At 44.2% G+C, this 288,358-nt stretch overlaps 8 protein-coding genes and 1 pseudogene across 13 annotated transcripts in view; 5 read left to right on the forward strand and 4 right to left on the reverse strand.

The window, feature by feature from the left end:
* Nucleotides 1–1,057: 1,057 nt before the first annotated feature.
* Nucleotides 1,058–4,064, forward strand: RPL13 (ribosomal protein L13). 2 transcript variants are annotated; one of them, XM_079799654.1, is made up of 6 exons: nucleotides 1,058–1,157; nucleotides 1,326–1,446; nucleotides 1,746–1,887; nucleotides 2,096–2,269; nucleotides 3,218–3,274; nucleotides 3,877–4,064. In XM_079799654.1, exons 2-6 carry the CDS (start codon nucleotides 1,343–1,345, stop codon nucleotides 4,033–4,035), a joined length of 636 nt encoding a protein of 211 aa, XP_079655780.1. In that variant the 5' UTR covers nucleotides 1,058–1,157; nucleotides 1,326–1,342; the 3' UTR covers nucleotides 4,036–4,064. The 2 variants fall into 2 exon arrangements, with proteins under 2 accessions (XP_079655780.1, XP_079655781.1); XM_079799655.1 differs by having other exon boundaries at nucleotides 1,121–1,161.
* A 2,339-nt stretch (nucleotides 4,065–6,403) lies between these two features.
* PDCD5 (programmed cell death 5) lies at nucleotides 6,404–15,048 on the forward strand. The gene is made up of 6 exons (XM_079759936.1): nucleotides 6,404–6,610; nucleotides 8,053–8,090; nucleotides 10,397–10,458; nucleotides 11,982–12,073; nucleotides 14,444–14,515; nucleotides 14,846–15,048. The coding sequence occupies exons 1-6, from the start codon at nucleotides 6,545–6,547 to the stop codon at nucleotides 14,891–14,893; spliced, it is 378 nt and encodes a 125-aa protein (XP_079616062.1). The 5' UTR covers nucleotides 6,404–6,544; the 3' UTR covers nucleotides 14,894–15,048.
* Nucleotides 15,049–17,178: 2,130 nt separating this feature from the next.
* ANKRD27 (ankyrin repeat domain 27) lies at nucleotides 17,179–85,101 on the reverse strand. Its single transcript, XM_079799422.1, is given in 31 exon segments — nucleotides 17,179–19,085; nucleotides 19,088–19,164; nucleotides 19,166–19,251; nucleotides 21,393–21,465; nucleotides 21,647–21,725; nucleotides 22,461–22,572; nucleotides 23,557–23,718; nucleotides 24,587–24,706; nucleotides 26,737–26,934; nucleotides 35,195–35,317; nucleotides 41,155–41,199; nucleotides 42,692–42,811; nucleotides 42,910–42,969; nucleotides 46,442–46,639; nucleotides 47,975–48,067; nucleotides 48,463–48,578; nucleotides 49,414–49,496; nucleotides 50,053–50,180; nucleotides 51,269–51,361; nucleotides 56,660–56,792; nucleotides 57,723–57,801; nucleotides 58,680–58,801; nucleotides 59,476–59,552; nucleotides 59,640–59,705; nucleotides 59,806–59,859; nucleotides 59,946–60,005; nucleotides 61,556–61,710; nucleotides 62,508–62,664; nucleotides 65,171–65,281; nucleotides 74,186–74,317; nucleotides 84,953–85,101. Coding segments are annotated over 30 exon segments (3,144 nt in total). The 5' UTR covers nucleotides 74,288–74,317; nucleotides 84,953–85,101; the 3' UTR covers nucleotides 17,179–19,023.
* Nucleotides 85,102–85,762: 661 nt separating this feature from the next.
* Nucleotides 85,763–87,217, forward strand: RGS9BP (regulator of G protein signaling 9 binding protein). Its single transcript, XM_079759829.1, has one exon. The coding sequence runs from the start codon at nucleotides 86,074–86,076 to the stop codon at nucleotides 86,779–86,781; it is 708 nt and encodes a 235-aa protein (XP_079615955.1). The 5' UTR covers nucleotides 85,763–86,073; the 3' UTR covers nucleotides 86,782–87,217.
* Nucleotides 87,218–97,386: 10,169 nt separating this feature from the next.
* Nucleotides 97,387–107,509, forward strand: NUDT19 (nudix hydrolase 19). The gene is made up of 3 exons (XM_079799975.1): nucleotides 97,387–98,439; nucleotides 105,880–106,087; nucleotides 107,015–107,509. The coding sequence occupies exons 1-3, from the start codon at nucleotides 97,726–97,728 to the stop codon at nucleotides 107,218–107,220; spliced, it is 1,128 nt and encodes a 375-aa protein (XP_079656101.1). The 5' UTR covers nucleotides 97,387–97,725; the 3' UTR covers nucleotides 107,221–107,509.
* Nucleotides 107,510–118,234: 10,725 nt separating this feature from the next.
* Nucleotides 118,235–210,377, forward strand: TDRD12 (tudor domain containing 12). Its single transcript, XM_079799355.1, has 32 exons — nucleotides 118,235–118,346; nucleotides 122,116–122,274; nucleotides 128,839–128,975; nucleotides 130,812–130,931; nucleotides 137,972–138,027; nucleotides 139,410–139,495; nucleotides 150,134–150,323; nucleotides 150,983–151,075; nucleotides 152,645–152,742; nucleotides 153,593–153,669; nucleotides 164,714–164,794; nucleotides 168,643–168,703; nucleotides 169,065–169,172; nucleotides 171,239–171,424; nucleotides 173,194–173,350; nucleotides 173,833–173,960; nucleotides 175,306–175,497; nucleotides 175,939–176,067; nucleotides 178,481–178,598; nucleotides 180,338–180,477; nucleotides 180,600–180,820; nucleotides 184,494–184,593; nucleotides 191,557–191,744; nucleotides 192,474–192,684; nucleotides 193,645–193,737; nucleotides 197,771–197,937; nucleotides 205,567–205,676; nucleotides 206,796–206,856; nucleotides 206,937–207,050; nucleotides 207,136–207,289; nucleotides 207,367–207,433; nucleotides 208,089–210,377. The coding sequence occupies exons 1-32, from the start codon at nucleotides 118,323–118,325 to the stop codon at nucleotides 208,178–208,180; spliced, it is 3,918 nt and encodes a 1,305-aa protein (XP_079655481.1). The 5' UTR covers nucleotides 118,235–118,322; the 3' UTR covers nucleotides 208,181–210,377.
* A 983-nt stretch (nucleotides 210,378–211,360) lies between these two features.
* SLC7A9 (solute carrier family 7 member 9) lies at nucleotides 211,361–231,113 on the reverse strand (the record flags this gene model as incomplete). Its single annotated transcript, XM_079799545.1, has 12 exons — nucleotides 211,361–211,425; nucleotides 213,734–213,908; nucleotides 214,547–214,696; nucleotides 215,813–215,909; nucleotides 224,588–224,691; nucleotides 225,498–225,621; nucleotides 226,116–226,160; nucleotides 227,785–227,884; nucleotides 228,112–228,237; nucleotides 228,600–228,842; nucleotides 229,134–229,281; nucleotides 231,027–231,113. 12 exons carry the CDS (start codon nucleotides 231,111–231,113, stop codon nucleotides 211,361–211,363), a joined length of 1,464 nt encoding a protein of 487 aa, XP_079655671.1.
* Nucleotides 231,114–238,789: 7,676 nt separating this feature from the next.
* Nucleotides 238,790–239,024, reverse strand: LOC307116003 (cyclin-dependent kinases regulatory subunit 2-like; annotated as a pseudogene). The gene has a single exon. The product of its transcript is annotated as a cyclin-dependent kinases regulatory subunit 2-like (transcript).
* Nucleotides 239,025–245,289: 6,265 nt separating this feature from the next.
* Nucleotides 245,290–288,358, reverse strand: part of CEP89 (centrosomal protein 89) — a 62,519-nt gene continuing 19,450 nt past the window's right edge. For 3 of the 4 annotated variants that reach the window (XM_079799423.1, XM_079799426.1, XM_079799425.1), the window contains 14 exons: nucleotides 286,911–286,939; nucleotides 286,596–286,638; nucleotides 284,102–284,320; nucleotides 282,101–282,246; nucleotides 277,792–277,842; nucleotides 277,542–277,625; nucleotides 274,859–274,962; nucleotides 271,299–271,414; nucleotides 267,251–267,431; nucleotides 266,236–266,403; nucleotides 265,552–265,693; nucleotides 262,796–262,885; nucleotides 253,904–254,073; nucleotides 245,290–247,243 (listed from right to left, as the gene is read on the reverse strand). In XM_079799423.1, coding sequence (XP_079655549.1) covers nucleotides 247,003–247,243; nucleotides 253,904–254,073; nucleotides 262,796–262,885; nucleotides 265,552–265,693; nucleotides 266,236–266,403; nucleotides 267,251–267,431; nucleotides 271,299–271,414; nucleotides 274,859–274,962; nucleotides 277,542–277,625; nucleotides 277,792–277,842; nucleotides 282,101–282,246; nucleotides 284,102–284,320; nucleotides 286,596–286,638; nucleotides 286,911–286,939 — 1,784 coding nt within the window. In that variant the 3' untranslated portion in view covers nucleotides 245,290–247,002. The remainder of the gene's footprint in view (nucleotides 247,244–253,903; nucleotides 254,074–262,795; nucleotides 262,886–265,551; nucleotides 265,694–266,235; nucleotides 266,404–267,250; nucleotides 267,432–271,298; nucleotides 271,415–274,858; nucleotides 274,963–277,541; nucleotides 277,626–277,791; nucleotides 277,843–282,100; nucleotides 282,247–284,101; nucleotides 284,321–286,595; nucleotides 286,639–286,910; nucleotides 286,940–288,358) is intronic. The other variant, XM_079799424.1, reaches the window with a different exon arrangement.

Below are 288,358 nucleotides of genomic sequence, written 5' to 3' on the forward strand. Positions count from 1 at the left end.
ATATTCTGAACAGTTTGCAACTTCAGACCTCTAACCCCCATCCAGTGACCCTGACAGCTTCATAACCAGGTGCAGCTGGAGCTCAGGTGAAGGTGAGGTTTAGGGCAGATGAAGCTGCATGAGTCTCTGGGTCTGTCCAGAAGAGAAATTGGCAATGGAGATAGGAATATTTGAGATTACAAAGCAAGGTATCTTGGTCCATGGTGAGCTCATTGAAAGGGGCCTGATAAATTTTAAGCACGGCTGCTATTGCCCTTATTCATATTAAACACATATCTATTAAATGGCAGTCTGGGTTTGAACTTCCCATGTAGGCTCAGTATATTTGTCTGAATAGATTGTTTGTGCCTCATCTGTTACACATGTTCTGTCTTCCTGATCATAACGTAATTCCTCAGTGAGCCCCAAACCTGATTTTTCTAACACCTGAGGATATCCCAATAGAGAAGAAAACTTTATCAGCAACCTGTTTACTCAGTGCAGGGCACAGGCCTCCAAATTTCTCGTTTTGTGTCATGATATTTTAAAAATACTAGGTTTTGCTAGGAGGAAGACTGGTAATTGGGGTGAGGGTCGGAAAGAAAGAGGGTTATTAGGATGGTAAGGCCCATAGATAGCAGTGGAGTGTTGAGTTCCCATACTTGTCCTGGAGAACAGGAGACGCGCAGGGCACAGGTTACAGATGTATGCCTGGCTACCTAATGTTTTTGATGTCTGTCTCTGTGAAGGAGGCAGTCGGCCACGTGGTTTCCTGGTGCCACCACCTGCTGCCCTATTTCAGAGAAGTTACCCGATCCCTCCGACGAACAAAGGAAGTTGTACGATTAAATGCATGTGAAGTAGTGGCTGCCCCGCTTACAGATGTTGCCTTAGGTGTTGGGGAAACGTAGTGAATTCCGTAAGGGTGGAAGCTGGAAAGGCCGGGCGCTGCCAGGAGTTCGCAGAACCCACGTAGTGGTGGCTGTCTCCCAGCGTGGGATGTGCGCCTAGACCCTCCAGGGGCCGCGAGGGCGACTGGGAGTGTGTGACATCACTTCCGTATTCCCGGCTCTGATTGGTTAGGACGCGCCATCGCTTCTGATTGGCCGGGCCCACTGCCATCCCGGGGTGCTTTGCGGCGCCGCTTTCTTTCCGCCGGCCGTTCTCTTTCGGAGAAGGTGGGTACGTGTAAAGCCACGGCTGGTGGGGGCCATCGGTTGCCATCCGGCTCCATCCGCTGTCATCGGCGTAGGGCCACGCCACAGACGGCGGCGACGGGCTGTAGCCCGGCTCTGTGGGCGCGCCGTCCGCCCGGAGCTCGGGCCCTGACTCGCTTTTCTCCGTAGGCCCGTAGGCAGCAGCCATGGCGCCCAGCCGAAATGGCATGATCCTAAAGCCCCACTTCCACAAGGACTGGCAGCGGCGCGTTGCCACGTGGTTTAACCAGCCGGCGCGGAAGATCCGCAGGTGAGTGGAGTGCTCAGCCAAGTGACGACGGTGTCCGATATCGCTGTAACCTTAGGGTGCAAGTGCACTTGAACCCTATAACCATGTGATAACCGCGCGACTCTTGAAGCTCCACGTTAAAGCCGACGTTGTAATGATGTGATTGAGGGCGAGCAGGTGGCGACTTTGGGCTTGGGGTCGCAGATGGGCGGCGTTGTCTGCGTTTTCCACGTCCCCGCTGTGGTGCGGGATAGCAGACTCCCGAGTGGGAAGATCGGCCTTAGGGTGTGGTAACTGCCGCCTGGCTTCTGTCTGCTCAGACGCAAGGCCCGGCAAGCCAAAGCGCGCCGCATCGCCCCTCGCCCTGCGTCCGGACCCATCAGACCCATAGTGAGATGCCCCACCGTGAGGTACCACACCAAAGTGCGAGCCGGCAGGGGCTTCAGCTTGGAAGAGTTACGGGTGAGTATCCGAAAAAAAACTCATTATTAGAGCCAAGTAAGGTTTGCCTCTTGGGCTCACAGTCAAATGATGACATTCTCCGGAATCGCTGTACTGCCTTGATGAAAGTACACTTGAACCCTTTTCCATCTGATGACTGAGCCCTTTCATGAGGGTATGGGGATTAGAGATTCCTTGGGACTTCATTGGTGTCTGTCTCCATGGGCAGGTGGCTGGCATCCACAAAAAAGTGGCCCGGACCATTGGGATCTCGGTGGACCCGAGGCGGCGGAACAAGTCCACCGAGTCCCTGCAGGCCAACGTGCAGCGGCTGAAGGAGTACCGCTCCAAGCTCATACTCTTCCCCAGGAAGCCTTCGGCCCCCAAGAAGGGAGACAGTTCTGTGAGTACAGCCCCCCAGGCCCCTGGTGGGGCGGTGAGGGTTATGGAGGGTCACAGAGACTGCAGGCTGGCAGGGTCGGGTGACTTGTTCTGGTGTACGTGGTGTCTGTCCCTGGGTCCAGCTGTGGTGAAAAGGAAAATATTTGCCTATAGCCCTTTTGTCCCCCAAAACTTGGTCTTCATGTTTGGGTGGTAAAGAATTGTTAATGAGAAGAAAGATCCTAAGAATTCCCAAATTAACCCGTCAGAACTGCCAAGATTCACTCATGTTCCTCAAACACGAGCTTTTCTTTGTTTTGTGGAATAGCAAAGGCTGTTTGTTGGGAAGCTTTTTTACATTGGAAATGTTTTGCTCTAAAATGCTTTACAAAGAGCACAAATGTTGCTAAAGAAAGGTGTTTTGGGTTTTCCCCCGTTTTTTTGTTTGTTTTTTAAAGAGAGGGAGGGAGGAGGAGAGAGATCTATGTGAGGGAGACACATCGATTGGTTGCCTCCCACATGCTCCTGACCAACCTGCTTGGGCCGATGCTTTTACCACTGACCCACATCAACCAGGGCCACGGTTGATTCTTGTATGTGCCCTGACTGGTGATTGAACCTGCAAACCTGGTGTGTCGGGGAGGACACTAACCAAACAAGCTATCTGGTCAGGATTCTAGAAAAAAGTAAACAGTGTCCACCCAAATGGGCTTCCAGGGAGTTGTGTTGGGGAGTCGCTTTATGCTCTAGTTGACAGTTTGCTTTATGCTCTAGTTGATAGTTTGCTCTGCCTGCATCTCTGGAACAGACATAGGTGCTCTTGCATGTGCCTGTATCTGTCAGATAGAACAGGAATTTGGTGACATTCCATTACTTGGCACAGTCACCCAGGGAGAGGTCTAGGGCTGGTTTGGAGCCCGTAGGGCAATGAGCTGAGCCCAGTTGATTCTCCCTTCTCATTCGTAAACAGGCTGAAGAACTCAAATTGGCCACACAGCTGACCGGACCAGTCATGCCCATACGGAATGTAAGTAAAGGTGTTGGGATGATGCTCAAGTGAATACTTCTTGGGGTGGGGATTGGCTTAAGGGAGTAAAATGTGGCAAGAGCATCCTGCACACCCCCCCCCCTTTTATTTGTTGACAGTATTACAGATATCCCCCAATTTCTCATCCACCCCCTTGAGCATCCTGCATTCTTAACAGATGGGCTCCTTGAAGAGGGAGGGCCTTGTCTTCTCTTTGAGGAAACTTTGGAGACCATGTCTCCTTTTCATCCTTCCATGTTGGGTTCATTTTCCCTCCTCGCTGTTTGGAAAGCTAATGGCGTATTTGGTGATTTTTGTCAACTGCCCATCAAGTGACTGGCCCCTTAAGGTTCCTCTGGGAGAGGAGGTGGGCCTAAGCCTTCCTTCACTCAGATCTTTTGTGTCCAAGCACAGCACACTACCCATCCTTCATGTCTAAGGAGGTTGCTTCTGCCTCTGCTCTGAGTTTGGGTCCTTTTCTAAATCCAGAGGATACCTTCCTTGGTGGCCTCCAAGATCTCTCCAGGTTCTAACATTTGGGTTCTGAGCCTTGTTACAGGCCTTACTGTAGGCGAGACTTTGACCTCCTGTGCTCCTTCTAGGTCTACAAGAAGGAGAAAGCCAGGGTCATCACAGAGGAGGAGAAGAACTTCAAGGCTTTTGCCAGTCTTCGAATGGCCCGTGCCAATGCCCGGCTCTTTGGCATCCGGGCAAAAAGAGCCAAAGAAGCTGCAGAACAGGATGTTGAAAAGAAAAAATAAAGTGCTGTTGGCAACTTGTGATAAATCTGTAGTCTCCCTGTATCAGTCTGTATAAGGGATGGGTGTGGGGCCTGTTTTTCCTTAGGGGATCCTGGGGGCTGGGCAGGGGTGAGGGTGTTCTTGTAAGGCAGCCCAGGTGCTGGGTTGCATCCTACTTCCTGTATTTTAGGATTACTGTTTGTTGATTGAATAATTTAATCTGTGGCAAGATTACAAATCCTAATTTTCAAGTTGAGTTTCCTTTTTTGTTCATTAAACCAGAGTAGTTTCCAGTTATTTTAGCATCTCTGGGCTTGTCTGCACCTCTGCTGTGCTGGCTTGTATGTAGGCTTGCATGCTTTGGTGCAGAAGATAATCCCCTGGCTGTCCCTGCTTGGCTGAGAAGTGGCCATCAGGAAGTTCCACTGCTCACCCCAGAGGGAGGCTGAAGCCCAGCCAAGTGTTCCCTTTGTGGGCAACATGGTACCAAGAGAGTTTCATTTCTCTACAAGTGAGATGCTCAGTTAAGGCCCCATTCTTGTCCCTGGGCTGTTGACTTTTAACATCTAAAATGTTAAAAGATGCTGATTTCAATGGAAGTTGTATGGGACATAAAGGTCAGCTGAGGTGGAGGTATGGGAATTTGAGCCTAAGGTGTGTCCAACAATCCATATGTGGAGGGACTGCCTCTGAAGGGCCAGGTGGCACCTGTTCTGTGTTTGCTTAGGGCCTGGGGAGGAGTTGGAATGACAGATGGCTCCGTTCTGTCAGGGCCCTGGCTGTGGTCATCACAGGTTTGGAGCACAGGGTTATGCAAGGCATAGGCCCGCACTCCACTGCACTAGCACCTTCAAGTTCTGTGTTGGTGGGTAAAGGGAAAAAGCACCTGCCTCTCAGTGGCTTCTACCTACAGTCACATGTGCATGCCTGTCCACCTCCCGCCCTTGTGCCACCAGCTATACTCCACAGAAAAGGGTCTTGGCTCAGAACAGTCCTAGTGTGTGCAGTGCCAGTGAGACAAGTAAATGAAAGAAAGGCCCCCCCAGTGCAAGAATCTCGTCCACCCGGCCTCTAGTATACATATAATGGAATACTTTTCAGCCTTAAATAGGAAGAACATTCCAACACATGCTACACCATGAACTGATCTTGAGGACAGCATGCTAAGTGAAATAATCCAATCACAAAAGGACAAATATTCTATGATTCTATTTATGTGAGGTAGCCAAAATCATAAGGGATAGAGAACAGAATGGTGGTTATTTTTTTTCTCCCCCCAGAATGGTGGTTATTAAGGGTTGGGGGAGAGGAGGTTGGGGAATTATTTAATGGGTATAGTATAGAGTTTCAGTTTTATTAGAAGAAAAACATTTACATGAATGTACTTAACACTACTGAACTATACATTAAAAATAGTTTAAAAGGTATATTTTATATATTTTTGCCATAATTGAAAAAACAGCAGGTGTATAACCTGCATGAGTAATAGGTTACTCCACACACACCAATACCCCCACTTCAAAGACACAACCTCCCCCTCAACCCTCCACAATGCAGTTCACCCAGCCCCAGCTGCCCACCCCAACAGCCTCCGACAGGCCCTGGTGGGGAAGTGGATGTCCAGAAGTTTATATCACACCCCACAGCCCCCCCGCGCCAAAAAGCCTGTCTGTTTCAAGTCTCACCCTCCAAGTTTGCTTTAACTAGACTTTAAAAAATATATATTTTATTGATTTTTACAAAGAGGAAGGGAGAGGGAGAGAGAGTTAGAAACATCAACGAGAATCACTGATCGGATGCTGGATGCCTCCTGCACACCCCCCACTGGGGATGTGCCCGCAACCAAGGCAATATGCCCCTGACCCGAATCGAACCTGGGACCCCCACAGTCCCCAGGCCGACACTCGAGAAACATCGACCAGCTGAGAAACATCGACCAGCTGCCTCCTGCACACACCCCACCAGGGATGTGCCCGCAACCAAGGTACATGCCCTTGACCGGAATCGACGCTCTATCCACTGAGCCAAACCGGTTTCGGCCACAGTCCAGTCTTAGACCATTTCCATCACTCCACTTAGCCTTTCTAAGGCCCGGGATCTTCATCTATAAATGGAGATAACACGAGCTTAGCACAAAATAGGCCACCAACAAATTTTGCTTGTTATTGTGCTTGCTGTGTTTAGATCGCTATCTTATCTCACCCGCAGCCAAGCCCTAGCCACGTGAGGCCCGCAAGTGCATACCGTCCTCCGGCAGGGGAGGTGGGGCCGCGCAAGAGAAGGCTACTAGTAGGTGCACCGGTTCCGCCGACTGCCCCGCCCCATGCCGACCCCCTGCGATCGCGGAATCGGGCCTCTCCAGGCGCCCTGGCTACGTCGGACGGCGCGGCTCGGGGCTGGATTGGCGATGCCTGGGAGTTGCGGGCGCCTGCGTAGTGGGTAGGGCCGCGTTCGCCAGGCCGGGCCGTAGGAGATAACTCGGAGCGGGCCGCGGCGGGGTGGTTGGCTCTTCGGCCCCGGCGGTCGCACCATGGCGGAGGAGGAGCTGGAGGCTCTGCGGAAGCAGAGGCTGGCGGAGCTGCAGGCAAAGCACGGGGTGAGCGCGCCCGCCGCCCGTCCGGCCTCTTTTCCGGCGGGACGCCGCCCTCGCCCGAGGTGGAGGGCGCTGCCCCAGGCGGCCGCTCTAGGCGCTTCGGCCGGTGCTCGGCCCGCGGGCGGAGAACCCCGCGGCCGCCCCCGAGGCCGTCCTGGGCCTCTCCCCACCCCCCGTCGCGTGGGTTTTCGGCGGCAAGCCGGCACGTGCTCTCCCGGGGGGTTCCCGGGTGGGTCCGGCTCGGGGCCTCTCTCGGGCTGGGTTGGGCTCGCCGGGCCGGCGTGGGTCCGAAGCAGAATGTTGAGCTCCTCGGGTCTGTGTGTCCTTAGCTTTGGGATCTAGCCTGTTCCCACTGCTGGTTCCAGCGGAATTGTTTTCTAGAATTCTGTCCCACGTAACCGACCAGCATTTGTTGAAGGTCTGCTGCGTGCCCGGTGCCGAGGGGACAGTGGGGAGCATCCCGTCTCCCGTGAGGGAGTGACGGTCTCGGGGAGGAGCCAGACACCAAACACGAATCCCGTAGATAAAAGACTCCAGTGATGGCTGTACTGTACGGAGAGGGGGAAGACTGTAAGGGATGGAACGCGGCAGTCTCCAAGGAAGTGCCATTGGAATCAGCGTCCCCCAGTATCCAGCACATTCCCTCCCCCGACCCCCAACCCCCGAAATTATTCTTACCCCATAAAATGCGGTTTCATTGTACAGGGACTCCCCTTCCTACTGGTTGGTTGTATTCTAAAACATTCTATTAGATTGTGACTTTAGAAGCTTATCAAAACATTTATTGAAATTAATTGATATGTTTTTCATTGATTTTAGACAGGGAGAAGCATCAGTTTTGTTATTCCACTTATTTGTGCATTGGTTGATTTTTTATTTATTTTTTAATCCTCACCCGAGGACATGATTTTATTGATTTTAGAGCGAGAGAAAGCGGGGGCGGGGGGCAGGGGAGGGGGAGAAAAACTTGGATGTTCGGCTCCGACTGGGGATCAAATCTGCAACCTAGGTTATGTGCCCTGGTTGGGAATTGAACAGGCAACCTTTTTTTTGTTAATCCTCACCCGAGGATATTTTTTCCATTGGTTTTTAGGGAGAGGACCAGTGAGGGAAAGAGAGAAACACGGGTGTGAGAGGAACACATCCATTGGTCGCGTTCTGCAAGGGCTGGGGAAGAGCCTGCAACCGAGATGGGTGCCCTCGACAGGAATCCAGCCAGGGACCCTTGGTCCCCAGGCCGATGCTCTATGCACTGGGCCGGACTGGCTAGGGCTTAATAAGTGGAAACTATCCCACTGACTTCTTGGAGGCCCAGCTTTTAATTATTTGGCAATAAGTTGATCTCTACCACTGCAGGAGCCTATTAGTTCTCAGAAACAGGACAGAATAATTTGTATTTTTCCTCTGTGCAATTACTCAACTAAAAGATAAAATTATATTTCCAGGATCCTGGCGATGCAGCACAACAGGAAGCCAAGCACAGGTACGGGCTGGAGATCTGAAGGGTGGTTTCACCAAATGCATTTTTACTTTAGTTATTTTAATAGTGTGTTAATCTAAGTTTTTCCTGGAATAGTGGTTTTTCATAAATCATCAGGGTATTTGTTATTAATTAGAGAGTTTAAACGTATAGAATATTACAGCACTTGCTACCTTGTTAATACAATTACTGGTTGATGTTTGTTTCTCTGCTAAACTGCAATTGCCTTAAAATGAGTATAATGCTAGGACTGCGCCATAGGGATGTTGTGAGGGTTACAGAGGTCCAGTACTTTGCATTTAGGTACATTAAATGCAGTACCTTGCATTTAAATGCTGGATAAATACTAACTGTTAATTTTATCCCAGCACATGGCGTGTTTATTGAATGGTTAGTTATCCCATCATGCTACCTTTTTTCTAACTGTGATAAAAGAATACATAAGATAAAATTTACCATAGTAAGTGTAAGTGTATGAGAATAATGTTATATTCTCATTAGTGTGTAACAGATCTCTAGAACATTTTCATCTTGCAAAACTGAAACTCTATACTTATTGAACAATTCCCCATTTCCCTCTTTCTCCATCATGCCACCTTTTAACTCATTCAGCAAATATTTATTGAACACCTGTTCTAGGTCAGGCACTATGCTGGGTCTTTGGAAATAGGCAAGGCAGAGAAGGGTCCTGCCCATACGTGGCTTATTTTAGTGGGGGAAGAGAGTTGGTAAGCACCTGGGATAGTGCTAAGAAAATGAAACTATGTGAATTCCATTGATTCTAAGATGGACCTTTTTTCACATTTTAACATACCTGAAATTGGGGTGATTTTCATAATTGATCACTATTGTCCTGGATTCTTCCAGAGGATTTACTTTTGCTTCTGCTACCACTTGGGTACATTTCTAATCTGAGACATCTTAAAATTAAATTCTGTGTTTAGGGTTCCCACTCCCTTCCTCCACCCTGATAGCGTGAATTCAGACAGCAAACTTGCATGACTAAAGCTTGAAGTTCAAATTCTCAGGAACTTTTTTCTTTCTCCACTCAGGGCCCAGTTTGATGCATGCATCCTTACTTGCTGTCCCTTTCTGCATGGCAGGCTTATCTCTTGTTTACCTTGTATGTGGTTGTTGCTCTTTGATGCCCGAGCTTTGAGTGTGGGGTCTCTTATTAGACTCCTCATCTAGGGTGTGTTTTTTTTTGTTCTTAGAAGTACATATCACTGTGGTCCATCTTACAATCAGTGGTATCTTAGACTCAGTGAAATATAGGAACAGTAGTTTACTGCAGGGTTAAATTGAAGTACTCAAGTGCAATAAGGAAATGCCCCCTGGAAGTGGGCTTCAAGTTGTGTTACATGAACCCTAGGGCTCCTCCGATGGGGGCAGGTAGTGGCACAGCCAGCCCCAGCTCCCCCTCAGCTCAATTAAAGAATTTCTGCTTTTGTCTGTGTTGAGTATTAAGTTCCTTGAAGAACTCACTTAAAAAATTTTTCTGCTACCTAAAGTTTGAAACCATTGTCCTATGAACATGAACTAGTTTCTACTTGTATAGGTAGGAGTATAAGGACAGTTGCAGAGTTACAATTTCACTCACCCTCCTCTCCAAAAACGTAGAACTGAGAGTCTTGGAATATGGGATTTGGTTCTAGCTTGGCCACAACTACCTATATCCCCTTATAGCTTCCCTAGATGTCTCAGCTTTTTTTTGTGTGTGTTTTTTTGTCTTTTTTAAATGTTTTTATTGATTTCAGAGAGAGGGAGAAGGAGAGAGATAGAAACATCAATGATAAGAGAATCATTGATTGGCTGCCTTCTGCATGTGCCCAGATCGGGAATTGAACCTTGAACTCCTGGTTCATCGGTAAACGCTCAATCACTGAACCACACTGGCGAGGAGGTGTCAGCTTCTTCATCTCGTAAGATAATTACACGGATTAATCATTTGGTCCTTTAATTGTTGGAAATCTCACTACAAATTTCTAGTACTTCTTACACACTAAAGACATAATAAATGTTAGTCATAATGGTTGAACTGAAACTCCACCATGAATTATGAAAATGTAAGGTTTTATCTTTCAACTTGGTAGGTTTACACCCATACAATATAAAGCTGGCTTTTGAGGGCAAGAGTGGTTTCTTCAGTAATAATAGCTGTTGCCATCCATACAGCACCTACTATAGTGCATTCTATGCATGCAGTAACCTTCCACCTTGGGAAACGTATTGAGTGAGTTACATTTCGTGTGTTCAATAGTAATGCTGACAGCTGAGTTCTAATTTTGCTTGACCTGTTTTTGTTGTAGAGAAGCAGAAATGAGAAACAGTATCTTAGCTCAAGTTCTGGATCAGTCAGCCCGGGCCCGGTGTAAGCATTTTCAGTTTCTTTTAAATTATTTCCATAAAATTGGCTTGGGTTAGTTGAATGGGGAGATATGAAATTATTGCTATCTCTAGATTAAATATTTATTTAACCTATAAACACTTAAAATATAGATATTTATAAGAAATGTGCTGTTTGTAAACATAAAGAAATGGACTTATTATTTTTTAAATATATTTTGATTTTTTTACAGAGAGGAAGGGAGAGGGATAGAGAGTTAGAAACATCGATGAGAGAGAAACATCGATCAGCTGCCTCTTGCACACTCCCTTCTGGGTATGTGCCCACAACTAAGGTACATGCCCTTGACCGGAATTGAACCTGGGACGCTCTATCCACTGAGCCAGACCGGTTAGGGCTGGACTTAAATTATTAAATATACCTGCTTGGTTCTTTCCTATCAAGGAGATAATTTCCCAAGTGCTTATTAGGTAAAATATATAGCCAACAAGTCTTAACTCAATTACAAAGTGTTGCTGGTAGTTGACATATGTAATAGGAGATTGAGGGGCTTATTTATTTATTTATTTATTTATTTTTGGAGTTCTTTTTAAAAAAAATATGTTTTTATTGATTTTAGAGGGAGAGGGATAGAGAGATTGAAACATCAATCAGCTGCCTCCAGCGCGCCTCCTTCTGGGGATGGAGCCCTGCAACATGGGCTGTGCTGTGACTGGGAGTCAAACCACTGACCTCTTGGTTCAGATCTTGGTTCATGGGTTGATGCTCAACCTCTGAACCACACTGGCCAGGCTGAGTTCTTTTTTTAAGTTAATTTTGCCTGGCTGGCGTGGCTGGTTGAGCATGGACCTATGAACCAGGAGGTCATGGTTCGATTCCCAGTCAGGGCACATGCCTGATTTTCAGCAGCCCATCAGTGATTCTCTTTAATCATCGATGTTTCTATCTCTCTCTCTCCCTCACTCTCTGATATCAATAAAAATACATTAAAACAAAAAAAAACTTTATTTAAAAAAAATTAAGTTAATTTTATTTTTTCCATTGCCATTTAGCCTTCTATGGCTTGAGAGATTTATTGTATTCTCCATTTTAGTTAATAATTTTTCATATTTAAAAACCAAAGAGAAAACCATGTAGAAAATAAATTAAATGAACCAATTGGATGAACTAGTATCTTCTTGAACCCTAGCTTAGAATAGGCAGTCTAGATAGATACTGATTATCTATACTGATTATATCTGTAGTAATATGGAACATATTTTCCAGAGGGCAATCATACATATTTTTAAAAAGCATGGGGCTTAGACTCCGAGGAACCAAGTTTAATCTTGGCTCTGCCACTACTTCTGTGTGGCCTTGACTGAGGGTGACATGGCTGAACTTTAGTTTCCTCATTTTTAAGAGGGCAACAGTACCTCCTGCCACCTCTACCTTGCTAATTTCAAGACATAAATAAGTCTGTGAAGTGCTTTGGAAATGTTGGTGCATAGTTTTGTTACAACATAAATGCATTTAGTTTTGACGTTTTTGTATTTTTTTCTTTTTAGTAAGTAACTTAGCACTTGTAAAGCCTGAAAAAACTAAAGGAGTAGAGAATTACCTTATACAGATGGCAAGATATGGACAACTAAATGGGAAGGTAAGCTTAGGACTGCCTTGAGGTAGTTTTACCTATTGTTGTGTACTTTATCCAAACATGTCTTCAAAAGGTCAGTTTTGCTCTGGCCAGGTAGCTCAGTTGGTTAGAGTACCATCCTGATATGTCAAGGTTGTGGGTTCAATCCCTGGTCAGGGTACATACAAGAATCAACCATTGACTGTATGATAAGGGGAACAACAAATCCCTCTCTCTCTCTCTCTCTCTCTCTCTCTCTCTCTCTCTCTCTCTCTCTCTCCTCCCCCTTTCTCCCCCCCCCCCCCTTTAAAATTCAGTTAAGGCCAGTTTCATCTTCTGGTTACAGAAATCTTGTTGACTATTTATTTTTTATTTCTTTATGTTTAAATATGATTTCATTGATTTTTAGAGAGAGGAAGGAGGAGGGAGGGAGACAGAGATCAGTGTGAGAGAGAAACAGAATCACACCTTTTGGTGCATGGATGACAGTCAACCGAGTCACACTGGCCAGGGCTCTTTTTAAAAAAATATGTGTTTAAAAAATATGGTTTTATCCACTCTTTAGAGAGAGAGAGAGAGAGAGAGAGAGAGAGAGAGAGAGAAAATGATGTGAGAGAGATACATCGATTGGTTGCTTTCCATACGCACCCTGACTGGAGATCAAACCCCCAACTTGGGTATGTGCCCTGACATGGAATCCAACAAGTGACCTTTTTAGTGTATGGGACAACACTCAACCAACTGAGTCACCCAGCCAGGGCTTGTTGACTATTTCAAGGAGAGGACATTTTTCATCAATTTTGAGAGAGAGAGAGAGAGAGAGAGAGAGAGAGAGAGAGAGAGAGAGAGGGAGAGAGAGGGAGAGAGAGAGAAACATTGCCATGAAAGAGAAACATCAACCGGTTGCTTTCCATACATACCCCGACTGAGGATTGAACCAGCAACCTAGGCATGTGCTCTGACTGGGAATCCTGAGTCCTTTCGGTGCACGGGAGGATGCCCCGACCAACTGAGTGAGCCACACTGGCCAGGCCTCAAGGAAGGAATTTTTGAAGGTGAGAAGAGTTGGATCTACCACCAATCCTAAAAGATATCCTAATTGCCTTTCCTAAGATCCTCTGCTGCTTTTCTTCCCTGACGTTGTGGAACCTTGTTGGTGTCTGTGTGACCCAATGACTATTAGGGTCAGCTGGCTTAAATTGCTTCCATACTGGAAACAGGGATTCTCAATAATACAAATTAAGTCAGGTGTAGGTCAGTTGTTTGGAGCATCATCCCAAAATGCCAGTTCGATTCCCATGGGTTCAATTCCAGGACAAGGCACATGCGAGAACCAACCATGAATACATAAATAAGTGGAACAACAAATCGATGTCTCTCTTCTCTCAAATCAATTTAAGAAATAAAAACTGATACACTACTAGTATAGGTAGACATTAAACTTGTTTTGCAAATGAGGAGGTGCTAAAATTCCTGGTTGTGTGTGTTGCAAGAATGTCCTTCAGGATGCAGATGCACCCCGTCTGCACTGGGAAGCCCTCTGCTGCCACCACAGCCCGCAGGGATCAGTCCTACCCTGACCCCTTCCTCTAAGAAAGGTGTGGAAGAGACAATGACTGGTTCATCTTTTTTTAGTGACTTGTCTGCTGCATTTAAGCTTCTCAGGGTCTTAAGAGCAGTCAGTGTGTCTCTATCATTGATACAATAGAGGGTTGTAGGTGGCTGCCTATGTCTGTTAGTGGGGATAAAGGTGTTCTTTTTAAAAAAAATACATTTTTATTGATTTCAGAGAGGAAGGGAGAGGGAGAGAAAGACAACAATGATGAGAGAGAATCATTGATCGGCTGCCTCTTGCACACCCCCTACTGAGGATCAAACCCGAAACCCAGGCATGTGCCCTTGACCTGAATTGAACCCGGGACCCTTCAGTTTGCAGGCTGATGGCTCTATCCACTGAGCCAAACCAGCTAGTGTGATAAAGGTGTTCTTAAATACCTATTAACTTTGGACTTTTCTGAGGACATTAATTGATGCTTCCCCCCTCCTCAAATGACTAGCAGAGCAAATTCTACTTGGCACTTAAACTAATACAGGTATACCTCGGAGATATTGCGAGGCCGGTTCCAGACTACTGCAATAAAGCTAGTCATAATCTTTTTGCTGGAGGGTCTTGCTTTCATTTTGTAAAATATGTAACATGTTCTGTGAAGTGCAATAATGGGAGGCACAATAAAACGAGGTATGCCTATAGTTATAACTGGTAGTTTCAACCTCCTGTCCCACCTCTCTTCCCTTTGACCTCTACCTCCACACCCAGAAAGACTAAAATGAGTCAATCTCCTGAGGTCAGTTCTTTGTTTACAAAAGTACTGTTTTTCTTTTTGGTTATCCTAGGTAACAGAACAAGGTTTAATAGAAATCCTTGAAAAAGTAAGCCAACAAACAGAAAAGAAAACCACAGTTAAAGTAAGTTTCCCCAAATATACATGGCAGAAGAGAAATATTGATATTTTAAATGTTGTGTTGAATATACATCTACTGTATCAAAATGTTTCAGCCCATAGACATTTCCATTTTGTAACACATGGACGTTTGGAGAGCAGGGCTGCATATATTGAGGGGTCTAATTTTTAAGGCTCTTGTTTCATCGTTCCCCCTGCCCTTATATCTAAAACACTAAGTTGTTTTAAAGACAGACAAAAATGTCTTGCTGTAGTAGTTATATTTCTTCTCAGAAAATCTGAGTTGTGCTTTATTAAACAGGTAATAACACTTATTTAATCTCCCTCTCCCCAGTTCAACAGAAGAAAAGTAATGGACTCTGATGAAGATGACGATTATTGAATTTAAGATGCATAGACACTGGAACTTATTGGAACAATTCCAGGACAGATAATACTTGGCAGTTAAGATCTGATTGAATGTTCACTTTGTTTATTGTTTATATACTTTTAGAAAAGTAAACTTGTTATGTAAAATAAATAATTTGGGCAAAGTCATTTTAGTACTGTAGCTGAATCAACAGAAGATCTGCATTTGCACTTTTTCCTTTCCTACCAAAAGCTTTTAAATGTGTAGCAGCATGGCCACAGCAGAAATAGAAGCTGCTTGAGTAGGCTTCAGTAAGAACAAAATAGCATCCAGTAATGTCATGGGAGTTAAAACCTGTGGATTAAGCTAAGTCAACTTTAATATTCCTAAGACATAGGTTCTCAAAGCAGGTGAGCTATTTTTCCTCCCTGTAAATAGTACTTACATTTAATGTAAGAATATTCCTAGCTTTGGTTTCATTTATAATCTGCTTTTCAAAAGCATTGAGGTATATTAAATTATCTAATAAATATTACCCTTATCCAAAAAACCTCCATAGTTAGAGTGACACTTCCATGGAAAAGAATTCCTAAAATAACTAGGAAATACTGGTAACAATACTTAAACAATAATAAACATGTCTGTAAGTAAGAGAAATAACTTCTAATGATTAAAATCTAGTTGAGATAGTTTAAAAACAGTTACCTTTTGCCCTAGCTGGTTTGGCTCCGTGGGTAGTGTCAGCCTACGGACTGAAGGGTCCCAGGTTCGATTCCAGTTAAGGGCACATGACCAGGTTGCACACTTGATCCCAAGTGGGGGTTGTACAGGAGGCACCCAATCAATGATTCTCTCATCATTGATGTTTCTCTTTCCATCTCCCTTTCTGAAATTAATAAAGTATATATATATTAATTAATTTATATATACTAGAGGCTCAGTGCATGATTGAATCATGCACGTGTAGGGTCCCCTACACTTGCTTTCGATTGCGGGGGAGCTGGGTGCCTGGTGCCGGAGCAGACAGGCACCCAGCTCCCACGCTTTTGATGGTCCGCGGCGGGATGTGAGCTCGCTGCCCCAGAGGCCCCTTCTGTTCCGCAGCACAGCCATGGCGCAGATGCTGAGCTCGACCCGAGCTCAGCGTCCCACTGGCCCAATTGGCTACCCCAGCCACCCCGAGTCCTGCCCCCTGTGCCTCCCGCTGGCCCAATCGTGGGCGTAGCGGAGTGATGGTAATTTACATATTACCATTTTATTAGGTAGGATATATACACATACACACACACACACACACACATATATGAAAAAGCTTTGTCTTTATAAATACATAAAATAAAAATAGTTACCTTTTGGTAGAAATGTTCTGGGTTCTTCACTGATAAAACTGCAGGTAACTTAAAGCAAATATCTCTTATATCATGCTTCACTCCCACTAGGTTATGAAAACTGCGCATAAATTTAAAGTGAGCTGTTTGGTGTAACCTTTTAAATATCTTAATTCTGTGAGACCCAGCCCAGGAGGAAGTTATAACATTTAATGAGATGAATAGAATTAGAAGCGAAAAGTGATAGAAAATGTGGTTTACAGTCCAATCTCTGTTTTAGCTAGCATACTGCTGCTGTATATTTAAACTACATTTGAGAGTTTACTCTATTGGAGACTAGAAATTTGTAACTAATTGTATAGTCGATGAAGAAAGTCAGTGTTGGAATTAAGTGTCTAGTATTCCTGAAGGAACAAATGAATGAGTAGAACCATTAAGAACATCAAGATTTTTTTAAAAGTAACAATTAGTCAAAAAATTTTCATCAAGGATTTTGAAAAAACAAAACAACACAAACCAATTACAGGTAAATTTTGCTTTAGGTCTCATTTACATAAAAATGCTGGAGAGAGATTTGTTACATGCTTTCTCTTGCAGAATAACCACTGTCCTAATGGCAAGTTAAGTCAATGGGTTGTTTTGTTCAAAAGGATGAAAAATGAGTCAAATTAGCAAAGCAACAGATCTCATTTCCTGTGTAGGCTAAGAAGCTGTAATACATTCATTTTTGTTCTTCTGATTTTAAAAGAAAACAGTTTTTGGGCACTAGGCACTGTATCTAATATATTGCCAGCCCTAGTCCAGGTAGATAGGTAGCGATCTCTGAAAGATGCAGTTTACGTTTCAGTCACATCTGTAACTGAAAAATAAAAAAAATATCCATACAATGGGGGGATATTTTACCACACACAGAGCACATGGTTATAGCAGAGAGGCTTAGAAACATATATCTCTTTAGCAACACATTAAAAAAAGTACACCATGACACGCTCAAGAATCATAAAGTTTACTGTTTCTTTTCCATCATTTGGCACATACCCAAGGCACATTAGAAAATTAGAAGTCATAAATTATTTTGTAGAAAAATAATCAGCCCCTCCCTTTTGTACATACACAAGTATTTCTAAGAACATGCACAAAACCTTTCCCTATTACAAAGTTATTTGAAAATGTACTCAGGATAAACCCATGTTTTGCATCTAGACCAATTAATAAAAAAATAAAAGTATAATTAGTAGAAACTCATAAAAAGGAAAAAATGGCAATAATTTCTAACTCAAAGTTACTTTGACCTGGTTTGTGCTGTAAGTTTTGAATCTGATCAAAAGACAGAATAAATCCCTGGCTGGAGTAGCTCAGTTGGTTAGAGTGTTGTCCCCATATGCAAAGGTTGCAGGTTCAATCCCTAGTCTGGGCACATACAAGACTCAACCAATGAATACATAAATAAGTGGAACAACAAATTGATATCTTTCTCGCGCTCTCTCTCTAAAAAATAAAAACTAAGAAAAGATGTGCCAAATCTATTTTCTATTACCACCATCCTTCAAGGGTGACATTTAAGGAAAGGTTCTTAACAGAGAGGGATGTTTCTCAGGTGCACATGTGCAGTGACCAAATAGCTGTATTTTGTTGTAAGAAAAATTATACCCACCTTTTCCCACATACATACTGTAGAATAGATTGTATATGTCCTTTTTACGAAAATGAACATCAAAATGGCATTTAGGCATCTTTGGGTTCAAGTGTTGCTTTTCAAAGGAACATATTCCAGGTCCTATTTTCTTCATTCAAATGTGACATTTCTGCCAGGCTTCCATCTATATATATAAAAGCCTAATATGCAAAGTGTCCCCTGGGGAGTTCCACGGACCAGGAGTTTGATCGCTTGCTATGATGTGTGCTGACCACCAGGGGGGCGGTGTGGAACAAAGGAAGGCCCCGGCTGGCAGCCAGCAGCCACTAGGGACCCTACCAGTGCACACATTCTGTGCACTGGGCCTCTAGTAGTACCATAAAACTTAAATTACTTCTCTTCAGCTCATTCCGGGTGGAGGAATTCTTTTAGCTCGTGGTTTGTTAATTTATATAGGTGACAGGTTTAGCACCTTTCAGGAGGAGGTCAGAATCTGGTGATGAAACATCTCACTATAACCAAGGCACCCTAATACTTAAGAATAAACAGCTCTAGCTGGGTAGCTCAGTTGGTTAGAGCATTGTCCCGACATGCCAAGGTTGTCGATCTCTGGTCAGGGCACATACAAGAAGCAACCAATGAATATATAAACAAGTAGAACAACAAATTGATGTTCTTCTTCCTTCTTGTCTCTCTAAAGCAATAAAAACATTTTTTTAAAGAAGAAACACCCCAGCCCTAGCCGGTTTGGCTCAGTGGATAGAGCGTCGGCCTGCAGACAGAAGGGTCCCAGGTTCGATTCCGGTCAAGGGCACATGCCTGGGTTGTGGGCTCAGTCCAATGTGCAGGAGGCAGACAATCAATGATTCCCTCACATCATTGATGTTTCTATCTCTCCCTCCCTCTCTGAAATCAATAAAAATATATTTAAAAAAAACAAAAACACCCCAGTCTTAAGGAACTGACACCCCTGGAATTTTTGTCTATTCCTTTTCAAGGGCATTCATTAGCTCTGAAGAGGAAAGGGATGGTGATTTTTTTTCTTTGTTGTATTCTCTGAGCCATAGGAAAGCTTTCAGGAACTTTCTGCTTTCTCTTAAGCCAAACAGTACATTTAGTTCTATGCTGTCTGTATTCATGCTCGGCATCTTCTTGTTAAGGACTCACTTCTAGGTAGCAAATTTAATTCCTTATTCCTATCAAGACTGGGGAATACTAGTCTCATGGGGAGTGGTTGGGTTGTCAGCAGTCTCTGGGCCTTCGGTGCAGCTGCGTCCTTGACAGTGTGTCTCCGGAGCATTCGCCTGTTCCCAGGAGCAGTTTGTTTCAGTCCAGGCCTCAGGCTGGTCACCGTCTCCTTTGTCAGTCTGCGATGTGCTCTGGTCTGATAGGTTCTTCTGCTTCTGTGCAACTTTTTGCCTTCCTGGCTAAAGAGAAGGTACGATTTGAACAGTTCACATGTGTGCAGTACTTTCAACAACCACCATGACAATAACAGCTACCTTTGAGAACTTATATGTACTTTCCAGACATAATTATTTTTAAATCATCACCTGAAAATATTTTTTCCATTGCTATTTAAAATTTTTTTTTTTATTTTAAAATGTATTTTATTGATTTTTTTACAGAGAGGAAGGAAGAGGGATAGAGAGCTAGAAACATCAATGAGAGAGAAACATCCATCAGCTGCCTCTTGCACGCCTCCTACTGGGGATGTGCCCACAACCAAGGTACATGCCCTTGACCGGAATCAAACCTGGGACCTTTCAGTCCACAGGCTCTATCCACTGAGCCAAACCCGTTAGGGCTACATTGCTATTTTTAAAAAATATTTTTTATTGATTTCAGAGAGGAAGGGAGACAGAAACATCAATGATGAGGGAGAATCACTGATTGGCTGCCTCCTGCACGCCCCCTACTGGGAATTGAACCTGCAACCCGGGCATGTGCCCTGACCGGGAATCAAACTGTGATGATGCTCAACCACTGAGCCATGCTAGCTGGCCAGGCTCCATTGCTTTTTAGAGTGAGTGGAAGACAGGGAAGGGGGGGGGGGGGGAGGGAGAGAGAGAGAGAGGGAGGAAGATTGATGTGAGGGAGACACATTGATTGGTTGCTTCCTGCACGCCCTCCCCACATGTGCCTTGACCAATGGGGGCTGTACTGGGGCCATTAAAACCAGCAACCCAGGTACGTGCCTTTGACCAGGAATCAAATGCAAGACCCAATGGCATGAAGGCTGATATTCTAACCACTGAACAACACCAGGCGAGGCCAGGCATAATTTCAACTCTAACATCCCTGTGGTGATAGTCTGACATGTACATGTTCCATGTGTTAGACACAGCATAAATGCTTTATGTGTTCTCACACTTAATCTTAACAATTCTAACAAGTATGCGCTATTGTTACACACATTCTACAACTGAGGAAACAGGATCAGCAACGTTAAGCAATCTGCCTAAAGTCCCATAGCTAGCAAGGGAAAAAACTAGCACTTGACTGAACCCAAGCAGATCTCAAATGTTGCTAGTTTCCCACCCAGCAGATTTATTAGCAAAGCCATGAAAAATTAAATATGAAATAAAAATTAGTCATCTGAACAAAATCACTAATTCTCTAAAGCAAAGATTGAGAACATTTGTATATTTGTTCCAACAAGCCTATGCTATAAAATCTAATTTTCATCAATAGCCACATATTACATTGGCAAGTAGCAGTGAGCAAAGTCATGTTTCTGAGAAGAGTCACCTAATAGCACTACAAAATGTAAAGCAGGCTGCCTTTTATAATTGAACTAGAGGTCCGGTGCACGAAAACTCATGCACTGGGGTGGGGGGGAGGGCGCGTCCCTCAGCCTGGTCTGCGCCCTCTCGCAGTCTGTGACCCCTTGGGGGATGTCCAACTGATGGCTCAGGTCCGCTACCAGGGGGATCGGGCCTAAGCTGGCAGTCAGACATCCCTCTGGCAGCCCGGAAGCCCTCAGTGGATGTCCGACTAATGGCTTAAACCCGCTCCCCCCTGCAGCTCCTGCGTTGAGTGTCTGCCCCCTGGTGGTCAGTGTGTGTCATAGTGACCAGTCGTTCCACTGTTAGGGTCAATTTGCATATTACCCTTTTATTATATAGGATGATGAAATAGTGCTATAGGAAGATGGTCACATGCAGAATTGTCTAAATGAGCAACTTTATACCATATTGAGAAGTTTTTTACCCATTTATATACAAACTTAGTTTCTTCTTTACGTTAATGATTAACATATTAGCAAATTTGCTTGGTGAAAGTTGAGAGATTTCACCAAGTATGCACCCCATGAACTGCAATGTCTTTCCATGCATATAACTATTTTCCACTTTTTCTTCACTTTCCTTTCTTCGTTCAGAAATGCATTATTAAATATAACAATAAATGGCGTCTATACTCTTGACCATGCCACTAAAGAGCTTGTTTTGTTATTAACTCTTATAGTGAGGGGAATAATGAAATGAGAAATGTGTTTACCATGAATTAGTTTTGAAAAAGCCAAACTTTAAAAAATATGATTATAATCCAGTGTTTAATAACTCACCTCATGTAAAGACTCTTCAGGGAAATTAGTGACACTTTTATCTCTTGCCATAATCTCCCTTGAAGTCCTTCCCCTGAAATCCAAAACAAATTTAATGTTTCAGATAGTAGTGCAAAACACTGTGGTTGGCCACAAGGTGGCAGCATTTGATGAGAGCATATTTGTCTCTAACCCATTCAAGCTGCACATAATGCTTATGTTTTCAGTAAAGGTAGGGTCAAAAGCACAGACATCAACTCAAATTTTATACTCACTTAAACTGACCAACTGAGTGGACAAAGTAAAACTGTCTTGTAAAAGGTTCATCTTGTAGATTATACATTTTTGAGTTCCCTGCAGATAAAAGGATAAACATTTGAAAACTTCCAAATAGTTTAAGAATTGTTTTTAAATTATGGCATAGATATAACCTTCCAATTTTCTTACTTTAACAACATTTTGAAAATTAAGCACTGCATGTGCTTAAAGAAACATATTACTCTGTGAACCCCCATGAAACAAAGATAAATCCTTAATACACTAATACTCCCTCGCCACAGCCCTGAGATAGTCTTGGGATTATTCAGATATGTATGTGGGTTTATTCACATTATTGCATTGCAAACTCATATTGTAATTAAAACAAAACAAAACATCTAAACTATAACAAGTTTAAAAAAAAGGGGGGGGGGAGAAAATACTTCAGGCTTATCTGTTGGGCAAATGCTGTTCTAATTACCATCAACCAAAAAAATTATTTAAAGGTAGCATTTACCCTGATGTTCAGGAAATGCTTAGAAAAAGGACTGGCTTTGGAACATGAGACATGAAAGAAACTACCAGATGTTGCTCCTCTCCAGTTGGAGGCCTGACCTTCAAGGTAATGCTAAGATTCATCATCACAACCAACCAGAACACTAGTACAGAAATATCTGATAAATTAGGATGTAACATCTATTTCTTTGGTGCCTAATCTCCCCTCAGTCAGGATTATAGTTACATTGTACATTTACAATGAAATGAAAACCAGCAACTACTCAGGAACTTCCAAATAAACCCAAGCTGAGAATTACAGAAAGAAGTTCTTACATTTTTTCCTGATCTTAACAGTAACGTACTCCTTGTGGTCTGTTTCGCCAACATCATCTAACGTGGCCACACAGCTTGGTACTACCTGAAGTAATTCCATTATTTTTGAATTCTATAATGTGAAAGGGAAAAGTTAACAGTAATATTTTTTATTCTTTTTCAGCAGTTAATTGCCTATTTTTTATATAAATGTCAGTATTAGGATAGCTGGACAGAAGAGCTAAGAAGCAACTACAGATGAAACTTCGAGGCCATAGTGTAAAGCAGCCCTGCACTTGGAGCCAGGCTCCGCCCTCTGCTAGGCACTCGGGATGGGGCACTTCGCCGCTCTGTGCAATTAGGTTGACAACAATAGGATCGACAATTTTAGTTATCAAGAGGCTATCCAAGGCCAAGCACATAGTAAGTCCTCAATAAAAACATTCATCAGAATGTTTGAGAAAGTGCTCAATTAAAATTTTAAAATATGTCAATACTGTTAAGAAATGTCTGAAACTTAAAATTCATTTAATAAGCCTATGAGTATGTTGACTTCCTGTGAATTTAACATGTCAGTAGTGTCATTTAACAGCCTACTAGTTGTCTACCCCAGGTGGGAAACTAGATGAAGATTCAACATGAAAACAGGACAGTAAAGAGCTACCTTCTCCCACTTCTCCATGGCAAACATGGCGGCACTGGGAGTGGTCCCGGGCCATCACAATTGTCCATGCACAATTCAAGGACTTTTAAAGCCACCAACTGAACAAACTTCCACCATCGTGCTGCTAAGACCACAGGTGTATTTCCAATGCAGGGAGGGGGGAACCAGAATGCTGTCTAAACTTGCTACTTCTCTGCGAGGATCTGACTGCTCGTCAGGGGGCCAGACTAGGGCCCAGACCTGTGGTTGGTTAGAGAAGCACCTCTACTCAGGCCTTTGAAAACTACACCTGAAGGACTGACTCCTGGATCCCGAGCAGCCCACTGTCCAGGTGACCAAGTTAACCATATTGGCAGACTTCTAGCAATTCAAAGGTCTGCTATTTCAGATCTGGTTTACACACAAGGCTTATCCAAAGTGAGCTGGGAGGGAGTTGGGTGCCCTCCCCCTCACCTGCTCAGCATAGTCTATAGCGGTGCACTGCCTCTTGTTCAAGAGCTGAACCGATGCTCCGTGTAGCAGCAGCAGCTCCACGACGAAGACATGCTTCTCTATCACAGCCTCATGCAGGGCTGTGTTGCCCTTATTGTTAGAGGCATTAATGGAGGCCCCGTGCTAGAAAGAAGCAGCACAATCAAAAGAAATGCTGAAGATGATATTAATGCAGAATCTAGATGGGTGTTCACTATAGAATTCTTTCAACTTTTCTGTATGTCTGAAATTTCTCTTAAAATGTTGGGGTTAAAGTAATAATGAGAAAAAACATTTATGTGCACAGATAGTCACTGCAGCATTTATCATTATGGCAGAAAAAATAGAAGTCACCTAAAGCAGGAACAGTTAAACAAACACTCTACGGTACATCCATAGATACGCAACCATTAAAATTTGAGGTTTTAATAAACAATTTTCTACCATAAGCAAAAATAAGCAAGATAGAAAATAAGACTGTTCTAAATTATGCACATTTTCTTTCTTTTTAAAAAAATCCTCATCCAAGGATATTTTTCCATTGCTTTTAGATAGAGTTGAAGGGAGATGGGGAGAGAGAGAGGGAGAGAAACACTGATGTGAGAGACCCAAGACACACTGATTGGTTGCCTCCCGCACTCGGCTTGGGGATGAAGTCTGCAACTGAGGTGCGTGCCCTTGACCAGAAAAAAAAAAAAAAGGGGGACAAAGGACATTCAGCTCACACTAAAGGTAACAGTTCAACTTAACCCAATACAATTCAATCTACCCTACAGGTAAAGAAGGCAAGATCCAAACCTTCAGCAAAAGCAGTGTCTGTGCCCTTACCTCGGCATCCCGGCAGACACGGAGAACCACTGTATGGAAATTTCATGCAAAGCTTCTCTCTCCAGGGGCAGCTTAAAGCAAAGGGCAAGCCCTGCCCATCTGCAGTGCACTGCCAGGGTCTCACCAAGTGACGAGATGCCATCACTGACCAGTGCCAGCAGCTCCTGGGCTGTGGGGCCCTTACCTGCAGCAACAGCGCTGCAACTTCATGGTGGCCACTGGCACAGGCGTAAATGAGGGGTGTGCTTCCACTTACATCCTTTTTATTGGGTTTTGCGTTGGAGTCTAGTAGATACTTCACCACCTAGCCCAGAGAAGAACAATTTTTAATTAAAATTGTCTGGGAGAAATCCTGTAGCTTGATATTCTTTTCACTCTTCTCTAAGTTTATCTACTTTTCTCTAAGTTTATCAAGCAGGCTCTTTAGACCCAGGAGAAAGTAGACCAGTTGAAAGGGGGGGGGATTAACATCTGCTGAGGGTTGACTGTGTGCCAGGCACTTGTTTCTTCATTTAATCATTTGATCTACCCCACAGAGAGCTGGAATTATTACTCCAGTTTTACAGGTGAGGAAGCTGATGCTTGAAGCAGGTGTTAGGAGAGAGGTGGGAGACCTGAAATATGATTCTTGGCTTTAAAATGCTTATATTAGAATAAGGAAAAATGAAAAAATATAATTTTCAAAACAAAAAATGGGACTTTAAAAAGGTCAGTCATCCCTTAGTTATCTCTTGGCCCTCCTCTAGAGGGCTGTACTCTACTTTTCATTATTATTATTATTATTATTTACAATTTTTATTTATTCATTTACTGATTTCAGAGAGAAGAGAAAGGAGAGGGAGAGAGAGATAGAAACATCAACAAGAGCCCTAACCGGTTTGGCTCAGTGGATAGAGCATTGGCCTGCGGACTGAAGGGTCCCAGGTTCGATTCCAGTCAAGGGCATGTACCTTGGTTGCGGGCACATCCCCAGTGGGGGGTGTGCAGGAGGCAGTTGATCGATGTTTCTCTCTCATTGATGTTTCTAACTCTCTGTCCCTCTCCCTTCCTCTCTGTGAAAAATCAATAAAATATATATATTTAAAAACGACCAACAAGAGAGAAACATTGATGAGCTGCATCCTGCACTCCCCTTCCCCCACACTGGGGATCGAGCCCACAGCCCAGGCATGTGCCCTGACCAGTAATAGAACTGGTGACCTCTTAGTGCATGGGATGACATTCAGCCACTGAGCCACACCAGCCAGGCTATTATTATTATTTGTTGTTAATCCTCACCAGAGGGTATTTTTTAAAATATATTTTTATTCATATTTTACAGAGAGAAAGGGAGAAGGATAGAGAGTTGGAAACATCGATGAGAAAGAAATATCGATCAGCTGCCTCCTGCATACTCCCCACTGGGTATGTGCCCACAACCAAGGTACATGCCCTTGACCAGAATCGAACCTGAGACCCTTGAGTCTGAAGGCCAATGCTCTATCCACTGAGTCAAACCGGTTAGGGCCAGAGGGTATTTTTTCCACTGATTTTTAGAGACACTGAAAGGGAGGGAGGGAGGGAAAGGGGAAGGATGGAGAGAGAGCGCGAGCAAGTGAGAGAAACATCTATGTGAGAGAGACACATCGATTGGTTGCCTCCTGCATGCCCCCTGACAGGGCCAGGGATTGAACCCACAACCCAGGTAAGAGCCCTTGACTGGGAATCGAACCCTCAACCCTTCGATCAGATGCTCTAACCACTGAGACACCGGCCAGGGCTGTACTCTATAAAGTGCTGAACTGTTTGGCACTGACCAAGCACTGTGGGAACGTCAAGGCGTTAACATGCTGCCGGAGCCTTGGAGGACCAACACCCAAGCACCGAGAGCTCGGGTCAGGCTGGGGTCAGGCCAGCATGCTGTGAGGGCAGTGGGAAGGGGTTGGCTCCACCCCAGGAGCGTCAGATTCTGTGTTCTGTTGCTGAGTGGTCCATCCATGTGCACCTCAGAATCTCAGGCTTGGAGGAAGGAAGGGTGCTGGTCCTCTGGGCCACATGTTAAACCCCTGTCCCAAGGCAGCATTCCCAAGTGAGGTTCTAAGCCGGGGGTGGGGACGTCTGGCCTGAGGGCTATGGAAGGCCTGTAAAATCATTTGGTCTGGCCTTGCCAAGGCTTTAAAGCTGAGTTAGTTACATGTTTGGCCAAATATAGCAGGCTAATTTTTAAGTTGACAATTCTGGATGGCCCGTGAATGATGTTGTAAATATCCAAATGGTCTTTGGCAGAAAAAAGGTTCCCACCCCTGTTCTAAGCACAAGCAAACACCCTAACACTCTGCCCGAGACAACCTGTACCTGAAAGTGGCCTTGCTGGCAGGCCAGGTGGAGTGGGACAGCTTGGTTGGCGTTTCTGGCACCCACATTGGCACCATGCTTCAAAAGGAGGGGGATGAGGTCCGCCCGACCATGCAGGGCAGCAATGTGCAGTGGGGAGGAGCCGTCCTGGTGGGTCACATTCACACCAAGCCCACTGGCAGGAATCTTTGCCAGCTTCTGTAGGTCCAGAAGACAGAAACAGAATGTCATTAGTATTTAAGAAACTAAAGCCATCTGCCCCTCCCAGCCCCTTCAGCAAATTCAAGGTCGCAGTGGCATCCAGAACCAGGTTACCCCCAGGTGAATCCCCACTACTTCATTTATTTATTTTATTTTTTGTTAATCCTCACCTGAGGATATTTTCCCATTGATTTTTAGAGTGGAAGGGAGGGGGAGAGACACAGAGAGAGAAACATCGATGTGAGTGAGACACATTGATTGGTTGCCTCCCACACGTGCCCCAGATCAAGCCTACAACTGAGGTACGTGCCCTTGACCAGAATCAATCCTGCGACCCTTCAGTCCACGGGGCGACATTCTAACCACTGAGCGACCGGCGAGGGCCATCCCAACTACTTAAAAAAAGGTATGAAAGTCAAAGTATTAACTTCTATTTTTCAAGAAAGCAACCCTGAAAATAATACCGTATTATGCCAAGGGAAGAAAAAGTCTGTTCAACAGATGTTGCTGGGACAACTGGGTATCCATATATGGAAAAACTGCCTGTCAATCCTTATCTTACACCAAACACAAAAATTAAAATACATCACAGATCTAAATGTAAATACTACAGTTGTAAAACTTGAAGAGAACACAGAAGAAAATCTTTCCAACATTGGGATAAGCAATGATTTCTTAGATAAGACAAAAAGCAAAAACATAAAAGAAAACCTCGATAAACTAGGTTTAGAAATTGTAAATCTATGCTCTCTGAAAGAGACAAGAAAATGAACTTTCCCCCTTTCCCTGGGAGAAACATGGCCACGAGCAGTGAGATAATCTGATTGTGGCAATTTTATGGACTAGACAACTTGACAACCCTCTTGTTACAAAAATGCTACGTGAAATACAATTTAAAAGCCTCTTAAATGTTTACTGGAGCTCACAGGAAGATATACTAGTAGAAACTGAGACCTGAGATGTTAAGTAACATGCCCAAAGTAAAAAAGTTTGTAAATGGAAGATCTAATATTCAAACCCATGTTCAACTCCAGAGTCCAAGACTGAGACCACTAAAACTTACTGTCTCTCTAGAGATGTGTTGAGACGAATTAGGCTAAAGGGAGGAAAACTTCACAAAGAAATCAGCATCATTTTTTCCTGAGCTTAATTTTCATATTTACTGAACTCGGTTAAACTAGCTCCCACCATTTCTGGGAGGATGGAATATTTGTAAATAGTTAACTACTCATTATGTGAAATGTTTTATACATTATATTAATAAATTGTGAAGAATTACATTCCAATAAAATATTGACAAAAAAGAAAATCAAAAGGCAGGAGAATCTGAGATCTTATTCCCCAGCTTATGTTGCCAGTTTGGCTCAAATAAACTGTTACAAAAATTCTCAAAATAAAATCACCAAATAAGAGAAAATGTTTGTGATATGTATATCTGACAAAGGGCTAAGAAGAATTAAAAACAAAACCCAAACTCTTATAACTCAATAATACAATCTAATTATTATTATTATTTTTTTTTAAAAATATTTTTATTGACTTCAGAGAGGAAGGGAGAAGGAGAGAGAGATAAAAACATTAATGATGAGCCCTAACCGGTTTGGTTCAGTGGATAGAGCGTTGGCCTGCGGACTGAAGGGTCCCAGGTTCGATTCCGGTCAAGGGCATGTACCTTGGTTTCGAGCACATCCCCAGTAGGGGGCGTGCAGGAGGCAGCTGATGTTTCTCTCTCATTGATTTTTTTAACTCTCTATCCCGCTCCCTTCCTCTCTGTAAAAAAAATCAATAAAATATATTTATAAACAAACATTAATGATGAGAGAGAATCATTGATTGGCTGCCTCCTGCACACCCCCTACTGGGGATTGAGCCCATAACCCAGGCATGTGCCCTGACTGGGAATCAAATCTTACCTCCTTGTTCATAGGTCGATGCCCAACCACTGAGCCACACTGGTTGGGCTATTTTATTTTTTAAAAATATTCTTTTATTGATTTCAGAAAGGAAGGGAGAGGGAGAGAGACAGAAACATCAATGATGACAGAGAATCATTGACTGACTGCCTCCTGCACGTCCCACACTGGGGATCGAGCTTGCAACTTGGGCATGTGCCCTGACCGAGAATCAAACAGTGAGTTCCTGGTTCATAGGTTGACCCTAAACCACTGAGCCACGCCACCTGGGCTAACTTTTAATAGCAAAAGATTTGAAAAGGTGAATGGTCAGCCAATAAGCACATAAAATAACATCTTTAGTTATCAGGGAAATGTAAGTCAAAATCAGGAAGGACAGAACCAAAGGGTCAGGAAACAGATTGTTGATTGTTGAAATGGGGCAGAGAAGGGGATATCTACAGAGGGGCAGGAGAGGATATGTTGGGGTGATATAGTCTGTATCTTCACTGTGCTGCTGTAGGTTATAAGACCTTGAATTAATTTGTCAAACCTCATCAAACTGTCTGCTACTTACCTCTATAGTTCACCTTCATTTTTATCATGAAACTACCTTATTATTCACAGTGGTTTTAATATCAATCATGTGGATGTAGAATAGTCAATCAATACTTAAAAGGGTAAAAAAACACCCTGATTTATAAACCATATAACTAAAAACAAACAAATAGTGATGCTGAATCATATTATTTTGATAGTAGAATTAATTTGTCACTATTTTCTGTGACTGGTAAGGATTAAAACTGGTTTAATCATCAGAAAGTAAATTAGTTCACTTTCTGATGATTAAAAATGTCATTGTCTGCCCAGCCGGCATGGCTCAGTGATTGAACATCGACCTATGAACCAGGAGGTCACGGTTCGATTCCAGGTCAGGGCACATGCCCAGCGTTGCAGGCTCCATCTCCAGTGTGGTGTGTGCAGGAGGTAGCCAATCAGTGATTCTCTCTCATCATTGATGTTTCTCTCTCTCCCTCTCTGAAATCAATAAAAAAATATTTTAAAAAATGTCATTGATTAAAAAGCTAAGCTAAATTTAAATGTTGAATTGTACAGCATGTACTAATAAATTATACCTCAAAAATAAAAAACAAATTAAGTAGGTGGGGAAAACAACGAAATACTCCTGCACACTTACCATGATGGTGGCTAAAGTTAAAAAATCAAAATACCAAGTGCTGACAAGGATGTGGGGCAACTAGAACTCTCATGCTACCAGTTGGAATGGAAAATGCTATAATTACTATGGAAAACTGGCTGTTTCTTATAAAGTTCAACATACACTTAAATCTATGACTCAGCAGTTATACTCCTAGAGCCCTAACCTGTTTGACTCAGTGGATAGAGCGTCGGCCTGCGGACTGAAGGGTCCCAGGTTCAATTCCGGTGAAGGGCACATCCCCAGTAGGGGGTGTGCAGGAGGCAGCCGATTGATGCTTCTCTCTCATTTAATGTTTCTCTCTCTCCCTCTCCATGCCTCTCTCTAAAACATCAATAAAAACATATTAAATTTATACAGGTGATTAAATAAACAAATTATGGTATATTAAACAAAATGCTACCCAGCAATAAAAATAAATGGGCTAGTAATGCAACATGGATCTCAAAAACAATCTGCTGAGCAAAGAAAGCCAGACTCAAAAGGGTGTGAACTGTATGGTTCCATTCATGTACAATTCTAGAAAACGCTGATGAGTCTATAAAGACAGAAAGCAGATCAATGATACGTCTGACAAATTATCCGTGCTGGGGACAGGGCGGAAGGGAGGAAGGGCAGAGCTGCACGTGGCATGAGGAACTCTGGTGGTGATGTGGATGCTCTGTATCTTGATTGTGGTGATGGCTTCATGGGTGCACACATCTGTAGGAACTCACCAAATTGTATTCTTCACATGGATATCCAGGAAGTCCTCACTTAATATTATTGATAGGTTCTGCGACGTTAAGCAAAATGACGTATAACAAAACCAATTTTACTACTGGCTAATTGATATAAAGAGTTAAGTTCCAATAGCATCTCATCAGCATTATATTGAAACTAGAGGCCCAATATACAAAAATTTGTGCAAGAGTAGGCCTTCCTTCCCCCGGCTGCTGGCACCAGCTTCCCTCCTCCGGCTGCCGGCAGGCACCTGGGACCCAGGCTGGCTTCCCCTGGGCCACCTGCAGGCACCTGGGACCAGGGCTGGCTTCCCTCCGGCCCCGTCTTCGTCAGGAAAGATGTCCGGAATGACATCTGGTCTAATTAGCATATTACCCTTTTATTATTACAGATATTATTTGAGGACTTACTGTACTTTATTGTATGTAAATTATACTTCAATAAAGAGTTTTTTAAAAACTTTATATACACCAGTGGGATAGAAGAGAATGGGGTTGGGGGGAAGTTTTAATTTAATTACAGACATGAAGCAATTTAGTTTTGTGCCTTTTTGAGAACTTACAAAAAGAGAAAAAGATAAGAGTTTTTTTTAAAAATATATTTTTATTAATTTCAGAGAGGAAGTAAGAGAGAGATAGAAATATCAATGATGAGAGAGAATCAATGACTGGCTGCCTCATACACACGCCCCACTGGGGATCGAGCCCCAACCTGGGCAAGTGCCCTTCACCGGAATCGAACCTGGGACCCTTTAGTCTGCAGGTTGACACTCTATCCACTGAGCCAACTGGCTAGGGCCAGATAAGAGTTTTTAAAAGAGCAGGGAACATAAGGCTTTTTTTTGGTCTGTTGGTTTTTTTATTGATTTTAGAGAGAGAGAAAAGGAGAGGGAGAGAAAGAGAGAGAAAAACGTCGATCAGTTGCTTCCCCTAGCACCCAGACTGGGGATCAAACCCGTAACCTGGGTATGTACCCTGACCGGTAATTGAACCCAAGACCCTTTGGTACACGGGATGATGCTCCAACCTATTGACCCACACCGGCCAGGACCAACATAAGGCTTTAATCCAATAAATTCAACAGATATTGTCATGTGTTTTAAGCATCTTGTTACAGCTAGTGAACTGAGGTGAAGAACAGAGTATAGAAAAATAGGAAAAGAAGGGAGATGGAATAACTGCTTCTAGTTGCAAAGACTCACTGACTGGAGCTGGGGGTTTTGTTACTTCATATCTTTTAAAACATCAGTTGCCTTTTTAAAAAAATATATATGTTTATTGATTTCAGAGAGGAAGGGAGTGGGAGAGAGAGATAGAAACATCAATGATGAGAGAGAATCATCCATTGGCTGCCTCCTGCACACCCCCCACTGGGGATTGAGCCCGCAACCCGGGCATGTGCCCTTGACTGGAGTCGAACCCGGGACCCCTCAGTCCACAGACCAACGCTCTGTTCACTGAGCCAAACCAGCTAGGGCATCAGTTGCCTTCTTAATCCCTATGTTTTTCATAGCCACCCATCTAGGGGGAGAAGTTTTTGGACTGTACACATCCGGCACCATGGAACAGAACAAAAGCTGCACAGTCTAATGTACACATTACCCATTACCCTGCCGCTGAAAAGCTACACGTGAATGAAAAATATAGTCATTTCAGTACTCTTAGGTTGGAGAAACCCATGGTAAAGCTTTTTAAATAAGGTAGCATAATCTTACAATACGAAGCATAACACCACTATATCTATTTTGTAAAGTCAAATTAATTTTCTTAGTTTGGAACACACATTAAGAGCTAGCACATGAGTGCATACTATGTACATGATGCTATTTACAATTACACAAAAGAAAATGAAATACTTAGGTATACATTACAAAATGGACAGGATCTGTTATACTGAAAATCACAAAATGTTGATGAAGAAATCAAAGAAGACCTAAATATATTAGAGATATACCATATTCATGAAGACTCAACATAGTAAAGATGTTATTTCTCTTCAAATTGATCTACAGTTTTAATGCAATTCCTATCAAAATTCTAGCAAGGTTTTTTTGTAGACATAGACAAGCTTATAGTTTATAGGAAAAGGCACATGCCCTAGAATAGCTGAAACAATCCTGCAAAGAAGAGTAAATTAGGGAGAATTCACTCTACCCAATATTAAGTCTTACTATTCAGCTGCAATAATCAAGACAGTGTGGCACTGTGTGGCTCTCCCACAGATCAGTGGAACAGAATAGAGAGCTCGGGGATAGACCCACACCATACATAGTCCACTGAGGTCCAAAATGCAAGTTGGTGGAGGAAGGATGGCCTTTCAACAAATGGTGCGGGAGCAAGTGGACATCTGCAGGCAAAAAATAAACTGCAACCGAAATCTCACACCCTATACAAAATTTAACTGGATCAGGGACTTAACTGTTAATGTAATATTATAAAACTTTTAGGAAAAATAAAAGGAGAGAATCTTTCAAGTATAGGGCTAAGCACAGTGTTCTTACATTTAACCACAAAAGCATAATCCATAAAAGGAAAAATTGATAAACTGGACTTCTAAATTAGAAACCTGCTCTGTGAAAACCCATGTGAAGAAGCTACAGGCAAACTACAGACCAAAAGAAAATGTTTGCAAACTACATATCTAACAGAGATAGAATCTAGAATATACTAGTATAAAGAACTCTGAAAACTCAACAGTAAAAAACACCACCAACACACACACACACACACACACACACACACACACACACTCACACACACAGGGCCCAGAAGCTCCAGAGTGTCGTCCCGATATACCTGGTCAGGGCACATTCAAGAATCAACCAATAAGCCCTAGCTGTGGAGTGTGGGCCTGTGGACTGAAGGGTCCTGGGTTTGATTCCAGTCAAGGGCACATGCCTGAGTTGCGGGCTCGATCCCCAGTAGGGGGCGTGCAGGAGACAGCTGATCAATGATTCTCTCATCATTGATGTTTCTATCTCTCTTTCCCCCTCTTCCTTCCTCTCTGAAATCAATAAAAATATATTTTTAAAAAATCAACCAATGAATACATAAATAGGTGGAACAACAAATTGATGTCTCTCTCCCCTTTCTCTCTCTCTAGAATCAATAATTTTTTTTTTAAAGAAAGAAAAGAGTAACAAAGTGGGTAAAGGAAATGAACAGACATTTCACTGAAGAATATATACAGATGGCAAATAAGCACAGGAAAAGAGGTTCAATGTCATCACCCAGTAGGGAAAGCAAACTGCAACCCAATGAGATAGTGTTACACACTTACTCGAATGGCTAAAATAACGAGTAGTGACAACACCAAGCTGGTGAGGATGCAGAGAAATTGGACCGCTCATAGATTGCTGGTGGGAATGTAAAATGTACAACCAGCCTGGGAAAGTCTGTCAGTTCCTTACAAACTAACCACAGAATTAACATGTAATTATCACTTGAGTCAGCAATTGCATTCTTGGGCATTTACCTTAGAGAAAGAAAACTATGTTATGTTCTTACAAAAACTTGTACAAAATGTACATAGCAGCTTTATTTGTAATTTCCCATCTAGAAACAAGCAACATGTCCTTCAGCAGGAGAGTGGTTACACCAACTGGCACATACAACCATGAAATATTGCTCAACAATAAAGAAGTAAACTGTTAACTACATGCAACAACTTGGAATCATGCTAGAGAACAAAGGCAATCCTCAAAGGTGACGTGCTGTATGATTACATATATAACATTTTTGAAGTGGACAACAGATTAGTGGGTAGTGGGGTGAAGGTGACAGAGAGAGGTGGGTGTGGTCGTAAAAGGGCAACATGAGTGATTCTTCTCCTGGTGAGTGAACTATTCTGTACCTTGAATGTGGTGGTGGGTACACAAAACCACATATGTGATAAAACTAGATGGAACCAAACACACACACACACACACACAGGAGCACAGGTAAAATGGGATATCTCAGTAAGGTGAATGGACTGTATGTGTCTATGGTTTTGCAAGCTGTTACCATTAGGGGAAGCTGGATTGTACAGGGGACGTGTCTGCCACAGAGGAAGTACCAACGTGAGCAATGGTAGTGGCAACGGACCTCGAGTGCAGCCTCCCCAGGGGAATGTGGCCACATGGACGGAGACCCTCAGGCGTGTCTATTTGTCAACTCCTGCCTGTGACTCAGGGGCCCAGAGAGCCACATGTGGATGTCCCTGCTCACTGACCTGCCTGTTCAGGAAGCAGGCAGCCCAAGCCAGATCCTGTACGGGCGCCAGCTTCTCTCCGCTCTGAGCTAACTAACCCTGTCACATCTCAGGGATACCCACTACCAGCCACTCAGAAATTAGCTGGCTGAGAAGCAGACATCGTTCTCCAGGGGACAAAGAAGAATGTTCCCTCCTATCACCACCCTCATCAACAGAAGCAATGCCAAACCTTTTGAGCTGGAGCACATTTTGGGCATTGGCACAAGGGGTGACAAAATTCAAGATCTGCAGCACTGACAGCATCCTCCACATCCTCCACGTCCTCCTCTGTCCACTCCAAAAGGTAACGCACCTGAGGTTGTACAGTAAAAGAGAAATAGGAAATTAAAACTCATCCTTAGCTCTTTTACAAGATATAGTACCTTAAACTCTCTAATTGTTCCCAAATCAGGGCCACAGTCACTAAAAAATGACAGCTGCTGCTCACAAAGATTCCAGGGGTCACATGTGCTCAAGCCTTTTTAAACCCTTTCATGGTGATAGATTAAGCTACTGTTTCTATAGCTTGTGTTAAGAGATTCTTTTCTTGTTTTCTTTCTTCTCTTTCTCTTTCTTTCTTTCTTTCTTTTTTCTTCCTCTTTTAAAAAAATATCTTTATTGTCGAGAGTATTACAGATATTCTCTTTTCCCTCCCATTGCCCCTCCACCTGGTTCCCGCCCTGCCCCAGGCCTTTGCCACCCTATTGTCTGTGTCCATAGGTAATGCATATCTATATAACAAAAGCCTAAATGACCATTAAGGTGGAATGACCAGGATGACTGGTTGCTGTGATGCACACTGACCACCAGGGGGCAGACGCTCAACACAGGAGGGAGCTCTCACAGGGGGAGTGCCGCTCAGCCAGAAGCTGGGCTCACGGCTGGCGAGAGCAACGGTGGTGGTGGGAGCCTCTCCTGCCTCTATAGCAGTGCTAAGGAGCAGCAAGCTGAGTGGTAAGGAGCCAGCAGGCAGGCAGTAAGGAGCAAGGGGTCCCGGACTGTGGGAGGGATGTCCGCCTGCTGGCTTAGGCCCGATCCCCAGGGGCTCCTGGGGTGTGAAAGGGCACCAGCCAGGCTGAGGAACCAACCCCAATGCACAAATTTCATACACCAGGCCTCTAGGCTATCTATACTAATAAAAGCCTAGGTGACCCTCGGGTGACGCCCTCACATTATCACAAGATGGCCGCCCCCACGCTGTCACAAGATGGCCAGCATGGGAGGGCCGTTGTAGGCGATCAGGTTGGCAGGGGAGGGCAGTTGTGGGAAAACAGGCCAGCAGGGGAGGGCAGTTGGGGGTGACCGGGCCAGCAGGGGAGGGCAGTTGGGGGCAACCGGGCTGGCAGGGGAGGGCAGTTGGGGGCGATCAGGCTGGAAGGGGAGGGCAGTTGAGGGCGAGCAGGCTGGCAGGGGAGCAGTTAGGCGTCAATCAGGCCAGCTGGGGAGTGGTTAGGGGGCAATTAGGTTGGCAGGCAGAAGCGGTTAGGGGCAATCAGGCAGGCAGACAGGCGAGTGGCTAGGAGCCAGCAGTCCCGGATTGTGAGAGGGATCCCAGATTGGAGAGGATGCAGGCTGGGCTGAGGGACACCCTAGTATATATATAAAAGCCTAAGCGACTGTTATGACTGGATGGTAGCTATGATGCGCAATCACCAGGGGGCAGATGCTCAACACAGGAGCTGCCCCCTAGTGGTCAGTGCGCTCCCACAGCCAACCTCCCATGGCTGGCCAACCTCCCGCAACCCTTCCCGCTGGCCAGCCGGCCCAGAATGGTCCCAATCGGGACTGGGCAAGATGGCCCCGATCGCCGGCCAGACCAAGGGACCACATCTGTGCACGAATTCATGCACTGGGCCTCTAGTATGTATATAAGATCTTTATTTAATCTCTTCCTGCCTCCCCACCCCCTTCCCTCTGAGAACCATTAGTCCATTTTCATGCCTCCAATTCTATTTTATTCACAAGTTTATTCTATTCATTAGATTTCTTATTCATTTATTTTGATTTTTAGATTCAATTGTTGATATGTATTTATTGGCATTTTATTGTTCATATTTTTTATCTTTTTCTTCTTCCTCTTCTTAAAGAATACCCTTCAACATTTCATGTAATACTGGTTTGGTGGTGATGAACTACTTTAGCTTTTCCTTGTCTGTGAAGCTCTTTATCTGATGATACATTTGCAGGGTAAAGTAATCTTGGTTATAGGTCCTTGCTATTTATCACTTTGAATATTTCTTACCACTCCTTTCTGGCCTGCATAGTTTCTGTTGAGAAATAAGCTGATAGTCATATGTGTGCTCCCTTGTAGGTAACTGCTTTTCAGAGTATTTATCTTTAACCCTTGGCATTTTAATTATGTGTTTTGGTGTGGTCCTCTGTGGGTTCCTCTTGTTTGGGACTCTCTGTGATTCCTGGACTTGTAAGTCTATTTCTTTCACTAGCTGGGGGAAGTTTTCTGTCTTTATTTCTTCAAATAGGTTTTCAGTATCTTGCTCTCTCTCTTTGCCTTCTGGAACCCCCATAATGTGAATGTTAGTACACTTGAAGTTGTCCCAGAGGCTCCTTAAACTATCTTCATATTTTTGGATTCCTTTTTCTTTTTGTTCTTCTGATTGGGTGTTTTTTGCTTCCTCACATTCCAAATTGTTGATTTGATTCTCGGAATCCTCTATTTTCCTGTTGAATCCCTGTAAATTATTCTTTATTTCAGTTAGTGTATGCTTAATTTCTGACTGGTTCTTTTTCATGTCTTTGGGATTCTCACTAAGATCCTTGAAAGTCTTAAGTCTCTTGAAGGTATCATAAAGATATTTTGAACTCGTATCCAGTAGTTCACTCTCTCCCATTTCTTTCATTTGTGACATGTTTCTTTGTCACCACATTTTGGCTGCTTCCTTGTGTTTGTTTCTATGTATTAGGTAGAGCTACTATGTCTCCTGGAGTTGGTAGAGTAGCCTTATGTAGTAGGTGTCCTATAGGGCCCAGTACCCGAGCTGGGCACTATAGGTGCTTCCCTTTTAAAAAAATATATATTTTATTGATTTTTTACAGAGCGGAAGGAAGAGGGATAGAAAGTTAGAAACATCGACGAGAGAGAAACATTGATCAGCTGCCTCCTACACCCCTCCCCCCACTTGGAATGTGCCCACAACCAAGGTACGTGCCCTTGACCAGAATCAAACCTGGGACCCTTCACTCCGGAGGCCGACACTCTATCCACTGAGCCAAACCGGCTAGGGCTAGGTGCTCCCCTTTGTGGGCTGTTTGCACAGTCTTATTGTAATTGAGCCTTGATTGCTGGTGACACTGGGAGGAATTGACCTCCAGGCAAATTAGCTGTGAGGACCAGCTGCAACTATAGTGGGAGAGCTGCTGTGCAGGAAACACCCCTATGAAGCTGGACTTGCTTCAGTAGGGCTATGGAGCTCACTGAGTCTGCCCCTTGAGTGTGTTGCTTGTGGATGTGTAGAGTGCAATGTGGTATGGTTTGAAGCTTTCCACTGGATAAACTGGCCCTTGAGTCTCCTGGGAGGTGCAAAGTCAGCCACTACCTGGGGCCACCTGGCAGGAGCTACAGAGAGATCTGCAGATTCTTCCTATTTGTATTGGGTTTGGAAGTGCCCAGGTGAGGCCCAGCTGTGAAGCAAGGCAAGCTGGTGCTGCTGCCAGGTGTCAGGCCTTTTATTGATAAGTTTGGGGTATGCTGATGCCAGCTGCTGCTTGTTTGAGAGATTTTAGCAAAGTCTGAAGCCTGAGCCAGGACAGGCCACTCGTATGGAAAAGCTGCTGCCAACAGCTTGGGTGGGGTTGTAAATTGGATGGGATGGGGTCTCAGGGAATCACCAGGGCAGAGCAAACAGTGTGCTCAGGTTGATGGGGATTCAGATATGGTTGCCAGTCAGCCCTGGGACAGGGAGGTCCCACAACAGGAACAATGACCGCTGTGAGCACCTCCGTCTGATAGAACGCTGCCCCTGAGTTCCTGCCCTTCTGCCAAACAATCTGGTTCCTCTCCATGTTTCTGGGTCTCCCAACACCACAGCTCAGAGGAAGTAAGTCTGAGTAAGTTCATGCCGGGCCTTTAAGATGGACACCTGGGCCTCCCCGGCAGCCTCCGTGTCCCTCAGCCACAATCCTTGCTGGTTTTTACAGCCCCAAGTTACATGGACTTCTCTTCCCACCTCTTGAACCCTGGGTGGGAGGTCTGGTGTGGGGCTAGGACCCCTTGCTCCTCACGGGCGGCCTTCACAGGGATAATTTCCTTCTGGATTAAGAAAAAATGGCACACGTCCCTAGTTGGTTTGGCTCAGTGGATAGAGCATTGGCCTGTGGACTGAAAGGTCCTGGGTTCGATTCCAGTCAAGGGCCTGTACCTCAGTTGCAGGCTTCTCCCCAGCCCAGGCCCTGGTCAGGGCTTGTGCAGGAGGCAACCAATCAGTGTGTTTCTCTCACATCGATATTTCTCTCTGTCTTTCTCTTTCTCTTCACTCTCTGTAAAAATCAATACAAAAACATCCTTGGATGAGGATTAAACAAATAAAACAAAACAACACAAAAACCGGCACACATGGGTGTTGGGCCAGCCTGTTCTGTGCCTCCATCCGTCCTACCAGTCTCAATGTGCTTTCTTGTTTACTTCTTTAGTTGTAGGACTTCCACTCAGCCAGCTTTCAGGTGGTTCTGAATGATGGATGTTCTATATTTTACTTGTAATTTTGATGTGGTTGTGGGAGGCAGCAAGTACTGGCCTTTACCTACACCGCCATCTTGGTTCTCTTTTCTTCTATCTTCTAAAAAGCAGAGTGGTGCTGCTTGAAAATCCTGTCCCTGGAGCATTTAATAAGCACGTCCTCTTTGATCTAACTGTACACTTTCCAACCAGCCCTTCCCTTTTCACCGGAGAAAACTCACTCAAGAGGTCAATAACTTGTTCAGGGCCACACAACTATTAAGTTGTGGTTGGAACTCCATACCAATGTCCTTTCCACTAGAATGCACTAGCTCACAGGTGAGAGCACTGAAAAGACCCCCAAACAGGTCAAATTTATGTTCCAGTAAAGAAAAGCTTCTAAGATATTAAATTTGAGAAAACATTCTAAATACATATCTAGGCCTGGTTCTCAGCACTGAGGAAGTCAGCATATGCCTGCAAGACTGACAAAAGGTTTCAGGAACCCCTCTTTGACCCCAAGCTTCTCTCTTCGAGGTCCCTTCCATCCAAAACAACAGACACTTGGTCAGGGTGGAAACACCAAAGGCCTTGACTGAGGGGCCTCACTGACCAGGTTAGCCGAGACTGAGGGCAGCTTCTCTTGATGAGAAGAAGGGAACAAGAATGGGGGCAGGGAGCTGAGGTGGTCCCGGGCAAGGGGTTGGAAGCTATCGCATGAATAGATTCGTTTGGATGGGGACCCCAGGGCATTGGACAGTTAGTCTCAATCCTCTCACCCACCCACAAAAGGAAGGAGTTTGCTAAGCACCTAACTGACTCCTCCTTTGAAGACAAAACAAATCCCTTTCAGGAAGCCAAAGGCAAGCCAGGCAAACTGCCTGTGGGAATCTCATGAAGGCTGTCTCCACTCTCAAGTGATCTCATCATAGATGTTCCCCGTCACCTGGCACTGTGGGTTAGGACAGGCACCTTCCCTTCCTGCAGGACATCCTCAACAGGTTCCGACCCACATCAGTCAGCACCATCTTGTTTGGCACCTGCTTGACTCCTTGGGGTCCCAAGCCTCAGACTTCAGCCTCCTGGCCCAGGTGTCCACAACTTCTCCAGGGCCACCCTAACACCCCCTGGGCTCTGCCCTCGCCTCCACCACCCCCTCCTCACCCACCACCCTGTCTGCTCACCTTGTTCCTAGCTAGCGGGTCAGGCTTTGAGCCCATACTTTGAGACCTGGGTGCGGGCTAGTCTCTTGCCAACATCTCACCACCTTCCCAGAATATGAATGTCTAAGAGGCAGGGACGTGCTCACTATGCAGCTTTATGTCCACTCGCCTCATTATTTGTGGTGGAAAGGTCACATTGCCATTGCCAAATATTTACTAAGTGCACCACCTTCTACGTGAAAGTGAACAACAAAGCCACACAGCTCCTAACTGAACCGAGAGCAAGCTTTGTAAAACGTACTTCTACAAACTCACCATTTCTAAATCTCCATCAGCAACTGCTCTTAAAAGTTTTTCTACCTTAATAAAAAAAAAAAAAAAGAATGTTAGAAAAATAAGTTTAATAAAATAATAATAAAAATAAGAAGCCTGGCCAGGTAGCTCCGTTGGTTAGAGCATCATCCCAATATGCCAAGGTTGCGGGTTTAAGCCCTGGTCAGGGCACATACAAGAATCTACCCATGAATGCATAAATAAGTGGAACAACAAATCGATGTCTCTCTCTCTCTCTCCTTTCCTCTCTCTCAATAAATGAGAAAAAATATTAAAAGAAACCACCTTTCTGAAAGCCTAGTAGCTTTCATTTGTTTCTTAATTTGGAGTCTTGATTCAGTAGCTTTCAAACATATCCCTAAAACTGCTCAGAGAGACATCCTAGGAGGTGCTGGTGTGCTCTGAACCCATCACCATGCAAGGTCTATAAAATGACACAGCTATCATGTGGCAAAGTGAGATGATGGCCACATTGAAGCACAAGCACTCCCTAGGCCAGCCACCTTTAGAACTACATATATTCAGCCCTCATTATCAGCTAGCTGAGAGTACATACGGGGGACCCCCTCCCTAGGATGATCCCAGGTCTCTGTTAGACCCTGGAGAGTGCCTGTTGGTTTTCTTTGCTGTGTTTCTGCATTGGCCAAGCTTGCTGGGTTATCCATGAGCAGGTCAGGGCTTGAGGATAACATGGGAGGAGGTGTGGTAGGTAGAGTCAGTGAGGGTCCCCACCCACAGGGGAATGAGCAGAAGAGTTGTGGTGTGGCACATCCACGCAATGGTCTACTCTGTGGGCTGACACTGAACAAAATCTAAGATTAAAGGCAAAAAACAAATACCAGGCTATAAGTCAGCTTTTACTAAACACAATGTGTGAGTGTATATAAATGTCTATATAAACTTTGTAAGGAGTTAGGAAGGACCCACATTGGCTAACAGAGGTCTTATGGAGTGGGAGGTGAGGGCAGAGAAAATTTGCTTTGTAAAATGATCTTATATTAGTGGACCTATAGTAACTTTACTTATACTTTTCTTAGGCTATTCTCTCTCTCTCACACACACACATTGTCCACAAAGCAAAGAGCTGCTGAGGGAGCAGACCATGAAGGGCAAGCAGGATCAGAACATCTGGGCTCCTCTCCCGGCACCGACATTGGCCACAGCAGGCAAGGCTGTCCTGGTTATGGTGGTCAGGCCAACTAGGTGGCCCTTGTCAGGCCCTCTTTTTTGTTTTAAATATATTTTTATTGATTTCAGAGAGGAAGGGAGAGGGAGAGAGAGATAGAAACATCAATGATGAGAGAGAGAGAATCATTGATTGGCTGCCTCCTGCATGCCCCCTATTGGGGATTGAGCCTGCAACCTGGGCATGTGCCCGTGACCGGAATCAAACCCGGGACCCTTCACTCTGCAGGCTGATGCTCTATCCACTGAGCCAAACCAGCAAGGGCAGGCCCTGACTCTTTAACCAGAGCCATATGCAGGGCCTCGCAGCTCTTCCTCCCACCTGGGGCCTTACCTCTCTGTAGTCCTTCTTGGGCTCCCTTTGTCTGGAGCTGGCGGACACAGAGGAGGAGCTGGAGGCGGAGGACCTCTGGCTGATGGAATCCATGAAGTGTTGAGGGGGTGGCACAGGGACCTGCAGTGAGGGAGCACGATAAGAGAAGAGACAGGTGAGGGCCAGAGAGGATGCTCTGGTCATAAATAGGGCCAAGGACTACCGCCCTGTTCACTTACCACTGAAGACTGCTGTCTCCTTTCAAAGGACATGTGACGGGCTTCCATTATAGACAGAATCTAGGAGGACAAAGGGGACAAGCAAAGTACTGAATGAGATGGGTCACCAAAGCATCACCCATAATACCCCACTGACTGCCCATCTCCTCGGAAGGGCAGACAGCTCAGCCACACCCTTGGAGAGACAGGGAAACCACGGCCTGGGTGGAACTCGCTCAGAACCAGAGTAAGTCTGGGCTTCCTCTTGCCGCACCACACTCCTGCTGCCTGGCAGAGGAGCTGGTGCTTCCCATGAACGGGCTCAGAGGACAAGAGAAGCCCAGCCACAGAAGGGGCCTCAAAGGCTGCCCTGTCTAGCCTCCGGGCTATTTGTCCCCAGGAATAAAGTGTGGCCTTTTCACTGGCACCACGAGCAGCTCAGAGCAGACCTAAGCAGGCAGCCGTCTCCTTCCCTCTGAGATCTCCCTTGGGAAGGGGCCATTGGAAGAAGAAGAAACCCTCAGCTCCTCTGGGCATCTCAGGCCACAGGCAGCACCATCCAGTCCATCAGCTGTGGCTGCTACAGAGCAGAGACCCTGTGAGTGCACAGGAAGTATGGCCCAGGGGTCACCTTCAAAAACTGTGCTACTGTAGATCTTACGTTAAGTGTTCTTGTCACACACAAACATAGTAATAAAGACGAGAGGAAACTTTTGAAGGTGATGGATATGTTTATAGCACAGATTGTGGTGATGGTCTCACAGGTATGTACGTATCTCCAAATGCATCAAGTTGTGTACTAGCGTTCCTCATTTTATTGTGCTTTGCTATATTGCACTTCATAGATGTTGCGTGTTTTACAAATTGAAGGCAAGACTCTCCCAACAGCAAAAATTTATGACTCACTTTCTTGCAGTGGTCTGGGACCAAACCTGTTGTCTCCTAGGTGTGCCTGTACATGAAATATGTACAGCTCTTTGTATGTCAATCATACCTCAATAAAGTAGTTTAAAAACTGTGCTACTCCTAGAAGATGACATAAACTGAAAGGCTTCCCTAGAAGAGAGTCAGAAACTAAAAGGAAGCCGAAAACATCAAGAAGCAAAAAGCAAGGCCTGTCCAGAGGGAGACAACAGGAGGTCTGTATTAAAATGGAATCGTTTGCCCTAGCTGGTTTGGCTCAGTGGATAGAGCATCAGACTACAGACCAAAGGGTCCCAGGTTTGATTCCGATCAAGGGCACGTGCCTCAGTTGTCGGCTCCTCCCTGGCCCAGGCCCTGGTCAGGGCTTGTGCAGGAGGGAACCAATCGATGTGTTTCTCTCACTTCAATGTTTCTCTCTGCCTTTTCCTCGTTTTTCCACTCTCTATAAAAAATCAATGGAAAAATATCGTTGGGTGAGGATTAACAACAACAACAAAAAAGAATTGTTTGCCCTGACCAGTATTGCTCTGTGGTTAAAGCATTGTCTCGTGCACTGAAGGGTATGTAGTGTAGCAGGTTTAATTCCCAGTCAGGGCATATACCCAGGTTGTGGGTTTGATCCCCGGTTGGGGTGCGTATGGGAGACAACCAATTGATGTTTCTCTCTTACCTTCCTCTCTCTCTCTCTCCCTTTCCCTCTCCCTCCCTCCCTCCCTCCCTCCCTCCCTCCCTCCCTCCCTCTCTCTCTCTCTCTCTCATATCAATGAAAAATATCCTCAGGTGAGGATTAAAAAATAAAATACATAAAATGGAATCATTTCTGTGAGCCACAAATCAGTGATGTTCTAGACACATCAACCTGATGACCTGGGACCTTCCACTGCACATGGCTCGGCTTCCTCTGGCCAGCTGGCCGACCACACTTCGCTGAAGGCATGCCTTCAACCTGCTGGGAGATGAGGTACAAAGAAATGGTTTCTCTAAGCCCCCCACTCCTCACTCCCCACTCACTCATGAAGTGAGCACTTTTACATGTTGTTAAAAACTGAATGCTAGTCCTGACCGGTTTGGCTCAGTGGAGAGAGCGTCGTGGAGAGAGGTCCCAGGTTCGATTCCGGTCAAGGGCATGCACCTTGGTTGCAGGCACATCCCCAGTAGGAGGCGTGCAGGAGGCAGCTGGTCGATGTTTCTCTCTCATCAATGTTTCTAACTCTCTATCCCTCTTCCTTCCTCTCTGTAAGAAATCAATAAAATATATTTTAAAAACAAAACAAAAACAAAAACACACAAAAAAAACTGAATGCTCCCAGACATTACTCCCAGGAAAGGATGAGTAGTTCATTAACAAATCACTTTTGAAAGAAGTAATACCCAATGATGCTCAAAATTGGTCAAATCAGGATAAAGTTTTTAGGAGCTGAAGATGAAGTAACATCCTTTACTGCTTCCATGTCCCACTCCCTTTTTCCGCTTCTGCCGGTCAGAGTTACTCTCCCGTTTTACCCACTCCATTTGCTCATAAGGCAATAGCACTCAGAGGCTGGGGCCAACGCTGCTGGGAGTAGCTCTTAGAACAACACAAAGAACAACTCATCCTAATACATAAAAACCCAGGGTCCGTAATGACTGACTGAAGGCTCGACCGAATACTGGAAGTCAGTCCTGCACTCTGGTGCAGGCGTGGTGACCCAGCAATGCCGCTGGTGCAGGCGCAGTGACCCAGCACTGACTGCTGAGGGGGCTGTGGATCAGGTCCGGAGAGAAGCCTGAAGAGAGAGGCAGGGTCTGATCCGCAGCCTCCATGACAGCTGTTGATCAGCTGTTGATCAGCTGTTGCCTCTCTTTCTCTCGGGCTTTGCCAACAGCTGTGCCTCTTTTTCTCCCCGGGCCTCCACGGGGGCTGCTGATCAGCCCTGCCTCTCTGATCAGGCCTGGAGATAGGCCCAGAGATGCTGACTGGCATAGAAACTGACCAATCAGAACCAAATCTGGGTGAACTGTGAGGAGCCAATGGCTGCCTAGGAGGTGGAGTTTTTGACACTGACTGGCAAAGAAACTGAACAATCAGAACTAAATTGGCCGGTAGGGGAGGGCAGTTGGGGGCGAGATCAGGCCTGTAGGGGAGGGCAGTTGGGGGTGAGATCAGGCCGGCAGGGGAGAGCAGTTGGGGCCGAGATCAGGCCAGCAGGGGAGGGCAGTTGGGGTCAACCAGGTCGGCAGGGGAGGGCAGTTGGGGGCGAGATCAGGCTGGCAGGGTAGGGCAGTTGGAAGCGATCAGGCAGGCAGGCAGGTGAGCGGTTAGGAGCCAGCGGTCCCAGATTGCAGTAGTCCAAGGGGTCCCTGATTGGAGAGGGTGCAGGCTGGGCTGAGGGAAACCACCCCCTCCGTGCATGAATTTCATGCCCCAGGCCACTAGTAATAATATAAATAAGTAAAAACCCATTAACCACCAGGTCCCAAATGCAGCAGAGAGGGTACAGGCCAAGTCCTGCCCTCAAGCACTAATGCAATTTGTCCAGCTTAGCCAAGACCTAATCTGTAGACACTAATTTTGTTTTTAAAGTCATAGTCCTTTTCCGAAAAACAAAAACAAACAAACACACACACACACACACACAAAACAATCTACCTTTGAGTTTAATGCACACTTGAGGGGCGTTTCTTTCATTCTGTTCTGGATCTCTGTGGATGCTCCATTTTGTAGCAACGTCTCTATGATGCCCTGGTAACCCCAGCGTGCAGCTATGTGTAGGGGAGTGTCTCCTTTCTCATTACCAATATCTAGTTTGCATGACTGCACATCATAGTAGACCAAAGCCTTCACACACTGCAAAGAAATTGGGAGATGCCACCATTATCTCACATGCTAAGCCCCAGGCAACATCTGTGTACTCCACAGCCTAGATCCAGGTCCCAGCTCAATCAAGGCTCCACTAACCAAGCAACTACACAGTAACAGAGAGGGAACCCAAGGGCTCCAGGTTACCTGATCAGGACACCTCACTTTCTCAAAGAACTCAAGGGTCCGTCAGTTAGACATGGCTGAATAAATTGTGATGTCTCCATGTGCAGAAAGGAATGACCACAGCAGGCCCGAGACCACAGTCCCTTGAAAGGCCTGACTGCAAGGTTGGCCCTTGACTTGCAGTATTCCTTGGGAGCTTGGATTTAGGGTGTGTCTAAGTCCCCTACCTGATAAGAGGGGCTCACTGTGCCCAACCTGTTGTACAACAATGTGGTTGATATGAACACCTGCTTTCCTTCTGGGAGTCTGACATTTCAGTACATGCCAGGCAGAGGGTGTTTACATGACCAGCCTCCAATAAAATGTGGCCTGAGTGGCCCAATGAGCTGCCCTGGTAGATAATATTTCATAGGTATTGTCACAACTCACTGAATCAATGGGTAGTCTTAAGAACACTGATGCAATACACATAATTGATTACTGCAGCGATGATAGACAGGCCAGATCTATATTTACTGACCTAGAGAATTTCCATAATGTATCATTAAGTTAGGAAAGCAAGTTGCATGAAAACGTGTAGGGTACGATCTCGTTTTTACACATCACCCACCTAACCCAACTTTAACCCTATCTATAATAATCTATAATAATAAAAGCATAATATGCTAATTAGACTGGATGGCCTTCCGGACGACCTTCTGGATGAAGCCAGGGCTATGAGGGAAGCCCGGGTCCCGGGTGCCAGAGGGAAGCCTGGATCCCGGGTGCCAGAGGGAAGCCAGTACCGGCAGCCGGGGGGAAGGAAGGCCTACTCTTGCACAAATTTCATGCATCAGGCCTCTAGTATATGTATAAAACTACTTGTATGTTACTATGAAGAGAAGGGGGAAAGAGAATAGTTAGGAAAAAATAAAACACAGTTAAATATTAAATATGAACAAAGGTAAGAGTCAGATGGTAGCAGGGATGAATGGAAATAACTTAATTTTATGACAGGTAATGAGCAATTAAGTTTCAGGTTTGTTATTTCAACATAGCATCTATAATAACCTTAAAATTTTTTAATTAAAAAAATTACACACCAAGTTGTCCAATAATTATCCACATAAAACACACTACACTAAACTAAGTAAAATTTCACATTTCTTCACGAGAGAGAAAGGGTGAACGCAGCCAGGGACAGCAAGCACCACTTACGTCTTCGTGGCCGTGAGCGCAGGCCAGGTGGAGAGCAGTGTTGCCGTTATTGTCCTGCACATCAGTGCTGGCCTTGTAGTGCAACAGCAGCAGCTTGCAAAGGGGAGGAGAAAGCAGGTGATAAGGGGGAGGTCACTTGTTTCTATTTTCAATCTTATTTACCCATTCTACAAATAAATGATATCACTCTCATCCTTCCTTAGAGATAAAAATATTTTGAGATAAAAAAAAAAAAAAAAGTAAGGCCCTCCCCCCACCCTACCCCCAGATTATCAGGACATTTTAGGAAAGCAAGTCCTAAAATTTTTGTCCTGATAATCTAGACCTCACAGTTTTGTCCGGGGCTGGAGGAGCCACAGACACGCAGCCCTGCTGTGCAGCTGCAGCACAGCCAGTGGGACAGAGGAGCACAGCCAGCACGACTGGAGTCAGTCAGAGCCCAGCTCATCTGAGCACGTGCACTGGTGGCGCCGTCACCCCCTGCTCACCGTCACGCTCTGATAGCCCTTCTGACATGCAAGATGAAGTGGAGTTGAGCCGTGATAGTCCATGGCGTTCACCACAGCGCCTTTGGAAACCAGGAGGTCGATGAGGGATGCCTGCCCTACAGAACAGAAGGACTTCACAAAGGAGAAAGACAAGAGGCTTTCAGGCCCTAAGTGTGAAGCCACAACATTACTTTACCCTCTTGTTCCCTGGCATGAGCCAGGCCAGGAGGAACTTTTCTGCTTGAGAGGAACCAGAGCTAACATCAAGTCAGACTCTGCAGATTCTGGGCACTTCGGGGTGCCTCTTAACGGGGACTTAGCTCCAATCTACTTCTTAGCAAGAGAAGGTTCTGGGAAGGAGCCTTGACACCCTCAGAAGATTCCATGGTTCATCAATTCTTAAGATGAATACTGTGCAACCATTAAAAAATATGACAAGGAGAAATGTTCTTACCTATCAGAGTGAAAAAAGCACAGTATAGAACAGTATGGTCCCCACAAGATCATATGCTTTATATTTATATACACACAAGCACAGGGAAATTCCAGATACTCATAAATCAAAATTATATCTGGGAGACAGAAGGATGGCAGGTGATACTGGAGAAGTTTGTGTTTCTACTCTGTGCACTTTAAAAGTTACTTTTTAAAAGCGGGATATAAGAACCCCAATTCTAAGATCATTCTCATAGCTCGGACTCAAGCCTTCCCTCCCTGGACCACCGGCCCAGGACAGTGAGAACACGGATAAGCTCCGGAGCAGCACAGGAAAGCCTGAGGAACGTCTGCTATTCTCTTCCAGCGAAGCCACCGGCGGTGGCCCATCATGCAGCCCTTTCCACACCCCAACTCCACTGCACCTGTCAGCCAGGCCTCAGGCCTCTGCTAGGCCATCCTTGGCTCCATCCGTTTTCCTTGACAACCCTCAGAGGCCCACCCAAGACCACATACCACAGAGGGCAGCCACATGGAGTGGTGTATGACCCCTGTCATCTCTGGAGAATGGAGTGACAACTGAAGGATCATTCAGCCTCCTAAAACAGAGAAAAGATACAGAGAAAGACACCCGAGGAACGGCAGGGCAAAGCCTCCTCCTGACAAGGCTGGCCATGCCAGGGTCTTGGGACTGGAAGACAGAACTCAGGGTGTGATCCAAACTGGGCCTCTCTTATAGTGTCCTGGAGAGAATCCTCACCCTGTGAGCATCTCGTCTCCCTCCCGGCCACCCCACTCCTCTAGGCCTTGACACCCAGCAAAACAGCCTGATGAGGTTAAGGGGAGACCAAAAAGGGTTGCTGGAGGAAGCTGGCATTCCTCCCATCCTAAACACATTTGCCGAGGCTGGGCAGGCCCTGTATCTGCCTACCCTGCATCCAGCCCAGCAGCGTGCCAAGTACTTTCAGGACCTTTATTCCATCTAATGCTCCAAAGAGGCAGAGATCAGTGTCCCCACTTTACAGCAGAGGAAGCTGAGTGCATCCAGTATAAGTGCCTCATTCAAAATCACATGACAAGGAAGTAGAAAAGTTCCATCAAAGCCCTGAGTATCCTGCTTTTTGGCACACAGAGCCTCCATGAGGACTCTCTTACCCAGAGACAAGTTTCTCACAGTCATCACAGAAGCACAGGGGGTGGCACATCTTTTGGATGGCATCTTTATCTTGGTCTTCTTGGCTCAGAAGTCTTTCCACTTCTTTTTGGTTACCTGAAGCAATGTGCTGAGAAGTGACATCAAAGATACTATCAGTATTGAGAAATTTGCTTTTTAAGGTGTGAATTTTTTGAGTGTTGCAGAAACACTAATATATGGATGGATGAATTGATTTGCTCTCTGGGATTTATTTCAAAATCATCTGGGTGGGTGAATAGGGAAAGGGGGCGAGGGTAGAGATGAACTAAGTTTGGGAGATGGCTATATGGAGCCTGTCCATGACACTAATCTTTTATTTTTGTAGTTTGTAAATGTAAGAAATTTTCATAAGTAAAAAAATGACATGACAAAATTCCCAAAGCAACAGGAGTAGAGAAGCAATACATTCAGAATTCAGAATCTTATAGAACAAGCCTTGGTCCTGTCCTCTTGTATCTGATAGACCTTGGCTTGGGGGGTGAGGGAGGAAACAGCTGCAATCAGCAGGAAACCCCATCAACAACCAAGCCTGCAGGGCTCACCCCTGTGATTCCTGGATGTGTTCCCCCAGGGAGTGAGATGTTCTGGGGAGCACACCGTCTCAGGAGGCGCTCTGGGCCTCCATGGAACCCACTCTGGCTCCGGGTGACCTCTTGGGGAGATCTGCCCTCTCCTAGTCCTCACTTACTGCCCAGTGGGCACCTCGACAGCCTCCCAGCAGCTGAACAGATCTGAGCAGGGAGCTGGGTGCTGCTACATGATCAAACCACCACCAGGCAGCGCTCCCAGCCCAGGGAATACACACACAGACACTTGAGATGTGGGGCTCCTGGAACTGAGAAGAGGCATCCCCTCTGTGGGGCCTCCAGTGAGGTACCACTGAACTGGCCTATGGACAAACTGTGCTTTGTCGAGTGGAGAAAGGAGGACAGTTGGGGCAGAGGGCTCCACAGGTGGAGGCCCAGGGCCCTCGGTGAACCATCCAGCGCAGCTATCACATAGCACACACTGTGCAGATGAGCATACGTGCTGATTTCACCTGTAAAACCTCAGCATCCCTACCACGCTGAGCACAAGGTGAACTTCGGTGTTTAACTACATCGACCACCATGTGGATTCTGTAGAGATGCTGAAAGATGGCGTGCTCCTCACAAAGAAAGACTTCTGGTGTCTTACCTTAAACAGGCAGTCAATGGGAGTTGAAGTCATCTGAGACAGTAAGCTCATTCTCTGCTTAAGGAACAGTCTGTCACCAAATCCCTCAGACTCCTGCAGGAAAACCCAAAAGTCTGTTTTATCCCTCGCTCCTCTCTCCCCCTTTCACTGAGCCAGAGAGCTGACCCTCATCAGGCTGGGAGAAGGACTTCCGATCTGTCTCTCCAGGAAGTGGTAGCTCTGACGACCGTTTTCCAGGGGGGCTCTGGGAGAGTGGCGGCACACTGGCTGCGCGTGTGTAGAATGTGTCATCTCTAAGCGTGGAATGCTGCATGCACACACCATCCTCCTGCAGATGGAACCTGGACTGTGCTGGCCTCCTTCTCTCAAGCTTCTGTCCTAGCCCGCACAGCTCTATCCCCTGCCACTTTATCTGCAGCCCACAGGCAGGAAAACCATCGGACAGATGGTCTATATTTCTCAATGTCAACCAGCAGGGGAGAGAGGAGTCTTAATTTTTGAACATATTTATTAAAATAGCAAACAATAGGGCCATTGGCTCCAAGTCCAATAGGATACTGGGGTCTACCCCAATTAATAAAGTTATGATTACCTAGATACAAAAATCTAATAATGTACCCTTACTTTGTTTTTCTTTTTTATTGAATTTATTGGGGTGACATTGGTCAACAAAATTATATAGGTTTCAGGCGTACAATTCTATAACACATCGTCTGTATATGTATTGTGTGTTCACCACCTCAAGTCAAGTCTCCTTCCGTCACCATTTATCCCCCCTGTACCTTCTCCTACCTATCTTTATGAAATAATTTCTAGCAAGATACTTTAATAATGCTCAGTTGAGCACCTGCTACTAAACTGTCCAATGACAAATTAACTTCCTTAAAAAGTCTTTGTGGGTGGTAAAGGGAGTTTTTTTCCAGCCAGTTGCTGCCAGAAGAACTCACCAACGAGATAAAACTTTAGGATAAGGCTCTCTAAGTTCTGACTTACAGGTCCAGCTAAAGACAGAGCTGACAGCATTTTGAGGAGTGGACCATTTCTGGGGTCTGCTGTCAAGACTGCCCTCAGAGGATTAACTTGGCAAACAAACACCAACACCTCAGTATTAGAACCACTTTAGCTCCCAGCTGTTATAAGCTATGAATGCTCTGTAAGTTTTATTCAGTGACTTATACCTGAGCAGCTTAGGGTCAGAGAAACATCAAAGACATTACTCTCCAGGTAAATTTGGTGTTCTTTCCTCGACTCTGGGGAACTATCAAGGGCAGCGATGAAGAGAGGCAAGTCTTCTAGGACTGAATCTTCAGGGGAAAATGAGCTGCCAGAAGACACAGCATATGAGAGAAGACCTATTTGGGAATAGGGTGAACACTACTTATTAGAAACCTGGTCAAGTAAGAAAAACCAGAGCCTGAAAAGCTAGAGCAGAGGAGGCTACAGATGCTTCCAGGTTCTCTCTCCTGGCTTTTCATCCCGCTAATGTGTGTTTTTTTAAAAAGCTAAAAGTCTTGGGCCCTGGCCTGATAGTTCAGTCAGAGCACATATAAGAGTCAATCAATAAATGCATAGATAAATAATAAAATAAAGGCACCTGCTATACTTGTACACCCGAAACTAATATAATATTGAATATCAATGGCAATAGAAAAATAAAGTCAGTCATGCTATGCCAAAAACAAAAATTAAATTAAAAAAAAGCTAGAAATTTTTATTTAAGTCTTTATGCTTAAAGAATGTTTATGGTCATCTCAAGTATAATAAAGTTTATCTTTGAGAAAACATTTCTGTGAAACTACATTATATAAAGAGTCAAGAGTAAGACAGAGCCGAAACCGGTTTGGCTCAATGGATAGAGCGTCGGCCTGCGGACTCAGGGGTCCCAGGTTCGATTCCGGTCAAGGGCATGTGCCTTGGTTGCGGGCACGTCCCCGGTGGGGGGTGTGCAGGAGGCAGCTGATCGATGTTTCTCTCCCATCGATGTTTCTAGCTCTCTATCCCTCTTCCTTTCTCTCTGTAAAAAATCAATAAAATATATTAAAAAAAAAAAGAGTAAGACAGAATTCAATTTACTAATATTTGGTCTTTAATGATTTTCAGGAACCTCGCCTACTGTGTGGAGATACCCTTGGGCTCTTTCCCCAGAAAACGAACGACACTGATACTTGACAGTGGCCTTGAACATTCTTAGAGGGAACTGCACTACTGCAAAGAACTCAGCTAAGGTAGAAGTGATACCACAGACGGAATCCCAACGATGGTATCCCAAAAGACAGGAAGCCACAACACCTGCTCTGTCAATAAAGTGAAGAGCATCTCTCAGGCCTGACCCACTCAAGACCGAAGGGACGGGCTTCCCAGCAAGCCAGATGCTGCACACCTTGTCCCACCATCTGATGGGACCAACCACCTCTCATCCAGAAAGGCAGAACCAGGGTCAGACACTCCTGCCTAGAGGGGCACCCTGGGCTGTGTTCCACACCCCCTTGCCCATCCATGCCGAATGCACCCAAGAACCAGGACACAAAGACACCCACATGCGGAGGCATTAGAAGAGTAACTAAGGGCACCGGTATCACCTCACAATTCAAAAAGGCACTTGTGAATATTCCATTTGATTCTCATAACTACCTAGTAAGGGGTAAAATATACAACATTATCCCCAGTATAGACCGGAAGATGGACAGAGGCTTAAAGAGACAAACAGAGTGCTGGACTCACACCAGCACCAGCACTAGAAGGACCACTCCTCAAACACTCGCCCAATCCCACTTGAAATCTTTTTTCCCTTTTTTTCCCCCCCATCACCATTAATTCCCCTTATACTCTCTTCCACCTCCAACTGCACCCCCTCTTCCCTGTCACTTGGAATATTTTCTGAAGCACAAGTAGGTATGGAGTCCTGGCCAGTGTGGCTCAGTTGGTTGAGTGTTGTCCCATGCACTGAAGGGTTCAATTCCCCATCAGGGCACATACCTAGGTTGTGGGTTTAATCCCTGGTTTGAACAGGAGGCAACCAATCGATATTTCTCTCATTCTCTCTCTCTCTCCCCCTCTCCTTCCTCTCTCTGTAGAATCAATAAAAAAACAACAACATATGCTCGGGTGAGGATTTAAAAAAAATTCAACTGAGACTGTTTGGTCAGCCACTTTCTTACACCCTGGCCAAAGGCCTTCAAGTGTTGGCCTTCCTGCCCACATGGAAAAAAAGAAAGCAAGATGGCCACGGTATAGTATGGGGGCGGGAAGGGGACAGGAGCACCTTCGAGAGGTGGATACCTCCCTCCAGGTGACAGGGTGCTTCTGGCCCCATCAAGGGCCATCAGGCAATTCTTCTGCAGGGTGGTAGAGCCAGGAAGGGAGTGACCTCTCAGACGGATGAGAGGGAAAGAACCAGAAGGGCAGGACCATCACAAAACCACTGCAGGCACCACAGGAAAACACATTCCTAGACTGACTGACTGCACTGAGCACAACACCCTCTGGGTCCATCCATGCTGTTGCAAATGGGTAAGATTTCATTCTCTTTTATGGCTGAGTAATATTCCACTGTATATAAGCACCACAGCTTTTTTATCCACTTGTCTACTGATGGGCACAATACCATATGATTTCACTTATATGTAAAATCTAAAGAACAAAATAAGTAAACAAAACTGAAACAGACTCATAGACACAGAGAACGGACTGGTGGTTTCCAGAGGGGGAGGAGGGCTTGGGAGACTGGGTGAAAGAGGTGAAGGGACTGAGAAGTACAGATTGGTAGTTACAAAACAGTCATGGGGATGTAAAGTACAGCATAGGAAATATAGTCAATAATACTGTAACTATGTATGGTATCAGTTGGGTACTAGAAATATTGAGGGGAACACTATGTAAAGTATATGATTGTCTAACCACTATGATATCTATCTAAAAGCAATACAAAATAAAATTGAAAGAAAAATAAAATATTTAACTATGATCACATAAAGTAAAAAAACCACACACCCACATTTCTAGAACCTCACAGAAGACGATTTCCAAACTAGGAAATCTTACTTCATTACTATGGGAGTGAGTGACAACTGCTTGTGCAGACACCTGTGCATGTGGAGTGCACACACGGCCCTTCTAGAATGTGAGTGATTTCCCCCTAAATTAGAAACACCTTTCCACAAGAGTCACAGCCAACCACATCTGAGAAGAGCTGGACAGCCTCTAATTTCACCTGCTTACATGTGGGAGGTCAACCCAAAACCCAGACAAGAGCAGAACTTAGTTCTTCAGCAAGCACCATGATGCTACTGGGCTATGTGCCAACAAGTGCGGCATAATCTAAAATTTTGGTTAAAAATACAATTATATGGCACTGAAAAAAGACATATACCCAAATGTTAATAAAAGTACCCCCACCTAGTGAGTTTACAAGAGGTTTTTGTTTCCTTCAAATATTGTTTATAAGCAAATAGTAGTTTTCTAATCAGAAAAAAAAATTTATTCTTTTGGGGAAAAAACATAAACATGGCTCAGTGGTTGAGCATCAACCCATTAACCAGGAGGTCACCGTTCGATTCCCAGTAGAGAGCATGCAAGAGGCAGCCGATCCATGATTCTCTCTCAGCAGTGATGTTTCTATATCTTTCTCCCTCTCTCCTCCTCTCTCTGAAATCAATAAAAACATAAAACAAAAACAACAACAAAAATAAACATGTTAATGATAAATGAATTCTGAGAAACAGCTTTTACCCAAGTGCACCTGCCTGGACAGGCTTGTGCTCTTTTCCAGATGTTTTAACTTATTATTTTGGGAGATTCTAACATCAGTAGAAAATTAGGATCAAATAAATCTTTAATCCTCATAACTCAACAGAAATCTCTTCAATTTATTAATTTTAACTTTGTGATTTCTGTGAGTACTGTCACATTTTGCTGGTTGGTATGCAGTGAAATAAGCTAGCAATGCAATCTTGGTTTAAGATCCTCACAATTCACATAGAAATATAATTTCCTCTCCTTAGCCAAAGCTCACCAACCAACCAAGAAAGTAATAATAAGGCCACTGAGTCCTAAAATTGCATACATTAACCTCATTTCTTGCCTATATGGTCAAGATATGCGAAGTCACTGTTTCTAGCTTCCCCTCTGCCCATGGGCTTTTGAGGATGCCGAGGATCAGTGAAGTAGGATATAAACAATGTAAGTCCGATGAAAACCCACAAACTTTCACAGCCAAATCTGGTACTCAGTGTGCAGTGTGTGGGTTGCTGTCCGGGCTCAGGGCCTGTAAACAGCTGAGGCCCCATTCTCAAGAGACCATTTAAGAATTCACCCCTCCACACCAACCTCAGAACCCTATCAAATGTGCAATGACACCCCCCAAAGAAAGACCAAGGTAGGAGGAGATCTTACCAGCGGTTTAACAGAGAGGCTTCCTTGCCGAATATATTCAATTGCAGCTTCAATTGAAGTCAGGCAGTATCCCAATTCATCTTTTGTCGAGTTGCTAAATCTGAAGTTTTTGATATAACTCAAATTTGCCATCCTAACAAAAGGAAAAAAAAGTTTTATTCTTGTACACAAGTAACACTTGCAGAAACAAAGCCATTGGCTTAGGAGACTGAACTTGGTTAGCTCCAGGGAACACTGACTGCTAACACCTCACTCTCTATTCAGAGTGTGTGTACTTAGGAAATAAATAAAACTACTTGTTATTTTCCTGAAATAGGCTATTTTTAATTTTTATTTATTTATTTTTAAATATTTTTTTAGCCGAAACCGGTTTGGCTCAGTGGATAGAGCATCGGCCTGCGGACTCAAGGGTCCCAGGTTCGATTCCGGTCATGGGCATGTACCTTGGTTGCGGGCACATTCCCAGTAGGGTGTGTGCAAGAGGCAGCTGATCGATGTTTCTCTCTCATCGATGTTTCTAACTCTCTATCCCTCTCTCTTCCTCTCTGTAAAAAATCAATAAAATATATTTTTTAAAATATTTTTTAAAATTGATATTTAGAGAGAGAGGGAGGGAACATGTGAAAGCGAACCATGGATCAGCTGCCTCCTACACGCTCCCTCCAGGGAATGGAGCCCGCAACCTGGGCACGAGTCCTGAGAATTAAACCGGCAACCTTTCAGTGCACGGGATGATGCCCAACCAACTGGGCTGAAATAGGCTATTTTTTAGAGAGCTCATTATTGTAAAGTGAGCTGTGGGTTCCTACGGGAAGAAGATGAGCTTTGGGACCACACAGCTTCCTGCTTAGCCACTGACTAGCTGCGTGTTCCAGAACGAGAAACGTAAGCTCTCTGGACCTCCGTTTCCCATCTATAAATGGAAGGAGAGCCACCCACTGCCAAGTGAAGGTGGAGCAGGCATAGCACCTGACTCATGAGAGGTGCTCAATTTCCTAGTTATACTAAAACTGCCATAGTATAGTACAGCCATTTGAAAAACTATTTAAACAAAAAATATTACCAATTAGGTATCTCTGTTTTCACAAGCAAATATAACAGGACTGATAGCAGATCATCAGCACACATTGTCTCCAAGTTAACTGCAAGGGGGAAACATGTTCAAAGTCATCATGAGACTGAAATGGACCAACAATCCTCTCAACTCCTCACCACAATTCAACCCCAAAACCACAACCCAGTAAGGTTACATATTAGAGAGAAATTCGAATACACAATTTCCTTTACAGTGTTCTGAACAGCCATCAGATCCAAGGGGAACGCGAACGCCTGGCACTCCCAGAACATGTACGAGAGAAGGGAACTCCGAGAAAACCACCCCTCGCCACCTTCCTGGGTGGGCAAAGCCCAGGGAGGTCAGTGACAGTGGACACAGAGCGAAGGCGTGCCCAGAGCCACTGCTGAAAGCCTCTTTCCTCCTGAGATCATTTCTGTTTTATGCACTGTGGAGTCCAATGCTGAAGTAGCCTATTTTTTTTTTTTAATCCTCACCCAAGGACATGCTTGTAGAGAGGAAAGTGTGCCACACACACCCCTGTTTATTTCATTTAATATACTTTTAAGATCATTCCCTATCTGCATACACAAATCTGTCTCATTATTTTTTTTCTTGGCTTATTTTGTTTAACTTTTTATACTGGAAAATTTTAAACATATACTCAACGAGTGCAAACAGTCTAAAGGACACTTGAACCCCTATGTATCCATCACCAGCTTGGCTCATTTCTGAGGCTGCTGTTCCTCTGCCACCATTTTCTTATCACAGTCATGACACATCTACACCCACCCCATTAGTAGGCACTCACTCATCAGCACAGAACCCAAGGCGCTCAAGCTAGAAGGCTGGGCTGCACACACCAGCCCATCTGTATGTCCTTTAAGACAGCACTGCTCCTTAACAGACTTCTGCTTTTGGGTGGATGCATCTACCCCCCTGCCCGGCCCCTTCCCCAGCACAAACCTCTCTGGCTAGGAGACTGTGTAATTAGCTGCACCACCTTTCGCAAACAAACCAACTTCTGCTGTGGGGAGGTACATTTGTTGAGCTGAGCCAGTTCTCTCTTTGCACGAGGTATGTTGAAGCTGTAAAATAATTTGGCAAGTGACAACTTAAGAGCACAGCATAAGGGCCCTTTTTCTCTAGTCTAATAATGTACCTCTAATTTACATTTCTTATAACAAACCATAGTAATGAAAAATAAAAACAGAAACTCAGAAGCCATCTCACTCAAGTCAGTGGCAAAACACAACAGCTTCAAATGTCTCATTCAGGCTGCCTAGTGACAGCAGCACCAGAAAATTAGAGGGGGGAAAAAATCAAAAGTCCTTAGCCTCAGAATGAAATAGCCCAAAGGGGAAAAATAAGTAGTTTAAACATCAACACTTTAGACTTTTTTTTATCCTACTGAAACTTAAATTAATCCAGAAGGAGGTGTCTCTTTGGCAGGGTTCCCTCGGATGGGCAGATGAGGAGAGCTGTCTCTATGCAGAACCTACCTGGGTGAGCTATGTGCCCACCTTGAGACCAACTGTGGGAAACCACAGCCCCTTAGGCTCCCACCCAGCTGGTATATGGGCAGACAGTTGCAGGAGGGTGACAGCTACAACACAGTCATCTGCCAACGTCAGCACTTTTATCTTTGATCACGAATAACTGCACTGTTCCTCAATATGAACCAAGTCAAACCAGCCTGTCGGCACTGCTGCCGAGGGCCCTGCTTCTGAGGATGCTGAGCTGCTGCAGTTCAAACCCTTACCTGAACTCAGGTTTCACACCAATATCTTTCTGCTGAAGATCTTGTAGGCTTCTTGTGATTTTGTTAAAGGCAGCATCCTAACAACAGATTTTAACGAAGCTTCAAATTTCCTAGAAAGCACAGAATAAGGCTTCCAACCTGGGCGATGCAGATTTAGAACCTACCTCACTTGCCTCCATGGTCCCCACATATTTAAAGATCAGATCATAAATATCGTGCTGGATGTACATCTGTGAAATCAACGAGCCCCAGTTCAGGGTGTGTGTGGGGGGCATCAAGGAGAGTCGCAGCACTGCCGCCTTCTCTCCCCTCACTGCCCTGGCCTCTTACCTCTACCGCCTGCTTCATCAGGTTCATCTGGGCCTCATGCCTGGCAAGCATCTTCTAGAAGACAAGAAAAGTACAGTAAAAGTGCATGGCTTTGCATGTGGGCAAACTGCAATTCTCTCTTTGAAAGTCCTGCTGCTTACCAGGTGAGAGTCCCTCAGAAGGTGCTGGAGGCATTTGGTGTAGAGCGCATTCACTGCGTCCTAAGTGACAGAGAGGAGAGACAGGTCACTCTCATAATCCAAGGCCATAACACAAAACCCAGGACATGCAACATGTCCTGGAGTGAAAAAAATATTTTACAAAATGTGACAGACTTTAATTGCTTAAGCATGCTTAGCAACTCAGTGATTTTTTTCAACTTTTTTTTTTATGCATTAAAAGTAGAAATAAAATCCTTTTGGAGTTAACAAGATGCATATATATATATATATATATATATACACATATATATAAATATGTGTGTGTGTGTGTGTGTGTGTGTGTATATATATAATATATCTTTATTGATTTCAGAGAGGAAGGGAGAGGGAAAGATAGAAACATCAATGATGAGAGAGAATCATTGATTCGCTGCCTCCTGAACGTCCCCTAATGGGGATCAAGCCCCCAACCCAAGCATGTGCCCTTGACCGGAATTGAACCTGGGACCCTTCAGTCCGCAGGCCAATGCTCTATCCATTGAGCCAAACCAGCTAGGGATATATATATATATATATATATATATATATATATATATATATACACACACACACACACACACACACACACACACACACATATATATATATTTTAGAGGTCCAGTGCACGAAATTCGTGCATGGTGTGTGTGTTTGTGTGTGTGTGTCCCTCAGCCCAGCCTGCACCCTCTCCAATCTGGGACAACCCTCTCACAATCCAGGACTGCTGGCTCCCAACTGCTCGCCTGCCTGTCTGCCTGATTGCCCCTAACCACTTTTGCCTGCCAGCCTGATCACCCCCTAACCACTCCCCTGCCAGCCTGATCGATGCCTAACTGTTCCTCTGCTGGCCCAGTTGCCCCTAACTGTCCTCCCCTGCCAGCCTGGTCACCCCTAACTGCCTTCCCCTGCTGGCCTGATCGCCCCTAACTGTCCTCCCCTGCCAGCCTGATCTCACCCCCAACAGCCCTCCCCTGCAGGCCTGATCTCGCCCCCAACTGCCCTCCCTTTCAGACCTGGTCCCTCCCAACTGCCCTCCCCTGCTGGCCTGATCACCCACAACTGCCCTCCCCTGCCAGCCATCTTGTATCCACATGGGGGCAGCCATCTTTGATCACATGGGGGCAGTCATCTTGTGTGTTGGAGTGATGGTCAATTTGCATATTACCTCTTTATTATATAGGAGGATATTTTTTTTTAATCCTACCAGAGGATATTTTTTCACTGATTTTTTTTGGGGGGAGTAGAGTGGAAGGGGGAGAGAAAGAGAAACATTGGTGTGAAAGAGACACATTGATTGGTTGCCTCCCACATGCACCCTGACTGGGGCTGCGTGTAGGATGATGTTCTAACCACTGTGCCCACCATCCAGGGTGATAATATTAATTTTTATACTTCTCTGTGATTTTCAAGTTTTCTACAGTGGCTTGTACTACTCTTATAGTTAGAAAGAAATATTTCAAACAAACTTCCAACAGTGGAGGCAGCAAAGCTTCAGAGTAAACTGAGGGATTCCGGGCTCTCAACTGGCCTGAGACCAGGCATGCCTGGCAAAGCAAGACACAGATACTGACTATGTGATGACGGAGGCTCTTTCTTTCACATTCCCTGAATGTTCGCTGGAAAGAGGCAATGTTCTTGTCAAATCTCTCTGAGTGTCTTCCCAAAAACTCTCTCACATCTTCGATGGTTTTCAAGGAAAAGGTATCGGAGGGTGTTGAAGGCTCTTCTGAAAAAGAGACAGAGTCAGGTTGATTGAAGCTTTCACTGTTTCCTAACAGGGGAAGTGCCACATCCTTTGCCCTGCTTCCCCAGGGTTTGGGGCCCCTCTCCCAGGGGGGAAGAGAAGGATGAACCTATTTCAAGATATTGCCCAAGGGCAGCCCAGTTACAGGACAACCCAGGGTTCAGAGAGCCTGATCCTCTTGAGACCGTTTTCTGGGACAAAACCTGGACTATCTGGGACCTTGGGCTTGATCTGTGTGGCTCTGGTGAAGAAGCCCTGATTCCTGATAATAAGAGCCTCAGACTGCATTTGGCACATTGCTGCCTCAATTTCCTGGAGCAGCTGAAGAATTATTATTCATTAAAAATAAAGAGATCTCAAAAAAAAATAAAAAAAATTAATTAATTAACTAATTAATATTTTTAAAAAAGAGATCTCAAAGAGGCACCACAGTTGGCTGGGTGGGTAATAATGCTGTAAGAGCTAGCTCTAAAGCCGAGGCCCGAGGCAAAGCCAGGGTTTTGCACAACTCTAGGGGACGACATCCACACTGAGGCCTATGTGAATACTGCCTCCTGGAACTGTCATGTCCAAACTGTGAACCTTACGCAGCAGCCCAGGCCACACCTGAGCTCGAGAAAACCTTCTGATTAAGTTCTATGGGGAATTGTGTAAATAATTATTCAGCTTTCTTGTGGGCTCTTGAATATTTTATGGGATGTTTGCAACAGTTATGTGCGGAAGAAATTCAATAAATACATTGCTCCAAATCATGAGAAAGGGATTTTCTTGCAGAATACCTGAACTCTCTCTCTTCTCCAAAGGATGGGCTATACACAGCAGGCTGAAACTTTCTTCTTTTTCGTTGTAGAAAGTTTCTTCAAAGAGAATGGGCACTGAGAGAAGACAGGCGAAACCAGCTCCTAATTTAATCCTGTTTCCTTGTATAAAGACATCCTAGAACAAGAGAACCATCACTGCACCACTAGCCAGCGGTGACCATTGAGCCCTCCACCTGGACCCAATACAGTATTTTACCCAACCTGACGCTCTTTGCTCCAATGTGGGTTTGTAGGGACAGCACTACTCTTATTGATTTTTTTCACACACACACACACACACACACACACACACACACACACACACACACACTGATTTGTTGTTCCACTTATTTATGCATTCATTGGTTGATTCTTGTATGTGCCCTGACTAGGGATCAAACCCACAAACTTGGCATATACAGATGATGCTCTAACTAATTGAGCTATGGCCATGAGAGGACTACTCTTTAATTTGCTTTTTGACACTAAAATGTTTTTCTTTCTTCTTTGTTCACTCTGTAGTTGTGGCTACAGTAGTATCCTGATCCTTTTTATATTCTTTAAAATATATTTTTATTTCAGAGAGGAAGAGAGGAGAGAAGGATAGAAACATCAATGATGAGAGGGAATCATTGATCAGCTGCCTCATGCACACCCTACACTCGGGATTGAGCCCGAAACCCTGGCATGAGCCCTGACCAGGAATCGAACCCATGACCTCCTTGGGTCCACGCTCAGCCAGAGCCACATTGGATGGGCCCTGATCCTTTTAAAATGTTGCAACAGAAGAAGCACTAAGCTGTTCCTCAGAGCAGCAGAGACTACACCCTTCAGGAATGGAAGAGTAGGAAGGCTCTCCTATCTGAACAGAAGACCAAAGTGTCCGGTGTTCAACTGGGATGGGGCTGGACAATGATGCTGTGTCCCCTTTGAGGCTCACCACTCTGGCCATGGCCAGGGAGCCCAGGGCAGACCCGCTGTGATAAGCCTGACTGCTCTGCTCTTTGTAGATCTGGGTACCCCAAAGAGAACAAAAAACTAACAAGGGACTGGCAGCTGTGGTGAGCAGATCTCTGGCAGGAAAACAGTGGCATGCCTCGTGAGCCACTGGGCTGCTGACCCCAGAGCTGGTGTCCAGGTCACCCCATGCCCCATCACTCCTCTTCCCCACACAGTGCCTACAGCTGCTGGGTTGGAGGGTCCTGACTAGAAATGGAACCTCCCGCTGTCAGAACCTACCTGTTTACACTTAAAAAATAAGAAAATGCATACCCCAAAGTTAACCTTGACAATGAGATAGATGGATATCATGTGCCCCTGAAATGATACATTGAGAAAGATAAAATACCCTTTGGAAGCATTCCTACCAGAAACGATAACTGCTAATCTAATCATGAGGAAACATCCGAGGGCCCTCACGGAGGGAGAGTCCCCAAAGCAAAACAGAAATGTCAGTGTCATGAGAGACAGACTGAGGGCCTCTTACAAAAGAAGAAAACTGAAAATGCATTCTGTGACCCTGGGTCTGAAAAAAGAGTATTAGTGCAATTAGCATAGCTTGTATAAGAGCAGGATGTTGGAGGACAGTACTCTATCAATGTTAAATTTTCTGAGTGTGACCACTGTGCTCTGGTTATGTAGGAAATACAGATTGAATTGTTTTGAAGTAAAGGAACATGATTTATGAAACATTTTCTGAAAAAGGTTCAGAAAAAGTAATAGTAATGTATATTATATATAGTGATAAAATAAATGTGGCCAAAATGTTAATAGTTCACCAATCTAGGGGAAGGGTATATGAGAGTTCTTTCTACTTTACTGAAACTTTCTGTAGGATTGAGATTATTTCAAAACAAAATTGTGTGTTTTTAAAAAAAATATTTTTATTGATTTCAGAGTGAGGAAGGGAGAGGGAGAGAAGATAGAAACATCAATGATGAAAGAGAATCATTGACCGGCTGCCTCTTGCATGCCCCTGACCAGGAATAAGGACCTCTTGGTTCATAGGTCGATGCTCAATCACCGAGCTATACCAGCTGGGCTCAAAACAAAGTTGTTGTTTTTTTTTTTTAAATATTTTATTGATTTTTTACAGAGAGGAAGGGAGAGGGATAGAGAGCTAGAAACATCGATGAGAGAGAAACATCGATCAGCTGCCTCCTGCACACCTCCTACTGGGGATGTGCCCGCAACCAAGGCACATGCCCCTGACCGGAATCGAACCTGGGACCTTTCAGTCCACAGGCCGACGCTCTATCCACTGAGCCAAACCGGTTAGGGCTCAAAACAAAGTTTTAAAAAAATTAAACTTCATCCCTGATCTCCAATTTGTGGCCAAGAAACCAATGATCTCTCAATGTCACAGGGATAAAATAGCTTGCTTTGCCAGGACCTCAAGGAAGAGATATCACTGGCAGGAAACCCATAGGCTGAGGAAGAGATGCCCAGCCAAGGCCCTGCTCAGCACTACCACCTCCTCTTTCCTCAAAGGCAGTGGGCCCTCCAACCCCATCCCACAGGGCTGCTGTGTTAAAGCCATCATTTAACATAGATATGAAAGGGTGACAAGCAGGATTCTCTCCCCTCTAGCCCACCCAAATACTGAGTGAGTAACCCTGGTTGACCCACAAAGAAATGAATACCTTTCCATTTAAGGTCTGAAAGTGATCTTCCACTGGTTTCAAAATATAGGACTCAAACTGACAAGTAGACTGAACATTGCTTGTTAGGCTTCCTTTGCAGGGTACTAAGACCTGGAAAAAAATAATTAGGGTGAATACTAGAGAGATGTGTCATTTACAACTTCAGCAGAACAGGATGCATCACAAAATATTCCAGCTGGAACTGTTGTGGGGACCTACTGCAGAGATAATGCCCGGGTCACTTGCCAACATGGCAGCAGGTGATGCCAGCGGACTCAATCTGTTGTCATTGTGATGGAGCCCAGTCAGAGGGAGGTAGCTCCCACCCTGTAGGGTCCCTCCCCACAGCTGGACTGGGTGTCCCACTCAGTCATCAACTGGCTCATGAATGATTCCAGATGGAGAGAGGATAGTTTGGAAAGCACAGAAAAGTGACACTAAAAAGTTACATGTATTCCCACACCTAAATGATAAACACTGCACATGAGGACAGTTTCCTTCCCATCTTCCTTCCATGTTTGTTTTTAAGCCGAGTTATGATCACAGTTTGTAACACAAGTACAGAAACTCAGTTTCCTATCGCACGCTGTCACCTCCACCAGAGGTGCCTCAGCGTGCCAGACCCTTGCTTTGGGGAAGCTGCAATCTGAAACCTGAATTTTTAGTCCAACAGTGGCTACCTCACTGACCAGACACCAGCTCCTCAGCTCCAAGCAGCACAGGAAGGAGCTTGACTCAACACTGCCTACTGCCCTGGCACATGGATCTGTGCTTAGCTCAGGGACTCGTGTTTCAGAGGACTCTCAGACGCAAGTGTACCCGGAAGGAAGATGACCCAAAGCAGCTAAGCCATTCAGAGCCCCATCTCCTAAAGCAGCCCAGCCAAAAGCAAGCGGCTTCTGCGCTATCCCCATGTACAGAAGAGGAAAGTGAGACTCAAAGAGTTAAGTAACTTGCCCAGGGTCACACTGCCAGTGGCAGAGCCACGATTCCGACTCCTGCCGCCCTCCGAACCACTGCCCATCTCACTGCCTCGTGGAAGCACTGCCCAGCACCTCCTGCACTGTCCTCTGCAAAGACACCATGGAACTGGGAGCCTCTGGGAGCAGTGGTCCTCAGGAGCTTCCTCAGGGAGCCAGAAAGAGCAGTGCGGCCTCTCCCCCCACGGAGACACCCAATCCCTCACAGCAGGAAAGGGAGGCACTGACGGATGGAAGAACTCAAGCCTGTCCACGAAGTGGCCTTGCCCTGCCTCAAAAAATCAAGACTGAACCAGATCAAGATCTAGATCAGTGATGGCGAACCTATGACACGCGTGTCAGCACTGACACGCGTAGCCATTTCTGATGACACGCGGCTGCTGAGGCGGCCGCATGCCGAGGATGAAACATTTGCTGCTCCTGAGGATGAAACATTTGCAAAATAATGTTTTTTCCTCAAAGTGACACACTACCAGAGTTATGCTCAGTTTTTTGGTGAAGTTTGACACACCAAGCTCAAAAGGTTGCCCATCACTGATCTAGATTTAACTACCAATTTCAGGAAATACAGAGAACAGAGGGCCATGTTAAACACCACTACATGACTGAAACTGGCAAAAGCCAGAATGCAGGAAGCTCTACAGAATAAATGACCAAAGAAAGAAAGAAAATTCGAAGAAAAAATTAAAAAGAAACTCAAGATTGCACATTAAGTATGAGCAGTTTAGTGTACTTCAGTTTAGCTCAATAAAGTTAGGAGAAAAAGAGAGACTTATCAATTCAACATAATGTGTGGATCTCCTTTTTATCCTGATTTGAACAAACCAATTGTAAAACAAACAAAAAAAATATGAGCGATTTGGGAAATTTGAACAGGACTAGATATTAGACAATGTTGAAGAAATATTGAGGCCCTAGCAGATTTGGCTCAGTGGATAGAGCATTAGTCTGCAGACTGAAGGGTCCCAGGTTTGATTCCAGTCAAGGGCACATGCCCGGGTTGTAGGCTTGATCCCCAGTGTGGGGCTTGCAGGAGGCAGCCGATCAATGATTCTCTCTCATCATTGATGTTTCTATCTCTCTCTCCCTTCCTCTCTGAAATCATCAATAAAAACATATTTTAAAAAAAGAAATATTGAGAAATATTTTTAGCTGTGATAATGGCAATGTCATTTTTATATTCTTAAATGATAAGAGCCCTTATCATTTAAAAATATATTCCTAGATATTTACAGATGAAATCCTATGAGTACCTTTTATAATTTTCTGGGATTTGTTTCAAAATAATCCAGTGGCTGAGGATGCAGGGCAGGAGGCATAGAAATGGTATGTGACTGGCCACTGAACTGATCACTGCGATGGTGCATAATAATATTATTCTTTCCACTTTTATTGTTTGAAATGAAACATAATTTAAAATTTTAATAACAAGAAAAGGAAGGCCCTCAAGTATGAGCCTGGATTGAGAAAGCTCAAGGCTCCCAGAAGGCCTCATGGCAGAGTGAACACACAGAGAAGGAAGATCCTGGGGGCCTGGGAGTCTGCCACAGGCAAGGGCACTCCACAGACCAGACATAGGGGATGCTGGATGCCAAACTCAGAGAGGCCCTTCCTCGTATGGACCCACTCCAGCTCTGTGCATGAAGGAGTCACGTGGTTCTGTTCGAAGAAGGGCCTCCGAGGATCAGGAACTTCTGAGGTGCCTGGGGGAACTCCACCCCAAGGGTGAATATATTCTATTTCCCTGTTAGAAAGCCTCCTCCTCCTCCCTAACTTGCATAGAGTATGACTGGCTCCCACTGCACTATAACCTCATTACCCAGCACATGGCTCGAAGTACTGCCCAATCAATGTTTGTGGAGTGAATAGAGGGTCCTCCAACTTCAGGCCCTCCATCCACACCCCCAGTTTTCAGGCAGACAATGCTGCCCGGAGCATTTCATTGCAAGCAGAAGCTAGTGGGTGGCTCCATCCATCTCCATCAGAGTCCTGAGTCCTGCTGGGGTTGTGGGGAGGTGGGCCGGGGGAAGGAGCTATGAAGCTGCCCAAGGGAGGAGGGGGCGGTCAAGTACCTCAGGAATTCTCACAAGACAGAGCCTCAGACTACTTCTGGAATAGATATCATGGAATTGGCCATAAGTTGGAGACCTACTCATTTCAAAGCTTAACAATAGAATAAAGGCAAGAATCAGCATTAGTGACACCCACTCCAGGGTGCCCTCTTGACTCCTCCCCAGGTTGGGTTAGGCACTCCACAGGAACCATGACTTCTGACACTCATTCCTCCGTCCTACAAATAGCCTGTGGAATTCTTGACATATGCTGTGCTCCCCACTCATCCGTGTAACCCTGAAAACTCAGCACACTGCCTGGCACATAGTATATACTCAATAAATGTATGTTGGTTGGATCTATAAGAAATAAATCCTGAGAACTGGAATATGGCCATCAGTGCCCCTAGCTGGGCTGTCTAGGTATTGTACTTGAAAGTCAGTTCTCTGGAACTTATAAGACATGCTGCTAAGTACCCAGTCTAGCACTCAAAATCCTACCTACTCTATAATTAAAGGACCACTATGAAAGGAATATATTTAATCTCCTTTTATAATTTTTGTTTTTCCTATAGGCAAATGGACCCACCCCCAACCTACCCAGGAAACGTGAAGGATTCTCCCTCCGACACCCCAAGGACAAGAGCCCAGGGTGCAGCAGGCCTGTCAAGCCTGGTCTGAAGAAGTCACAGTGTATAATTAGCTAGGTGGTTGTAAGAAAAGGGGTGGCTCGTAGAAGCAGCGTGTGGGTGTCACAGGCCTCTGTGATTGGAAACAGGGAATATGGGGAAAAGAACTTGCGCTGTCCAGACAGAGAGCAAGATGATGGCAGGAGGTGAGTGCCTGGACAGGGAGGCATCCCCATCAAAGGAAGGCGTGGAAGGAAGACTCGAGGATGGGCGAGGGCAGTGGGGGAAGCAGCCAAGCTGCATTCTTAGCTGCCGTACACTTTGTGTGAGGATGAGGTGGCCTGCAAGCTCGGCTTACAGGGAGAGGGGTGAAGGGCAGTTAAACCTAGGGGATATGCATATTTAAAAGTGGCAATTTCACATTTTTAGAGCCTAATAAAGGACTCTTATTTCCCAGGCAGATTTGAGGGCGGCCAAATTTGGCCCTGTGACCAAGCCCCATGAAAATGAATTTAGCATTCACCTGCTGAGGCCACGTGGATCCTTTAGAGATGGCAGAAAGGATGAGTGCTCTTCTAGAGGCAACTGGAATATTCTACTTTTCATTCAACCACCAGTTGTGGAGGGAGTATTATTATGCATTAGACAGGGATGAGCCTGTTCCCATCACCCGGCCATCAGGGGGCAGAAGCTAGCCAACAATATCTGACCCTTGGAGCAGGCCAGTTCCTTCCCAGCACTGCTGATTCCTGCTGAGAAGCTGGCCTCACTGATTCTGGAACTAAACAAGGCTGAGGAGTTCAGTGCTGCCCAATGTGGGCCCTAAACAGCTCTTGTGGATCTCATGGCTTTCAGGAGGGGCTGGAGTAAGCGGCCTAGGTACCACTGGGAACTTGGGATGGTACCATTTAAGGAGAATCTCCCATTCCTCAGAGTACCTGAAAGGAAGGTGACCAAGATGCCAAAGTTCTTATTCAAAATTCCCCTCTTGCTAAAGTGAGCTTAAGCCGAAACCGGTTTGGCTCAGTGGCTAGAGCGTCGGCCTGCGGACTGAAGGGTCCCAGGTTCGATTCCGGTCAAGGGCATGTACCTTGGCTGCGGGCACATCCCCAGTAGGGGGTGTGCAAGAGGCAGCTGATCGACGTTTCTCTCTCATTGATGGTTCTAACTCTCTATCCCTCTCTGTAAAAAATCAATAAAATATATTAATAAATAAATAAACAAACAAATAAATAAAGTGAGCTTAAGTGTGATTCCACTACTTGCAGCTGGAAAAGTACCTACTGGATGACAAAGGAATTGTGCTAAGGGCTGGCAACAGTGGTGAGCGAGACAGGTCACACAGAACTTACTGAAAAATACAGCATTCCACAGTGTGGCATTTTTATTTATTTTTTAATCCTCACCCGAGGATATGTTTTTATTGATTTTAGAGAGGGAGAAAGAAAGAGAAACACATTGATGTGAGAAACATCAATTGGTTGCCTCTCGCATGCTCTTCCACCAAGAATCGAACCTGCAACCTTCTGGTGTACGGGATGATGCTCCAACTGAGTCACCTGGCCAGGACCACAGTGTGGCATTTTTAAAAAACACCTGAAACTTACATATGTTATCTAGACAGTACTTATTAAATATCATAGAACAAAGATGGGACGGAAATATTTCCCAAATTAGGTTAAGCCCTCCCAGTCAACATGATTGCTTTGCATCCTATACCTTTTCTCTATGACACTTACCACAGCTACAATTCATATATATATATATATATATATATATATATATATATATATATATATATATATATCCAGAGTATAACCATCTCTCCCACTAGAATTTAAGTTCCATAAAGGTAAAGATGATGATGTATATTCATATTTTTTGCTGAATTCCCAGCATCAAACATAGTGCCTTGCCTCGAGTAGCATTTAATAACTAGTGTGAAATGAATAGATAACAATGAATGTCTTTGATGAGCTTTCATGAGATTTTTATTTTCTTCTTTGGCAATAGCTGTATTCTCCAACCGTTTGTTTTTTAAAATCTTCATTGTTGAGAGTATTACAAATGTCCCACAAATGTCCCTCTCTTTCCTCCCATTGCTCCCTCCACCTGGGTCCCACCCCAGGACTTCACCACTCTATTGTCTGTGTTCATAGGTCATGCATATAAGCATATAAGATCTTTGGTTAATCTCTCCCTTCTCCCTTCCCTTCCCTCTGAGATGCGTTAGTCTGTTCTATGTTTCCATGCCTCTGGTTCTATTTTATTCATCAGTTTATTTTGTCCATTAGATTTCTTGTTTGTTTGACTTTTAAATTAAGTTGTTAATAGATATGTATTTATTACCATTTTATTATTTATATTTTGGATACTCCTCCTCCCCGCCCCCCTTTTTCTCCTTCCTCTTAAAGAATACCCCTCAACATTTCATGTAATACTGGTTTGGTGGTGATGAACTCCTTCAGCTTTTTCTTGTCTGTGAAGCTCTTTATCTGACCTTCAATTCTAAATGATAGCTTTGTTGGGTAGAGTAATCTTGCTATTCATCACTTTGAATATTTCTTGCCAGAATTATTCCCTTCTGGCCTGCAAAGTTTCTGTTGAGAAATCAGCTGACAGTCATATGGGCACTCCCTTGTAGGTAACTGACTGCTTTTCTCCTGATGCTTTAAAGATTCTCTTTTTGTCTTTAACTCTTGGCATTTTGATTATGATGTGTCTTGGGGTGGGCTTCTCTGGATTCCTCTTGTTTGGGATTCTCTGGGCTTCCTGGACTTGTAAGTCTATTTCTTTCACTAGGTAGGGGAAGTTTTCTGTCATTATTTCTTTAAATAGGTTTTCAATATCTCACGCTCTCTCTTCTCCTTCAGGCACCCCTGTAATGTGAATGTTGGTATGCTTGCAGTTGTCCCAGAGGCTCCTTACACTATCTTCATATTTTTGGATTCCTTTTTCTTTTTGTTCTTCTGATTGGGTGTTTTTTGCTTCCTCACATTCTAAATTGTTGATTTGATTCTCGGAATCCTCTATTCTCCTGTTGAATCCTTGTAAATTATTCTTTATTGCAGTTAGTATATGCTTAATTTCTGACTGGTCCTTTTTTATGTCTTTGACATTCTAAGATCCTTGAAAGTCTTACTAAGTCCACTGAAGCTCCCATTAATTCACTTCAAACTCTCATTAAAATCCTTGAGTAACTTTATAATCATTGTTTTGAATTCTGTATCCAATAGTTTGCTTGCTTCCATTTCTTTTACTTGTGACATGTTTCTTTGTCTCCGAATGTTAGCTGCTTCCCTGTATTTGTTTTTCTATATTAGATAGAGCTGCTATGTCTCCTGGAATTACCCTTGTGTAGTAGGTGTCCTGTAGGGCCCAGTGGCTCAGTTTCCCCAGTCAGCTGAGCTGTGCACTCTAGGTAGGCCCATGTGTGCACAGTCTTGTAGTTGAGCCTTGACTGCTATTTCCAACTGTTTTTAAAAAATATTTTTAAAATACGTTTTTATTTATTTCAGAAAAGAAGGGAGAGGGAGAGAGAAACAGAAACATCAATGATGAGAGAGAATCATCGATAGGCTGCATCCTGCATGCCACTGGGGATAGAGCTCACAACGCGAGCATGGGCCTTGACCAGGAATCGAACCATGACCTCCTGATTCATGGGTCAACACTTAATCACTGAGCCACACTGGCTGGATTCTCCAACTGTTTTTTTTTTAATAAATATGTTTTTATTGATTTCACAGAGAGAAAGGGAGAAAGAGAGAGAGAGACAGAAACATCAAGGATAAGAGAGAATCATTAATTGGCTGCTTCCTGCACCCCCTCCCCCGCCACTAGGGATTGAGCTAAAAAATCCAGGCATGTGCCCTAATTGGGAATCGAACAAGTGATTTCCTGGTTCATGGGTGGATGCTCAACCACTGAGCCATACTGGCTGGGTTCTCTGTTTTTATAATGAACTTTATGACTTCTAAAATCCAGAATAAGCCCTAGCTGGTTTAGTTCAGTGGATAGAGTGTTGGCCTGTGGACTGAAGGGTCCTAGGTTCGATTCCAGTCAAGAGCACATCCCCAGGTTGTGGGTTCGATCCCCAGTAGAAGACGTGCAGGAGGTAGTCAATTAATGATTCTCTTTCATCATTGATGTTTCTATCTCTCTCTCACTCTCCCTTCCTCTCTAAAATCAATAAAATATATTAAAAAATAAATAAATAAAATAAAAATAAGCCCTAGCCAGTTTGGCTCAGTGGAAAGAGCATTGGCCTGAGGACTGAAGGGTCCCAGGTTCAATTCCGGTCAAGGGTACATGCCTGGGTTGCAGGCTCAATTCTCAGTGTGGGGCATGCTGAAGGCAGCTGCTCTCATCGTTGATGTTTCTATCTTTCTCGCCTTCTCCCTTCCTCTCTGAAATTATATATATATAATTTATATATACATATATATAAAATAAAAATTAAAAAACAACTCTGGATAAAATGTATGAATCACAAAACCAATCATAAAAATCAGAAGGGACTTCAAGAAATCAGGCTTCTGATGGCACAGGGATGGACTGGGTGGTGTGAAAGTCAGTTCCAATTTTCCAGAGAGCAGCTGAGAACCTGACATCATTGGGTTAAAGCGACTCCTCCTTTGGTTCAAATCCACAGCCTCCTGACATACCTGAGTAAAATCACACCCCATGGCAAGAAAAGCGGGAACATAGTATGAGAAGAGAACAACACACAGAAAGAAGGCTCCTCAAGCACAGGACGGCACAGAGGCGCCCACACACTGTGTCCCGCTGTGTTGTGTAAGACAACCTCAGAAGTGGACAGACCTGCAGCGTGAGGCCTGCCTTCTCGCCAGGCAACAAGGCCCCACAGACAGGCTACGGTCTCTCTTACACACTTCCCTCATTCCTGTTATCTGGCTGCCCGTGAAGGCGTTTGAGGTTGTGGCCCCTATTATAAACATTCCTTCACTGTAGGAAATGCCTTTGAAAGTGACACGGGAATGTGTTCACAGGTTCTCTTATTCTATAGGAGCGCCCACCTCACACCAGGACTCATGAAGCCCTGAGAAGGAATGTCATTTCTGTCCTCGATAGCCCTCACGGTCAACATAGAAACAAAAGAAACAGAGGTGAACACCATGAGACCTGTGTCAACATGGGCTGAGAGTGCAGAGAAAAGATCACACCCTGGGTTGGTACTCGTTCCATACCACGTAGTCTGGGGCTTGTATACTGAGTAGGTTTGTAGCTGATTCCATCTAAACTTAACCGAAGTCTACTACATTTCTGGCCTCGCCAGCGCTGCTTGGTCCACAGCTAATGGAAAAGGACAACCCTCAGGGTTGATGCACTTACAATGCCATGAAGTTGGGCCACCTTGTTGCACAAGTCAGGGCGCCACTTTTGAAGGGCCAGGTAGAAAGGGTTTTTCAGGAGATCTTCATCATAAAGAGCCATATGGACTTCCGATGGGGCAAAGCGAGACTCCTGGGACAAGGGAGGAAAAGGCAGTAAATGACCACCGTCGGATTCATAAAACACATGCAAGTCTGGATCTGGCAATTTCTAAAAATGATCCTTGACACGTAGTACTCCACTCTACACACCTAACACTCCAGCAGGAAATGTCAAAGATAACCCATCAGTTCTAGGATGACGTGTTTTCACTGGTTAAATGTATAAATTATGTTCAGGAAATTAAACTCCAAGTCATTGCAAATGTGAAAATGGCTCTTTTTAGAACATCTTACATGACTAAAATTATGACACTTTAAAGATATGCGTGTATTTTTAATGAAATATTTTAAGCATACAGAAAAGTAAAAACATAAACTACGACCCAGAATTACCAATTCTTAACACTTTGCCACATTTGCCTCAGACTTTTTTTTAAGAGTCTATCAGAACAGACTTGAACCCCCGCTGTGCCCGTCCTGATCCCATTCTCTCCTCTCCTTCCAGAAGCAGCCATGATCCTGGAGTTGTATATCATTCCTGTTTACATTATTATTCCTTTAACACTTATACATTCATAAGTAAACTAGAATACTGTTTTATGTGGCTCAAAATTTACATAAATAGCATCACAGTGTAAGTATTCTGGAACATATCCTTTTCAATCAACATTACATTTGCAAGTTCTATCCATGCTGATCCATACAGCTCTCATTCATTCAGATTTCTGTATAGTATCTTTAAGTAAACATGACACAATTTATTTATCTAATATCCTATATTTAAGTTGTTTCTACATTTCCATTATTACAAACAATGTTGGAATGAACACTCTGTACCAGAGTACACATCTAGGAATGTCCCAAGGAGGCACTACAGGGCGGATCCACCTGCACCATCACCAGATGCTGGCAAGGCCTTGTGCTCAGGATTTATAGTTCTTTATATATCTGGATACTAAAAAATGCTGAAAATATCTTCTCTCAATCTGCAACTGTCTTTTCATTTTTTCAAATGGGTGTTTTCAGATATCAAAGTGTTTGATTTTTTTATTTAAAAAAATTTTTTTGTTAATCCTCACCCAAGGATATTTTTCCATTGATTTTTAGAGAGAGTGGAAGGGAGGGAGAGAGACAGAGAGAGAAACATCTATGTGAGAGAGACACATCGATTGGTTGTCTCCTGCGCATGCCCTGACCAGGGCTGGGGATCAAGGTACATGCCCTTGACTAGAATTGAACCTGGGACCTTTTAGTGTGTGGGCCAACACTCTATCTACTGAGCTAAAGGCATCGAAGTGTTTGATTTCTTTTCTTTTTTTAATTGGCAGCGGGAAGGGCACCAGGTGTCTGACTGGTGGGGTCAGACCAAACTTGGGTTCAACAACCTCAGTACTTGGGTTCTGGCTAGGAAAGAATTCAGAGCAAGACCCACACTGTAAGAGAACATTTATTGGGTAAATCACAGAGGTAGAAGTAGCTCACAGAATTGGTTTAGAAAACGAGTTATTGAGCTAAAGGAAGGGACCTTGGAGCTTGGGAGTGGGTAAAGTGCCGGGGGGAGGCGGAGGGGTGCGGAAGGGGGGTGGGAAAGTCACTGGCTTCTCCCTGGAGGGAGAGCACCACTGTGTTTGATTTTAATGTAGTTGAACTTGTCAATCTTTGCCTTAACAGTCAGAGCTTTTTGGATTTTAGGGAATCCTATAATCTGGCATGTCTCTTTGCAAAGCAACTGAACCATTCCCCCAATCAGAAAGTGGGTCTACTTCCTCACCCCTCGAGTCTGACTCAGCCCATGAATTGCTTTAACCAACTAACAGAATTGATACTCTGTGATTTCTGAGTGTTGACCTCAACAGGCCTTGCAGAGTCCACTCTCATTCTCTTGGTGCCCTGAGTCTACCATGCTATGAAGAAGCCCATGGGATGAAAGACCATCAAATAAGACAGAAGCCCAGGTGGTCCAGAGAGCACAGCCATCCCACCAGCTGAAGAACCACCTGCCACCCCACAGAACAGCAGGAAGTAATAAACTGTGGCTGTTTTAAGCTACTAAGTTTTGGGCTGATCTGTTATGCAGCAAAGGCTATCCCTGAAACCACATCCTTTCCAACACCAAGGCCATCAAAATAGTCCCTATTAGTTCTAAGAATCTTTAAAACATTTTCATTTTTAGGTGGTCTTTATATTTATACTAATGGCCCAGTGCACAAAATTCATGTACTCAAGGAGGGGGATCCCCCAGCCTGGCCTGTGTCCTGTCATAGTGCGGGAGCCCCGCAATCCATTGCCCCGAAGAGGTAGGCCCCGCCCACCCATCCGGGGCTCCTCGATGGATTGCCCCAAAGAGGTAGGCCGGAGCTAGGGGTCCCGCCTCCACGCCGTGTGGAGCCGTGGGACCCTTAGGCCTTGCCACATGGAGGTCTCCGCCGGGCCCCAGGCCTCCTGGTGATGGATTGTGACGGTGTGACGCAAGTCCCCGATGCTGCAAGTCCCCACCCACCCGTGCCTGCTGCGCACGCAGTCTGCGAATTGGTCATTACGTGAGGGCGTCCCGACCATTAGCATATTAGCTTTATTATATAGATGTTATAAATCAGACATCTAATTTAATTTTTTCCATAAAGCAAATTGTCAGTCTGTTTGGAATGCTATGACAGAATACCATAGACTAAGTGGCTTAAACAACAAAAATTTATTTCTTACAGCTTTGGAGGCTAGGAAGTCCAAGATCAAAGCGCCAACACATTTGGTTCTTGGTGAGGGCCCACTTCCTGGATTGTAGACCTTCTCACTGTATTCTCACATGATGGAGAGAGAGTACTCTTGTCTCTTTCTGTTTTTGTAAGGACATTAATTCCATAATGAGGGCCTTACTCTTATATCCTTACCTAACACTAATTAGATCCCAATGTCCCATCTCCAAATACCATATTAAGGATAGGGCTTCAACATATAAATGGGGGTATGTGTGTGGACAGATGACATAACAATAAGCCAATTGTGTGTTTTTTAATGTTTTTATTTTATTTATTTTTAGAGAGAGAGGAAAAGATAGAAACATCGATGTGAGAGTGTAACAGCGATCGGCTGCCTTCTGCACACTTCCTATGAGGGATCAAGCGAGCAATATGGGCTTTCAGTGCACAGGACAATGCCTAACCAACTGAGCCACATCGGCCAGGGCCCCATCATTGTTTTTAAATAGTCTATCCCTTTCACATGCCTGATAATGCTATTTTTGCCATACTCCAAGTTCCCATACATGTTTTGTCTGTTTCTAGGTTCTATTCTGTTTCAATGATCCAGACCAGTGCTGTCCAACAGATGCATGTAGGAAATATAATAACATACATATTATGTATGTAGGAAATATAATAACATACATATTATGCATAGTTACATGTGTAATTTAAAATTTTCTAGTAGCCACATAAAGAAAAAGGGGAAATTAATTTTAATAATATATTTTATTTATCCTAATATGTTCAAAATATTACATTTTTAACATGTGATCAATATTTTAAAGTTATTAAAAACATATTTTACATTATTTTTTACTCCTACTAAGTCTTCAAATCTGGTGTGTATTTTACGTTTATAGCACTTCTCAGTTCATACTAGCCACATGTGCTTAATAGCTATTATATTGGACAGAGCAGGGCCACATTATGTTATGACTACCGCTTCACAATCTGCCTTGATATCTCATAGAGAAAGGCCTCCCTCCTTGTTCTCCAAAATTGTCTGTTTATTCCTAATTCTTTGCAATGTCACACGAATTAGAATCAGTTTACCAATTCCATGAAAAATCCTGTTGGGATTTTTATTGAAACTACTGAATTTGAGGACAAAAGAGTCAACATCTTTATAATAATCTTATTATCCATGAACATGGTATGGTATGTCTTTCCATGTACATCTTCTTCTATGTCCTACAATTAACTTTTCTCTATAAAGACCATATATAGCCCAGACAGTGTGGCTCGATGGTTGAGCATTGACCTATGAACCAGGAGGTCAGAGTTAGATTCCTGGTCAGGGCACATGCCAGATTACACGCTTGATCCTCATTAGGGGGCACACAGGATTCTCTCTCATCATTGATGTTTCTCTTTCTCCCTTTCCCTTCCTCTCTGAAATCAATAAAAATATTATAAAAAATATCATATATAACTTTTATTAATGTTATTTACATACTAGAGGCCCAGTGCATGCAATTCATGCACTTGGGGTGGGGGTGGGGGATCCCTCAGCCTGGCCTGCACCCTCTCGCAGTCCGGGAGCCTCAGGGGATGTCTGACTACCTTAGTGCTTCCGCGGAGGTGGGAGAGGCTCCCGCCACCGCCGCTGTGCTCACCAGCTGTGAGCCCGGCTTCTGGCTGAGCGGTGCTCCCCCTGTGGGAGCGCACTGACCACCAGGGGGCAGCTCCTGCATTTAGCGTCTGTCAGTGCGCATCATAGCGACAGGTCGTTCTGCCGTTCGGTCAATTTGCATATTAGCCTTTTATTATATAGGATTCTGTATAGATTTGTTCCTTTTATGAATGGGATCTCCATTGTCCCTGGTTTGCGGTTTTTCCTGAGTTCTCAGAAAGGAATATGAAAAATGGGCACAGAAAAGGAGTGAGAGTTCTATCCATGTCACTATACCTCTCGAGTCTCCATTTCACTCTGTGCAATGGAGAATACAAATATCTTTCTTACAGGATTTCCATTTACATTCCTCCCTCATCACTTTTGCCATACTGTATACCAATGTACCACCACTTACTGCTAGCCCACATGGTCCCTTTGTGAGAATTAAAAAGGGATACCAGGGCACATGGCTTGATAAACAGCTAATAGGCTACATATCAGCCCGTTTCCCACAGTGCCCCTCTCCCAAGCAGAGCAACTTTGCAATAAATAACCTGCACATTGTACACTATAGCTCTATTGTTAATGTTTGACATTTTCCTTTAAAAATCTACTCCCTTTTAAAAACTTATTTAATTAAAATTTATTTTTAAAAGAATATTATACTTAAATGAAAAAAAATCAGTATCAAATCCCATAAAAAGAAGATATTCTTAAAATTAAAAGTTATAAGAACAATTCACACTATTTAAAACGTTGCTAGATACTATTGCCTGCCAAAGGTTCTGAGCTCGAGCCTGTGGCTTCTTCATTAAAAAGAAAAAATTAGCCCTAGCTGGTTTGGTTCAGTGGATAGAGCGTCGGCCTGTGGACTGAAGGGTCCCGGGTTCAATCCTGGTCAAGGGCATGTACCTCGGCTGCAGGCTTGATCTGGGCATGTGGGGGGGGGGGGGGCAACCAACCAATCGATGTGTCTCTCTTACATGTTTCTCTCTGTCTCTCCCCAAAACTCAATGGAAAAATATCCTTGGGTGAGGATTAACAAAAAAGAAAAAAAAAAAGAAAAAGAAAACTAGCAACTATTAAGGAGCATTAAGTAAATTTATCCTTGATATAATCAGGTGAATGAAATATGAGTGAAAACTAAATTACTTTCTTACTATGTAACAATATTCCAATATGCTTCCTTGGGAAGACACCAGAGCAGTATGCATAAGTATATTATGAATTCTCTCCCTTATAGTTAATGATAAAAACAGCCACCATTTGAGAACATCCTTGGTCCAGGCACTGTGGTAACGTCTATACATCCTCATCCCATTTTAATGCTCCTGACAACTATGGGTAACTAATAATAACTAATACAATAACCATAGGTATCATTAGCCCCATGGCACAGATGAAGAAACTGAGGCTCAGTTGGCTAACTTGAGATTACACACAGATGTCAAAATTTATTCTAACACCTTCCCCTTTAACCACTACACCCATTATGTAAAAGAAATATGCGTGGATTAGGGGTTATTTCATGAAGCACGGATGCAAGGATTCCACACTTCATTTCCCCCAAAGGAAAAGCCCCCCTGACAGACAGCTACACAAGCCCCACATGGAATCTCCTCAGTCTGGTCCGGCCAGAGCTGTCCTGGCTGCAGCTCCTGGGGACTGCCTGAAGGAGGCCCTGCAAATCCGCTTACGGAGGAGTCTGTCGTGAAAACAGTCACATATAATCCCTTCCTGGACCACAGAGATAGTTCTGCAACAATTTAGGTATTTGATTTGTCGAATTAAATTATTACAAGCCCAGATAATCTTTTCATGAGTCCTTACCAGAAGAAATGAATAATGTAATTTTGCGGGGACAGAGTCACAAGAAAACAAAATTCTTCCAGGTTACTGACACAGTTGGTTCTATATAGCAGAGTGCAAAAATAAAGATGCCTTGGACAAAAACCTCACGAAAAACAAGATATGATATGGTCAGACTAAAGCTGCGAAGGGATACTCCTGCTTTCAGCAAGATGCTGGCAGAACACCAACACCTCCGCCCCCAAGATGAAGGTGACAAGGGCTAGCTTTGACAGAGAAACTAATAACCTAGCTGGGAGGCAAAGAATGTGCACCAGAAGAGTAAAACAAACCCCGAACAGTGCTGGGAAAAGTCAGGACCAGATAGAGACAGGAACAGGAGGGAGGAGGTTGGGGGCAAGAAGGGGGGAAGGAGGACATCCTGGCAGGAAGCATGAAAAAGTTCTTGTGGGCACAGAAAACCCAAGTAAAGCCCCAGCCGGTTTGGCTCAGTGGACAGAGCTTTGGCCTGCAGACTGAAGGGTCCCAGGTTCAATTCTAGTCAAGGGCACCTACCCAGTTGTAGGCTCAATCCCTGGCCCTGGTCAGGGCATGTGCTGGAGGTCACCAATCAATGTGTCTCATATCGATGTCTCTCTCTCTCTCTTTCTCTCTCTCTCTCTCTCTCTCTCTCGCCCCCTCCCTTCCATTCTCTAAAAAAATCAATGGAAAAATATCCTTGGGTGAGGATTAACAAACAAACAAATAAAAAAGAAAACCTGAGTAAACTTTTTTTGACTTGATGAGAAGACGAGTCTATAGAAATAATAATTCAAACAGAGCAGGTAAGAGAGGTAATAATTCAAACAGAGCAGGTAAAAGAGGTAATAATTCAAACAGAGCAGGTAAAAGAGGTAATAATTCAAACAGAGCAGGTAAGAGAAGGCCCCTAAATGCCACATCAAAACATTCAGTTTAAAAGCATGAACTGTGTAAACACGTAAGACTCCTAGCAAGTATTGCTGGTAAATGGGATGGAGCTTACTGTTTTTCAGTCCTAAATCATCTACTTTCTCTTGGACATAGTCCTCCTGGTTGCCAACGACTGAACCCTGAACTCTGTCTAGAAGTAGATTCAAAGACCTCTGTCTAGCACTGTTCTCAACCTTTCTGTCCCAGGGTTAAAAATATGTAATAAATCACATACAATTTGGTGCTTAATGCCAGAGTTGAATTCTTACATAGGGGTAAGTGCTTAAAAATAATATTTAATATTCTGACAAGTTTACTTGGAGGAATTCGTTTTATATTTTAAAATATCAAGCAAAGTAAAGATGCCTTGGACAAAAGCCTCATGAAAAACAAGATATGATATAGTCAGACTAGTTTTTCCTTATAAAACTAAAAAGGTGAGTGAGTCCTCTTATAAAACTCCTTTTTTAAAAAATTACACCCCTGCCCTGGCTGGTGTGGCTCAGGTGGTTGGGTGTTGTCCCATGCACCCAACGGTCACCAGTTCAATTCCTGGTCAGGGCACATGCCCAGGTTTTGGGCTCCATTCCCGGTACGGGGCATGCAGGAGGCAGCCGACTGATGTTCCATCTCACATTGATGTTTCTTTTTCTCTCCCTCTCCCTTCTTCTCTTTATAAAAACATCAGTAAAAATGTATTTTTTTAAAAATTGCATCCCTGCCTAAGCTCAAATAATGGGATCATTTACAGAAAACCTAGCAAAGTTTGAGATCAAATATCCCTGAACCTGAGTTATCTAAAGTTACTCTGTGATCAGGACAGCCAGGCAAGGCCTCAAACCAGTACCAGGTATTTCAGGAGGCAGTGTGCACACTTGTGGTTTTGTGGTCTTCAACCGTCTTGCTAGCCTGGAGGACTCTAGCTGGCCAGGGACAGCTGGTGACAGTGTGCAGCCTGGCTCAGCAGAATCCAGCATAGGAGAGTCTGTACCTCCAGAGATGCATTCCCTGCTGAAATCTCACTGCTGTGGCTCTTCCCACCCTTCCAGGGACCTGACCAAAGACCCTGAACAGGCATATTTTCCAACAGATGAGCAATATTCTCCAGCTGGAGGAAAAGGCAAAAAGGAAAAACTTTCTACTCATCTGTTTTAATTCCAAATGGAAGCAATCTGCTGATATAATGTATGGTGTTATGGTCACTTGTGTCCTTCTGGCCTATAATGTCTATGGATCTCGTACATATTTTTCTCAAAGCTCCTCTTTGAAGCACCCAGCCTGCACCTGGCTTACTTAGCTCACCGTAGGCGTGTTAACTGTTCTCCCACTTGAACAAAATAATAGTGGGGTGTTAGAGGAAGCTTAAGCTCCCAGGGAGGGATCATCTCTCACTGGAGCTGGAAATCCACTGCCCATATCCAGGGGAGGGGGAAGGGCTGCCCTTAGGCAGCCACTGGCTAAAAAACAGAAACAAACAGTTTCCTTAGAGCTGGCTAACCACAGTGACAGCTGGACTGTGGAGGGTCACAGAGGGAGAGAAGGCCTCATGGTTGGAAAGGGAGCAGGAAAGTTTGGAGGGGCACAACTGCTCCACAGAATGCCACTCCATCACCCTGCTCCCGGAGTTGCAGGTGCAGTCACCTCCCTGCATAACCCACCTCCCTGCATAACCCACCTCCCTGCATAACCCACCTCCCTGCCAGTATCTTGGGCAGAAAGGCAGGAGCTCCAAGGGCCACTTCTCAGTATGTCTCAGATGTGGAAGCAACCTCAGGACAAACCAGGTCTGGATTCTTCAGGTGTAAACCTTTTCTAGGTCTGGTATCTATCATCACAAGTTCGCATTCCTCTGCTCCTCTAGGAGAACATGAAGTTACTGAATACCAACCTAATCCTGGCAGTTCATCAACAGAGGGAAAGCCCAGACAGACACACTAACAGGCACAGACACGTGAAGAACAAAGAACCAGCAGCTGCCCTCATGAGGGCAACACAATCCAAGGAGCCACAAGGAGGCACAATCAAGACCTGACGGCAGGCCCTATGCAGATACGACAGCCCACTCCCCCAGGAACACTGCCCTACAGGGTTATTGCAGGTGACAAGCCAAGGATGGGAGAGCTCACCCAAAGTGTCTACCCAACTTCACAGCACCAACTGCTTTCTTGAACTAGGGCTAGTCAGAAGTATCTGTCCCGGCTCTCATACTGCCCTTTCCCCTGGGAAGCCTACAGGCTCTGCCTGCTGATGTCACTCAAACTTGTTCATGGGAAAGACCACGAAGCGATCTTTCCAACACAGGTCTGTGCAGGATTCCACAATGACTTCCTCTCCACGCCCTACCAGATGAACTCTTAACTCCTCTGGTTGGCATTAAGGGCCTCTTATATCTGACACCCTACTCATCTCCACAGCCTCATCTCCTTCTGCTGTCCCCACAACTCTCCAAAGAGATGGGTTCTCCCTCCTTCTACCATTTTGTCCTGAAAACTACTCTTCCTCTGTCACGGCATCCATTTGGCAGGTGGGTGGCTGAGACCCTCCTCGGCAAAGAATGGCCAAGGCCGAGAGAACCTGAGCCCTCACCACAAATGGCCACTGAATCAATGAACTAAAGGACAGTCTCCTGAGTGAGAGCAAGCCCAGAGGACCTGCCCTCTGGACCCTCCCAAGTGCCTCCTCACCAGGGCCAGAGAGGTGACCTAGAAATGCCAATATCCCCTGCTCTGCTCTAACGCTAGTGCGACTGTGTGCTACCCCTCGTTTCTTGAACGTCCTAAATCCTCAATTAAGACTTGACAAACCTGCTCTGGTGGCCCAGCAAGGGCCGAAGTGCCCAGGTCCCCAGCATCTCGAAGGGCATCCAGAGGGACGCGGCCTAGCACTAGAACCTGTAGGCTGTCCATTTCTAACCAAAAGAACTGAACAGACCTCAGTGTCCGGAATATCTCTTGGTGCTTAAGAATTTTCCTGGAGTAATCTTTACCTAGCAGGACGAGGAGACCTTGCTCCGCGAGAGGCAGGTAGGCAGGGGTTCCCTTTTCCCTCCCCCGCGCCTTCATCGCCCCCTACCCGGGGACCACAAGAGCCTGGCCCGAGGCCCTGGACAACCACTCACAGCCTTCTCTCCACCTTCACCGCCCAGGCCGCCCGCAAACCCAGGAGGTCACTCAGCCAGGAGCTACGGTCCCGCCCACTGCCCGCAACTCTGAACTCCGGAGACCCCGGACTCGCAGGCCCATGCCAGCGCCGCGGGGGTCAGAGGACGCATTCTTCCCCACCCCACCCCACCCCACCCCATCCCGGAAAGGAGAGACAGAACAAGTCCTGCTGCAGACGGGACCGGAAGAGCGCGGACAGGGCGGGCTATCGGCGAAGGGTCGGGGCCTTAGGAGTCGCCCGGGAGCCACCATGCCTGCCAGGGGCGCCGTGGGGCGCGGGGGGCGGAAAAAGGAGTTTCCAGCTCCGGCCTCCTCCGGCCTCCGGGTCCCGAGCGCAGCCGTCCCGAGGGGAGGGAGGCACGGGAGCAGACAGGAGAGAGGACACTTACTTAAAAGGCTACATAGTTTCACTCCCTGCCCTTTCGGGAGCAGCGGCGACACCACCGGCCCCCGGGATCCGGCCTCAGGTACCACCACCCTAGCGCGCGGCCCCACGCCACCGCCCACCCTCTTACTCCGCCGTTGGGCGGAGCCGCGTCCCTGAGTCAGCCCAATGAGCGGCCAGCCTTTCCCAGAGTGACGTGCGCGCAGAGCAATCATTAAGCCCGCCCAGCCGGGGGCGGGGTTCAGGCGGCGCACTGCGCTTCCTACTCCGGCGGGCGAGCCCAGAGCTGCCGACTGCGCGTGCCCAGAACGGGAGAGGGCGGGGTCGCGAGCAACTGTGTCACGGGAAGGGGTCCAAGCTTGGTCTCTGGAAAGCCGGCTGGATTGAGATTGGGGACCCAGGAGCCATACCTCCTCATGTGTCGCCCTTTATTGCTAGCTTTGGAGGACGGAGGTGCCCAGTCCTATGAAGTAGGGGCTGGGAGTCATGATCCTTAGGTTCTAAGCCCCTCACTTGCATGGATGTAGAGTGACACCCCCCCCCTTTATTTTTACCTGGGCCTCAGTTTTCCCCATCGGTAAAATAGAGGGTTAGATATGCGAAGCGCTATTATTCCAGAACTGCAATGGGGTGAGGAGGAGGGAGAGACAGGGGACCTACACGTGACCTCCCGCGCGGGGCCCCGCCTATCCCTTGTCCAGGGGATGGAAGCATCCCGCGAGGACGGGCGGGGTGGGTGGATCCTAAGAAACACGACCCAGCCATCCTTGGCAGCGGCTAAGGCGGAGCGCGCAGCTCGCGGGTTGGTCCTAGAGACGGTACCAGAGGAGGATGGGGACCGCCACCCGGGCTTCGCAGGGGGCCACCGTGGAGGCCAGGGCAGTACAGAGACTCAGCGTGTGACTTGAGCGTATCTGGGAGGATGGACGAGGGGCCCGGAGGCAGCTAACGCGCCCGGCGCACGTCGCGAGTCCCTAGCTCGCTCCGTCGACAGCACTGCAGCGCGGAGCTAGCCTGGGGCCATGAGGAAGGTGCCAGCGGCCCGACCCGGAGCCGCAGTGGGGATTGGCCTTTGGGCTGTGCTGAGGGCCTGAGGCCGGTCAGGTCGTGCCGGAGCGCACCGCTATGGCGAGGGAGGAGTGCAAGGCGCTGCTGGACGCGCTCAACAAGGCGACCGCATGCTACCACCACCTGGTGCTCACTATCGGAGGCTCGGCAGACTCGCAGAACCTTCGCGAGGAGCTGCAGAAGACGCGCCAGAAGGCGCAGGAGCTGGCGGTGGCTACCGGTGCGCCGCTGACGACCGCGCTGCGAGACAAGGGCATGGGCGCCGAGGAACGCACCGAGTTCGAACGCCTCTGGGTAGCCTTCTCCGGCTGCCTGGACCTGCTGGAAGCGGACATGCGGCGCGCGCTGGCGCTGGGCACCGCGTTCCCTCTGCACGCGCCGCGACGGCCGCTGGTGCGCACGGGTGTGGCGGGCGGTGCGGCAGGCGTAGCGGCCCGCGCCCTGAGCGCCCGCACCCTGCGGCACGGGGCAGAGCGCAACTTCGACGTAGACGACCTGCGCGAGCTGGAGCGGGATATCCTTCAGGTGGGCGAGATGATCTACGACCTGGAGACGAAGGTCAACGTGCCCCGCTGGACGGTGCAAGCCCGGCAGGCGGCGGGCGCCGAGCTCCTGATCAGCGCTGGAGCCTCCTCGGCGGGCTTTGTGTCCGTAGAAGAGCGCACGGGGCCCTGCGACCCGAGCAAGGCCCTGGCTGCCACTGTGTTCAGCGCCGTGCTGCTGGCGGCTGTGGCCCTGGCGGTGTGCGTGGCAAAGCTGAGCTGACCGACACCTGATAGCCTGCGGCTCAGCTCCTTCCTGACCGCCACCGCTCCTTCCCCAGAGACACCCCTCTCCCGGAATGTCCCTTCCCGCTAGGACTCGGGGTGGGAGTGGAATCTGACGTGTTTTAAGGGGAGCAATTCTAAAACCCCGTGTGTGTAGGTGTACACGCGTATTTCAAGCACACATCTACCGGCAGAACGTGGTTTCCTCCTGCTGGCCAGGGAGGAGTTAATTTGTGCAGGTTGCCAGGGCATTACCGCTCATGTTTGCAGGAGCTTTATCCTCTATTAATAGAAAACGGTCCACAGTGACCCCAGATTCCTCCGAGTTAATGGGTTACCGCGTGTGCTGCTGGGGCGTGTTTGCACTGAGTCCGAGTTTGGTGCCACCACCCCTACTGGAGACTCCCACTCGCTACATGGGGCAGTTTGATAAAGGCGGCGATGAAATGAAGTGGAGAGAGGGGGGCTGTTTTGCTGGAGGGGGGGTTGTTTCTTCCTGGACAAGAGGCAAATTGCAACAGGATATAAGCAGGTTTTTGTTTGTTTGTTTGTTTGTTTACTTTAATCCTTTGGGGCCTAAGTTTAGGAGAGGGAAAATAGACGTTCATGCAAAGTGTTTTCTGGATGGCTCACGATTGCGCTTCTTGGCAGAATCACCAAAAGCAGCTAGAAGAGGTTTGGGGTTGTGCCCTCGCCGCTGCAGGGTCTGACTCTGCTTAGGAAACCAGAGAAGGGCCACAGAACCTTCCTTCATGGGGTTGGACCCACTGCGCACACTGCCTATTTAAAAGGGCTCTCCCTCGCCTGCCTGGGCGGGGTGCAAGCTTTGGGAAGGGCCACATGCTGTATAAACAGGAACTTTCTCCTTCCCTTTGGCTTATTTTTGTTCCAGAACTAGACCAGAGTTTTTGATCCTCCTTTTCGCGGAGGGCTGGGGAATCCTCTTTGGAGCCCTTAATCCTGTCCATCCCTTGGAATTTGCTTGCCAGCCAGTAGGAGAGCTGGCTTTAGAAGGAGCTGCACAGCTCTCTGACCCAAACACTGCCCCCTGAGGGGACATAGTAGCATCACTGGCGTGCTGAGAACGTAATAGTTTTAACTTGGAACTTAATGTGTTTTCAAAATAACAATCATTTTAAAGAAAAATCACATTGTGTACTATCAAAGCTGATTTTTTTTTTCTCTAAAGAACATTTGGCCACGAATTTATACGTGCCAATGAGTCAAACATAGTCTTTACTTATATACTTTGGTTACTAAATATATATTTCCATTTAGTTTTAAAATTGATCTTGAAGGCAGGAGGTCATAACAAAAACTACTAGACCCACAGGTGTAGGTGACAGAAATTAAGCAGCCCTTGCTTCTCTTGGTCAATAAACAAGGAAATGTTGAAAACACCCTGGGTCTGAGACTAGAATTTGCCTGAGCTGGGCTGCCACCCCCTACCTGTGTTACTGAGAGAACATCTGTTGAGAAAAAAGATGCATTTACTCCGTAAAGGTAATAATTTGGCATAAAATTCATAGGCATTGGTTTGGCTCAAAACTGACAAGGATTTTTTTTCTTCCTTTTTTACCCCCAAAGTGAGAAAAGGGACCAAGAGGAGAGAATTGGCAGGTTTTCACAAGGGCAACTTGAGAGGGCCAATGGCAGAGGCAAAGAGCAGCCGGAGTGCTGTTTGGGCGCCCAGTCCTAACTAAGGACAATCCTCCCAGCCCAGCCCACTCCCACTCCTCCTCTGCACACGGGTTCCAGTAACTTAGAATATGAGATGCTTGCATAGCGGTTTTAAACGACTCACAGGGTCTTGAGCCGAATAAAAGTTTTATGACAATAACTAATTAAAAGGAACTTCTGCCTCATCTAGGTCTGGGTGAGTCTGAATAGCGGCCAACATAAAATTATTTTGCATCTGACAGCCCAGGGTACTTTCAGAGATGAGACAGGAAGTTTTCTAATATACAACACAACATGGAATCTCTGTCACTTTCCCCAAAAGTCTCATCTCAGGCAAGAGGAGGCTGGGGCATTTTGTGACCCAGTGTTGGAAAATATCACTAAAAACGGAGCCCTAAGTAAAGTCTTCCTTTTCGAAGACTGTGATTCTCTATTCTTTTTTTTAAAAGAATAGTTTTATTTAAAAAAAAAAAGAATAGTTTTATTGATTTTTTGAAAGAGAGGAAGGGAGAGGGAGAGAAAGAAACAGCACACTCCCTACTGGGGATGGAACCAGCAACCTCCTGGTGTGCAGGACAACCCATTGAGCCACACTGGCCAGGGTCTGACTATGTTCTTACCAAGGTGTTTTGTTCATGAGAAACAAATTGTTCAGCAGAACCTGCTTTAAAAAAACTTTGGAAGTTGTGTAATCCATAGAGAGCAATTGGTTGTCACTCTTTCCACCCATTTGGCAGACCCTTGGGTCTTCACTTATATGTGCAATCAGAAGTGCACCTGATTCTGCGAGTCCTCTGCTCACTGAAATTAGTGACAAAGTGTTGCAAAATTGGGCCAAATTACAATAAACATATTTTTGCTGTAGACTTGTTAGCTTAAACAATACTCGGAGTTTGAAAATGTTAAACATTAGGAATATTTGGCATTGTTTGTAGTTATAACATTGCCTAATAGAACTTTTGCTCGATGATACAAGCAAAATCACTTGCTGCTTGAGCAAAAGGCTACTCTTTCTCTCTGCTCTGATTTCTATATATATTTCAAGAAATTGCTTTCTTGTAGCAGCCTGATTTAATTTAGATGTTTGATAATTCTCTTAAAAAAACCACTTGGTTAATAATTCTCTAAAAAAACACTTGGTATGATCTTCTACCATGATGCAAGTGATAGAAAAGAAAACAAATTCAACATGTTTAATATAGGGTATCATGAAGCGGTCAATGTTAAGGTCTATGTCAGAGAACATCTAATTTCCCAAATTAAAAGCACAAGCTAAAGGATAGAGTTTTACTTCCAAAGTAAAATGCTATTGTTACGTAAAACCTCTCATGAAGTTAAATACTTGTAAAGAGGAAACATACCTGGCTTTTCCTTTGGGAAAACAGCACTGCTTTTTGTGATACTGAAAAGATAAGAACTTGATATGTCAAGGCACTTATCATGGGGACTTTGAACTATTGCTATTAGTTTAAAAAAAGCACCAACTAATAATGTTTGTAGGAGAAAGAATGCCTGCTGGCAAATTCTTTTTTTTTTAATGTACTCTAAAAACTTACACTTTTAAAATGCCAGAAGGGAAAATATTTTTGGTGAATAAAAGTAGACCATAAACTTTATGATTTACCTAAAGTTTACAGTAAGCTACATAAGAGATGCGTGATGTCGAATGACTAAAAAGTACTTCTGGTTGAAGAGAGAGAGAGAGAGCTGGTTTGCATGAGGACCCTGATCATGCTGCATTTTCCTTTTCAATGTGCACATTGGTATGTTTTTAGTTATTTGGTTGCTTTTCAGAATGTAGTTCTCTCTTCTTTATTGAGTGCTTGTTAAGGGTGTGAGCCCCAGAGTGTGAGTCTGCATGTCAGTCTGAGAAACAAAGTGTTTAGGACTGGTCTCTATGCGCTTTGAGGGCATGCCTTCTCCGGCAAGGCCTGACCAGCTGCAATTGTCAGGGACTCTGCCTCTCTTTCCAGGTACCTCAGACAAGTCACTGACCTCCTTGTGCCTCACTTCCCTCATTTATGACATGGGTGTGTGTGTGTGTGTGTGTGTGTGGGGGGGGGGTCCTCACTAACTCCAAGGTCCCTTCCAGAGCTTGAAACGTTTAATGGAATGCAGTTAAACAAGAAAGGGTTATTTTGATTGTTTGGTGTGTTTTGGTGCATACTGAAATGGAATCTTACAGTTTGGTGGTTATTGTCTAAAATTAGTCTGTGGGTAAAATTCCATATGATTTTTAAAAATTAGAATGAACTGAGCTTACTGTGATTTTAGTCCCTATCAGAACTAGTGGGTGGACTTAAAAAGCAAATTTGTGTCAATGCTACTTAAATTAGATTAGGAATCTAAATTCAGACCCTAACTCTTAAGTCCAAGGATGCCCAGTATTTATTAAATAGTTTGTTGTACCCAGCAGCTGGACCACCTAAACTGATTCTGGGAACTTACAGATGCGAAAACCTGTCGTTTGTCACGCAGGCTGGGAGAATCCTACTCTGTAAGTGACCTGGTGCCCTCAGAACCGTAACTACATTGGCCGCCTGATGTTGGGGAGTGTGAGCTCAGCATGGATTGTTTTGTATGTGGCACTGACAGGAGCAGGGAGGAAATGGTGGGCACTAACAATGTTCATAGATAGTATACATCATTTCTGTTCTGTCTTCATCAAAGAAGGTACACTCTGACCTGGTAACTGGCCCTCTCTGGGAGTTTGCCCCAGGAATGCTGTCCATTTTCTGATTCTGAGAACGGGCTAAGCTGTTTGACATCATAAAAGGATGAACTACCTTGTTATCAGACTTTAGGATTCTGGCATCGGACACACTGACCACATACCCCACAGCCCTGATCCTGCTATATGTAGCTTTTCTTCCCTATCCCTATGTAATCAGCCAACTGGTGGAAGCTGTTAGAGTAGTTTTTTTTAAAAAAAATAGTTTTTATTGATTTGAGAGAGAGGAAGGAAGAGGAATAGAGAGATAGAAACATCTATGAGAGAGAGAAACATCCATCTGCTGCCTCCTGCATGCTCCCTACTGGGGATCGAGCCCACAACCCACCGGGCATGTGCCCTGACAGGGAATTAATCTGATGACCTTTTGGTTCATGGGTTGATGCTTAACCGCTGAGCCACATCAGCCAGGCAGAGTAGTTTTTTAAAAGATGCCACATCTGCTGCTCTCTCCTATTGCCGACAATTCGAACAAACATGAGATTCAACCTGGTCTCTACTCATTGACTTAATGGCGACAGGCAGCAACGGACCTGTTATGTCTGGTATCAGCATCAGATCCAAGGTGGAATAAAAAGCTTTGTGTCTTTTAACTAAAATGTTTATTAATAACTAAAAATTAAAGATAACATACAGCATTTATAACTTAGTTGGAAAAGGCACCCTCAAATGATTCAGCTGTCATCTATTGTGATTTTTTTAAAAATTCCTAATCTTTTTCATGCATGTTTAAAGTGAATGTCCTGATCACCATATTTACCCTTCACAGATTTCATTACATAAAGAGGTGTTTAGAAATACCCCAGGATTATAAATCTGCAAGTGCTGTTCTACAATATGATTATACTCATCTTTTAATGCGGCCCGAAATCCAGGAAGAAAAGTAGGTCTCCGCATGAAGGATATTTGGCTGTGGTCAACAAAGATCAAAGTCACATTTAAATATTGTTTCCTTGGCTCTTAGGAACAGACCAAAGGAGCAGGGACTGACCTCATGCTGCAGCCCTGTGTCCATGAGGAATAAGTGGATTTCTGGAAAAGCATTCTTCTCTTTCATTTACTTGTTTTCATCTCATTTCACAGAGGAATCCGAGTGTTTTTATTGTAGTACTATGAGATTTTGGGCATCCTTGTTCTTTGGTGTGTAAGTTTAGAATTATATAAACTTGAGGCTCATGTGACAAATGTAAATATGCCAAATGAGGGCTCCTGTTGGCAAAATGATTTTGAAGAGTCCTTTTAATATGCTATTGCCACAAGGCAAGTTTGAGTGTCTCCTGCTTGTATGTATGTGTTAGGCATATAGAGAAGATCTACAAGGAAATGCACAGAAATGAAAATATTAAGGTGGTGGGATTGTGAATGATGTTTTTTTCAGTATTTTTAATTTAGTGTTATGATGTTTTTACAATAAAAATTTGAATGCTCTTATCACCTAGAAAATGTTATTAAAATATATATATTTTACAGTTAGATTCTCAATTATAATTAGAAACAATTTTAGAACCTTCCTCCCCAAAACAAGGCAAAACACTTCTGGAATCTTACCCCAGAAAATCAGAAGCATTCTTTGAAATATGGTATCAAGACAGAATAGCATAGAGGTTAAGAGCACTGCCTATGGAATAAGATACACCTAAGTTATGATCCGACTTCCTTAAATAAATCCTTAATCTCTCTGACCTCAATTGCCTTATCTTTACAATGGGAATAATAATAGGGTAAGCTTCATAGGAATGTAGAGATGACTTTTTCCAAGCTGTCAGAATTCAATGAATGTTGGCTGTCATTGCTGTTATTTACCATCCGACTTTACAAGTCCAAAAAAATGGGATGATTGCCAAATATATATATACTAGTATATGAAAACATTTAACTTTCCAAACATCAATTTGAAGATTAAAACTAGATAAACTTGTCAAATGAGAGAAGGTATGTAACAAAGAAGTTAAGGCTACAGAGGGAAATTCAGGTTGATGTAGAGGTTGGAATCCATACATTATTATAAAGTCAAACTTATAGTTTTGCCTTTTCCAAAATGTCACACAAATTGAATCCGTACATTTAAAAAAAATATGTTTTTACTGATCTTTGAAACAGAGAGAGGAAGGGGAGAGGGAGAGAAAAAAACATGGATGAGAGAGACATTTATTGGCTGCCTTCTGCACGCCCCCTATTGGGGATTGAGCTCAAAACCTGGCAAGTGCCCTGACCCAGAATCAAACCTGCAATCTCAAGGTGCACAAGATAATGCTCATTCAACTGAGCCATACTGGCCAGGGCAGAATACATACATTTTTGAGAAAAAAAATGTTGTGAATCTTTTAGAAACTCTTCTCAAAAAACCCTTTGAGAAGTAAGTTTTAGGTGGTGATTCTTGGTGCACAGAATGTTACTGGTCATTCAGAGGCGAATTTTGTTTCACAGCAGTGACATGCCTTGGTTTCTAGGCAGGTGGAACAAACTCCTGTTACTGTTGAGTCTCTAAGCTGAGATAATCTCTCCATGGCTAGCCCTGCAGATCACATTCTCTTCCTTTTTCAAGTGAAAGAACCTGGTAAATAATGGATAATAGAAATGAATTTAGGATCGCTGAGAGATCGAAATAAAAGCCCACTTGGAGCCCTAACTGGTTTGGCTCAGTGGAGAGAGCGTCGGCCTGCGGACTAAAAGGTACCAGGTTCAGTTCCAGTCACGGGCATGTACCTTGGTTGTGGGCACATCCCCAGTAGGGGGTGTGCAGGAGGCAGCTGATCGATGTTTCTCTCTCATCGATGTTTCTAACTCTCTGTCCCTCTCCCTTCCTCTCTGTAAAAAATCAATAAAGTATATATTTTTTTTTAAAAAAAGGCCACTTGGAGCTGTGGGTAAGAAGCAATGTGACATATGTTTGTAACTTTTCCCCCCAGGATTATGCATGTTCTAATAAATCAAATGAGGAAATTTTGTATTGTGAAGATAGCTAGGGAGGACTAGTAGAGCATAAGAATGAAGAGTCTAACATGCTACATGTAAGTTCTCAGGGCTGCCAACCTTACAGGAGAGGTTGAATAGTAGTATATTTCTCCTACATAAAAAAGAAAAGAAAAAAAGAATGAAGAGTCAACTTTCCTTAGCTATGATGTAACTGTTGACTCATTGTATTGTGAGGGAATGGCACATGGTAATTGCTAGCACTAGAAGGGGATGGCTGTGTGCACTTACTGTCAGGCCTGTGGTAGTTGGCATTGTGCATGGCAAAACAGGGCTGGGCAGGGCATTCAGAACAAAATCTGGAGACAGTTTTTGATACTTGCTGTTGTGGGACCTTGAGTAAATCACAATGAACTATCTTTTCATTAGCTCTTGCCCATTTTTCTACACAATTGGAGTTTTATCTTTTCCATTTTTTCTAATTATTTTAAAAAATATATTTTTATTGATATCAGAGATGGAGAGTGCGAGATAGAAACATCAGTGATGAGAGAGAATAATTGATTGGCTGTCTCCTGCACACCCCACACTGGGGATGGAGCCCACAACCCAGGCATGTGCCCTGAGCAGGAATCAAACTGTGATCTCCTGGTTCATAGGTCAAAGCTCAACCACTGAACCATGCCAGCTGGGCCATTTTTTCTAATTCTTAATTCTTTATGACAGGCATCACAGGTAATTTTTTGTTTTGGTTTTTATACTTCAGACTCTCTTCTGGTGTTTTTATCATAATAAAGTTATATATATGGACAGAAAGTGTGTCAAATTGAAAGCCATGTGATTGAGGCATTGTAGAAATGGACCCTCCTTCCCAGTGCCCAGCCAAATCCCAGATGACTTGCTGACCACAATCTCATGGGAGATAGAGTTAGAATCACCCAGCTAAGATGCTCTCAAATTCCTGATGCAGAGAAACTGTGATAGTAAATGTTTATTGTTTTAAGCCACCAAGTTTTTTTTTTAAAGAATTTAACAGCAATAGATAAGTAATACATCTATTAATTAGTTTTCCTGTGAGCAGAGCACATTAGATTTTAATATATTTGTATCTCTTGCTGCTCAGGGTCTATTCTTTGATTCTGTTCTGGCTCTTGGCTACAGTTCAGATAACTGAGGTTATAGGATACTAGAGGCCCAGTGCACAAAATTAGTGCACTTGGGGGGGGGTCCCTCAGCTCGGCCTGCACCCTCTTGCAGTCCAGGACCCTTCGAGGGATGTCCGCCTGCTGTCTTAGGGCCTAAGCCGGCACTCAGACATCCCTTTCATAGTCCGGGACCCCTCACTCCTTACTGCCAGTCTGCAGCGGAGGCGGGACTGCGCTCACCAGCCATGAGCCCAACTTCTGACTGAGCAGCGCTCCCCCTGTGGGAGCGCACTGACCACTAGGGGGCAGCTCCTGTGTTGAGCATCTGCTCCCTGGTGGTCAGTGCGCGTCATAGCGACCGGTCATTCTGCCGTTCGGTTGATTTGCATATTAGCCTTTTATTATATAGGATGATCTCTGGGTACATACATAAAGTGGTGCTGCATTATCACAGAGCTGCCTAAGACCCACACAGCAGTGTGCAGTTCTGGAGACTGTTCTGCTTCAGTTAAGATCTAACCAAAGTGCATCACTTTGCTATGTACTCCAGAACTTGGCCATCTCTCAAGAGTGACCACCTTTGGGAAAACCACCTGACATAGAAACAAACATTTATACCTACAAACCATGGTGGTTTTTTTTTTATAGTGAAGAGTGTGTCCTTTCTTAACTCTTCTGTGAATGATTTCTCATCTGTGAAATGCCAATAGCTATTTCTACCTTATAAGATTTTGTGAGGATTATACAAAGTTCCTAGTGCCTCACACACAGTAAGTGCTCAGTAAATATTAATGTTATTACTCCTAGGAATGAAGGACTGTTACTTCAGTCTCCCAAGCTAGAACCTTAACTCCTTCCTCTCCCTTGCTTTGCATATTCAATCAAATACTACATCAAGTCCATCTTCCTACATACTCTCTAAGTCATTCCCTTCTCCCACCTCACCCCCCTCTCCACAGCTACTCTCCTAGTTCAGGCCCTCATTATTTCTTGCCTAGCACAGTCCAGTTTGCAGCCATCTAGTAAATCCTATCTTCCCCAAAACAGGGACACTTAAGAGTAAATGGTTTGTACTTCTCCTCCCCAACCAGAGGGTAAATAGCTTAAATCACCCTACTCAGGGAGACAGACGGCAGAAATCCAAACAGTGCCATTTGCCAACCACACCCAAGGACAGATGAAGTTAAAAGAATAAATCTCATGTTGGCATATCAGCATAAAGCTGACGAATATTCTATTGAGATCCTCCCCTCAATGCCCAGCCTTTAAAACCCCGCAAAATAGCCGAAAACGGTTTGGCTCTGGATAGAGCGTCGGCCTGCGGACTCAAGGGTCCCAGGTTCCATTCCGGTCAAGGGCATGTACCTTGGTTGCGGGCACATCCCCAGTAGGGGGTGTGCAAGAGGCAGCTGATTGATGTTTCTCTCTCATCGATGTTTCTAACTCTCTATCCCTCTCTCTTCCTCTCTGTAAAAAATCAATAAAATATATTAAAAAAATAAAAATAAAAAAAATAAAGCCCCGCAAAATAAAGGTCCAGCTCCACGCTCCCCCTCCTTTCCTCACGGCATGCATCTACAAAATTCTAAAGGACCCCACAAGGCTTGGAACCAGGGCAGCAATGGGCAGTGGCAGTTCATCTGGAACAAACTCCCTGATCCTCTCTCTTCAAGGCCCCTTTTCTCGGACGTCTTAGTGAGCCCATGCAGTACGGCCCAGGCTCATTTCCTCAGCCCTTCCTGCTTTCATTGTCCCCAGCTTTTTTTTTTTCTTCTTCAAGTCCTCACCTGAGGATAGTTATTCCATTGATTTCCAGAGAAAGAGAGTGAAGGGGGGCGGAAAGAGGACAAGAAACAGATATGATTCACATCCATTGGTCGCCTCTCCTGTCATCCCGGTACTTGCCCTTGACCTGAAAATCCAACCCCCCGGGTTCTTCAGTGGTCGAGCTGACGCTCTAACCACTGAGCACACCAGCCTGGGTCCAGCTTTAATAAATGTCCTCTAACATTCACCAGGACTTGTGTTGTGAATTTCCCCCACAAACTACCGGCTGGCCCTAGGCTCACCCGCTCAGGGCCAGGTCCCCTTTTGGGTAACATCACAGGCCTGGGTTTGTATCCCACTTTTACGCCGGCAGGTCACTGGGCCCGTGAGCATTCCTGCTTTTGGTCCAGGGTCCCGAGTGAGGGCTGCGCGGCTCTCCTTTAAGGCGGCTGTGACAGCCCTGGTCCCGAGAGAGTGACCTGGTTGGGGACCAGGGCTCTGGAGGCGGTGCTTGCTCGTGGCCGCACCACGCCTCTCCCACTGGAAGGCACCGGCGGAGGCTCCCCAGCCCGGGTTCCCAGAGAGCTGGCGGTTGCGGTTCGACCAACGAGACCCAGGCCTCCATCCTCAGGCCCAGGAAGATCGCGGGCGGTCCCAGCGGGGGTCCTGGAGCGCCGGCCGCGCCGGAACCCCGAGGCCGGAAACCATGAGCGGCTTCCTGCGCTCCGGCTCAAGCAACTGGCGGCGGGCGGCCACCGTGGTGCTGGCGGCGGGCTGGGCGCACCCAGGCCCCGGAGCCCCGCCGCTGCCGCCGCTGCCGACCGAGGGCTTCCGGCTGCTGCTGCTGCAGCGCTCCTCGCGGCAAGGCTTCCTGCCCGGGGCGCACGTCTTCCCGGGCGGCGTAGTGGACGCGGCAGACTGTTCGGACGAATGGCTGCGCCTCTTCGCGCCGCACCACGGGCCGCCGCGCTTCGGCCTGGGTCCCGCGCCGCCCTCGCGCACCGCCTTCCCGGTGCTGCCCGCCGCGGGGCCCGACGCCGCCGCGGAGGACCGCACGGCGCTGCCGGACGACGTGGCCTTCCGCATCTGCGCCATCCGCGAGACCTTCGAGGAGGCGGGCGTGCTGCTGCTGCGGCCCCGCGCTTCGCCGGCCGCCGGGCGCGAGCCGGGCCGCGCCCTCTCGCCGCCCGCCGGCCTGGACGCCTGGCGCGCCCGCGTCCGCCGCGACCCGCGCCACTTCCTGCGCCTGTGCGCGCACCTCGACTGCACCCCCGACATCTGGGCGCTGCACGACTGGGGCGCCTGGCTCACGCCCTTCTCGCGGCGCGGCGGCCGCCGCTACGACACGGCCTTCTTTCTGTGCTGCCTGCGTGATCCGCCGCCCGTCTACCCGGACTTGGATGAGGTGGTGGGCAGCCAGGTAGGGCGCCCTCGCGGGACCCCGGCCGGAGGCCAAGACCCACCCAGAACCTCAGCATCAGGGCCGTACAGCCAGTAAGTGACCGAGCGGGCTTGGGGCCCGGGCCGTCCTGCCCCAGCCCTGCAGCCAAACCAGTCCTCTCCGCGGCTGCACAGCCCCAAGGCCCCCTCTCTCTCCCCACGCGGCTTCCCTAGCGGAGCCGCCTGTTAGGCTCCAGACTCCCTCCTAAGCACTTGACATACATTAAAGCATTTCACCTCCACAGCAGTTTAATTCCGTTTCCTTTTAAAAGCCATCGAGGCTTGTTTTATAGCCACATATATGGCCTATTTTGGTGGGTTGTATCCTTTGCACCTAAAAAGAATATTCTGCTGTTTGAGGGAGTGTTTGTAAAAATTGACAATTAGATTTCTCAATAGTGTCTTTTAGGTCTTCCGTATTTACTTGTTCCATCAAATACTGGACTGAGAGAGGAATGCTTAAATTTTCAACGAATGGTTTGCCTTTTTTCAGTTGTATAAGGTTTTGCTTCATGTATTTGAAAGCCCTTGTAAGGTGCTACATAGACATTTAGGACGTTAAAGCTTGATGGATGGACCCTTTGAGTATGATGAAACTAGAGGCCAGGTGCATGAAAATTCATGCACTGGAGGGTGGTTCCCTCAGCCCAGCCTGCACCCTCTCCAATCAGGGACCCCTTGGGAGATGTCTGACTGCCGGTTTAGGCTCAGTCCCTAAACCGGCAGTCGGACATCCCTCTCGCAGTCTGGGACTGCTGGCTTCTAACCGCTCACCTGTCTGCCTGCCTGATTGCCCCTAACTGCCTCTGCCTGCCTGATCGCCCCTAACTGCCCTCCCCTGCAGGCCTGATCTTGTCCCCAACTGCTGGCCTGATCTCGCCCCCAACGACCCTCCCCGGCCTGATCACCCATAACTGCCTCTACCTGCCTGATCTCGCCCCCAACTGCCCTCCCCTGCCGGCCTGATTGCCCCTAACTGCCTCTGCCTCTGCCCCCACAACCATGGCTTTGTCCAGAAGATGGCTGGTCGACCTGGTCTAATTAGCATATTACCCTTTTATTAGTATAGATACATTATATAGGCTAGGATTGCTTAAATGCAGGCGAGTGTGAAGCCTTTTTCAGCAAGAGGAGATGCTCTTGGCAAATAAAAATATATAATTCCTATATCTGGACTGATAGCCAGCCATATGCACTATACTGCCAAACCGGTCATTAAGAAATTGGACCACTTTCTTACACCCTACACCAAATAGCTGTTGCCCTTAAAACCCCTCCTCAGCCCCCACCTTAGGTTCTGCCTTCACAGTTCACCCAGATTAGGTTCTGATGGGTTAGTTTCTATGCCAGTCAGCATCAAAAGCTCCGCCTCCTAGGCAACCATTGGCTCCTTGCAGTTCACCCAGATTTGGTTCTGATTGGTTGGTTTCTATGCCAGTCAGTGTCTCCGGGCCATGGAGCTGTGGATCAGACCCTGCTTCTCTCTCTGGGCCTCTGTCTGGGCCTGATCCGCAGCCCCCTCGGCAGTCAGTGCTGGGTCGTCCCATCTAGCACTGACTGCAGGACTGACTTACGGTGTTTGGTCATCCATTCAGTCATTTTGGACGTTACGGACCCTGGCTCTTTATATATACATATATTCTTCTTTATCCCTGGTAATATTACTTGTTCTGAAATCTGAAGTTTACTCTGTCCGATACTAATGTAGCCACTCTACCTTTCATTTGATTAGCAATCGCATAGTAGCATAGTATATCTTTTTTAAAAATATATATATATTTTTAAAAATATATTTTATTGATTTTTTACAGAGAGGAAGAGAGAGGGATAGAGAGTTAGAAACATCGATGAGAGAGAAACATCGATCAGCTGCCTCTTGCACACCTCCTACTGGGGATGTGCCCGCAACCAAGGTACATGCCCTTGACCGGAATCAAACCTGGGACCCTTGAGTCTGCAGGCCGACGCTCTATCCACTGAGCCAAACCAGTCAGGGCAGCATGGTATATCTTTTTCTATTCTTTTAACCTATCTGCATCTTTATATTTAAAGTATGTTTCTTTCATTTTTTTTTTTTAAATCTCACCCAAGGACATTTTAATTGATTTTTAGAGAGAGGAAGGCAGCTAGAGAAAATCCATGTGAGAGAGTAACCTCAATCAGTTGCCTCCTGCTCTCATCCCAACTGGGACTAAGTAACCAACCCAAAACCTATATATGTGCCCTCACTGGGAATCGAACCCGTGACTGGGATTGAGCCCACATCCTGGGCATGTGCCCTAACTGGGAATTGAACCAGTGACCTCTTGGTGCATGGGATGACACTCAACTGAGTCATACTGGCCAATATGACAATTTTTGTCTTTTAGTTTCTTTTAATATGAGCATTTAGATCATTTCTCTTTGATGTCATTATCAACAAGATTAGATTCAATTCTACCGTTTTACTGTTAGTTTTTTTCTCTCCCATCTAGTCCTAGCACTGTTTTTTTTTTTCTGGGCTTCTTTGGGATTATTTGAGCATTTTTTAGGACTGTTTTGTCTCCATTATTGACTTATTAACTATATTTCTTTGTGGTTGCTCTAGGGTTTGCAATAGAATAAACTATATGGGAAGAGATCAACCAATGAACTTGTATGAACTTATGCATAATCCAATGACACAGACAATGGGGTGGTGAGGGCTTGGGGTGGGAGGAGGACAGCAGCGGACAGGAATGGGGGAAAAAGGAGGACCTCTTTAACACTTTCAACAATAAAGGTTAAAAAACAACTCTATGATACACTGATTATTTTTGCTTTAAACTGTAAAAATGAGGAAAAGTATTCTATTTTTATCTGCATATATACCACTAGAGGCCCGGTGCATGAAATTCGTGCACAGAGGGGGGTTGTCCTTCAGCCCAGCCTGTACCCTCTCCAATCTGGGACCCCTCGAGGGATGTCCGACTGCCCGTTTAGGCCCGATCCCGGATCGGGCCTAAACGGGCAGTCGGACATCCCTCTCACAATCCAGGACTGCTGGCTCCCAGCTGCTTGCCTGCCTGCCTTCCTGATTGCCCCTAACCACTTCTGCCTGCCAGCCTGATCACCCCCTAACCACTCTGCTGCCAGCCTGTTTGCCCCCAACTTCCCTCCTCTGCCGGCCTGGTTACCCCTAACTGCCCTCTCCTGCAGGGTTGATCACCTCCAACTGCCCTCCCTTGCAGGCCTGGTCCTTCTCAACTGCCCTCCCTTGCAGGCCGGGTGCCTCCCAACTGCCCTCTCCTGCTGGCCATCTTGTATCCACATGGGGGCAGGATCTTTGACCACATGGGGGCAGCTATATTGTGTGTTGCAGTGATGATCAATCTGCATAGTACTCTTTTATTAGATAGGATTCTTAGCACCCTTTATTCCTTTGTGTAGAATTTTTTTTTAGCAGACAATGAAGTTTTAAATTTTCCAATTACAGTTTACATTCAATATTATTTTTTGTGTAGAGTTAGATATACATTTAGTGTCCGCCTGCCTAAAGAACTTCCTCTAATATGTCTTGTATTTCAGATCTTCTGACAATGAATCCTCTAAATTTTATTTATCTGAAACATACTTTATTTTGCCTTTGTTTTTTGAAAGCTATTTTGGCTATGTGTAGAATTCTAGGTTAACAGGTTTTGTTTTGTTTTCTGTCAGTGCTTAAAGATGTTGCATTGTTATTTTCTGGTTAGCATAATTTTTGGTTAAGAAGTTTGTTTTTAACTCATCTCTGTTCCTCTATACATAGTTGTGTGTGTGTATGTGTGTGTCTTGCTACTTTAAATATTTTCTGTTAATCATTGGTGTTCATTAATTTGATTATGGTGTACATGGTTTTCTTGTTCTGTTATTTATATTTCTTGAAATATTTTTTACCTTCTGCTATTTTCTGGAACTCTAGTTACATGTATGTTGGACTACTTGATAATGTCTCATAGGTTACTCAGAACTTGTTCATGTTTTTCAATCTTTTTTCCTCTCCTTGCTTTATTTTGAAGAGATTCTATTGCTGTTAAAGTTGTCTGTTTTCTTATGTAGTACCTATTCTGTAAATACCACCCAGTGTGTTTTTCATTTCAGATATTTTTCATCTCTAGAAATTCTATATAGTTCCTTTAAAATATTTTCTATTTCTCTCATGTTCATATTTTCCTTTACATCTCATATTTGTACAATGGTTTTAAGGTCCTTTTCTGCTAATTTCTTTATCTCTGTAACATTTAGGGTCTGTTTCTGTTGACAGATTTTTCCTCTAGTTATGGGTACTGTTTTCCAGTGGGTCTTGCAATTTTTGATTGGATGTTGGATATTGTGATTTTGAGTTGGGTACTGGATTTTGTCATATTCCTTTAAGGATTGTTGAAGTTTTCTTGGCAGGAAGTTAAGCTCTTGCAAATTAACTTGATCCTTTTGAAGTTTGTTAATTTAAGTGGTCTTAGGGTAGGTCTATGGTAGTCTATTCTAGGGCTAATAGCTGCACTTATAATGTGTGCCCTTATGTGGTCTACTGAATGAATAACTGTAAATTCAATGAGATCTCTCCACAGGGGTTGGAGGGAATTTGAAATACTTCTGGCCCAAGGTGAGTCCTGGAATTGTTAGTCTTAAAGCTTTCAGGTAAATGTTCTTTTCTTAGGAATTGTTCTCCAGTGTCATGTGGTTCCACTTTATGCATATGTAGATTACTGTTTAGTGAAGACTCAAGAGCTCCCTGTACATATATCTGGAGGTCTACATTGTGTCGATCCCTCCTCTCAGGTACATTGTCTTCCAAATTCTCCCCTGTATTTGTTTTCCCAAACTCTGGTCCTTGTCTCTTCAAGTCAGTGAAAATCCTACACTCTGATTAGGATGTCTCTTCTCCCTCTTTGTGCTGTGGTCTGGGGATTACCTTTAGGAAAGAAGCCTTGGTCACTCTTGGAACTTGACTGAGTTCACCTAATTTGTTTTTCTTTCCTTACATACAATTCTGCATTTTTCAGTGTTCAAAACTGTGATTTTATAGATCTTGTCCACTTATCTATTTTTTACATTATGTTGGGGGAAGGTAATATAGCACTCATGGCTGGAAGAGGAGGTTCCAATAAATGATTCTTAACCTGGTCTAGTCTAGTGGTTCTCAATAGGGGATTTGCCCTCCCCACACCCAGGTACATTTGTCAATGTCTGGAAACATTTTTGGTTGTCACAACTCAGGGACTTCTGCTGGCTTTTACTGGGTAGAGCCTAGGAATGCTATTAAACATCCTTTAGTGCACAGGACAACCTCCCACAACAAAGAATTATCTGGTCTCAATAGTGCAGAGGTTTCAAAACCTAGTGGAAACATAAAGTATTTGAGCAGTGCTTTACTAGCAGCAAGTAACCAATAAATGGTAAGTTCTTTTAACCTATGGTTTGAACTAACCTGAACAGGTTGGATTAAGTGGGTTGATGCTTATTGTTTAACCCTTATCTTGATCAATGTCATTGAACTCATAGAACTGACAAAGCAGAATGTTTTGTAAATAACTTAAAGATTGGGTGGTCCTTTGAGGTCCAAGCTTGGTTTACAAAATGTAGCCAACTTCAGAATAATCCGGGGTGCTTGCTAAACAGATTTCTGGGCCCTAGAGACTGAAGTTTTAACAAGTTTCTTAGGGGATGTTGAAGCACATACAATGAACCTTTGGCCTATAGTTACCCAAGGCAGAAATCAATGTCTACTCCCTGGGTTTGGGCGTGGGAATCAGTTTTCCCCAGTGTAAGTGGACATTTTGTAAACCAGTTAAAGAAAGACCTTTTGGGGTTATTCCATATTCATTGAATCAGCAGCTCTTTTTATGCAAATGTGTATGGAAGGAAGGCTATGGAAGGAGGGTAAGTCACTGCACTGAGACCACGTAAGTTAAATGGGCAAACACTGGCTGGTTGATGCCCTGCTATTATTACATTCCTGGGACTGTAGACTGAGGTATACCTCTTGACCTTCCTTAAAGCTCCTACTGCTCCTTACCTTTTACCCCCATTATGACATGTGGTACATATCATGTTCCATTTTGGTTTCTGGAGACCCCCCAGGGCCTGAGAGAGCTTTGTCTTGTCACTACCACATCCTCAGGGCCTAGCCAAAGCACCTATTTATGGGAGAAACAAATGGGTACTAAATTCTCAATCTGCTGCCATGAGTTTACACTTCACAGTCTTCTTAGACTGGAACTGCTTTGCCTTCTCAGTATCACCTGCCCTTTATTATTTTTATTTATTTATTTACTTTTTTTTTTAAATTAAGGTATTATATGTGTACATACCGTACTTTCCGGCGTATAAGACGACTGGGCGTATAAGATTTTCCTGGGTTAAAAAGTCGTTTTACACGCTGGAAAATACAGTATATTGGACTATATTGAAGGGATTAGATATAATGGATTAGATATATTGGACTACCATATTTTCCGGCATATAAGACGACTTTTTAACCCAGGAAAATCTTATATGCCCAGTCGTCTTATACGCCGGAAAATACGGTATCTTACCATTGCCGCCCCCCCCCCCCCCCACTCCCATAGATGCCCTCATCCCCCAATGTTTTGCATCTATTGGTTATTCTTATATGCATGCATATAAGTCCTTCGGTTGATCTCTTATCTCCCCCACCTCTCCCTAACCTTCCCGCTATAATTTGACAGTCTGTTTGATGCTTTACTGCCTCTGTATCTATCTTTTTGTTCATCAGTTTATAATGTTTTTTATTATCCACAAATGAGTGAGATCATGTGGTATTTTTCTTTCATTGACTGGCTTATTTCACTTAGCATAATGTTCTCCAATTCCATCCAGGTTGCTGCAAATGGTAAGAATTCCTTCTTTTTTATGGCAGCATAGTATTCCATTGTGTAGATGTACCATAGTTTTCTGATCCAGTCATCTGCTGACGGGCACCTAGGCTGTTTCCAAATCTTAGCTATTGTAAATTGTGCTGCTATGAACATAGGGGTGCATATATCCTTTCTGATTGGTATTTCTAGTTTCTTAGGATATATTCCTAGGAGTGGGATTACTGGGTCAAATGGGAGTTACATTTTCAGTTTTTAAGGAAACTCCATACTGTTCTCCACAGTGGCTGCACCAGTCTGCATTCCCACCACACCTGCCCTTTATGCTGAATGACTCTCAACCCTTGGTGATCTATCCTATTTATTTACTAGTTCTCAGGGTCAGTATCCCAATAATCAACCTCTTAAGGGGATCAACACAGCTTTCTTCATCAAACCTTTTCATGTTGTCTCCGAGTAATCTAGCAAGGCACATTAATGAATTAACTTTAAATATTCAATTAGACATTAGGTACTGATCTAACAGTCTCAAATCTTGTATTGTTTATGGAATAAACCTTAGGAAACCATACCTTTGTCTTCCACAGTGGTCATCTCCGTTAGAGGCAACTGAAAGTTTCATATCAAAAGAAATTTGGTTGGCACCCCCACAGTTCTATGAAATAAGAAGACTGGAAAACTTTGCCTCTCTCTCGGACTTGCACAAGTTTTGTTTGGATCATGTATTAGAAGGGGTGGAAAGATGGATGCCGATCACATTATTAACTGCTGATGGGCATATCTCACTTTTACCAGGTAAAATCAGTGAAGCTTCAATGCTTTTGTTAGTATACGTATTTAATTCACTGGGCTATATGGCAGTATTGCCCAAAAGAGAGGACACGATTTATAGTCTGTTTTATACACTACAGAAGTATTAATGAAATAAGATCAAAATCTATAAAATATCCATAGTATTTATTATAATCTGAAGTTCTGAATAAGTTACTTTATATATACACACATACACATTTATGTAACTATATTTCCTAGACATTGACAAAGTTCTTTCATGTTATTTCACCTTTTTACATTTTAATTTTGAATTATGAGAACTTGTAAATTGTCAACTCCCTTATTTGAATTAGGGAGTTTGTTGGTGGTCAGTTGTTGGACATCTATAAGATGGAGGTTTTGTGACAGTTTAGCATGGAGCTTTGTGACCTGTCCTATTTATGGCTACCTGTCTCAGTTCTCACAATAGTGATAATATTTGTTACTCATCCTACAGTGGGAGAATTTAGCAGTATTGATGTATAAATGATAATTTCTCTGATCTTAAAATTATTAGAGCATTCCACATTGAGACACAAAAATATGTATGGACAAGGCCAATATTAATATTGACCATGATAAAGAGAGTCATGAACTATATAAAAGTTATAGTTTATGATGAAAAAGTATCAGTCGTAAATATTCATGTGCCCAGAGAAAGTTCTTGGCTGGGGAATGGGAAGCTAGGGAGTGTGGGTATTAAAAACACAAGAAAGAGTTCAAAACCAAGTTTTAGCACCTAAGAACACACACACACAAGAAAGAAATTGAGATAAACTGATAAAATTAGGGTTATTTTACAACTGTCTTAGTTCTAAGCACATGAAATAGATTAAAAAAACTGATTTATGTGTCACTGATATATTGGAATGTTTGTAAAATAACACTGTGAATTAAAATATTTTTCAGGAGATGAGCTGTACTTAGAAGATTCAAACTTCTTAGAAAATCACTTGTCCACTGAAAAAAAGACTGAAGAAATCATGAAGGAAGGCAAGAAATTTCACCGCATAGTGATATACAGTCGCCATGTTTATAGTATCCATGTGACTGTTCAGTCAAAGTATAAACACGTTTATCCTAAGACCTATGTAATAAGTAAGAGCCATTTGTAGTGCATTGTTTACTTGTAAGCTGGCCTACTTGAAGTTGTCCTAATAAATAATGAAGGATAAATAGACTTGCTTGGAACTTTAAGGAACTTTGTGCCTATACCGTAAAAGTTATAGCACAGTGTTTTATATTTCAAGTGTATTATGGAGCTCTCTGGCTTATTTTGTCTAAACCTTACAGTGTCACGCAAGTATAAAATATTAATGATATTTTTACTAAAATGAGAAAAAAATTTCACAAGGGTTTCCACTTCTGTATTGTTTTATTATTAAAAGTTTAAATAAACTGTTTTACTGCCATTGTTTTTTTAAATGTCCAGTGTATTAGCATTTTCTTTGATGTGCTTAGGAGATTGATCCATGAATTCCTTAGACAGTCTGCTGAGTTAATTTAAGTGTGTCTGATTACATGATGAATAATAGACTTAGACAACCTTTTAGTGAAAATGTCATTATTTTTTTAAATATATATATATTTAATATATTTTATTGTTTTTTTACAGAGAGGAAGGGAGAGGGAGAGAGAGAGAGAGAGAAACATCAATGATGAGAGAGAATCATTGATTGTCTGCCTGCTGCACACCCCACACTGGGGATTGAGCCCTTGAATGGAATCGAACCAGGGACCCTTCAGTCTGCAGGTCGACACTCTATCCCCTGAGCCACACCAGCTAGGGCATCATTACTTTTTTGTTAGTCTTTTGCTTGATGATAAAGATACAATTCTGTTGAAAACCAAATGGCATTAAATTATTTATTAGGTTTACCAAATTGGAAATCTGTCTTAGTTAATATTTTAGAGAAATATGATGCCATGTCAAAAGCTATAACTATTTTTACTCTGGAGTTCTAGTTAATGAAACAGGTTAGCGAGATGTAGAATTATTATTTAATGGTGTTTATTAATGTTTATTTTCAGTATTTTTAATATGGGTAATTTTTCCACATCCTCCTAAGGGGAATAATATTTATTGATTAAAGATGGGAAAGACCTAGCTGGTTTGGCTCAGTGGATAGAGCGTCAGCCTGCGGACTGAAGGGCCCCAGGTTCAATTCTGGTGAAGGGCATGTACCTCGGTTGCAGGCTCCTCCCTGGCTCCGGGCCCTGGTCAGGGCGTGTGCAGGAGGCAACCAATTGATGTGTTTCTCTCACATCTACATTTTTCTTTGTCTTTCCCTCTCTCTTCCACTCTCTCCAAAAATCAATGGAAAAATATCCTCAAGTGAGGAATAAATAAATATATATATGGGAAATGGTTCAGACACCAATTGCATTTGAGATCATTGACTGCATTATGCATCATAAAACGGATTTCATTTTTTATGAAATACCTTAATTTTCCTACTTATAAAATAGCGGTATTGGTGAATTAAGTTTATGCATACTATTTAATCCTGATTGGAAGAATATATATAGATCTCAGCCAAGGACACTGCCTTTCAGGAGACGTTTGGCAATGTCTGAAAACATTTTTAATGGTCACAACTAAGAGTGAGATGCTACTCCTGTTACTGGTCTGCCTCGGGTTGGCCTGTATGTGGGTCCGTGTAGGAAAGATTTCGCAACACAAGTCCAGATGGGTTTGAGGATATGTTTATTAAAGCTGGGGACAGCCGAAACCGGTTTGGCTCAGTGGATAGAGCGTCGGCCTGCGGACTGAAAGGTCCCAGGTTCGATTCCGGTCAAGGGCATGTACCTTGGTTGCGGGCACATCCCCGGTGGGGGGTGTGCAGGAGGCGGCTGATCGATGATGTTTCTAGCTCTCTATCCCTCTCCCTTTCTGTAAAAAATCAATAAAATTTATTTTTAAAAAAAGCTGGGGACAACGAAACAAAGAAAGGAGTTAAGGTAGAAGAAACAACAGGGGAGAGCCTAGGGGTCGCTCTGCCTTGGCTCTAGAAATGACACAGGAACGAAGTGAGCCAGGGCAGGGCTGCTTTAGCTCACTGGTCACAGTGATAGAAGTGAGCCTACGTAGGACTGCTTTAGCTCACTGGGAAGTGAGGGAAAAAGGGGGCCTTGGAGACAGGATCAGGGGGTGAGCCCGCATCGAGCTGCCTACAGCTCCCCTGGTGGCATGTCTTGTGGGGACCCCTAGAATTTAGGAAGAAAAACAAAGTCCATGCCTGAGGAGGGCATGGGAGTGCCCTAGAGCAGCGGGCACCAACCTTTCGGACCTCACGGACCGCCAGTGGTCCCCGGACCACCAGTTGGCAACCGCTGCTCTAGAATGAGCCTGTGTTGAGTCTTTGTCCTGAGGATTTTTTATCCTTTTTTTTTTTTTCTGCAGGCAAGAATCTTAGGGGAGGGTTTCAGCAGAATATTCATCAGCTTTCCAGGCGCATTTTAAATATGCTGATGCATCAAAATGAGTGTACTAGTATAGGGGAGTTTTGGATTATTCTTTGGTCTGTTTTTTATCTTAGGTCTGTCTGACTTTAATGGGGTTTTTGTTATTAGTTCCCCAACTTCATCTGTCCTTGGGTTTAGCTGGTACAAATGGCATTAACTGGGTCTTTGTTCTCTGTTTTCCCAGGCCAGGTTGATTTAAACTATGTACTAGTATTTTCTGGTTAGGGGGGAGGGTACAAACCATTTGCTCTCAAGTGTCCTTGGTTGGGGAAGATAAGGTCTTGCAATTCATAAGCTGGCTGCAAACTGCCCAAACTGGCCTTGTTTAATTTTCTTGTCTCAGTTTCCCCATTCCATTTGCCCAGGGATTTCCCTAGCTTCTTACTAGCCCACTGCACTCGCATCTAGTGGGGAGAGGACAAGGATGCAGTCACATATCCCACAATATATAGGACAGCTGCTTACAGCAAAGAATTATCTGGCCAAGGTTCAGAAACTGATCTAGAAGAAAATCTGTTTTCTTCAATAAATGATCCAATATGTAAATTTTGAGGAACATGGACACTGTTGGCATTCCAACTGGCTTCTGAATCTATAAAAGTTCTTACTGATTTTTGGCCTTGGGCATAATAGTCTTTTATTCTTATAGAAAATGGAATATTATATAGCTGGAAGAGACCTCAGTGAACACTACAGTTTTGTTGATGACAAAACAGAAACGGATTCACATAGCTAGTGCCACAGCCAACAGTAGGACCTGGTTCATTGTCAAGCAAGTGCCATCTATTGCCTGTCACCAAAAGCAGATATCTGAACACTTCTGCCCACTGCATCTTGGTAGTATAGTTGCCAAGGAAAGCACAACACAGCCAAGCATTGAATGGAACAACGCAAGAAGGGGCAGAGCAAGATCAGCCCTAGTAGTGAGCATTGGTTCTCCCGTGGCCGGCAGGTCCCATCCCTACAGCCAACACAAGACAGTTGGCCTGCATGTAGCCCTCTTGTGCTGCAATAGAAGGACCTCATGTCTTCCTCAGACAGGAGACAGACATAGTAGTGGGATTGGTCAGGTGTCATATGATGCACACACTTAAGCAGAAGAGCAAAGGACACATGTTGAATCTGAAATGGCAAGATTTCCACACAAGGTGTCTAGTCTACCACAGGCTATGAGGACTCTCATTTGGTAAGAAGTATTTCAGGCTGAGGGAAAGTCAAAAGACTGCGTGCAAGCCCTAGTCAGTTTTGCTCAGTGGGTAGAACATTGGCTCCTCGAACTGAAGGGTCCTGGGTTTGATTCCGGTGAGCAGCATGTACCTCAGTTGCAGGCTGATCCCCAGAGGCAGCCAATTGATGTGTCACTCTCCTATTGATGTTTCCCCCCCCCCCCTCTCTCTGTCTCTCCCTCTCCCTCCCACTCTGTCTAAAAATCAATAGCCCTACCCTGTTTGGCTCAATGAATAGAACTTCAGCCTGCGGACTAAAGGGTCCTGGTTCCATTCCGGTCAAGGGCACATGCCCTGGTTGTGGGCTCCAACCCCAGTAGGGGGTGTGCAGAAGGCAGCTGATCAGTGATTCTCATCATTGATGTTTCTATCTCTCTCTCCCTCTCCCTTCCTCTCTGAAATCAATAAAAATATATTAAAAAGTAACTTTATCTTTAAAAAAAAAATCAATAGAAAAAATACCCTCAGGTGAGGATTAACAACAACAACAAAAAGGACTGCATGCAAGTCACTGCTTTCCCAACACTCCTCGCCCTGTACCCTTTGCTGGAGTTAGATGGCTCAGTGGGTGATTTTAGATGTAGTGAGAAAGTAGTAGGACTGGGTTTTCTTCATAAAGACCTATTTTTCGTTTTTGTTTTTAATCTTAATGAACCTTGTCTCCTTCCAAGAATTCCTTGTGGGAGACTGTCACATGACTTCCTACCTATGGTGCCATCCTGACTCCCCAGCCCGAAATAATAGGACTGCCCTCATGAAAAAGTTGCTTTAGAGCCCAGCTTGCTAGTGTTTGAAACATTTGTCACGTGGCCTTCCTTACCTCGTATATTTAAGCTATCTCAGCCTCAGAGACAGAAACAGAAAGCTGATTCCTTGTTCCCGTTCCTTCTCCCAGTCACCTTCCTGCCCATGCTGGTGTCCCTACTTCATACCATCTTGTCCAGGGCAGAGCCAGGAAAACCTGTTTTCTATGATACAGTGCAATCTCTTGAAACTGCAGTTATAAACTCAGGAATAAATACTAAATACATTTTCATTGCTTTCCTTTTTTTTTGCTGATGCTTTTGGATGACCTCCATAAGAATCCAAAACTGGGCAGGCATCAATACTTCAGGCTAACATGTCTTGTCTTCACAGCTTTTTGTTAATAAATATAAAACAAGAGTGTCCTATGAGGTAGCAGATGTAATAAGGACTCAAATATAAGGATACTTATTCTCTTCTGAGAGCTGATTTGTGTTGGGGCAGGTCGGGGGCAGCCCTCACATTTGAGCATATGTAGTTATTTCATAGTTTCTTCTTTCTCCTCAAACCTCTATATTTTTCAACCTCTCTGCAAATTTGACAGTTTTCCACGCCTCCTTGCTCCCCCTCAGCCACTCCTCATCTGGCCGCCTTAATTTCTTCTTTTCAAACACTTTCAGATGTTAGAGTCCCTTAGTACTTGTTTTCAGACCCTCCTTTCCCCTTGGGTGATGTAAGCAACTTCCAAGTCACATTTTTTCAAAATGAAATTGTTTGCCCTCTATTTTCTATCTCACTGATTGGAAATGGTGACAATTAGAGCAGCTACCTTGGACCTAGAGACAGAAGCCAGATGTTAAGGTATACCTGCCTGCCAGACTTGGACTACTCACCTCTTGCTTGTTATGTGAAAGAAAATACACTTCTATTTTACATAAGCCACTACACAGGGGTGGGCAAAAGTAGGTTAATAACAATATTAAAAATAATGCAATAATAAATAACATAAGAATAAATGTTTGTATACTCACAACTGTAAACCTACCTTTTTGTTTTAGTCTTTATGCCATTTATTTTTGCTCCAATCTTTATTATTTCCTTCCTTCTACTTACTCTGGGATTTTCTTGTTGTTCTCCTTCTAGTTCTTTAAGTTGTAGGGCTAAATAGTTTTTTTATTAATTTTTCTTGTTTTCTTGTTCATAGCCTGTAGTGCTATGGACTGCTTTTGCTGTGTCCCAGAAATTTTGGGTAGTTGTGTGTTCATTTTCATTTGTTTCCCAGAAGTTTTTTATTTATTTCTTGATCTTGTTTGTAACCCATTCATTGTTTTAATAACATGCTATTTAGCCTTAATGAGTTTGAGTGTTTTTGGGTGTTTTTACTATAGTTGATTTCTTTTTTTTTTTTTTAAATATATATTTTATTGACTTTCACGGAGAGGAAGGGAGAGGGATAGAGAGTTAGAAAATCAATCAGCTGCCTCCTGCACACCCCCCACCGGGGATGTGCCTGCAACCAAGGTACATGCCCTTGACGGGAATCGAACCTGGGACCCCTCAGTCCGAAGGCTGACACTCTATCCACTGAGCCAAACCGGTTAGGGCTACTGTAGTTGATTTCTAATGTCATTCCACTGTGATCTGAGAAGATGCTTGATAGGATTTCAATCTTCTTGAACTTGCAGAGACTTGTTTTGTGTCCTACCATGTGGTCTATCTTTGTGAATGATCCATGTGCACTTGAGAAGAATATATATTCTGCAGCTTTGGGGTGAAATGTTCTATAAATATCAATTAAATCCATCTGTTACAGTGTGTCCTTTAGAGCAGTGGTTCTCAACCTTTTCAATGCCACGACCCTTTAATACAGTTCCTCATGTTGTGGTGACCCCCAACCATAAAATTATTTTCGTTGCTACTTCATAACTGTAATTTTGCTACTGTTTATGAATCGTAATGTAAATATCTGTGTTTTCCGATGGTCTTAGGATCTACAGCAGTGGTTCTCAACCTGTGGGTCGCGGTTGAGAACAACTATATGCCAACAAGCTGGACAATTTTGATGAAATGAACAAATTCATAGAAAAAATACAATCTCCCAATACTGAATCAGGAAGAATCAGAAAGAATCAGAAAACCTGACTAGGCCAATAATAACTGATGAAATAGAAGCAGTAATAAAAAAACTCCCAGCATACAAAAGCCCGTGTCTGGATGCCTTCACAGGGGAGTTTTATCAAACATTCAAAGAACACCCATACTTCTCAAACTATTCCAAAAAATCCAAGAGGAAGGAACACTTCCAAGTTCTTTTTATAAGGCCAGCATTATCCTAATTCCAAAACCAGATAAAGACACTAAAAGAAAGAGAATTACAAGCCAAAATCACTTGATGAACATAGATGCTAAAATCCTCAATAAAATATTAGCAAATGGATCCAGCAATATATTAACAAAAAATCATACCCCATGACCAAATGGGATTTATTCCAGGGATGCAAGGCTGGTACAATATTCATAGGTTGAGAACTCACAGGTTGAGAACCGCTGCTGTAGAGCCTAAGACCATAGGAAAACACAGATACTTACATTACGATTCATAACAGTAGCAAAATTACAGTTATGAAGTAGCAACAAAAATAATTTTATGGGTGGGGGTCACCACAACATGAGGAACTGTATTAAAGGGTCACGACATTAGAAAGGTTGAGAACCACTGCTTTAGAGTCACTGTTTCCGTGTTAATTTTTTGTCTGGAATATCTATCCAGTGAAGTCAGTGGGGTGTTAAAATCCCCTCCTATGTCTGCATTGTGGTTGATCTCTCCCTTAATGTCCTCTAAAAAATTTATATATATATATATATATATATATATATATATATATATATATATATATATCATACCTAATATAATAGAGAAACATGCAAATTGACCGCACCTCCACTATGCCCACAGCCAATCAGAGCGAACAAGATGGCGGTTAATTTGCATATGCGGGCGCTGAGCGGCCTGGGTCCAGGAAACATCCTCCGGACCCAGGCCGCTCCTAGCCTGTAGGCCTGTGCTTAGGTCCTGAGCGGCAGGGGTCCCAGAACGTCCCCTGGCCACTCAGAGCCTATGGGTGTAGGTGCCAAGCAACCTGGCGGGCGGAACATCTGCTTTGTGCAGGAGCCTTTGCAAGCAGTTTGGGGCCACGCCCCCAGCCAGGCGCCCAGGACTGGGGGCTGCCGCTGGCCTCTGGGATGTGCCGAAACCCTGGCGGCCACTGCTGTGTGCTGCCCGGGGTCCCTGCAAGCCCCAAGCCTGAGGCCCATGGTCAAGGTTGGCTGCTGGCCTCCCCAAGCCGCTTGCAAAGGCTCCTGCACAAAGCGACGGTTTGGGGCCATGCCCCCAGCCAGGCGCCCAGGACCAGGGGCTGCTGCTGGCCTCCTGGGTTTGCAGAGACCCTGGCGGCCACCGCTGCGTGCTGCCCAGGGTCCCTGCAAGCCTCGAGCCTGGGGCCCATGGTGGGGCTGGCTGCTGGCCTTGGGGCATTTGGAGATAGGGATGTTCCCGCCCCGCCCCAGAGGCTTTCCAAGCTCCAGCACCAAGTGGCAGATTGTGTCCATGCCCCAAGCCTAGCGCCCTCCACAGGGGGATGGCTGCTGGCCTCTGGGGTGTGCGGAGACCCTGGCAGCCACCACCGGGTGGCAGGGACACGCCCCTAGCCCAGTGGACACAACCCAGGGGCTGCATGAGCTGCAGAGGATACACCTTTTTAAAAAATTTTTTTATTGATTTTTTTTTTTTTTTTACAGAGAAGAGGGGAGAGGGATAGACAGTCAGAAATATCAATGAGAGAGAAACATCCATTAGCTGCCTCCTGCACACTCCCCACTGGGGATATGCCTCCAACCAAGGTACATGCCCTTAACAGGAATCAAACCTGGGACCCTTCAGTTTGCAGGCCCACGGTCTATCCACTGAGCCAAACCATTTTGAGAGTAAATACCTTTTCTGACAACTCATTGGCTAAGCTCCCTGTAGGCCACCAATTGCAGTGTTCTTGGTAATTTGGGTTATAAGAATCCAAGAAGGTAATCTAGGGTTTTTCCACCACACTCTTGAAGGAAAAAATGAAGGTCCCTTGAGGGGTCCCAGATTGGAGAGACTGCAGGCTGGGCTGAGGGACAACACCCCCCACTACCACCCCTCCCCGCCGTGCATGAATTTTGTGCACCGGGCCTCTAGTACCTAATAAAATGGTAATATGCAAATTACCATCACTCCGCTACGCCCACGATTGGGCCGTTGGGAGGCTGGGGGCGGGACTCGGGGTGGCCGATTGGGCTGACTCACGAGTCCCCGCCCCCCGTTCCTCCTGCCATCCCCAACGGCCGGCGCTGCGGGAGGACCCATGGGGCCAGCGGAAGGCACTGGTGGCGGAACTCGGGGTGGCTGATTGCGTGGCTGCCAGCACCGGTTTTCCGCCAGCACCAGTTTTCCTCTGGCCACCCGCCGATTGGAGTGCCTCCCGCCAGCGTGATCGGCCACCCAGAGTTCCTCCACCAGTGGCGCTGGAGGAACTCAGGGTGGCCGATCCGGGAGGCGCTCCGATCGGCAGGTGGCCAGAGGAAACGGCGCTGGAGGAACTCGGGGTGGCCGATCGCGCTGGAGGCCAGAGGAAATGGCGCTCCGATCAGCGGGTGGCCAGAGGAAAACTGGTGCTGGCGGAAAACTGGTGCCAGCAGCCAGGTGAAGGAAGGTCTTTTGCACGAAACTTCGTGCAACGGGCTTCTAGTATATATATAATGGTGCTCCTATATTGGATGCTATATGTTTACCAGGGTTATATCGTCAGAGTAATTTCTTTAAAAATGCTTCCCACTACTTGTTGGGGGTAGGGGGACTAGTTACAGGATCAGCTACTGACCCCCTTCAGCCTTAAGGGGATGATTAGGTGACTGGAGCCCCAGGTTAGTGAGCTCCCATTTCAACAATCTTGACTCTTCATCCCTGTGTGAGGTCTAAATATTTCCATTTTCTGTGAGCTGTGTTGTGGAAAAGTTTGGGAAGCACCATATTGTAGTATGGGTTCTAGTCAAAAGAAAAAAACACTGATCTACACTAAGAGCTGGGAGAAGGCTGTATTCTGCATCTTCTGTAGGGCTTGGGAGCTGTCTTTGGAACCTCCCATTTAAATCGGATCTGGTGGTTTCTCATCTCTTTTTGACAAGGTCTGAGCTTTCAGGTGAGTTGGCTCTGCCAGGTGACTTGGCCCTGCCAGGTGACTGTTGGGAGTAGGCCTGGTTAGCCCCATTCAGCAATAGGTGAGCTTCACTTAGGTGGCAAGCTTTTTCCTCCGGACTGGAAGTCAGCACACCTCTCCTTTCCAGCTCTCCCGCCTGAGACTACAAACGTGAGGTTTGCCCGATCTTGTGAAATCATGCTTACTTTTCAAATTGGATCCTTATGTGAACATTCTGTTTCCCAAATATATAACCCCACAACTGACATGCTCTTTCTGAAGTGGTGCAATCTGTTGCCTTCTTGTTGATTCCAGCACTAGGACTTAAGAAATTGTTTTTTTCACAATTGAAATATTAAATAATTCATCTGCAAAACCACTTAGGCCCATCACTTTTTTTTTTTTTTAGCTATGGTTCCTTCCATAGTTAAGAAATGTTCTTTCACTTTTTTTCTTGTTGGTTGGCTTATTCAAGTGTTTGTTGGGTTATTCCTGAGGTAGTAATAAAAGCTGAGTGCTTCTTGGATGTCCTTAGTTTCATATAGTATGACCTCATCTAATTCTGAGACCCATTCTCCGAGTCCCAATTTTCAGGCTTCTAAGTGTTCAAAGTTTGAGAACTCTATGGTGCCTTAACATAGCAAAAAAAAAAACACACACAAAAAAAAACAACAACAAACACATCTGGGGAAGAACCTGGCTCATGAGGCTGTAGTTTGTGACCCTTGATGACCAAAATTGGGGATATCCTGACGGTGGAGGGCCAGGTGGGACAAAAATCAGGAAGGAGGACCTTTCCAGAAGGAGGAGAGGTAGGAGGTGGGGTGGTGTTGCCCACAGGCTCCTACATACCAGGCATCAGTGGCTAGCCGTGATTCTCCCTTATCCCAAGGATGGGAGGTGAAAGGATGGCTAAGAGGGAGTCAGAGGGCCTTCTGGCAGTCAACCATGAACTAATTTGGTCCGCAAGCGGCCACTCTGCCCCTTGGTGAATGTAGGAGTCCCTAGGCCTAGACCCTTGAAGGTCCGTGACCCCTTGAACCGCGTGAGGCCTGACCCTTACGGGCTAGCAGCCCCGCCTCCTGCGTCTGGCCCCGCCCCGCCCCTCCCCTCCCCTCCGCGTGGGCGCGGGCGCGGGGGCGAAGTGCGCTGGGCGCCGACCTGCCGTTGTGCGCGCCGTTGGCGCACCACGTGGTTTCTCGGAGTCTCGAGGCTGGAGCGGCGGGGGCGGTGCGGGAGCCCCAAGCGCGCCCGCGGCGTCCGGGTTGGAGGACAGAGCGCGTCGCCGGTGGTGCGTGGCGGGCCGGGGCCGCGGGGCTGAGGGGGGTGGGGGTGGGAGTGGGGTCCGGAGCGGGGCGCGCGGAGTCTGAGGCGGCGAACGGGGAGGAGGCGCGACCCCCCACGGAGGGCGGAGGCGGGCACTCCTAGAGACTCCGCTTTTGTCCCCCCAAGTTTACTCCGAGTGACTCGCGACGGAGACCCGGAAAGGGGCGCGGCCGTGACGGTGTTACCGTCCCAGGGCGAACCCGCGGGGTGCAGCGAGGCGCTGGGAAGATGCTCGAGGTGCTGGTGCTGAAGGTGAGCGAGCGCGAAGCCCGAGCGCGAAACCTCCCCCTGCAGGTTTCTGGCGGGGGACGCGGCGTTTGACCGCGGGTCGGGGTGCCGGCTGTGGCCCTGGATTCTTTAAGTAGAACCACCCGGCATTTTAGCGCAGCCGAGTCCCAGGCACTATTCAGGACACAGCAGGAGAGTGATTCGCCGTTTTTTCCGAAATTCAGGTGAATGGGCGAAATTCAGCAGTTACTAATGCGGAATCTTAGGGGGTGGGCCGGACGGTTCTCCCCCACACCCCAACCGGGTCCGCGCTGGTTGAGCGCTCCTGCACGCGCTGGTCGGTGGATACGGGGACCCTGACCTGTTCTCCCGACCTGGGTCCTCTCCACGGGGGTCACTGCCCCCGTTGGACAGGGGCGGGGGTGACCGGTAACTCCCTTCACTCCCAGCCCCTCACACCTGCGTTTGGTCTCCACTGGTGGTGACACCTGCCGGCTCGCACCCTCCTGCGCTGGCGGCCACCACTTACCCGGCGGCGCGCGCCTGCATCCTTGGAGCTGGGATGAGGGTCGGGGGTGCGCGTCGCGGTGGGGGCTCACCCCAAGAGAAGCCTGCTGAGTCAGTCTTTGAGTCAGGTGAGTGTACCTTGGCGATGCAAGAGACGTGGGAAGGCGCGCTGTGTTCACCGTGTTACTTGGAGGAAGGAGTTTATAAACCAGAGCAAAGGGGTGGGTTTTGGTTCCTGGGAAAAAAAGAAATATAAATTATGTTGTGTTTTTTTTTTTTTAAATCATATTTCAGTGGGCAGAAGAGAGGGCCATAGCAAATGATGGGATTTAAAAAAAAACCTCAAACTTTACATTCCTATTTTATGTCATGTTATTTTATATGAATTGAGATTCATAAACATTTGAAGTAGCTGTTTCTGACAGGATTTGCTCTGAGACTTTTAGGGGTTTCAGATCCATCTGGCAAACTCCTCTACCATCCGTCCTAAATAGATTAGTATAATTTCTCCTTAGAAAGATAGGGCTTGCCTGGCCCATACGGCTCAAGCACTGAGCGTCAAGAGGTCACTGGGATTCTGGTCAGGGCACATGCCCGGGCTGTGAGCGTGCAGGAGACAGCCAATCGATGATTCTCTCTCCATCATTGGTGTTCCTAACTCTCTTTCCCCCTCCCTTCCTCTCTCTGAAATCAATAAACACACACACGTAAAGATAGGACTCTTCCAGGGGTACAGATGCTGCCACATGCTAATCCATCAGCGTAGAACTCTGGCAGGAGGAGCTAGACTTAAACTGCCTTGAACTTAGGAACCTTTCTCTTTTAATTGGATTCAGGAACCTTTTTATCTACCCCCTCAGCTTTGGTCTGCCCCCAACTTCCTGCTCTTAACCATGCTCACACTGAGCAAAATATCTAGACAATATAGGAGTATTTATTTCCCCAAGTGTGGTGTACTAGTAAGTACCAGTTGTTGTTTTCCAGATTAATTTAGCTTTTACATAGATGAAATATTTTTCCTCACGTGTCCATCAGTAGATGAATGGGCAAGCAAAATTTGGAAGATACATTCAATGGAATATTATTCGGTTCTAAAAAGGCAGGAGCTCTGGCCGGTGTTCTCAGTGGATAGAGTGCAGCCAGTACACTGAAGGGTTTCGGGTTCAATTCCTGGTCAAGGGCTGTACCTGGGTTACAGGTTCGATTCCTGGCCCTGATGGGGCATGTGCAGGAGGCAACCAATTAATGTGTGTCTCTCGCTTCCCTCCATCCCTTCCACTCTCTAAAAATCAGTGGGAAAAAGATCCTCAGGTGAGGATTAACAAAAATAAATAAAGGATTCTGGTGATCCAATTCCATTCAAGTCCCAGCTCTTTGGGTACTTGGGGGCTTTGATTCTGCCTGCTATTTACTTACTTATTTGGGTTAAAATATCCTTACTGAGGGTATTTTTTTCCATTGATTGTTAGAGAGAGTGGAAGTGGGGCGGGGGGGGGGGCGGGGAGAGGGAGAAGCATTGACGTGAGAGAGACACATAGTTTGGTTGCTTCCTGCACATGCCCGGACTGGGGTCAGGTATTGAACCAGCAACCCAGGTATGTGCCCTTGACCAGGAATCGAACCTGCGACCCTTTAGTGCATGGGCCGATGCTCTAACCACTGAGAACACGCTCCAGTGCAGTTCTGGGTGTTGTAGAAGGTCAAAATTCTCTTCTGTCAGCTTGCTTTGGTTACATGACAGGTTATTCCTGAAAAACAACTCAGCATCTAATTATAAACAGGACAAGGCCAATTTGAGCTGGTTCTGGGGTTACACATATCTCAAAGGGATGGGAAGGATTCACAACTGTAAGCCCTTTAGTAAAGGGAGGTCAACGGCATTTGTCAGGTGTTGGCCAGAACAAACAAATTCTCCTGGCAGGCACACTAGAGTTTGGGTGGCCTCTTAGTGCAGAGGTTGAGACAAGTCTGTGTGCTGAGAGTTCTACAGTTCTCATGAGCAACAGCTATACTAGTAAAACTATTTCTTTCAACCTTCCAGTGCTGCTTTTCTCTGGACTCCTTAGAGTCTTACCTTCGAAATTCTGCCAAGGATTGGGGGTTTTCTGGGCTCTCCCTCTGTGGCTCTTCAGAATTTCTCCCCTTAATTATAGCTGCCCTGGCAGGTCCATACTCTGTTCTCTGGCTCCTCCAGCCACAGACTGTGGCTTTCTGCTTGAGTTTGTAGCTTCTCTGCACCACCTGGACTGGGGAAGAGTTCCCGAGAAAGCTGCATGTAAATGTAGAAAGAAGACTAATTTGAACACCTGTATTCCTGCCACCTGGTACCTAGAAGCCAAATCTTGGGATGTCATTGCTTTTAGGAGGAAGGTTTAGGAAATAGACAAATAAGATAAGTACATAAGTTCCTATTATTTTCAATTCAAATTTAATTTTTCATTTTATATTTGTACCTTTAATAGTGAAAATCTTAGTTTCTAAGATAACAAGATACATTCAAAGAAATCTGACTTTCATCTCTGTCCTTTTGTATCCCACTTCTGGCTTCCTCTGTAGGTAATAATTTGTATTTGGTTTTGTTATCTACCTTCATTTATTTCTTTGGACATGAGCAGAATGTATATTTCCTCTTTCTTTTTAAAAATAATATATTTTTATTGATTTTAGAGAGGAAGGAAAAAAGAGAACGAGAAAGAGAAAATCAATGATGAGAATCATTGGTCAGCTGCTTTCTACACGCCCCCAGTGGGGATCAAGCCCACAACCAGGCATGAGCCCTGACCAGGAATCGAACCAATACCTCCGGGTTCATACGTCAGTGCTCAACCAGTGAGCACATCAGCTGGGGTATTTCCTCTCTTTCTTGTGAAAGACATAGGATACTAAAAACATTGTCTGAACCTTGCTTTTACATTTTATTATGGATATTTTCAAAATACAGGAGCTCAAGGACATTGATCTCTGCTTTTTGAGTCACAATACATAATAAAGAATTACATATTATTGGTGACATGTTTTAGATTTTATTTTTGTGTCTTTTATCTTTTTTCCAGCTTTATTGAAAGGCAATTAACTGTAACTTTGTATAAGTTTAAGGTGTACAACATGATGATTTGATATGCATGTATATTGAGGGTCTTTTATCTTTGGTCTGACTATTTAAGACAGGTGCTTATAAAGAATTTGTTAGATCACTTAAATTAGAAACAGTCATTGTGATTCTAAGTTTTATTATTTTGTGGTTCTACTTTAAAATCATGCATTATTTTGTTTTAAAATTTTACAGATTGAAGATCCAGGTTGCTTCTGGGTTATTATAAAAGGGAATAGTCCCTTTTTAGATCATGAAGCTGACTACCAAAAACTAAATAGTGCCATGAATGACTTCTATAATAGCATGCGTCAAGACATCAAAATAAAACCATTAATGTTGGAAGAAGGGCAGGTATGTATCTAAGTGTGCTTTAAGCACCATCTCTTAAAATAGTACTCAAAATATAGAATATTTTGGCAACTAAGATGATAAGAGGTTTTGGAGTATTCTGTTGCTTGTAATCATTGCCTTGTGTTAAGTTCTTTTGTTAAGTTCTTTTGGTTGCACAAGATTTAGGTTAGTCATGAAACATGGCAGTTATATAGGGTCATATGGGGCACAGGAGATGGACTGTCATGTAAATTCAGGCATTGGGTCCACCCTCTTGAGACCAGAGGGATTATTCTAGATTTATCACAGGTGTCAGCACCTCAGCAAAGAGGGTATTGGGGGTTATAGAGGCAGTCTAGGGTTGACGCCTCCCTTGTAGTTTGCCCATGACTTTGGTCAACTCGTGCTTCTTTATTTTTCTTACCCTAAATCATTGTCCTTCCTTGCTTTCTTGTAGCCTCAATTCCAAATCCTGTTGTCTGATTCTGTCTACAGATCAGTTATTTCTCAGAAAAGTTTGAACTTTTCTAATAGCATGATAGGAAAAGATTTATAAACTCTTTATGAGAAAAATTATAAACAATTTTAATTCCTTAAGATGGCTGCGATGGGAAGGCAGGCTGCAAGATAGTATATGAATGAGAGAATGAAAGGAGAGTGTGTGGACATACGAGGAGTGCCTATTTGTGAGTGAGGGACAGCTATGTTCCAAGGGACTGTTGGGGACTGCCAAACCGGGCGCCCCTGACTGGTCCGCCTCCACTGCTGCTGAAATCTCTCCCGGAGCGACTGGCTCTGCCACGGAGAACGCGACACCTTGAAGGGGAGAGTGGCTTTGATCAGAAGCTGAGCCTTACCTTCAATCGGGAAGAATCAGATACCTCCTGGGACTCTACAAGCACAACAGCTAGAGACCAGCTGCGAACCCACAAATACCAGGTTTCAAGCAGCGTGAATACACAGACTTGGATGAGCTCTGCACCTTCTCACAGAAAGGTCAGATTTCGCCCAGAGAAAGGTGAGGTCTGCGATCCAGGCTGGAGGGAGAAATGCGCACAGCAGGATCTAGAGGTTCAGAGGAAGTCTGTGCCTCACAAAATCGGTGGCCATTGGGGCCAGTGTAGTCTGTGAATGTTTCAGAGCTGCTGACAGAAGTGAACTCTAGAAATCAACCCATAGCTGGGCTGGGCACAAAAAGGCAGCCTGAAGCTTTACCAGTAAACTGGCTGCGCTGTGCAGGAGGGCAGGGGGGAGAGAAGACGTGCACATAAGCAGAGTTGCGCGCAGTGGTGGGGTGAAAAAGTCATGAGTTTGTGCACTTACTCTGACTCTTTTTCTCTTTAAATCCTTGCTTTTGATTACTAAGCCCAGTACATAGGATCGCCCAATTAAAAACACTCAGAGACTGCAGGGGAAAGTTGTTTTTGTGGAACCTGGGATCAGAGCGGGGAGAAATGATAAAAAAACCAGCTCTGGGGCAGTCCATACCTCCAAACCAGTATTAAGTGCAGCAGGGAAAACAAATTGTAAGTACTGGGTAGGGAGGACTTCTAGCCCCATATGTCAATCCAGAAACACTGCCACCCAGGGGCAAAATTCTAGCAACTCGGATTCAGCAATACATTAGAAAGATCATACACCATGATCAAGTGGGATTTATTCCGGGGATGCAAGGATGGTACAATATTCACAAATCAATAAACGTGATACATTACATAAACAAACTGAGAGACAAAAATCACATAATCATATCAATTGATGCAGAAAAAGCATATGACAAAATCCAACACCCTTTCTTGGTAAAAATTCTCAGCAAAGTGGGAATAGAGGGATCATACCTCAACATAATAAAAACCCTATATGACAAACCCATAGCCAACATCATACTCGATGGGCAAAAACTAAAACCATTTCCCCTAAGAACAGGAACAAGACAGGGATGCCCACTGTCACCACTCCTGTTTGACATAGTACTAGAAGTACTAGCCATAGCGATCAGACAAGAAGAAAAAATAAAAGGCATCCAAATTGGAAAAGAAGTAAAACTCTTTATTTGTAGATGACATGATACTATACATAGAAAACCACAAAGACTCCATCAAAAAGCTATTAGACCTATCAGAAAGGATATATGCACCCCTATGTTCATAGCAGCACAATTTACAATAGCTAAGATTTGGAAACAGCCTAGGTGCCCGTCAGCAGATGACTGGATCAGAAAACTGTGGTACATCTACACAATGGAATACTATGCTGCCATAAAAAAGAAGGAATTCTCATCATTTGCAGCAACCTGGATGGAATTGGAGAATATTATACTAAGTGAAATAAGCCAGTCAATGAAAGAAAAATACCACATGATCTCACTCATTTATGGATAATAAAGAACATTATAAACTGATGAACCAAAAGATAGATACAGTGACAGTAAAGCAACAAACAGACTTTCAAATTACAGGGGGAAAGTTAGGGAGGGGGGGCGGAGATAAGAAATCAAACGAAGGACTTGTATGCATGCATATAAGCATAAACAATGGACGCAAAACTCTGGGGGGTGAGGGCAAGTGTGGGTGTGGGGTGGGGGGTAATGGTAAGATATGTACACATATAATACCTCAATAAAAAATTTTTAAAAAAAAGCTATTAGACCTAATAAATGAATTTAGCTATATCAGGATACAAAATTAACACCCAGAAATCTATGGCCTTTTTATACAATAATGAACTCACAGGAAGAGAAATGAAAAAAAAACCAAAAACAATCCCATTTACCATTGCACCAAAAAAATTAAGATATCTAGGAATAAACTTAACTAAGGATGTGAAAGACCTGTACTCGGAAAACTACAGAACATTGAAAAAGGAGATAGAGGAAGACATAAACAAATGGAAGAAAATACCATGTTCATAGATTGGGAGAATTAACATAATTAAAATGTCCATACTACCTAAAGCAATCTATAGATTCAATGCAATACCTATTAAAATGCCAATGGCTTATTTCAAAGATCTAGAACAAATGCTCCAAAAATTCATCTGGCATAAAAAAAGACTCCAAATAGCCACAGCTATTCTGAGAAAGAAGAACAAAGTTGGAGGGTTCACAATACCAGATATCAAGCTATATTACCAAGCCACAGTTCTCAAAATTGCCTGGTACTGGCATAAGAACAGACATATAGACCAATGGAACAGAATAGAGAACCCAGAAATTGACCCAAGCCATTATATTCAATTAATATTTGACAAAGGAGGTGAGAGCATACAATGGAGTCAAAACAGTCTCTTTAATAAATGGTGCTGGGAAATTTGGTCAGATACATGCAAAAAAATGAAACTATATCACCAACTTACACCATGCACAAAAACAAACTCAAAATGTCTAAAGGACTTGAATGTAAGAAGGGAAACCATAAAAATCCTATAAGACTCCATAGACAGCAAAATTGCAGACATATGTCATAGCAATATCTTTACAGACACAGATCCTAGGGCAAGAGAATCTAAGGAAAAAATAAACAAATGGGACTATATCAAAATAAAAAGCTTCTGCACAGCAAAAGAAACCAACAAAACAACAAGAAAGCCCACTGCATGGGAGAATATATTTGCCAATGTTATCTCCAGTAAGGGTTTAATCACCATTTACAGGGAACTCATACAACTTAACCAAAGAAAGATATACAATCCAATCAAAAATGGGCAAAGGATCTAAATATACACTTTTTGAAAGAGGACATTCAGAAAGTCATGAGACATATGAAAACATACTCACAGTCACTAATCATCCGAGAGATGCAAATCAAAACAACAATGAGGTACCATCTCACACCTTTCAGAACAGCTATCATCTACAATTCAACAAATGACAAGTGCTGGAGAGGATGCGGAGAAAAAAGAACCCTCCTTCACTGTTGGTGGGAATGCAGACTGGTGCAGCCATTGTGGAAAACAGTATGGAGTTTCCTCAAAAATTTAAAAATGGAACTGCCATTTGACCTAGTAATACCAGTTCTAGGAATATATCCCAAGAAAACAAACACCATTCAGAAAGGATATATGCACCACTATGTTCATAGCAGCGCAATTTATAATAGCTAAGATTTAGAAACAGCCTAAATGCCCATCAGCAGATGAGTGGATTAGAAAACTATGGTACATATACACAATGGAATACTATGCTGCTATAAAAAAGAAGGAATTCTTACCATTTGCAGCATCATGGATGGAACTGGAGAGCATTATGCTAAGTGAAATAAGCCAGTCAGTGAAAGAAAAATACCACATGATTTCACTCATTTATGGATAATAAAGGACATTATAACCTGCTGAACAAAAAGATAGATACGGAGGCAGAGAAGCATCAAACAGACTTTCAAATTACAGCGGGAAGCCTGGGGAGAAGTGGGGTGGGAGAGGTAAGAGATCAACCAAAGGACGACTTGTATACATGCATATAAGCATAACCAATGGACGCAAGACACGGCGGGGGGGGGGGGGAGGCTGGGGAAAGTCAATGGGGGGAAAAAAAGGAGACATATGTACTACTATTTCTAATACTTTAAACAATAAAATAAAATTTAAAAAAAAGAAGAAACTACAAAAAAAAATACTCCATATTAAAAAGAAACACTCCACGTTTTGGATAGCCTGATTGTTTCCTAGTGGTGGTGGTGTAAACTTTCCCTCTGTATACCCTGTATTTTCTGTGGTCCAATAGTTAAACATAAAGCTTTGATTAGATTTAGTGTCACTTGCCCCCGACACTAAACGATTGGTACTATGAGCTTCATCTTGTATTGAATTGGGAGTTAATATCACTTTTGGTGATGCTAAGATTGACCAGTGAATTTAGATGGTGACAGCCTGAGCGCTCCCTGTCGGTGCCATCAGTTTTTCATGTCATGGTTGTACCATCCAGTGATTACCATGGCCCCAATCAGTGCTTTCACTTAAGCTTGCAAATTGGTTGTTTTCACATTCCTTCTGTGTTCACGAGCTGGAGTTCTTCTGCAGAGAATGTTCCCTCTTGTTAGGATTGTTCGGCTACCCTGACATAATACAGTTTATCCTGGAAAGTTAGGAACATTACTTGATTCTTTCCCTTGTCAGTTTTCAGCATAGTGATTTGTGCCTAGTTATCTACATTGGTGTCCACAGGGTGTTTTGTTTCTCTTTTTTATTTTTTAAATACTGTATTGAACTCATGGCTTTTAATACATTAATCAGTTGTGATCATTGTTTTTGATGCCTAACTTATTCCATTTTTGGCTAGTGGAAACCCTAATATACCACAATTTCAAAGTTAACTGGCTGTGTGAATTAGTACCTATTCATACCATTCCTACAAGTTACTTTGATTTAAGAATTAAACAGAAGTAACCTCCATCCTTTGGCAGAATATGTCTTGAATTATTTGCGTTTTGTAGAATGGCTGCAGTATATTTTCCAACTTTAATTCCTGAGGGTAGATTCTCAGTTGGCCCACTTCTTCCTTGCTGGGCACAGCTGTCCCCACTGGGCCACTTTACATTTGGTTTGCCTGTCTGTGGATTGCCATTGAATCACTTGTGGCCTGGCAGTCTTGTGGGACAGCCAGGATGCCAAGGCCTGTCAATTCAGCAGGGTAGTTTCCCTAAAAGGGGACTACAGACATTTATTTTTTTAAAATGTATTATAATTATTTTAATCTTCACCCAAGGATATTTTTTAAAATTGATTTTTATTTTTAAAAAGTGTTATTAATTTCAAAGAGGAAAGGAGAAGAAGATAGAAACATCAATGATGAGAGAGAATCATTGATTGGCTGCCTCCTGTACGCCCCACACTGGGGATGAGCCCACAACTTGGGCATGTGCCCTGACTGGGTATCGAACCATGACCTCCTGGTTAATAGGTCGACGCTTAACCATTGAGCCACACCAGCCGAGCTAAAATTGATTTTTAGAGAGAGAGGAAGGGAGGGAGGAAATGAGAAATGGAGAGAGAAAGAGGGAGAGAGAGAAAGAAAAAATTCTATTGGTTGCCTCCCTTATACACTCTGACCAGGGATAAAACCCACAACCTTTTGATGCATGGGATAATGCTCCAATCAACTGCCACTGAACAAGTCACTCAACAAGTCGTTTTTGAAGACTTTAGTACAGGCCAAACACTGTTCTAGGTGTTGGGAGTATGGCAATAAACTAAACAGACAAAGATCCACATCACAGAGCTGACGTACAGGTGTGTTCGGTCGTAAACAAGTGTCAGAGGGCAGTAAAAGCCACGGGAGGTAAATGGGGAAGATAACCTGGGGTTGAGGTTTCGTTTCTTAAGCTTCGGTTTAAGAAGCCTTTCTTTAAATTGTCCTGTAAGCAGTCAAAAGCATTGTAGGAAGAAAAATAACGAACTAGAATTCAGTGTCCTGTGTTCTTTAATGAGATTCTTTCACTGACAAGCAGTGTCCAGCTTAGGCAGGGTCAGCCTCCTTGAATCTCTTTCCTCTTCTTAAAGGTGAAATGTAGGCTGAGATGATTTTGAGAGTACCTTTTAGACTCCCATTAAATGGCTAGAGATGTTAACACTGAAGTTTTCATTTTGTAGGTTTGTGTGGTTTATTGTCAGGAACTCAAGTGCTGGTGCAGGGCTGTCATTAAGTCAATTGTATGTTCAGCAGACCATTACCTCGCAGAATGTTTCCTTGTGGATTTTGCCAAGTACATTCCAGTGAAATCGAAAAAGTACGTATGACTTTTTTTGCCTTATGCTCTTTAAGGAGACAAATGCCAGTTTTAAAGGAGTGTGCCAATGTTCAAAGTAAGGGGATAGAGGTTGTAAGCTGGAGGGTTTTTTTTGTTTTTTGTTTCCTTCTTCAAGAAGGGAAGCCTTCTTGAAGACTTCAGGTTCCGTTCAGTTCTACATGGCAGTGAGTGTCGGAGCAAGTAGTCAGAATGAAGACTCAGCAGGCAGCTCCAGCCTCCTCCCACCTCCTTTCCTGGAAAGGGCAGGTGCTCTGCATCTCCTAGGTGCCCCTGGCCAGAAGGAACCCTCACTGATTCCAGGGCCACATGTCACAGTTCATGAGAAAATACTGTCAATAAGTGTTTGTGGTAATTTTCCCATGGTTTCCCATCCCAGAGTAAGAGGATATCAGTTTAATAAATAAATATGAGGACTCTTCTTCCAAAAGAGAAGCACCAAATAGATTTCAATTGCAATAAGAGGTTTATCTGATTGAATTATCTTAAGAATGCCGTGGCAGAAGGGGGTATCAGACATTGGGAATTTGTAGATATTTTTTAAAAAAGGATGCATTTCTAGCTTGTGGTTTGCAACTTTATAACTATAATTGTTAAAAACACACACACCTGTTGTGTTGAACTTTTGAGGGATATTTTCTTTTAGTGTTTGGAATTTTAAGTTTAGTTTGTTTTGGGCAAGAGAATCATATGATTAAATAGAGCACAAGGAGGCCTTGAGGGGCAGTTAATGCCGCCACCGTTTTCTGAACTGAGACAGAAGGTGCCTAGACTGTCCATGCGGCATCTTCATAACCAGTGTGTGTTGAAATGGTGTTTTCAAGCCTGTCATTTACCTGGAAGAAGGTAAAGAAAAAATGTTGAGCAACTTATCAAATCTCAGTCCTTTCAGCTCTTTTGTGCAGAGTTGGCAAACACTACCTATGAAAACATCACATTTATAGAAACTTTAAGGTAATTCTGGTTGTGTATTGAAATTGATACTTAAATATCTTAAAAATCTTTAAAATTTTTTAAATTTATTGATGAGAGAGAGAGAGCGCGCACGCAAAGGAGAGACAGAGATACAGAGAGACAACATTGATTTATTGTTCCACTTATTGATGCATTCATTGGTCCACTCTTGTATGTTCCCTGACCAGGGATCAAACCTGCAACCTTGGCGTATCAGGATGAAGCTCAGCCAACTGAGCTACTGGCCAGGGCTGATACTTAAAAATCTTAAATAAAATTTGCTCCCAAGTTTGGTCGTTATTTTTCAATGTAAGGAACCTCACGAGACATTTTTCTAATCCCTCCCCACTCCCATGCCATGAAATTTTTAAAAAGTATATGTTTTTATTGATTTTACAAAGAGGAAAGGAGAGGGAGAGAGAGATAGAAACACTGATGAGAGAAACATCGACGAGCTGCTTCCGGCATGCCCCCTACTGGGGATTGAGCCCGCAATGTGTCCTGACCTGGAATCAAACTAGCGACCTCTTGGTCCATGGGAAAACGCTCAATCCACTGAGTCGGGCCATGCCATGAAATTTTAACATCAGTTATATTGAATACCTATGTATATACTATATGTATATCTGCGCTTTATACATAAAAAGAGTGCGATCCCTCCTCTCCCTTGCCCAAGAACTGGTGTTCGTCACCTTTGGCAAATGTCTCCAAGTATTTCTTGCTGTTAGTGGCTATATTAGAAACAGAAATAATGGGTTTTTGTGTTTTGTTTTTATGTTGTGTATTAATTATATTGGTGTACTTTAAAGAAATATTATATATAATTTTCTTTATAATTGAACTATTTCTGTTTCACTGTTAAAGCATCCGAGTTGCCGTAGAAACTTTTATGCAGCTTCCCTACAGAGCGAAAAAATTCAGACTGTATTGCACAAAACCTGTTACATTACACTTTGACTTTTGTGAAGACAGTGCTAAAATTGTGTAAGTACATCTTCTAATATGGTAACTCATTGGTGAAACACTTAACGAGTATCTGATGTATCTATGAGATTAATTCCTCTTGAGAAGTGCGAAGCAATCTCACGGGTCTCTTTTTTCTTCAGGAGATGTTTTCTGAGTCCGTGTGTGTCACACCTGGTCATAAGCAGAATTCCCTGGGACACTCCACCTACAGCGGCTGCAATTGAAGGGGTTAGAGTAGGGTCTGAACTCTGTGCTTTTCAGCTTCCTTTTTTCTTATTCTTTTTCACTTACAGAAAGTAATAACTGCCCGGCCTGTGTGTCCCAGTGGTTGAGGGTCAACCTATGAACCAGGAGGTCTCTGTTCGAGTCCCGGTCAAGTGCATACTCGGGTTGTATACTCGATACTCAGTGTGGGGTGTGTAGGAGGCAGCCGATCAATGATTCTTTCTCATCATTGATGTTTCTATCTCTGTCTCCCTCTCCTTTCCTTTCTGAAATCAATAAAATTATATTTAAAAAAGTAATAACTGTAAAGGGTAACAACATGTAGGGTCATGGAGCATTAAAAAAAAAAAAAAGTCCGTTGCATTCTTCTCCAGCCCCACTTCCTCTCTTCTGGGAGGCCTCTGTGACCTGTGTAGGCTCTGAACTTGCAGACTCTTTTCAGAGCTTTTATACATATTCATTTACATGGAGCTTTTATGCAAATTACAACCTACTGTCTTATTTGCAAATACAACTTAATGTATGTTGAAACTCTTTGTACCCTCTTCTACTTTCAGTCTTTTTCATGGGTAAATATAATGGCATACTTGCTGTATTTGACCATTCCTCTTTTGATAGCCAGTTAGATTGTTTCCAAACCATTTTGCACTGTACATTTTCATCAAAATATAGATATGTCCGTATAAAACATATAAATGTAGAGAGGTATACACGTGTGTACATACATGCGCCCTATCTTTGCTTTTTCTCCCTAGTATTTGGCCCCATTGCCAGTGTTTGTACAGGACAGGTCCCTGCATTGGGCAGTACTGTGTTGGGAGTGTGGCTATGATCTTTGCAGTCTTGAACAAGACTACCTGAGGTCCTAGGGGAAGCCCCATCCTCCCACCTGGGGCTCCTCCTCCCTCTTCCTCCAGGAATGTGGCATTGTGGGAAGAAAAGCTACAGAAACAGCACAATTCTGACTCAGTTTGCTCTGCTTGCACATCCTGAGGTGCTGCATTGTGTTCTCTTGTGGATGCTTTTGTGGAGTCTATGGAGACCCTCCCATCTCTGTTCCTCAAACTCCCATCACCTACAGTTCCCTTGAAATGGTGAATGCATCACTCTTGTGCTGGCCTTGGAACCTGCACTAAGAAGATACCAAGCCAGCTTGTCTCTGCTAAGGCCATTGCACCCTGCCAAGCTGCCCAAGCAACCCCTGCCTCCTCCCCTGTCCCTCTTTCAGATCAGCAGCTATTTACCCTCCTGGGTGACTTGGGTGCCTGCCTGTCCGTGTCCAGCTCTCCCTCAGAGGCAGTCTGCTTCCCCCTCTGCATTACCCTCTCCCAGCATACTGGGCTCTTCAGGGACCTTCCCAGCCTCGGACATACCCAGCCCTAGGATACCCTCTGTGTAGGCAAAGGGCTTTAAGTAAGTGATCTTGCTGGGTTTTGATTACTTTCTTTGACAAGTACCCTTCATTTAGAATGTGTCTCAATATGCATATTGCAGTTTTTATAGATTTTATCAAATTTCCCTTCAAAGGACTAGTGATTTGTATTTCTGTAATTTGGGTGTAGAAAGTGCTGTTTTCCCCACACGACACTGGATATCATCAGGGTTTTTCATTTTTGCTTGATGGCTAGGTGAAGATGATAGAGGAAGGGAGAGGGGAAGAGAGATAGAAACATCAATGATGAGAGAGAAACATCATTGATTGGCTGCCTCCTGCATGCCCCACACTGGGGATCGAGCCTGCAACATAGGCATGTATCCTTAACTGGAATCAAACCTGGGACCCTTCAGTCCCCAGGCCCAACACTCTATCCACTGAGCTAAATCAGCAAGGGCGCTATTTTGTTTTAATTTGTGTTTTCCTGACTTGTTAACTTGGGTATCTATGATGTAGTTATTCTGTGTGTGGTGTGTGTGTGAGAAAGAGAGACACACAGACAAATTCACTGATTGACATGTGAGAGAGACTGATTTACCTGTTAATTGTCTAGATTGATTTTTCTCTTGGGCCTTTTCCTTATTAGGATTCTATTAATCTTTTTTTGTTAAAGCTTATTAGGTAATTTTATTGTGTGTAGCAAGGTTCTAGAACCACTGTCTTTTTGTTGTTGTTAATTCTCACCCAAGGATATTTTTTCCCCCATTGCTTTTTAGAGAGAGTGGAAGGGAAGGGAGGGAGACAGAGAGAAAGAGAAACATTGATGTGAGAGAGAGAGACATCAATTGGTTGCCTCCTGCATGTTCTCCGACTGGGGCTAGGGATGGAGCCTTCAACCTAGGTATGTGCCCTTAACCAGAATCAAATCTGTGACTTAATTTGTGGGCCAGTGCTCTAACCACTGAGCAACCAGCCAGGGCTAGAACCAGTCTTTTAAAGATTTTTTGTTTGTTTTTTTAAATTTTAGAAAGGGTGTCTTGGGGACAGGGTCAGCGGGTTAGCCTAGGACAAGATGCTGCTGCACATTGCTCCCTGGTTGCAAGCCTCGTGGGGTTCCTTAGAGTTGAGAGGATGCATGCTTGCAGGGAATAAGTGTGGAAAGGGAATGGCACAGGATCCTGGGAGGGAGAGCACACCTAGAACCACTGTCATTTATTTAGCCTTCTTTTAGAAACCCTTTGTAATTCTCTTGAAGAAATATGCTTAATGTCTTTCTTAGTAAAAAGAAAAATAAGTAATATTTTAGTCCAGGCACTGGACTATGTGCTTATGTACATTACCTCATTTGATCTTTAAAACAACCCTTGGAGGAGAAACCAAGATGGCGGCATCAGTAAACACCTAAACTGCTGCCTCACACAACAATTTCAAAACTACAACTAAAGACAAAACATCTATCACCCAGAACCACGGGAAAGCTGGCTGAGTGGAAGTTCTACAACTAGAAGGAAAGAGAAAAGAGCATTGAGACGTGCACAAGCGCTGAAAAGCTGAGGTACGGAGGTGCGCGAAAGGGGCTGGCGGCGGGTGACTGGGTGCACTGCTTTTTTCAACCCGAAGGGAGACAAGCTCCTGTTTACTCTGAACTCCAGTTTCTGGGGCGACGCTGGGGACCCAAACTTCTACAGGGAGAAGCTGGACTATCTGCCATCGGGTCGGAAAGTGAAGGCGGCTTTCTTGCAGAGGTACGCACAGCAATCATTGTTTACTGCGCTGGGGCACGGGATGCGGGGATTTGGAAACACGGAGACCTAGAGATGGCTGACTGGCAGCCATCGCTGTTTGCCACTCCCTAGCCTAGTGACTCCCTGAGACCCGCCCCGCACAATCTACAAACCCACCTAAGCTCCAAGCAGCGGCTTTTGCATATAAATGGCATGCCCTATCGCAGCTTAACCTAACAAACTGCAGCTCTGGTCAGACAGCTCCAAAACCTCCAAATCCCAAGCAAAGAGGAGAAAACTGTAGTTCTCACTGTAGCTCCTGCTTGGTGGCTTCAGACAGTAGCTGACCTGCACTCCATTGGAGATCCAGAAGCTAGTGTATCTATTTGTCAGTGTGAGATGACACCAGATTTCAACTACTCACATCCATAAGTGACACATTCAAGAGGCAGACTCAGTGAGCACAAAAGCCCCACTGAAGCAAGTCCTGCCCCATAAGTGTGTCTCCAGCGCAGCAGTTCTTCCATTATAGACACAGCAGGTCTTCACAGCCAATTGGCCTGGAGGTTAATTCCTCCCAGTGACACCAACAACAATCAAGACTTAACTAAAACAATGCTGTACACACAGTCCACAAAGAAGTGCACAAAGAGTGTCCACCTCAGGTAACTGGGAGGCTGACCCACTGGCCCATATAGGACACCTAGCACACAAGCCACCCTACCAACTCAGGAAAGCTGCGAAAATGCAGAGACACAGAAACAGATCACAAACGAAAGAAATGGAGGAAAACAAATGACTGGATATAGAGTTCAAAACCACGGTTATAAGGTTTTTCAAGAATTTCCTAGAAAAGGCCGATAAATTTAACAAGACCCTCGAGGGTATGAAAAAGGACCAACTAGAAATTAAACATACACTGACTGAAATAAAAAATATTATACAGAGACCCAACAGCAGACTAGAGGAACACAAGAATCAAGTCAAAGATTTGAAATACAAAGAAGCAAAAAACACTCAACCGGGAAAGCAAAAAGAAAAAAGAATCCAAAAAGTTGAAGATAGTGTAAGGATCCTCTGGGACAACTTCAAGCGTACCAACATCAGAATTATGGGGGTGCCAGAAGAGAGAGAGCAAGATACTGAAAACCTATTTGAAGAAATAATGACAGAAAACTTCCCCCACCTGGTGAAAGAAATAGACTTACAAGTCCAAGAAGCGCAGAGAACCCCAAACAAAAGGAATCCAAAGAGGACCACACCAAGACACATCATAATTAAAATGCCAAGGGCAAAAGACAGAGAGAATATTAAAAGCAGCAAGAGAAAAACAGTTAATTACCTACAAGGGAGCACCCATATGATTGTCAGCTGATTTCTCAACAGTAACTATGCAGGCCAGACGGGAGTGGCAAGAAATATTCAAAGTGATGAATAGCAAGAACCTACAACCAAGATTACTCTACCTAGCAAAGTTATTCAGAATTGAAGGTCAGATAAAGAGCTTCACAGATAAGAAAAAGCTAAAGGAGTTAACACCAAACCAGTATTATATGAAATGCTGAAAGGCATTCTTTAAGTGGAAGAAGAAGAAAAACGTAAAGATAAAAATTATGAACAACAAATACATATTTATCAACAAGTGAACCTAAAAATCAAGTGAATTAAAAATCTGAGGAACAGAATAAACTGGTGAATATAATAGAATCGGGCATAGAATGGGAGTGGATTGATAATTCTCAGGGGGAAAGGGGTGTGGAGGGTGCAGGAAGAGACTGGACAAAAATTATACACCTATGGATGAGGACAGTGGGGGGGAGGTAAGGGCAGAGGGTGGGGTGGGAACCAGGTGCAGGGGAGCTATGGGGGGAAAAAGGAGAAACAATTGTAATAATCTGAACAATTAAGATTTATTAAATTAAAATAAAAACCCTTGAGGATGGTGGCATCTCTGATAAATAAAACCAGTAGAGAAACAAAACATTTCACTCTAACCTTATTTTATTTTTGTTCCTTGCTTCCAAATATTGGCTTCTCCTGATCTTCCTCTGCCTACAGCTTTTCCTGAAATTTTCTTTTTTTTTTTAAAAAAAAATACTTTATTGATTTTTTACAGAGAGGAATAGAGAGTTAGAAACATCGATCAGTTGCCTCTTACACACCCCCTACTGGGCATGTGCCCGCAACCAAGGTATATGCCCTTGACTGGAATCGAACCTGGGATCCCCCAGTCTGCAGGCCGACACTCTATCCACTGAGCCAAACTGGTCAGGGCCAATTTTCTTCTTTTAAAATAATTTTTTATTTTCAATTACAGTTAGCATACATTATTGTATTAGTTTCAGGTGTACATCACCATGATTAGATTATATAAGTCAGTGGTTGGCAAACTCATTAGTCAACAGAATCAAATAACAACAGTACAACGATTGAAATTTCTTTTGAGAGCCAAATTTTTTAAACTTAAACTTCTAACGCCACTTCTTCAAAATAGACTCGCCCAGGCCTTGGTATTTTTTGGAAGAACCACACTCAAGGGGCCAAAGAGCCGCATGTGGCTCACGAGTCGCAGTTTGCCGACCACGGATATAAGTGATCATCTCAATAAATCTTGCACCCATCTGACACCATATTTAGTTATTACAATAATATTGACTATGTTCCCTGTGCTGTACTTTACATTCCTGTGACTATTCTGTAACAACCAATTTGTATTTCTTTTTTTTAATATAATTTTTTTTAAAGAATATTTTTAATGATTTCAGAGAGGAAGGGAGAGGGAGAGAAAGATAGAAACACCAATGATGAGAATTCATTGACCAGCTGCCTCCTGCATGCTCCGCCCGGGGATTGAGCCCGCAGCACGCAACCCAGACATGTGCCCTGACTGAGAATCAAACCATGACCTCCTGATTCATAAGTTGATGTTCAACCACTGAGCCATGCCAGACTGGGCCAATTTGTACTTCTTAATCCCTTCGCCTTTATCATCCATTCCCCCATTCCCCTCTACCGATTTTTATGTGCCACACATGGGTGTGGGACCATTCACTTCCCTGTGTCCACCTCTCCTACCAGTCTTGTCCCTCATACCAATCTCGATGTGGCTGCTTCTTTATATCCTTAGTTGTAGGACTTCTGTTTCAGTGAGATTTCAGTTGGTTCTGAATGATGGTTCTGTAGTTTAGTAATTTTTATGTGGTTGTGGGAGAAGGTGAGTACTGTGTTTACCTATGCCACCATCTTGAGCAGAAGTCTTTTGCGATTTTCTTTCCAAAGCATAGGGAAAGGCAAGATGATAGAAAATGGGTGACAGTGAGAGGGTGTCAGCTGAGTGAGGAATAGCATGAGACAACAGGGGCTACTCTCAGAATGTTGGTTTGACCAACATGTTTGGAGCCTTTGCTTTGTGCCAGCCTGTGCTGAACACTGCACACTCAGGATTCCTTCCCCAGGGAGCTTGTGTTCTGTTGGGGAGGCAGCTATGTCCCAGGTAACCGGGGGCAATGGTGTTGGGACAGATGATGGAAGGCCCATTCTTGAAGAGTCTGTGCACAGGTGCAGGCCTCAGCAGTGAGAGGAGCTTGTTGCTGGCAGCAGCTGGGACCATCCCTATTACCTGCATCATATGCTAATATGTAATGTTGGAAATACCCAGTGTATGTTACAAAATGGTGTTAGTGTACTGACCTCAGGTTTTTATTTAATGACGTTGCATCTGTCCACTGTTCCAGACCCGCCAAGAAGTGGGACACTGCAGCTGTTCAGTACTTTCAGAACATCCTAAAAGGTAAGGCAAGTGTGCCATCTGCAGCCCGCTTTGAACCAACACCCACGGTGGTTTAACCTTCAGTTGGGGAGGTTTGAGATGTGCATGTTTAGCTGTTTGACCCTCCTCACATGGGCTCATAAGTTATCTGGAGCGTTTTCTACCACAATGTCACAGTGACACTGCAGTCCTGGAATTTTTTTGTGGTGGATGTGGACATCAGTAATTGAGAGGTGAAATTAGAAAGAGGCTGTAAGGGTAAGAGATGCTTACACAAAAACACTGCTTGCCTCTTAGTTTGCATAGAAGCTGAAGCACTGCAAAATAAATTTACATGTATTTTACTGAACCAGCAATTGACTAAAAGCCTAAGTTATTGTGTAATCATTATTGCTAATTTAAGAGGTATAGACTGTCTCAGAGCACCTATGCAGTGTGTTCTCTTCATATTGTTGAGTGTAGCAATATAATATGGAGACTCATTTGTGGCAGCTGTCCAAACCTCTGGCAATCAAGAGCCAAATAACTGTGCCTGCCTCCGAGGGCTGTTTTGAGAAGTAGTGGGTGTGAACTCTTGGAGTGCTGCCTGTACCTGTTGAGGCCCTGGCCTCTCTCCTCTGCTGCCCCACTGTCCAGTTAAAGCAGGATGTGGAGCCTTTTTTCTGTCAAAGGCCATTTGACATCATTCTCGGGCCATACAAAATTATCATCTTAAAAATTAGCCTGCTATATTTGGTCAAACATTTAATTAACTCACCCCTAATGCATTGGCAGGGCCAGACCAAATGATTTCATGGGCCTTATATGGCCCTCGTGCCTGATCTTCCCCACCCCTGTGTTAAAGAAACAGCCAGATGCTTTGAGAAATCGGAGGTTGGGGGTGAGGGTCGCTGGTTTTGGAGTTTGGGGAATGCTGGGAGACAGAGTTTGGAAGAGGCAGAGTGCCTAGGTTTGAATACTGCCCTGTTACTGCTGAGCCTGGTCTCTTCACCCGTACAGTGACCCTCAAAGGTTATGATAAGAGTGAAATGAAATACGTTTGTAAAGGACTTAGCATAGTGTCCACTAGGTACCCATACATGGAGCTGCTGTTTGGATTAGTAAGTCTCTGAGAGGGTAAAGAGCTGTGCTCTGTGGGCATTTGGAAAGTGGACTCAGATGAAAGATGGTGGGTGGTTGGGGACAGAGGATACAGGCTTCCTGCCTGCCAGGAGAGCCTCCCCTCGACTTGCCTACCTCCAGACCCCTCCTGCATTAAGACCCACCTGCAGGAGGAAGCTGTTGGACATGTGGTGCTGGGTAATCAGAAGTGGTTAGCAGAGATTAATAGGTGGGAAATAGTCAAGTTGTTTCAAGTATACTTTTGATATCAGCTAATTACTGTTTTCATTTATGCCACTTAGCAACTACCCAGGTGGAAGCCAAATTATGTGCTGTAGAAGATGATACTTTTGAGGTTTATCTTTATGTAACTATAAACAATGAAAAAGTAAGTGAAAAAATTGTATTTTAAAAATAGTTTACCATTGTTTAAAAATCTTATTTTAATAAAACAAAGAATAAACACCAAAGGAAACAATGTCATTCACACAACATAGAAATTTTCTTAAACTTTCAAGGTTTGGCTTAGATCAGAAGTAAGCAGGACTGTTTCTTCTTTTAATTACTTCAGTAATTACTTTAGTGTTTTATTTAGACAGCATTTTATTTAGTAATGAGTATGAAATGTTATTTCCTTATAAGAGGACATCTATACTAATAAAAGGGTAATATGCAAATTGGTCACAACACCCTCACAGTAACAACCAAACAGCAGGCTGCCTGGGGTGATAAGGCCAGCAGGGGGGTTAGTGAGGGAAGACCAAATGACTGACCAGCAGGCTGTGTGGGGCGACCAGGCCGGCAGGGGGGTTAGCGAGGGATGACCAAACAACTGACCAGTAGGCTGCGTGGGGTGACCAGGCCAGCAGGGGGGACAGTGAGGAGCAACCAGGCCAGCAGGGGGGGCAGTGAGGGGTGACCAGGCCGGCGGGGGGGGGCAGTTGGGGGCGACCAGGCTGCTGTGGGGGGCACTTGGGGGCAATCAGGCCAGCAGTGGGGGCAGTTGGGGGTGACCAGGCTGGCAGGGGGGCAGTTAGGAGCCAGTGGTCCCAGATTGTCAGAGGGATGTCCGATGGCCCAGGGATCGGGCTGAAACCGTCAGTTGGAAATCCCCCAAGGGGTCCCAGATTGGAGAGGGTCCAGGCTTGGCTGAGGGGGACCCTCCCCCCCCAGCCCTGTGCATGAATTTCATGCACCGAGCCTCTAGTAATTTTCATAAATACATATATTTGGTATAGTTCACTGCTTCTCCTACCCCATAATTTTCTCATCATGTATAATATGTGCACATTGTAAAGACTTCAGATAACAGCCCTGGCTGGTTTGGCTCAGTGGATAGAGTGTCATCCTGCAGACTGAAGGGTCCTGGGTTCAATTCCAGTCAAGGGCACATACCTCAGTTGCAGGCTCCTCTCCTGGCCCAGGCCCTGGTTAGAGCTCATGCAGGAGGCAACCAGTTGATGTGTTTATCTCACATCGATTTTCTCTCTGTCTTTCCCACTCTCTTCTACTCTCTCTGAAAATCAGTGGAAAAATATCCTCGGGTGAGGATTTAAAAAAATAAAAAATTCAGGTAACAGAAGTAGAAAGTGGGTATCACATGTGAGCCCCCCGCTCCAGTTATAAGCTGTTAGCATTTGGTCGCCTTTATGAAGGGTGCAGCTCAGGACCTTCTGTGGAGGTAGATGAGATGCTGATCTAGGCTGCTTGGGACCCACAGAGGTCATCTAGATCACAGATTTATTTAGAAATTTTATTTTGAAATATTTTTACAGTTACAGACAAGATGTAAAAATAGTGCAGAGTTGTGTGTATGCTTTATCTGGGTTCCCTTCATGTTAACCATACAAACCAGTGGTTCAGTGATTAAAACCAGAAAATTAACACTGATAAAAATACTCTTTTTAGAAAATCTACAGATCTTATTTGAATTTTGCCCGTTTTCCCACTAATTTCCTTTCTCTGTGCTAGGATCTGAGTGAGGATCCCACATTGTATCTGCTTGTCATGTCTGTAGTCTTCTCAGTCTGATGAGACAGTTCTTCAGTATTTCCTCATCTTTGAAGACCTTGACATTTATGAAGAGTACTGGCAATTTATTTTGTAGAATGTCACTCAATTTTTATTTTATTTTTTAATTTAAATTCTTTATTATTAAAAGTATTACATATGTCTCCTTTTTCCCCCATTGACCTGTACCCACCCGCTCCTGCCCCCCCAGCACAGGCCCTCATCCCCGACTGTGTCCATTGGTTCTGTTTATTTTTTTACTCTAAACATTTTTTAAAAATTTAATCTTTATTGTTCAGATTATTACAGTTGTTTCTCCTTTTCCCCCCCATAGCTCCCCTCCACCCAGTTCCCACCCACCCTCTGCCTTTACCTCCCCCCTACTGTCCTCATCCATAGGTGTACAATTTTTGTCCAGTATCTTCCTGCATACCCCATACCCTTTTCCCCCTGAGAATTATCAATCCACTCCCTTTCTATGCCCCTGATTCTATTATATTCACCAGTTTATTCTGTTCCTCAGATTTTTAATTCACTTGATTTTTAGGTTCACTTGTTGATAGATATGTATTTGTTGTTCATAGTTTTTAACTTTACTTTTTTCTATTTCCTCTTCTTAAAGAATACCTTTCAATATTTCATATAATACTGGTTTGGTGGTGGTGAACTCCTTTAGCTTTTTCTCATCTGTGAAGCACTTTATCTGACCTTCCATTCTGAATGATAACTTTGCTAGGTAGAGTAATCTTGGTTGTAGGTTCTTGCTGTTCATCACTTTGAATATTTCTTGCCACTCCCGTCTGGCCTGCATAGTTACTGTTGAGAAATCAGCTGACAATCGTATGGGTGCTCCCTTGTAGGTAACTAACTGTTTTTCTCTTGCTGCTTTTAATATTCTCTCTTTGTCTTTTGCTCTTGGCATTTTAATTATGATGTGTCTTGGTGTGGTCCTCTTTGGATTCCTTTTGTTTGGGGTTCTCTGCGCTTCTTGGACTTGTAAGTCTATTTCTTTCACCAGGTGGGGGAAGTTTTCTGTCATTATTTTTTCAAATAGGTTTTCAGTATCTTGTTCTCTCTCTTCTTCTGGCACCCCCATGATTCTGATGTTGGTACGCTTGAAGTTGTCCCAGAGGATCCTTACACTATCTTCAACTTTTTGGATTCTTTTTTCTTTTTGCTTTCCCAGTTGAGTGTTTTTTGCTTCTTTGTATTCCAAATCTTTGACTTGATTCTTGCGTTCCTCTAGTCTTCTTTTGGGTCTCTGTATAATATTTTTTATTTCAGTCAGTGTATGTTTAATTTCTAGTTGGTCCTTTTTCATATCCTTGAGGGTCTCGTTAAATTTATCGGCCTTTTCTAGGAAATTCTTGAAAAACCTTATAACCGTGGTTTTGAATTCTATATCCAGTCGTTTATTTTCCTCCATTTCTTTCATTTGTGATCTGTTTCCTTGTCTCCTCATTTTCGCTGCTTCCCTGAGTTGGTAGGGTGGTTTTGTGTGCTAGGTGTCCTATAGGGCCCAGTGGCTCAGCCTCCCCAGTTACCTGAGGTGGACACTCTTAGTGCACCTCTTAGTGGACTGTGTGTACAGCCTTGTTGTAGTTAAGTCTTGATTGTTGTTGGTGTCACTGGGAGGAATTAACCTCCAGGCCAATTGGCTGTGAGGACCCACTGTGTCTATAACGGAAGAACTGCTGCGCTGGAGACACACTTATGGGGCAGGACTTGCTTCAGTGGGGCTTTTGTGCTCACTGAGTCTGCCTCTTGAATGTGCCACTTATGGATGTGAGTAGTTGAAATCTGTTGTCGTCTTACACAGACCACTAGATACACTTGCTTCTGGATCTTCAATGGGGTGCAGGTCAGCTACTGTCTGAGGCCACCCAGCAGGAGCTACAGCAAGAATTACAGTTTTCTCCTCTTTGCTTGGGGTTTGGAGGTTTTGGAGCTGTCTGACTGGAGCTGCAGTTTGTTAGGTTAAGCTGCGATAGGGCATGCCATTTATATGCAAAAGCCGCTGCATGGAGCTTGGGTGGGTTTGTAGATTGTGCGGGGCAGAGTCTCAGGGCGTCACTAGGCTAGGGCGTGGCAAACAGCGATGGCTGCCAGTCAGCTGTCTCTGGGTCTCCGTGTTTCCAAGTCCCCGCATCTCGCGCCCCAGCGCAGTAAACAATGATTGCTGTGCGCACCTCTGCAAGAAGCCGCCCTCACTTTTTGACCTGATGGCAGATAGTCCAGCTTTTCCCTGTAGAAGTTTGGGTCCCCAGCGTCTCCCCAGAAACTGGAGTTCAGAGTAATCGGGAGCTTGTCTCCCTTCGGGTTGAAAAAAGCAGCTCATTCAGTTGTCCGCCACCAGCCCGATTTGTGCCCCTCCGTACCTCAGCTTTTCAGCGTTTGTCCACGTCTCAATGCTCTTTTCTCTTTCCTTCTAGTTGTAGAACACCCACTCAGCCAGCTTTCCCGTGGTTCTGGGTGATAGATGTTTTGTCATTTAGTTGTAGTTTTGAAATTGTTGTGCGAGGCAGCAGTTTAGGTGTTTACCTGTGCTGCCATCTTGGTTTCTCCTCTGAGGAGGATAGGTTTTAGTTCTTCCTTGAATAGTTGGTAAAACTCCCCTGTGAAGGCGTCTGGCCCCAGGCTTTTGTTTACGGGAAGTTTTTTGATGACTACTTCAATTTCTTCCATTGCTATTGGCCTATTGAGATGTTTAGATTCTTCCTGATTGAGTTTTGGAAGATTGTATTTTTCTAGGAATATATCCATTTCCTCCAGTTATCCAGTTTGTTGGAATAGAGTTGTTCATTGTATTTTTTATTTATTTATTTTTCATTTTTTAATTAAGGTATTATATGTGTACATATGTTACCATTGCGCCCCTCACCCCACTCCCATACATGCCCTTATGCCCCAGTGTTTAGTGTCCATTGGTTATGCTTATATGCATGCATACAAGTCCTTCGGTTGATCTCTTATCTCCCCCACCTCTCCCTAACCTTCCCGCTGTAATTTGACAGTCTGTCTGATGCTTTACTGTCTCTGTATCTTTTTGTTCATCAGTTTATAATGTTCTTTATTATCCATAAATGAGTGAGATCAAGTGGTATTTTTCTTTCATTGACTGGCTTATTTCACTTACATAATGTTCTCAAATTCCATACAGGTTGCTGCAAATGGTAAGAATTCCTTCTTTTTTATGGCAGCATAGTATTCCATTGTGTAGATGTACCATAGTTTTCTGATCCAGTCATCTGCTGACAGGTACCTAGGCTGTTTCCAAATCTTAGCTATTGCAAATTGTGCTTCTATGAACATAGGGGTGCATATATCCTTTCTGATTGGTATTTCTAGTTTCTTAGGATATATTCCTAGGAGTGGGATTACTGGGTCAAATGGGAGTTCCATTTTCAGTTTTTTGAGGAAACTCCATGCTGTTCTCCACAGTGGCTGCACCAGTCTGCATTCCCACCAGCAATGAAGAAGGGTTCCTTTTTCTCCGCATCCTCGCCAACACTTGTCGTTTGTTGATTTGTTGATAATAGCCATTCTGACAGGTGTGAGATGATACCGCATTGTGGTTTTGATTTGCATCTCTCGGATAATTAGTGACTTTGAGCATGTTTTCATGTGTCTCTTAGCCTTCCTTCTGTCTTCTTTGGAAAAGATTCTATTTAGGTCCATTGCACAATTTTTATTGGATCATTTATCTTCCTTTTATTAAGTTGTATAAGCTGCCTGTAGATGTTGGAGATTAAACCTTTATTAGTGAGAACATTTGCAAAGATGTTCTCCCATGCAGTGGGCTTTCTTATTGTTTTGTTGATGGTTTCTTTTGCTGTAAAAAACTTATTTTGATGTAGTCCCATTTGTTTATTTTCTCTTTAGCTTCCATTGCCCTAAGGGCAGTATCAGTGAAGAAGTTCTTTTGGCATATGTCTGAGATTTTGCTGCCTGTGGATTCCTCTAGTATTTTTATGGTTTCCCATCTTATGTTTAAGTCCTGTATCCATTTTGAGTTTATTTTTGTGTATGGTGTAACTTGGTGGTCTAGTTTCATTTTTTTGCATGTATCTGTCCAATTTTCCCAACACCATTTATTGAAGAGACTGTCTTGACTCCATTGTATGTTCATGCCTCCTTTGTCAAATATTAATTGAGCATAGTGGTTTGGGTCGATATCTGGATTCTCTATTCTATTCCATTGGTCTATATGTCTGTTCTTGTTCCAGTACCATGCTGTTTTGAGAACAGTGGATTTGTAATACAGCTTGAAATCTGGTATTGAGATCCCTCCTACTTTTTTCTTCTTTCTCAGGATTGCTGGGGCTATTCAGGGTCTTTTTTTATTCCAGATGAATTTTTGGAGAGTTCTTTCTAGTTCTGTGAAATATGCTGTTGGTATTTTAATGGGGAGTGCATTGAATCTATAGATTGCTTTGGGTAGTATGGATATTTTAATGATGTTGATTCTACCAATCCATGAACATGGTATGTTCTTCCATCTGTTTACGTCTTCCTCTGTCTCTTTTTTCAGTGTCCTGAGTTTTCCACATATAGGTCTTTTACCTCCTTAGTTAAGTTTATTCCTAGGTATCTTAATTTTTTTGGTGTGATGGTAAATGGGATTGCTTTTTTAGTCTCTCTTTCTGTAAGTTCACTATTGGTGTATAGAAAGGCCATAGATTTCTGGGTGTTAATTTTGTATCCTGCTACATTGCCGAATTCATTTATTAAGTCTATTAGTTTTTTGATGGAGTCTTTTGGGTTTTTATGTACAATATCATGTCATCTGCAAATAAGGACAGCTTTACTTCTTCTTTTCCAATTTGGATGCCTTTTATTTCTTCTTCTTGTCTAATCGTAATGGCTAATACTTCCAGTACTATGTCAAACAGGAGTGGTGAGAGTGGGCATCCCTGACTTGTTCCTGTTCTTAGGGGAAATGGTTTTAGTTTTTGCCCATTGAGTATGATGTTAGCTGTGGGTTTACCATATATAGCTTTTATTATGTTGAGGTATGATCCTTCTATTTCCACCTTGCTGAGAGTTTTTATCAAGAAAGGGTATTGGATTTTGTCAAATGCTCTTTCTGCATCAATTGATATGACTATGTGATTTTTATCTCTCAATTTGTTTATGTGATGTATCACATTTATTGATTTGCGGATATTGTACCATCCTTGCATTCCTGGGATAAATCCTACTTGGTCATGGTGTATGATCTTTCTGATGTACTGCTGGAGCCAATTTGCTAGAATGTTGTTGAAGATTTTGGCATCTATGTTCATGAGGGATATTGGCCTGTAATTCTCTTTCATTTTGTTGTCTTTATCTGGTTTTGGTATTAGGGTGATGCTGGCTTCATAGAATGAGCTTGGAAGTGTTCCTTCCTCTTGAATTTTTTGGAATAGTCTGAGGAGGATAAGTTTTAGTTCTTCCTTGAATGTTTGGTAAAACTCTCCTGTGAAGCTGTCTGGCCCATGCTTTTGTTTGCCCGAAGCTTTTTGATGACTGCTTCAATTTCTTCCATAGTTCCTGGCCTATTGAGCTGTTTAGATTCTTCCTGATTGAGTTTTGGAAGGTTATATTTTTCTAGGAATATGTCCATTTCCTCCAGGTTGTCCAGTTTGTTGGAATAGAGTTGTTCATAGTATTTTTTAACAATCCTTTGTATTTCGGCGGGGTCTGTTGTTATTTCACCTCTTTCATTTCTGGTTTTGTTCATTTGGGTCCTCTCTCTTTGCTTCTTGGTGAGCCTTGCTAAAGGTTCATCAATCTTGTTTATGCTTTCAAAGAATCAGCTCTTGGTTTTGTTGATCTTTTGTATTGTTTCTTTGGTCTCTATGTCGTTTATCTCTGCTCTGATCTTTATTATTTTCTTCCTTCTGCTTACACTGGGCATTTCTTGTTGCTCTTTTTCTACCTCTTTGAGTTGTAGCGTTAGTTAATCTGTTACCATTGTTTCTTGTTTTTTGCAGTAGGCTTGTAGAGCTATGAACTTCCGTCTCAAGATTGCGTTTGCTGTGTCCCACAGATTTTGGATTGTTGTGTTTTCATTGTCTTTTGTTGCCATGATGTTTTTTATTTCTTCCTTGATCTCTCTGGTAACCCAATCATTGTTTAATGGCATGCTGTTTAGTCTCCATGTGTTTGATTTCTTTGGATTGTTTTTATTGTAGTTGATTTCCAGTTTTATGCCACTGTGATCTGAGAAGATGCTTGATATGATTTCTATTTTCTTGAATTTGAAGAGAGTTTGCCTATGTCTCAACATATGGTCTATCTTTGAAAATGACCCATGTGCACTTGAGAAGAATGTATATTCTGTCGCTTTGGGCTGAGATGTTCTGAAGATGTCAGTTATTTCCATCTGGTCTAGTGAGTCATTTAGGATTGATGTTTCTTTGCTGATTTCTGGTTTAGAGGATTTGTCCAATGATGATAATGTGGTATTAAAGTCTCCTACTATGATTGTATTGCTGTTAATCTCTCCCTTGATATCCTCCAAGAGTTTTTTATGTATTTGGGTGCTCCTATATTGGGTGCGTATGTGTTTACCAGAGTTATTTCTTCTTGTTGGATTGCTCCCGTTAGTATTATGAAGTGGCCTTCCTTATCTCTTGTTATGTCCTTCACTTTGAGATCTAATTTGTCAGATGTAAGTATTGCTACCCCAGCTTTTTTTTCATTTCCATTCGCCTGGAAAACCCTTTTCCATCCCTTCACCCTCAGTCTGTGTGCGTCTTTTTTTCTGAGGTGGGTTTCTTTTAGACAGCAGATATATAGGTCTTGTTTTCTTACCCAATCCATTACCCTATGTCTTTTGATTGGGGCATTTAATCCATTTACATTTAAAGTTATTATTGATAGGTACTTATTTGTCACCATTTTTATTCTATACCCCTGTGTTCCTTCTTCGCTTCCTATTTCCTTATTTTGCAGCAGACCCTTTAGCATTTCTTGCATTGCTGGTTTGGTGGTGATAAATTCCCTTAGTCTTTTTTTGTCTGTGAAGCTCCTGATTTCACCCTCAATTTTGATTGATAGCCTTGCTGGGTATAGTATTCTTGGATTCAGACACTTCCTTTGCATGACTTTGTATGTTTCATTCCATTTCCTTCTGGCCTGATGTGTTTCTGTTGAGAAATCAGTCGCTAATTGGTTGGGAGATCCTTTGTAGGTAACTTTTTATCTCTCTCTGGCTGCTTTTAAGATTCTTACTTTGTTGTTGGTGTTTGCCAATTTAATTATAATGTGCCTTGGCGTTGGTCTTTTGGTGTTAATTTTGCTTAGGACTCTGAGCTTCTTGGATTTGTGTGGGTTTTTTCTTCCCTATATCAGGGAAGTTTTCTGTCATTATTTCTTCAAACAGGTTTTCTATTCCTTACTCAGTTTCCTTTCTTTCTGGCACCATTATTATGCGGATGTTGTTTTGTTTTGTGTTGTTCCAAAGTTCCCTTAGGCTTTCCTCCTGCTTTTTTTTTTCTAGAAGCTGTTCTTTGGGTATTTATTCATATCTCTGCTTCTTCTAGTCTACTCTTGATGCTTTCTATTGAGTTCTTTACAACAGCGATGTCATTTTTCATTTCTTCTTGGTTCTTCTTCATTTTCTCTTGGTTCTTACACATATTGTTGAATTTGTCTTCCATTCTTTTCACCCACCTTATGGCTATTTCTCTGAATTCTTTCTCTGACATATTGCTTGCCTCCATTTCATTTACTTCATTTTCTGGTGATGCCTGCTTTTCTTTCATATGCTGCCTGTTTCTTTGTCTTCCCCTGATCTCTCTTCTCTGCCTGTCTGGTTATGTAGTTCTCTATCTCCTGTTTTCTTTGATACCAACAGGTATCAAATTTAAAAAATCGTCAAGATTGATGTCAAAGAGCTTACCACCTAGGGTTTATTTTTGTAGGAATTTTAATAAATTGAGGTCTTATATACAAGTCCTTCATCCGTTTTCGAGTTAATTTTGTGTATGGTGTAAAGTAGTGGTCCAGTTTTCTCAGTACCATTTACTGAAAAGACTGTCCTTTCTCTGTTGTATATTCTTGGCCCCTTTGTCATAAATTAACTGGCTGTATCTGTGTGGGCTTATTACTGGGCTCTCTATTCTATTTCATGTATCTGTTTTTATGCCAGTACCATACTGTTAAATATTTTTTTTTACAGTTTACATTCCATATTGCTTTAGTTCAGATGTACAGCACAGTGGTCAATTACAACTGCACAATGTGCTTCTCCATGCTGCTTTGTTTATTATCTTTCACTCATTCTTTATGGGTTGTTTGTTTTCTTTTTATTGAGTTTTGAGAGTTCTTTATATGTTTTGGATACACATCCATCCAGATATGTTATTTAGAAATATATATTTTTAAATTTTATTGATTTTTTGAGAGAGAGATGGAGGGAGAGGGAGAGAGAAACATTGGTGTGGGAGCAAAGCATTGAATGGCTGCCTCATGGACAACCCCTACTGGGGATCAACCCCACAACCTGGGCATGTGCCCTGACCAAGAATTGAACCTTCTGGTGCACCAGATTATGTCCAGTCAACTGAGCCACACTGGCCAGGGCTAGAAATATTTTCTTCCTGTCTTTGGATTGTTCTTAACAGTATGTTTTTAAGAGCAGAAATTTTAAATTTTGATAGTTTTTTTTAAATCAGCTTTTCCTCTTATGACTTGTATTTTGTCTTTGCGCGCCCCCCCCCACCCCCGCCCTCCCTCCACCCCCAAGACCTTTGCGTGGCAAAGTTATGTTAGCTATTCACTGCTTTTAAGAAGATTTTTTGTTTGGTATTTCATACAGATTCTTATTGTTTTTCTTATCTGAAAGAATGGTCAGAAATATCTGATTCATCATTACCAGTGCAACAATCAAGAGATCAAGTTCTATCAAATTATGTCCTATAAAATAATTTTTCTGAGGATCATAATTGTGGTTAAGTTTGGAATATTTTCTGAATAGTCATTTGACTATATTTGTCTTATAATTCATGAAATGTTTAAAATTGTACAGGTTTGTGTTAATGATGATCTGGTTGCAAAGAACTTCGCTTGTTATGTATCACCCATGGAGAATAAAAACCTTGATTCTTTAGAGAAACCAAGATTGAGTATAAAGTCAGCATCCTTTTCCAATAAACTCAATCCAGCACTTAGTCTTTGGCCAATGTTTTTGCAAGGAAAAGATTCTCAAGGAATGGAAAGTGAGTAACTCCTCACCAATATGTTTCCTTTAAACTGTCTTATTTATAGGGATCTTAGTGTGTTTTTTAAATCTTTATTGATGAAAGTATCACTTATGTCTCCCTTTTCCCCCCATTGACTTCTTCTCGCTCTCCCCTCCCCCTACCTGAATCTTATTGTTTTGATATAAGTTGTATAGATGTTTCCCTATACAGAGACAGGGACTTGAACTCTCAATTTAATACTTTAATTATATACTTAGTGAATGTGTTACAAGTTTTGAGGTCCTAAAGCTGCTACAGTTTGTTTTTATGAGAACAGGAAAAAACTATTCTCAATTTCTTATTAACGTGGAATTATGTTTTCAGGAGTTCATCCATGTGTTCACAATTCAAAGATACTGCCAAAACAAGATTTTGTTTGTTGACAGTTTTAGATACTTTTTAAAAGAACTAGATAATAGCATGAACATATGAGAAAAGTCAGTCATGGACAATGAAAACACTTCACCTGTTTCTACATTCAGTTTTCTTTAGTCCTTCACATCTTTCCTGTTGAGGAGCAATGTCACTTATAACCTTACTAGTAAAAGTGAGAGCAGAAGTATGTAAAATAATTCACAATTTGTATTTTGGGTTTAATTTCATGCTTTAATCCTTCAATATATTATTTCTGTCAGAGTCACATGGCTTAACTTTTCTGGAGCAGTCTCTCCAGCATTCGTGGCCCAAGCATGTTGTGAGTGATCCAGGGCCAACAGCTATTGTCCTGGGTAAGTTCTACTTGCTTGCTTCTTTTCAGATGCAGCATAAAACAACCCTCTTAATGGTTTGAAGATAATAAGGGTTGTTTAGAAGGGCTATGGTAATTCTCTCTTTTCTTAATTTAATGGAACCAGTTTGTGATGACTTGCTGACAAAGATAATTTGCCTTACAAATTAGTCGATGCTCAATCCATACTTACAGGATTTGATTATAATGTAAGGAGCATAACAGGCACTGTTCATGTAGAACTGATTTATTCCAGCCCAGATATAGATCAGTGATTGTTATTTATACTCAGAGTATACATATGTATATATGATTGATTTTTATTTTAAGTAATAGGATACATAACAATAAGAAAGAGACCTTTATGAGAGCAGAAATACCCAATCTTTAATTTCACATCTTTAAGATATTAAATTAATGGAAATTGTTGGACATGGGTGAAATCTGCCAGCATCTTTGATGCTTGGCTCACCCTGTGGTAATTCCTACACAGTTTTGCTACTACATTGGGTGTATACATACTTATGGATATAATATTTCATATGCATCCATAGTAAATCTCAACTAAGTTAAAGCTTTAGTCAACTAAAATATTCCCTATACTTAAAATTATTTTTAATTAGTTTGGTAATGTTCAATATAGAAAAATACAGATAATCAAAATTTCAAACACCTGTCATTTTTATACCTACTTACTAAAATTTTAGAGTCCTTTTTCCAAAAGTTTCCCAGATGTGAGGGTGTGAATACAATTTTTATTTTCCAGAAATGGGATCCTGCCATATATAACTCTGTGTAGTGTTTTTCACTTAATATATGGCTGAACTTCTTTCTAGGTCAAATGTGTCCTTATAACATGGGTTTAAGGATAGGGGCTTGGACTTTCCTCCCAACTATGGTGACTGGGTTTCAGAAGTAAGCTGGAATCCAGGAGAACAAGTCGCAGTACATGACATTTTTGTGATCTAGCTTTAGAAGTCACATAATGCCACTTCCATGTTGTTTACAAGCCCACCCAAGCTCATTGGAAAGGAATATAGAGCCCATCTCCCAGTGGAAAGAAGTGTCAGAATCACATTGTAAGAAGAGCATGTGTGTTGAGAGACATGTTCTGGCCCTCATTGGAAAGTAGAGTATGCCAAGTTACAACAGTATATTATATTTAATTCTTAGTAAGCCAGTGTAAAGGAATTTTTAAAGTATTTTCTGATAAGAAGGGTTGAAACAAGATTTTTAAATTTAATTTTCTCAAGAGACCAACCAAAGGACTTGTATGCATGCATATAAGCATAATCAATGGACCGAGACAGTAGGAGGGTGAGGACATTTGCTGGGGGTGGGAGTGGTTGGGGAGAAGTCAATGGGGGAAAAAGGAGACATATGTAATACTTTAAACAATAAAGAATTTAAATTAAAAAATTTAATTCCCTCAAGTAAGATTTAATATAAAACTCTATTCCATAATAATTTTATACATTAAGATTTTATTATTATACTTTTAAAATATAATCCTTTTTGCCATATTTTCTATTTATTAATAACACCTTTTATCACTATTTTTATTTTTCAGATAAAACTATGAAATGTAAAGTGGATTCCTTGACTGGTTCACCTAAAAAGATATCTGAAAAGAAACAACAGTGCATCTCTTTAAAAGATGTAAATAAGGTTGTTTTTTAAAATGTTCATTAAATATACATTTAATATAATGTTAATTTTAGAATATTCTCCTTTAAAATCTAGGAACCAAAAATGTTTTTTGTTAAAAAATCTTTGGCTATGATAATTCCATTCATGAAAAAGTGTAGTTTGCATGTTTGCTCTATTTCAAAGAACAAAAATTCCAGCCAGCTCTCACTTTGTTCTTGGCCTAGTGGCCTCTACAAAATTGAGTATTTATCCTCATTTGAAAAATTTTTAAATTTATTTCAGAGAAGAAGGGAGAAGGAGAGAGAGATAGAAACATCAGTGATGAGAGTCATTGATCACCCTCCTGCACACCCTACACGGGGGATCAAGCCTGCAACCCGGGCACACGCCCTGACCGGGAATCAATCTGTGACCTCCTGCTTCAAAGGTTGACGCTCAACCACTGAGCAACACTAGCTGGGCTATCCTCATTTAAACAATTGTGTGAAAATCTGGGATTATGGGATACTAGTTAAGTTCAATACTAACCTGTCCTTCTAATCCCTTTGGCAATAAAGGTGAAAGTTATTACAGGACATTTTAAATACTGAAATGCCAGCTCCTGCTATGTAGATATTTCAATATAATGGTTATAGCAATGGCATAATCAGTTCTTTTTCTCTCTATATCTGTGTTGCCTGAAAATTATCTAAGATGGTTGTTTATGAGAATAATTTCCATGGAATTTTCAGTGCATGGGACGATGTCCACCAACTGAGTGACACTGGCCAGGGCCTCATGGAATTTTGATTCATCAAGAATATATATTTTGCTAGCATATTACTCTTTCTGAAAATAATGTTTTTTGGTGTTTGTTTTTTTTTAACAGTGTGTTGAATCTTCAGTGTATTGGCCAACAAAAAGAGGCATAACCATATATGCTGATCCAGATATACCAGCAGACAGGTATGATTTGAAAATTTAGTGTAATTAACTAGAGACTTAAGTATAATATTGTCTTAAGGAGTGTATGAGATTGATGATAAAGTATTCAATTTCCTTTTTCTAAAATTTATTTATTGATTAAGGTATTACATATGTGTCCTTATCCCCCCATTACACCCTATCCCCCCCCACTCATGCCCTCGCTCCCTGTTGTCTGTGTCCATTGGTTAGGCTTATATGCATGTGTACAAGTCCTTTAGTTGATTTCTCCTCCTCAACCCCACCCTCCCCTACCTTCTCTCTGAGGTTTGACGGTCTGATTGATGTTTCTCTGTCTCTGGATCTGTTTTTGTTCATCAGTTTATGTTGTTCATTATATTCCATAAATGAGTGAGATCATGTGATATTTATCTTTCTCTGACTGGCTTATTTCACTTAGCATAATGCTCTCCACTTCCATCCATGCTGTTCCAAATGGTAAGAACTCCTTCTTTTTTACTGCATTGTAGTATTCCATTGTGTAGATGTACCACAGTTTTTTAATTCACTCATCTACTGATGGGCACTTAGGCTGTTTCCAAATATTAGCTATGGTGAAATGTGCTGCTATGAACATAGGGGTGCATATATGCTTTCTGATTGGTGTTTCTAGTTTCTTGGGATATATTCCTAGAAATGGGATCACTGGGTCAAATGGGAGTTCCATTTTTAGTTTTTTTGGGAAACTCCATACTGTTTTCCACAGTGGCTGCACCAGTCTGCATTCCCACCAGCAGTGCACGAGGGTTCCTTTTTCTCCACATCTTCTCCAGCACTTGTCATTTGTTGATTTGTTGATGATAGCCATTCTGACAGGTGTGAGATGGTACCTCATTGTCATTTTTTTGGTTTGCATCTCTCGGATGATTAGTGACTTTGAGCATGTTTTCATGTGTCTCTTGGCCTTCCTTCTGTCTTCTGTTGAAAAGTATCTATTTAGGTCTGTTGCCTCTTTTTTGATTGGGTTGTTTATCTTCCTTTTGTTAAGTTGTATGAGTTCCCTGTAAATGTTGGAGATTAAATCCTTATTGGTGATAACAATGGCAAATATGTTCTCCCATGCAGTGGGCTTTCTTGTTATTTAGTTGATGGTTTCTTTTGCTGTAAAAAAGCTTTTTATTTTGATGTAGTCCCATTTGTTTATTTTCTCCTTAGTCTCTCTTGCCCTAGGAGCTGTATCAGTGAAGAAATTGCTTCGACATATATCTGAGATTTTTCTGCCTGTGGATTCCTCTAGTATTTTTATGGTTTCCCGTCTTATGTTTAAGTCCTTTATCCATTTTGAGTTTATTTTTGTGTATGGTGTAAGTTGGTGGTCTAGTTTCATTTTTTTGGCATGTATCTGTCCAGTTTTTGCAACACCATCTATTGAAGAGACTGTCTTGACTCCATTGTATGTTCATGCCTCCTTTGTCGAATATTAATTGAGCATAGTGGTTTGGGTCGATTTCTGGGTTCTGTATTCTATTCCATTGATCTATATGTCAATTCTTGTGCCAGTACCGGGCAGTTTTGAGAACAGTGGCTTTGTAGTATAGTTTGATATCTGGTATTGTGATCCCTCCAACATTGTTCTTCTTTCTCAAGATTGCTGCAGCTATTCGGGGTCTTTTTTTATTCCAGATGAATTTTTGGAGCATTTGTTCTATGTCTTTGAAGTATGCCGTTGGTATTTTAATGGGGATTGCATTGAATTTATAGATTGCTTTGGGGGTAGTATGGACATTTTAATGATGTTGATTCTACCAATTCATGAACATGGTATATTCTTCCATTTGTTCATGTCTTCCTCTATCTCTCTTTTTGGCATCCTGAAATTTTCTGAGTACAGGTCCTTAGTCTCCTTGGTTAAGTTTATTCCTAGGTTTCTTAATTTTTTGTTGCAATGGTGAATGGGATTGCTTTTTTAATTTCTCTTTCTGTGAGTTCATTATTGGTGTATAGAAAAGCCATAGACTTCTGGGTGTTAATTTTGTATCCTGCTATATTGCCAAATTCATTTATTAAGTCTAGTAGTTTTTCGATGGAGTCTTTGCGGTTTTCTACGTACAATATCATGTCATCTGCAAATAAGGACAGTGTTACTTCTCCTTTTCCAATTTGGATGCCTTTTATTTCTTCTTCTTGTCTGATCGTAATGGCTAGTGCTGCCAGTACTATGTCGAACAGAAGTGGTGAGAGTGGGCATCCCTCTCTTGTTCCTGTTCTTAGGGGAAATGGTTTTAGTTTTTGCCCATTGAGTATGATGTTAGCTGTGGCTTTGTCATATATGGCTTCTATTATTTTGAGGTATGATCCTTCTATTCCCACCTTGCTGAGAGTTTTTATCAAGAAAGGGTGTTGGATTTTGTCAAATGTTTTTTCTGCATCAGTTGATATGACTATGTGATTTTTATCTCTCAATTTGTTTATGTGATGTATTACGTTTATTGATTTGCGGATATTGTACCATCCTTGCATCCTTGGGATAAATCCTACTTGGTCTTGGTGTTTGATCTTTCTGATGTACTGCTGGATCGGATATGCTAGAATTTTGTTGATTTTGGCATCTGTGTTCATGAGGAATATTGGCCTATAAATCTCTTTCATTGTGTTGTCTTTATCTGGTTTTGGTATTAGGGTGATGCTGGCTTCATAGAATGAGCTTGGAAGTGTTCCTTCCTCTTGAATTTTTTGGAATAGTCTGAGGAGGCTAGGTTTTAGTTCTTCCTTGAATGTTTGGTAAAACTCCCCGGTGAAGCTGTTTGGCCCCAGGCTTTTGTTTGTTGGAAGCTTTTTGATGACTGCTTCAATTTCTTCCATAGTTATCGGCCTATTGAGATTTTTAGATTCTTCCTGAATGAGTTTTGGAAGGTTGTATTTTTCTAGGAATATGTCCATTGTTATTTCACCACTTTCATTTTTGATTTTGTTTATTTGGGTCCTCTTTCTTTGCTTCTTGGTGAGCCTGGCTAGAGGTTCATCAATCTTGTTTATCCTTTCAAAGAACCAGCTCTTGGTTTCATTGATCTTTTGTATTGTTTTTTTTTTTTTTTTTTGGTCTCTATGTCATTCATTTCTGCTTTGATCTTTATTATCTCCTTCCTTCTGCTCACTCTGGGCTTTTCTGGTTGCTGTCTTTCTAATTTTTTGAGTTGTAGAGGTAGATACTTTATTACCATTTTTTTCTTTCTTTTTTTTTTTCTTTTTGAGGTAGGCCTGTAGAACTATAAACTTCCCTTTCAGGACTGTTTTCACTGTGTCCCATATTTTTTGGATTGTTGCATTTTTATTGTCATTATTTTTCAGGATGTTTTTAATTTCTTCTTTGATCTCTTTGGTAACCCAATCATTGTTTAATAGCATGCTATTTAGCTTCCAAGTGTTTGAATTTTTGGGATTATTTTTATTGTAGTTTATTTCTAATATTATGGCATTGTGGTCTGAGAAGATGCTTGATATGATTCCAATCTTCTTGAATTTGGGGAGACTTTGCTTGTGACCCAATATGTGGTCTACTTTTGAAAATGCCCCATGTACCCTCGAGAAGAATGTATATTCTGTGGCTTGGGGTGAAATGTTCTGAAGATGTCAATTAAGTCCATCTGATCTTGTGAGTCATTTAGGATTGCTGTTTCTTTGCTGGTTTTTTCGTCTAGAGGATTTATCCAGTGATGTCAGTGGTGTATTAAAGTCCCCTACTATGATTGTATTATTGTCGATCTCTCCCTTGATATCTTCCAGGAGTTTTTTTAATGTATCTGGGTGCTCCTGCATTGGGTGCATATGTTTATAAGGGTTATATCCTCTTGTTGTATCGATCCCTTTAGTATTATGAAGTGGCCTTCCTTATCTCTTGTTATGGCCTTCACTTTGAGGTCTTTTTTGTCAGTTATAAATATTGCTACCCCAGCTTTTTTTTCATTTCCATTTGCCTGAAAGATATTTTTCCATCTCTTCACTTTCAGTCTGTGTGAGTCCCTTGTTCTGAGGTGGGTCTCTTGTAGACAGCATATATGTGTGTGTGTGTGTGTGTGTGTGTGTGTGTGTGTGTGTGTATAATATTATATTATATTACATATTATATTATATGTATTATATTATGTTATATTATATTATATTATATTATATTATATTATATTATATTATATATGGGTCATGCTTTTTTTATTCATTCAGCCAATCTATGTCTTTTGATTGGAGCATTTAGTCTGTTTATGTTTAAAGTTATTATTTAAAGGTACTTGTTTGTAGCCATTTTTATATTTTGTGCCTGTGTTCCTTCTTACCTTTTTATTTCTTCTTTTTACACCAGTCCCTTTAGCATTTCTTGCATTGCTGGCTCGGTAGTGATAAACTCTCTTACCCTTTTTTTGTCTGTGAAGCTCCTTATTTCTCCTTCAATTTTGAATGATAATTTTGCTGGATAGAATATTCTTGGATTCAGTCTCTTGCTTTGCATCACTTTGTAAATTTCCTTCTATTCTTTTCTGGCCTGATGTGTTTCTGTTGAGAAATCATTGGATAATCTAATGGGAGATCCCTTGTATGTAACTCTCTGTCTCTATCTTGCAGCCTTTAAGATTCTCTCTTTGTCCTGAACATTTGTATCGTAATTATGATGTGTCTTGGTGTGGTTCTTTTTGAGTTTGTCTTGTTTGGGACTCTCTGTGCTTGTGTGACTTTTCTGCCCCAATCAGGGAAGTTTTCTGACATTACTTCTTCAAGTAGGTTTTCTATCCCTTGTACCTCTTCCTGTTGTTCTGGCACTCCTATTATTCATATGTTGCTTTGTTTCATGTTGTCCCATAGCTCCCTTAGGCTCTCCTGTCTTTTAATTTTTTTCTCCAGTTGCAGTTCAGTTTGGTGTGTTTTGCTTTCCTGTCTTACAATTTGTTAATTCGGTCCTCCGCTTCTGCTAGTCTACTGTTGAAACTTTCTATGGTGTTTTTTATTTCAGGTATATCACTCTTCATTTCTTCTTGATTCTTATAAAAGTTGTTGTTTTTTTTCATCCATTTCTTCTTGATTCTTACATAAGTTGTTGATTTTTTCATCCATCCGGTTTATGAACTATATGACTCTTATTCTGAATTTTTTTTCTGACATATTGCATGCCTCTGTTTCACTTAGCAGCTTTTCTGACAATTCCTCCTTTTCTTTCCTTTGGCAGTTTCTTTGTCTACCCATTTTCTGTCTCACGGACTGATCTAAATGTCGAGTCATGCAGGGGCTGCACCTTGGGTGGCAGTGACTCCTCGGTCTGTGGTCACTCCTTGGGCAGTCGCAGAAGCAGCTGCTCCTCAGTTGGCAGCGGCTTCTCTAGTGGGTGCTGTTCGCAGCAGTGGTGTCTCCTCTGGCTGGTGGGGGAGGCTGCTCGCACAGCTGCTGTTCTTGGATGGGGGTGGGCTGATCACGAGGCTGCTGCTCCTCGGATGTGGGCAGGCTGCATGTGGCTGCTGCTCCTTTGACCAGTGTGGACTGTGCAGGGCTGTTGCTCCTTGGACGTGGGCGGTCTGCTCGTGTGGCTGCTGCTCCTTGGGGTGGGCTGCTCAGGCTGCTGCTGCTCCTTGAATGGAGGCAGACTGATCACAGTGCTGCTGTTCCTCATACAGGGGCAGGCTGCTCATACAGCTGCTGCTCCTCGGACGGGGGTGGGCTGCTCACACAGCTGCTGCTCCTCCTTGGACAGGGTCAGGCCATGTGAGGCTGCTGCTCGTAGGGCTGGGGCGGGCTGCTCACGGACCTGCTGCTCCTTGGACAAGGAGCAGGCTGCTCACATATCTGCTGCTCGTGTGGTTGCAGTGCCCTGGGCAGCTGAGTCTCCTTTGCCAATTCGGGTTGAATGTTATTCGTTTCAACTGCTCATTCTATTTGCTTCGGGACAAGGCTCGGAACACGTCATCTATTGTGCCGCCATTTTGTCTCTCCCCATTCTTCTTTCGAAAGTATTCAATTAAAAAAAAAAGATTGGCCCTGGAAATTTTGGTTAAACATATATAAATTTAATAGAAAAATGTTGCAATAACTGGTTAGCAGCACAGTTGACCAAAAACGTAGTGGATCTAGAATCTCCTGTTACCTTGTCAGACAAAGTTCTTTTCATAAGGCAGATTCAATGAAGTTGCCTTGATGTAAAGGATGGACAAATGTGGGCCAAATGGCAATATTGGTTGGAAAGCAAAGAATGGTTTGTTATCTTCTTGAAGATGAGAATCAAAGACTTTTGACTATAACCTTATCCTTACTAAAACAAAACAAAACATTATTTTCAGAAAGAGTGTATATGCTAACAAAATATATATTCTTGATAATGAAGTCGTAGAAAGGATGTAATATACCACTTCATGGATAGTTTAAGACCTTAAAATAGCATGCTTTCATTTCTCACCTCCTGGAGTTTATGCTAGTGTTGTTATACACTTTATATGTTTGTTATAAGTGCTATACTCTATAGTCATTTGTATTGAAAGTATCTTTCAGAGAGATTTAAATAAATAATAAGAAAATAATCTCTTATATTAAGGGCCCATGGCTGTCACGCCATAATGCCATCATGACCAAACAAGCAATGGCTCTCATGGCAGGCAGGGTGGGGCATGAGCTACTAGCAGTGGAGAGCTACTAGCAGCAGAGAGCTACTAGCGGCAGAGAGCTATGAGCGGCGGTGGGTGGGCGCAAGCTACTAGCGATGATGGGCGGGGCAGCCAGCTGAGGCAAGCGGAAGTGAGCTACTCGTGCACGATTTCATGCTTTTCACTTTTTGTGGAGATCCAGATTTCTGTCTGGTATCATTTTCTTTCTACCTGAAGGACTTTCTTTACTATTTCTTATATTGTGGGTCTGCTGGTGATGAAATTTTTATCTTTTGTATATCAGAAAAATCATTTTAGTTTCTTTTTTTAATAAATATATTTGCTAGGTATAGAATTCTAGGTTGACAATCCTTTTTTCCCTATATTTTAAAGATGTTGCCCACATTCTGCTTCCTTACATTGTTCTCAATGCAAAATATATTGTGATCCTTTTCCTCTGACTGCTTTTAAGGTTTTCTCCTTATTGCTGGTTTGAGCAATTTAAATAGCCTATATAATAATAGACAAATATGCAAATTGACCATACCTCTGACACACCCACAAGCCACGCCCACCATACAATCATAGCGAGTATGCAAATTAACCCAAACCAAGATGGCTACAGCCACAGAGAGCAAGGTTTCCTAGGTAACAGAGGAAGCCAAGCTTTCTGCCTGCCCTTGCCAGGCCTAAGCCTCCACTCAAGCTACAAAGTTTCAATTATAGAAGGTAAACAAATTCAAACAAATGGCAGAACGGAGCTTGAGAGAGCAGGCCAGGGTTGCTGCCGGCAACAGGGGAAGCAAAGCTTTCTGCACACCCTGGCCGGGCCCACCACCTTAAGGCAACAAAGTTTCAATTATAACCCCAACACAAATGGCTGCCTGCCTCGGAGGGAGCCCCAGGCTTGGCTCCGCTCCAGGCTACAAAGTTTCAATTGTAGAAGGAAAATAAATCCAAGATACCAGGGCCTTGCTTGGGTTGCCAGGGGGCGTGGCAGGCCTGCAAACCACCACAGGCCCCTCGCTCAGGCCGCCCCACACCCCAAGGGAAACCCCACCTGATCCGGGACGCCCTTCAGGGCAAACCAGCTGGCCCCCACCCCTGTACCAGGCCTCTATCCTATCTAATAAAAGAGTAATATGCAGATTGATCGTCACTGCAACACACAATATAGCTGTCCCCATGTGGTCAAAGACCCTGCCCCCATGTGGACACAAGATGGGCACTACAAGATGTCCAGCAGGAGAGGGCAGTTGGGAGGCACCCGGCCTGCAAGGGAGGGCAGTTGGAGGTGATCAACCCTGCAGGAGAGGGCAGTTAGGGGTGACCAGGCCGGCAGAGGAGGGAAGTTGGGGGCAAACAGGCTGGCAGTAGAGTGGTTAGGGGGTGATCAGGCTGGCAGGCAGAAGTGGTTAGGGGCAATAAGGAAGGCAGGCAGGCAGGCAAGCAATTGGGAGCCAGCAGTCCTGGATTGTGAGAGGGATGTCCGACTGCCTGTTTAAACGGGCAGTCGGACATCCCTCAAGGGGTCCCATATTGGAGAGAGTACAGGCTGGGCTGAAGGACAACCCCCCTCCGTGCATGAATTTCGTGCACCGGGCCTCTAGTATATATATATATATATATATATATATATATATATATATATATATGTATATGTATATGTATATGTATATGTATATGTATATGTATATGTGTGTATATATATATATACACACACACACACACACACATATATATATACACATACATACATACATATATATACACACACACACATATATACACACACACACATACACACACACACATATCTCCTATATAATAAAAGACTAATATGTAAATTGACTGAACAGTGCAATGACTGGTCGCTATGATGCGCATTGACCACCAGAGGCAGATGCTAAATGCAGGAGCTGCCCCCTGGTGGTCAGTGTGCTCCTACAGGGGGAGCACCGCTCAGCCAGAAGCCGGGCTCACGGCCTGCGAGTGCAGTGGCGGTGGTGGGAGCCTCTCCCGCCTCTGCGGCTGCACTAAGGACAGCTGACTGCTGGCTTAGGTCCACTCCCTGCCGTCAGTCAGATATCCCCTGAGGGCTCCTGGACTGTGAGAGGGCACAGGCCGGGCTGATGGATGTCCCAAGTACACAGATTTCGTGCACTGGGCCTCTAGTATACCAATATATATATTTTAATTCATTTCAGAAAGGAAAGGAGGAGAGAGAAATAGAAACATCAATGATGAGAGAGAATCATTGATTGGCTGCCTCCTACATGCCCCACACTGGGGATTGAGCCCACAACCTGGGCATGTGCCTTGACTGGGAATCAAATCCTGACCTCCTGGTTCATAGGTTGACGCTCAACCACTGAGCCACACAGACTGGGCTGGTTTAAGCAATTTAGTTATTATATGCCTTGGTGTTTTTTCTGTCATTTTTTTTTTGTGCTTGGAGTTCTTTATTTGTAGGTTTGTATCCTTTATCAAATTTAGGGAGTATTCAGCAGCTGTTCTACAAATATTTTTTCTGCACCCATCTCTTTTTGAGACTGATGAGACAAATATTGATATTGTCCAAAAGGTCCCTGAGGCTCTGTTCATTTTTTCAAAAAAAATTTTGGTTGCTATTCTTGTTAATAATTCTTAATTGACTATTTTGTCATCTTCATTCTGCTAATGAGTCTACCCATGACATTTTTATTTTATGTTTTTTACTAAAATTTTCATTTTTTTTATAGTTTGTATTTGTTTGCTGAGAGCTTTTATTATCCCGTTCAATAGTGCTCACCTTTCCTTTTCTTAGGGAGCATGGTTATAATCACTGCTTCATAATTCCCACTTCTGAACATTTAGAGGTGGCACCTGTTGATTATATTTTCCCATGACAATTGATCTGATTTTCCTGGTTCTTTGCATGTTGAGTAATTTTTTATTATATTCTGGAATTTTGAATATTATGATGTGAGGCTCTGATTTCTGTTAAAATCCTCTGTAGAATATTAATTTTTCTGTTGTTCTTGTTCATTTGTTTTAGCGGGGAGTCAACCACTCCCTTAGGTTCAAACCTCAATTCTGTCTTTTTTTCTGTGGCTGGTGGTTGCAATGTTGGCTCAATCTCCAAGTCTTTGATTTGCTGCTTTGCATCTGTTCTGAATATGCTCAACTTGGAGTGAGCTTGGGATGTGTTTTGGGTCATTAACAATAATAGGGGATACCCTCTCCCCTCTGGCTTTCTCTCTTTTTCCAGGATTTTTCTCACATACACTTTTTCCTTGTTGCTCCCTCTCCCTGTTCCTCTGACCAGATAGATGATTTCTCTTGGAGAAACTGCCATGTGGTTCTGTGTGATTGGGACCACCTGTGGAGCAAAACAGCAAAAGAGAGAGAGAAAGAGAGAGAGAGAGAGAGAGAGAGAGAGAGAGAGAGAGAGAGAGAGAGAGAGAAGGAGCGAAGGAGCTTGTCCTCACACAGTCTTTAGACCATATAGTACCTGTTCCCCAGCGATCCACAGGTTGAGAACCGCTAGCAGGGTCACCTAAGACCATCGGAAAACACAGATATTTACATTACGATTCATTAACAGTAGCAAAATTACAGTTATGAAGTAGCAACGAAAATAATTTCATGGTTGGGGTCACCACACATGAGGAACTGTATTAAAGGGTCGCGGCATTAGAAAGGTGGAGAACCACTGCTCTAGAGGGAGGGGAGGCTTTCCTCAGGGTTCCGGTGACCACACTGCTGCAGCTCTGTGGATCAGAGCTGATCTTGGGCAGGCCAAGGAGAGAAAAAGGGAAAGTCATTTGGGATTCCCAGCTTCTTCATGAAAGCTCCTCTTCCCCATTCTTTGGCTTGAGGTTTCTCTTGAGATTTTTATATCTATATCCTCTACACCCGTGGTCGGCAAACTGCGGCTTGCGAGCCACATGCAGCTCTTTGGCCCCTTGAGTGTGGCTCTTCCACAAAATACCACGTCCTGGGCGAGTCTATTTTGAAGAAGTGGCGTTAGAAGAAGTTTAAGTTTAAAAAATTTGGCTCTCAAAAGAAATTTCAATCGTTGTACTGTTGATATTTGGCTCTGTTGACTAATGAGTTTGCCGACCACTGCTCTACACCAACCCAGGTATTCCTCAGTTTAACACCAAGCTATAGTGGAAGGTAAAAATCTAGGAAACTCTCCACGATTGTGGTTGTTTTTCACGTTTTGACGCCTCACCCCTATAGTTTTGTACTTTATCCAGAGCTCCTAGTGGTGATCAGTGGGAGAGGGGCTGTGGCGTGCTTACTCCCTCTTGGCAGGCACCAGACTGTTAAATGGTGTTTGTACTTGAGGGGTTCAGCTCCAGTTCCCATATAAACTTACCTACATAGATCAACTTGTTCCTCAGTGGTACTTTTTAAATTTTCTCCCAGGAAATAAATATATTTTCAGGATTGGGTTTATAAATTTTAATAATTTTTTTTTCTAGTGCTTTACGTCAGAAGTCAAATGAGAAACCACTCAGATTGGCTGAGAAGAAAGAGTACAATGAGAAGAACGGCTGTGTAAAGTATGAATTTTTTTCTTGGCCTAAATTTTTTATTGAAATAATTATGATAACATTATAAGCAGGAAGAATTTACATATGATTTTATTATAAATTTTAAATCTTTGTTCCCATTTAAAAATATACATATAGTGGCTTCTTTAGGCTTTGAAGTTAGTTTTTTCTTTACATAAGGTATATTTTTCTGTTTAAAGTTCTCTTCTATAAATATACATTTTCTATCTCCCCTTCTTGAATTTCTTTTGGTGAAGTGAACAATTTTATGAAACAAATTAGCTGTAGTTAATATTTTGGGGCGGTTGATTTTATATGGGTTGGTATTTGCTTCTTTCCAGTTTTGTTATGTTAAATAGGTTTATCACTGGCTCTAGAAACTGTTTAATTATTTGCAGTGTGGAACTGGGGGATCTTTTTATCTTTGTCCTGCCAGATTCACAAAGTATTTACTTATAAGTTGTTTACAGTAGAGTAATAACTTCATTTTATACTTGTTTAACACACAAAATATTGTCATACCTACTTTTAAGATTTCTTATAATACCAGCCTAAAAACACTCTCACAGCCCTGGCCAGTGTGGCTTAGTTGGTTGGAGAGTATCCTGTACACCTAAAGATCGCAGGTTTGATTCCCAGTCAGGACACATTCCCAGGTTGCAGGTTCGATCCCCGATCGGGATACCTATGGGAGGCAACCAATCTATATTGATGTTTCTCTCTCCCTCCCTCTCTCTCTAAAATCAATGAAAAAATAAAATAAAACCACTCTTACATTTCAAGTACTGCTGTAGAAGCTACCAGAGTGACAAAGAGTTTAAGACAGTTCAGAAATGGGTATAAGTCATGCTGTTCACTAATTATTTTGAGATGACAGGGCAGAGGGTGTTGACTGTGGAAGTCCTTCAGGCTCCCCAGCTTCCCAGAGGCCACCCTGTGGGCTCCAGCGTCGTCTCATCCAGCAGAAGCTCCTCAGATTGTTTCAAGGCCGGGAGCTCTGAAGGCAGCCATGGAGCCCGCAGATCTGGAGTGGCACCGGCATTGACATCCTCCTCCCTAACACCTGGAAGCTGTGGTGTCACAGTGGGTGTTTTCCTTGGAACAAAATGTTGTAGTGTAACCCCCATCTTACAAAGGACGCCTCAAAAAAGTCCAATTATGGAGTCATTTATTAAAGGCTGGTAGCATACGAGGGGCTAAAGCTCCAAATCTCGCAGCCCCGAACAGTTTGCCACTTCTGGCTTATATTAGCAGAATATCATAAAAGTATCGATTACATCTTTGGGTCTGGAATGAGGAACCTGTTTCGCGATTTTACAGAAGTGAAACTGAGCAAGTTAGTTATCTAAAGTATCTATGAATCACCGAATCAACAGAAACACATTACTGGGACCACCTGGACAATTTAGAATAATTGTGCTGTCCAGATTCTAGGATCACTGAGTCAACAGGAATGCACTATCTGTAGCTACTGAGGCAATTTAGGATAATTGAACTGTCTTGGGTCCCAGGAATGTGCTTCGAGTGCTTTGATGACCAGTGAGATCACAATCAATGGGATTTTCAAACCATCATCAATGGAGTATTGGGATAGCATACATAAGTTCAGAAAATCAAAATAACTTTCTATTGTTTTATCAAATAAGTACAGAACCCAAACAGCAGTTTCTACTACCATACTTCAAAAACACCTTGCATTGTCCATGTAACTCATTTCTTTCTTTTATTGCACTACTTAGTAAATGAACTCTGAGATTGCTCCATTGCCGTATATTTTTGTACTAGAGGCCCAATGCACGAAATTCGTGCTCAGGGGGCATCCCCTCAACCCAGCCTGCACCCTGTCTAATCTGGGAACCCTTGGGGGATGTCCTGATCCCAGGGATCGGGCCTAAACCTGCAGTCGGACATCCCTCTCACAATCCGGGACCGCTGGCTCCTAATAGCTCACCTGCCTGCCTGGTCACCCCTTACTGCCCCCTCTGCCAGCCTGGTTGCCCCCAACTGCCCCCTTTTGCTGGCCTGATCACCCCTAACTGCCCCCCCTGCCGGCCTGGTTGCCCCCAATTACCCCCTGTCGGCTTGGTTGCCCCCAACTGTTTCCCCCACCAGCCTAGTCGCCCCTCACTGCCTCACCTGCCAGCCTAATTGCCCCCAACTGCCCCCCCCCCGCCAGCCTGGTTGCCCCCAACTGCACCCCCCCCTGCTGGCCTGGTTGCCCCTAACTGCCTCCCCTGCTGTCCTGGTCACCTCTACTTCCCCCCCTGCTGGACTGGTCGCCCCTAACTGCCCTCCCTTGCTGGCCTGGTTGCCCCCAACTGCCCCCCCTGCTGGCTGGTCACCCCCAACTGCCCCACCATCCTGGTCGCCCCTCACTGCCCTCTTGCTGGCCTGGTCACCCCACATAGCCTGCTGTTCAGTCGTTTGGTCGTCCCTCACTAACCCCCCTGCCGGCCTGGTCATAGGCAGCCATCTTGTGAGGATGTGAGGGTCAATTTGCATATTACCTCTTCATTATATAGGATTAGAAGATTGTATCTTACCTCCTGTTTGACTGAGTGACCTTTACTTAGAACCCACTGATTATACTTCATCAATCCACTGTGGGTTCCAGGGAGGTTGGAGGTGTTCAAGGTTAAACAGCAAAGAAGGAAGGAGACGGTGGATATTTTAGAAACTGTGATGACCTGGGGATCATGCAGTCTTTCTCCTTGTTCAGAGCAGGTGGCCTGGGATTGGCAGTTCTGTGTCTACAGCCTGAGGCCCAGGGTGGGGCTGGGGGAAGTGTGGGACTGCCTTGACCACAGTGGCCTTTGTATCAGAGTGAATAGGCGAAACAGAACAAGTAGTCATTTATAGCTTTGCCTTGGGATATATAATTCACTTTAACTCTGCCAAGGAAGAATTAAAATTATATATATATATGTATATATAATTGCAGAAGCTAAGCGACCATTGCAAAAACGTCTACTATCTTGTTCCTCAGGTGTACTGGGCCTGTGGTAGGTAAACTCCCTTAACTCAGAGAGTCAGAGGCGGGGGAGGGACAAAGGCCACTGTGGTCAAGGCAGTCCCACACTTCCCTCAGCCCCACCCTGAGCCTCAGGCTGTAGACACAGAACTGCCAATCCCAGGCCACCTGCTCTAAATAAGGAGAAAGACTTCATGATCCCCAGGTCATCACAGTTTCTAAAATATCCACCGTCTCCTTCCTTCCTTTGCTGTTTAATCTTGAACACCTCCAACCTCCCTGGAACTAGACCATCTAGTTGCAGAAGCTAAGTGACCATCGCAACTGAACGGATGACCGAACAGGCTGCATGGGGCAACCAGGCCGGCAGGGGGGTTACTGAGGGGCGACCAGATGATCGAGCATCAGGCCGCATGGGGCGACCAGGCTGGTGGCCGGGGGGGAGGGGGGGGGCAGGGGGCAGTGAGGGGCGACCAGGCTGGCAGAGGCAGGCAGTTGGGGGCGACCAGGCCAGCAAGGGGGGTCAGTAAGGGGCGACCAGGCTGGCGGGGGAGGGGCAGTTAGGGGTGACCAGGCCGGCGAGGGGAGGAAGTTGGGGATGACCAGGCCAGCAGTGGGGGGGAGTTAGGGGTGATCAGTCAGGAAGGCATGTGAGTAGTTAGGAGCCAGTGGTCTCGGATTGTGAGAGGGATGTCTGACTGTCGGTTTAGGCCATGATCCTGCCTAACCGGCAGTCGGACATCCCCCAAGGGGTCCCGGATTGGAGAGGGAGCAGACTGGGCTGAGGGGAACTCCCTCATGCATGAATTTCGTTCACTGGCCTCTAGTAACTCAAGAAAAAGATACAATTTTTTCCCTTCAAATTGTCTTTTTAACTATTTTACAGATTATTGCAGTTTCTAAATCCTGATCCTTTGAGAGCTGATGGAATTTCTGATCTGCAACAGGTATTACAACTCAAAAAAAAAAAAAAGTGAAAAAAGAAAAAAAACTTTATTCTTTAAATCCCCCTCCTTCCTCCCTTTAAATTTGAGATTAGAAGAGAAACCTCTTCAATTGGAGACTTTATCTAAAGACATTTTTTAGAAATTGTCTAGTGAATCGGTGCTTTAGAGAAATTGTTCTTCTCAGGATTGGGGATACTAGAATATCTTCCTTTCATTTTGGTAGTTTTGGTGGTTTTTGATAAGCATATATACCTAGGTTTTTACATTGCAATCAAACTCTTGTCTTTTCTCGTGTCCATAAAGTTCTTGGTGTTCTGTGCTGATACTGCGGGGCAGACTGTCTGTCGTGTGTGTCCTCTAGTTGCAGAAGCTGAAGGCGGGCGCACAGCAGGCCTCTGCGGTGCTCCGGAACAAGATTGAGCCTTGCTTGTCCATTGACACGGCGCCGCTTTCGGCAGACCTGAAAAAGGTAACCGTGCTCCTGAAACCGACCGAGGAGGAGTACCGACCTGCCCGAAGGTGGAAGGATTTTTAATAAACGCTTCTATTGAACTTGCATTTGTATAATTTCTTTGCTTTTGAAATACTCTTTTAAGCTTCTGTTAGTAATTTCTTATTTATTCTTAAGTCCAGGCTAACTTCTTACAAGTGACTAATTCTTTTATGGAGAAACCATGTGTAACTGTAAGTGCTTTTCTGAAATAAGTTTTCAAAAGTGCCTGTGGAAAGGGACTTGGAAGAAATGAGTTGCCAGGACGATTATGATATACTTCTTAACAAAGTTGCTTTATAGAGCTTGGTTTTACGTAGTAAATTGATCATACATGTTTATCTACTTCCTTCTTGACCAAAAAAAAAGTTTTAAAATATTTTTTAAAGGGATAAAACCCCAAGGGTGACTAGAATGCGACGAAGTCTTTAGTGGACAAGAGCTTTCCACAGGCTGCAGAGGGTGACGGACACCCCCGAGGGAGGAGTGAGGTGGTGGGGTCGGGAGCTTCCCCACCCTGTTTCCTAAACACCCAGAGCCAGTTGCTCAGGAAGGAGAAGGAAGGGTCCTTTTGGAGAAACTGAATAGCCCTAGAGAATGACCTTTAGGTGATGCTGTTTGGAATTCTCCCACTAAAAACACCTGCTTGCTGCCCCGTGTTCCCACAGTGATGTGACTCGCACATGGTGCTGAGCTTTGCCCCGCCCATAGGTGAGCATCAGGGATGGTTAGATGTTTGAGGAAAGCCCTCACCCAAGAGAAAAAAAGTAAGATCCAAGCCAACTGAAGTAAATAAACAATGTAGAGAATAGAAGAAAACATTAGAAAATAAATATCCTTCATAAGGTATATATTGTATGTATTTGACAATTACATAGCACCCCACACTTTTTATAGAAAAGGAACAGAGAATAAAAAACAGTTTCTTAGAAACTCATACTGTTGTAGAAATAAAAATCAATAGTTGATTTAAGAGATAAAATAAAAGCTAATCTTCAGAAAGTAGAACAAAAGACAAAGAGATGAAAATAGGGAGGAAAAGAGAAATTGAGTGTCAACTTGAGGCCCAATATCTGAAATGGAATTTCCAGAAAGAAAGGGGGGAAGAGGGCAGACAATTCTAACGTAACACAGGAATAATTTCTAGACTCAATGGATATGACTCTTGAGTTAAGGGAGTTTACCTACCACAGGCCCAGCACACCTGAGGAACAAGATAGTAGACGTTGTTGCGAAGCATCTAAACTGAAGGGATTCAGAGACCATGAAGAATTCCAGGGAGAAGAAACTGGTCCCAGTCACAGGATCAGGAATCAGAATGGCTTCAGGCTTCACCGTAACACCAGAGGAGCACTGACTCCAAAATTCTAATAAGTTATTTCTAACCTAGAGGCCTATCAACGAAGTGTGAGGGTAGAATGAAGACATTTTCAGATGTGCAAAGTCTCAAATTTACTTCCTCTGCACCCTTTGTCAAGAAGCTACTGAAATACGTTCACTAACACAAGAAAGTAAAGAAGACAGCGTGTGCTGCAGACAAGAGGGGGATGGTGCAGAGAGACCCCAGGGTGGCAGCTGCACACCAGGTGCAGAGCAGAGTCAGCCCTGATTGCCGTGGGGCTCCGGGCCTGGGAGCAGGACTTCATGGAGATAATGGTGCTGATGAGATCAGCCTTTTGGAAAATAGTATCAATGTGGCTGGAGAACTTGGGACATTTGGGAGGTTTTAGTAACAGTCATATAGAAAATAAGCAAATAAAGGCATGTTTTTAAAAAGATTTACCAGTGAAGTTGATGCACCGGCAGATTTAGACAGGAAGCCACATCCTTGTGCTGGAGAGCGTTAAGCACCTGGGTGGTCAGTTGGATCCTTTAAATTTGGAGCCTAGAAAAGCAAGAATCTTCTAGCAGGACTTAGGTGCTAGAAAAGATTCAATGGAAAATGCCAGACTGAGCAATGCATACTGTTATTGGGATAAATGAGCAATCAGATGGGTTTTCATTAGTTTACTTTATTGTGGTTTTTGGTTGTTGATGTTTTGTAGGCTCTTCAAAGAAACAAGTTTCTGGGACCTAGCCACACTGAATCTTACTCTTGGCCTGCCATAGCACGTGGCTGTGATGTGGTTGTCATTTCTCAGTGTGGAAATGACCCCTTGCTGTACCTTCCACCAGTGCTTACGATTTTGCAAACAGCGGGCTGCTACAAGTCATTACCAAGTAGAAACGGAGTAAGTTGAAGACAATTTTGTTTCACAACAAAATGGATTAAATATTTATTTTAAAATTTACACCTACCTTTGGTAAAATTTAGGTTACATTATTCATTTGGTGTTCAAACTGTCAGGACAGAAACTGTCCTATGAGAAACTTTTACCTGACCACAGTCATCGCTTCTCTCACACTATTCTCTCCTTTGACCCCCCAGTTGTGGGCCATCTGCTGAGTCAAGAGAGTCTAGCTTTTAGAGACAAATATATAGTTTATAAAAAGTATTTCACTGATTACTTTATCTAGTTGGCCTGGCAACCCTATGAGATGGTCAGGCCATGTGTTCTTTTCACCAGTATTACAGATGAGAAAATTAAATTAATGGGCAGTTACTGGTTTAAATTCTTAACAGCTGGCAAGTGTGACAAGAAGTGAGCTTAGAATGTAGGTTTTCTGTCATCTCGTCTCCTGTTCTTTCAAATATTTTCATAGCACCCCCACACTTTTACAAACCTTTATTTTTTCCATGTGTCAGAATCTGAAAATAGCTGAGAAAGATGATGGCAAGGAGAGAAATAGGGTGTGAGGATCAAATATTTGACAGTGGGGTAGTGACATCTGCTTTGCTGGGTATGGCCTTTGTCTCAGATCCTATCCCAAAGGACACCCTGCGGATTGTTCTGCCACTCATTACAAGGTGAAAAATAGCAGTACGAAAAGACACTTAGGATTGCATTTTAGAAACCATGACAGTTTACTCTTCGAATTATGCTAGGTAGAGTAATGATTTTCCTTTGGAAATCTGCATTGGCTAACTTATTATGTATTGATTTAATAAAACTAAATGAATACATTTATATCCATCAGTTGGTTAGTAGCTGACCGCGTTGATGAGATGCAGCTTGTGTGGAGATAGAACCCTGGCTGGGCCAGGAAGGGGTGTCCAGGTGTTGTCTCTTGTGTCCACTTGTGTCCACTCTGTTTTCTCTGCATGTCCATGGTCAGCTCGCTTTTAGGCCTGACACCTGGAAGCTGGCGCTCACCTGGATCTGTGTGAAGGAAAGTCTCATCATCTCTTCAATTGAGGGCAGGTGTGCAGGAAGGTGTTTGGCAGGCTGTGCGCCTTCAGGAGATATTTCTGGCATAGTGGAGGGCAGGGTTAAGATGTTGCTATAAGAAACTCAGTCACAGGGGCGGGGGGTTGATGACAAATATGTGATACCTTAATCAATAAAGTAATTTAAAAAATAAATAAAAAATAAATAAAATAAATAAAATAAAAATACCACCTCAAAAAAAAAAAAAAAAAAGAAAAGAAAAGAAAAGAAACTCAGTCACCTAAGGAAGAGATGCTAACCTTTTTAAAGGCCCCTTTCAGGAAGCAGTTAGTTCACCCTTGAGCTCAGGAGCAGGAGCTCTAGAACCAGGTTGCCTGGCTTCAAATCTTGCTGCTACCATGTATTAGCTGTGCAGCCTTGGGCACCTGACTTCACCTCTGTGCCACAGACACCTGTGAAATGAGGCAGCGCTAGGTTCTGTCCTATAGGAGTGTTTTAAGGACCAAGTGAATTAATATTTGTGAAGTGCTTAGTTTAAGCCCTAGCAAAATCTGAGCCAATGTGTCTCAATCCTTTTTGATGAAATTATATTTAAACTTTTCTGACCTATGTGATGACGATAAAAATTTATATAGTGCTTACTCTGAGCAAAGAGTCTACATGCTTCACAGATAATGTGTTTGATTCCTAACTTTTGTCCAAAATTAATGTGGATTTGTTTGTCTTTGCAGCCTCTGGCCGTCATCGTGTGCCCTGGGTGGAAAAAGGCCCAATTTATTTTTGAGTTATTGGGAGACTATGGCGTGTCCTCCAGGCCACTTCATCCTATGTTATTAACAATTGGACTCCACAAAGATGAAGCCAAAAATATGAAGCTTCCAAGGGGGTGTAAGCATCCTTCCAAGCTGTTTGGTTTTCCCTACGGAGCACAGCGGAACCCTGCCCAGCAGGCCTGGAAGCTGCAGGTGTCAGAGCTGTGTGATGCAGCTGATGGTCACTAGCTCAGGCTGCCCCTGTCAGTTACCGATGGGGATAGATGATGAAGGTTTATCTCTGTGAGAAAAAGAGAGAACTATGTGATTTCATTCATTTATGAACTATCTACTGAGCACCTCCTGTTAGATGTTGACTAAACGCTCCCTGTCTTTTAGTTGTGCAGAACGTGATGGGAGCCCAGGTAGTTAATCAGATAATGAACGAGGTTGTTAGCTGGGCAGGTAAACTTCTTGCCTCACCCACCTAAGTAAGAAAAACAGCTTTTTGTGTTGTTAGAAGGCATCTCTAGAAAGTATGTGGAATCTTAGGAAAGGAAATGTTAGAAAAACCTGTGGAAAATCTAAAATGTTATTTTTTTTTCTTTTGAAATACAGGTGATGTAATGGTCACAACACCGCATAGCCTCCTGAGACTTCTCAGATATCAAAGCTTGTTATTTCTTAGACTCTGTCACCTCATTTTGGATGAGGTGGAAGTATTATTCTTTGAAGCTAATGAACAAGTAAGTAAGCATCCATTTAGATGTCATTACTACTCAAATATATAAAATTAAAGTGTTCACTGTTTTTAGGGTTCAAGAAGAGTGTTTATTTGTGGTAGAAGCTGGTTAATTTAATTTTTTTTCCTTTTTAATTTCTATGATTAAGGAGAGAGAATGTTTTTCTGAAAATTTCTTACCAGTGTTCTCTTTGAAAAGCAAAACTATGGAGGTTTTCAAAATTATTTAATATTTTTCTGATTATAAAAGCAATTTTTATATTAGAAATTTTGAGAAATAGAGGAGAGCACTTGAAAACATCCATAATCTTACACTCAGGAAATCACTATTATTATTCTGGAGTAGTTCTTTCTTTTTTGTAATTCCTCTGTCATAGGAATTAATAATATCAGTACCTTTCTGTGGTCATTTGTAAGTTGCATTTTTTAGTAAATAGCATTGTATTGTTACTATTCTACAGTGTGATTGTTACTTGCCATATGGTATTGAATCCTATGGACATAAACATAATTTATTTTAATATTGTTTTATTTTTAGGTATTTAGCATCGTGTGTGTGTGTGTGTGTGTGTGTGTGTGTGTGTGGCTTCAGAACATAATACACCTTTTAGCACATTTCCCATAGGGTAAATTCCTACGAAGGGGATTGATGGATCAAAGACTGAACTCTTATAAGACATTTGTTGGAAGCAGTGTAACATGATGACCAACAGCAGTCATTTGGGAGCAGTGATGGCCTCAGGTTCAAGTCCAGGCTTTAGTTGCTGACTCTGTCGGTCTGCACAGGGTTTCTGAATGCCTCTATAATCTCAATTCTTATTTGCAAAACTAATATCCAGAATACTGCCTCGTACAGCTGTCTTTCTGGAAGCAGTTTACACTCCCTTAGGCAATGTGCCGCCATGCTGCACATGCTGCACCCCTGGCAGTGCGAGGCCCGGTCCAGCTTTTTCATAGTCTAACTTGTGATATGGCATCTGATTAGTTTAATCTGTATTTCCTTAATTACTTGTTGAGCATGAATTCATACTGGTCATTTGTACTCATTCTTCTATGAATTACTTGTTTATTATTTTCTGTTGGTGGGGTTGTCTTTTTTAAACAGTTTGTAGAAGTTTTTGTATAAAGATGTTAATCCTTTGGTACATATGTTACACATATTTACCTGGATGTTAATGTTTTCATTTTGTTTGCACCTAGCATTTTTTCCTTTTTCATTTTTTTCCTTTACTTTTATGTTTGTAAAGGCCTTCCCCACTCGAAAACAGAAAATATACAATCCTTTACCTTTTAAGTTCTGTCAAACTAATCTCTTTTGAAATAAAAATGAAATTATACTAATTTTTTAGATGTTTGCTATATTAGATAACTTTAAAAAAAATATTGAAGTTGAAGAAAGGGAATCTGCACCACATCAAATTGTTGCAGTTGGAGTTCATTGGAACAGACATATACAACATTTAATCAAAGAGTTCATGAATGACCCCTACATTGTGATCACTGCCATGGAAGAGGCTGCTCTCTATGGCAATGTCCAACAGGTAATGAGTCATGGGGGTGTGGTGGGGTGCTAATGAATGTGTCATGACTTAATATTAAAAGACTAGAGGCCCGGTGCACGAAATTCGTGCATGGGTAGGGTCCCTAGGCCTGGCCGGCAATCAGGGCCGATTGGGGCCTGCCTTCCCCTGGCTGCTGGCCAGAGCCTTTTTTCGTTCCGTGCCGCCCATGGTCAGCGCACATCATAGTGAGTGGTCGAACTCCCAGTCGGTCCAACTCCTGAGGGGACAATTTGCATATTAGCCTTTTATTATATAGGATTGTAGCTTTAATTTCATCAGCAAATCTATAATTGGGAAGTTAAATCAATATTGGTTTCCTATACATCCTTTTCTATTAAAATCATAACTTGCCTAAGTAAAGTAAAACTGGATCACTTTAAATATTTAAAAAATCACATTGTTTCTGTATTTCATTACTAGGTGGTACATCTTTGCCTAGAAAGTGAAAAAACCTCTACTTTACTCCAGATCCTTGACTTCATTCCAAGTCAGGCACAAAAGACCTTGATCTTCACCTGTTCTGTAGCTGAAACTGAAATAGTGTGTAAGGTGAGCCTTTCCGAACATAAAATGTTCTTGCTGTTTAAACTGTGATCGGATCTCGAGTCATCAGAGAATTATTGAGCAAATATTTGACAGGGGAATAAAATTTTACAAGTTCAGCATCCATCAGAATGGGTTCTGCTGCAAAGTGAAAAAGGGTGGCAGGAGGTCTGCCACTGAGGGGAGGGGCCGAGTAGGTGGGGCAAACGTTCCCCAGGGGGGCAGGGCTTTGTATTTTGTCTCGGCAGAGCATTCGAAGGATCTGATTCACGAAGTGCCAATGTCTTCTGTACCCTCTATTTAAGAAAATAGAGAAAATTAACACTAAATATATCATTATGTAGCCAGAAAAGCCAAATAAATTGGCTAAAGATTTATTTAATCTAATTGTATATAAATTAATGCTAAAATGTAGAAATGAGGCCAAATACAAAATAAAATAAAAGAATCAGTAGTACATTACATTAGAGCAATAATGAACTAGCAGGTGAGGTTAAAAAGCTCCTGTTGAGCCCAGCCAGTGTGGCTCGGGGTTGAGCATCCACCTGTGAACGAGGAGGTCATGATGCCCCTCTTGCAGGCTCGATCCCCAATGGGGGGTCACGTGGGGGAGAAAGGGCCAGCTGATCAGTGATTCTCTGTCATCATTGATGTTTCTGTCTCTCCCTCTCCCTTCTTCTCTGAAATCAATCTATAATAATAAAAGCGTAATAAGCTAATTAGACTGGACATCCTTCCAGGCAACCTTCCAGATGAAGCCAGGGCTGCAAGGAAAGCCTGGGTCCCGGGTGCCTACTGGCAGCCGGAGGGAGGTTCGGGTCCCGAGTGCCTGCCAGTGGCTGGAGGGAAGCCCAGGTTCCGGGTGCCAGAGGGAAGCCGGTGCCGGCAGCGGGGGGAAGGAAGGCCTACTCTTGCACAAATTTTATGCATCGGGCCTCTAGTAAAAATATATTTTTTAAAAAAGCTCCTGTTGATAATAGTGCCATAAATTTGGTGTATACATATAGATATACAGTTAACTCTCAAACAGTACAACCCGAAACACCAAACAGGTTTGAACTGCATGGGTCAACTTACAAATGTTTTTTTTTCTTTTTAAATTTATCTTTATTGTTGAAAGTATTACAGATGAGAGGAATCCACAGGCAGCAAAATTTCAGACATGTGCAGAAAGAACTTCTTCACTGATACTGCTCCTAGGGCAATGGAAGCTAAAGAGAAAATAAACAAATGGGACTACATCAAAATAAAAAGCTTTTATTATATAATATAATAGAAGTAATCCTGTTATTTGCAGATTTCTAATAATTTCTACAACTTTTGTGATATACTATATTAGTACAGTTTTGGTAATATACTTAAAATCCTTTTATTCTTGAAATAATGTTTGTTGCATGTAATATTATATGTAAGATAATTTTTTCTTGAATAATTGGTGTTTATTACATGTAACATTATATTTAAAATCATTTTTCTTGAAATAAAAAAAAATAGCAACTGGCCCTAGTTGGTTTGGCTCAGTGGATAGAGCGTCAGCCGGCGAACTGAAAGGTCCCAGGTTCGATTCTGGTCAAGGGCACATGCTGGGTTGTGGGCTTGATCCCCAGTGGGGGACTTGCAGGAGGCAGCCGATCCATGATTCTCTCTCATCATGGATGTTTCTATCTCTCTTTCCCTCTTTCTTCCTCTCTCAAATCAATAAAAATATATTTAAAACAAACAAACAACAACAACAAAACAACAGGAAAAAAAGTAAAACTGGAAAAAAGAAAAGAAACCTGAAACACCAATCAGAAGGGATATATGCACCCCTGTGTTCATAGCAGCGCAATCTACAATACATGGTTGTTTTTTTCAATGAATACATTTAGTTCTGTAAATGTATTTTCCTTATGACTTTCTTAATATTTTTTCTCTTTATTGTAAGAATACAGTATATAATACAGATAACATACAAAATGTGTGTTGAGTGTTCTCAGTAAGGCTTGTGGTTAAAAGTAGGCTATAAGTAGTTAACATTTTGGGGGAGTCAAAAACGGATTTTTGACTGCATGGGGGGTCAGCACCCCTAACCCGAATGTTGTTCAAGGGTCTACTGTATGTACAGATATCTGTATATACATGTGTATACACACATATACATACACATGCATATGCATGTGTGCATTATTTGAAAAAGAAGGGAAATAATTCAGCAAAATAATGTTTGTTTCACTTGAGCAAATTTTTAGATCTAAAATAGGGAATTTTGGAAATATATTTATTTATATCAACAATCATCTCATTATAGGAATTATTTTATCAGTGATACAACCCTTATAGATAATTTTAAATGGTTTATATTGATGTTTATTGACAGAACAATTAAATTCAAGTTTATGTTCTTGACTATGAACTGTTCTCTTGGTTTCATCTTTAGGTGGTAGAAAGCAGTTCAATATTTTGCTTGAAAATGCATAAAGAAATGGTTTTTAATTTAAAAAGTGTATTAGAACAGTGGAAGAAGAAGTTAAGTTCTGGCTCTCACATTGTATTAGGTATGTGTTTTAATTTCTCCTTATATTTAGAGAAGGCGGAGGTATTAGGAATCATGCCTTCAATTCATTTATGTATCTCATCTCCAAATTTATCATCATTTCCCAGATTTATTGAGAATTTATTAATCTGAATTTCAAAATGAAAATTAACCTCTATTAAGATTTTAACGTTGCCCTAGCAGGTGTGGCTCAGTTAATTGGGTGTTATCCTGTGCACTGAAAGGTTGCTGATTCGGTTTTCTGTTAGGGCACATGCCCTGCTTTCGGGCTTGATCCCCTGTAGGGGGCGTGCAGGAAGCAACTGATGAATGTTTCACTCTCACATCAATGTTTCTTTCTCTCCCTCTCCCTTCCTCTTTCTCTAAAAATCAATTAAAATATATATATATTTTTAAAACGTTTAATATTGAAGTGGATCTAGGTGCCCCCCCGCCCCCCACGGCTCTCAGGACATTAGGCAGCAACCTTCCTTAGTCTAGACATTCTCCCTAGAGTTCCAGCTTGAGGTTCACTGTCTCATTTATAGATACACATGTGCCTGTGATGAATCATGTCATAAATGATTGTGACATTTAGTATTAGAAATTTAAAAGTCAGCCCTAACTGGTTTGGCTCAGTGGATAAAGCGTCGGCCTGCGGACTGAAGGGTCCCAGGTTCGATTCCGGTCAAGGGCATGTACCTTGGTTGCGGGCACATCCCCAGTCGGAGGTATGCAGGAGGCAGCTGATTGATGTTTCTCTCTCATCGATGTTTCTAACTCTCTATCCCTCTCCCTTCCTATCTGTAAAAAAAATCAATAGAATATATTTTTAAAAATTTAAAAGTCAAAATGTATAAAATAAATGTTAAAATAGATATGGGCAGCCTAAATTTTCAGCAAAAAGAGGTTTTTTTTTTTTTTCCCTTAAGCTAAAAGGAGACCACTTTTTCTCTGGAATTTAATCACAGGGCTGTGACATATATTGGAAAAAATGGGAAAGCCCTGGCCCAGTAGCTCAGTTGGTTAGAGTGTTATCCTGATATGCCAAGGCTGTGGGTTCCATCCCTGGTCAGGGTACATGCAAGAAGTATCCAGTGACTGCATAAACAAGTGAAACAGCAAAGTGATGTCTCTCCCCCCCCCCACCCCACCTCTTCCTCTCTTTCTCTCAAGTCAATAAATAAAAATAAAAAGGGCCTGGCTGGTGTGGCTCAGTGGTTGAGCATAGACCTATGAACCAGGAGGTCACGGTTGGATTTCCAGTCAGGGCACATGCCTGGGTTGTGGGCTCAATCCCCAGTAGGGGGTGTGCAGGAGGCAGCCAATCAGTGATTCTCTCTCATCACTGATGTTTCTATTGCTCTCTTCCTCTCTGAAATGAATAAAAATATATTAAAAAAAGAAAGAAAAGGGAAAGGCTTTTTTTCATCTAAAAGGTAAAATGCAATAAAGAAATGTATTGAAGTACTAGAGGCCCAATGCATAAAATTTGTGCAAGGGCCTTGGCCCCCCACTGCCGTGGTGGCCGCCTCTGCCTTGGTCCCCAACCACCTCGGTGGCCGGGGTGGGAGGGGGGATGGGGGTGGTCTCTGTTGCCTCTGCTTCAGTCCCTGCCCACCGCGGCTTTGTCTAGAAGGAAGGACGTCTGGTCTCATTAGCATATTATGCTTTTATTATCATAGATGATTGCTGGAATTGTTTGGTAGAGTGCAGTAAAACCCTAGTCTCATTTGAAATTGTCGGTCTCCTTTTCTCTAGCCTTAACTGATGACTGCATACCACTCTTGGCCATCACTGATGCCACGTGTGTGATTCACTTCAGCTTTCCTTCCTCACCAAAAATTTTTGGTGGACGCCTATATTGCATGTCTGATCATTTTCAGAGTTTAACTGAACAGGTTTGATTAAGTTTTATTATCTTTACATATTCTACTGTGTAATAAAAAATTCAGAATCCACAGAGTTTTATTGTTCAGACTGGTATGGATGATCCACTTCCTTTATTCACCCTGATTTTAAGGGTTCTCTTGCAAAACAGGGAGGTAAAAAGACCAAATCTGTCTTGCTGCTGACGGAGAGAAGTTCATGCCATGCTGTGGGTGTTCTGCGATACTTGGAAAGAGCAGATGCCAAGATTCCATCGGAGCTGTATCAGTTTACTGCAGGCGTTCTAGAAGCCAAGGAGGAAAAGAAAGCCGGAAGGCCTCTCTGTCCGTATCTTAAGGCTTTTGGATTTTGCAAGTAAGTCAGGCACCTTTTTTTATCATTGACATATACCTGTGGTCGGCAAACTCATTAGTCAACAGAGCCAAATATCAACAGTACAACGATTGAAATTTCTTTTGAGAGCCGAAAACCGACTTCTGCGCATGGGCCGCGAAGTTTCAATCGCACTGTACGTGCGCGCCCGCACGTGGTAGTTTGTGGAAGAGCCACACTCAAGGGGCCAAAAGGCCGCACGTGGCTCGCGAGCCACAGTTTGCCGACCACTGACATATACAGTAAAGGGCACAGGTGGTCAGTTTACAGCTCGATGACTTGTTACATGTGTGCACCCATGTAAACCACCACCTGGCTCTAGAGAGCACCCCAAAACCCTCTCATGCTCCTTCCCAAGGTGCCCTTCCTCCAGATGTAAACCCTCCTGATATCCTTCAACATTGATCCGTTTTGCTTGTTTTTTACTTCATATTCAACCTAATATCTGTGATATTTATCTGTATATGTATATCAGCCTTTTGCTTGTTTGTTTATTTAGTGGCTCAGTATTCTATTATATGAATACTAGAGGCCCAGTGCACGAAATCATGCACGGTGGGGTCCCTCGGCCTGGCCAGTGATTGGGGCCGATTGGGGCCATCTTGCCCAGTCCCAATCGGGGCTGGCTGGCTGGGGAGAGGGACCGTGGGAGATTGGCTGTGGGAGAGCACTGACCACTAGGGACAGCTCCTATGTTGAGTGTCTGCCCTCTGGTGGTCAGTGTGCATCATAGCTACTGGCCGGTCAGCCAGTCGTACTGGTTGCTTAGGCTTTTATATCCTATATAATAAAGAGGGAATATGCTAATTAACCATCACACCCTCACAAATCTCGGTGCCCACAGCCAATAAAGAGGGAATATGTTAATTGTCACACCCTCACAAGATGGTGGCACCCACAGCCACAAGATGGCAGTGCCCAGTCGTCTTAGCCCCGCCTCATCCAGCCAGAGTTCCCCAGTCCCCTCATCCCAGCCTCATCCAGCCTCAGTCCCCCGGTCCCCTCAGCCCTGCAGGGGAATGCAGTTGGGGGCAATTGGGCTTGCAGGGGAGGGCAGTTGTAGGTGATCGGGCTGGCAGGGGAGGGCAGTTGGGGATGATCATGCCGGCAGGGGAGCAATTAGGCATCAATCAGGCAGGCAGGCGAGTGATTAGGAGCCAGCAGTCCCGGATTGTGAGAGGGATGTCCGACTGCCGGTTTAGGCCCGATCCAGCAGTTGGACATCCCCAAGGGGCAAGGGGTCCCAGATTGGAGAGGGTACAGGCTGGGCTGAGGGACCCCCTCAACCCCCCCCCCATGCACAAGTTTCATGCACCAGGCCTCTAGTATATAGATAACACAATGTATATATCTATTCTTCTCTTGATGATCCTATGAGTTGTTTCCAGTTTGGGTTATTATATAGGAAGCTGCTGTGAACATTCTTGTACCTATATTTTTGTGGAAATATGAACCCATTTCTCATGATTATATACTTTGGAGTGGAATTGCTAGATCATGGAATAAGCATATGTTTAACTTTTCCAAAGTGCTTGACCATTTTACAGTTTAATTAGTAACGTGTGAGAAAGTTTGAGTTACTTTATATCCTCACCAACACTTAGTATTCTGGGGTGTAGTGGTAAACCATTGTGATTTTCTTTTGTTTTCCTAATAATTAATGATGTTGACTGTCTTTTCATATGCTTGTGGCACATTAGACAATCCTCTTTTTGTGATGTGCCTGTTCAGGTCTTTTGCCCATTATTAAAAAACTAGTAGCCCGTTTGTACGAAGATTCGTGCAGTAGACCTTCATTCACCTGGCTGCCTGCACCAGTTTTCTGTTGGCACCGGGGACCCAGGCCTTGGCTGTGGCCACCGCCTTCTGCCTTCTTTCAGGGTCAGGGCTTGGCCCCGGGTGGTGGCCTTGGGCTCGGCCACACCCAGCATCCCTGCTACGGATCGTAGGAGCCGACCCCCTGGTTGTTGCCTGCGATCCGTGCAGGCTCCCTGCTGGTGCCCAAGCCCCAACGTCCCTGCAACGGTTTCCTGGTGGGCGTGGCCGGTGGGCGTGGCTTGGTTGGTGGGCGTGGCTTGGGCGTAGCGAAGGTGCGGTCAATTTGCATATTTGTCTATTATAAGGTAAGATGGGAGTTTATCTTTTTTTTATTGGTTTGTAGGATTAATTAATTTATTCTAGATAGAAGTGCTTTATCAGATATATGCATTGAGAATATCTTCTCCCAGTCTGTGGCTTGTGTTTTCACTCTTTTAATATTCTTTTGATGAATAGGCATTTTAAATACTCATGAAGTATTTTGTGGCTACTGTTTTTCATGTCCTCATGTAAGAAATATTTGTCTGTCTCCAGGTCATGAAGGCAGTCTTCTGTATCCTCTAGACCAGGGGTCCTCAAACTTTTTAAACAGGGGGCCAGTTCACTGTCCCTCAGACCGTTGGAGGGCCGGACTATAGTTTAAAAAAAACTATGAACAAATTCCTATGCACACTGCACATATCTTATTTTGAAGTAAAAAAACAAAACGGCAAAAACACCCGCATGTGGCCCGCGGGCCGTAGTTTGAGGACGCCTGCTCTAGAAGCTTTGTAGCTTTAGCTTTCACATTTAGGTGTGTGATCCATACTGAGTTAACTTTTGTGTACGGTGTGAGATTCAAGGCACAGCTTACTTTTTCCAAATGGATAATCACTTGCTGCAGCATCATTTATTTAAATCATCATTGTGTCCTCACTGAGTTGGTGCCTTTAATATAAACCAGATGATAGTATATGTGTTCCCTTTGTGGACTCTTTCAGTTACATTGGTCTACTTGTCTATCCTTATACCAGTCTATTTTTTTCTCAAGTATTGTAGCATATATGATAGTGAGTCTTGGCATCTGGCATATTAAGTTCTCCAACTTTGCCCTTCTTCAAGGTTGTTTTGGCTACTATAAGTCTCTTGCATCATCTCTATATACATTGTAGAACAGGTTTGTCAACTTGTTCAAAAACTCTGCTGGAATTTTGATAGCAACTGCATCGATTCTGTAAATCAGTTTGGAGAACATGGATATCTTAACAGTCATAGGAGCCTCTCCCTAATCCAGACATAATGCCATTACTTGATACATAAATGGATGGCTGGGACTGGGTAGTAGATGTCTAATAATTTATCTATTGGATTTAGTGTAATTTTAAGATAACTTGACATGTATTTTTTAAATCTATGTTACATTAAACAGGTTATTATCAGCAGTTTCCATAACGCCTTTAAATAGAATGTTGCCTTTTAAAACTGAAGCTTCAACTACTTCTAAGTTTGGGTTAAGGCAAGCATGTCAAACTCAAAGGCTAACATGGGCCAAATAAAGGAGGCATGCGGCCCACAGGCTGTGAGTTTGACATGCTTGGGTTAAGGACTGGCTCAGAGTCTTTATCTTGGAAATCCATTTTATTCATTTATGTATTACACTTAAGAATGTCTAAAGAAATAATGAAGTAACTCCTTAATTCAGCATTAATTAAAATTTAGGGTCCTTTTTTACATACTTTGTTAGTGTCATCTGAAGTACTTAGTATATTATTTATCTTTTAAAGTGTTTCAAGTAAAAGTTCTCTGATTTAAATTATAGATTTATATCTGGTTTTAAAATCTAGGTACTTTTTTTCAGAGACAAAAGGATTTGTCCTGATCGACACCATATTAATCCAGAAATAGACAATCCAAGAAAATTATCCAACCATGCTATACCAATGTTTGGATACATTAAAGTAAGTTCTGTTGAAGATTGTTTTGTTGAATGATTAATGGTCATTTTTTTTTCCAATTTTTTTATTAAGGTATTATATGTGTACATATCTTACCATTGCCCTCCCCACACCCCACTCCCATATATGCCCCACCCCCCAGAGTTTTGCATCCATTGGTTATGCTTATATGCATGCATACAAGTCCTTTGATTGATCTCTTATCTCCCCCACCTCTCCCTAACCTTCCCCTTGTAATTTTAATGGTCATTTTAATGAACATATTTTTAAGCAGCAGAATCTTAGTAGAATATAATTATGACTTCCAGTGGTCAGTATTAATTTATCACCATTAATCCAACAATAGGCACCTATCCTTAGAAGGCTCCCAGGTTATTTAGAAAATCAAGATCAAATTGGGAAAGTGGATAAACCCCTTCAACAATTTCAGAAAGAAAGTTGTTTTTTGGGGGGAGGGATTATTAAAAATAATGCATTGACCACATGAATCGTTTCAGAACATCCATGATTATTGCTTTGAAGAAAATTCTGAGATGCAGATAGAATTACTGAGTTAAGAGTTTGTCACTTTCTTTTGAATCCTTTTTATTACTTTTTGAGCTTGATTTCCTTTTCACCTTTTCTTTCCCTTAAAGTGTATCTGTTGTGCTGTACTCATTTTCTGGGACTGTGGTAACAAACCACAAACTGGGTGACTCATAACAACAGATTTATTGTCCTGGTTGAGTGTCATCCTGTGCACCAGCAGGTCATACTAGTAGGTTCGATTCCTGGTCAGAGCGCATACCCAGGTTTCAGGATCGATCCTCATGTTTCTCTCTCACATGGATGTTTTTCTCAACTACTTGAGTAAATACCAAAGAGTGTGATTACAGGATTGTATAGTAAGAATCTTTGTTTTGTAAAAAACTGCCATACTGTTTTCTAAAGGGCCTGTACCATTTTGCATTCCCACCAGCAGTGAATGAGTTTTAGCAGCATTTGATGTCAGTGCTTTGGCTCTTCTTAGCCTTTCTAATAGGATATTTTTTCCATTGAATTTTAGAGAGTGGAAGGGAAGGATGGAGGGAGGGAGGGGGAGAGAGAAATATCAATGTGAGACACATTGATTGGTAGCTTTCTATGCACGCCCCAACCAGGGCCAGGGATTGAACCTGCAAACCAAGGTTTGTGCCCTTGACTGGGAATCGAACCTGAGACCCTTCAGTGCATCGGCTGACAATCTATCTACTGAGCCATACCAGCCAGGGTGGTAGTGGTATCTTGTTTTAATTTGTATTTCCCTGATGACATATGATTTTGTTTTGTCTTTTTTTAACCCTCACCCAAGGATATTTTTCCATTGATTTTTAGAGAGAGTGGAGGGGGAGAGACAGAGATACAGCAATGTAGTTGCATCTGGGGCCAGGGATCGATCCTGCAACTGAAGTACGTGCCTTTGACGGGTATTGAACCTGCGACCCTTCAGTCCGCAGGCCGACGCTTTATCCACTAAGCCAAACCGGCTAGGGCCCTGATGACATGATTTTGAACATCTTTTCATATGCTTATTTGTCACTTGTATATTTTCTTTGGTGGGAGGTGGGATATTAGTTTGGGGTCTTTTGCCCTGTTTTTTGTTGTTAATTCTCACTCCAGGATATTTTTTCCATTGATTTTTAGGGAGAGTGGAAGGGAAGAGAGAGAGTGAGAAACATCGATGTGACACATCGATTGGTTGCCTCCTGCACATGCCCTGGGGCTGGGAATCAAACCTACGAGTCTTCAGTGCACACACCAGTGCTCTAACTATTGAAAAACACTGGCTGGGCTGCCCATTTTTAAATCTGGTTGTATGTTGTTTTTTAAAAATCTTTATTGTTGAGAATATTACAGATGTTTCCCTTTTTCCTCTCATTGCCTTCCACTACCCTGTTCCCACCCCACCCCAGGCCTTCACCACCCTATTGTCTGTGTCTGTAGGTAATGCATATATGCATGTAAGATCTTTGACTAATCTCTCCCTGCTCCCCAACCTCCTTCCCTCTGAGATTCATGAATCTGTTCCACGGCTCTTATTCTATTTTATTCATCAGTTTATTATGCTTATTAAGTTTCTTATTCATTTGATTTTTAAATTTAGTTATTGATAGACATGTATTTATTGCCATTTTATTATTCAACTTTTTTCTCTTCTTCCCCTTCCTCCTCTCCCATCTCCTCCTCCCTCCCCCCTCTTCTCTTCCTCTTCTCCTCCTGGTCCTCCTCTCCTCCTTCCCCCTTCTCCCTTTCGCCCCCTCCCCCTCAACATTTCATGTAATACTGGTTTGGTGGTGATGAACTCCTTTAGCTTTTTCTTGTCTGTTCATCACCTTGAATATTTCTTGCCACACCCTTCTGGCCTGCAAAGTATCTTTTGAGAAATCAGTCGACAGTCATATGGGCAATCCCTTGAAGGTAACTAACTGCTTTTCTCTTGCTGCTTTTAAGATTCTCTCTTTGTCTTTAGACCTTGGCATTTTAATTATGATGTGTCTTGTTGTGGTCCGCTTTGGGCTCCTCTTGTTTGGGACTCTCTGCCCTTCCTAGACTTATAAGTCTATTTCTTTCACCAGGTGGGGGAAGTTTTCTGTCATTATTTCTTCAAATAGGTTTTCAATATCTCGCACTCTCTCTTCTCCTTCTGGCACCCCCATAATGCGAATGTTGGTACGCTTGCAGTTGTCCCAGAGGCTTCTTACACTATCTTCATATTTTTGGATTCTTTTTTATTTTTGCTCTTTTGAGTAGGTGTTTTTTGCTCCCTCATATTTCAAATTATTGATTTGATTCTCAGAATCCTCTAATTCTCCTGTTAAATCCCTATAAATTATTCTTTATTTCAGTTAGTATATGCTTAATTTCTTACTGGTCGTTTTTCACATCTTTGACATTCTCACTAAGATGCTTGAAAGTCTTACTAAGTCCCTTGAAGCTCTCATTAATTCCCTTGAAACTCTCATTAAGACCTTTGAATAACCTTATAACCATTGTTTTGAACTCTGTTTCCAGTAGATTTCTTGCTTTCATTTCTTTCATTTGTGACCTGTTTCTTTGTCTCCACATTTGGCTGCTTCCCTGTGTTTGTTTCTATGTATTGGGTAGAGTTGCTATGACTCCTGGAATTGGTCGAGTGGCCTTGTGTAGTAGGTGTTCTATAGGGTCCAGTGGCTCAGCTTCCCCAGTCACCAGATCTAGGCACTCTAGGTGTGCCCCATTGTGGGTTGTATGCTCAGTCTTACTGTAGTTGAGTTTTGATTGCTGTTGGTGTCACTAGGAGGAATTGACCTCCAGGCCAATTGGCTGTGAGGACCAGCTGCATCCACAATGGAAGAGCTGCTATGTAGTGGGCTTTGGTGCTCACTGAGTCTGCCCCTTGAATATCTCATGTTGTAATCTGGTGTGGTCTGAAGCTGTTCACCGAGGGCCCTGACTCTGGGGCTTCCCAGGGGGTGCAAAGTCAGCCACTGCCTGGGTCCAACTGTCAGGAACTACAAAGAGATCTGTAGATGGCTGCTACTTGTATTGGGCTAGGAAGTGCCCAGGCAAAGCCCAGCTGTGAAGCAAGGCAGGCTGGTGCTAGTGCCAGGTCTTAGGCCTTTTATGGATAGGTTCGACGCCAGCTGCTGCTGCTTCCAGAGATTTTTAACAAAATCTGAAGCTTGAGCTAGGACAGGCCATTCATATGGAAAAGCTGCTGCAAACAGCTTGGGTGGGGCTGCAAATTGGATGGGGTGGGGTCTCATGGAATCACTAGGATGAACAATATGGGCCATGCTGATAGAAACTCAGATATGGCTGCCAGTCAGTTTTGCGATGGGGAAGGCCCCAGCACAGGGACAATGACCCCTGTGAACACCTCTGTCTGGGAGAAAGCTGCCTCCAAGTTCCTGCCCCGATGCCAGACAGTCTGTTTCCTCCACGGATATTCCTGGATTGTCCCAAAGCTGCCATCCAGTGCTGGAGCTCAGAGGAAGCAGGACCATGTAAGTTTGTGTGCTGGCCCTTTAAGAGGAACAGCTGGGACTCCAGTAGCATCCCTGTCACTCCGCCACAATCCCTGCTGGTTTTTACAGCCTGAAGTTATGGGGACTTAGCTTCCCTGGGCTGGGGGGCTGGTATGGGGTTGAGACTCCCTGCTTCTCACAGAAGGCTTTGATGATTAAAAAAAAAAGGCACACATGGGTGTGGGACCAGCCTGTTCTGTGCCTCCAACTCCTTCTACCAATCTTGATGCATTTTCTTCTTTACTTCTCTAGTTGTAGGGCTTTCATTCAGCCAGATTTCGGGCGATTCTGGATGATGGTTGTTCTGTATTTTAGTTGTAACTTTGATGTGGTTGAGGGAGGCATTGCGTACCAGCATTTACCTATGTTGCCATCTTGGTTCTGTGGTTGTATATTTTCTTATTGTTTAGTTTTAAGTGATTGTATATTTTGGATACCAGTCCTCTATCAAATATGTATTTTGCAAAAAACTTCTTTAAGTCTGTGGCTTGTCTTTTTATTCCCCTTAGAGTATTTTTTTGGCAGAGCAGAAGTTCTTAATTTTAATGAAGCCCAACATTCCAATTTTTTCTTTCATGGATTGTGCTTTTGGTGTTGCATACAGAATCATTGCCAAATCCAAGGTCACCTAGATTTTCTCTCCCCTGTTGTCTTCCTCATCTGCTTTTATATTGGGGTCCATGGGGATACTTGGTCAGTTTTATTGCAAATTGTTTGCTGTCTCTTTGATCTGTCTTTATGTGGAGATTCAGGGAAAATAAAAATATATATAACACTTGACTACCGCCATCTTCCCAGAACCCTTCTAACCAAGCCTCTTTTTTTTTTCAACCACTTGAGGATATGTATTTTTATTGATTTTAGAGAGAGAAAAAGAGAGAGAGAAACATCGATATGAGAGATAAACATTGGTGTGAGAAACATTGGTCGGTTGCCCTCTGCAAGCAGCTGACTGGGGACTGAGGAAGGGAGAGGGAGAAAGAGATAGAAACATCAGTGATGAGAAAGAATCATCAATTGGCTGCCTCCTGCACACCTGGGGATCGAGCCTGCAACCTGGGCATGTGCTCTGACCGGGAATCGAACCATGCGTGATCTCCTGGTTCATAGGTCAACACTCAACCACGGAGCCACGCTGGCCGGGCTAGTTTGTTCAGTTTTTATAAACATATACACTCATGTAACCAATACCACATCACGATACTGAAACTTCTGTTACCCCAGAAAGGTCTCTCCTTTCCCCCTTGAAGTCAGTCAGTCCTTTTCCCACTCCCCAACCCCTGGTAACCGCTGCTCTGTAACTATCAGTTTGTCTTTACTAGAATTCATATTAATGGAATCATACAGTACATAGACTTTTGTGTCTCATTTCTATCAGCATAATTCTTTTGAGATTCATCTGTGTTGCTCTGTTTTATTGCTGAGTAGGATTCCATTATATGGATTTATCATAGTTTGTACACAAGTTGATGGGCATTTGGGTGGGTTGTGTTTCTTGCTGCCATGGACATTTGTGTTTCAAGTCTTTTATACATTTTCATTTCTCTTGAGTAAGACCTTGGAGTGAAATTGCTGGGTCATATGATAGGTGTATATTTATAAGAAACTGCATTCTCACCAGCACTGCATATGAGAATTCCGGTTGGTATAATCTCATCAATACTTAGTATTCTCAGTCTTTAATTTTTGCCACTCTGTGGCATTTGCACTGATATCTTATTTTGTATTTCCCTGGTGATAAAGAAGTTTGGACATCTTTTCACTGCTTATTAACTATTTGTATCTCTTCTTTTATGAACTCTCTGTTCAGAATTTATGTGCACTTTTAAAACTTAGGGTTTTCTTTTTGTTGAGTTTTAAGAATTCTTTATATATTCTGGATATCATTTGTCAGATATAGCAAATATTTTCTCCCACTTGAAAATCAAAACTTGGTTGGAGCATTGTACTGTACACCAGAAGGTTGAAAGTTTGATTTCGTGTCAGGGCACATACCTAGGTTGTGGGTTAGATCCCCAGCTGGGGTGGGTATGGGAGGCAACCCATTGATGTTTCTCACATCCATGTTTCTCCCTCCACCCCCCTCTCTCTCTGTTTATCAAATAAATAAAATCATGTCCTAGCCCAGCCTGCATGCCTCAGTGGTTGAGCATCGACCTATGAACCAAGAGGTCACGGTTCGATTCCTCGACAGGACATATGCCCAGGTTGCAGGCTTGAACCTCAGTATGGGGTGTGCAGAAGGCAGCCGGTCAATGATTCTCTCTCATTATTGATGTTTCTATATCTCTCTCTCCCTCTTCCTTCCTCTCTGAAATCAATAAAATTATAGGGCTCCTGCCTTAATGCACACTGTTTGCTCCCCGTGTCTGGAATGCCTTATCCATGTTCTTGCTACTGCATACACACGCAGGCACTCCCCTCACACACCAGTGACCCTGCATACACTTGCCTGTGAAGAGCTGTCTTCCTGAGCACACTCTGGCTGTGGCACATCTGTCCATCCGAGGGTTGCTGAGGGTCCCTGCTGGACGTGGCTTCATCTGTTTGCCCAGTGCCTCATGCACAGTAGGCTCTTACTGGAATACCGCTTGTTACAGGAGCAAAGGTCAGAAAGGGCTCAAGAGAAAGGGATGCTATTTTAAGATTTTTATAAAGTGCAGTTAAAAAGTAAATAAAGGGACACTTACAACTAATAATGCAATTTTAAAATAATGAGATTTACCAAAAAAAAAAAAAGGTCCGGTAGATTTAAAGTGAAGCTAATTATTTGTGGTGGAGTAATGTTTTTATTGTGTTTTGTTTGCTTGTTGGCTAGTTTTCCAGTTTATTCTTTTATCTCTGTTCATGTGCTTTGGGTTCTTAGGTCAGGTGCTGATTTTTGCAGGCAGGTCCTGAGTTTAACTTGGTTTTATTTCCTGGCCATGTTTTTATGTTTCAGATAATACCCTTTTACATTTTGAATGCAACAAATTACTTTGGTCGTATAGTTGATAAACATGTGGATCTTTATGCAACTCTTAATGCTGAAATGAAGCAGTATTTTGAGGATTCCAGTAATAAAACAGCCATTGAAAAGGTGGAGAAATTTGGATTATATGGATTAGCAGAGAAAACACTTTTTCACAGGTAGAATGTCTGTTATTTAATCTTGAAAAGTTATGAAGCATAAGGTGACTTGAACCGCTATTGAACCCCCATTTTCACTTCTGTTCGTTTGGCCCACTGTTCACTTGCTAGGCCTGCTGACTCCCAGAATGGTGATGTCAGGGTCATGGCCCCCAGCCCCTGGGCACAGTTCTACACCCGGGACTCAGAGCCTTGAGCACAGAGCCTGGATGACTGTAGCGTTTATATACTGACAGTTATGGAGCCATCATTGTGTGCTAAATACACATATATCTTTAACTCAATTTTCACAAAGGATGTGGCATTGTTCTCATTTTACAGATAAGCATACTGAGCCTTGGCGAGGCTGTGTAATTCGTCTAAGGTCAGATCAATAAGGGGCAGTGTTCCAACCTCGGCATTCGATGACTCACATACCTGTTGGCACCTGCATCCTTTGGATGCCACACCCTACTCCACTTGGTGATAACCTAGATTGAGAAACTTTTAATTTGCTACGTTAATTTTTAATGTGTTGTCAAATAAAGGGATTTACTCTATTTGAGGTATGGTTTAAATAAACCATTGCTAAGTGCTCTTGACAGCTCTAGGTATTTTATTCCTACTATGGAGTAAAACCATGCAGCTCAGGGTCTTACTATATATTTAGCACTTAATGGGTAAGTTGAGGCAAAGGTTATCTCCATTTTAGAATCTCTGTGTTAAACTGGTGCCACTGCTGTTCTTCAGAGTTCAGGTGTTGGAGGTGAGCCAAAAAGCAGACACATGGGCCCTAGATACTGTCCTTGTGAAGTTTATAGATGAAGGCAGGACTGGACCCATCCCCAGAGATCAGCTGCTGCATCTCCCAGAAAACTTCCAGGCTCTGCCCCCCCAAGCCATGGAGTTCATTGTTTGTAGAGTGAAACCCGCTGACAATGAAATTGAATGGAATCCAAAGGTGAGCATTATTTCAGCTTTTTACAGTTCGCTGACTTTTAGAGTATACTTAACACAGAACCGAGGTTTATTTGAATTTACAGTGTTGAGGTTGGGCAAATGCTTCCTGTTCCTGAGCAGAGAAAGCACCGTCACCGTCTGCCTGGGTCCCTGCAGGCGTGGGCTGCACTGACGGCCAGCCTGCAGAGACCCAGCTCTGAACAGGCACCCCTTTTGCCGGGCGGGTTGCCATCATCATCATCAGCTCTCACAGACGTAGAATTGGTGGGAAATGTGTGTCATGATAAAGTAAATCGGCTGTCAGCCTAAGGAGAAGAAACAGTGTAAGAACCTACAAAATGGATACCCTGGTCAGAGGGGGCACAGATGATGCCACTTTCTGGAGTGACCAGGTAATTCCGTGGGGTTAGGAGGATGGACGAAGAAAGAGAGAGTTCAGAGAAGCTCTCAAAGGAAGGAACATTTCTCTGGGCCTTTGGGAGGAGTGACTAGGATGTCACCAAGTAGATTGGATGAGGCCGTGAGGCCAAGAAAACAACATGGGCCAGGACAAGGGGCACGGAAGAGTGGTCCAGGGTGGGCTCCCGCGGCCTCCCAACATGGGCTGCAGAGGTGCTCGCCGCCTGGAAGCATAAGGTGACACATTGGTTGGTTGCCTCCTGCACACACCCCAACCAGGGCCAGGATCGAGCCTGCAACCCAAGTACATGCCCTTGATCAGGAATTGCAGCCAACTATCCATGAAGCCACACCGGCCAGGACTCACACCTGCCCGTATTAAACTCCACTGTTACTCACTCTGGTCGATGGAAGGGGCACACTGGCCTCTATGACCTACTTCATGGGATGGTTGTGGGCTCTAATGAAATGCATGGAAGAGTTCATTGCAGAACCACATAGCATATACAGAATGAGGACTTTCCTTAAAGCTTCACATAACTCGCTTCAGTGTGTTTTTCAGGTTACTAGGTACATTCATCATAAAGTTACTGGAAAATTGCATGATGCAAAAGTGGTATTTGCTTTAGGAAATACAGTTTGGATTGATCCAATGGTAAGTACACAGTTTTCTTAAAAAGAAATGTGTGTTTGAATGGGCCTCTGAAATAGTCCACGTTATTCTAACCTGTTGCTTTGAATAACTTTTGTGTCACATGAATGGAGGCTTATTCGGGGCTCTGAGTTAGGAGGAGTTTTTTTCATGTTATTTGGGTAATAATTTGATTGTGGTGTTTTTGTTTAAAGGAATCTTTTGCATTGTCTCCCAGTGCTAACGGGCATGTGTGTGTACACACACACACACACACACACACACTCACACACAACCGAGACAAGCTTCATGAAACTGTCCTTACTATGTGTTAGTCTCTAATGTTTACAGTTCTGCCTGTTCCACTTTTTTAAGTGTTGGTTGTGCACTGTTAGGTCGGTTCCACAGTCCTCTGTTCACATAGGTGGGGAGGCCTGGGGTCAGTGATTGCCTTCCATCTAGTTGTAGATGAGCTTAAAGTCCTGACACGTGATTGGTAGTGTGGAGAGTTCCAGCCTGTGGGCTTTCAAAAATAGGTTTTATTATGTTCATAGTTTCTATCTCATTCATTCACTAAATATTGATTGAGTACCTACTGTGTGCTAGGTAGGACCTGTATGGGACACTTGAGTTTCATTGGTGAACAGAGACTCCTATCCTGTGAGCTGATGTGGGGGAGGGTGGTGACTGTGGGACAGGGCCATGTACATAGGGTCTCAGTGCATCCCCTCTGACGCGGGTACCATCTCCTCCCCGGGCCCAATAGCTCTACTTTTCAAGTCAAAGTTTTTCTCTATTTGAGTTAATCTTAGTTACTGATTATTGATAAGTTTTAAAGGAATTCATTTTGTAAAAACTTCTGCTGGAAGTTACTTTTGTAAGATTGGAAATGCCTTAAAACTTTAAAAAGAATTTGGATTGGGCATGATATTTAAGAGTAAGAAGATAAATGATTTTTAGAAGAGAAGGTAGAGATTACTAGTTGGTACTATAATAAGTCAATATTGTGGTTCTTGGAGAAAAATGGAAACTTCATTAAGCAGCAATTTTTTTTAAATTTAATAAATCTTTATTGTTCAGATTATTACAGTTGTTCCTCTTCCCCCCCCCCCATAGCTCCCCTCCACCCGGTTCCCACCCCACCCTCTGCCCTTACTACCCCCCACTGTCCTCATCCATAGGTGTACGATTTTTGTCCAGTCTCTTCCCGTACCCCTCACACCCATTTACCCCTGAGAGTTGTCAGTCCACTCCCTTTCTATGCCCCTGATTCTATTATATTCACCAGTTTATTCTGTACATCATATTTTTAATTCACTTGGTTTTTAGATTCACTTGTTGATAGATATGTATTTGTTGTTCATAATTTTTATCTTTACCTTTTTCTTCTTCTTCCTCTTCTTAGAGAATACCTTTCAGCATTTCATATAATACTGGTCTGGTGTTGATGAACTCCTTTAGCTTTTTCTTATCTGTGAAGCTCTTTAGCTGCCCTTCAATTCTGAATGTCAGCTTGGCTGGGTAGAATACTCTTGGTTGTAGGTTCTTGCTATTCATCACTTTGAATATTTCTTGCCACTCCTGTCTGGCCTGCATAGTTTCTGTTGAGAAATCAGCTGACAATCGTATGGGTGCTCCCTTGTAGGTAATTAACTGTTTTTCTCTTGCTGCTTTTAATATTCTCTCTTTGTCTTTTGGTCTTGGCATTTTAATTATGATGTGTCTTGGTGTGGTCCTCTTTGGATTCCTCTTGTTTGGGGTTCTGTGCATTTCCTGGACTTGTAAGTCTATTTCTTTCTCCTGGTGGGGGAAGTTTTCAGTCATTATTTCTTCAAATAGGTTTTCAGTATCTTGCTCTCTCTCTTCTTCTGGCACCCCCATAATTCTGACGTTGGTACGCTTGAAGTTGTCCGAGAGGCTTCTTACACTATCTTCAAATTTTTGGATTCTTTTTTCTTTTAGCTTTTCCAGTTGAGTGATTTTTGCTTCTTTGTATTTCAAATCTTTGACTTGATTCTTGTGTTCCTCTAGTTTGCTGTTGGGTGTCTGTATAATATTTTTTATTTCAGTCAGTGTATGTTTAATTTCTAGTTGGTCCTTTTCCATATCCTCGAGGGTCTCGCTAAATTTATCGGCCTTTTCTAGGAAATTCTTGAAAAACCTTATAACCGTGGTTTTGAACTCTATGTCCAGTCGTTTATTTTCCTCCATTTATTTGGTTTGTGATCTGTTTCTTTGTCTCCCCATTTTCACTGCTTCCCTGAGTTGGTAGAGTAGCTTTGTGTGCTAGTTGTCCTATATGGGCCAGTGGCTTAGCCTCCCCAGTTACCTGAGGTGGACACTCTTGGTGCACCCCTTTGTGGGCTGTATGTACAGCCTTGTTGTATTTAAGTCTTGATTGTTGTTGGTATCAGTGGGAGGAGTTGACCTCCAGGCCAATTGGCTGTGAGGATCAGCTGTGTCTATGCCAGGAGACAGCTTTATTTGACTAGACTTGCAAAATTGTAAAAGCCTCTGTGCTCAGCCTGGATGGGGCGGAGTTTCAGGGTGGAGCTTTAGGGTGGAGCCTACAGCCTTGGCTTCCCGTCAGCCCCACCCTATGAGGTTCCTGGGTCTCAGTGTCCCTCGGTACTCACTGCAAGCACCTCTGAGAGAAAGGCGCCCTCGAGTTTCGCCCACTGCCAAACAGTCTAGTCTCTCCCCCAATGAATCTGGATTCCCAGATTCTCGCCTGGAACTGGGGTTCAGTGCAGTCGGAACTGGGGTTTAGTGCAGTCTGGAGCTTTTGTCTCCTTCCCGCTAGGGCAATTCAGCGGCACAGTCAACAGTCCGTCCTCTGCGCGCATTCACGTGCGCACCTCCGGAGCTCTGCCTTTTGCCACTCCCCTGAGTTTCCGCCTTATAGCCCAGATTCCAGGCTCCGGTTTCCCAGGGTCTCACCCGGAACTGGGGTTCAGTGCAGTTGGAGCTGGGGTTCAGCGCAGTCCGGAGCTTTTATCTCCTTCCCACTAGAAAATGCCAGCCAGGCACTCAGCCGCCCGTCCTCTCCGGCTCTGTCCTCTCCGCACGCGCACGCCCGTGTCTCTGTACCTCAGTCTTTTACAGCTCCTCTGATTTTCCTTATGGTTTTCTCTTTCCTTCTAGTTGTAGGATTTCCAGTCAGCCAGCTTTCCTGTGGTTCTGGATGATGTCCGTTTTGTCTTTTAGTTGTATTTTTGAAATGGTTGTGTGAGGCTGCAGTTTAGGTGTTTACCTATGCCGCCATCTTGGTTTTCCCTAAGCAGCAATTTTTAAAGCTATAGCTAAGAGAATAACGCAAAAAAAAAAAAAAAAAAAGGAAGAAGAAGAAACCCCTCCCCACCCCTGGCAAATATGCTTGGGCAGCTCTAAAGTGTAGCAGTGGCCGGGGCACGCTGGGGGAGACAGACCTATGCCTTCGCCTTCTCCACTCGAACACTTGGCTCTCCACTGTGGGATAGGAACACCAGTCCCACATGGGACACATCCCAGGGGTCGCTAGGAAGGTGCCTCAGGCAGTGCCAGCACGCCATGAAAGGGATGCCCAGTCCTGGGTGTGCATCTCCGATCAACAGGAATCAATTAATTTTGTGTAAATTGAAATGGGTGAGAATGTTTTGGTTGCAGAAGAGATAGTGGAGGAAACTGTCCTGAACACAGGATTCAGGGCTTTGGCGGAGAGCCTTTCTGAGCACCTGGAGACCAGGGTCTTCCTTGTGGAGAGAGGTAAAAATATCGGAGCAAAAATCAGAAAAAAACCTGACTGTTGTGGGTGGTTACAGCATTACAGATTGGTCTCGTCTGGGGCTTCCATGCCAGGATTTGGTCTTGGCCCTGACCCAGGCTGATGGTGTTTGTGTGGTGTGGGACTTGGTTATGAAATGATCGGCTGTGAGTGGGAGGCCCTTGCACACGGTGGCATGTGCCCAAGGGCATCACACATTACAGAGCTGGATCGAGAGGCCACGTGAGCGTGCTTGTGATTCATTTAAAGTTCAAAGTTTGATCTGCAAATGTATTTTTTTTTCTTTGATTCAAGGTGCACGTTACAAAACTTTTAAATTTGAAAACTTCTGTCATTGATTACAATGTTCGAGCTGAAATTTTGTCAATGGGAATGGGCGTTGATAATCCAGAACACATAGAACAACTGAAAACATTGTACGAAGGAGCTAAAATACAAACTGAAAGCCTCAGCCAAACACTGTAAGTGGATTTTTGTCTCTCTTTTGGAAGAGCTGTTTCGTGGAAATATAACTTACAAGTGTTATAGACATTTTTTGAAAGTAGACGGTTTAATGAGTTTCCCTGTTTTTATCACTCAGCTTCAGTAGTTGCTTTTGGGAATCTTGTTTTAACCAGACCTCAGCCTTCACTTTTGTTTTTGTGGAGTGTTATAAAATGGATCCCAGATGTATTATTTCACCTGTGTGTCTCTTATGGAATGAGTTTTTATTAGCTTTTTATTGACAGCACACAGACAGAAAAGTGCACGTGTTGTAAATGTCGTTTGATAGGTTTTCTGAGCACAGAAACCAGCCCCGGATCAGAAACGGGATGCGACTCAGACCAGCTCCTCCCTTCCAGGGCAGCACTCAGTTTGTCCTCTGCGGGGAATCTTGCAGTGTGTCTCTCTTATATCTAGCTCTTTAGCTCAGCGTGATTTGTGAAATGCATTCATGTTGTGCATGTAGCTGTAGGCCTGACATTCCCATTGCTGCATTATATCCCATTGTGTGAATGCACCATGATTACCCATTCTGTCAATGGGAGAAACACCCAGTGCTGGGCTGCTTCAGGTGGTACTGTACCCATTCTCCTGCATGCATTTTGGTGCATTTAAGAATGCATTTCTACCCTAACTGGTTTGGCTCAGTGGATAGAGCATCGGCCTGCAGACTGAAAGGTCCCAGGTTCGATTCCGGTCAAGGGCATGTACCTTGGTTGCGGGCACATCCCCAGTAGGAGGTGTGCAGGAGGCAGCTGATCGATGTTTCTCTCTCATCGATGTTTCTAACTCTCTATCCCTCTCCCTTCCTCTCTGTAAAAAATCAATAATATATATATATTTTTAAAAAGGATGTATTTCTGATAGAATAGAATTGCTGAGTCAAGCTGGAGCTACTGCCCCCCAGTTTTCCACGTTGGTTGTACCAGTCTATACTTCTACCAGCAGTGTGAGACACTGAAAGTCACTCTGAGAATGTACGCTTGCAACCCCCAAAGCGGGAGGATGATACAGCGTGTGTTGCCCAAGGACTCAAGTCAAGAACTCCTTCCAATTAGGATAGACACCTGTAGAAAACTGGGCAAGAGACTTGAAACTTCACAGTGTCCAACTAATTAATTGTTTAATGATTAATATGTGAAAAGATTCTTAAACTCATTAGCCATCAGGGAAATGCAGATTAAAAACACAATGCAGTAATAGCACTACATATTCACCAGAAATGAAAGAAAATACCATGTTGACAAGGATGTGGAACAAAAGGCTTTTAAAAACTTGACTGGTCAGGAACCAAGATGGCGGCATAGGTAAACACCTGAACTTGCTGCCTCGCACAACCACTTCAAAACTACAACTAAAAGACAAAACGGATATCATCCAGAACCACGGGAAGGCTGGCTGAGTGGAATTTATTCAACTGGAAGGAAAGAGAAAAGCACACTGAGACTGGGAGGAGGTGCGGAGGTGTGGAAGTGAAGTGCGGAGGTACGGAGGCAAGCACGGAAAGGGGCTGGCAACTGAGTATGCTGTTGTCTTTTTCAATCGGGAGAGAGACGCAAGCTCCCGACTGCTCTGAACTCCAGTTCCAGGTGAGATTCTGGGGACGCAGACTCATACGGGGAGAAACTGGACTGTCTGGCATCGGGCCAGAACACGAGGGCGGCTTTCTCTCAGAGGTGCTTGCAGCAATCATTGTTCCTGCACGGTGCCGCGGGACACAGAGACTCCGGGACCTCTTCGGGGCAACGCTGACATCAGCCATTGCTGTTTGCTCTGCCCTGGTGATTCCCTGAGATCCCGCCGCACCCAGTCTACAACCCCACCCAAGCTGTGCTCAGAGGCTTTTGCATATGAATGGCCTGGCCTTTTGCAATCTAAAACCTAACAAACTGCAGCTGGGTCAGAGAACCCCAGAGCCTCCAAAAGAAGGCCCAAGGCTGGACAGCATCTTGCATTGCTTCACAGCTGGGCCTCATCTGGGCACCTCCAAACCCCAAACAAAGAGGAGTAATCTGCAGATCTCTCTGTAGCTCCTGCTGGGTGGCCTCAGGCAGTGGCTGACTTTGCACCTCCTTGGAGATCCCAAGAGTCAGTGTACCCAGTGGTCAGAGTGAGACCATCCAGATTACAACTCTTCACATCCATAAGAGACACCCTCAGGGGGCAGACTCAGTGAGCGCCAAAGCCCCACTGAAGCAGTCTTGCCCCATAAGGTGTCTCCAGCACAGAAGTTCTCCCATTGTGGACACAACTGATCCTCGCAGCCAGTTGGCCTGGAGGTCAATTCCTCCCAGAGATACCAACAGCAATCAAGGCTTAACTACAACAAGACTGTGCACATAGCCCACAAAGGGGTGCACCAAGAGTGTCCACCTCAGGTAATTAGGGAGGCTGAGCCACTGAGCCCTATAGGACACCTATCATACAAAGCCACTCTATCAACACAGGGAAGCAGCCAAAATGCAGAGACAAAGAAACAGGTCACAAATGAAAGAAATGGAGGAAAGCAAACTACTGGATATAGAGTTTAAAACCACGGTTATAAGGTTACTCAAGAATCTTCTAGAAACCTTCGAGAAATTTAGTGAGACCCTCAAGGATATGAAAGAGGACCAACTAGAAATTAAGCAAACACTGACTGAAATAAAGAATAATATACAGCGGTCCAACAGCAGACTAGAGCAATGGTCGGCAAACTCATTAGTCAACAGAGCCAAATATCAACAGTACAACGATTGAAATTTCTTTTGAGAGTCAAATTTTTAAAACTTAAATGTCTTCTAACGCCACTTCTTCAAAATAGACTCACACAGGCCGTGGTATTTTGTGGAAGAGCCACACTCAAGGGGCCAAAAAGCCGCATGTGGCTCGCGAGCCACGGTTTGCCGACCACTGGACTAGAGGATTGCAAGAATCAAGTCAAAGATTTGAAATACGAAGAAGCAAAAAACACCCAACCGGAAAAGCAAAAAGAAAAAATCCAAAAAATATGAAGATAGTGTAAGGGGCCTCTGGGGCAACTTCAAGCATACCAATATCCGAATTATGGGGGTGCCAGAAGAAGAGAGAGAGCAAGATATTGAAAACCTATTTGAAGAAATAATGACAGAAAACTTCCCCTACCTGGTGAAAGAAGTAGACTTACAAGTCCAGGAAGCACAGAGAACCCAAACAAAAGCAATCCAAAGAGGACCACACCAAGACACATAATAATTAAAATGCCAATGGCAAAAGACAAAGAATATTAAAAGCAGCAAGAGAAAAGCAGTTAGTTACCTACAAGGGAGTACCCACAGGTCTGTCAGGTGATTTTCAACAGAAACTATGCAGGCCAGACAGGAGTGGCAAGAAATATTCAAAGTGATGAATAGCAAGAACCTACAACCAAGATTACTCTGCCCAGCAAAGGTATCATTTAGAATTGAAGATCAGATAAAGAGCTTCACAGATAAGAAAAAGCTAAAGGAGTTCATCACCACCAAACCAATATTATATGAAATGCTGAAGGGTGTTCTTTAAGATGAGGAAGAAAAAGAAAAATGTAAAGATGAAAATTATGAACAACAAATATATATCAACAAATGAATAAAAAATCTGATGAACAGAATAAACTGGTGAATATAATAGAATCAGGGGCATAGAAAGGGAATGGACTGACAATTCTCGGGTGGAAAGGGATGTGGGGGTTACAGGAAGAGACTGACAAAAATCGTACACCTATGGATGAGGACAGTGGGGGTAGTAAGGGCAGAGGGTGGGGTGGGAACCGGGTGGAGGGGAGCTATGGGGGGGAAAAAGAGGAACAACTGTAATTATCTGAACAATAAAGATTTGTTTAAAAAAAAAACTTGACTGGTGTGCTATTATTACACCTAACAAAATTATTAGTAATTTTTTAAATTGCATGTGTTTTTTTACTGTGTTAACATACACATAACAGCATTTCATTTTGTTGTATTTTTTTAATTGCAGTAAGATATACACAAAAATTTGTCATTGTAACGGTTAGTGTAAAATCCAGTGGCATTAGTTATGTTCACAGTGTTGTGTAACCACCTCCACTGTCCATCTCTCGACCTTTTACATCATCCCAAACAGAAACTGTACATTAAACAATAACTCCCATTCTCCCGCCCCCAGTCGCTGGTAACCTCCACTCTGCTTTCTGCCTCTAGTAGTTTACCTATTCTGGTACTGCATACAGTGTTTGTCTTTTTGTGACTGGCCTATTCCACTTGGCATAATGTTTTCAAGGTTCACCCATATTGTAGCATGTATCAGAATGTCAGTCTTTTTTGAGGCTAAAGATATCCCATTGTATGGATAGACCACACTTTGTTTATTAATGTTCGTGGACATATGGCTACATGAACCGTGCCCTGAGAACATGCTTTGGGATATCTGTTCACGCCCCTGCTTTCAGTTCTTGTGTATATTCCCAGAAGTGGACTTGCTGGATCATGTGGTAATTGTGTTTGATATTTTGAACTGCCAAAGTGCTTTCCACAGCAGCTGCACCACTTTACATTCCCACCAGCAGTGCACGAAAATGCCCATTTTTTCCCCAGCCTCGCCTAGAAATCAGCCCGAGGTCATGTTCAAGGTCGTCTCAGGACTTTTCTGAGCGTGCATCTTGCCTCAGCGTGTGCGTGGTTCTGCACCCTTCCTTGACCCCCACAATGTGCTGCTGTTGAATGTCCTTGCTTCCCAGCGAATCTCACCCAGTTTCTCCTCTGGGCCTTAAAAGGTCTGTTGAGGGTTTCCATGCCTACCTGTCCGGGCATCTGTGGGTGTCAGCTTTTTTGGACAGTGCCCACGGCTTTCCTGCCTGTGTGCCAAGATCTGTGAAACAAACCAGCCTAGTGCCTGAGTCCCTCAGGTGTTTCCCCAGACACCTGGATGGCCTGCAGATAGTTTGCAAGAGGTCCGCTCAGAGGGGGAACAGGAATAAGCTGCTGCCACTCAAGCCCGCCAGGCCCCGGGGGTGTGGGGCAAAGGCAAGTGAAACGCTGCAAAGCCTGCCTCCCCTTTTGAAGCTGGCTGCTTCTGGATTGGACATTTATTGGCTGCTGTAAACCTTTGACTTTCCAGAGCTCCTGCATAGTTGTTTCAGGCAGCTTCTGGTGGTCCTTGCAGTGTTTCTGATGGGAAATGGTGGGATCTTGGGGCTTCCTGGTTTGCCATTTTGCTCCACGTGTGTTTTGGTAGCAAGATGCTGGAATATTTCTTCAGTCCAACTTTGTTTCAGTTTACCTAATTAGCAGATAAATACTTTTAATTAAAGTTGCCATAGGTAGAGTGGAAGTTTTAGAATTTATTCATTCAGTAAATATTGAGTGTCAGCTGGAGATACAGTAGTGAACAAAGCAGGTGGGTCAGGTGGTGACGAGTGAAGGGAAGCAAATCAACACAGAAGGGCACGTAGGGCAGTCTTGGGGCCAAGAAGGTGAGCAGTGACACAGGGAGGGGGCCTGATGCAGGCAGGCAGTGAGGGAAGACAGGGACCACGAGGAGGAAGGACGGTGACTAGAGCAGGAGCGGAGGTGGGAGCGGTCCTGGGTCAGATCTTGTCCCCGTGGCGCGCAGGGAGTGGGCTCCACTCTGAGGAGGTGGAACCATGCTAGGGTTTTGAGCAGAGAAGAAATGTAGTCAAAAGGTTCTTGGCTTCTGGTTGAGAATAGACTGTGCCAGGGGACACAGGCTGTGCCGAGCTGCGGGCAGGATGGTGGTGGCCTGTGCTGTGATGGTTTTGTGGGGGTGCTGAGAAGGAGCTGGTTTCTGAATAGGATTGTAGTGAGCGTGTGGTCTCTTGGAGTCTTGTCAGCAGGTCCTGGGTGTCGAAAGCTGGGGTGCTGGACGAGAGCCCATACTTCTTTTAAAATGAAGATGTCATTACAGCTTAGTAGGTTTAATCAAAACTGGGATGATCACTTACCTGAAACGCAGCTGCTATTGAGCCCCAGCTCCGTGCAGAGTGCTCTGCTGGGTCCCTGTGCACACTCCGTTTGTGCTTGTGCAGGAGTATTGCACACCTGCGGCCGTAAACACAGGTGCAGGGGACCGCGGGTCTGCAGAAGCCCCCCGGGAAAGAGGCGCCGTCCCAGGAGCTGGGTAGGGATGCTGTGGTAGTAACTGGTCAGAGCCGGGAAAATGCTCCATTCCTACAGCAGACTGGGAAAGAGGACGTAGGGCTTAGTCATCAACAGGCAGGGGAGCGAGACTCTGGGACTCTGAGCCCCGAGGACTGAGGATATTGGCAGGTTGGTGGCTACAGGATGTTTTCCAGGAGCAGCTGGCCGTTTGGAGAGGAGGAGACACCGCATTGGTTTAGGACCTATTCCAGGTCACGTGGTTGGAAGTATGAGCCTAGAACACAGGAAGCCCTGGGGAAGGCTCTGGGCTCCGGGTGGAGGAGAGTTGAAACTTGGTGAGTGGTGAGGAGGAAGGGACACCCCACAGCTGAGGGTCTAATGAAGGAGGCAGAGCTGTGGTGGAGGAAGAGGGTGAGCGATGGAGGGCCGGTGCTGCTCCCCTGAGAGAGGACGAGTCCTGAGGAGGGTCCCTGCCCTGTCCTGGTGGATGGACATGGGGCACTGCTCTCCACTGTTTGGGCAGTGCCGCGGGCTTCATGCATGTCAGTCATGTCCCCTGGAGACCCCTTACCCCATAGGTGTGCGTGTGTGTGTATACACGGGCATACACAGGTGTACACATGTTGCCTAGGTTTGCTCCTTTAAGCTTGACTTCTCAAAGGATGCACACAAAATGAATTACATAGCCACCATGAGGAAGGAGTTTGAGTGGCTGGGCAATAGGGTGGAGAGTCACTGTGTAGATTTTTTTATTCATTAACCTTTTGCACTCGGATGTCGAGTGTGACTCGACACGGTTAGCATTAGAATAAAGGAATCGAGAAAAAAGCAAGTGCAAAGGGTTAAACCACATGAATGTGGTTACCTGATGAAAAAAACAAAAGAGAAACACAATTTAAAAACTTTAGAGAAAGGAGTTCGCCCTCTAATCTCTGGTTTTATTAAGTACAATAAAATAAGGGGCAGGAAAGTGAATTCAGTAGATTTCCTTCTGTTTAAACACGCCCCTGTGTGTATGTGTGTGTGTGAGGGAGAGAAAGATCAGATATTTGCTTTTATATGCAAAGACTTTCTAGAAGCAGACCCAAGCTTGTTAGAGGAGCTGAGGGATCAGGAGGCGAGGGGATGGCAAGGGGGAGGGAAGGGATGGCAGTGGTGGGAGGGGGGCAGGGGGGAGATGGCTTTTACTCTGCCCTTTTATCCTCTTTAAAGTGGGGGCAGTATGTTATTCTCAAGTTGAATGACTGGACAGGGAACTTACTTTGGCAAATGAGTTGCTGCATTTATCTAATAATATGTATCAGTCATCTACTCAGTGCTTGATGCCAGGCCCACAGAGTGAGCAGGGCTGGCTGCCCTGGGGCGTCTGTAAAGGAGCCGTGAGCTCAGTGTGCCTGTGGCTCGTGGGAGTGGGCACAGCATGGCCATTGGTTGCCTGCCTGCCTCTGGCTGGGAAGTCCCTGCAGAGCAGGTTTCGCCTGTCTCCTCGGAGTTGACTTCACCTGTTCTGTCCAGGGCGCCGCCGTCCACAGAAGATGCCGCCTGTCTGCAGAGCACACGGCAAGAGGACGGGGCTTCAGAGAGAGGTGCCGACTCCGGAACGAACTTGGAAAACCGGAAGCATGGTTGGTTACTTAAAGGCTGGTTAATAAAATCATTATTAGAAATGTTCCCCTGTGTAGGCTCTCCGTTTTTAGATGGATTATAGAGAAGGTGATTGTCCAACTTCCTATTTTTGACAATTCAGCTTCCAGTAGTGGTTTGTTTTTTGGGGTGACTTTTTCACGTCTTACTGTTTGAGATATAACGTTCATTCCGTAAAGTGCACACCGCTCACCGGATATTTTTACACGTGTGTATGTCCAGTAACCAGGCCAAGAACGTGTCCAGAACCCCGCAGTCTCCCTTAGGCACCTTCCTCGTCTGGAACCTTACCCAGTAACCGCTGCTCTGACTTCTGTCACCATCAGTTTTGCTGAAGCACATAGTATACACTCTTGTGGCTTCTTCATTCAGCGTACGTCTGGGAAATTCATCTAGATAATTGTGTAGCAGTGAATTTTTTTATTGCTGAGATTTTTCTGTGCTATGAATATACCACAGTTCATCAGTTCACCTATTGATCGATGATGTTATTTTTTTTTTAAATAATTCTTTATTGTTGAAAGTATTACATATGTCCCTTTTTTCCCCCCATTGACTCCCTCCAGCCCCCCTGGCACATCCCCCCAGGCCCTCACTGCCCCATTGTCTGTGTTGTTTGCAGTTTTTGATTATTGTTATTCAAGTTGCTATGGACACCGTCTTTGGATGGAAGCTTCAAATATTTTAGCTGGAGAAGTTTAGTAACTTCGTTTTAGAAAGTTTTGTGCTTAGTATTGTTCCTTGAGTGCCCTGCCTTCTGCTGTGGAAGTCACCTTAGTGGGTCCTAGCAGGTGAAGACAGGGAGGAGTCTGAGCACGTGTGTCCTGCAGCCACCATTGTAACGTGGGTGCTTTTCAGAGAGTAACCTTAGTTTCCCAGCTATTTGTCAAAGCCCGTTTTCATTAGTTTTACTAAGTGAAGTGCGTTTTAGTTTTTTCTAATTATTCTTTGCAGCTGTATACTTAGGTTACTATGAAATTTATGCTCTTAGGGAGTACTTCCTCGGCTAAAAGTTGCATAAAGTGCAAAAAAGTACATATGTGTTTACATTATGGAGTTGTATATAAATAACCTCTGGGGAAATGTGACCTTTTGTACAGAAGCTTCACCTGGGAACACTGGAGATGCTTCCGTGAACAGAGCGACGGAGCCTCTGCAAAGGTATGGCCGCCCCTCCCGAGGCGCTCTCCGTCCTCACCTGGCAGTGGTGGTGAGATGTCAGCCCTTTTCTTTTCCTCCAGCTTCCACCCCCCAATTCAGTGGTTCCAAAAAGACGATGTGGTCATATTGAAGATAAGAATAAGGAATGTAAAAGATTACAAGTGCAAATATTTTAGAGATAGAGTCATTTTCAGGTAGGTTTATGTAAATCTTACAAAGTAAAATAGAAATAATTCCCAACATTTTAAGAAATTGACTCTTTTTTTTTTGTAAACCTAGTGCCTGGGTAGGAGAAAAATTTTACTTGGCTGATTTGGAGTTGCAGGCCAACATAATAAAGGACGATTGCAAATGCATAATTAAAAACGAGGAACCTATAATCACTCTGGCAAAAGAGAGAAGGGAATCGTGGTGTAGCTTACTCAGACAGAGGGTGAGTTGAAATTAACTGGCTGGTCTTAACCTGAGCGTGTGTTATTTTCTCACTTAATGTACATTTTTATTGTACAGAATCCTAATGTGACTTTCGATTTTGATCACTGGGAAGAATGTGAAGAGGAGAGCCACTTCTCCAAGGGTAAGAGGGGATGTCCCCGTCCCTAGAGAGAGGGGTGGGTCCTGAGTGCCACGGGTGGACATAGTCACTCGGCTGATCGTAGGAATGTGTGGCCTTTGGGGAGATGGGTGATTCATGTAAAGCCCTTAGGGATTAGTTTTCTTCCTGTGGTTGATCTTGATGCTACATGTCCCAGCTTGAGGAGCTATCAATTCTTGGTTATAAACATACCTTTTTTATTAAATATATTTTTATTGATTTCAGAGAGGAAGAGAGAGATAGAAACATCAGTGATGAAAGAGAATCATTGATTGGCTGCCTCCTGCAGGTTGGACTGAGCCCGCAACCCAGGCATGTGCCCTTGACCGGAATCGAACCTGGGATCCTTCCATCCGCAGGCCGACGCTCTATCTACTGAGCCAAACCGGTTAGGGCAGCATACCTTCTTAAAACACTTTTACAGGTAGTTTTCCTAGGAGAAAATTTTATTTATAAGCAGGCAAATTTCACCTGTTCATTTCCTGCCTCAAATAATGAAATCATAAAATAAGTTGCAAAATAGATAGAGGTAGAGCCCAAGAGACTTTTTCTACATTGACCAGAATAACGGGAGGGGAAAGGATTTGCTAATTAGCCCTTAGTTAACACGTTTTAAAATAATATGTGACTCTTTTAGTTGTAACGTCTAAAAACCGGTCCTGCAAAGTAGCAGAAGTGATTGAGAGCAGTGACCAGACTTCGGAGGATGAGGAGACGGAGAGTGACTGAGCCTGTGGGCCCGATCCTGAGGCGGACATGGGGACCACCGAGTGACTGGACCTTAGAGAACAGCAGTCACGTTCACACCTGTTTATTACTCGGGGTCATCTGGTGGCGCTGGGATTGGTAATGATGAGAAATTCTGAATCTATTTTAAAATGGGCTGAAGGTCCGGACCTGGTAGCTTAGTTGGTGAGAGCAGTGGTCTGCAAACTCATTAGTCAACAGAGCCAAATATCAACAGTACAACGATTGAAGTTTCTTTTGAGAGCCAAATTTTTTAAACTTAAACTTCTTCTAATGCCACTTCTTCAAAATAGACTCGCCCAGACCGTGGTATTTTGTGGAAGAGCCACACTCAAGGGGCCAAAGAGCCGCATGTGGCTCGCGAGCTGCAGTTTGCCGACCACTGGGTTAGAGTGTCGTCCCGATACGCCAAGGTGGTGGGTTTGATCCCCAGTCAGGGCACATACAAGAATCAACCAATGAATGCATAAATAAGTGGAACAGCAAATTGATGTTTCTCTCTCTCTCTCAAATTAATAAAACAATAAAAATGTTAAAAAAGGGCTGAAGATGAGACTCTGAAGGAGGGTGGGAGCGGAGACAGGAAGTGCTGTCTGACAGCCCCACTTCCCCGCTGTCCTGCTCATTGCGTCATTCTAAGCCCATCCTGACACACCCCAGTTGAATGACAAAGAGCGCCTGGCTTTCCGATAATGAACTGTACTATCTGGAGCTAGTCTATTGGTTTGTTTTTTTCATTTAAACCTACGTTTGGTGCATTCCTAAAAACATCTTGTGTATTTAAGTTGAAGTTTCTGTCTCATAAATCCATACTTGGCAGAGCTTAACAAAGCCTTTCAGCCATGAGTTAGTTGGGATTCAAACTTGTAGTAGCACCTCTGTTGTCCTTAAGGTATTGATCGCTATTCCAGACAAGTTTACTTCATATAAAGATATTTCAGGGATAAAAATGGGGTGGCCTCAGCAATACCAGCCAGTTTCTGCAATGCTTATACCAGTCAGACCAACGCTATACCAGCAGTACCAGCCAGACCCAACGCTTTCTGGAGGTAAGCTACTGCTCCTGCAGGACCCTCTGAACCTGCGGAGTCCTGGGCCAATGGGACAAAGGTTCCCCTTCAGTGGAAATGGAAAAGGACCTGTGGGTTGCCTGCAGGTAACCCTCAGGACACCTGGATGTGATGACCCCTAAAAACACTCATGGCCCCATTCTGGGGCTGTGGCGCCCAGATTCACAAGACAATTGGGAGGAAGGTGTACTGCCACTACCCCTTAACTGTGGCGCCCAGAGCCTGACTTTTCATGTGACTTGGAAAAGGTAGAGAGAGCCACTGTGCACATCTTCAACGCTGTGCACATCTTCATTCAGTGTGAGTCTGGCAGCCGCGCCCAGAGGTGGAAGAGCGGCTGCTGGAACGCGACTGTGCGACTGGCCCCGAGGTCTTTATTCTTTTATACACCAGAACGCACACGTGCTCAGGTGCTGCATCTCCCAGCTGGAAGCACCGTGTGAAAGAGAGGTAAACTCTTGGCGCCAGGCTGTCCCGTGGGCAGGTTTGGATCCCACTCTGGCTCAGTTTCCTCATCTGTAAAACAAGACCTTCTGCTTACCATGCTGCCCCTCCTCGGGAGGTGCCCAGAGCGCTGCTGCTCAGGGCCTCTGTTGTGGGAGGCGGCTCCGAGCAGGAGGGCAGACCACCGCCCTGGCAGGAGGACACGGTGCGCAGCCTGGAAATGGGAAGCTCTGTGTCTTTGCTGGCAAAGGTTCGGGCTGCGGAGCTCTCCTAAGTCCTGTGAGGTGTCGGTGTCTGGGCACAGCCTTTGCTCCGGCTGCAGGAGGCCTTGGGGTGGCGGCCAGCCTCCTGAGCTGCACTGGCTTTCCCTGGCTTGTCGGCCACCTGCAGTCGATGCTCAGTGTACGCAGGCTCTTGTAAAACACAGCAAATAATAGCAAGTAATAGAGCTGCACAAATGTGTTCCCATGTGCAAATGCTGCGGGCCTGCTCTCAAAGAAGACGAAATGCTCGTTCACTGTGGTTCACAAACAGCTAAATGAAAGTACGGGGGAGGCCCTGGCCGGGTGGCTCTGTTGGTTGGAGTGTCGTCCTATATACCAAAAGGTTGTGGGTTCAATTCCTGGTCAGGGCACATACTTGGCAGATTTGATCCCCAATCGGGGCACTTAGGGGAGGCAACTACTTAATGGTTCTCTCTCATATCCATGTTTCTCTCTCTCCCTTCCTCTCTAAAATCAATGAGAAAAGGAAACAAAACATGTCCTCAGGTGAGGATTAAAAAAATAAATTACAGGGGAGGAGGCTTAAACCTTCATTTCTTTTTTCAGACACTTATATTTACTGTTTGAAGATCTAAATAACGTTTTGCAGGACATAGGACACTGGCTTGTGAAATGTAAACAACTAATTGTTTTTTTGTTCTATTAATATGTACTGATTTCATGTTTGGGGAAGATTTCTGAAATATAAGGTAAAAATACTTTGTCTTTATGTTTCTAAAATCGCTCCCATATTTAGTTGTGTGATCTCTTTTGAAGTATATCAATAAAATTAGTGTTTTCACAGAAGTGTTTATTTTTAAATTTTTTTAGACAGCATTTCCCTGAGTGCCAAATGCAAACTAGAATTTTATTCACCGTGCTTTCTTGTTTGACCAAAACACCAGTGAAGGCTGTTGGGGAGCTGGGATGCTGACCGCTGGTTGCAGCGCCCTCGGTTCCCGGCGGTCAGCTCTGCAGTGGGGCCGCGACATTCCGCCTGGGACAGGCCTGCCATGCACCTCCCAGGTTAAATATGGGGGCGGCACTAAGTCTCACCAATGTTTTGTACACCTTGTGACCACTAAGTTTAAGGATACCCTTTATTTACGTAGGTGTGATCTGCCCCTTGTTAAAGAGCCGCCGCCACAACGGTGGTGGTTTTTAATCCAGCCCTCCCCTAGCCATCGGCCTTCTGGAGGTGACATCTTCGCCTGTTAATTTAGCCAACACCCCCCTTGAGAATTAAGAATATCTAAAAATACCAGTATTATAGACATCGCAATACATTTTTTTTTCTTAAGAAAACATCAGGAAGAAGTAACTGCAGATATTGCTTACAAAAATAAGTCCATCCCTGCTGGACCTGCTGCGGGCGACTGAGTCTGTTACTCGGGAGCTTCCTCCGCTGGGACAACTTCCATCAGCATCTGAAGGTGCATGGTGATGGGCTCTGGAGTGAGAGTCGAAAAGTGCCGTTAGGAAGCTAATGAAACGAGCTTTGCCAGGCTTATCGGTGAGCAGTACTACTGTGACTCCGCGGTGAGTCCTGTTAGACCCGCGCTCCGGGGCCTCGCCCGCGGTGCTGGGAGGCGGGCAGAACCATCCTGGCAACTCAGTGGTTCTTTGGGTACAAATTATTTCCCCTAAAGCATTAGAGACCTGCTAAATATTTTACTGCCACCAAACAATTTGTAGGAAAAATATGAATGACTCAATTATATGCATATGTTTACCACTGACCAATGGTTGAATATGAGTCTGAAATCACTGAAGACTTCATCTTGTTTAAAACACAGATTGTTCACTCTTTTCACCTGTTTAATTCCAACGTCTTAACTGTTTTTTTGTAGGGAGCAGCTTGGCTAAATATTCTAAAGCTCAGAAGACATTTTTGCAGGGAGGTGGAAGAGGGTATCGGGGGATAAGTGGTGATGGAAGGAGACTTGATTGACTTGGGGTGGTGATACGGTACAATATACAGATGATGTAGAATTGTACACCTGACACCTATTTAATTTTATTAGTGTTACCCCAATAGAGTCAATAAAAAATACAGTATGTTGGGGGGGGCACATATTTTGTGCCTTTAGGTTCTAAGTCATCCTGGCTAGATTCTCTGTCAACATGATCAAATCCAAGTTTATTTTCAAAGGCATGGGGGGGGGGGGGGGGGGAAATAGCTGCTTTTTAAATAGTAATAAATTATCTTCCCTTCCTATAGTACTGTATCTGCAATTCCTCTCTCAGTTTAGGGTTAGATTAAAGAGGTTGGGATGGGGTGAGCTGTTTCAGGAAAGGAAAGAAGTCCTTGGTGGAAATATAAAGCTAGGTTTTGTTTTTGGTTTCACTTTGTTAATCAACATGAAAGAGATCCTCTCTTCCTTATGACACGACGGTCAGGTAAGTGGTGGTACCTGGTTCCACAGAGGAGGACATGGAGGCTGAGAGAGGACCTGGAACTTGCCCGAGCTCTAGGCATCCTCGTCTGAGAGCTCAGAGTAAATAAACCTCACCCAAGGGGTTTTGCTCTTTCCTACCTTTACCTTGCATGTCTACCTAAGTTCATTTATATAAGTAATCACATGGACATGTCTGAAGAGAGGATTGTATTTCCCTGTTCAGACAAGCTGAAGGAGAAAGGGAGAGGCAGATTTTTAATCACATTCACTCAATAAATGTTAAGTGGCTGTTGAATAGCTCCAGCCAGATTCCTGCCTTTAGGAACTCCGGTACAGGGAGAAGGAGACCAGGAAATACCCATCATGCTCAGGGCCTGGAGGCTTTTATAGCTGGAGTTCCCTGCAGTGGATGTGCCATACAGGATGACACCTGGTGAGCATCATACATGGATGTACTGCCGAGTCTCCATGAGGTACTTTGGCGCTACTTTCTTTTTCAAAGTGAAAGTGGTTATGTAGTTAAACTTTTAAACAAGTGCCTTATAATAGACTAGAGGCCCAGTGCATGAAATTCATGCATGGGTAGGGTCCCTAGGCCTGGCCGGCAATCAGGGCCAATCTGTGAGGTGACTGGCAGGGTGAACGGGGGGGGGGGGGGGCCCTGCTGGCACCCGCCTTGGCCAGCTTGGCGCTGCCCACTCGCCAGCCCTGCCCCCCGCTGCTGCTGGTCGCCTCTCTCTGCGGGGCAATCAGGCCCCCACTCACACCCACTTTGGCCTGGGGCCTGTGGGCTGGGGGCAGCTCCTGCATTGAGCATCTGCCCCCTGGTGGTCAGTGTGCATCATTGTAACTGGTGGTTCTTTCGTTTGGTCGATTTGCATATTAGGCTTTCATTATATAGGATGAAGACCCAGGATTGCTGAGTGGAAAACGAGAGCTGTGGCCTTGGCATTGAAGGCTTGGGCCCTTGTCTCAGCTCTGTCACCTCCTGGGTGTCTCTGGGATGCCGCTGAGCCTCCCAGATGTGGCCTGTGGTTCTCTACAGTTGGGTGCCCAACAGTGGGAAGAGGCAACACCACTGAACTGTGTGCTTAAAATGGTTAAGATGGTCAGGTTTATCTGTATTTCACAAATTTAAAAAATGCTGCCTTCCCATCTGCTTGCTACAGTAATTGATGGAAACAAAGGAGGAGGCCACAGGTGGACCCCAGAGCTGTCACACTGAGGTTAAGGGGTCGTGTCCTCACAATGTGGAGGTGACATTTGCCAGCTGCCTGAGGGCCTGTGATGGGCCTGGGAGACCCAGGGCCGGTGTGCTCCCCTAATAGCAGAACTGCCTGCCCCTCTGTTGACACTTACTTGAGATTTTCTGAGCCCATTTAAACTTGTAGTGGACAAAAAGGAAGTAAAACATAGTGCCGCTCAGTATAAATAACATGCAGTAGAGGTACTCCCATTCGGGTTTGCTGATGATTGGGGCCAAAACCAAAAACACGGATATGAGAGTCACCAAGACGGGGATGAAAATGGGCACCTGTGGGCAAAACAGCACGTGTCATGATTTGGGCATGCACATTCCTTTCCTTTCGGAAATTTTTTATTCAAAACCAAGACATTGATACAGAAAGAAGAATTAATGAAATCCATGTCCCCCCCCCTCTAATTTCAATATTTAATTTTCCCAACTTTATTCTAATTTTTGTTTCCCTGGAATGTAAAGAAAATGGCAGACTTCCTATCATTTTAACTATAACATTTTCAGTAATCATCTTTAACTGGTAAGGATTTTTTTTAATTGATTTCAGAGAGGAAGGGAGAGGAAGATAGAGATAGAAACATCTATGATGAGAGGGAATCATTGATTGGCTGCCTCCTGCACGCCCCCTACTGGGAATCAAGCCCACAACCCAGGCACGCGCCCTTGACCGGAACCAAACCTGGGACCCTTCAGTCCGAAGGCCGACAGTCTATCCACTGAGCCAAACCAGCTAGGTCAGAGATTTTGTTTTTAACATGTTTATTCCCTTCCCTGAACTTTAAAATGTGTTATTTCAGAGAAGAGTAGGGTCAGGTTGGAAATGTCATGCCCCTGGAATTTAAAATAGTTACCTCTCTCTCTCGTTCATTTCAAGAAATCGAAGGTATCCGTGACATTTGGGGCATTAAACCTACCTTGATAGGTCTTTCCAGGTCTTTCCTCGTGAACCTCATCACGATCAGCCCCAAAACCGTCAGGCCATAAAACATCCAGGCAGCAAAACTGAAGTAGTTGACTAATGAGTTTATATCACCAGGGATGATATAAATGGTGGCTATGATACCCTAGTGGAAAGAAGGACACATTCTTAGGTCATCAGCACATAAAACACCATCTTTATCCCTCCACGGAGGGCTGACGAAGCAGCTTTCCCTGTGGATAAACACCAGCCTGGAAGAGAACTGCGTCCCATCATCCCGGGGGTGAAATCAGACGGGCTGTGATGGGTGTTCTCTTTGCGGCCTGATGGAAAGGATGTGGAAAATGTGTGACTCTCTGAAGCTGTGATTTTAGGTAGGGAGGAACACAAAATATAAGTGTGTGTATATTGCACCAGCTTCTTAATTATGAGTTTTCCTTCCAGAGAGCTTTCATCGTGGGAAAGGGCCCTGGGCTAGTCGTGACCTGCACTGTCTGCACCGTGTGACCCAAGGGCCTTGTGATTCTGGGTCTGTTTCCTCGTCTTCAAAGGGAGGAATTTACAGAGAATAGTGGTTCTCCTCTGGGGTGGGCGGAGGAGTCTGGCCCCGAGGCTGAGTGGATGGTCTCGGGGTACCCAAGGCAGTTGCACACAACCAGGGAACAATCCCCCACTGAGAAGATCTCAAAGGGCCATTCACTGCACAAGGACCCCATGACTTCTGAATTATTGGGCCGTAATGAGAAGCTATTGCCAGTAGTTGACTTGTAAATGCCTCACTCTTTTCCCCATAAGTGGTGGTTCATTACCAGGGGTCTGGGCATACAAATGTACATGTAACACATATAGAGGATACAAGTTTGGAATGTTCAAACAGTATCTCTCACGGATAAATTCAGAACAAGGAGCCAGAGGTTGAGTAAACTGTCTGAATTGTCTTGGGCTTTTGTTTATTATTTATTGATTGATTTTAGAGAGAGGAAAGAAGAGAGAGAAACATTGATTTGTTGTTCCACTTATTTATGCATTCATTGATTGACTCTAGTATGTGCCCTGACTGGATAGTGAACCCACAACCTTGGCATATCGAGGCAATGCTCTAACCAACTGAGCTACCTGGCCAGGGCCTTGAACTTTTTTCATGTATTTGAGGTCGAGGATTAAGAAACCTGTGTCATTTGAAAACCGCTGCGCTTAGCAACCAAACTGAGGGACCCTCTGCCTTTACGGGGGATGTTTTCATGGTGGAATTCATACTTACATAAAAGATAATGGCAGGGGCTGGAGTCAGGCGCTTGACGCTAATGTAAGAGAGCACTTTCAGCATGTGGCCTTCCCGGCCCGCAACATAAACGAGTCTGGAAAATGCAGAAGTCAGTCGGTTGGAGTGCAGGCTGCTGTACTATCCCTGAGCAAGTGTGTCTCAGCCCCCCCCCCCCCCCCCCCCCCACCAATGAGGCCACAGAGAAGGACTGAGCTGTGACCCTGGTGCTCTCAGGCAGGGCTGGCCTCCGGAGGTGGGTGACTTTCGCAGGAGTGAGGGAGAGAATTGCATCCTGGTGCTGTGGAGTCACCTACGCTTGGGGAGGCCCTTTCAAAGAGGAGGTTTCTGAGCTGAGTCCTGAAAGTTGTGCAGGAAATAAATGTGAAGTGCCCTAGCCAGTTTGGCTCAGTGGATAGAGCGCCAGCCTGCAGACCAAAGGGTCCTGGGTTCGATTCTGGTCATGGGCAGGTAACCTGATTTCAGGCTCCTCCCTGGCCCGGGTCCTGGTTGGGGCTCATGCAGAAGGCAACCAATCTATGTGTCTCTCACATCGATGTTACCCTCTGTCTTTCCCTCTCTCCCTTCCACTCTCCCTAAAAATCAATGGAAAAATACCCTCGGTGAGGATTAACAACAACAAAAAAAAAAAAGGAAAGGAAGGAAGATATGTGTAGTCCAGATCCAGGTGACCCCTGGGGGCGTCTGGTGCACTGAAAGGCTGCCAGTTTCACTCCTGCCAGGGCACATGCCCAAGCTGTGGGCTCGATCCCCAGTAGGAGGCAGCCGATCCCTGTTTCACTCTCACAGTAATGAGTCTCTCTCTCTCCCTTCCACTCCGTCTAAAAATCCATAAGAATGTTTTTAAAAATTTTAATCAACAATAGATACAAGTGAAAAATTAAGGTGAAGCTAGATCTAAGTATGAAGCACAGAGAAATGAAAAGTGTGGACAGGCAGTTGAGAGAAGAAACAGAGGAGAAAGTGTGAATCATTGAATGGGGCAAAGTGAATTCAAAGAGGAGCAGAGAGGTTTTACAGAATCAACAAACTGAGCCTTCAAATTGAGCCCAGTTCTAGAAAAATAAAAGCATACTCAGAAAAAAACATTATAGTGGGAAGAAAAATGAAAAAAAATTTAAGTTACTGAATTTAAAAGGTTAACTACAAAATTAGGACAATCAGAAAAATAGGCATCTCGAGAGAAATCATTTTTTCAGTGATGAGAGAAGTGGATTTTCAGATTAAAATTCTCTTTAGCTAATCTATCATTCAAGATGATTGACAAAATAAATGCACTTTTAGATAAACAACAGCTAGGAGACATTTACTATTTTCCAATACTCATTGGGAACTATTAAAAAGTCTGCAACAAACAAACAGCTGAACTCGGAAGTGATTGGTTGAAGAAGCAATGCTAAGGAAACTGCAATAAAACATGTTGTATGTACATAAGCATTGGATTTTTCATTTTTGTTATGATGAACTCTTTTGGAGGGCTGGGTTTATAAACAAGGTGTAGCTTATACACTAGCTGATATGCCAGGGAGAGCCTTCACAAGAGGGAAGAGGATCGAGATACTGATATTCTATTAGGTGTTCATGCGGAATTTTAAGGGTAATTGCTGAAAGAATCTATAATAATAAAAGTGTAATATGCTAATTAGACCGGACGTCCGACCGGATGTCCTTCTGGATAAAGCAGGGGCTTCGAGGGAAGCCTGGGTTCTGGGTGCCAGAGGGAAGCCGGTGCTGGCAACAGGGAGAAGGAAGGCCTACTCTTGCACGAATTTTGTGCATCGGGCCTCTAGTAGAAATAAAACTTCCAAGTCAGCAGAAGACAAAAGGAATACAGATAACTTGATGGGTAATAAATCAGGATAAGAATTTCTTTTTAAAAAATATATTTTTATTTATTTCAGAGAGGGAGAGGGAGAGAGAGAGAAACATCAATGATGAAAGAAAATCATTGATTGGCTGTCTCCTGCATGCCCCCTACTAAGGATCAAGCCTGCAACTCAGGCATGTGCACTTGACAGGAATCGAACCCAGGACCCTTCAGTCCATAGGCCAATGCTCTATTCACTGAGCCAAACCAGCTAGGGCAGGGTAAGATTTTCTTTGAAAAAAGAAAATGCAGAGGAATGTGTTAGAAATTAATCCAGCTGTATCAGTCATCACATTAACTGTGATCAGGTTCACCTTGCCTGACTAGAGACTCTGAGGTAGGATTTGTTGAAACAGCCCTATGACATGGACGCTGACGATGAAAGGGATGGGACATGTTAGCAGAAACAGCAGCCCAAAGATGGCTCATTGAATGATATCAATACCAGACAAAAGAGCACTTAAGGCAAAAAGAAGGAGAATTCATACTGAAAAAGAGGACAAACTACCAAGAAGATACATATAATTTTTTAAAAAGTAAAAAATCCACTATGAGAGCAGGAGATTTCAGTAAGCCACAAGGGAAGTCTTAAAAGTTAGGAAGAAGTGGTAGCATAAAGATCACATATGCTAACTACAACACAATAAAATTAGAAGTCAGGAATACAAGGGCCAAAAAGGACCATCTATTTAAAACGCCATACTTGACTTTTGAAAAGATATAAACATGGTATTAATTCCCAGAACAAGTCAGTGAAAGTGGGAGGAAAGGAGTTGCTAGATGGGGGCGGGAGACTCAGACTCAAGATGGTGCTATGAATTCACTCTTTAAATTCCATCAGTTCCACACCCGGCCAGTGTGGTTCAGTGGTTGAGTGTCAACCATGCACCAAGAGGTCAATGGTTCGATTCCTGGTCAGGACATATGTGTGGGTTGGGGGCTTGATCCCTGCCAGGGGGCATACAGGAGGCAGCTGATCAATGTTTCTCTCTCATTGATATTCCTCTCTCTCTCTCCCTCTCCCTTCTCTCTCTAAAATCAATAAAAACATATTTAGCCCTGGCTGGTTTGGCTCAGGGGATAGAGCATCGGCCTGCGGACTCAAGGGCCCCAGGTTCAATTCCTGTCAAGGGCATGTACCTTGGTTGCGGGCACATACCCAGTGGGGAGTGTGCAGGAGGCAGCTTATTGATGTTTCTCTCTTATCGATGTGTCTAACTCTCTATCCCTCTCCCTTCCTCTCTGTAAAAAAATCAATAAAATATATTTTAAAAAAGAAAAAAGAGCCCTAGCCGGCTTGGCTCAGTGGATAGAGCATCAGCCTGTGGACTGAAGGGTCCCAGGTTCGATTCCAGCCAAGGGCACATGCCTGGGTTGCGGGCTTGATCCCCAGTAGGGGGGCATGCAGGAGGCAGCCGATCAATTATTCTCTCTCATCATTGATGTTTCTCTCTCTCCTTCTCCCTTCCTCTCTGAAATCAATAAAAAAATATATTTTAAAAAAAAGAAAAGAATGTTTCTTTCCTCCTAGTATATGGAGGACATCTCCCATATGGGAGTTAAAAATATTTAAATTCCATCAGTTCCCTAAAAATCAACATATGAATTTCATGCACTCAACATGCAAGTAGGACTTTTGGAACTGGATAAAATTATTGTAAGTGCATCTGGAATGCTAAACAGGCAAAGAGAAGTCTGACATGGGAGCACTAGTCCTGCCAGATTTAGCATCACTGAGGCTGTGGAATGTATGGATGATAATAGCACAGGAAAAGACATATCAGTGAAACAAAGTGAATCAAGTACATTGGGGATGCTCATGGTGGCATTTCAAGCCAGTAAGGAAAGGGTGGACTATTCAATAAGAAATACTGGGACAACAGATAAAGGTTTGGGGGTGGGATGGAAAGTGAAATTTATGCCTCACATCCAAATGTACTAGTATTCCAGATTGATCAAAGAGCTACAGGAAAATGCTAGAAAAAAATATAGGTGGGTGTTCTTGAAAGGAGAGGAAGGTTTGTCTATGTGAGATAGAAAACTCAGAAACAGTAAGCAAAGATCTTAGATTTGACCCCATAAAAATTACATCCAACATAATCCAGTGTAGCATAAATCCCTGTCCAACCCCAACTCTGCACAGGTACAGAATTGTCCAAAATTCACTCAAAATGGATCATATGCCTAAATGTATTCGTTTAGATGAAATGTCTGGAAAACCAAAGTTATAGACACAGAGGCAGATCACTGGTTACCTAGAGCTGGAGGTGGGGGTGGGGATGGGGATTACCTACAGTTAAGCATGAGGGAAGTTTTTGGGATGATAGAAATGTTCTAGAATTGGCTTGTGATGATGTTTGCGCAGCTTTATAAACTTACTAAAATCATTGAATTGTGCAATTACAAAGTGAATTTTATGCTATTTATACCTCAATAGAGCTATTAAAATTGTATTTCTATGTACTAGCAATAAACAGAAACTGAATTTTTTTACAGTAAAAACAATACAATGGGCTCTGGCTAGTGTGGCTCAGTTGGTTGATCGTGGTCCCTTGCACCAAAGGGTTGCCAATTGGATTCCTGGTCAGGGCACATGCCTGTTTACAGGTTCAGTCCCCTGTCAGGATGCGTGTGGGAGGTATCTGATTGATGTTTCTCTCTCTCCCTCCCTCTCCATTCATCTCTGTCTAAGATAAATAAAAGCATATTAAAACATACAGTGGCATCAAAAATATGAAATATTTTGAGTTAAGTCTGAAAAAATATGTACAAAAACTGTATACTGAAAACTACTAAAAAACATTTTTAAAATAGATTTTTATTTATTTCAGAGAGAAAGGGAGAGGGAGAGATAGAAACATCAGTGATGAGAGAGAATCATTGATTGGCTGCCTCCTGTACGCCCCCATTGGAGATCGAGCCCGCAACTCAGGCATGTATCCTGACTGGAAATCTAACCTTGACCTTCTAGTTCATAGGTCTACACTCAACCACTGAGCCACACTGGCCATGCAAAAAACATTTTTGAAAGAAATGAAGGTTGACCCAAATAAACATAGACACAGTTCATGCCCATAGGTTGGAAGAATCAATACTTTTAAGATGGCCATCCTCTCCAAATTGATCTATAGATTCAAAGATTCAAAGTAGTCCTGATCAAAATCCCTGAAGGCTTTTTTAAATAAAGAGTTTAATAAGCTCATTCTGAAATTCACGTAGAAATGCAAAGAATCTAGAATAGCCAAAACACCTTTGAAGATGTAAAGTTGTAGGATCAGACTGCCTGTACTTTGATACAGCTTTAGAAAATGATTTTGTGGTATGTATTTCATTTATTTAAGTATCTAAGTGTTTAACCTTTGGCAATTTCACATTCAGAAATATATCCTCTCAGAATGCTGAACAACTGGGCAAAAGCATGTTCAAGAATGTCCCCTGCAATATATAGGTGGCCAGTAGACATATGAAAAAATGCTCAACATCACTAGTCATCTGAGAAATACACACCACAATGAGATATCACCTCCCACATGTCAGACTAGCTGTCATCATAAAAATCAAGTGTTGGCAAGGATATGGAGAAAAAGGCACCCTTGTACACTGTTGGTGGAAATACCAATTGGTGCAGCCACTATGGAAAACAGAATGGAGGTTCCTCATAAAATTAAAAATAGAACTACAATATGACCCAGCAATCCCACTTCTGGGTATTTATTTGAAGAAGTCTAAACACTAATTCAAAAAGATATACACATCCCTACATTCATTTCAGCATTATTTACAATAGCCAAGATATGGAAGCAACCCAAGTGTCCATTGATAGATGAATGGATAAAGTGTGTTACATACATGAAGTGGAATATGACTTGGCTATAAAAAAGAATGAAATCTTACCATCCTAGAAGGTATTATGCTGAGTGGAACAAGTCTGATAGAGAAAGACAAGTACCATATGACTTCATTTATATGTGGAATCTAAAGAACAAACTAAATAGAGAAACCAAGATGGCGGCATAGGTAAACACCTAAACTGCTGCCTCGCACAACCATTTCAAAACTACAACTAAAAGCCAAAATGCACATCATCCAGAACCACAGGAAGGCTGGCTGAGTGGAAATTCTACAACTAGAAGGAAAGAGAAAAGCACACTGAGACTCACAGGAGCTGCAGAAGGCAGAGGTACTGAGGCGTGCACATGCGTAGAGGGCTGGCAACTGAGTACACGGCTGGCTTTCTCAATCGGGAGGGAGACAGAAGTTCCCGACTGCTCTAAACTCCAGTTTCGGGCGAGACTCTGGGGACCCAGACTCATTCGGGGAGAAACTGGACTGTCAGAGAGCGGGCGAAACTCGAGGGCAGCTTTCTCTCAGAGGTGCTTGCAGCAATTACCAAGGGACACTGAGATCCGGAGACCTCTTAGGGCAGGGCTGACGGGAAGCCATTGCTCTCTGTTCAGCCCTGAGACTCTGCCCCATTCAAGCTGAGCAGAGGCTTTTGCAAGTCTTGTCTCATAAGGGTGTCTCCAGCACAGATGTTCTCCCAGTGTAGACACAGCTGATCCTCACAGCCAATTGGCCTGGAGGTCAATTCCTCCCAGTAATACCAACAACAATCAAGGCTTAACTACAATAAGACTGTGCACACAGCCCACAAAGGGGTGCACCAAGAGTGTCCACCTCAGGTAACTGGGGAGGCTGAGCCACCTGGCCCTATAGGACACCTAGCACACAAAGCCACTCTATCAACTTAGGGAAGCAGCCAAAATGAAGAGACAAAGAAACAGGTCACAAATGAAAGAAATGGAGGAAAGCAAATGACTGGATATAGAGTTCAAAACCAGTTATAAGGTTTTTCAAGAATTTTCTAGAAAAGGCCGATAAATTTAGCAAGACCCTCAAGGATATGAAAAAGGACCAACTAGAAATTAAGCATACACTGACTGAAATAAAAAATAATATACAGAGATCCAACAGCAGACTAGAGGATTGCAAGAATCAAAGCAAAGATTTGAAATACAAAGAAGCAAAAAACACCCAACCGGAAAAAAGCAAAAAGAAAAAAGAATCTAAAAATATGAAGATAGTGTAAGGAGCCTCTGGGACAACTTCAAGCGTACCAACATCCGAATTATGGTGGTGCCATAAGAAGAGAGAGAGCAAGATACTGAAAACCTATTTGAAGAAATAATGACAGAAAACTTCCACCTGGTGAAAGAAATAGACTTACAAGTCCAGAAAGCGCACAGAACCCCAAACAAAAGGAATCCAAAGAGAACCACACCAAGACACATCATAATTAAAATGCCAAGACCAAAAGACAAAGAGAGAATATTAAAAACAGCAACAGAAAAACAGTTAATTACCTACAAGGGAGCACCCATATGATTATGAGCTGATTTCTCAACAGAAACTATGCAGGCCAGACAGGAGTGGCAAGAAATATTCAAAGTGATGAATAGCTAGAACCTACAACCAAGATTACTCTACCCAACAAAGCTATCATTCAGAATTGAAGGGCAGATAAAGAGCTTCACAGATAAGAAAAAGCTAAAGGAGTTCATCAACACCAAACCAGTATTATATGAAATGCTGAAAGGTATTCTTTAAGAAGAGGAAGAAGAAGAAAAAGGTAAAGATAAAAATTATGAACAACAAATACATAGCTATCAGCAGGTGAATCTAAAAATCAAGTGAATAAAAAAATCTGATGAACAGAATAAACTGGTGAATATAATAGAATCAGGGGCATAGGGAGTGGACTGACAATTCTTGGGGGGAGAGGGGAGTGGGGGGTGTGGGAAGAGACTGGACAAAAATCGTACACTTATGGATGAGGACAGTTGGGGGGGTGGTAAGGGCAGAGTGGGGGGAACCGGGTGGAGGGGAGCTATGGGAGGAAAAAAGAGGAACAATTGTAATAATCTGAACAATAAAGATTTATTAAAAAATAAATAACAAACTAAGTAAAACAAAAATAGACTGATAAAGAGAACAAAGTGATGGTTGCCAGATGGGAGGGGTTTGGGAGCTGGATGAAAAAGGTAAAGGGATTAAGAAGTACACATTGGTAGTTACAAAATAGTCACAGGGATGTAAAGTACAGCACAGGAAATATAGTCAATAATTTTGTAATAACTATGTGTGGTTCTAGATGGATACTAGACTCATTGGGGATCACTTTGTAAGTTATATAAATGTCTAACCACTATGTATATCTGAAACTACTATAATATTGTAATTGAACTTTATTTTAACATTAGAAAAAAAAAGAATCCCTGCAGCAGTGCTTATGAGAATAACCCCACCTAGGCCATGAGTGGAGTCAGGCTAAATGGTGCTAATCATAAAGTAGAAGACAGCACAGCTGATAATTGTCTCTAGACCAGGCGGGTCAAGGAGGTTGGCCAGGCTGTTCGTGCAAATAATAACCACTGTTGGCTTTTGTGCTACAGAGATGGAGTTGAAGTCTAAAATATTTGCTGTCTGGCCCTTTAAGGAAAAGTTTGCCAATCCCTGTTCTAGATTGTGTGTATATTAACAGGAGACAATGATCAAGAAATACCATTAGGTGAATAAAAGGACAAAGTAGAAAGACTGCATGTGAACCAAAGCCCTTCTCTCCCTATGTCACCAGACGGCCTGGTGCTGGAGTCGACAGCATTGTTATCCCCAAAGAGGAACCTAGGGCCTCTCTTCGGCGGGGCCAGCCACGTCCAGGGCCAGCGTGCAGGCTTGTCCATGCTTTTCGCTCCCTGCCCCGGACATCAGGTTTCCTGCCATGAGGTTTTAGCCTGCATCGCCCTAAGGAATTAGCCCCGAGGCTGGTGTCCTCCTCTGCAGTCGGCTCTGGTGCTCTTGTCCCAGGGGATGAGTGTGGGGTCACCTACCTGCCCGCTGTAAAGCAGGTCCCGTTAGCAGCACCAATGGTTGAAAATGCCACAAAGAGTGGAACGACCCAAGAGGCTGGATAGAGAACACGGTCACCAAATGTCTAGTGAGAGAAGCGAGATTGAGTCCTTGAGGGTCTTGCATGGCCCCTGGGCACCATGGGTCCCAAGAAAGCTGCTGTGCTGTCCCAGAGGCCTGGTCCCCACCCTCAGGAGTGCAGCCCCTGACCCATCCTGGAGAGGAAAAGTCGGGAACCACTCGGGAGGGAATCAACTGGGCCTCTTCTCCTCTCAGAGCATCTCAGCACCTATGGATGGTGACAGAAATCTCCTCTCCACCTCTCCGTCATGATTGTCAGTCATCTCCGTCTCGTTTGGACACTGTGGCCTCTCAATACCTTGGCCCCCTCATTCAGAGTGACGTGTTCTCCCTCCAACTCCGCTGGATGAACTCATCATAACCAAGACTGCTTCCCCCTGCTCCCACCCTCGTCACCTCATTGTCTGTTCCTAGTTGGTTTCCTCTCCTACTCCAACTCCAAGAGGCCTCCAGCTCATGGACCCACCCACCTTTTCCACTGTCCCTCACACCCCACTTTGTCCTCCCCTCCTTACCTGGTCTAAAGTCCGCATTGCATTATTATAACTCCCTCCCGCAGGGACTCCCTTGCATTTTTAGCTCCCTCCTACTTGTCTGTCATAATCCCGGCCTGCCCCCAGGCCACTGCTGTGCTGGGAAAGGGAACCTGCCAGCCCCCCCCCCTTCAGCCTCAGGTGGGTGTTTGGAGCTGCCCTCACCTGTTCACTCTCCCGTCTCCTGGCCAACCATTTCCCTGCCCTGTGAGGGCTTCGGCTTGAGCCTTTCTCCTCCCACAGAACGCGGCACCCTTCCACAGAGACCTGCACTCACCACGGCCACCGCCTGTGACTGCAGGAGCTCGGTCGCTGTCATCACGGTGAAGTAGGACACGTTCATGAGGATGTAGCACCCTGTCACCAGTGGTATCCCGATGATGATAGCCAGGGGCAGGTTTCTGTGAGGGGCAGGAACCCGGGGAACCCAGTGTGAGACCAGAGCATCCCTTGAGAGACTCACAAGCCTGTTGATCTTGTCCCGTCTTTTCTCCCGCCTGCCCTGGCCAGCCCTCCACCTGCTCCCTGGGGTGGGCTGGGACACAGCTGCCCCTCCTGAGGCCCACCCAGCAGGGCACTCGTGAAACAGCACAGCCCCAGCGGCCCGTGGACATCTCCAAATGAGAAGGAACTCTCCCTCTGACTCCCAGGCAGTCAAATGGAATTGTTTATAAGCAAAATAAGCCAGAGCTAAAGTTGGAGTTCTCCCTTCCTATCAGCAATCATCCCACTACCCAAAACCAAACCAAACTCTGAGTGGAAACGAGCATATAGGAAACCGTTCAGTGTCAGGCAGGGGTCTGGGATAATGGGAGGAAGCGGTTCCCCTTTTGCTTGGGAGAAGAGAAACATGCTTGCCTGCCCACTGTCTCCTGTCCTGACTCAGTTTTCTCACCTGAAAGGGTTTTTAAGTTCCTCTGTGATGTAATTGAGTTGATTCCTAGAAAGAGAAAAGTAACATCTATATACACTGAGTGGCCAGATTATTATGATCTCTGAATGCATAATAATCTGGCCACTCAGTGTATATCCTATATAATAAAAGGCTAATATGCAAATTGTCCCCTCGACCAGGAGTTCGACCAGCAGGCAGGCCGGCCAACCGCCCATGTCCCCTCCCCCTGGCCAGGCTGGCTGGACCCCACCCACGCACGAATTCATGCACCGGGCCTCTAATATATATATATATATATATATATATATATATATATATATATATATATACACACACACACACTTAGTGGCCAGATTATTATGCGTTTAGAGATCATAATAATCTGGCCACTCAGTGTATATAAAACCCTAATATGCAAATAGACCGAATAGCGGAACAACTGAACAAGTGAACAACCGGTTGTATGACATGCGCTGACCACCAGGGGGCACGCGCAGAACCTGGCGGGCGCGGCTGCAGGCAGCAGAGCAGGGAACATGGTGGGCGTCGGCCGCAGCAGGATGGTGGGACAGGTGAGTGGGGGCACCAGACCAAGGGGGTCGCTGGTCGCTGTCATTGAGGCAAGCCTCTGGTGGTTACTGAAAATTCTTTGCTCCCGTGCACTGCAGTCCTGCCTGGCACTCGCACCTGCTGTCAGCACCAGAGCCACCGCTCGCACCCACTGATGGTGCCGGCCCTGCTCACACCCACTGCTGGTGCTGGCCCCAATTGCTCTGCTGTCAGTAGATGCGAGTGGGGCCGGGGCTGCTGGCAGATAGGGAACGGGGTGGTGGGGGGCGGGGGAGATCTGCGGCATGAGGGGCCAGGTAGGGTCTCAGCAGCCTCGCAGATCACAGTTCCTTTCAAGGTGCACGAATTCGTGCACTGGACCCCTAGTGAGTATCCTAATTTGCTGAGGTTGTGAAACACCAGATAATAAGTGTTGGCCTCGTTTAAGATTCTCCACCACAGGGAAGGAACCCCTGTGGGAATTCTGCGGTAACTTCTTTCCGAGGAAGCCCTGGGGGTGCCCGCTGCAAAGATCTGCACATCCATCGCGTGGGAAGTCTTTGCCCTCCATGGGAATCACGTGACTTTTTGAGAATTATTGGCAGTCTCCCCAAGGCGCTTTGAAAAAATGGAAAACTCTTGGAAAAGAGAATGAAACCTGCAGATGCTGTACATGAGGGAAAGACCACGTCATGGATGGCCACGCTTCTTCCTTGAAGGACAGAAGCAGAATCTCATCGACTAAACCTGGATTTTCAAGGGGAAATAGGAGTGCTGCTGAGCACCTTCGCCTGGTCCCGTCCTGGGCTGCCCTGACTGCCTGCGGGTGGGCTGAGCTGCATGTTTCTGCGGAAGCCGCTGGCCCCGGGGCCCCACCACTGCCTGCTCACCGGCCACTCCAGGGGCTGTGGCCACAGAGGGACTGGGAAAGGGGTGCGTGTCTCTGGGGTCTGAGGAGAACAGAAGGGTGTGTGTGTGTGTCGGGGGGTGCTTAACAAAATGGAGATACGACGGTGAATTTTCGGGTCCCACCAAACCCCAGAAGCCATTGCTTTCCGTGCAGTTTCAGTCGATAGCCCGGAGAACCCACACCCAGACGCGCTGCCTTTGCGTGTCTTACCATCCGTCGTACGCCCAGAGTCCGTTATAAAATGCCAGACTGATGGCTCCCACGGACAGCTTTGCGCCCTCAAAAGAATTTTCCAAGTTCTTTGTATTTCCTGTAATTAAGCCAGGTAAATAAACAGTCGGTATCGGCCGGCCAGAGTGGAACTTTGCATCATCTCCATGTGAAAGATTTACGACCCGAGGTTATTAAACAAACTCTGAGAAGCTGGGAAACAAGATCCTGTTGAGTTTTTCGCCTGAGAGATTTGCTCAGCAGAAGACCTCCAGGTGAGAAGGGGGCCTGTGCTTGGGGAGCCCCGCCCCTCCCGCTGAAGGTCACCTTGAGCCAGGAGGACAAGCCCGCTGATGATGATGATGGCCACGATCACCAGCTTGGCCGCTGTGAACACGTTCTGGACGTAGCTGCCCAGCCGCACGCTCAGCGCATTCACCGTAGTGATGACCACTGGGGAGGGGGCAACATTCTGTGTCGGGGGTTCAACATCTCCCCCGTCCCAAAGGCCCTGGAAGGAGGCTTCTTTCTAGCTTCCCCACCTCCCCTCACAAAGACCTTCGGAATCTGAGAGCGATGGAGAAGCAACCCGGGCCCTCAAGCGCTGCCCTGCGGACAGCCAGCGGCACCCCCTCGCTGGCAGCTCCCACACGGGAAGAACAGGGATGGCAAAGCGGGACAGGCTCTTTGCCCCGCTTCTCACCTCCCTCCAGGCCCACTTCTGGACATGTGGGACCTGAGGCCAGAATGTCCCCACCTCGTCTGTGCCAGGTCTTTTCTGACCCCCGCCCAAGGGGTCAGACTTGGGTACTCACTGATGGCCGCGGCAGCCAGGCACTTCACAACCACCTCAGGAGGCTGGCAGCCCGCGTAGAAGGGCGCGGACGCGTACTCGGCAAAGCTGAGGCAGATGATGGCGAAGGAGGAGGGCTTAATGATGAACAGGCTGGTCCAGGAAAAGAGGTAGGCAGGGATGGGGCCGAAGGCCTCCATCAGGTATGGGTACTCGCCCCCTGACTTGGTGATCATCGTGCCAAGCTCTGCAAAGCACAGAGCACCTGGAACACAGAGAAGGGGAGGGGGAACCCCAGGCCCCTGGTGAGGCGTGGCCCAGTTGAGAGCCCTCCTCCCCTCTGGGGGCCATGCTCACTGGGCCCAACATAGTCCCCTCTCATCCGACTAAGCTGAGTTCTGGCCATTGGACACTTGGGCGCAGCCTGATTTCCACCTCCTGCGCACCAGCATGGAAAGGGACCCAGCGGCAGCAAGGCCAGGGAACAGGGTCGTGCTCAGATAGCCCAGCCCCAGATTCCACAGGAGACTCGGCCAGGGAGCGGCATCTTTGTTACCCAGTGTTGCAAGAATGCCACACGCCGCCCATATGATGAGACAGGGCCCCACGGCTTCCGTGTTGCTGAGCACAGACTTGGGGGAAATGAAGATCCCAGAGCCGATGATGGTGCCCACGATAATGCAGATGCCGCTGAGCAGGCCCACCTTGGGTGTGGAGGAAGGAGACAGAGTTAGTCGTGCACCGGATCCAGCTCAGATGGCCAGTGCAGCCCCCGCCCCGCCTCCCTTGGGTGCGGCCAGCACAGCCCCAGGTGCAGCCCTCTCCCAGGCGCGGTCGCCCAGCGCTGCTGCAGGAGTAACCAGGGTGCCGCTCCTGGGGCTTTGCTCATACGAAGTCCATTGATCCCCACAACAGCCTCATGAGTCAGGAATACCACATCATACCCATTTTACAGAAGAGAAAATGGAGGCACAGAAAGGCAGACCTGGTGCAAGTCCCATACACCAGCACTGCCCCTGCTGCCCTGGACAGAGGGGCTCTGATGCTAAAGGCTGATTGAGCAAACAGTCCCCAACGAGAAAGGCTCTAGGAGCTGAGAAGTACAAATTGGGGATGTAAAGTACAGCATAGGAATATAGTCAATAATATTGTAATTATGTGGGTACCAGACTTATTGTGGGGACCACTTTGTAAATTACATAAATATCTAACCACTATGCTGTACATCAGAAACTGATATGAAATAATATTGAACGTCAACTATAATTAACAATTTTTTTTTTAAAAAAAGGAAGGCTCTAGCCCTAGCTGGTTTGGCTCAGTGGGTAGAGCATTGGCCTGCGGACTGAAGGGTCCCAGGTTTGATTTGGATCAAGGGCACATGCCCAGCTTGTGGGCTCAACCCCCAAAAGGGGGCGTGGAGGAGGCAGCTGATCAATAATTCTCTCACATCATTGATATTTCTCTCTCTCTCTCTCCCTCTCCCTTTCTCTCTGAAATCAATAAAAATATATTTTTAAAAAATTAAAAAGGAAGGCTGTAGGGACGTGCCTGTTCGCTGGGCAGAGCAGAACGAAGCTTCCCCCTCAGCGCTAACAGGGAAACCGGAGCTTGGGGGCCCGGCCAGGCCGCCACAGGGTGGGGTGGGAGGTGAGCAATGAAGGCCTCCAGGGACAGAAACACTGGGGGCTGTGCCATTGCGGAGGCCATTTCATAAGGTGTGTGCTTCCTGCCACGACCCAGCGCGCGCACACACCGCTGAGTTCCATCCCGTGAGGTCCCAGAACAGGCAGAACGAATCCGCAGGGCAAGAGCTCAGGGTGGGGCCCGCGGGGAGCCGGCAGGGGGAACTGAGTGGGGGTGATCAGTTGGTCAAAACCCAGCAAACTGGACACTGAAGATCTAGACATTTCACTGTGTGTGGATTATACATGAATCAAGTAAGGAAAACACTGTTTTAAGGAAGAAAGTGTCCGATTCAGGCCCCTACTTTGAACGTCTGCCCTCAGAAGCCACCAGCCTGATTTCTGTTCCCTAGCTTGTCGTGCATTCTTTCCAAAACTCGGGACTTTTTTAAAACGCCGCAGGACGCGGGACAAATTGTTAAAAATCGGGACTGTCCTGCCAAAAGCGGGACGTCTGGTCACCTTAATCTAGGGGGACAGATATTTGGTGAAGACGCCACAGAGGAAACTCAAACATCACAAGGGCCTGACTGTCCCCGAAGGGGCCACGGGGCTGCGCAAACACCAGCTCCTCCAGGCTGGCTCGGTGCACACGTGTTAACAAGAACATGCTGAGCTCACCGGCGAGAGGGGAGGAAGTCAAGTGCAAAATTGTGTTCCTTCAGAGATGCACTTTAGCAATCAGAGGTCAGGGGGACTTTCCCCGCCTGCTCCCCAGGACCACGCCCCGCCGGCTTGAGAAGGCCTGCCCAGCACCACCTTACCTCCTTTTGGAGACTTGTGGTCTTGGGTTCATTGCTCTGGATGGACTTCTGATCCTCTCTCCTTTTTCTCGGGCTTGTCTCCTCCATCGTTTCCTCCTGCCAGCTCTAAGAGGCTGCAAGGAGGGCGTGGGCCTGATTCAGCAAATGCCCAGCAGACGGGCGCCCGCGGGAGCTCGGCGGGACTCTGCTCGGCCAGCGCACTGGGGTGTGGGAACTGACCCCCAAAGCACAGATTAGGAGCTGCTGTCTCAGGAAAGCACAGGTGCCGACCCCTTTGGGAAAGTGCTCAGTCCCCCGAGGAACAGTTTCCCATGCGTGCCGTGCAGGCCTCGCCTCGGCACAGGCTCCGGGCTGTTTCCTAACTCCCCTGCCAGGCGCCTGCACCTCTGGGCTCCTGATCCTCAGCAACCACACGCTTGGAAAGCCATTCTAGCTCCATGGTCCCACTCCATTTTTCCCCAAAGTAAAAAGGAATATTGTATTTTACTGGTAAATATGGGTCTACTGAGTAGAACCACATTCAAGGAAGGAACGTTTTTCTCAGCATTACCTCCCACACGAAGGCACCTCGCACGTAACAGATCCACCGTGTAGGTGTCTTTCACTGACGGATGGAGGCATGGAAAACATGCCGAGGAGAACGGACTCCGGGCTCCACTAGTGGATGGTCCTGCCTGTCCCCTTTCTGTGAACCGAGCCCCTCCCAGTCCGTGGTGAGGACCGCGGCGCCTTACCTTCTCGACTCTGCGGAGCCCGTGGTGAGTGCCTGTGTCTGCACAGCCGTGCCCCGGGAATGGCCATGTCTTGTGGCCAGGAGTGGAGGAAGCCAGAAGGTACAGAGGTCAACAAAGGTAATAATTAAACACTTTTTTCTTCTTAAAGAAATGAAGTTTGGATGATATTCTACCACCACCCCGAAAGGGGGGAGAGCCAGGCAAGCCAGTGTCTCTCCAGAAATGGTTTTGTTTTGTTCATTTGTGTCTAGATCAACTTTCCCCCTCTACTCGCTTCCCCCAGATCAGCGACATCCCGTAAGAAGAAATCTCTCTAAAGACGGGAACCGGAGGAAATAGACTTTGGAGCCAACTCTTTTATTACTTAATAGGCTATATTTACAACTCCAGTCAGGCAGCACGGAGCTGGTAACTCACCTGTCAGGACAGATGTCACTCACCCAGGGGCCTTGGCCTGACCAGGCTGGTGGGAGGGTGGCGAGTCCTTCCCACTCATGTTTGCCAGGGACTGGGTTTCGGCCCCACCTGGACCGCTAAGGGAGTTGGGCACCTGCAGACTCAGCAGTGCGGCTTCCTATGGGCCCCAGCCCCACCTGCACCCGCACCCGCACCTGCACCCGCACCTGCACCCACACCTGCACCCGCTCGCTGGTTCAGTTCAATGGTGCCGCAGTTCAAGTAGCCCGTGGTCACCACTGCAGAGTGGAAGAGGGACACAAGACGTCATCAGCTTCACCCTCTCACTTACCTAAAGGAGAAACTGAGGCCCTGAGCGGGAAAGAAGCACGTCGAGGCCACAGGGCTCTGGCCCCCGCCCAGAGGTCTGGCTCTCTCAGGGGGCAGAGGTGCTGCAGCGGGGCCTCCAGCTGGGGGCAGACCCACCCCTTCCCAGGTGGCAGCTCGAATCCCTGATCTCGGATGAGGCCTTCCTGTGGGCTGGGAGAGCCCAGGCTGGAGCATTGTCGCTGTTATCACAGCCCCCTCCAGGCAGCTTTGCATCGGGGTAAATTTAACAGCATTGCAGATATCCGGATGAGACCAAAGGTCACGGGACAGAGCTAAGTGGGTCACCGGGGATCATTAGGGAACGTTTTGGAACAGGCTGACCAGAGAGAAGGGCAGATTTCTCATGGTTGTCTCTTAAAGCCGTCCGGAGGATGTGGGGACGCTTCTGTCCCAGAGTCAGGGACCTGATGTGGACGTTTGCTGCCTGCCCCCTTGTGAGGCCACACCTGCTCGTCGGGGTGCCCACCACTCTGCCCACCAAGGCCGGAGCCCCCCCCAGCAGAGTGCTCATTCCTGGGCACCCCCCTCGCCGGGAGCACAGAGGCCAGGTTGGGACCTGCCAATCCCAGGCAGGACCTGCCCGCAGGCTTGCAGGAGGCCCTGCCGGAGTGTTTGCTAGCACTGCACTCAACCAGCCCTCGGTCATTCCAACCCTGCAGAATGTCCCTGCGTCCAGGTGGCCGCCAGAGGCTGATATTCTCACAGCAGCCAAGAGAGGGGGCAGGGTGTGGTGGTGGTAGAAAGCACCCCCCACCAGACACGTGACTTCGGGGTCACTTAGCCTCTCTCCACGCTTCAAGCTCTGAATGTGTACCATGGGGCACACCCTCCTGGACCAGTGAGGATCCAGGGGCTGTTCACTTCCAGCCCTCGGTTAGCGCAGAGGCTCCCCTGTCTTCCTGGGCCTCTGCCAAGGCCTGAGTTTGGGACATCTGGGGTGACGATCCTTTGTTGAGGGTCAGAAGTATATTTCAGTTAATTTTTGGTCCATCGTGAGCATTTCTCTTCTTTTCTTTTTAGAATGTATTTTTTATTGATTTCAGAGAGGAAGAGAGAGGGAGAGAGAGATAATGTTGTAATGTACCCCGCGAATCGCACAAAGGACGCTCAATCAAGAAGTCGAATTAAGGAGTCAGCTACCAGGGGGCATTCCAGCACTCCAAATCTCGCAGCCCTGAGTGAGAGCAGTAGCCAGCTTATAAAGGCAAAAAAACACATCCTGCTAGACATTGGAATGTGGAATTACCTTGCAAAAGCAGTTTTATAGAAGCAAAATTGAGCAAAGTTAATAATCTCTGAAGGTTATCTATAGTTTCAGTTCCTGGAGCCACTGAGTCATCGGAAAGTGTTCCCGGAGCCACCGAGTCAAGGAAGGCAATTTTGTGGTTCTGGTCCTCAGGCACAGGAGAATAACCTTTGTGATGTGGGCTGGCAACAGACTGGGGTGGTTTATGTGAGCTTCCAGGTCTCAAACTGGAAACTGAGGTAACTAGCCTAGTGTTTAAGCAAGCAGGTGTGTACAGAAGCCAGAATAGCAGGGTTAACATTCAAACAGCAGTTTTTACCCGGGATGAATGTTACTATGCTTCATTGCTTCAATAGAAACATCAATGATGAGAGGGAATTGTTGATCAATCAGCTGCCTCCTGCACGCCCCACACTGGGGATTGAGCCTGCAACCCGGGCATGTGCCCCGACTAGGAATCGAACAGTGACCTCATAGTTCATAAGTCGATGGTCAACCAATGAGCCACACCAGCTGGGCAGCATTTCTTTTCTTAAAGCTGTTGTTTCTTTTTGATGTTGTTGTTTTTATTTTTCCTTAGCAGAGTGAATGTTCAACCAATTATTATGTCTTCCCTCCACCCCTGAAAAATAATCTGGATTTGTTTTAAAAACACATCCCTCCCTCCCCCCCCCAGATTCTTCTTCAAAATCTTTGGCTCATTTTGTGTCTCATTCTTTTACCACCTGGCTGATATTTTACCTCATTGCAGTCAATTTCCTCTTACAGTGAATTTCCCAGGGATCTTCATGTTATTTCTTCCATAAATTCTACTGTTTACATTCCTGCTAAAGCTCTTGACCTTCACTTTCAAATTGTGCTTTTTCCAATTGCAAAGGCGCTTGCTGTTTGAAGATATGAACACCACCTGCATTTTATTTTGTCATCGTTTCTTTGGTGCATATTTGGGTCCCTTCTCCTGTGATGGTTTTAATTTTATTTATTTAAAAAGTATTTTGTTGGTTTTAGAGAGGAAGGGAGAAGGAGAGACAGAAACATCAATGACGAGATCGGATCATTGATCAGCTGCCTCCTGCACACCCCACACTGGGGATCGAGCCCGCAACCCGGGCATATGCCCTGACCGGGAATCAAACCTTGACCTCCTGGTTCATAGGTCGATGCCGGCCGGGCTCCTGTGATGGTTTTAAAGCTGTGTCTCCACAGCCTCCTGGCATCGCCCTCTCTGATTCATCTTCCTCCGCGACAGAGGCAGGGCCTTACACATCTGCTGGATCGTCCTCTACGACTGAAAATCTGTTCCAGCTCTGCTTCTGAGTTGTCAAACTTTCTTCTGTCCCTGAGTTCACTGGTTCCTACATCCCTTCCTGCTGGTGCTGGCAGTAGTTCAGAGATCCTGGGGGGGCCCAGAAGACCAGGTAGCAGGTGATCACCTACCTACCTGAATTCCAACCAGAAGAACTCATGGAGTCAGGGCAGTAAGCAAAGTCTCTCAGTGTCAAGGACTTACAGTCCAACCACAAAACAATCCACAAGGAAAGTGCAATTTAAAACTCTTATCTGGGAAACAATCTACATCTAAATATATCTGGGGACTCCTGGAATAGTGCAATACTACCTTCGAACTTTGTCCATGTATTTTTGAGATATAACCGGCGTATCTTCATTTCAAGGTGCAAGACATGATTTAATATTTGTATATATTGCAAAATGATCACCACAGTGTTAGGAGCAGAAATGAAATACGAGGGACTAGCTATAGTTATAAGAAGTGTTAATCATGCCCTGTTAACTGTGGTGGTTCTGTTCTGATTAAAGAGAGCCTGTTCTGACCTGGCTGGGAGTTGTACGCCCCACACTTGGGAGTTAACCTTGGAATGCCTTCCGTTCTCCTTGTCTGAGAACTGCCTATCATCACGGAAAGATTAACAACCTTGTTGCCAAAACAATGGAGTCCCAGACCCGCCCACCCTCTGCTACCTCCAGCCCACATCGCCTGTAACCTGTAACCATTATACCTGGCCTACTTTCCCATGCCTGTAATTCCTACTTTCCCATGTACTCTTTGTCCTTCTACCCAACATAAGCAGCTGGCTTATGGGGGTGCGGGTGGGGGTGGGGTAGAGCAGACTTTCCTGGATGACCTGCTACTCCATACTGCTGGAATAAACGCTCATACACGATTCAACACTGTCTCTGTTTAATTGGCTAAAGTAGTGACAGGCCGCCTGGATGCATTTGTTATGTGGTTTCAACAATAAGTCCACTTAACATCTGTCAACTCAATACTTACAAAATTATTTTGTAATGAGAACTTTCAATGTCTACTCTCTCAGTAACCCTCAAATATACAGCACAGTATTATTAACTATAGTCGCCGTGCTGTACATTGCATCCCCAAGACTTATCCTATCTAATAAAAGAGTAATGTGCAAATTGACTGTCACTCCAACACACAAGATGGCCGCCCCCATGTGGACACAAGATGGCCACCACAAGATGGCTGGCAGGGGAGGGCAGTTGGGGGCGATCAGGCCTTCAGGGGAGGGCAATTAGGGGTGACCAGGTTGGCAAGGGAGGGTAGTTAGGGGTTACCGGGCCAGCAGGGGAGGGCAATTGGGGGCGACCAGGCTGGCAGGGGAGGACAGTTAGGGGTGACCAGGCCTGCAGGGGAGAGCAGTTAGGGGCAATCAGGCTGGCAGGGGAGCAGTTAGGCTTTGATCAGACTAGCAGGGGAATGGTTAGGGGGTGATCAGGCTGGCAGGCAGAAGCAGTTAGGGGCAATCAGGCAGGCAGGCAAGTGGTTGGGAGCCAGCAGTCCTGGATTGTGAGAGGGATGTCCAAATGCCCGTTTAGGCCCGATCCCAGTGGGCAACAGGCAAAACTGGTGCCAGACCTTATCCCCAAGGTGGCCTTTCCTCCCCTGGCATATTGCTGCTCATGAGGTTTAGACACCCTCCCCTGGTTACAGGTTACAGGTGATGTGGGCTGGAGGTTGCAAAGCCTAATGGAATATAATAAAAGCCTAATATGCTAAGTGTCTGGTCGTCCAGTTGTCCATTCAACCAATCAAAGCATAATATGCTAATGATATGCTAAGGCCACTCAACCACTCACTATGACGTGCACTGTCCACCAGGGGACAGACAGTCAACCAGTCGACCAGTTGCTATGATGTTCCCTGACCACCAGGGGTCAGATGCTCTGACCAGTAGGTTAGCTTGCTGCTGTGGTCCAGCCGATCAGAACTGAACGAGATGGGCCAGACATGCCCTGGAGCCCTCCCGCAGTCCAGTCCCTCCCCAGCTGGCCAATATCCCACGGCCCCGATCATGCACCAGTGGGGTCCCTCAGCCTGGCTTGCACCCTCTCGCAATCCAGGCTGAGGGACACCCCCCTGAGTGCACAAATTCTGTGCACTGGGCCTCTAGTCCTATATAATAAAAGGCTAATATGCAAATCAACCAAACGGCGGAACAACTGGTCGCTATGACACGCACTGACCACCAGGGAGCAGACACTCAATGCAGGAGCTGCTCCCTGGTGGTGCGGACCCACAGGGGGAGTGCCGCGCAGCCTGAAGGCAGGCTCATGGCTGGCGAGTACAGTGGTGTTGGCGGGAGCCTCTCCCACCTTTGTGGCAGTGCTAAGGCTGTCCAACTGCCGGATTAGGCCCATTCCACACAGGAGCGGGCCTAAGCCAGCACTCGGACATCCCCCGAGGGCTCCCAGACTGCGAGAAGGCACAGGCCAGGCTGAGGGACCCCCCCGAGTGCACAAATTTCATGCACCAGGCCTCTACCTAGTAGCCTATCTAATAAAGAGGGAATATGCTAATTGACCATCATGCCCTCACAAAGATGGTGGCTCCCTGGTTACACCTCTGAGGGTCTGGATTACCTCTGGCATTTCAAAGGTGTAACTAGATCAGTGCCACAAAAAATTTAAAAATATGCAATACCTGCCTACTTAGTCAGGGGCACTGACCTCTTTTCCCTTAGTCAAATAAAAAAATGACAGCAGCCAGTGGTGTAGCTCAGTGGTTGAGCATACACCTACAAACCAGGAGGTCACAGTTCATTCCTGGTCAGGGCACATGCCCAGGCTGCAGGCTCGATCCCCCAGTGGGTGGTGTGCACGAAGCAGTCAATCAATGATTCTCATCATTGGTGATTCTATCTTTCTCCCTTCTTCTCTGAAATCAATAAAACTATATATTTTTTAAAAATGACAGCAGCCAACACAACAACCATCTGGTGTGAATGAATCAAAATTACACCTATTTTTTTGTGAGATCGGCAAAACTACATTTTTTGGTGTACTGCAGAATTGTCATACTTAGTTTATGTGTGCCATGATATGGAAAATGTTGAAAATTACTGACCTAGATGCAGAAGAACAATGGACAGAGCTTGCTTAAGGCGAAGCTAAACCTTTAATAGGCGTGGGTCATGACCACCCACCATGACCTGCCCAGTTAGGAATTTATCAGGTCAGGTTGACAGTGTCCAACCACTGAGCTCCCAGGACGCTGATGATGGAATTCAGAATTGTGGCCACCTCCGGGCAGGCAGCGGCTGGAAGGGCACGAGGACGCTGGCCATGCCCTGTGTCTGGATTTGGGAGGTTATGTCGGCGAACATGTTACAGACTTCAAAGTTGGACATTTGACTATATCAAGTAGGCTTCAGTAAAGCATTGTTTTTATTATTTTTTTAATGCAACATACAAACTTTATCAAACAAAAGTAATAGGTAAAAGTCAAACAGGTACGTATATTTAAGAGGAAAAGTAACTAGAAGAAATTTAACCTTAAGCACCCTGCAGTAACCTACTTGTAGTTGCATTTAGTGGAGCTCTGTTGCTGTGAGGAATACAGCTCATGCACAGGTATGGGTGAATGATTTGTACGTTTTTCAAGTGTTCACTGAAGACTACCTTAAATACACATATACATCAAATTAGAAAAAGATTTAATTGACGATCCCCAGATATCTTCATTTTTGTTGATCTTCTGGAAGAGGTCGTCTAAAGAGAAGCATACGTGGTTCTGGCTCGTGAATCATGTAATGAACCCAGCCAAGACTCTGTTGGACACCAAGTCTCCTCCACGCCTCTGCTGACATCAGATGGGTTTGGGGACGTGTTTGGAAAGTTCTCTGGGTAACATGACATGCCGGTACCCGTAGTGCTCGTCCAAGTATTTGAATAGCAGATCTGCTTGTGGGCCATCCTGCAGCAGAGGAGCGGCGAGGAGGGCAGCCACGGGGCGGAGGAGCGGGCACCGCGAACCAAGCGTCCACGTCACCGAGGAAATGACTCGACTGCCCTAAAGCACGGTTTCTGAAAAGGTGTTGGGTATTTCCACTCGTTCCCCTGGGCGGAGAGCCCGCCCCTAGGACTCCTCCGGCTCTTTCCCGTCCTGCCACAGGGCGCCCCCAGGCGGTGTGCGGAGCCTGCAGGTTTGATCTCCTGCTCCTGAACCCGGAGGGCCCCTCACAGGTGACCCCTCTCCAAAGACAGACGGGACTGATGGGCATTTTCAGAACAAAGACCCAGAGCCATGTAAGACCCTTCACACACGTGAGGGCCTCCAACGGTAAAACCTGCTCCCTTGACAGTAAGTAATGACAGTAAGTATGACAGAGTTCAGGAGGAGGAAGGCACAAGGCCACAATAAAAATTAAATTTAGCCGAAACCGGTTTGGCTCAGTGGATAGAGCGTCGGCCTGCGGACTGAAAGGTCCCAGGTTCGATTCTGGTCAAGGGCATGTACCTTGGTTGCGGGCACATCCCCAGTAGGGGATGTGCAAGAGGCAGCTGATCGATGTTTCTAACTCTCTATTCCTCTCTGTAAAAAATTAATAAAATATATATTTTTAAAAAATTAAATTTAAAAATGAAATAAAATTGTCTACTTCTGTGCAGTTTCATAAAGAAGCCTCCTCTGAGGGGACTTGGCGCTGTGGCCTCATGGCTGGGGGGCGAAGGGCAGGGTGTCTTCTTCCCGGGCACGTGCCGGCCAGTGCAGTCCGGGCGAGGCGCCAGCCCATCATCCCTCGGTTGGTGCCTTTGCGCACAAACCACACGGACACACAGGGAGGCCCCGCGGAGGTCTGTCCTCTGACGGTGAGCGGTCCATTCTGACTGTCATGAGATGGTCATACGTTTATTACCCTTTCTCTGGGTTTGTTTTTTATTTTATTTTTAATGTTTTTATTTTTATTGATTTCAGAGAGGGAGAAGGAGAGACAGAGATAGAAACATCAATGATGAGAGAGAATCATTGATCGGCTGCCTCCTGCATGCCCCCTACTGGGGATGGAGCCCACAACCCAGGTATGTGCCCTTGACCGGAATCAAACCCAGGACCCTTCAGTCCGCAGGCCGACGCTCTATCCACTGAGCCACACCAGCCAGGGCTCTCTGAGTGTATAGAACACTTCCTTCTTGAGGGAAATTACTTGTGTGTGCCCCTTGCCCCGTGGTGGGAGGAAAGGCCAGGACTGAAGCTCCTAGGGATGTGAAGGGAACTACAGATGCTGAGTCGCAGGCAGGTCCATCCAAGGAGAGTGCAGGGCGAGGAGAGGCAGGGGGAGGGCCTGGCATTTAAGGAGAGGGCAGAGCCAGAGATGGCTGCGCGGAGGCTGTGCGGAGGCTAGAGGTGCTTGGACAGCGGCCAGCCTGGAGCAGAGCAGAGTGCCGGGGCTGGGCTCTCCACGGAGGGCGGAATGGGGGTCCAGGAGAGGTTTCCTGTGCAGGTGCAGGTGCAGGACACCTGAGGAGCCTTAGTGCTAACGAGAAGCCCCTGTAGAGACCGAGAAGGTGCCTGTGACCTAGACTTCAGGTCTAGGAGCCGGCGAGTGTGCTCCTGCCGGGAGGTGACCCTCCCACTGAGCCCAGCTGCTGAGGAGTCAGGGAGGTGACAGCCACCCAATCATCTCAGGACTGAGGGGGACAAGTGGGCCCATGCCGGACAGGCCACAGACCCTGGCTGGTGGGACCAGGGTTGGGAGCCTTGGAGGCCTGGGGAGCTATCCTCCCTCTCTCTCTCTCCCCTCCCTCTTCCTCTCTCACTGCTGGGCCCTGGTACGGACTCACCTCAGGGTCCAGGCTTTTAAATCTCTGGGACCCACCTATTTCTCTCCCTGCCTGCGGCCCGTTTCTGCTGGTTGCACGTTGAAAACTCTGCATCCATCCTGGGCATCACAGGGCCAGTGCTGAGCAGGCGCAGATGGCTGGCTAGTCCTTCGCCTAAAACATCCTTACTCTAATTGAAGCTGCTCTTCCTGGCAGAGTGCTTTCTTTCTTTCTTTCTTTCTTTCCCTTCCTTCCTATACATTTTTATTGATTTTGGAGAGGGAGAGGGAGAGAGAGATACAAACATCAATGAGAAGAAACATCAGATGAGAGAGAATCATTGATCAGCTCCCTCCTGCACGCCCCCTACTGGGGATCGACCCCGCAACCCAGGCATGTGCCCTTGACCGGATTTGAACCCGGGACTTTTCTGTCCGCATGCCGACGCTCTATCCACTGAGCCAAACGGGCTGGGCATGGCCGAGCGTTTTCCGTGGCTCTTAGCACCTCGGCGCACTGATTCACCGCCTCACAACAGCGGCGCATCTTCCCCGCGCCGGCCCCCCCTGCCCAGTGCGCGCCCCCAGCGCCCCCGCCGAGGACGTCTTGCTGTTCAGCAGACCCCCAGGTGGGAGCACGCACACCAGAAGGTCACGTCTCCTCTCCTCCTCTGCGAGCCCCAGTCCACAGTGGCCCTATCCACAGTGAGAAATGTCCCCCCACTTTCCCGGGCGGACAGGAGACGGGGAGGGAGGGCAGTCGGGGCCGCAGACCCCGAGGAGTGGGCGGAGTCTCCTGCGGAACCTCCAGCGGCTCAGGCCCTGCAGGTCCCAACCCCAGAGGAGACTGGGGGGGAGGGGGGAGATGGGGCTGGGTCACAGTCCCGCTCGGCCCCCGCGTCCTGGAGCAGGGCGGCTGGCCCGGGGCTGGCAGGTTTATTCCAGGGCCCCCAGCCTACATGGAAAGCCCGACAGAGGCCAGGATGAAAACAGAGACCCCCTCCCCACCTTGCCCCCAGAATTTGGGCAGCTGGGGTCACTGGTACAATCCAGGGCTTGATGGAAGGCTGAGGGGGAGTACATGGACACGCTTTTTGCTAAGAATAGTGGACGTATTTCCAGAAGAAACAGCTACAAGAGGGCAAACTGGCAGCCTCTGAGCAGGGCAATTCCAGGGCGGGGTCTCGCTGCCTGTTCTGACTGTGGCCCGGGTTAGTCACACCCTTGCCGGAGGCCCTCCTCTCGCTCACATACCTGTCTGTCCGCGGAGGCCATGCGCCGTCTGGGCACTTGTACTGGAGAGAAGCACGCAGCTGGGCTGAGCAGGAGGAGGCGGGGGAGGGGGGCAGTCCTGCGTGCCCCCAGTGAAGCCCTCCTGTGGGCCTCACACCTTTGTAGTCGTCTCCCCTCCCCCCTGCCTGATGGGCGGCTGGATGGGGATGAAGAACACGGCCTTCATCTATTTACCTTCTGCATCCGCAATCTGGAAGCACCCACTCTCCTGGGAGCACAGCGAGGGGCCCCTGTCCCAGTCCAGGCTTGCCCCAGGGTCCACTCTCCTGTCTTTGCTGGAGTCCTGGTCCTGCCCTCTCCCACTATGCTCGTTCATTTTCATTCATAAACACGAATCTCCTACAGTCTCCCCAACCCCACAGAACCCTCAGTGCCGGCCCCCTTCCCAACACCAGACAGCAACACCTCAAAATTTGTCTTCAATTTGGTCTCATGTCTCATTTACTTTTTCAATAATTTACTGGAATTTTTATTATGCTAATTTTGACTCATTCTCCCTCCCCCACAGTTGATTTTTGAGAGAAAGGGGGAGAAAGAGAGAAACATCAATGTGAGAGAAAACAGTGATCAGCTGCCCCTCCCCACCAGCCCCCTGCACGCACCCCAACTGAGGATCAAACCTGCAACCTGGGTATGTGCCCTGACTGGGAATCGAACCCAACACCCTTTGGTGCACAGGACTACACTTCAACTGAGCCACACCAGCCAGGACTGACTCATTTTTTTAAACCTACAAAAGAGATCATCCAGTGTCTATGTATGTTTTAAAAACAATAAATGCAATGTACTGACCACTGAGCGCAGGGAGCAGGCCCCTCCCAGGCCTCCTGAGGAGCTGCATTTCCAGTTTGCGATCACCTTGCTTTTCCGTGTAGTTTTACCAAACCCATATTGCTTCGTTTTGCAGTTTTGAACATTATATGATTGGAATCACACTGCAGTTCTGTTGAGATTCGCTGTGTTGGTACAACCCAAGAATGTTTCCTGTTGATGTGTGTGTACTTCATTCTACATATGCTATCCATCCTCCTGCCCCAAGGAAATTTTAGGGGCTCCATTTTCTGACTGCTATGAACATGCTACTCTGGCCATGCCTGTGTATTTTTTCCCTTGGTGCACACACGAACAAACTTCTCTAGAACATGTACATACATATAAACATACAAGAGTGGAATTTCTGGGGCAATGGCTACTTACACTCTCAATCTCACCATTTAATGACGCTGTTTCCCAAACTTGCTAAGCGGGCATTGTCAGACATGGTTACATTCTGACAGGTTCAGTGCTGTGGCATTGTGGCTCCCGTGTTTGCCCGTGCCGCTCTGTCAGCTGTTGGTATTGCTCCCGCTCATGGCTTGCCCTTCCACTGGGTGAAGAGTTCTTTATTTAATGTAGTCAAATGTAAGACTCTTTCCCTCTGTGGTTACAGCTTTTTGCATCTTGTTTAAGAAATCCTTCCCTCTCCTAGATGGTTTGGCTTGGTGGATAGAGCGTCAGCCTTCGGACTAAGGAGTCCCAGGTTCAATTCCAGTCAAGGGCACATGCCTTGGTTGTGGGTCCGATCCCCAATGGGGAACGTGCAGGAGACAGCCAATCGGTGATTCTTTCTCATCATGGATGTTTCTCCCTCTCCCTTCTTCTCCGAAGTCAATAAAAATATATTTAAAAAATAAAAGAAATCCTTCCCTGACCGAAAGTTATGAATTGTCTTCTAGAAACATAGTATTGTTTTTCACTAAGGAAAAAAGATGATTTATTTAAAATACGGTGTTGGAGGAGAGCTCTGTGGATACGTTGGACCACCAGAAAGATGAACAAGTGGGTCTAGAGCTAATTAAGCTGGAAACATTGCTGGAGGCAAAAAGGACAAAACTGAAGCTGTCCTACGTCGGGCGCATCACGAGAAGGCAGGGTTCTTTGGAAAAGACAAAAATACTGGGAGAAACAGGAGGCAGCAGGGAAAGAGGAAGACCAAATAGGAGACGGACTGACTCAGAGAGGCCTCCACACACATGCGTCTGCAGGGCTGAGCAGGGCTGCTGACAGGACACTGCGCGTCACTCACTCACAGGGCTGCCGAGTCGGAGCTGACTCAATGGCACACAGTACACACACGTACGTCATTTAAACACTCCTAGTGGCCACGTTTTTTAAAAAGTAGAAAAAACAAAAACAGATGAAATCAATTCGAATAATTTATATGCTATCTCAACATATAAATCACTGAATAAATAGATACAAAATGCTATCTCAACATATAAGCAACATAAAAATTACTGAGATATTTTATATTCTTTTTTTCATAGTAAGTCTTCAAAATCTGGTATATATTTGATGCTTATAGTACATTTCACTGTGGGTGCTATTTTCATCAGAAATACTTAATGCTTAGCTTTCATAGAATTTACCGTAGAAAAGTGAGGCTCCCGTACCCACGGGCTCTCACACGCAGCAGCTCCCGCGGAACTGCAGGGCCGCTGGCTCCGGGACCTCACGGCTCCGGTCCTGTGCTGGCTGCGTTCTGGGCACGCATGGGCTGTACCCAGGTCTACCTCTGTCACTGCTGTTGTTCTCAACAAACAGTGCAGAGATAAGCACCTAACATGTAGTCACTGAATCAATCAATCAATACAATTCAGACTTTTCTCCTCGCTCCTTAGATAACCTCACTGCTCTAAAGAGAATGACGCTTTGGGGAAAGGATGGTGTCCCCCATTCTTCTCAGAGGTCGAGGGGCAAAGGGGTCACTTCTGATCCCACTGCCCTCCAGCAGACCTGACCTCCCCAGGCCTGCTGCGCGGTTACGCTAGATCAGTGGTTCTCAACCTTTCTAATGCCGTGACCCTTTAATACAGTTCCTCATGTTGTGGTGACCCCCAACCATAAAATTATTTTCGTTGCTACTTCATAACTAATTTTGCTACTGTTATGAATCGTAATGTAAATATCTGTGTTTTCCGATGGTCTTAGGCTCTACAGCAGGGTCGCGACCCACAGGTTGAGAACCGCTAGCAGGGTCGCCTAAGACCATCGGAAATCACAGATATTTACAATACGCTTCATTAACAGTAGCAAAATTACAGTTATGAAGTAGCAACGAAAATAATTTTATGGTTGGGGGTCACCACAACATGAGGAGCTGTATTAAAGGGTCGCGGCATTGGAAAGGTGGAGAACCACTGTGCTAGAGGTAGCGGGCTCATTTGAGATCCGGGATCATGTTTATAGCTGTTTGCCTTGGGTTACTTTCAACTTGATCAGAATCTTTCCACAGCCACACAGACCCTCACCAGGACCACGCCAGAATGGACCCAGTCCTGCTCTGACTAGAAATCTGCATGAGGCACTGGAACAGGCGCCCCTTCCCAGCAGTCCAAGGTCTCCGTGGACCAGTTTGACCTCATGGCCACCCCAACCTCCAGGCCCCAAGCCCCTCCTGTGCTCCTGAGTTCTTGCCTCTGCTCACCTCCGTCTGTCCTGCTCCATCTCCCGAACCCCGGTCCATCCTGCAAGGCCCGGGGCGTTTGTCCCTCCCCGAGGCATCGACAGCCTGCCTGCTCCTTGCCTTAGCTGCCTTGTCCTTGCGAAATACATTTGTGTGTGTAATAAACAAGGCAGAAATGCAAAAATGTTCACTTCTCCAGGAATAAAATGTTCTCATGGGAGGCAGGGAAAATCCAGGAGGACCACAGCGGTTCTCTGGGTGGGGACAATGGCCGTGTTCCCACAGACAAGCCACCCTCCGACACAGGTCCAGGAGGTGAGCCTGCGAGCTGCTACACCCCTCACCTGACTACGGATTATTGGCACAAATTCCTTTGAAATAACAAAGCCATTTGCTAAGTTAGCACATAGTTCTAAATCCTGGTGAGTCTTCCTACCCTTGGAAAATGACAATAAGTTACAATTGTTGTTAATAAAATGTGAAAGATCTATGATATTCCATCTCAGTTTTCCATCTAGCAATCAAAGCGCTCAGACGTACCTTTTACAGATGACCACGGACAATGCTAGGGCTTATTTGCTCATCTGAAGCAACACAGGCCTCAGTGAGGAGGGCTTTTGTAAAATGTGTTCCGGGATCCCACCCTCCGCACCACTGTGCAGGGTCCTCTGGGCCTGCTGTCTGGGTTCTTTCAGTGCCGGGGACATGCAGCCCGTGAGCTGGCTTCACCACAGGAAGTCCCAGGGGGTGGCTTGAGAGGCTGGGACAGTCTAACCGGGGAGGTGGCACAGAGTGGAGCAGAGCCACAGCCCCCGCCGTCCGTCTCAGTGGGCAGAGACCCCGCCTTGGTGCTTAAAGTAGGGCTCTCAGAGGGGGAGGGGACTATGTGACCCTAGAAGTACCTTCCCGGGAGGAGAGAAAAAGGCTTAGGGAAAAGGCGCAACACGTTTTGCACAACTTACCTGCACGAGTACCAGCACCTTGATTTCTACCGAACAACAAAATGCCACCCAGAGCTGATGCACAGAGACCATCGCTGCTGCTCCCCTGGTGGGCGCATCCAACAGACGGACCTGACACACAGCACGCGAGCTGGTCCCGCCGGCCATTCCCTCGGTGCTTTCTAGGAGCCAGGGGACGGGCCAGCTCCTCAGGCCCGTTACCCGAGCAGTGGGTCTCACGAGCCATTCGCAGTGGCAGTGTGGCAAGAGGACACGCACTGGCTAACATACAGTGTAGCAGCACATTATTAAAGCAAAGCAAAATGTAAAACATGAATTAAGCTTCTGAAACAGTTTATTTCTTCCTAGCCCTGAGAAGGAAAAACACTGCAGTGTTAAGTGGAGTTTGCCCTTCCCTGTTCTGGGCAAGGCAGACTTTTCGGGCCCAGATCCTAGCCCAGGGGCTCCTGCAGACCCTGGCGGGGGGAGGGAGGCGGCTTCATGTCACAGTAGCTGAGGCTGTCGTCATCCAGCACGTCTCCCTGAGCGAGGCCGTCGAGGCGGGGATCCTCGGAGGCTCTGGTGCTGGTCCACACACCTGTCCTCTCCAGTGTCGCTCGGAGAAGTTCTCGGATTCTTTGGTTTTCCTTGGAGGTAGACTCCCAAACAACTTCCAGCTCACCTTCCACTGCTCTGAGAAATCATCAAAACAGGAAAAGTTTAAAACCGCACCATTAAAAACTACTTGGAGAGCCTTATGAATCCTAAGGTAGCAAGCACTCGAATGGAAGTTGGCTTACACCAGAGCACAGAGCCCACTGGGCTCAGGTGGGGAAGCCAGGCTCCCCGTGTTGCACGAAACACCAACGTCCCCCGGAAACAACGAAAGACTAAGGCACCGGCTGAACGTAACTTCTTACCTTTCCTCTCTAAGTGTTGCCATCTCCCTTATTTTGACATCAATGCACATATTCTTGGTTTTTCTACAGAATGATACTGCATAAAAATAAAATATAATAACCGGAGGGGGTGACCTATATAGCACAATGGCCCGGCCGGGAGCACCCAGGTACCCTGAGTCCTCTAAGGCTGCTCCTCTGTCCCCTCTGCTTGTCCCCACGGTGACCTGGCCAGCACTCAGGCACCTTTCACAGGCACCTACCCTTTGAGCCACTGGTGGGCCCAGACATAAAGAATTATAAGGGGTCTGGCCTGGTGGCTCAGTTGGTTGGAGTGTTGTCCTGTGCACAGGAAGATCATGGGTTCGACTCCTGGTCAGGGTACATACCTAGGTTGCAGGGTCTGATCCCCAGGCAGGACGTGTATGGGATGCAACCGATCGATGTCTCTCTCTCACATTGATGTTTCTCTCTCTCTCTTCCTCCTTCTCTGGAATCAATAATTAAAAAATAGAATTAGTAAGGGGGTAAGGAGGGAACCATAGGGGGATGGGGCTCATAATGGAGGACACAGAGACGACTGGTCTAGACCATGTGCCAAGAGGGTGAGTGCCCAGAGGGAAACGGGCTTATGAGAAAAGGAAAGGACAATGAAGCAGATTTTTCTGAGCAGAGACTGCGTGACAAGCACCATGTGGGTGCTCAGGAAACAGGGCAGACAAAGGTATCCGTGTCCTCACAGGGCGTGGTCCCCTGGGCGAACAGAACAGGATATCAGCCCCCACTTCACAGGATGATGAGCCCTTTGGGGGACTGTGGGCAGCCAGCTTCATAGACAAGGGGAGGTGGTTATGGCAAATGTTGGAAAGTGGATTATCAGGTGGGCTGAGCACTGTTGTTTAAGGGAGAAAACACTGAGATTCAAAGAGGCCAGTGACATGCGCACTTGTTCAAGTATTCACTTTTCTTATGAACTGTTACTTCCTTCCAAGTCCCATGATGCCCACTGAGGGCTGGGCACTACTTAAGTAAACCATGTCCCCCCAAATCTCCAGACTTTTGTTTCTAGCACAAAAACACCTACATGTTTGACAAATTACAGCAATGAATCAGGATAAATGCATGGCTAAACTAAAAACAAACACTAGGAAATCTCTAAGGGCAGAAAGAACTGAAGACTAAGCTGAAACCACAGAGGCAGGTAAACAAAATGTTGGTACTGCTTTGAGGACAAAGCCCATGCAAGAACCCAGCTTTCTGTGGAGTCTTGGGCCCATGAGAACCGGGTGAGACAAAAAACCCCAAACTCTCCATGTTTTTCCTCTTCTTCCTAGATATACTCTGAACTATGTGCTCCAGAATTGGGCAGGAAAATGGAGGCACAAGGATGACCCTCACAGACAGGATGGTTTGGTGGGAAACCTGCTAATCTTAAAAAAAAAACCTTTCTGTGAGGCTAAGAGTCTTCCGTTTGCAAATACATCTGGTGTTTGAATCTACATTATTCCCCATGATAGGGCATCCCCAGGCCCTGACTGTAATGTATCAAGAGTAAAAAGTCATTTTTGAGACAATCAGGAAAAGAACCCAGTGAATGTGCTAAACCAGCGGTCGCCAACCTTTTGGACCTCACCGACCACCAAGTGGTCCGTGGACCACCAGTTGGCAACTGCTGTAAACAGTACATTGGATACGACCAAAGAGAGAATTAGTAAACTGGAATGTTGAGCAGAGAAAATCACCCAGAATGCAGTACAGAAAAATATCTGATATTAATAAGTTGTATAATAGAAATGTGATGATGGCATCATGGATATTTTAAAAGTCCTTTTGTGGTTTTTCAGTGTATAGGTCCTTCACATCCTTTAAGTTTATTCCTAGGAATTTTATTCTTTTTGATGGAATTGCAAATGAAAACATTTTTTTCATTTTTCTGAAATTTCATTGTTAGTATATAGAAAGGCAATGGATTTTTGTACATTGATATTATATCCTATAACTTGACTGTATTTTTTCATTTGTTTCTAATAGCTTTTTGATGTTAAAGAGTTATGGCATCTGCAAAAAGTTAATGATTTTACTTCTTCGTTCCTAATTTGGATGCTTCTTTCTTTTGCCTGATTGCTCTGGCTACAACTTCCAGCACTACGTTGAATAAGAGTGGTGACGCCAAGAATGGGCATCCTTATCTTATTCCTGATTTTAGAGAAAAAGCTTTTAATTTTTCACCATTCAGTATATTAGCTGAGGGTTTGTCATTTATGGCCTTTATTATGGTGAGCTACTTTCTTTTTTATCCATTCTATTGAACATTTTAATCATAACTGGATGTAGTATCTTATTAAATACATTATCCGCATCTATTGATATGATCATAAGATTTTGTCCTTTATTTTTTTGCTGTGAGTTATCACATTGGACCAATTTGAGTATGTTGAACCATCCTGTGCCCCTGGAAAGAACCCCACTTTATCTTTTTAATGTTTTGTTGTATTTGATCTGCTAGTATTTTGTTTAGGATTTTTGCATCTATATTCATCAGAGTTATTGGTCTGTAATTTCCTTTTGTGTGTGTCATCCTTGCCAGGTTTTGGTTTCAGGGTAATGATGGCCTTGTAAAATGAGTTAGGAAGTATTGCCTCTTCAATTTTTTATAAGAGTTTGAGAAGGATATATATTATGCCTTCTTTAAATATTTGGTAGAACTTACTAGTATAACCATCTGGTCCTGGGTTTTACTTTTTGATAGGTTTTTGATGACTCTTTAAGTTTTCTTACTGTTGATTAATCTATTTAAATTTTCCAGGTCTTCATGGTGTAGTCTAAGAAGGTTATGTATTTCTAAGAATTTATCTATTTTTTTCTAGGCTATCGAATAGGTGGCATATATAGGATGTCACAGTATTCTGGTATAGTCCTTTGTATTTCTGTGGGGTCCATTGTAATTTCTCTTTCATTTCTGATTTTGTTTGAGCCTTTTATCTTTTTTCCTAATTGTCAATTTTTAAAATGTTTTCAAAGAGCCAATTCTTGGTTGCATTAGTTTTTTCTATTGTCTTTTGGCTTTCTATTTCATTAATTCTGATCTAATTTTTATTATTTCCTTCCTTCTACTAAGTTTGGGCTTTGTTTGTTCTTTTTTTCTAGTTCTTTATGGTGAAATGTTATTTATTTGGAATTTTTCTTGTTTCTTGAGGTAAGCCTGTAATGATATAAATTTATCTCTTATAATCATTTTGTATGTATTCCCTAAATTTTGATGTCATATTATTCTCACTTGTCTCTATGCATTTTTTTATTTCTTCTTTCATTTCTTCTCTGATCCAGTCATTGTTTAGTAGCATGTTATTTAATCACCACATATTTGTGTGTGTTTTTTCCTGATTTCTTTGTGCAATTTCCAATTTCAAAGCATTGTGGTTGGAGAATATAATTGGTATGATTTGAATCTTGAATTTATTGAGGCTAGTTCTGGGTCCCAACATATGGTCTATCTTTGAGAATGTTTCATATGCACTAAAGAAGAATGTATAGTCTGGTGTCTTGGGATGAAAACTTTGTAAATATCAATTATGTGCAATTGGTCTAATGTATCATTTAAGGTTAGTATTAATGCCTTATTGATTTTCTGTTTGGGTGATCTATCTATAGATGTCAATGGGGTATTTAGGTTCACAACTATAACTGCATTTTTGTCAGTTTCTGCCTTTAGTTCTATTATTAGTAGTTGCTTTTTATATTTTGGTACTCCCTGATTGGTGCATATATGTTGCTATGTCCCCTTTATCATTATAAAATGCCCATCTTTGTCTCATTATCTTTTTTAGCTTGAAATATATTTTGTCTGATATAAGTATGGCTATACCCGCTTTTCTCTGGATGCCATTTGCTTTGGAGCAAGCATGTCAAACTTGCAGCTGGTAGGCCGCATGCCTCGTTGCTTTGGAGTATCATTTTCCATCCTTTCCCTTTGAGTCTATGTTTGTGCTTGCAGCTGAGATGTGTCCCTGAAGGCAGCATACAGTTGGATTTTGTTTTGTAATCCAACCTGCCAGTGTGTGTGTGTGTGTGTGTGTGTGTGTGTTTATTAATCTTCACCAGAGGATATTTTTTCCATTGCTTTCAGGGAGAACGGAAAGGAGGGAGGGAGGGGAGAGAAACATCGATGTGAGAGAGATACATCAATTTGTGGCTTCCCACATGTGCCCTGACTGGGGCCAGGGATCAAACCTGCAACCCAGGTATGTGCCCTAATCAGGAATTGAACCTCCAACCTTTCAGTGTCTGGGATGACACTCTAACCATTGAGCAACAGCGTCCAGGACAAGATGGACCTTTTAAAAAAATGACAAAAGACATCATAACAGCAAAAACGAACAGAGAAGACAATGGAATATGCTGAGAGAAAAAGCCTGTCAATGTAGAATTCTATACTCAGCAAAAATCATCTTACAAGACTGGGGTCAAAATCCAGTGTTTTCAGATAAACAAAACTAAGAAAGCTTACTACCAACATCCTCTCACTAAATAAACTTCTAAATAATGTATTTTAGGAAGAAGGAAACTAATCTGAGAAATAAACTATTCTGAGATGCAAGAAAGAATATGTTAAAAGATTAACTGAGGCATATTTTTGAGTTGTTGTTTTTTTTTAGCAAAAATCAATTCAAATTGGGCAATATCCAATCTAGCAGATAGAAAGGAGCTCTAATGAGCTGTATAAAATAAAGGATTTTATAAGCAGAAGAGAGCAGGAACAAGGAAGTTATGTGAGGCGAAAAAGCACCTGGTGATTGGAAGGAGGCCTATTAGGTAGATTGCATAACTAGTGCTAATCAGGTGATTCCTACATGACTGATTTAAGACTCCATTTCTGCAAGAGCTGAAATTGTACATTTAGACTTTGTTTGGTAACATGGGGCTTAGCATAAACAATTCCATTTTGGGCTAGTTGTCTTGATTTTAACAATTATCAAGCAAAGAAATTGGTCAACTGCAGGTAAATAAAAATAAACAACTATATAAAAATAGTATTTAATTTGGGATGGATAAAAATAATGACATAAAATTACATAGTTATATCTAATGATACTAGATAACAGCTTATAAACCAAAGGGGAAATAATTAGATTAAAGCATGAGAGCTTACATTTGGGGGGAAGAAATGTAGGTATGCTGATTAAATATATTTTTTAATGTTAAATATCTAGGGTGAAAGTTCAAGGGTAATCACTCAAAGAATATATAAATTTTAAACAACTAAAGGGAAAAACATGGAATGGGGAGAAAGTTAAAAATAAAGTTCCATTCTACTAATGAAATTGTAAGCCTCCTGTTTGGCAAGAAATTTGGTATTGGCTCAACTTTTTACAAAGTGACTATTCAGACTGGTAAGAACTTCTGTGACTACAGAAACCATGTTAGATAAGACTTCATTCTGCTTGGCATTAAGAAGCATCTGGCTGATGGGAAACAAACAGATAACTGCATTCTGCATGGCATCAAATTCATGGATCCTACTAAATCTTGAAGAAAATCACATCTGAGTGTCACTCTCCTTCTTCTGCAGGCATCAGTTTATATTCGTCTGTCAAAGGCAACACAGCCATTATGAAAGGGCGGGCTTAAGTGTGAGGGACCACCAAGTTCACCTTCACAAAGCCTGCGATATTCCCCAATGTTTTTAATACACTGGCAATATTTCGTCTATCGCAAGTTTAAAGGATAAAGGTGTAACTGATAGAGTACCTTATATCCACAGAGAACATAATGCACCTCTAATCTTATCATTATGATCTTCTAAAAAAGGGGATTTTAATGTTCTTGGCAATAAATACAAAAAAGGAAGTAAAACATTTAATCTAAAATTTATAATATCTCACAAGAAAATTGAATAAAACAAAAATATCAGAGATATAAAAGAAGAAAAAGGAAAGGACAATTAGAGGAGTAAGTTGATTTAGGAGGTCCAATATTCAAACAACAGAAAATTTTTAAGGAGGGATTAAAGCAAATGAGAGGCTGGGATGTAATGTATAGCATGGTGACTATAGTTAACGATGCTGTATGGTATAGTAGAGAGTAGATAGGGAGTAGATCTTAAATGTTCTCACTATACCAACAACATGGTAATTATGTGAGGTGAAGGATGTTTTAACCTTATTGTGGTCATCGTTTTGCAATATATACATGTATTAAGTCATCACATTGTACACCTTAAACTTACTCAATGTTACATGTCAATTGCTGGGAAAATTTTAAAAAAGAAAACAAAGTAAGGAGCAAATAAAAATCAAGAGCAACATTAAATTCAGATAAGACTAAAATACAAAAGCAAAAGTAAGTAATTAAATAAACATAACAGATCTAGAGGGTTTTATTGGAAAATTCTACCAACATCCAAAACACACACACACATACACACACACACACGATACGGGTGGGGCAGCCCTACCTTTTCTGCTGCAGCGCCTCATCCAGGACATCCTGCTTGTCCTGCAGCATCCGATGGAGGTGCCGCATCTCCTGCTGGTACTGAGCTGTCTTGCTAGCAAAGTCCTCCTGCTGCTCTGTCAGACAGTGACTAATGTCATCCAGCTTCAGTGCAGCCAGCTTCTTGTACCCCTGGTGGAGGAGGAGGACGCTGTGAGTGAGGGAGGCTGCTTGCTGCCCAGGCCAAGGCCTCAAGGATGCATTCCCGACCTACCTCCGTGTGCTGACGGAGACCCATGAGTTGAGTAAGCCCTGGATAGGTCTGATATGGAAGGGCAAGTCTGGATCATAAAAGTCATATAAAGTAACAAAAAATTTCAAGTATAATAAAACCAAATTTCTAATTTATATCATGCTATAAATTATTTTTATAGGTTATAAATAAAATTCAAACAGAAGGTTCTAGCATACGCTGAGATGACTGAGATAAAAGACTAATTCATTTATCTTCCTTCTTACATTTTTAAAAATTTTTTTATTGATTTCAGATAGGAAGGGAGAGAGAGATGGAAACATCAATGATGAGAGGGAATCAATGACCGGCTGCCTCCTGCATGACCCTGCCTCCATCACTGGGGATCGAGCTTGCAACCCGAGGATGTGCCCCTGACCAGAATCGAACCCGAGACCCTTCAGTCCGCAGGCCGATGCTCTATCCACTTAGCCAAACCAGCTAGGGCTCCTTCTTATATTTTTGTTGCATAGTATTTAAGGTTATGAATTTCCTTCTGAGCATTTCTAAAACTTTGTCACATATAGTCTGACTAATAGTATAGTTTACATAGATGAAATTCTCTTTGGAAGTTATGACATTCTGGAAGCCAGTCCAAGATGGCAGCGTAGGAGGGCTCTAAGCTCACCCCCTCTGAAGGACACATTACATTTACACCTATATCTACAGCAGTTCCTCTGGGAGACATCTAAGAGCCAACTGGAACAGCTTCTGCACAAACAGAAAGGAAGACTGTACAGAGAAGGCTGGGAACTGCGAGTGTCCTGTTGGCGCCGAGGGAATTGTCCAGAATGGAGGAACTGGTGAGCACCACTGTTTACAATTCTCCTGCACTTGGATGGGGCGGGCGCTTTATCCCAGTTTTCTGGCCGAGCTGCAGGGCTGCTGTAGCGCACCCCCAGCCACCCCTCCCAGAACTAGATCCAGCAGGAGCAGGACAGCACCCTAGCCTATGTAAATGGGCCCATTCCCCTGGAGATGGGTTGGTGGGTGTGGCAGGGTGCAGTAGCACGCACCTGCTGAGCTGCACGCGGGACACCCCCTGCCCAGAGTGTGGAACCAGCAAAATGCTGTGCCCGTATGCAAGGCTGTCCTATTGAGAGAAAGTGCAGAAATAGTGGGGAGCAGCTGCATGCGCACGCGGGGCTGCTGTGCCCAGAGAAAGTGTGGGGACACTGGGGCACTGCAACCCATGCACTCAGAGTAGCCCTGCCCAGATCAGGTTCAGGCAACAGACGATTAAAGTAACAGGGCACATTGCACACATACTGGGCAGTGCAACCCACAAGGATAGCCCCACCCAGAGCAAAAGGGCAAGGAAACACACACTAGGCTGCCCTGCCTGGAACCCATTCCTTTTGCCACGTGCCTTGCCCGACCAGAAATATCTGGCACACAGATTAAGAAAAAGCGATTTCATCAGACTCATAGGAGCAAACACAGAAAGTCAAACAAAATGGGGAGCAGAAGAATATGTCCCAAATTAAGAAACAATTAAAAAAATTCAGAGAAAAACTCTAATGAAATGGAGATAACGCATTTGTCTGATAAAGAATTCAAAGAAATGGTTGTAAGGATGCTCAAAAGCTTGAGAGTAGAATAGAGAAACTCAGCATTTCTAACAAAGGGTTAGAAAATGTAACAAAGAACCAATCAGAAATAAAGAATACAATAACTGAAATGAAGAATACATTAGAAGGAACGGAAATCAGATTAGTTAATACAGAAGAATGGATTAGCAACATGGAAGACAGAATAGTGGAAATCACTCAATTAGAACAGCAAAATGAAAAAATCATTTTATTTTATTAATATTTTTTAAAAATATATTTTTCTTGCCGAAACCGGTTTGGCTCAGTGGATAGAGCGTCGGCCTGCGGACTGAAGGGTCCCAGGTTCGATTCCGGTCAAGGGCATGTACCTTGGTTGTGGGCACATCTCCAGTGGGGGGTGTGCAGGAGGCAGCTGATCGATGTTTCTAACTCTATGTCCCTCTCCCTTCCTCTCTGTAAAAAATCAATAAAATATATTTTAAAAATATGTGTATTTTTTTCTTGATTTCAGAGAGGGAGGGAGAGGAAGAGAGAGAGAGAAACATCAATGATGAGAGAGAATCATCAATTAGTTGTCTCCTGCAGGTCCTACACTGGGGATCAAGCCCGAAACCCAGGCATATGTCCTGACTGGGGATTGAACCATGACCTCCTGGTTCACAGGTTGATGCTCAACCACTGAACCATGCCAGCCAGGCTGAAAAAAGAATTAAAAAAAAAATGAGGATAAGAGACTTCTTGGACATTAAATGCCCTAATATCCACATTACAGGGATTCCAGTGGGAGAAGAGTGAGAGAAAGGGGCAGAAAGTATATTTGAATAAGTAATGATTGAAAACGTCCCTAATCTGGGAAAGGAAACACATTCAGGTCCAGGAAGCACAGAGCTCCAAACAAGATGAACCCACAGAGGCCTAAACCAAGATACACTGTAATTAAAATGGCAAAGGTTAAGGATAAAGAGACAAGAGACAAGGCAAGAAGGAAACAAGTCAGATACAGGGGAAAGCCCATGAAGTTATCAGCTGATTTCTCAGAAGCAAGTTTACAGGCCAGAGGGAGTGGCAGAAAATATTTATAGTGCTAAAAGAAAAGAACCAATGACCTAGAATACTGTATCTGGCCAGGTTATCATTCTGAATTGAAGGAGAGATAAAGAGTTACACACACACCCCCCCCCCCCCAAAAAAAAGAGTTTCCCAGCAAAAACTAAAGGAGTTCACCACCACTAAACCAGCTTTACAAGAAAGGTCAAAGGTCTTCATTTGCAGGAAAGAAAAGGTATAACCAGAAATAAGGAAATACAGGAAAGAAAATTTCTCACTGGTAAAGGCAAATATACAATAAACACAGTGAATCAATCACTTAAAAGGCTAATATGAAGGTTAAAAGACAATGTAGCAAAATTAAGTATAACTACAATAGTCAAGGGATACAAAAGACAAGAAAAACATGATGTCCAAAACATAGAGTGGAGGGGGGAGTAAAACTGTAGTGCATTTTGGATGCATTTGAATTTAAACACCTATCAGCTTAAAATACTGTCATATATATACTAGAGGCCCGGTGCAAGACATTCGTGCACTGGAGGGGCGGTGGGGGGGGGGGGGGGGCCCTCAGCCCAGCCAGCGCCCTCTCACAGTATAGGACCCCTTCTCCTTACTGCACACCTGCAGCGGAGGTAGGAGAGGCTCCTGCCACCACTGCTGGGCTTGCCAGTCGTGACCCTGGCCTCTGGCTGAGCGGTGCTCTCCCTGTGGGATCGCAATGACCACCAGGAGCCAGCTCCTGGGTTGAGCGTCTGCCCCCTGGTGGTCCACGCATGTCATGACCGGTTCCACTGTTCAGTCGATTTGCATGTTAGGGTTTTATTATATAGGACTAGTGGCCTGGTGCACGAAATTTGTGCACGGGGGGGGGGGGGGGGGGCTTTGTCCCTCAGCCCGGCCTGCACCCTCTCCAATCTGGGACCCCTCGAAGGATGTCCTACTGCCAGTTTACAGGGATTGGGCCTAAACCGGCAGTCGGACATCCCTTTCGCAATCCGGGACTGCTGGCTCCTAACTGGTCACCTGCCTGCCTGATTGCCCCTAACCACTCTGCCTGCTGGTCTGCTCACCCCCAACTGACCCCCGCCGCTGGCCTGCTCACCCCCAAATGCCCCCCTGCCAGCCGGATCACCCCCAACTTGCCCCCGTGCCCGTGTGATCACCCCCAACTGCCCCCCGCCGCTGGCCTGCTCACCCCCAACTGCCCCCCTGCTGGCCTACTCACTCTAAACTGCGCCCCCACTGCTGTCCTGATCACCTCCAACTGACCCCCACTGATGGCCTGCTTGCCCCCAATTGGCCCCCCTGCTGGTCTGCTTACCCCCACCAGCCCCACCCCCCATCAGCCTGATCACCCACAACTGCCGTCCCATCCTGGCCTGATCACTCACAACTGCCCTCCCCTCTTGGCCTCTAACTGCCTCTTCCTTGGCCCTGCCACCATGGCTTTGTCTAGAAGAACATCCAAAAGGTCTCCTGGAAGGTCTCCCAGTATAATTAGCATATTACCTTTTTATTAGTATAGAGGCCTGGTGCATGGGTGGGGCCGGATGGTTTGCCCTGAAGGGTGTCCCGGATCAGGGTGGGGGTCCCACTGGGGTGCCTGGCCAGCCTTGGTGAGGGGCTGAGGGCTGTTTTCAGGCTGGCCACGCCCCCTGGCAACCCAAGCTCCAAGCCCCTCCTTTTTTTTCTCTTCTTTTTTTTCAACATCTCCTTGAGCGGAGGCCAGGGCCGGCTGGAAGCAGGTATCTGGGATTTATTTATCTTCTATAATTGAAACTTTGTAGCCTTGAGCGGAGGCCAGGGCTGGCCAGAGCAAGTGGGAAGCTTGGCTTCCTCCATCACCAGGGGCAACCCAAGCCTCCTGCTCGCTCCAGCTCCGTAGCAGCTGCCATCTTAGTTGGGTTAATTTGCATACTCACTCCTGATCCTTAGGACAAAGTTTTTACATGGTCAAAATGTCTTAAGAGCAGCTTGGTTGGATGGAAATATCCTTGGCTCATACTCTCTTTCCTTAAATATTTATGGATGGTAGCCCACAGTTCTCTGGCATTCAGTGTTGTTACTGAAAAGTGTGGTGCCAACATGGTTTTTTCTTTGTTATGCCTTGGTCTTTTGCATGAGTGTTCAAGGTATTCTTTGTTTATCTTAAAGTTATAGGTGTTGATGTCAATTTTCTGGGTCCATGTGTTTGTTTTAGGCATATATTGTGCCCTTTCAATATGTAGATTCAAGCCTTCTTTTATCTCAGAAAGTTTTTATGAATTATGGTTAGACCAGAATAAGTTCCATTGCTTACTTCCTTCTTTGGGGACTCTACCAATAGGATACTGGATCTCTATCACTTTCTACTGAATTCTTTTGACATTCCTATTTCTGCCTTCTTGTCTTTGCCTTTTTCATCTCTATCCTTTATGTTCCTTATTGTGCTTTTATGAACACACTAGAGGCCCGGTGCATGAAATTCATACACGGGGGGGCGGGGTCCCTCAGCCTGACCTGTACCCTCTCCAATCCGGGACCTCTGGCTTCTAACTGCTCACCTGCCTGCCTGCCTGATCCACCTAACTGCCCTCCCCTGCCGGCCTGGTTGCCCCCATTTTTTTTTAATCTTCACAAACAATTGTATTTGACTTCCTTATTGGCTTCTCCCTTTCACACAATTTTTCTCTCTCCTTTATGTAACACTTTTTCCTACTGACTCATCCTTTATAAACTTTTCTTTCCTCCTTATTTCCTACTCTGGTTCCATCATCCTTCTTCCACCTTTCTCCTACCCTCCCTCCCTCCCCACATTCCTTCTTTCCTTTATCTTTACCCCTCCCCTCCCTCCTCACCTTAATTTTTTTCTTCACTTCCTCCCTCCTACCTGCTTTGCTCCCTCCCCCATTTCTTCCTTCTTCCCATTCTCCTTTTAAGCTCTACCGGCTCCCCGTTAAAACTTTTCTTCCCTCCCTCCTTCTCTCTCATCCTACCTTTCCCATACATTCTTCTCTACTTACTTCCACTGGTTTAATATCTATCTACCTGCCTAATTATTCACTATCATTTATCTTTTTTCTTTTCTGACTCCTATTTTTAAAATCTGTCCCCAGTACACTATACTTGATTTTCATTATAGCTCCTACAGTTCACTCATACATCCTCTTTCCTTCTTTAACTCTGCTCTCTACTGACGCCTTTATAAAGTTCTTCTCTCCCTCCCTCCCTCCCTCCCTCCCTCTCTTCTTTTTTTAAAAATATATTTTATTGATTTTTTACAGAGAGGAAGGGAGAGGGATAGAGTTAGAAACATCGATGAGAGAGAAACATTGATCAGCTGCCTCCTGCACACCCCCTACTGGGGATGTGCCTGCAACCAAGGTACATGCTCTTGACCGGAATCGAACCTGGGACCCTTGAGTCCGCAGGCCGACGCTCTATCCACTGAGCCAAACCGGTTTCGGCTTCTTCCATTTTCTTAAGGTATTTTTGTATGGAGGGCACTGGATTCCTCTGAGATAAGATGAGGTTCCTAGGAGGGTGGGGGCATGGGTTGGTTGGGTCAGGGACGCTTTCCACCTCTCTTGAAGCCTCTTCCATGGCTCTCTGAACCCAGCCTGGTCGAGAATGGCTCCTACCTGCAGCTCTGAGTTTCCTAGATCTCCTCCTCGCCCTGACTTCCAAGGTGATGTCCTCACTTTTACAAATCTTATTTTGCTGGAATTTTGTGAGATGTCACCTGTGGATTTTCTCAAGCCTTTTCCAGGTCTCTTCACTTCCCCAGAGATTCTGCCCTGTCTAACCTGGATCTGATCACAGGTTTCCTCTCTTGGTGGCTGGGTGGGCCCTTTTTACTATTCCTATTCAGATGAGCAATGATGAGATGGATTCCCAAGACAAGGCCACCCACTCTGAAGATCAGACCTCCTCTTTTAGAAATAAAAGCCAACCAGAAAAAAACAAAAACCCATAATTGCTTATTACTACTCATAATACTTCTAGGCAGAGTCCTACCATTAACAATATGGTGTATTTCTTCTAGCCTTTCTGATGCAGAGTTGAGATATTGTTTTGTATACTGCTTTTGATATTGTTGAAATTTTTTGTTGTTTCTTAATCCTCACCAGAGGAGATTTTGTTTCCATTGATTTTTAGAGATGTGGAAGGGAATGGGGGAGGGAGAAAGAGAAACACTGATGTGAAAGAGACATGGATTGGTTGCCTCTTACACGTGCCGCTACCAGGGCCGAGGATCGAACCTGCAATCCAGGTACATGCCCATGACTGGGAATCGAACCTGCAACCCTTTGGTATGCGGGCCAACGCTCTAACCACTGAGCCATGCCGGACAGGGCTTGATATTGTTGAATTTTTAAAATTGTAAAATATATTATTTAGTTAATTTCCCAAATAGTTATTTAATTTATTGAATACTACGAATCCAATGCTATTTGGATTCTAGGTGCTTGGGATATATCAGTGAACAAAAACAGAAAAAGATCCCTGTCCTTGTGGAGTTTATAGTCTGGTCAGGGGAGAGAGACAATAATCAATAAACATAATAAATAAATTATATAGTCTGTTAGAATGTTGTCTTTGGAAGAAACAATAAAGCAATGTAATGAGAATATGGACCACCAATTAAAAATAGTCGAGGTATGCCTCATTGGTAAGGTGACACGTGGATATTTGGGGGAAACATAAAACATTTATGAACAATTTCATTAATAATAACAAAGAAAATACCATATAACTTATCCAATGTAATACATAGAATATTTTAAAAAATATTTTTATTGATTTCTAGTTTTACAATTTATGAATGTACCAAACAGGTTACTTTTGCCTGTTTTAAACGTTATATAAATGCAATCATATTTATAGGTACTCATTTGTGCTGAGCTTCTTTCACTCACTATTAATGAAATGTAGGAAAAATAAAATCTATTCATTGTATTAGGACACAGATTTGGTTCTGAGAAATTTTAAGTTAAATATTGTTTAACTTTTTAAAAGTGAATAATTCAGGAGTAAACCTTATGCTCCCTAAAATAAAACAGACAAACACACAACATATTATGTTCACCCAATACTATGAGTATTTACACACAGCCAGCCAATGTTTCAATTTGCTTTTCTTGGTTTGTTAATTTTCCAACATATCAAATGAATGTCATTACTCTATTTATCCACTTACCAGACCTTTTTAATCATTGTCCTATATTACATGCACTTGAGCTCAGAGGTCCTGGATCTTATTCCCCATCTACCCAGGCCTCTGGCCTGCTGGTCCTCCTGCCCCTGCCCCTGCCCAGGAGACATTGCTGTGCCTGCTGAGGCTGTGGATGCATGCTGTCAGAATGCAGACAATGGGGAGGAGAATGTTCAAGTATGGGAGGTGGTCAAGAGGAGGAGAGTCAGTACAATGAGAACAGAAACTGGAGGGTGCAAGAGAGGGGTAGGTCAATGCTACTCTCCAACTGAACCAACAACTAAACTAGGTTTGATCATAAAGCCTGAACATTAACTTAAGGATATAGCCTGGAGATTTTTCTGTATATTTTATTTTAAAATATATTTTTATTGATTTTAGAGGGGAAGGAAGAAGGGAGAGTGAGATAGAAATATCAGTGATGAGAGAGACTCATTGATCAGCTGCCTCCTGCATGCCTCCTACTGGGGACTGAGCCTACAGTCCTGATATGTGTCCTGACTGGGAATTGAACTGTGACCTTCTGGTTCATAGTTTGACGCTCAACCACTGAGCCACACCGAACGGGCTCTGTAGCCTTTAAACAAACAAACAAACCACATCTGCATTGTATCTTATTGTGCAGATGAGCTTCAGTTTATTCAATGAGTAGAGAGATGCTACCTCTGGAGAGGTGCCATTTCAGCCAGGAAAACCATGTGCTGCTTTAATCTCTGGGGAGCGGTGTTATACACATGCGAGATGTATCTTCCTGTGGAAACCTGTACCCAGTCAGCCTCTGTTCCCATTTGAAAAAGTAATCTTTAAGGCTAAATGATCACTTACCTTGACTTTTTCCTCTAACCTTCCCATGCGAATATTGCCTTTTATAATTTTGTCGAGAACTCCATGTTTCTCATTTTCTAAACATTTGGCCTAAGGAGAAAGGTGAAAAGGAAAATAATGGGCTCTCAGTTTGACAGAAAAATTAAAAAGAATAAAAAATTCTTCTGTAAAAAATATTACTACTCTCAAGTGATCTCCATTCTGCCACTTGTTTTGGCCCAAACCCTCCTGCCCCTACCTGGATTCCCACTCCCTGTGTGAGGGGCTGTGGACAGAACTTGGCCAACAGCTGAGGAGAGGCAAGAGCTGGAACAGTACGCTGGGTGTCCCTCCTGGGCACAAACAGGAGATCTGTGCCCCCAGAACCAGGGAATGGAAGAGGTTGCAAGGGTTCTAACACATTTCTCTATCCTTATGGAATATACCATTCCTTCAATCATATCCAAGGAGTAAGTGCCAAGATGCAAATAAACTTTAACTTGATTTATTTGAATAATTACAGAATTAAGGAGAACTTAATGTGGATGCACAATGCTTTTCTCTAAACAAATGTGATAAGCAGTATTTCCAAGAAGGGATATAATTTGAAGCTGAATGATTCATATTAATATCTACATGGGACATGAACTACTATGCACTATAAATTATTTCAAATCATTTAAAAAATTATAAAACTGAGCATTCCTTCTAGAGTAGGCCAGTAACGGCAATTCGATTATTAGAAAGGAAAAATAAAACAAAGACAGTTATTTAACTTGTCACAAGTCACACAGAAAGCCCATCCCAAAGGCAGGATTAGAAATTAAGATGCCAGTATCAATACAAAGGGCTTTCACAAGGCCCAAGAGACCAGAAAGGGGCAAGGTGGGAGTGTATGGCTCAAGCCCCAGGACAGTGCAAAGGCAGCCAGTACCACCCCTGAACCCCTACTAGAGGGGGCTGGCCTCGGGGCTCCCCCGGGGAAGGACCCTGTAGGGTCAAGGGGACAGCAGTGTCTGTGTGTATAGAGATCCCTCATGGTGGGTGGGCCAGGGCATATGAGAGCAGCTCCCCCCATGTCTGAGAGGTCTGAAGACTCTAACTCAGGCCTGGATTTCAGGCCATGATAACCAAGGTCAGGGCTTGAGGAGAAAACACATTTCATTATGTCACGATTTGTAACTTTATGTATTTGAACACAGAGTATGTGGCCTCCATTTATATTTCTATCCTAAGCTCATAAATATGAGGGGTGGACCTAAGGGTCAGGGAAGATCTTGACTTCATCATGGAAGCCTGGAATGCTCTCTGGCCCATATGGGCCGGAGGAACCTGCGTGTCCTCCCCGTGCCTCCTGCACGCCCCCTAGCGGGGATCGAGCCCACAACCAGGGCACACGTCCTAACCAGGAATCGATGCTTAACCACTGAGCATACAGGCCGGGCTGGCTTTGTCTTTTCAGTGGCAATGACACGGGACAGCCAGGTCCCCACGAATGCCTGCTAGATAAATGGGTTTGTTTGGCAGTTTATGTTTTTCAATAAGCCCTCTGTTTGCCTCTTGATATACCAGTGGGTAAGCCCACGAGGCAGAGCAGAAGGGGAAACAGGAAAGCAACTGATAGATGTTTCTCTCTCTCATCAATGTTTCTCTCTCTCTCCTCCCTTTCTCTCTCTCTAAAATAAAATTTAAAAATTTTTTTAAAAGATCAACATTTCCCCCCAAGATTTGGATACTATTTATATTTCTTCTTATATAAACATAGCTAAACCTCTGTGCATTTTCCTATGGAGGAACTTAATATCTTTCTAGCAAATTGGAGTAAGCCTGTGACACATCCTGACAGACTCTCCACACTTCATTCACCTGGAGAAGGGCCAAGTTACTTCCAACTTTGCCAATTTCTGACTCTCAGAAAGTCCTCAAGTCTCTTTTGTAATGACATCCATTAAACTGTTACTTAGGACTCTACACTACCAACATTGCTTAAATAAGCAATGAGTTCAATGTAGAAAAATCATAAAATGCAGATAAATAAAATGATTTTAAAATTTTTCTTATAATTCTACCACGATTTAAAAACATCTCTTGTAATTCCACCATTTGAATATCTAATTCACTGTAACATTTGGCAGTAATTCCTATCAGACTTTTCTCAATGCATATAGCTTGGCATAGCATCTATTTTATTTCACTGTACAATCTATTGTAGACATCTTTTAAAATCATTGTGGAGATACCAAGGATCATGTCCATGGCATCACTCTTGCGGCTGCGTAGAGCTTCACCTAGGACCACCAATAATTTACTCCCTCCCCTTCCTGAGGACTGGTGTTGTTAGAAACAACGGCGATGAATATCACTGCCCTTTAAACTGTGTCCTTAGGATGAACTCTATTTAACCTATCTATGAGTCTTATGTTTCTTCAAACAAGGAATATATTAAGTCAGTTTTACAGAGAGAATATAAAGTTATCAGGTGTGTATGTAATATACCTGATAACTACTGTTCCTATTTAGTTGAATGGACTAACTCCATTAGTTTACCTTTTAAAATATAATTTGCCATTATTTAAAAGTTTGAGTTATCTGACTTTTAAAAATGTTTTTCCCTCATGATTGAAAGATAAAATTACGGAGAATTTGAAATTTTGCTGTTGAAATTTTAAAAAATGAAGCTGTTTATGGATAATTTTGTAAAACAAACAAAAAAATACTCCTGAAATTATGTTTGCATATAAACTTACAGTGTACTGGAAGCAACTGAGGAGACTTACCAAATACATAAGATTGTTACGTTCCTGAGTTACATTCTCTGCCAGGCCAACAAGATTTGCCAGGTACTTATGAGCAGACATTTCATTCTCCATGGCTTTTTCAACCTGCTTTTTGAGGACGTCAATTTTTTTTTGAGATCTCCTAAAGAGTTCCCCCAAATGGTGGAATAAAAAAACTCATTAATCTGGATGGCTAGAGCATAATGAATATCTGTATTATAAAAACAGCAAGTTATTCTTCAGCAATCTAAATCTGTAAGTTTCAAGGTGAGAAATGGTAACTGAATTTAATTTTAAACTCAACATAACTATTGGCTCAGAGTCAAGCCAATAGAAATCAGAAAATGCTTTGACACAATTAATAAGCTAATAATATTTTAGTCTATTAATTTTTAGGTTCGTGTTCTTAAAGTTACTTTTGAAAAGGAATTCAGTATCCCAAAGTAAACTTTTAGAAAAAGGTTAGGAAAGAACTTCTACAAGTTTCATAATCTTAGAATCATCTTATAACTCTCAACAATATGTGAACTATAGGCTAGAAAAATGCTGGTCAATAGAAAAGCTTTTACTATACTTAGATTCTTTTCTATTGTATAGCCAATATTAGAAAAAGAAAAAGAAAGAATATTTTCAACTGTCTTCTTTTAACAACTAAAAAAGCTTAAGAAAAATATACATAAAGACCTATTTATGTTCTGTGCCCTTTCGAGTTCAGCTTCCAGCGCTTTGTTTCTAGCTGTCAAGTTGTTCTTCTCTAACAGCAAACTCTTCTTCTGCACTTGCAGGACCGCCAACTTTTCCATCAACTCTTCCATTTCAGCACTTTCTTTCTCTTCTTCCTTCTGCAACCGGCTGATGGACAAAAACTTCACAGGCTTGTATCCAGTACACAGAGGCTACAATGAAGCAGCCACTTGCCAGGCAAGTGATAATCAGCCCAACACTCCAGCCCCTGGTGGGTCATTTGGAAGGCCTCTGCACAGCATCTCCCCACCCGAACTTGGCGGACCTGGGATGGAGCTCCCAGGGGATAGGAGAGAGAGTGCGGCTGGGCATATAATTCTTTTATTAAAACAAATTTTTAAAAATATATTTCTATTGATTTTAGAGAGGAGAGGAGAGGAGAGGAAGAGAGAGATAGAAACATCAATGATGAGAGCGCATCATTGATCAGCTGTCTCCTGCACACCAGGGATTGAGCCCGCAACCAGGGCATGTGCCCTGGCTGGAAATCGAGCCGTGACCTCCTGGCTCATAGGTTGATGCTCAACCCCTGAGCCATGCCAGTCAGGCTGTGACATTATTTTTAATGGCTGTGTTGTATTCCATTTTATGGTTGCATCCTTTCATTTAACCAGTTCCTTATTGCTGGATCTCTAGGCTTCAGTTCTACTCCTTTAAATTATCTTTGGTTCTAACATCAATAAAGGCTGGAACAGTAGAGAAAAATATCATACACACATACACACAAAGTGCAGAGGGTAGCCCTCAGAGACAGCCCTCTTCTACTTTAATAAAGTGTTTACCATTCTCAGACTCAGACACCTGTGGTGATGCAGCTACAATGACTCAGAAAGAGACTCAGAAAAAGATGGAACAAAAATTTTTGAAAAAGAAAGAAAAGAGCAACTTTTCCCCACTCTGTCTATAACGACATGCATTGGGGTGCATTAACCCTTGAAAAGGCATTAATCCGTACCTTTGTAACTCATTTACAATCGAAGTATGAATTTTCATTGCTATTTTGCCCTCCAACCGTGTTTTCAGTTCTTGGCATTCGGTACATAAATTCTCCAGTTGCTCCTTGCTTTTAGTTAGCTCCTTTTCTTGGTTCTGCGTTTTAGTCTCCAGAAGCATTAGTTGTTTAGTCAGCTTAGAAACTGAAAAACAAAAGGGATGGACAAAGACTTGGTACAGGACATTTAATATATGATTAATAATTACTAAAAGAGCCAGCTTATAAAAAATAATATTTTAAAAATCTTTTGGAGATTTATAAATTAATACCAAAGACCTTGTACTTAGAAGTTACTGTCCCTATATTGAGCATTTACTAAATATAAACTCTCTTGTTGATGTTCAATATCTTGATATAATTGTTAAATATAAAATATTTAACAAGATATGGTTTTAGTCTTCAAGGAACTTTCTAAAAACTGAAGGCTTGAGTCACATGTAGGTATTCGAGCACACCTCAGGATGTCGGCCCTAAAACTCCAAGATTTTCAGGGACATCCAATTTGGTCAAATGAAACCAAGGATCCTGATTTAATGTATGATTTTGATTTAATATGGAACCCCAGCACTATTCCGTTTCATCACAGCATGCCCACTTAATAAGCCTTAGCCCTTTCCTTTACTGGTCATTAATGCCCTAAAGCAGCCAGAAACAATGGCCATGCCTGTACTAAGGGTCACAAGGTATGGGTTTCCATTAAGCTAAAAATAATATCACAGCCTGTGTTATGTTTCAGCTCGAGTTCTAAAGCAGAATGATCTCTGGCCATGTCCCCATGAAACCATACTGAGAGATTCAAAGCTGACCTCAAGACTTAAATTATTTACCTCACTCTTTTAAAAAATGTATTTATTGATTTGAGAGAGAGAGAAACATCGATTTGATGTTCCACTTATTTATGCATTCATTGGTTGCTTCTTGTATGTGCCCTGACCGGAGATCAAACCCGCCACTTGGCATATTGGGAGGACATTCTAACCAACTGAGCTACCCTAACAGGGCCCCTTACCTCACTCTTGACCTTACTCATGATAACTTGTGATTTTGCTCTAAACAACCCCTTGTCCATAAACCTTCAAGTTCAGGCTTTTGAGCATTAGCTTTCCGTTCTCCTGGGTGGTGCCAATTATAATAAAACTAGAGGCCCAATGCACAAAATTCGTGCATGGGGGTGGGAGGATGGGGTCCCTCAGCCCGGCCTGTGCCCTCTCACAATTTGGGACCCCTTGGGGGATGTCTGATTGCCGGTTTAGGCCAGATTGGGCCTAAACCGGCAGTCGGACATCCCTCCTGCAATCCCAGAACCCTCGCTCCTAACCGCCCGCCTGCTCACTCCTAACCACTTGCCTGCTTGCTCCTAACTGCCTGCCTGCTCACTCCTTGCCACTTGACTCGCTGCTCCTTAGCACTGCCGCAGAGGCAGGAGAGGCTCCCGCCACCTCCGCTGCGCTCACCAGCCGTGAACCCAACTTCTGGCTGAGTGGTGCTCCTGCTGTGGGAGCACACTGACCACCTGGGGGCAGCTCCTACGTTGAGCATCTGCCCCCTGGTGGTCAGTGCATGTCATAGCGACCGGTCGTTCTGGTCATTCCGCCATACTGGTCGCTGGGCTTTTATATATATAGACTAGAGGCCCAGTGCACGAAATTTGTGCATGGGGGGGGGTGTCCCTCAGTCCAGCTTGCACCCTCTCCAATCTGGGACCCCTTGAGGGATGTCCGACCGCCCGTTTAGGCCCGATCCCATCGGGCGGTCGGACATCCCTCTCACAATGCAGGACTGCTGGCTCCCAATCGCTCGCCTGCCTCTGCCTGATTGCCCCTGACTGCTTCTGCCTGCCAGCCTGATCAACCCCTAACCACTCCACTGCCAGCCTGATCGACGCCTAACTGCTCCCCGGCCGGCCTGATTGCCCTTAACTGCCCTCCCCTGCCGGCCTGGTCCACCCACAACTGCCCTCCCCCGCTGGTCTGGTTTCCCCCAACTGCCCTCCGCTGCCGGCCCGGTCACCCCTAACTGCCCTCCCTGCTGGCCTGATCACCCACAACTGCCCTCCCCTGCAGGCCTAGTCCCCCCCAACTGCACTCCCCTGCAGGCCTGGTTCCCCCCAACTGCTCTCCCCTGCTGGCCTGGTCCCCCCCAACCGCCCTCCCCTGCAGGCCTGGTCCTCCCCAACTGCCCTCCTCTGTAGGCCTGGTTGCCCCCAACTGCCCTCCCCTGCTGGCCCAGTCACCCCTAACTGCCCTCCCCTGCTGGCCTGGTCACCCCTAACTGCCCTCCCCTGCCAGCCTGGCCCTCCCCTTCTGTCCTCCCCTGCAGGCCTGGTCCCCCCCAATTGCCCTCCTCTGCTGGCCCGGTCCCCCCTAATTGCCCTCCCTGCTGGCCTGATCGCCCACAACTGCCCTCCCCTGCAAGCCTGCCCCCCCCCCAACTGCCCTGCCCTGCTAGCCTGGTCCCCACAAACTGTCCTCCCCTGCAGGCCTGGGTCCCCCACAACTATCCTCCCCTGCAGGCCTGGTCACCCCCAACTGCCCACAATTGCCCTCCCCTGCCAGGCATCTTGTGGCGGCCATCTGTGTCCGCATGGGGGCAGCCATCTTTGACCACATGGGGGTGGCCATCTTGTGTCTTGGAGTGATGGTCAATTTGCATATTACTCTTTTATTAGATAGGATAGCCAATCTTTCTCAACTGTAATTCTCAGTGGACGAACTCTTTCTATTCAGTAACACAAACTAAGACCAAAATTTATTATTTTTCTTCCCTTTTCTCATTAAGTTTTTGTTTTATGTCCAGTATCTAAAGTAAATCATAAATACTTCATCCTATTTGACATCATAGTATGTAACAATAAGATACTTCCTGGGCATCTGTTGAAACTAGTACATAGAAGTATTATAGTGTAAAACTTTAAACCCTTCCACCCCATAAAACCATTTAGTTGGTCAAAATAAATAGCTATTTCTGGGAAATGGAAAAATAACACAGGCAGCTGACTGAATCATATAGGCCAAAAGGTTAGCCCCACCCACATGGCCAGAAGAATCATACTTATTCAGATCTGTTCTGTTAGTCAATATGAAATTAATTTTCCCAGTCATCTCTAATCTTGAAAGCAAAGAGAGGAGGCTCAACATCATTCACTCTCTCTCCTTTCGGACAAATAATGCCAGAGCAGGCGCACATACTTTTGTGCTGCACACAGACCAGGCCGTGGGGATGTCCTGTGGAAGAAACTCAGCTGGATGCTGAGAGACGCTCTCACTTTCCAACATGTCCTGGCTCCCAGAAACAAGTGAAGTGCTAGCCTCCAGCTCAGCAGCAGCAGAGGCTGCTGGTTTAACTCTTCCACGTGTGGAAAGGGGAGGGTTCAATATCGGGGTACAGGAAGGAAAAAAAAGGAAGGGTTACTTGGGCTCATGCAAGACAGCTTGTGTTTCGGCCTCCTGTTCTATATTGTTCTTCACTGGAAGAGAAAAATCAGTAAAACAAAAGGAAAAATGCCACTATCTTTTTGTTTATAAATTTTGGTTTTAATGAAAGTGGAAGAAATGACTCTTAACCTGGCCCACTTCGAAGTTCAGCTGTATATACTGAGGCTCCTAGGGGCGGGGAAGGACACTCGTGAAAGTATCTGATAGATTTAACCTCTGACAGCACTTCTGAAGGAAGGGCAAAGCACAGAGAAACTGTTTAGAGACCAACTATTTACTCATTCAACAAATAGTCAGATACAGATCCTTGTGTTATCACCTACAATTGATTTATAAAATATACAGGATAATTAAAGCAACACTGGAGCCTAAGAGGAAGCAATCAATGCATTATGGGTAAAGGCTGGATATGTTGTGACATAAACAACTGCATTACAGTAAAGGAAACTATATGCTAAAAAACATGATCTTCTCTATTTTCCATTTAGAGGGGCGCCCTCCCAGAAAGAGGGGTACAAGTGTAAAATGACAACAAAATCACAGCATTGCCATCGCTCACAGGAAAGACAGCTCACCTTCCTGGAGACGCTCCTGGTGGGTGTCCTTGACTTTTTTTTGCTGAATCTCCAACTGCTCTATCAACAACCTGTTTTCCTCTAAAACCAATTCCGCCTGAGTCTGAAGCCGATGCCTACAAGTGATTTATAAAATTAAATACTGCCATTCAGGTGCTCAGTGGTTAGAGACCATCAGAGTCTAAAAGAAAGTAATGGATGTTGTAGGAATGAATATCTGGACATGTTTTTTTGTTTTGTTAATGCTCACCCAAGGATATTTCTTCCATGGATTTTTAGAGAGAGTGGAAGAGAGAAAGGGAGGGAGTGGGGAGAGAAACATTGATTGGTTGCCTCTTGCTGCACTTGGACATGTTTTAATGCTGAACATGTTATTAACACGTCAACCCCACCATATGCATTAAATGGGGAGAAAGGACAGTATGAAGTTTAAATTATGAATTTCTTAGTAACTTTTAAAATATAAAATTTCAAACATAAACAAAAGTAGTAAGAACAGAACAATTAACTCCCACATATCTACAATACCTAGCTTGAACAATTATCAAATGGCTAATCTTGTTTCATCTACTAAACCTCCAATCCCCCACTGGATTATTTTGAAGCCAGTATGAAGTAGTTTAAAGAATTTAGAAAGTTCCCATTTTAATTAAAAAATACTGACTTGTAATCATATTTGCAAAAAACAAACAAACAAAACCCCCTCACCCCCAATAGCTTTGTTAAAAGCCTTTGGACAGTGCCATAAACTGTACTGGGACTGCCCAGCCTAATTTCACAAGCAAACCCTTTCCTTACAGATGGTGGAAAGTTAATACCAGCCCAAGGCAACCTTCATGGTCACAAATTCCCTTTCGAATGACCTGAAAGAACCGTAGAGATCTAGATAAATGTTTACCACCCCAAAGTACACTTAAGCCAGTAAATTATCTCCATTTCCACTTTAAACTAAAGAATGAGGTGGAGGAGAAAGAAAAATGATGCAAGGAATCAAGCTATTATAGTGATGACTTCACTCTGACAGTGGCTGTGCACTAGCTCCTTGGCACCCTGGAGGTGTCCCTACCCGCTACCCCCACCGTGGGAGAGAAGGCCTCATTCCTGCTTTGCACAGAGCAGATCCATTTAGTCTGTTTTATGTTTTGGACTTCCTTATAAGACTTACTTTCTTCCTCCTCTCCCCTCCCCTCCCTCCCTCCGTCATCCCTCCTTCCTTCCCTCCTTCTTTCCTTTCCTTCCTTCTTTCTTTTGTAAAGGAAAGGGCTTCCCTATTCCTACAAAAGAGACGAAAACCTCAGATTTAGTTTAGAACTCCTTCCCATTTTATAGGTAAAGAAACTGAGCCTGAGGTTATCCAATTGGTCAGGGGACATTAGGAAAAGAATTTTCAGCCTAGAAGTTTATTGAGCTGCATTGAAACTAAGGAGAAAACTTCTACTGAAGTGCAGAGTCGGTGTGCCCGAGCATCTGGCGGGGATGTACCGTACCTCACACCTGTGCAGGTACAGGGAGCAGCAGCCAAGGAGGCACAGGGGAGGGCACGATTGTGAGGGGCTTCAGGAGTGTGATGCTCCAGAGCCCGGGGTCCCCTTCCTGTGATGGAGGACAGTCAATTCGAAGGGGCCTCAACAGGCACTGCACAGATGGTGACCTAAGAGCTGCTCCCCTCCGCACCAGTGCAGGCCACCACCAGAGTAGGGAGCACATTTCAAATGGCAATAAACACAGGATTGGGGAACATGGCTAGGATTGAAAGTGGGATCTCTCTTTCTTCCTTTTATTTTATTTACTAGAGGCCCAGTGCATGAAATTCATGCACTTGGGGGGGGGGCCCTCACCCCGGCCTGCGCCCTCTTGCAATCCGGGAGACCTCAGGGGATGTCCAACTGACGGCGGGGAGCGGGCCTAAGCCGGCAAAATCAGACATCCTTAGTGCTGCTGCGGAGGAGGGAGAAGCTCCTGCCACGGCCACTGCACTCGCCAGCCGTGAGCCCGTCTTCTGGCTGAGCAGCGCTCCTGTGTTGAGTGTCTGCCCCCTGGTGGTCAGTGTGTGTCATAGCAACCGGTCGTTCTGCTGTTCGGTCAATTTACATATTAGCCTTTTATTACACAGGATTTCTTTGGGTGTTTTTTGTTAATCCTCATTGGAGGATATTTTTCCATTGATTTTTAGGAGAGGGAGAGACAGGGAGAAACATCAATGTGAGAGAGACACATCAATTGGTTGCTTCCTGCACACACCCCGACCAGGGCCAGGGAACCTGCAACCGAGGTTTGTGCCCTTGACTGGAATCAAACCTGGGACCCTTCAGTCCATTGGTCGATGCTCTATCCACTGAGCCAAACTGGTTACAGCTTATTTAGTTCTTATTTGTATTTTAAGGAAAAATAAACAGGTTTCACTTATAACTATATACAGGTTAGAGTAAGTATCTGAGGTTCCAGTTTCTCACGAGGACTCTTGGAGGCACGTGAGGCCCAGTCTCACTGACCTGCTTCCCAGGGAGCCACTCAAGGAAGGTTTGAGGGAGACACACTAGGAAACCCAACAGAAGAAAATCCAAGTTCAACAGGAGAAGCACCAAGATCCAGTAGCTTCCAGGCCAGTCCCAACTGGCACCTCAGTGACCATAAAATCAGGAAAACTGACCTACCAGTAAGAATGCTGTTGACTCAATTCTGAACTTCTGAATCTCACATATGGAAAATATTTAATTTTTTCCAGGAATGTTGACATACTTTAAAAAATACTAAACATAGCATATACAAGCAAAAAAGATATATCTAAATAGTGCTTGCTTCTTAGTCTTGCCTGGATATTCCCTTTAGACTTTTGAAGACTTACATTCTCAAATTCAGTGAGTAGGCATTTGATGCTGCTGTGCGGATGAACAGGACGTGGCCCTGCCCTTGAGCTCACAGAGGAGAGGGAGACAGATGTGGAACACTCAGGCAGCCACTGTGTGACAGGTGTGAGAACACAGCCTGTGCTTAAGGCTAGGGCAGAAACAGACACGGGAGCAATTAACTCTGCCTCTAGGAAGAACTACTGACCAGCGCCCTTTGAGCAGCCCTAATGGGTGACTAGGAGTGCAGGGGATTGAGGGGGGAAGGGGAGCAGCATCAGCAACAGGATGGAAGTGAGGCAACACTCAGTGCCAGGGAGCAGGGCCTGCACACACACAGGGCAGGGCAGGGCAGGGCTGTGTCAGGGGCTCACTGTGCTAAAGCCCCGTGAGTGGAGGAGTCTAAGAAAGAGTGGGACCCAACAGGTTTGGGGTGGGAAAAGCACTGTAGAAAAATACGACGTCAGGAAATAGAAGTGGGGACAGTATATATAGTTCAGGTTTAAAAACCTATTTAGAATTTTTAAAGTAGTCTTCAAAATACAAGTTTAGAATAAACTACTAGGGTTTCATTATACCTTATTAATTTCTTAGAAACTCTCCCTTAAAGTATTTTACTTTAAAAAAGAAAATATATTTGATGATTTAATAAAATTTATTCACATTACCTTTTGTTTTTAACTAGTAAAATATCAGAAACACAACACTACTTGCCATTCCTCACTGGTAACAGGACCACTCTTGTTTAACTGTTGGTGCAATTCTTTATTTTCTTTCACTACTTCTTGGGCGCGCATCCTGAACATTCTCATTTCTTCCTGAAATAAAATTTATGTAAACATAATACACACATGCACACACACCTATATTTCTTAGTTCTGCTGCTGCTGCTGTGGCTAAGATCAGATGCTAACAGCTTTGTAGCGAGTCTCACAGTAACAGCAGCCTGACACCAAGTGCTGCCCTGGCGGAGCTCAGTGAGAAAACAGGGGATAAAAACAATGCTGAGCACAAGGAACCTGAACCTCAACATTCAAATCCTACTTTCACAACGTTTTTCTATAACTGCCAAATACTTGGAAAAATAAAAAGGTCATAAGAAAAGCAGAGATACTTGTAAACACTATAATTTTTCCTTTGTTTAAAGACTTTGGAGGATAAAATGGAGCTTTTTAGATAAAAATAAGACCTTTCCAAGAGATTGGTGTGGGGGCTGGCGTCTCTTAATTTGGCTCCATTACCACAAGAGCCTCTGCTAAAGCCAGCACAGCTGCGTCAGTCATTAGCCCCAACTCCAGGACTGTCGCTTGGTCTTACTTTTTGACTCCTAAGCCTGTGTTTGTGGCACTTAAAAACGTAATTACAGCTAACAGCCAATCTTATTTCATGTTAGTTTCAGGTGTGCACACACCTGTGGCACTCCTGCTGGGCCTCCTCCATCTCAGCTTTTCTCAGCCAGCCCGTGGCCGGCGTTCGTGTCTTGTGCTGTGCTCCAGTGAGAATTCTGGGTGCCGATATTTATTCTGGGATGCTTCTACATTCTCTTCTCCCAGCCAACAGATATTTATGCTTATACCTGTTAAACTTAAAACAATGCCAAGTAACTCCGCTACCTCCCACTTGCTGGCAGTCCACCGGCTCTTTTCAGAACAGGGGTCAGGCAAACTAAAGCCTGCAGGCCAGTTGCCTGTTTTGTAAATATAGTTTAAATATATATATATATAACTTTTATTGATTTCAGAGAGGAAGGGAGGGAGAGAGAGAGAGAGAGAGAGAAAGAGAGAGAGAGAAAGAGAGAGAGAGAGAGAGAGAGAGAGAAGAGAGAGAGAGAGAGAGAGAGAAACATCAATGATGAGAGAGAATTATCATTGGGCTGCCTTCTGCATGCCCCCTACTGGGGATCAAACTCTCAACCAGTTTCATAGGTTGTGACCAGCTGGTTCATAGGTCGATGCTCAACCACTGAGCCATGCGAGCCCAGCTGTAAATAAAGTTTTATTGGGTCGCAGACATGCCCACTTGTTGGGTGTCTATGGCTGCTTTCATGGTACAACAGCAGAGCTGAGTAGTTGTAAAACACAGACTGCGTGGTTTGCAAAGCCTAAATTATTTACTAAATGGCCCTTTACAGAAAATGTTTCCGTGGGGTTTTTTAAGTTACTGATTTCATAGAGAAAGGGAAACATGTATTTGTTGTCCCACTTATTTATACATTCATTGTTGCTTCTTGTATAAGCCTGACCAGGAACAAACAAAACCTTGGTGTACTGGATGATGCTCTAACCAACTAAGCTACCTGGCCAGAGCTCCTGGCCCCTTTTAGAAAGAGCACCGAATTAGTAATTTTATTAATTATTAGGGTGGATATTTCATCATTTAGTATAAGATTAATTTGTCCTCTAAAAGAAAATTTTCAAAACTGAATTACAGCCCTGGCCAGTCAGCTCAGTTGTCCCACCAGGTTTGATCTCCAGGCAGAGCACATACAAGAATCAACCAATGAAAGCATACATAAGTGGAACAGCAAGAATTGATGTTCTCTCTCTCTCTCTTTCTCCTCCCTTCCTCTCTTTCTCTAAAATCAATAAATATTCTTAAAAATAACTTTTTGAACTGCATTACATGGGCCATGTACATGGGACAGTGTAATAAGAAAAGGCTTGGTGACTCTTAAGAGACCCTTCCAGCTGGGGATCCCAGGAAAACCAACACTTCTCTCCCTGGACCCTTCTGCTTCCTGAGATCTCTTTGCCATTTCAATGAGGGAACACAGGTACGCAGCCTGGAAAGGCACGGACATATCTGCAACACCCAGAGCCTTGGTCTCCTGTGCAATTCAAATGAGCTCCGCTGCCAGAAGCCATTCCCCAAACAACAGAGGTGAACAAGGCAGAAAAGAATGAAAACCTCACTTTCTCACTGTTTCCAACAGCTCAATAAATGGAATTCCTTGAGGTTGGCTCTTCACTGAATTAAGAAGACCCCGTAAAACACCCCTGGCCCGCTACCTTCCCCAGTCTGCCCAAATGTCCCTTCTAACAGTGGTGTTTGCAGCTGCAGACAATCAGGAAAGAAGTGCCTTGCACTGCCGCCTTCTCTGCACCCTGAGACCCCAGCCCATGTGGGGCTGCCTGTCTGGGAACTTCAGTGCAGCACCACCGTGTCCCTCCCTAACTCCATCTAACCCTGCCCACCCCTCCTGCTCCACCAATCACTCCCAACCTGCCTCCCCTCTTCCTTCTTTCCCTGCCTCCCACCCTGCTTCATTCCTTCCTTCCTTTCTCCTTTCCTTTAACAAACATTTGAGTACCTATTAGATGTCTGAGTAGGTATTCAAAGTTTAAAATGGTCTTATTTTTTTAATAAACCTTGTCTCTTCTGACATCTGCCAACCTACCTGAAGGGTGGAAATGAGCTCGTCTTTTTCTTTCATTCGGTCTTCATAAGCCAGCAATAAGGGTGACAGGTACTTTATATCCAACTGAAGATAACAGTTGGTAAAGAAGGTTAATATAATTCTTACATCTAAACACAATCAGCAAATTTTTTTAAAGATGATAAAATACACTTAATTTGGAATGGATTTGAATAGCTATTCAAATATAGTCCAGAAAATAAGGGCCTGAAATTAAATAACTTTTACTTACCAACCAGGGTGGGATAGGGCCCTTTGATGGTAGGCCTTCGATATTTATACTCTAAGAACGAAACACATTTTGAAGACAAATTAAACTATACTTCTGAAATTTCAAGCCTTAAGATATTCTTAATCAACTATGCATCAGCAATCTATACATCTATATGTGTAGAAAATGTTCTTTTGGAATGTTTGAGAATAATTTGAGATTAAAATGCCTCCTTTCCTGTAATACTTCAGTGTATATTTCCTAAAAAGAAAAACCTTCACTTACTCAACCACACTGCCATCATAAAAATTAAGAACTCAACAGTGATATACTATATTCTAATCTACAGAATGTATTCAACTTTCAACTATTTTCTATGAGTTCAACTTTTTTTTTTAATACCATGTAGTATTTTGGGGAGTATAACTGTTCACAGTTTCTTATGATCCTTAGTATTTTTTGTGTTATCAGTTCTAATGCCTCCTCTTTATTTCTAATTTTATTTGAATCATCTTTATTCTTAGTCTAGCTAAAGGCTGGTCCAATGTATTTGTCTTTTCAAAAAACCAGCTCTTAGTTTCATTGATGTTTTCTGTTGTCTTTTTAGTCTCTATTTCATTTATTTCTGCTGATTTTCATTTTATTCCTCCTGTTAACTTTGAGGTAAAAGTCTTCTCTTTTTAGTTCCTCAAGGTGTAAACTTAGGTTATTTATTTATTCTTTATTTTTAACTAGAGGCCCGTGCACTGGGGGGGCGGTACCCCTCAGCTTGGCCTGTACTCTCTAGCAGTCCGGGACCCCTTGGGGGGTGTCCACCTGCCGACTTAGGCCCGCTCCCCATGGCAGTTGGACATCCCCTGAGGGGTCCTTAGCGCTGCCATGGAGGCAGGAGAGGTTCCCACTACCTCCACTGCGCTCGCCAGCCATGAGCCTGGCTTCTGGCTGAGCAGCGCTCCCCCTGTGGGAGCACACTGACCACCAGGGGGTAGCTCCTGCGTTGAGCGTCTGCCCCCTGGTGGTCAGTGCACATCATAGCAACCGGTTGTTCCGTCGTTCGGTTGATTTGCATATTAGCCTTTTATTATATAGATGTTTGTATTTATTGCTATAAATTTTCCTTTAGAACTACTTTTGCTGCTTCCCATCAGTTTTGGCATGTCGTGCTTCCATTTTCATGTTTCAAGGTATTTTTTTTTCTTTTCCGTTTTCATTTGTTTCAAGGTATTTTTTACTCCTCTTTTGACCCACTGGTTGTTCAGTAGCATGTTGTTCAATGTCCACATATTTGTAAATTTTCTTATACTTGATTTCTAATTTCATACACTGTGGACAGAAAAGATGCTTGATATGTCAATATTCTTAAATTTATTAAGACTTGTTTTGTGTCCAAATGTATGATCTATCCTGGAAAATGTTCCATGTGCACTTGAGAAGAATGTGTATTCTGCTGCTGTTGGATGCAAAGTTCTGTATTAGGTCTGTGTGATCTAACATGTAGTTTAAGTCCAATATTTCCTCATGATTTTCCGTCTTGATGATCTATTATTGGGGTATTGAAGTCCCCTACTATTATTGCTATTTCTCCCTTCAGTTGTTAATATTTGCTTTATATATTTAGGTGCTCTGATATTGGGTATATATTTACAATTACTATATTCTCTTGATGAATTGACTCCTTTACCATTATGTAATAACCTTCTTTGTCTCTTTTACCATTTTGATTTAAACTCTATTTTGTCTGATATAAGCATAGTCACCCCTTCTTTCTTTTGGCTTCCCTTTACATTAAATGTATGTTTCTATCCTTTCGCTTTCAGTCTAAGTCTGTCCTTACAGCTGAAGTGAGTCTTTTGTAGGCAGCATAGAGTTGGGTCTTTTTTCCATTTATCCATTCTGCCACTCTATGTCTTTTGATTGTAGAATTTAGTCCTTTCATTTAAATTAATTATTAAGTATGGCCTTTTTAGTTGCTATTTGTTCATTGTTTGCTAGCTGTTTTGTAATTCCTTTCTGCCTGTCCTGCTCTCTTCCTCTGGGATTTGATGCTTTTCTGTAGTGGTATGCTTTGATTCTTCCTTTCTCTTTCTCTTTTGTGTACATCTCTTCTAGGTATTTGCTTTGTGATTAGCATGAGGCTTGCATAAAACATTTTTAACATTTTAAGCTAATAATAACTTAACTTTGAGCTTCTAATCAGCTTGCATCTCCATGCTCACTACAGTTCCCCTCATTGGGTCACTGGTGGGTCTCGGTACACACTAAACACACAAAGCTCTATATTTTTACCACCACCCCACATTTTGTTTTTGATATAATAATTTATACCTTTTTATATTGTTTATCCATTAACAAATTATTGTATAGTTATTTTGGATACTTTTGTCTTTAACCTTTATACTAGAGGTATGATTTCCTACCATCATTACAATGTTGGAGTATTTTGAATTTAACTATATATTTAACTTTACCAGTGAGTTTTATACTTTCATATGATTTTGTTACTAATTAGTACCTATTCTTTTTAGCTTGAAGAACTCCATTTTCTAAAAACATATTTTTTTATTGATTTCAAAGAGGAAGAGAGAGGGAACATAGAAACATCAATAAGAGAGAATCATTGATTGGCTGCTCCTACACACTCCCTACAGGGGGTTGAGCCCGCAACCTGTGTATATGCCCTGACAGGGAATCGAATTGTGACCTCCTGGTTAATAGGTCAACGCTCAACCACTAAGCAACACTGGCTGGGCATTGAAGAATTCCTTTTAATATTTCTTGTAAGGCTGGTCAGCTGGTGATGAACTCCTTTGAATTTCGTTTGTCTGGAAAACTCTTTATCTCAGTTCTGAAGGACAACTTTTCCAGGTAGACTCTTCTTAGTTGGCAGAATTTTTTCTTTCAGCACTCTGAATAGATCATCCTACTCCGCTGTGGCCTGTAGTTTCTGCTGAAAAATCCATTTACAGTCTTATGGAGATTCCCTTGTATGTGAAGAACGTTTTCTCTTGCTATTTTTAAGATTCTCTCTTGGAGACTCACTGACTCCAAGTGGGAGATGGCCATTTTTGCATGCTCCTTTTACCTTTTGACAATTTAAGATAAGTGTGGCTTAGTGGTTGAGAGTTGACCTATGAACCAGGAGGTCACAGTTCGATTCCCTGTCAGGGCATATGCACAGGTTGTAGGCTCAATCCCCTGTGGGGGTGTGCAGGAGCAGCCAATCAATGATTCTCTCTTATTGATGTTTCTATGTTCCCTCTCTCTTCCTCTTTGAAATCAATAAAAAAAATATGTTTTTTTAAAAATGGAGTTCTTCAAGCTGAAAAGAATGGGTACTAATTAGTAACAAAATCATATGAAAGTATAAAACTCACTGGAAAAGGTAAATATATAGTTAAATTCAAAATACTCCAACATTGTAATGATGGTGGGTAAATCATACCTCTAGTATAAAGGTTAAAGATAATGTGTTTTGGTGTGGGTCTCTTTATTTTATTTATTTTTTTGTTAATATTTTTTCATTGATTTTCAGGGAGAGTGGACCCACTGTGTCCCAACGAGGGGACTGCAGTCAGCACCTAGACGCAGGATGATTAGAAGTCAGACCCTTAGGCAGCAGTCAGGAAAGTATGCAGTTATACCTCTTTCAGGGGAAAAGTGGGAGATGGCCATTTTTGCGTGCTCCCTTTGGGCTGAGCCAGGGTATACAGCTTTGGAGTTTGGGGCTGTGCTCCTGAGCCCATTTAAAAACTGTTTCTTGTTTGCTATAAACCTGTGTGGGACTCATGAATGCAAGTCCCATTGACTAGAGTTAGGTGATTTGGGGTCTGTATAAACTAGTCTATCTTCTTTTGAGAGTTAGTGCACTGATAAATTACAGTTCTAACTTGAGGAATAAGACTTAGAATTGAGCCCTAGCTGGTCTGGCTCAGTGGATAGAGTGTCGGCCTGTGGAATGAAGGGCCCCGGGTTCGATTCTGGTCAAGGACACATGCCCAGGTTGCGGGCTCGATCCCCAGTGGGGGCATGCAGGAGGCAGCCAATCAATGATTCTCTCTCATCATTGATGTTTCTATCTCTCTCTCTCCCTCTCCCTTCCTCTCTGAAATCAATAAAGATATATTTAAAAAAAAGGGAAGGAAGGGAGGAAAGGAAGAGAGGAGGTTGAGGGGAGAAAGAAATAGAAAGGTCCCTAGACATGCTGTGCTTTGTATGTGTATTTTTATGCCACATTGTAATAAATATGAATCCCTCAATTCAACTTGAAAGGCTAAAAATAAATCTGGAAAGCCACATCCATTGGTTGATTTTTCTTAATTGGAAACATTACCTCTTCCTTCGATAAATGCCTGAATTTTGTTTGATATCTGCTTAGTTCTACATTCAAACGATGGACAGTCATTTTCAAACCATCATTTTCATCCACCAGTTCTTGAGCTTGTTTTCTTAGATAAAGTAATTCAGGTGCAGCAACTACTGAAAAAAATTAATATTATACTCTAAGAACGTGTATCAAATAGATTAAGATTTTATATAAATTGCTAACCATCTGCCCTTTTTTCCCTTTTGGGCTCACAGAGGCAATGAATTACAAATATATAGGTTCAAATGAATAAAAGTTTCTAAGTTTTTTAACACTAAATAGTCAACATTTTGGAAGTTTGTGAAAATTTTTACATGTACAACTAATTAAGGTAAAATAAAAACTTTAGATTGAAAAGGAAAAATCATTGTTTCCAATGATATATAAATATCTGTCTTGAAAATCATATAGTATAAATGGAAAATTTATTAAAATAACTTTCCCAAATATTAGAAAACATAATAGAAAATAGATCTCACAAAGAAATAACATAAATAATGTAAAGTACCTAGAAATTAGTGTGACTAAGACGAGAAATATACAAGTTCTATATGAAGAAAATGATATAATCTTTCTTCAGGCAATAATATTAGCCTTATATAAATAGATAGATGTACAGAGACAAAATCAGTGAATATATGTATAACCTGAGAGGTAAAAAGGACTTGACACCCAGGGCATAAGCCATAAAAGAAAAATATCCTTTAGATTTAAATTATCAACAAACTGAGAAAATATTACATACATGACAAAGGCTAACATCCTTAATACACAAAGAGCTCCTACAAAACAATGAGAAAAAGCCAGACATCTCAATTTAAAGTCGGAAAATTTAGCCCTGGCCATTGTGGCTCAGTTGGTTGGAATGTCATCCAATGTACCAAAAGGTTGCAGTCAGGGCACATACCTAGGTTGTGAGTTTGGTCCCCAGTCAGGGTGTGTAAGGGAGACAACCAATTGATGTTTCTCTCTCACATCGATGTTTCTCTCTCTCTCTCTCTCTCTCTCTCTCTCAAATCAATAAAAACATATCCTCTGGTGAGAATTTAAAATAAAAGTAACATACCAATGTTAATTTCTTAGCGTAGACAACCATACTATTGTTAAGAGGTTGACATTAGAAACCTGAATAAAGAATATAATGCAGCCCTGGCCGGTGCAGGTGCAGGAGGCAACCAATAGATGTTTATGTTTATGTTTTTTATATATTTATATTTATATTTTATATATCTTTTGTTGTTGTTGCTAATCTTCACCCAAGGATATTTTTTCATTGATTTTTAGAGAGTGGAAGGGAGTAGGGAAAGCCACATCCATTGGTTGCCTACTGCACGTGTCCCGACCAGGGCTGGGGACTGAACCTGCAACCCAGGTATGTGCCCTTGACCAAAATCAAACTGGGATCCTCAGACTGCGGGACAACGCTCTAGCCACTGAGCAAAACTGGCTAGGTCTCAATGTTTATGTTTTGATCTCTCCCTCTCCCTTCCTCTTTCTCTAAAATAAATAAAAACAGGTTTAAGTGGGAAAATTTATAAAAGAAAATGATATGCAAAGATATGAAAAAAATATCCAAGCTCACTGATAACAAGACAAATACAATTTAAAATGGGATTCCCTTTTTGCCTATCAAATTAGCAAGAAAAATATAATCCTCGTTATTGGTAAATATGTGGTGAAAATGCATTTTTATATGCTATTCAATGAGATAAAAACTGATATGAAATATATGTAAAGTTACTTTCCTAAGCACCAAATCCAGAAGTAGGAATTTCTTTAGCATAACAATAATAATGATATAGCAGATAAAGTCAAATTTCAACAAGTATTTGTTCACGAAAGAATATTATAACAAAATATCAACATTAAAATCAACAAATATTACAAACTAAAATATTAACTCTCAAAATAAGAAAATGAGTTAAGTCCTGTTTGTTCCTTTAATTAAAAAACTGTAGTTGTCCCCACCTTCCTTAGAGGATGCTTTCTCCGCCTCTTTCAGCTTCCCATTTTCTTTTACTATTCTCTTAAATTTTAATTGTAGTTCTTTCATTGCTTGTTTTACTATGTTAAGTTCAAGAGTAAGGGTTTGGTTTGTTTTATTCAGATGCAAATTTTCTTCTTTTAATTCCTCAAACTTTTCTTTGGTTATTTCTATACATCGGTGACGTGTTTTACCAGTTATATCTGAAAAGGTATAAGGAAAACGTCTTAAAATATTGGCATTTACAATTTTACATCAAAATTACATGAGACTCCATTTGAAAAACCATGTTAGCAACTACTTCGTGTCAGGCCTCATGTTATCCTCTTTGCTCCTGGGCAAGGAATGGCCTGCACAAGTAAGAATGAGTGGTCTGATGAGACTACAGTGGATGACAGAGAGAGGTGACAGAGGGGGAAGCAGGAATCAGGGGAGGCGCTTGCATATCATAATACGCAGAGCGGAGGCCACCAGGAACCAGGAAGGCTTTTCGGCAGAGGTGTGAAAAGAAGAGGTTCTACTCTCAGATGAATCCCTCAGGGCAGCAGTAAAGAAAGGGAAGGGATGAGGCCCAGCCCAGAGGAGCTCTGAGGGCAGCACTATGATGGGAACAGAGAAGGGATCTATGTGAGAGACTCGGGGGCTGAAGCCCCACAGGACTCAACAGGGAGGGGCAAATCAAGATCTGCTGTTGGGAAGAGACTTAGCCAGACAAGGAAACAGATGGAGCAAGAGAAGCTAAGCTCCGTTGAGGACACAGGTCCAAAGCTCGGAAGGCAGCCTCTGCTGAAACAGAGGGGAGCCATCAGGATGTGGGCAGCACCCGATAGCACCATGGAGAGAAGAAAACCAGAGATCACAAAGGATTTTAAGAAAGATGGGAAAGCCCTAGGGGGTTTGGCTCAGTGGACAGAGCGATGGCCTGCGGAGTGAAGGGTCCCAAGTTTGATTCCGGTCGAGGGCACATGCCCAGGTTGTGGGCTCGATCCCCAGTAGGGGACATGCAGGAGGCAGCAATCAATGATTCTCTCTCATCATTGATGTTTCTCTCTCCCTCTCTGAAGTCACTAGGAAAGATGGGAAGAAAACAGAGCGATGTTCCATGGAGAGATATGCTCACAGAGCTCAAAAAAGGTGCAAACTACAATGGGCTCCCTGGCCAGGGCACACCTCCCAATGGAGGTGGAAACAGAAGCAGAGCTTCTGTGGATAGACAAGGGGGGGTGATGGGGGAAGGCTGGTGGCTCCAGACAGTAGATTCAGCACACACCCCAGGGGACAGGCAAAAGCTAGGGAGGGGACTGGTGATTCTAGATAACACCTTCTGACCCTGATACGCATGTATCCAGTCCTTAAAACATGAAAGGAAAGGCTAAGAAATGAGTAACTCCACAGCTACACTGAGAACAAGAGGGGAACATGGGGAATCCCAGAAGGAAAACAATTGAGAACAGGTTGAAGACAGAAGCTGCAGCCTAAAATATGTCAGGAGACGTCAGCTACAAAAGGTGGGGATGCCTCACCCTGGCAGATAACAGGAACCTAAATGGCCTAGAAAGATGTCCAGTCAGAGCACCAGATGGGCTCAAATCCTTTGGGCCAGGCAGGCCCTGAAGTCGAGATGCAGGGCAGGCCCGAAGGGGTGTAGAATCCCATAAGGAAGAGGGACCCCTAAAGCCCCTGACTGGCCCGTCAGTCGCTGGAGACAGGCTGTACAACTGGCAGCCTTGCTGGTTTCCCCATCTGAGCAGCCTGCAGTAAGCAGACACAGCGTCTCCAGGCAGACCAACAGGGGCCCTCAAGGACCAAGGTGGGCACACCACCAAGAACCAGCGGTGTCAAAGCCAAGAGAAGCACCCAAGTCAAATTACAGAGGAGAGAGTGGCTGGCACAAAAAAGACAAGATTTTGAAATAAGTATATTTAACATTTTCAAAGAGATGCTTGTCGATATTTCATAGAAATCATATAAGCAAACATTTTGAATAATACATAAATTCAAAGGATGGGCTAAGTGGCAGAATATATACAAAGTCGAATGAGCATATGGGCTAGAAGTTAGAGCCCTAGCAAACTCCTACAACAACACCAAAACCACCAAGACAGAATGGGTGAAATCAAGTCAACACTAAGATAGAATGGAGGATAGGCTGAAAAGTCTTGATACCCAATATAGTTTTTGGATAGTGATGTGAAGCATAACAGGCAAAATTTACAAAATTCACTTTGAAAGCTACCGAAGCTCTACAAACATTATAGGGGAGAGTGCCCCAGAAAACATCTCTAGACCTCACATTGCCTCCAGCCCCAGAGCAGAACCCTTATTTGCATATACCACCCTCCCAGCATCTAAGCACATCCCACAGGTCCTTCCAGCCACCCCGCCCTCCTCCCCCCGCACCCCCATCTGAGCACAGCTCCTGAGGACATACTTCCACTATAAGCTTTTCAATCATAATCAAATTCAAAAGGCAAATACCTGGGGAGGGTGGAGGCTTTCCACATACTGGTATTTTTTCATCCTAAGGGGAAAAAAGTCATGAGCCTAATGAATTGAGTGTTAGCATCTTCTGTTCAAACTTTCTGCCTTTTTGCCTGTAAGTTCAGTCAGTCACTATGTCTTTATATGTAGGTCCCATTGAGTGAGGATTAAAAAAAAAAAAAAAAAGAAAGAAACACTCAATCAGAAAGAACTCTTAAGGGAGGTTTCCCCCGCAAAAATCAAAAGTTATTTAAACATTACGGTAGAAATTCAATCTATTGAGAAAACCAGTTTTTGAAAAACTAATCTTACCTTTAAAGTCAGAACAGAATGTCCACCATCTGATTTTAAAAAGAGAGAAAAAATTAAAAGCAGATAAAGACATTTGACATCTCAGAAGAGTACAATCACAGAAACTCATCTTCTACAGAGGAGCTAAACAAGACACGGAGTGGCAGCAGGCTTGGCCAGGTCGCATGGCAAGCTGGTCCCAGAGCGAGGCAGGGAGCCCAGCTCTGAACTGCTCATCTTTGACTATCCTGCTCATTCCTGAGCACCTTCAGTGGCTCACAGGATTGCAGAACCAAGGCCAAATTCCTCAGTGTGACTCTGAGCCTTTTCCATGTAGGGCTCCTCCCCATCTTTCCAACATACTCCACCCCAGTGCTCCCTCCACAGGTTTCCCTGCCACTCCCCATATGGGCTGGGCCTACCCTGCCGGGAAGTAGCATCCAACTTGGTCAGAACAGTAGTTGTTCCTTGAAGTAAACTGCCTCAATGACACAAATGAAAACAAATCTTGTCCAGTAATTCATTTTCGACTTATAAATATATACTTGTGATTAATATCCTCCATGGTTGACCTTATGACCCAGTTTGCCTGTACCCCTTGTTGTAGTGAAAAGTTGGGTTTTCAACTTTTTAGAAGTTCATTGCTTTTAACTTTCCACAATTAATTTGCAGAGCAGAAATAACTGGCTGAAAAATAAATTAGAAGCAAATACGCAAAAAGGAAAAAGTATAGAATTCAGAAAAACAGACAAAAATGCTTAAAGATGCATACAACATTATAAATCTACTTACTGGTTCATAACAATTACCAACACTTGGGCAACTAATCAATAAAGGCTTATTTTTTACCAAAAAAGTCATCTTAATTCATTATTTTTAACCATGCAGGAGGCAGCCAATCAATTATTCTCTCTCAACATTGATGTTTCTATCTCTCTCTCTCCCTCTTCCTTCTTCTCTGAAATCAATACACACACACACACACACACACACACACACACACACACACACACACACATTTTCCGGCGTATAAGACGACTGGGCGTATAAGACGACCCCCAACTTTTCCAGTTAAAATATAGAGTTTGGGATATACCCGGCCTATAAGATGACACCCAGCGTATAAGACGACCCCCGACTTTTGAGAAGATTTTCATGGGTTAAAAAGTCATCTTATATGCCGGAAAATACGGGGGAGATATATATATATATATATATATACTAGAGGCCCAGTGCATGATTGAATCATGCACATGTAGGGTCCCCTACACGCTTTCGCTTTTCGCGGGGGAGCTGGGTGCCTGTCCGCTGGTGCACCAGGCCTTTCAGAAGCCTCTGGCTCGGCGGAGGCTTCTGAAAGGCCTGGTGCCGGAGCAGACAGGCACCCAGCTCCCACGCTTTTGATGGTCCGCGGCCGCTGAGGGGGGCTGCCGTGGACACCTGGCTACCCTGCCGTTGAGAGGCGCAGC

Source organism: Cnephaeus nilssonii (genome assembly GCF_951640355.1).
Source record: "Cnephaeus nilssonii genome assembly, chromosome: 20".
NCBI classification, from domain to species: domain Eukaryota; kingdom Metazoa; phylum Chordata; class Mammalia; order Chiroptera; family Vespertilionidae; genus Cnephaeus; species Cnephaeus nilssonii.

Bases quoted from the DNA above. Each gene is read 5' to 3' on its own strand.
- RPL13 (XM_079799654.1), top strand. From the start codon at position 1,343: ATGGCGCCCAGCCGAAATGGCATGATCCTAAAGCCCCACTTCCACAAG. The intron at 1,447-1,745 runs GTGAGTGGAGTG...CTGTCTGCTCAG, and splicing joins CCGGCGCGGAAGATCCGCAG to ACGCAAGGCCCGGCAAGCCA. The intron at 3,275-3,876 runs GTAAGTAAAGGT...TGCTCCTTCTAG, and splicing joins CAGTCATGCCCATACGGAAT to GTCTACAAGAAGGAGAAAGC.
- TDRD12 (XM_079799355.1), top strand. From the start codon at position 118,323: ATGCTCGAGGTGCTGGTGCTGAAG. The intron at 118,347-122,115 runs GTGAGCGAGCGC...AAAATTTTACAG, and splicing joins TCGAGGTGCTGGTGCTGAAG to ATTGAAGATCCAGGTTGCTT. The intron at 176,068-178,480 runs GTGAGCCTTTCC...TTTCATCTTTAG, and splicing joins AAACTGAAATAGTGTGTAAG to GTGGTAGAAAGCAGTTCAAT.
- NUDT19 (XM_079799975.1), top strand. From the start codon at position 97,726: ATGAGCGGCTTCCTGCGCTCCGGCTCAAGCAACTGGCGGCGGGCGGCC. The intron at 98,440-105,879 runs GTAGGGCGCCCT...TGTCTTCCACAG, and splicing joins ATGAGGTGGTGGGCAGCCAG to TGGTCATCTCCGTTAGAGGC. The intron at 106,088-107,014 runs GTAAAATCAGTG...AATATTTTTCAG, and splicing joins GCATATCTCACTTTTACCAG to GAGATGAGCTGTACTTAGAA.
- RGS9BP (XM_079759829.1), top strand. From the start codon at position 86,074: ATGGCGAGGGAGGAGTGCAAGGCGCTGCTGGACGCGCTCAACAAGGCG.
- PDCD5 (XM_079759936.1), top strand. From the start codon at position 6,545: ATGGCGGAGGAGGAGCTGGAGGCTCTGCGGAAGCAGAGGCTGGCGGAG. The intron at 8,091-10,396 runs GTACGGGCTGGA...TTTTTGTTGTAG, and splicing joins CAACAGGAAGCCAAGCACAG to AGAAGCAGAAATGAGAAACA. The intron at 10,459-11,981 runs GTAAGCATTTTC...TTTTCTTTTTAG, and splicing joins TCAGTCAGCCCGGGCCCGGT to TAAGTAACTTAGCACTTGTA.